The sequence below is a fragment of the Furipterus horrens genome, unplaced genomic scaffold (assembly GCF_987537825.1).
Source record: "Furipterus horrens unplaced genomic scaffold, mFurHor1.1.pri manual_scaffold_1, whole genome shotgun sequence".
In the NCBI taxonomy this organism is placed as follows: Eukaryota; Metazoa; Chordata; class Mammalia; order Chiroptera; family Furipteridae; genus Furipterus; species Furipterus horrens.
This window is the reverse complement of record NW_028327171.1, coordinates 132,500,039-132,788,396: the sequence shown is the minus strand read 5'-3', so window position 1 is coordinate 132,788,396 and position 288,358 is coordinate 132,500,039. Positions and strand designations below refer to the sequence as shown.

Sequence of the window (288,358 nt, the reverse complement as noted above, 5' to 3'; positions counted from 1 at the left end):
AGACAGTCAAAAAGTGCTGGGAAACAACAGAGAGAGGAAGAGGGAAGCCCAACTGCACGTGCCTGGAGGAGCTTGGAAGAAAAGAATCTTTCTGTGAAGTTGAATGCTAGTACAGAACTTGCACTGTGTTTGGAATACCAACTGAATGGGGTTGTAGGGAGAAGAGATTTTAAAATAACATTTTTGTATTTATGCAGCCACCATGTGATACTTAAAATTAATAGGGAAAAGCGAGGGAAAAGCAAATATGCTCTATATTCCATATATTTCAATTAAATATTCCCACTGTAACTTGTTTGCCCTATATTTCATACACAGGAATTTAGGACAATATAACTCCTTCCTTTGAAAACAAGGAGTTTTCCCTTCTGGCCACCACACTGTAATACAATTGTAACGCTGGCTGGCGTGTGGGATGCGCCTTAGAAGCCTGCAGCCTTCCCTTCCTCGCAGCTCTGGGAGCCCCCTCCATGCACTCTGCGCGCTTGGAGAGTCTGCTTTGACTTTGTCTGTTTATAGCACTGGGCCAGGAAGAAACAAAGCAATTGTGAAGCTTGTTAAGAGGCAGTTCATATGATATTAAGGGTGACCTTGCCACTTCCAGTTCTATTTATTCTACTTCCTTCCAAACAGGAGCAAATCCTTCCTTTCAGGCGAAGAGCACCACTCTGTGGATGCAATCTGTGGGAACGAGAAAAGTTCAAGCCCTCAGAGATTATTCATTACCCAAGTCTGGAAACATAGTATTTTCCATTTGCTCAGATGTTAGGTCTGTAAATCACAACTACTTGGCAGAGGGAACAGACCTTTGTTTGGTGGAAAGCAGTTTTTGTTGTTGTTTACTTATAAAAATAATCCACTTATACAAACATGGATTTATACATACATATATAGACTCCATACTATGTGGATTCTCCATATGTATATGTCTTCTTTTTTTAAATACGAGAATTTCTTTTGTGAATTTGGCCTTAACACAACTTACAAATACTAATCACTGAAGTATCTAACCCTATGCCATCTTTAAGACCTGCTGATTAAAATAGATATGATTGGAATGGTAAAAGAACTGGCAGCTGATCAGAAGTGCTTACTTTCTTTGCAAAAGTTTTCATCAGTCCCTCCTCTTGGTTAAAATACCCATCTACTCCTCTTGCACTAAGTGGGGAGTGGGGGTGGGGAGTAAGGACCGGTGAAGAGGGTGCGTGGTTCCTGTTTGGTTCACCACCCTGGTCTCCCCTCTCAGAGCCTACATCTCAGTCCTAGTCTTCACTGTTCTCATCACCACAGCTCAGATGGAACGAGAGGTACCAAAAAGCACCTTTAGTGTTTGTCAAGTTCACCCCATGTTGATGGAGAACATCAGAATTTGGCTCCAAGTGCATTTCTGCATTCATTCACGTGCTCACTCATTCATTCACCTGCTCACTCATTCATTCATTCAACAACTATACTCATGCAACATGTTCTCTAACTGGTGGATATAAGCCTGAACAAGATTGGCCCTTGTCCTCAAGTTGTTCATAATCTACTACAGAACATAAAATACATATTCAGATCATTCTCATACAGGACAGAGGGTGAGAAGGGCTATAGAAGATCACCAAATTGCTATGAGGGTACAGAGAGGGAATAAAACCTGTCCAGGTGATGGAGGAGAATAGCATTGTAACATTTTGTAAGGAGGCTTACGAAACTGTGTCTGGAAGGTGTGAGACCTCAGAGATTAAGAAAAGGCATTCACACAGCAGGAAAGGCATGAACAATGGCAGGCAGGCAGGAAAGTATATAGGGTCAGTTCAGGGCACAAAAAGCAAGGGGTCCTATTTGGCAGAAGTACGGAATATCTGAAAAGAAGCAAATGAAGGGAAGGTGATTGATTCTGGGTAGAAGGGGCTGACTTACCTAAAACATTCAGGAAAATTGTTTCCAGACCACAAATTCTAGGTTTCTAGGTATGTGGGCCACCACTGTTCCCTTTCTAGCATAATCTTTTATAAATATTACCCTATTTACTTCTTTACTGATTCTTCCCAATAACAAAGCACTGAGGAATACTTTTGTCTGTGAGCATTTGGATATATCCACACTATTTCTTTAAAACATATTAGAAGAGCTGTTGGACACAGCTTGTCCTGCCGCTGTGGTGAGCCTAGGAGCGCCCCGCAGGCAGAGGGAGCAGGCCTGTTCCTCCTATACTCCTCAACACCTGGTCATCATTCAAAATATTTATCGATTTGACAGGCCCAAGACAGTTACTGTATGGTAGTTCTGATTTTCATTTCTTTGATTATTGAGGCTAAGCATTTTTGTCAAATATTAGTGGCCATATTCCCAACATATAAAATTTTTTTAATTGCATTTTATTAGTAAGAAGTGAACTAAGGAAAATGCATCTGATTCATTTTCATTTTGCTTCCTGAAATGAGATTGTTAAACTATTGATCTTGAAACTACATTGCCTGGAAAATAAGGGAGGCCGGCCTGATTTTCCCATTGATTGCATCTACTCTCATCTTTGGTCTTGATTTGACTGGGAACAGCTGGCCTTTGAAAATTGGCCGTGCAGTAATGCATTGCACCAGAACCCCAGTTCTACACTTTATCTTAAGACTCTTTGAACCCTGACCTCCTTTTCTTCCGGCTCTTTCAAGCCTCATTAAAATTTATTTTCTCTAAAGGCATTTGTCATATTTTGCTTCAAATCTGTACTTATTTTTTCCTTCCAGTAGGTTGTAAGCTTCCTTTAGAGCAAGTTACTTTGTCATCTTCATGTTATCTCCCCCAGTGCCACCTCCAGCATTTTTGAATGGAAATAAATGTGACAGTTTAAAAAGTATTTATTTCATTTCCTACACACACACACACACACAAAATCTCAAAACTACAAAATGAAATTAAATAGCACAATAAATTAAATGATGCCTTAATAAATAACACCCAAAGAGTATATTTTCTCCTCTCTAGAAACTCTGCTATCATTCAGTCATTAAATTATTTTGTATTTTAGATGAAAATAAATACATATTTTAAGGTACTTATCTTTTGATTCACAAATAAACTCTGATTTTTGTACATATATAAGGAATGTTTATTTAAAACCCTAGATTGAAGTAGTTTCTAAACATAATTCATGTTTTATTTCTTCACTGAAAAGATGCACCTCTGCTGAGCACAGGGTTTCTGAAACAGAACTTTAATAGCATACTTAGCAAAGGAATAGTTGCCAGCTGACTATCTATTGATTGAATGTTCCATCATTTCCATGGTTCAATCACGCCTACCATGGTGAATCAGCTGGAGCATCCTCAATGAACCAATAAATAAGCAATTTTCTCCACCAAAGGGAGTGATTTTTTTGTGTGGCAGAGGCATACATAACTTATCACAAACACTGTGAAGCTTCAGTACAGCACTGATGTACTTTGGATTATCTAGCCTTCTGTTCTCAATAATGGTTTATTCTTCTAATTGGCACTTGCCACACATGAGGGTTTTTTTATTTTCTTAAATTTAATGTTGGGGGGCATGTGATCCATCTATGCTTGAGGTCAGGGACCATTTCTTAGACACTTTATCATTTTCTATGGCATATATTGGGTGGTCAATAAGAATTTGTCAAATGAGAATCATATGTTAACACAGAATAGGGCCAGAGTTTGCTACATACCTGTGGTTGTCAGCCCTGGATGCCCATTAGAATCACATGGGAATCTTTTTCAAAAACATCCAGGCCCCATCACAGAGCTGTGGATTTATGTGGGTCTAAGGTAGGGTCTGAGCATGCTACGCAGATCCTATGTGTTAAAGACTTTGCAGATAATTCTAATGGACAGCTAGGGCTGAGAATCACTGCTATAAGCCATTGTGATATGAAAAGGCAGGCAGATAGATCAGCAATTGGTAAAAAAGTTACTATCATTTTGCTTTCTCTCAGAGCAGTAGTTCCCAAAGCATGGTCCCCAGAGCAGCAGCAGCAGCAGCATAACCCAGCCACCTGCCCTCTGGGTGACTGAGGCCTGCTGTAGTTTGGGAACCACCACAACAGAGAAACAGGTTGAACTAAAAGTGATAACGCTGGGAATGTCTTAGAGAAATTGATTTCAGGTATATTTAACTCAAAACATATTTCAGATTATGCTTCATGAAACAACACTTCTGGCCCATAGTATTACCCTTTTGGCACCTAAAAGAAAGTAAATTGCAGCACATACAGTACAAAGATACTCTGGTAAGACCAGGCAGTGGCAATGACTGCAGTCAGCGTTCCCCACACAGAAAGAAATACTTGGCCTGGAGGAGAGCAGCAACCCCATTTTATCCCCCCCTGCCCCACTGCTCTATGCTTTTGTGGTGGCCCTGAATGCTTGGGCAAGAGATTTGTTACTCAAGTTCAGTTTCCACTCATTGTAAAATAAAAGGCAGTAGGAACTTCAAACCACGGACCCAACTTTCTAAACAGGTTTGCAGAGCTTCTTAAGAATCCAGGTTCAGAAGTTGCTGTTCCTTTGTTCCCTGACATGGGATTGTGAATTCATAAGAACACCCTCCAACCGGTCTTCCAAAATGTGCTTCCTCCTTGAGTGCTCCACAGTGGATCTAACTCAGCCTTGGAGGGTGAGGGGCCAGAGGTGTAGTGACAGTTGGTGGTGGCAAGGGGAAGTGACAAAGGGAAACTTGGGGGTTGGTGGCAACAGCAGAAGTAGTGACTGGCAGCACATGATGTGGTGAGGGGTGAAGCCATGACTATCACACCCCACCGTGACAGGCACCTTGTCTGCCACACCTTTATCCGGGATCCATGGAGGGACAGGCAGATTCTTATTGCTGGTTTAAAAGTGATTAAGGCCTAATATAAAGTAAATGGTTGGTAATATTCACCTCTAACATTTCTCCAAGTGCACCCCCGTGCTACTTGCACTGAAATCACCAGGGGCACTTGCTTAAGCTGAAGCTTTCTGGACCCCAACCCAAACCTTCTGAAGGAGGATTTCTGAGGGTGGGAAGTCCAGAAATCTGCACATTAAACAAGTCTGTTATGTGACTCTGGTACAGGTGTTCCTTTAGGTCTGACTTTTACAAAGCTGCCTGGACATAATTTTGTTGATTTGAAATTTGAAGTTACTTAATGCTCATATGGACTCTCTGCAAAGAACTGCAGGAGATGCAGAAATAAGTCTTAAAGATATATCCCCTTCCCAAGAGAAATTAATCACAATACTAGTGGTAACAGTGGTAACAGTGGCAGTGGCAGTGGCAGTGGCACTGATAAACAAACATGCACTAAGCTGCAACAAGGGAAAATTAGGTAGGAAAAGTGGCAAGGAAGGCCTGTGAGCATTTCAATGAGAAAGATGAAAACTCAGGGTTCAGGGAACGCATTGGGAAGGAGGTGGCATTTCAGAATTTTTTTAATAACTTTTTTTCCTCAAACAGAATTACATGTATAACAGTAGTCTTTTTTACTTGTAGACATTTGAGGTCATTCTTGGAGGAATGAATGGGGAGGATTTAAACAGGAATGAGAAAGAGCAGAATTCTAGGTAGAAGGAACAACATAAGTAGTGCTGTGTATTGAGTAGTATTTCTGCCTTCTCTGAAATTTGCCCTTAGTAAGAATCCGCCAGGGCCCTGGAGTTAGGCAGTAGTTTCCCTTTCAGACTTGTTGATGCTAATTTACATTTATTGTGTCCAGTGATTTTTTTTTTTTGTAACTTTCTTTTGGTTCCATGTTTCTAAAATCAGTATATCAAATAATTAGACAAATAATGATAAAACATAATGTTGCTTTAAGGGAAAGAGTAAAGATGTCTGCAGTTCACTTTGAAATGCATCCAAAAAATGACAGAATGATAGAAGGATGGATAGATGAATAGGTAGATGATTAAAAAGCTTAATAAAATGTAATGGCAGAATCTAGGTAATGGGTATACAGGTATTCACTATAAAAATTCTTCAAATTTTGCTGTGTTTTTGAAATTGTTCATAATAAAATGGGTGGGGTAACATTTTATTTCCATAGGTCATGTGACCTTGAGCAAGTTTCCATTTGTCTGGGCTTCACTTTGCTGTCAAGGGAGTTAAACTAGTTAATCTCCAAGTTCCCTTCTGGTTCCCAAATTCTCTCATTCCTTCTTCTCTTCTGATAGAGAACACAGGGGTTACTGCCTTAGAGAGGCAGTCATCAAAACTTTCAGGACTTAGCTCAGCTAATAAAGGTAGTTAATCTTCCTCAGAGCATGGCAGGGATGACCTAATTCAAACACAGGCAGGGTTACCCTGCTGTCTGTGGTTCTAGAGCAGGTGCTGTGTGAGCCAGACCTTGAAATTTGTTTTGAAACCAACCACCTGTTACTGTGATTGTGTGGCTGTTTTCCTGGCTTATGGGATTTTACTTCAGCTGTTGTTCTCAGGCGAGAGTTTATTTCCTCTAGGAATCTACCCAGTTTACTTGCCCTAAACTTAGCATTTGTGTGTATGGATCTTCCGGAGTCTGATTCAACTATGCAACACTGAATTGTCTGCCAAAAGTCCTCAAGTCACCCACAGACTTCAGAAACAGATTTTTAAGGGGGAAAACTAAGAATCCACTTTCAAGTCTTTTGTTGCATATAATGATCTCTTTGAATCTTGCTTCAGGAAGAAGTAGCACAGGATCAGATATATGAGTATAGTTGCTCCTGCCTTTCTTTTTCAGCTAACAGAGAGCATTGTGCTGAGTCAGCACTTCCCTGGCATTCATTGCTTTGCTGAAAATTCTTGTGCCTCTAAAATTTTACTGTAGGCTATCCTTGTCAGACAAAGACTCAATTTTTCTCTGATAGTTTGAAGGGCATTATACGATTTTGGAACTAAAATGGATTTCATGATTAACTAGTCCAACTCTTCATTTTAGAACTGAGGCATGTGAAACTCAGTGATGTTATTACAAAGAGACTTGCTCAAGATCATAAACTTTGTTAAGGATGGAGCTAGAAATCTACTTATATTGCAGAGTGTACCTGTATAAAGGGAAAATTACCAAAAAGAAAAAAAAAAAGCTTTAAAAGCTTTGCTTATAAGCATTAGTTTATTTTCTTTTAAAAAAAAAATGGCATGGTATTCTAGTTTCCTATTGCTGCCTAACAAACCACCACACAACTGTGTGGTTTCATAGAACAGTTTATATATTATCTGTTATGGTTCTGTGAGAGAGAATAATACTTAGCTCATCCAGGCAGTTCTCACTTGTGGAGTGTTTCATATAGTTGGAATAGATTGTGGCTGGGGCAGGACATCTAAGAATTTTTTAAAAATCTTCATTCACATATCTGGTACCTGAACTGGATGGCTGAAAAAGCTAGGGGCTGGTCAGACATACCTTTCTCTCCATGTGGATAGGGTGGACTTCTCACACATGGCAGCTGGCTTCCCCTAGAACAGTGTTTCAAAAGGGCACTGTGAGATATCTTATGACCAAACTTCTGCTAGATTTTATTGGCTACATAGGACCAGCCAAAATACATGTGAAGGGGCCATAAAATGGCATGAATGCTAGGAGTCAGGGCTCACTGTGGGCCATTTTTGGAGACTATCAATGACACATGATATCACCACTACTCTTTAGAGATGAAATGTTTTAATATCTTAATACACAAAGAATGAGAAGTCATTCTAACACCTATAACTCATGCTAGATTAATGATGGAGGAACATAGAGGTTAGAGTTAGAAAACCCTGGATTCAACTCCAGGAACTAACATTTACTAGTTGAGACCTCAAACAAGTAATTTAATTACTTTGAGTCTAAGTTTCAAAGTGTATATAATTAGAATAACATTTAGTTCAAAGTGTTATCTCTAAAAATTGAATAATGGGGTTAAGCTCTTCACACACAATAGTTACTCAATACATTGAGTTCTTCTTACCCTCAACCATCTCTGGAATCCAGAAATCTAGTGAGGTATTCATTGAGCACATGTTTGAGTGTCTGGTGGGTCAGGTTGTGTGCCAGGAGATGGTGATTCAAAGGTTAATAAGACATGCTCCCTTCCTTCAAGGAGCCCATTACTCTGGGAAGAAGGAGGGAGGAGAAGGGTAGGAGAAGAAAGTATAAACATGCATGTACTCTTGTGAGTGAGGTACTATAATGAATGTAGACTACATAGTAGTTTGGGAGCACAAAAGAGGAAACAGTCCACTCTATAGAGGAGTCCTCAGGGAAGGCTTCATAGAGAAGAGAATAATGAGCAGTATCATGAGAAACAAGAGTTTACCATATGCAGGAGTTGGGGAAGGGAAAATCAGTAGAGCAGAAGTAGCATGTGCAAAAGCACAGAAGCACAAAATATCACCAAGAAGTGAAAGCCATTTGGTAGCACTAAAGCAAGGAACAGTGGGAAATGAATTCAGGTAGAAGCTTAGATCAGGGGGCTACCTTGGAAGCCATCATGGTAGCCTAAGCAAGAGATGATAAAGGCCTGCGGCAGAGCTGTAGTGGAGATGAAGAGGAGAGGGATTTGAGAAAGATCTAGGGAGTGAAATGAAAGGGCTGGCTGGCCGTCCAGAGGGAGGAAAGAAGAAATCCATAGACTTGTGGCTAAGATGATGCAGTGAATGGTATACTCATTAGCCTTCAGAGTGTATAGCTCATAGAGTGCAGGGAGAAGGGTGGGTATTAATGAATCTGGTTGTGAACACATCAAGCTTGAGGTCTGCAGGACATTCAAAGAGAATTGTTCCACATTTCGTTGAATTTATGAGTCTGGAGTCTGTGGGAGTTGGTTGGGCAGGAGAGTGAGATTTGGGAGTTACTTGACAATTTGAAGAAGCCTTTTTAAAAGTTAATCTTTTCCAGGCTAGCCAGGTAAATAAATGATGTGTGATGTTACAATGATTGTTTTAACAGCCATAGCTTTTGGCTTGAAAGACTTTTTCTTTTTCTAAAATTGTCTTTTTAATTAAAAGATGTAAACAAAGGAAAGTGAGTATAGCAGTTGGTAAAGGATTACAGGAGTACGAGATCTGTCCAGAAGATATCCAGCCATGTAATATGAAAAATAGAGACATTTAATTAAGAAGAGACAAGATATAAGAAACATTGTACGTAGGACAATGACACCTCAGTCCCCTTCAAAGTAGGCACCTTGGGACCTCAAACAGTTCTTCCAATGGCCATCAGCTGCCTCACTGTATATTCCTGAATCTCATTGATAGTCTAATATCTCTTTCCTCTCAAAGGTAATTTTAGTTTTGGGAAAAGCCAGAAGTCACAGGGTGCCAATCTGGGCTGTAGTGGGGCTAAGTCACCAAAAAGCTCTGCACGAGATGTGATGCATGAGTAGGCACATTGTTGTGATGAAGCTGCCCATCACCAGTTGCCCATAGCTGTGGCCTTCTGCATCACATGAATAGTTTCTGCAGAGGAATGTTCAAGCTTAATGCAAAATGTGATGCAGATTCATTGTTCTACTCACTCAGTCATTCTGAATGCGACAGCCACACAGTACACATGCTCACTCACTGGTGTCTATTTCCCCCACTGACGTACAGTAGAGTCGTCATTGTTTATGCATTTGCATTCCAGTCCACTCTTTTTGGCTGCCAGAATACAGTGATGTCGTGCAAGCCTTCCTCATTATATTAAAAATGGCTGGACTTTTTCCAGAAAGACCTCATATGATACATAAGCTAAATATCTGACAATTCCCACAACAGAAAAAAAATTTTTTTTAATTCCTGTATTGCAAACTAAAATACCCACCACACCTTAATTGACAGTCCATTAATTAATTCTATGATAATCACAACTACATAATATACAGGCATAACTTGGAGACATTGTAGATTTGGTTCCAGACCCCCACAAGAAAGGAAGTCATAATCTTTTTGCTGGTGGAGGGTCTTGTCTTCAATTTGTAAAAAAACACATCTGTGAAGTGCAATAAAGTGAAGCACAATAAAACGAGGTATGCTATGCCCAAAACAACCCATGGAAATGGAATTTGATTCTTCCTAGCTTATAAAGGTAGCACATAGAGTTAGGGTCTAATAAAAGTGACAGAATTATTGAGACTGGTTTAACTATTTTTGCCAAAGATCAGTATCATTTGTACTTTTCTCAGGACCCTGTAAGAGCAGTCATTAGGAATGAGGGGCTATAAGTTCTAATTTCCATTCTCCTACTATCTAACATAATTGGTCTCAAACTTTGGGGAGCTTCAGAATCTTCTAGAAAGCTTTTTTAAAATCAATATTTCAGAGCCTCAGTCCCAGTTATTCTCAGGGCCCAGGTAGCTGCAATTTTATCAAGTATCCCAGATGATTCTGATAAAACAGTATGACCACTGGCAAACCAAATCATTTCTTAGGGTATATACTAGCTTTTCCCAAACTAAAATATGCATGCAAATCACCGAGGATCCCCTTAAGTGAAGACTCTTGACTCAGTAGTCATAGGGAAGAGCCTGAGAGTCTACATTTCTACCAAGCTAGATGTTGCTGATCCTGCTGCTGGGATCCAGACCACACTTTGAGTAGCAACAGCACAGAAGAAAAAGTTAGGAAAGTGTGGATAAAAGTTAAAGGGAATAGTGGTAGATGGGAAACTGAGGAAAAAATCATGATGTTGGGGAATTCCAGACACTGAAAAGTATTATTCAGGAGGCTCTATGGTATTCCTTTAAGCACACAGATAAAAAGATTAAAAGATTATCACCAAAATAAAGAATCATAATAAGAATTCTCTTGACAGTTTATTTAAAAGCAACTGGAATAGATTTCCAGAGTGAGTTTGTCTGCTCACAGGTTAGTGCTACTGCTTCATCCTTGGCTCCCACCATCCTTACCTTCCCCTGCTTGCAAAAGTAGTGACTCTTCCCACAACCTCTTGAATTTTCTATGGCTCCCAATGGTCACTGCCCACAACGAGAGCTCAGAGCTGCCTGCCACTGCCTCTCTCACACATCCTCTCCAGCGCTGCTAACCACTGTTTCCAGACCTTCTCTCTCCATCCCCCTGGTAAGAGCGCAGGAATTGGCGGAGTGAGAGGGGAAGCAGAGGGCTAAGACAGCAGGGATAAAACAGTATTGCAGAGGCCTGTTGCCACCACAGGACTGCCTGGAGTACATACAGGAAAACAGAGCCAGAATCTGCTTCCCCTCCTCTCCTCTCCTCCTGCTGTGGTGGGAACTGAGTAATTTTATGTTATGAGCCATATGGCTTTTTGTTTTACGGAATCTTCCTAGACTGCATCTAGAAGTGCACCACATTAAAAAAAAAAAATCTCAAATAAAATCAGGTGCCTCTTTTCATAAACTTCTATACCACACGATAGATCCCTTATTTGTTATCATAAGCACGTGTTTCCCCCCAAATTTCCTGTTTTTTAGATGATTTGTGAATTGAAAATTTTGTCCATGGAAGGAAAGCCACATTATTGAAGCTGTAAACAATAGAATGACTATGGTTTTAATCCTTTGAATAAGGCTTTGTTTCCCATTGACTAAAAACTTCCTAAAGGAAGGAAAGCTAAGAACATTCAGGAAGGATTTGTATTTTATTTTACAACGGCTTTGTGAAGGGGAAAAATCACTTGGAAACCTTAGACTCCCTTTCCTGGTTGATGGGCCTCAGAACACACAGCCATGCTGGACTCTGGCTGCAGAGGGTAGCTCCCTGCCCCCACCCCCCACCAAAGACTTCCTGACCCCAGTGCCAGCTTTGTTTGGTTATTTTCACACTGACACCAGTAGACGTTTATCCTGTGCCAGAGTTTGATATATTCTTGAGACGTGCTAGGAACAGGTGCACCCACTGTTTATCTCAATTTACAATATTTACACAGATCAAAAATGTTCCCTAATATAGTCTACGAGTCTTATTTACTCCATCATGTGTGAATTATCTGTTAATTAAAAATGTGTAATAATAGCCATTGCAAAATTAGTCATCACCCATTAAATTACTTTAAATCCCCTCCCCTAGGTCTGTTATTTTCATTGACTTTATACAGCAACATCATTTTCTTTAAAAATAAAGTAGAATCAATTAGCTGAATCATCCTTACAATTTTGGTGAAAGGGTCTGTGGATTAGAGAATCTGGCCTTAAATCCCAAAATGCTGATGTGACCATTCTTGCTTTGGACAGATTCTGTGCTAGAGGCATAAATTCACACTGAGACCAGGGCACAGGCTGTCAGGCCTTATTGCAGTTGTAAAAAGGGCCTCTTGGACACCTGCCCCTTCTGAAATTCAGAGTGATATCATCCTCATTTATTCATTCCCACTGAATGAAGAATACCACCCCCACTTCTTATGGCCATCAGCCCTTAGGGCTTTGCCTCAGGTATGTGTCTGGGGACATAATTTAAGTATTCATCATCCTGAGAATTATGTTTCAGGTAGCAACCCTGCTCCTAAGTGGCTTCCCATAGAGAAGGTGCAGCTGCAGCTGGGCTTTGGGCTTTGGGCTTTGTCAGGTGTAATTAGAGAAGGCAACACCTCTTCATCTACGGTTCTGTCTGTACAGCATTACTTGTGCCAGTGGGGACAGCCAGCCTCCTACTCCGTTACTGACACACTGGGGAAAAGAGACAGGGTCTTGGCTGAAAGGCAAGATCCATTTCTGGTGTTTTCCAAAGCTCTGCCTACTTCAGTCTTGTCTTCAGTCAGGAAAGTCCTGCAAGTTACTTTCAGTAGAATAATATTTAAAAGGCTGTTTCTATATTAGTTTTTTACTCTTTTGTCCAAGCATGGACTCTTTTGAGAATCTGTTGATAATTATGAATCATCTCCCCTCCCAAAATGTACATACATGTAGCCACAAAATGTTGCATACCATTTGGAAGGGGGCATGGACTCCATGGAGACTCAAATACTTTTAAACTTATAAGTCAATTTCATACCACATAGTTCCAAAGCATTTAAGCAATGAAAGTAAAAGGGAAGATTCTAAAAGATAGTACTTTTCTAAAATAGATTGTGACAGTTGTCTTTTTTTCTGAGCGAACATTGTGTAGTAGAGCATGAAACACCAGCTTCACCCTTTGCCGCTTACATTCTAAGGCCACATGGTAATTCATGGTATTATAGATGTCCAATATATCCTGTCTATGTAAATAATAGCACCCCGATGGTTGCCTGGTGTATCTGAAGCCAAGGGTTTTGCCTGGAGGACTTACTTATTCCTCGTAACAGCCACACAAGGTAAACATCACTAACCTGTTCGATAGCTCAGGACAGTGAGTCTCAGAGTAGAAAGCAACTTTCCCAAAGTCACAGGGCAATTAAGCAGCAGAGATGGGGCTCTGATCCCAGGACTGTCTGTTTCCCTTTTGCTCTGAATACAGCAGGAGAATACAGATCTATCAAGTTTCACAGTTAGCTTATTTCCCTTGGAGTTCTTGAGGCAGTTATCAGACAGATTAGCAAGCAGAAAGATAGTAAGGCTATTTGAAATAAAATCAGACCCCGTTACAGTGACATCTCTAGAACATGCCTAGGAAGGACATGAAGGCAGTAGTCCATTTGGAAAGTGACACTGGGAGCTTGTCTGAAGACTCCCATTGCATAACAAGCACAGAGCCTTCCACTTCCCTCTGCTTTGTGTCTACCTGGCACGGCTTGGGCTGCCCCTGGCCCTGTTTTAGAAGAAGCAACCAATCCTTCCTTCAGTCTGATGGATGCTAAGGGCTTTTGTGCTGTGCTCCCACCTGGCACTTACTGCCCACAGGGTGTGTAAAGAGCTCCGCCTCACACTGGCACCTCCCTGGTCCTCCCTGCCAGCTCTGCTCCTCTGCCCCGCCTCCTGGACATTGCCTGCCTGTCACTCTGCTGCCCTCTGTGGTGGCCGCACAGGGATAAGCCTGGGAAACCAGGCAAATGCTCTATTCTTCCCTGAACTGTGAGTATAAAAAGTCAAATATTTCGACTTCTAATATTAGGCTTTTCTAAATTTAAGTGGTAGCATGGGAAACAGCTCAAAATGTAGTATAAATAATTGGGGTAATCAAAGTCTTGAACTTTCTTAACTAAAGTGAAAGGATCAAGTAACATAAGTGAAAGAAACTATACTCGCCTAATTCACTTTCAGATTATCCTGATGAACTTGAGGCATTATCTATGGGAGGCAATACATAGCAGCGGTTAAGCATATGGCTCTGGAATCTGATGCTTAGGTTCTTTCTTTTCTCTTTTTTTAAATAATTTTTTTTTTATATTACAGTTGTCCCACTTTTTCCCTCATTGCTCCCCCCGACCCTGCCCACCGCTTCACCCACAGTCCATCCCCACTCCATGAGGCTTACGTTCTGATGATGATTCCACCACTTGCTGTTGGACGTTGTAAAAGTTACTTCACCTCCCTGTGCCTTGGTGTTCCCATCTGTAGAATTGGTGTAATAATAGTATGTAGCTCAAAAAAATGTTCTAAAGATTAATTATATTAGTAAATATATTACACTTAAAACAGTGCCTGGCATATCATAAGCATTCAAAAAGTGTTCATCGGTGATTATCAGTTAGCCATTTTCATAATCACTGAAGGGTGAACTACTTTACCCACAGAGCCAAAAGGAGATTGTAAACACCAAAAAAGTGAGTTACATTTCCTTGCAGAGGTCTGAGGGTGGTGAGGTAAGTAGGTGAACTTGTGGAAGGCCTCCAAAACAAGATGAGTGGAGCCCCAGTGGTCCAGCAAGGTACTGCTGCATTACATACTACCTCAAAATGTAGAGGCATAAACAGCAGCAATTTATTATTTCTCTTGTTTCTATGGGTTGATCAGGCAGTTCTAGTTCATAGAATGTTGGCTAGGATCCTGAGTTGGCTACAACATCCAAAAAAGGCCTCATTCACAACCTAGCTGGGAGCTTAGCTGGGGGTTTTGGCCAATGGCTTTGGTTTTCCTCCATGAGGCCTCTTCATAATGCATCTTGGGCCTCCTCACAGCATGGTGCCGGTTCCAAGACAGAACTTTTCATGACATGAAGGCAGAAGATGCTGATTTCTTAAGGCCCAGCCTTGGAGGTTACACAGCATCAGTTCTGCTGCATCCTATTGGTCAAAATACATTGGCTCCAGGACCTCTGTGGATGCTCAAGTCCCGTAAAAAAAATGGTGTAATATTTGTATATAATCTATGCACATCCTCCTGTGTACTTTAAATCATCTCTAGATTACTTATAATACCCAAAACAATGTAAATGCTATGCAAATAGTTGTTATACTGTATTGCTTAGGGGATAATGACAAGAAAAAAAGCCTGTACGTGTTCAGTACAGATGCAACCACAGTCAGCCTAACTACATATTATATGTCAGCAACAACGTAACCTTTTTTTTCCAAATATTTTTGATCCACAGTTGGTTGAATCCACAGATTTAGAACCTGAGGATCTGGAGGGCCAACTATAGTTTACTGGCGAGTCTAGATTCAAAGGGAGTGGAAAAAAACAAAACAAAACAAAAAAACTCTTCTTGATGACAGAGTAGCACAGTCATATTGCAAAAGAAATTTAGGATGGGAGATGTTGTTGCTGCCATCGTTAAAAACATAATCTACCACAGCTCAGGAAATAGTGAGGAACTAGATTTTCTTAACAAAATTTGGATTGAGTGACTCAATTAGGAAGAACAGTCTGAGTTTGGATCACCTACTAAAATGGAGAAGTAAATGGAATTACATGTTCTAATATAGCATAACTTGTTTATCCGTGATTTAAATAGGGTTTTTCTTCAGAATATGGAAAATAGTTCCTTTGGGCCTCAAGTCACTCAGAAACATTAATGAGAATAAATAAGGATATTAGGTTAGAAAAAATATTATCAGTGAAGAGCATTTCTAAAAGTAAAAACTTTTACTTAAAGGAAAGGTAGATTAGCTGAGGCTGGGTGGCTCAATTGGTTGGAGCATCATCCCATGCACCAAAATATTGTGGCTCAATTCCCAGTCTGGGCACAGATACGTTTCTGCCTCTCTCTCTCTCTCTCTCTCTCTCTCTCTCTCTCTCTCTCTCTCACTCTCTCTCTCTCTCTCTCTCTCCTCTCTCCACAGCCCTCTCTCTACCCCCCTCCCTCCCTTCTTCCTTTCCTCCCTTCCTCTCCCTAAATCTTCAGGTAAGGATTAAAATTTTTAAAATTGAAAGGTAGATGATAAAACCACATACTCCCTAAATAGTAACAATGGGGAGCTTATAGTGAAAAACTAACACGAATAAGTTAAAGTGAACAAAGGAGAAAATAACAAAGTAGCAGCTGAATAATGAACAAGAAGTCAGACAATAGGCCCACAAGAGTAGTTCTGTAATCACTACTGAGATTTTGATTTTTCCTCATCTCCTGGATCATGTATAATTCTTCTAAAAGTGTGATATACTTTATATTTGCTTTGTATTTTACATTTCAGTTTACTGGGGGAAGGGGCTTTACAGGCATGTTTGGAATTTCTGGATACAGCTACAGTCACACATGGAATTACAAAATAAGACTGGAGATAATCTTGCCAAATAAATTATTATTTACTCTGAACTCTCCAGTTCTCCACAATTGTAGAAAGTCTGGTCTTTGAGATAAGTTAGAGATGGATAATGTTTTAAAACAGCAATAGCAGAAAAATTTTGTTATTTTTTCCAACGTTGGGGAGAAGAGAAAGCAATAAGAAATCACACCAAGATTTGGAGCCTAGATCATGTTTCCTTGAGTGATTAAGAAGGTAAATAGAAGGGAAAGTAAATTGTGTACAGCAGGGAAAGATTACAAAAACAAGCTTGTGACGGGAAGAATATTTTAAGGCAAAGTAGCAGCCAGCCAGCATTTTCATAACATACTGCTATCCCTGGCTCACTTTATTTTGAAAAGGGGCCCCATTTACTCTCCTTTTATGAGACTCTAACTTTTTATTATTCATTTTACTGTTTGTCATTTATTGCGTTGTTTCTACCCAGTGTGTTTACAACTCACATAAAATACTGAAGACAATCAAATATAAAGAAACAAGGCTTGGAAATGCAACTCGACCTGTGAAAATATCATTAGTACTGAGTGGCAGCTACACACTGTAAAGCATTTAGAATTGCCCCAGACAGAAGGTAAATGAAAAACAAAGGAAATGAGTATCTAGATGCTTCAATGAAAAACTCCCTTTTTTTTTTTTGAGCTAGAGAGAGAGACATTGCTTTTGTTGTTCTACTCATTATGCATTCATTGGTTGTTTCTTGTATGTGTCCTGACTGGGGATTGAACCCTCAACCTTGCTCTAACCAACTGAGCTAGCTGGCCAGATCAAAACTCTTTTCTCTCTCTCTCTCTCTCTTCATTAGAAGGTGGTTTTAAATGGGCTGGCAGAGAAAAAGAATAAGTTGTCTAAGTGAGAAACTAGGCAATCCATCATGAACAGAATGCAAAGAGGAGAAAAGGTAAAATTCTCATGGGAACAGGATATAAAATTGATGACAATGGGTCTTCATAGACCATGAAGAGCAACATAACAATGTGTGCTATGTATTATTTGCATAAACTCCAAAGAACTTGGCAGCAGCTACATTTTCCACATCTTAATCAAAAACCAGGAAGTTAAGAAAAAAAGGGTTTCAAGCAGCCAAACTAGGGGTTGGAGTAGTCAGCTTTACTCAAGGGAGTCCCCAGGTCCTTACTTTACAAATAATTCCAATAAACTTGGCTACTATCTCTTTTTCCAAACCCAACCATTTAAAATGAGATTCAGATTCACCATTTACATGTTATCTACTATAATAATAGTTCACTTTTTTGAGCATTAACTATGCACCAAGCACTATTCTAAATTCTATCTGGATGGACTCATTTGTCACCATAGCAACCTAAAAGATAAGAACTAGAATCATCCCCACTTTACAGATGAGGAGATGGAAACATAGGTTTTACAAAGTACCCAAAATCATACAGCTAGTAAGTGGTAGAGCTGGGATATGAACTCAGATCAGGCCAGCACTTCTCAAACCTGAGTATGCTCCAGAATCATCTAAAGGGCTTTTAAAACACACAGTGCTTCCTTGGGCAAAGGAAACAAAAGAAAAATAAACTATTGGGACTACATTCAACTAAAAAGGTTTACACAGCAAAGGAAATTATCAATAAAACAAAAAGATAACCTACTGGATGGGAAAAATATTACCCAAAATTTATAAAGAATTCAAACACCAAAAAAAAAAAAAAAAAAAAAAAAAAAGAATCCAATTAAAAACAGGCAAAAGACCTGAAAAGACACTTCTCCAAAAAGGATATACCGATGGCCAGTAGATATGTGAAAAGATGCTCATCAGAGAGATGCAAATTAAAACCACAATGAGATATCACCTCATGCCTGTCAGAATGGCCTCATCAATAAATCAGCAGCAAGGAGGGTAAAAGAGGGATAAATGGAAATGAAAATGGTAATGGTAATGGTAATGGAAAAAAGGAAGAGAGGAAGGAAGAAAGGAAGGGAGGGAGGAAGGGAAGAGGGGAAGAGAGAGAGAGAGAAAGGGAGAAAGAAAGAAAAAAAACACAAGAGCGCTGAGCTCCATCTCAGAGTTTTTGACTGCATATCTGGGATGGAACCAGAGACTACATTTCTAACAAGTCCCCAGGTATATTACTTTGCTAGGGTGCCATACCACATACGAGGTGGCTTAAACAACAGAAATTTATTTTCTCACTGTTGTGGAAGCTTAAATTCTGAGGTCAAGGTGTAGGCAAGGTTGGTTTCTTTTGAGGCCTCTGTCCTTGGCTTGCAAATGTCTGTCTTCTCCCTGTGTCTTCACACAGTCATCCTTTTGTGTTTATGTCCTAATCTCCCCTTCTTATGAGGAGTAGGGTCCATGCTACAGACCTCATTTTAATTTAATTATCTCTTTAAAGACCCCATCTCCAAATACAGCCACATTCTCAGGTACTGGGGGTTAGGCTTCAACATATGAATTGGGCGGAGGACAGAGATACAATTCAGCCCACACTCCAAGTGATACTGATGTTGACACTGTTTATCCAGGGACCACAATTTCAGAACTCTAAACTAGCAATAATATGTATGTTTACTCATTTCAATCATTATCTGATTTAATTCTCACATGAGAAAAATACCATTTTCTCAAGAAAATTGGGAATTAGAGATGAGAAACAACTTTCCTCAATTCACACAGCTGGTGTAGTAGACACTAGTGGCCGAACTATTACCACTATGATCTGTTTCTACTCACACACTTAGAATGCCAAATGTATGAGTTTTCCACACCAAGCAATTCTACAATTCGCTGCAGACACCAAACTTATGTTCTGCAATTGAAAATAATTCTGACACTAACTACCTGGAGTTAGCACAGACCCTACAAGTCAAGGGCTCAGTCCCAGAAGACTGCCCCCACTTCAGATGCCAGATGAAAGTAGTGGGTTCCCAGGTTGCCCACACTTCTGTCTGACTTGGCTACAAATCAAGGGTTCTTATGACCCTCTCCTCAGTTTTGATAATTTGCTATAACAGCTCATAGAACTCAGGAAAGCATTTTACTTACTCTAACTATTTTATCATAAAGGATATTATTAAGGATACGATTGACAGCAAGGTCCAGAAGGATCCTGAGCATAGGAGCTTCTGTCCCTCTGGAGTTTGGGGTACACCACCCTTTGGTACATGGATGTGTTCACCAACCCAGAACTTGTCCAGACTCTTTCATTTAGGGTTTTTATGGAGGTTCCATTATGCAGGCATGATTGATTAAATCATTGGCCATTGGTGATTAACTCAATCCTCTGCCCCTCTTCCCTCTGCAGTGAGAATATATTATGTGGGGTTTTAAAAATCATGATTAAAAACAAAACAAAACAGAACAAATGAACTAAATTGAACAAGGAACAAAGTAACAGTTATCAGGGGAGGAGGGAGAGAAGGGGGATAAGTAAGGGAAGAGTTTAGTCAAAGAACGTGTATAAATGACTCATGGACATGGACAATAGGGTGGGATATGACTGTGGGAGAAGGGGTGGGCTGGGTGGGAGGGGGAGCCATGGGGGAAAAATGGGACAACTGTAATTGAAAAACAATAATTAATTAATTAATTAATTAAAAACAAACAAGCAAACAAACAAAAAAACCCTACAGTCATTTAGGCCTACACTTCAGAGGCCTAGAAGACTTTACTCTATTACATAGAATGCTGGCCTTGTTCCTCTCACCTCACAGTCTTTGCACTGGCTGTTCCCCTGCCTTGAAATATTCTTCCCCCAGACATGGACATGGTCACATCTCTCACTGCCTTCAAATCTTCAAATGTCACTTTCTCTGGGAGGCCTGCCCTGACCACCATTTTAAATATTGCAATCCTCCTGCCCCTCTAGCACCACCCATTCCCCTTACCTTGCTCTACTTTTTCTATCTTATTATCACTTTCTAATATGCTACACAATTTACTTATTATGTCTATTATCTATTATCTGCCTTCCTCCTCTAAAAAGCAGGATCCATAAGAGCCAGGATCTTTATCTACTTTGTTCCCTATTGTATCCCCAATACCTACACTAATCCCTGGCACATAGTTGACACTCAATAAATATTTGTTGAAAGAATGAATGAGCATTGGTGTTCATCATGGTAACTATAGGCCATCTGCTAAAAACCTTGTATAGACTGACATTATAAAATAAAACATGAAAAGTGACTTCCATGCTAAGAGGGCAAATCCAGTTTTGCTTCTGCCCCTAGTCCTACAAAAATGACGAGGATGGAGGAATAGAAGAGAACACAACACCTACAATATGTGGGAAGCTGGAGAGTAGACAGACCAGACCAGCTTTGCAGATATGAAAAATTCAATCTTAAGGTAGCAGTCAGGAAAGCTGAGAATCAACCTAATTTATACCATAGAAATGTCAAAAGACTCATAATAAGCAGCACCAAGTACCTCTGGAAACAGATAGGAAGAGGAAATTATAATAAATATTTGGAGAGAGCTACATGACAAATCTGATCTCTACATCCCCCCCTATTCCACTCATGGCAGGAGTCGTCTCCTACCCTGATATGATGTATTTTCTAGAGAGTGTGAAAGGGTGGGTCCTTGGACTTTAGGGACTGAATACTATACCAGAACTAGGGGGATTCAGTGACCAGATACATGTTGAATGCTGCATATTCCCAGAATACTGGCAGACCTTCATTCTTCAGGTAGGAGATTAGAAGAGTTTTTCCTGAGCAATCTGACCAGCCATGGGGAATGAACTACAGATACTGACACCTGGGGTTGACCACAAAATGGCCCAACCAGATCATCGTACAGTAAAACTCAAAATTGACAAATTTCATTCAAGTGCTCAGAGCTTCTAATTAGCTTTCTAGTCCCCACTTTTAACAAGCAATTAGGGAATCACCAAAACATCAGAGTATACAGAAAATAAAAATAAATAAATGAGGATTCATTGGACAGCTGAGGTGGGTCTCTAACAGCGAAAATAGAGATCAAAAACAAACAAACAAAAAAGCAACTTGTAAGAAATGGGCTATGCAGAGAGAATACTTAAAAACTTACCCTCCCCAAATCACCTTACTAATATTATCAGAAAGGTAAGATACTGCATTCATGTAAAAAGATCAAAATGCTACTCTTTTAAAGTACCATTCAGAGAACAGAAATGTACTTTGGGACATTATAAACATGGTAGCAGAAAGGGAAAATGTCCCAATGGAAAGATTGGAAGATAAAGTTGAAGAAATCTCAACTTATTTGGATACCTACAAGGTGGTCGGGTAATATGACCAGAGCTATTCCCTTATGGTTCCTTGGCCTGTGGGATAAGGCTGTCATATTGCAGAAAGCTTAAAAGGAAACCTCTAAATTCTTCCCCAGTCCCCAGCTAGGATAGTAACTCATATAAACAATGTCACATCCCCAGGGGGAATGGCAGGGATTAGTGCAACCCTTCCAGACCTGATAGTTGATAGTGCCCATCATATTTCTATTTTCACCAGTCTGGCTCCCGCAAAACCAGACAGATTCAGGAGACTGACAGTAGACTACTGCAAATTCAATGAAGTTGTAGCCTCAGTAGCAACTGTGTTATGTTTTTTAGAGCAGATGCATAAGACCTCAGGTATACAGCATGTGGCCATTGATCTGGCAAGTTCTTCTTTTTCATCACTATCAGGAAAGAGGGCCAGAGCAGAAGTATATATTTAGTCTTCCCCAGAAGCTATGCCCTAAATAAGAATAACTTAACAAGTCAATTAAAGTAATTAAGGAGTGCATGTAGAAACCTTGTGGACAGTAGAAAGATAAGATCCCTACCCCTAGCAAAAAGACAATATATAAGATTTGTATTCAGATTTCTGACCCTTAGTTCATACATAGGATTATATGTAATTGAGGGAATACAAGATTTTAAAAAATCCCAAGATGAAGCAGCTTCACAGACCCTATCTATATTGCAATCTCATAAGTATGATAGAATGTTTTATTGATCAGAAACATTCAGTGCTGCTCCCCAAGGAATGAGTAAATTATTCTACCCTGTTGAACTCAGAAATGACCACATGACTTGTTTGGCCAATGAACTAGGAACAAGAATGTGAAACTGTCACCTCCAGGCAGCCACCTTAAGAACTAGGTTATCTTTTCACTGCCTCCACGATGATGGAAATATGTGTTAAGATGTGGCCTCTATCAACCTATGCCCTTGAGTGATTTTATGTGCACAACCCCTTTGCTAACTTGCTGTGGACGTAATATGAGAAAGAAACAGATTTTGTTTTAAGTTGCTGAGATCCGGGGGTTTGTTAACAAAGCATATCCAAGCAATCCTGACCACATAAAAGGAGGCACTCCCTCTACCCAGAACTCAAAAATCTGCTTGGCTTTTGTTGTGGACATTTGTAATTGCTTTTCCAGGGTCTATTTCCCTATGCCATAGCTTCTGATATGAGTTTCCATATGATTCCAGTAAAGTTAACTCTACCCCAAGCTCCATGGGACATGCTAAGCCAATGCAAACATTCCTTTTGCCCCACTACGGTGACTGGGTCTATAGTGGGCATGTGCCCTTAGCTGGTCCAATCAAAGTGAATCTTAGGACTCTTGCTGGGTAATATTAGAACAATTTTCACATATTATCATTAGTTACATGCTATCTTATTAACTGGACTATGTATTATTGAGAACAGAAATCATAATTTATGTTTTTATTGCCAGAAGCTAGCATAATGGTTGGCATAGTATAGATACTTATAAATAATCATTGATTGATTAAATAGGAATAAAATTTTACTCCTTTTCTTCAAACTTCACTCCTCAAATTTCAGGGTGACCTACCTGTCTGGAAACTATATTCAGCCATTTGTACCTTTGTCCTTACCTCCATCTTGACTTAAGAATAAATATTGCCTAATATGTGTCTTTCAAAATATTACAGATAAAAATTTCCTTCTCATTTGCCTGTGATATGTATGGATTTGTATGGCTTTTCAGGGTACACCTCTTCTGGGCTCCCTTCTGCTGAGCAGCATCAGCACCAAAACCCCTACACCAAGGGAAGCAACTATCTAACTGTTTGTGAATGCACCAGACCAGCCATGTGCTACCAGAGGAGTCTCACTTCCATGACCAATTCATCTTCCCTTACCAAATGCATCTTTACAATGACCATAAATAACATCAAACACCAAATAACTTCAGGATTATTTTAACCTTTCCGATTTTCCTCAGATTCCTGAACTTCTTTTTCCCCTGCCCTCTAATCCTCAACCCCACCATTCAAGACTTAGCCTGTGCCTCTAGAGAAAACAGAAACCATCAATAGGAGAGTTCTCTCATTTTCCTGAAACCAAACATCTACAATTATCCTAGCGTCCTCTTCTCCAGTTGTGACAGAATGGTCGTAACTCCAATGCTTTGAATATTCTCTCATTTTAAAAATCTACTCTATCTCTCAATCCTTCTTCATCTTGAATATTCATCTTCTTTTTTCATGAATCCTTCCCATTAGTTTAAATGTACTCAGGTCTCTCTCTCTCTTATTCCCCATTACTACCACTTGTATTTTTCCTTCCCCTAACATGTAATCTCATTTTCTCCCCAAAATAGGAAAGGCAGTGAGGTATAGGGGTTAAGAATATGGATTCTGGTATTACACTACCTAAATTGAAACACACCATTTAATGACTCTGAGACCATGATCAATTACTTCATCTCTCTATGCCTCAATTTCCCCACATGTAAAAAGATTATAATGTTACCTCTCTGATAACACTGGTGTAAGAATTAAATGAGTTAGTATATGTACAACACTGACAACAGTGCTTGGCATATAGTAAGCACTATATGAAGGTTTGCTTTAATCACTTTTACTTTGGTTACTTGTAGCAGCACAGGAGTTCAACTCCAGGCAGGTTTACTTTGGATTCGACAAGACCAAAAAATGACAATGGAGTGTTGGAGAGGGAATTCATACCAGTTTAATCTCACTCCTGAAGGCAAGGACAGAAACAGGAGGATCTGCCTTTCAATTTTCTTGGCAGCGAGTGAGAATAGGGGTCAAAGGATCATCTGCCTTCAGTCTCGTCCTGCAGTGGCAGGCAAGGACTTAGGGAGCCAATATCACCTGCCCCGCTTAAACAGCGGGGGCCCGTATATATACACGAAGCTAACAAAGGTGGCACCCAGCCAGTCTGAGCTGTGTAATGCTTATGCAGAAAGAATTCTCTTAGATAATAGTGACCTAGGCAAATGAAAATGCATGTGTGGAGGCGAGGATCCTGGCTATGGTCACCCTGACAAGACATTACTTCACTCTCATTCATTTCTCAGCCCATTCTGACATATCACTTTACAATAAACAGTGTTTATTAAGAACACCAATGGCCTAGGTTGCTAAATCCAACAAGTATTTTTCAGTCATCATCTTACTTGAGATCTAGGTAGCTGTTGACAATGTTAACGCTCTCTTCCTGGAACATTCTTTTCTAATCCATGGTTTCAATTACCACCTACGTGCTGGTGTCTTACCCATCTTTATCTGTAGCCCAGACCCTTCTTTTGCTCTCCAGGCCCCATAAGGCCAGTGTCTGGCCTGGATATCTCTTCTTGAATGTCTCAAAATCATCACATAGGCTCTACATCCAAAACGCAAATATGATCTTTTTCTCCCAACCCCTTTTGCCTTTAATATTCTTTCAGCCTCTCTTCACCTGACTGACCCCTACTACTGCTTTAGATTTTATCTTAAGTGTGACTTCCTCAGGGAAGACTGAGGTGAATACCCTCAAAGAAACTTTCCTAGTACCTAGTACCTCTACTTCACACCTGCAGTCAGACAGTTAGGCTACTCAAGGTCAGGCACCATGCCTGTCTTCTTACTGTTGTATCCCAGGGCATGAATGAGGTTGCATCCAGAGCGCTTTCATTTGTCCTGGGGTCTATCTATACTCCTTAACAAGTGTTAACTGTGCTGCTTTGTGTCAGGCTAAGACACTAAGATAGTTAAAACTTAACGGAGTGCAAAAATGTCTAGCAGGGAGACAGTAGTTAACCAATCCCCCAAGTTACTGTACTTTCAATTACAATAAAAAGCCTTATGAATGACTTTTTTCTTAAGCCTAATTTAGGGAGATTCATCCCTTGGACAGCCAACACTATGCAATACAACCGATCTAGACAATCAGTGCAATTGTGTGAGTGGGCGGGTGGTGCCCTTGTGTTTACAACTCGCTTACCACGTGTGACCCGTACGCTACTGTTATCTTAGCAAGCCAACTATCTATAACCAGCAGTCCTGCGTCCCAATACACAAAAAAGCAGTATGACTCCAGGCAAGCTACACTGTCTCTGGGGAGCGTAAAGGCGAGAAAGTCCAAGGGAGGAAAAGCAGAGGTATAAATTTAGTGAACAATCTGCGGTTGAACTGAAGAGAGAACCCAGCCGAAACTGCAGCTGGGATTGGGCTGAAAAATTCAGTCGCGCGCCAACTAGCACCCTGGGACTCCGCCCCTCAGAACCAATCCCGGGAGACTACAGCCAATTCCTGGGATTTCCCCGCAACTCCAGCTAAACACTCGTAGGAGCAGGGCAAAAGAGGAGACGGAGGCGCGAGGCCGCGCCCCTTACACCGCTCTGAGATCTCGAGAGAGTTGCACTTCTCGCGATATTTCCGGAGCCTACCCTCCGCGCAAAGCCAAGAGAGCTTGTGCCGTGACTAGAGTGCAGGGAGGGTGGAGACTGTGCGGGAGGGAGAGCCCCTTTGGCCTACCCTACAGAAGTCTGCGAGGGAGGGTGGTGACTGCTGCCCTGTCCCGTTGTCCCGATGCCCAGCGCTAGCGCCAGCCGCAAGACTCAGGAGAAGCCGCGGGAGGTCATGGACGCGGCGGAAGTGGGTTTCCATCTTCCTCGGGCCTGGGAGGACAGACCCCAGGGCTGGATCGCGCTGAGGGAGGGAGTAGGGTGAGCGGGCCCTGCCCTTGGGGTCCTATCGACATCTTGCCTGCAGGCCGCGGGCCTGGGGCCCGGACCCCCAGAACCCTCACCGGGACTCCAGGGCTCTTGCCCCAGCAGCGTGGCCAGACCCACTCCGGATCGCATTTCTTACAGGCCTAGCTTACAGGAAGTATGCCGTGGGGTGGGTTGGATATGAAGCACCCCTACCCCGGAAGTAGGAGCGACGGGGGTCACACTGAAGCCTCCCAGGTTAGGCACGTCCTTCGCGTAATCCACCGCCACCACCTCGGAAAATCTTAATGCCCACTAGTAATCGATATATACTCAGTCCTCGTGTTCCCGATACTTTTTGCAAGTAATGACATTACTTCGTAAGACGGCCTGACATTATGTTTAATGACCGTTTTCCATGACAGCTTTAAAGAACACTTATTTTATTTTTACTTCTCCATCTTAAGTGACTCTGAGGTGGGAAGTTTGCAGAGAATGCATTTGAGGTGAAGTGACCCAAGATCATGTGGGTATTCATTACACCCAGAGGTCCTTCAGTGCTTTTCAGAAATGAAAGTTTGATACCGCCCTACAGTGTGTTGTATTAAAACTGAGCCTTTAATCACTATCTGGCTCCTAACTTTTCTCTTGTGGAATTACGAATTTGTGGTAAACTACACAAGGAATAGGTCATTTTAACTTGCTTTAATGTTGCTTGGATATTTTGGTTTAAAAAAAAACCAGTATCCCTCAGATTTAAAGGAGAGGATTCCAACAGATAGCTATAGATTATGTGAAACTAAATTTTTTCACATATAAAGTTATCTAGTAAATTCTGAGGAAATTACTTTGTGTATTCTTGGTCTGATTAATTATGTAAACTAATGCAGTCTTGCAGGCAGTTCAGGTCTCTGTATAAGGAAGACATTGTGTCAGTTGTGTCATAGCTAGAAATATCTTAAAAGATCATTTTTGAGGTAAAATGAGATTAAAATAGAAGGCCACTTATCTACTTAATAAGTATAGTATTTTAATAATAGTCTGGACCCTAGATCTCTTGTTTCCTGTTCCTGACTTCAAATCTGTAAAAAGAAATTTGATACTGTCACTTGCAATCTGGTATGCTGAAGCTGATTTTTGAAACAGAAAATTAATGGATTCTTTTTTTTAATGTTTTCCGAAAGGAAAGTTGTAGTTAGCTTATATCCAACATCTCCAATTTCTAAAAATGTGGACATCTGGTGCTCAGAAAGCTTACCCCAAAATCTTAGTTTTCTTTGAACATCTCTTACTGTAATAGGAAGTTAATAAAACTGGTACTTCTTCCTACTCCTTCACGGAGCAAATTCATATCCCTGCTTGAAGTAGTTCATTCTTATTCTGAAGAAGGTATTTAAGATGTGTTGTACATGTGTAAATTTTACCTGAGAGTGCTATTATGTATGATATATCCATACAAGAGTAGTAATCTTAAAAACAAAGTAACCAGAAACTAACTGGGTGCTTATCCTTTTTTCGGTAGAGTACATATGTAAATGGTAAAACAGATTTTCACACTTTAAAACTATGACCCTTTGAATTAATAAAATGGTCCTGAAAGGTAAAAGAAATTTATTTTTACATTCTGTTATTTGTATTTATGTGTTTACTATGCTATTAGTTTTTAAATAAGTTATAATTCAAAAACATTTTTTGTAGGATTATGCTAAAGGAAGATATGGAGTATCTTCAATGATACAATCACAAGAAAAATCAGGTTAGTAGCTATGTGATAATAAATAAAGCTTTGTTTTTCCTTCTAATTCCAGGAAATCTCTTCATGAAGTTTTAATTAAGGTTGGCCTAACTCTGAAAAACTTAAATCACAGTAATAACCCAAGCAGATGTCATAACCCTATAGAAATATCATCAGGTTAGGGTCCCTGATTTAGAAAGGGAAGAAAATAATGTTAAATGAATATATATTTTTTAAGATTTTATTTATTTATTTTTAGAGAGAGGGGAAGGGAGGGAGAAAGAGAGGGAGAGAAACATCTATGTGTGGTTGCCTCTCTCATGCCCCAGCTGGGGACCCGACCCACAACCCAGGCATATGCCCTGACTGGGAACTGAACCAGCGACTCTTTGGTTCGCAGGCCAACACTTAATCCACTGAGCCGCACCAGCCAGGACTAACTGAATATATTTTAAATGTTAAACTATTAAAAAGATATTCCTAGGTAAGTAGGTAAAATATTTAAGTTTTAACTCCTCCCTAAGAGATAAGAGAATGGTTAATAATGACTGCCTTCATCATATGCAACCTTTTTGCATGCTTCATGAAGCTACCGTCTTTACTTTTCCCTCTTTATTAGATTTCTTTGAAATTGACTTGTCACATGTTAAGTGTTTCTCTCAGACCTGTAGGTTTTCTATTTGTAAACGTTTGCCTGCCTTTTGCTTTTTTTTAAATTTAAATTTTATTTTATTTATTTATTTTTTTGTATTTTCAACAAGTTATCTTACTCAACTATTTAACAATCATTTTTCTTTTGGTAGAAAGCCCAAATTAGGTCTTTCAGTCTTTGTTACAACTGCAGACCTTTAAGTTCTGGCTCATTGGAAGTACTTAAGTACTTCTAACTTAGAGACTTGCCTGTGAATTTTATGCTTTGGAAATCACATACCTCCACATCAATTTTATTGTTATTTTGGATTTAGTTTATTGCATGATCACAAAATCACTTTCCTTCCCAACTTTATGGGAAAGTGTGCAATAAAAGACCAAAATTATTTGCTAAAAATAAACCATTCTGAAAGATACAGATGGTGAAGTAAAATAATTGAGTATAAAATGAGATAGAAGCAGTATAGCTTGGAGATGACATTCACCTGCCAGGACAAACAGGAGGGGTCATTTGAGATTTTGTTTTTAGTTTAACTAGCTTCCTGAACTGGACTTCTTGGGCTCTAACACAAAGAAGCCCACTGGAGTTCCAGTGTTACATAAACTCCAATCACCCTTTGCCATAATTACTGTTCCCATTTGACTGGCAAATCCAGACAACTGTCTTCCACTTAAAAACTCTTCGCACCAGAAAAAAAGAAAACTATGTATGTACAGTAATCCCGTTACAGTAATATAACAGACAGTAAAATTCTGCCTTTGGTTTCACCTGTGCTAAAATTCTAATACTTTTGTTCAGGCAAAGTTTCCTTCCCCATTTGTTGCCATTTCTCCAGATTTCTTTATTCTAATGCCAGTGACTTTAAAGTGTGGAGGAGGTGGTAGTTTTTCAAACTGAAACCGTACTGCCACTAATCATTGCTTAAGCCAGTCATACTGGTGGGAGAGTGATATGTGCCTCAAGTATGTGTAGATATGTTAAAGGTTGAGAACTCCAGTGCTGATTAGTTGGAATACCACATGAAAGAAGGGTCATTGCTCTTTCTTTTTCAAAGTACTATTAAAATTACCCTAATCATGATGTTTATTGATAAGTCTACTCAGATTGTGTTGTTATGATTGATTTGATTCTGAGTTTTTATTGCCTAGTTAGTAAGTTATTGGCTTTTTCAGTCTTGGCAGTTCCAAATCTGTTGTTTAAGTTTTTATGCTGTTTTGTCTATCTTTTTTGTTTCACACTTTCTTTTGCCTGAGTTAACACAGTGTACTTAGAAGTTGGTTTATCTCATGAGGTCCGTAGGTAATGTTTTGTAGAAATTCTTTTGTGATGCCCAATGGCTTAATATTCCTTATTCGTTCTCTGCCTTTGGCAGTAAGCACCATTGCATTCTCCTGTAAATCAAATTCTGTAAGCTACATCTGTGCTTCAAGAAACAAATTATAAGTACATGTAGACAAAGTAGATAAATGTGTTTAATTTCAAATACCCTCCGAAGGTATTTTTAGTAACTAGGTTTTACTGCACAAGATATTGACAAATTTGGTTAATTAGGCAACATAACCCTTGAGAAAGAGGTCTTTTATTACTCTTGATGTTATGTCATGTCTATTAATATACTGTTTTTAACTAATACTTAAAGTTTTTCTTTATTTTTCAAATTATTGAATATTTTTAAAATAAAATGATTTCTGGATCATGACTGCTTCATATCACTATCTTCACATAATAGTTGTTTTGTCACAGTTTTCCTGTTTGGGGACTCTAGATGGATGTAGTACTTTGTTATTAGTACGGGGGGATATAACTGTTGGACCTCACAGCCAGAATTTATTGGCTTATGTAACTGTAGGAAACAAAATGAGATGGCATAAGGTGTGATTAGATCTAGAGGCTCAGGTAGTATTTTCAGTGCTTTCAGTGTGCACTTCTTGGCTCTGCTTTCCTTGGGTTATTGGCTTAATTCTGTCATCTACAAACTCAGGTCGTGGGACAGCTAGTGGCTACAGCCCTCGGCCTATACCATCTCAGCCCAGCAACCCCAGGGGAGAGTTTCATTCCCAGTATCTGTATATTAAGTTCCAGAGAAGGGCTCAGTTTGAGCAACATGCCTTTCCCTGGATAAGTCACTGTGTCCTAGGGAATGAGCTACCATTACTATCCAGGCCTGGCAGAGAGTCCTCCCCTATGGCTAACTGACTTACTTTAGCAGGCAAGCTAAAATACCTGTCCACTTAAGAACAGGCCTTATAAGTAAGTCACTGAAGTGTTCAGCAGATTTGTATTTTGAAACAATCCCTTAGGCTCCAATGTAGACTGAATTAGAGAATCAGGGATTGCCAGGTAGAAGGTTATTGCTCTAACTTAGGCAAGAGATAATAGTACTTCGGTTCGAAATGGTGGTAGTGAAGATAAAAGAGAACTGAATAGATTTTAGAGATATATTTAGAAAGTAAAATTCACAAAATGAGGCAAATTGCATATGAAGGGTGTTTTAAAAAGGTGTCAGGTTGAAAATTAAGATAATACGAAGTACTTATGCTGGCTTTCAAAGCAAAATAATTATGATTTCTTTGTAAATTCTGAATTACAAAAACTTCTATTTATTTACTGTAGATCGAGTTTTGGTTCGGGTTAGTGATTTGACAGTACAAAAAGCTGATGAAGTGGTTTGGGTGCGAGCAAGAATTCATACAAGCAGAGCTAAAGGTAAGATCGATTTAATGCCTGAAGAAAGCTCTTTTTGTAAGGACTCTGAATTTTTTGTTTTGCATATATTTCACAGACCAAGGTAAGTCTTTAAAACAAAGACACTTGTTTTATTTCTTAAGTCACTGTAAAATATTAATCCATGGTTAATTAATTTTAGGTTCTTAAAAGACATCCTTAAATATAATTTGACCTTAACAATTCAGATGAAATCTGAGTTTAATTTTTCAAGGTAAAGAATGTTTTTGAGAAGCTTTTTACTTGTTAATATTCTTATATTTGTAATATTTAGGGAAATAGATGGAGGAGAGATAAGGCTAAGATTGGGTTGTCCATTACAGTAGTTACTGATTACATATAGTTATTAAGTTATTAAAACAACTTCAATAGCTCAGTCACTAGATACATTTTGAGTGCTTAATAGCCACAATGACTGTTGGTTCCCATATTGCACAGACAACACAAAGACAATGTTTTTATCATTGTAGAAAGTTCTGTTGGGACAGTACTAAGAATTTGAGCATTAACAGAAAAGAAAGAAGGGTAGTTTAGACAAACTGAGTTCCTTTTGGAAAATTGCCTTAGCCTAGTGTTCAGAACTGTCTAAAAATATTGATGACATTAGTTTATGACTTTACGCTTTTCACACACGTTTTCATGTTTGATCATTCCTGCAAATTTGTGAAGTAGGCAAAACAGACATTGCTATTCCACTTTATAAATGAGGAGAGTGAGGTTCAGAATGATAAAACTACTTGCCCAAGTTCTCATAGTATTTGATGGAATATAGACAAAATCCAGTAGCTTTCTAAGACACCATCTGTCTCCCTAAGAGGTAATTACTTCTACAGTATTTAATATGTTCTGTGTTACAGCATTTCTTGCATTGTGTTTTAAAATACTTATAGAATTAATATGGGTTCATTTTAAAAATCCCAACATTTTATACATGTGTCTCACTCTCTCAGGATCACTATTATAAGAGTTTGTCTACTCTTCAATATTCTCCCCCCAAATGGATGACTACTAACAGACTTTGACAAGAATACTGGTGGAGTTGTAACTTCTTAAAAAATGTTGGCTTGCGTTCCTGAAAGGTTGGGCCATTTGTTCTACCAACAGATAAATCACATTGTATTGTAATCCCTAATTTTGTCTTTCTCCCATTAGTGTGGGACCACTTTTCTGTCCCAAATAGGCACTTCATTTCCTAGACATGGTTATTTAGCAAATTAAAAGGTAGAATGCATGCTACATATGTAAGGCTGAAACAAGAATTCTTCTCTTCACACCCGTCCCCAAAATGGAACAATATGAGTATCAGTAAGGATAACTGCATGAATTGAAACATTATCAGTTATGGTATGTTTAAATCCATAAGTATATAATAATGCTAAGACAAACAGAAAATCTAGTTGGTCATCAATGGAACATCTCATTATTTTGGAAACTGGTGAATAAGGAGAAAGTATTATTTCTGTATGAATTGTATGTCAGTAGTTAACCAAATGGTAGATGTGAGAAAGTGTCTCTTTTTTATATATATATTTTTTATTTTTTAAGGAAATATTTCTTTAGAGAAGCATTTTTCAACTAATAAAGTTAAAGAAAAGAATGTTAGACTATCACCAATTTTGCCCCTAGTAAAATTATCTAGGCACATTGATGATCAGTGATTTCTAATAACAGAATAAACAGATAACCAGAAATATTTTATGTCCATTCATGAAAGGATACTATACCGTCCAATGAAGTAGTCTTGCCTAAAAAATTATACCTGAATCTCATTAAGCCTTTAGATCTAACGACCAACTTACAAGGAAAGCATAGGACAAAGGAACATACAGTACACATATTCCCTCACTTATCATGGGTATTACACTCTAGACACCCCCTGCCCCGCGATAGGTGAAAATCCACGAAGTAGGAACCTTACACTTATTTTAGTATTTATATATATATAACTCTGACTCCAAAAAAAAAAAACCTCCGCTGCCTTGCGGCATACCTCTTCAGGGGAAAGGCTAAGGGAGTAAACCCCGACAGAAAATCCGGAGCCGGAGTCCCTAAGGCGGTTTGACGTTGTAGTCAACACCGGCAACTCCTGCGGCGCACCTGAAGCCAAGCTGTATTGACTCCGTCTTTCCCTTGGACCCTTCAGCTGCGAAGAGAGGGGGGGTCTGCTGCATGGGCAACAGCAGACCCTCCATATCACCCTGCCCAGGCTCTGTAGCTTCAGCTTCACTGGAGAGGACACTCCAGCATCATCGCAAGATGTGATTCAACACGGGAGGAGACAGATACCGTGTCACTCCCGAGTCGGACTGCACAGCCATTCTCGGCGGTGCAGATAGACTCTTAAGAAGCTACACCATCGTCTCTCGAGACGGACGGCTGCCGACGACGACAGTAATGGATTTCTTAATGTTTAACCATTTGTAGATCCTTGAAATAAATTGAATTTGACAAAGGTATGGGTGGCATTCTTACAGTATTAGGTTAAGTTTCAAAAAAAGTTTGGAATTTTGCATTAATCTGATCTTCATAATTTTTAATTAGAAAATCTTATTTTGTTTTTAAGTTTATATGTGTGTATGATATGTTACCCAAGTAATATTTTCACATGAATTTTTCAAAGAATACAGAAATGATACTCACTTTTGTCTTTTTTTCTGCCTATCCTGTTTCAACCTTTTCTGTTCTTAATAAGTTCCACATCTTTCCAAAAATTTTGCTTGTTAATATATGTATGTGCATGCACACACACAGATATACAGGTTTTTGTTTGTTTTGTGAGTTTTAATCCGTCTTATTGTTATGTACATGACACATTTTACATGTTATTCTGCAACTTGTGAGTTTTAATTCGTCTTATTGTTATATACATGACACATTTTACATGTTATTCTGCAACTTTTTAAAATTTCAGTGAAGAATCTTGGAGATTCTTTCATGATACTAGTTACAGATCTATATAAGGCAGTATTTCTCCAAGATAGATATCTAGAAGTGAAATTGCTGGTTGAAGGGTATGCATATGCATATTAAAAAATTTTAATACCAAAATAACCTTTCAATAAAGCTATATTCAGCTACCCTACAAGTATATGACAGTACTATTTGTTTCACATCTTGCTAATAGTGATTGTCAATGTTTTTTATTTCTGCAAAAGTAGATTATCTAAAAAATATAAATGATATCTTATGCTTTGAATTTCCAAAACCCTGATTGCTGCTATTCCTTTCTTCCCATATCTTACATTACGAAAATGTCAATAAATATGACTTATTTGGTATCATTCATGTGCTTTAACTCCAAAAGTAATAACACATTAAAATCAACTTTGGAAAAACAAACTTTGCTAGCAATTTCAAGTAGAGCAAAGCTGTAAGAAACTATAAATAAGGAAATGGAAGTGTCAAAATCATAGTGTGAAAAGTATGACGACTAGAATCCTGTTATGCAAACAAAAAGAAGTTGTGTTTACATAACATATATCTATATATCTTGCCTTAAAAGGCAGTGTTTTTTACATTCTTAAATATTAAGTAAGTTTACATGTCACATACTTAAAATAAGTTTTACATAGGAGGAAGGAGAAACTTTTTAACTCTTAATGCTAATGTTTAAAATTAGTTCCTTTCCATTGTGAAAGCTTTTGAGCTTAAGTCTGTATATTGAAAGTAATTGAAATATCAGTCATTCCTTTCAAATTTTATACATACTACATGAAAGTCATTGACATAAAATAATTCTCTTTCAACAGTCTTTTTCCTGAAAACTTACACTTTGAAAATAGCTAAATTATTTTGGTAAACAGATATTTAGGATTTTTAATATCAAAGGTCAGAACCTCAACTTACATGCTTGCCAAGAATATTTTAGGGGAAATAACAAATGGAAAGTATTTGAAACAGGTCTTTGCTTCTTTATTCCCTAATTAACATAAATGATGTAGGAAAATGTTAATGTTGGGAATTCGGGAGTTAAGATACATTATTTAAATAATGAATTCAGGAGCTTGGCAAGCTAAAAGACAGTATAGGAAGAGATCAAAACATAAGGTTGCCTCACATTTTTTATAACCTAGTTCTTCCACAAAGGCCCACTTCATTCAGGGCATCACCAAAATGGAGTTGAGGATAAACTTCTTTGTCCTGACTACCTACCGTGTTTATTCTTAAGCTCAGAAATAAAGATTGCACCCCTGGTGCTATAAAAGGTTTCCAACTTTACATTTTTCTAAAACAGTACTTTTGTGAAATTTAAGAAATAAGGGACTTCTAAAAACTTAATCAAAATTTAACACAAATTTTTAACTGTTAATAACTTAAATTTAAACTATCTAAAGTTACTATGTTCATTCAGCTATTTTGAACATTAACTCTGTATCTTTCTATAAACTATCTCCTAGTTGGAAGGTTCCAAGAAGAAGCATAGCAATATTTAGCAGTTGGTTTATATGTCCTATAAAGTTTTTATACTAACAAGTGCATTTAAGACTTTTTGCTAAACTGAGAAGCTACATACTTGCTTCTTGGAATAAAATAAATATTTCAATAATACAGAAAGATACAAAATAAAAAATAGAAGTCTTACAATTGTAGCTCCTCTATCCCATCACAATCTCTTCACCCACCCCAAATAACCCTTGTTGTTTCTTGTGGGTCCTTCCAGGAAAAAAATGTATTTACAAGCATGGGTATATCCTTTGTTTTTTTAAATTTATATAAAAGTTGTTATACACACTTTGGTTATTGTTATCATTCACCAGTGTCTGTAAAATAGTAGCTTGCAAATCATTGACTAAGCAGATTATGCAAGTGCAGTGTTATTACCAACCAGAGCCAAAGAAAGAACAATTTTGTTTACTAAGACCTGGCAAGAACTTGGTCTCAAAACTACTTGAATTTATCAGAAAACCAGTACTGATATTTTTTTGTGTTTTTTTTTTGAGTGGACCATCAAGATTCTAGTATTGGAAGTGCTTTGAACACAAAGTTTGGAGACCATGGAATTAGAGTCACATGTAGGTCTTTTCCTCTAGTAAACACTACATTAAATAAAGTGAGTGATAATAGAAGTTTAGTTCTCTTATATAAGTAACACTGTTATGAACACCTTTGTCACTGAGACTTTTTCCGTACTTAATTTCCTTAATATACATTCTAAAAAATGTATTTCTTGAGTCCAAGAGAATATCTTTAAGACGTTTAATGCCTGTTGCCAAACTGTTCTCTGAAAGCATTGGGTAAGTTTACCTTGCCATCAGCAATAGGAATGTTTTTCACTTAATTCTCCCAAGCACTGAATAGTATTACATATTTTTTAATCTTTGCTAACTTGAGAGGTAAATAATATGTCATCATTGTTTGCTTCAACTTGAATTACTTTCTTTTCCAATAACATTTTTTTCATTACTAGGGTTTTATTCTTTTTCTTTCAAATTATCTGTTCTAATCTATTGACCTTTTGTCTGTTGGGATCTCAGTGTTTTTTACATATATGTCTTTAAGGTCTTTGTGTATTAAAGATATTAATTCATATAGGTTATATGTCATTCAGTACATATTTTTCCCTGGGTGTTTTCTTTTAATTTTTTGTATATAGACATTCTGTAATTTTTAAATGAGAAAGTTCTCCCATTCTCTATTGTATACTCTAATATTCAGTTCCCCTTTTTGTTTTACTGTTTTTTATTTGTTGGGTTTTTTTTTTCCTTAAACTTCTGAATTCCATCTAGAAATAGAATTTCTTCTCAATTCTTTCTTATGCTCCATTGATCTGGTTGTTTTTTCCTTTGCCCGTTTGCTCCTCCCCATCTATTACATTTTTTATATAAAGAAGAGGTTTAATTTTTAGAATTATATACAATGAACAGATTAAACATTAAAAGAGAACAGTAAACATTCTTCTCCCTAACCATTGATTTTATGATTTCTTTTCAGTAGCAGGCATGTCAAATCTTAGGGAATGCATTTGCTTCTATGTTTAATTTCCTAGGGCTTCCCAGGTTCTACTTACTGCTTGTGTTGAATGTTTTTTGTTTTTTGTTTTTTTACTTTAGACGATTTTTTATTTTTCAGTTACAGTTGACATACAAAATTATATTAGTTTTGGGTGTACAATCCAGTGATTAAACATGTAACTTAGTAAGTGACCACCCCAACAAATCGAGTACCCATCTGACACCATACACAGTTATTACAGTATTATTGACTACATTCCCTGTGCTATACTTGACATCCCCATTTCTATTCTGTAACTATCAATTTGTACTTCTTAATCCCTTCACCCTTATCACCTGTCCCTCCAACCCCCCTCCTGTCTGGCAGCCATCAAAATGTTCCCTCTGTCTTTGAGTATCTGAGTCTGTTTCTGTTCTGCTTGTTCAATTATTTTGTTTTTAGATTCCACATATAAGTGAAATCATATGGCATATGTCTTCCTCTGTCTGAATTATTTCATTCTTTTTTATGGATAAGTCATATCCTATCGTGTATATGCACCACTTCTTTATCCATTTATCTGTTGTTAGACACTTGGGTTGCTTCCATATCTTGGCTACTGTAAATAATGCTGCAATTAACATATGGATGTATGTCTTTTTGATTTAGTGTTTTGGGTTTCTTTGGATAAATACGCAGAAGTGGAATTGCTGGGTCCTTTGTCTCTTATTACATAGCTTTTGTTTTAAAGTCTATTTTGTCTGGTATAGATATTGCTACCCCAGCTTGTGTTTATTTGTTTTTTAACATTTTTATGAAATATCTTTTTCCATCCCTTTACTTTCAGTCAGTGTGTGTCTTTCAATATGAAGTGAGCCTCTTGTAGACAGCATATATAATAAGCCTTACCTTTCTTCTATACCTACCTCTCTGATTGTATCATTGTCTTAAAAAATATTTTTTTGATTAGAAAAGTAGTACATGCTTATTGTAGAAAGTTCAGAAAATACAGACAAAGGTGAAGAACAGGATAATTGACTGGTATTTCACCATCTGTTAGTAGCCACATTTCTTCCCCCTTCACAATCAATTTTAATATGCTTTTTATACAAACAAAATTGGGATTACACTCTTATGTATGGTTTTATCACATTTTCATGTAGTAGTCTATCATGAGTGTCTAACAAATATTTATTTAGTGTTCCAAGCACTTGGCATAGTTTTTGCACATAGTAATCCATGTGTGAAATAAGAATGATAATCCTCAAAATAGAGAACCAATGGTAGTGCTTCTATTAATAGTAGTAGTTAACATTAATATTTATAGTTAGTGAATTTTTATTAACATTTATGTTCATAGTTAACATTAATTGGGTGTCACAAGTCTAAATATATTACTTATATAATTTTCAAGATAATTTAAGAAAAGTCAGGAAAACCCCACGAGTTATAGCTGTTATTTTTTCCATTTTGCAGATGAAGAACTGAGGTATAGTGTGGTTTAACAATTTTCCCACAGCCTCCTTCATAAGAAATAGTAGGTTGAATATGATCCTGGGTTTTTAGATTTCAGAGCTTTTACTTTTTACCAGACCCTGACACTAAATGTTGCCCCTCTAGTGCTGACTTGGAGACTTCTTCCTGTGATCACCATTTGTATGCCCTATAGTGCTCTCCATTTTCTCTCAAGGTCTTTTGTGTAGTATTAGAGTTCACTGGGGGACGGCTTTGTAATGCAGCTAAGTCTATGCTGCCTCTCTGTCCTGTTAGAGCAACTAAAGTACTTAATAAGTCATGCATGTTGGTTTTCAATTCATGTTAACATTTTGTTCTATATAGGCTTATATCTAGCTATGGCTTCAGTGGTTCTTGGGATAATGTCATTTTGATCATATGCAGATTTCTGTCTAACTTTATCAGTCTTTATCCATTCAGTGTCTTAAAATCCCTTTGAATTTTTTTAGTACATGGAACTTTCTTTTTAAAAATTTTACTTTGTGACTGGATCATATTTGAAAGGGAAGAAAATGAATATCTACTTAGTGGTAAAAATATGTTAATCGTATATGACTCGGAAGTCCATAGAAGATGTTTGTGTTGGCACTTTGTTTTACAACCTGTCCTTTTTTTTTAAAAAACTCATGATCACTGTCTGATTTTCATTTTGAAATACTGTATGTTGAAAATATTAATAACTATAAGTCTGCTTGCATTTTTTGCTGTTAGTTTTGTAATCATAATGCTCAGTTTAAAAACCAAAATCAGCTTTTAATGCTTTACAAGACAAGCTGATGAAAAAAAGAGGTCTTGAAAAGATTTATCTTGTTTTATGGGGAAGTAGTTCCCCAAAACTTGACCAGAGACTTAAAAAGGATGTGCTTTGGAAGAAAGGGATGTCACAGGGATACGTAGTGACTGGACTCTGTTATGAATAATAGTTTTCAAAAGGTTAAGAATAAGGAATGATGGTTCCTTATGAAAGGAGGGGAAAGTCAAGGGGCCCAGAATATGTAAAAATAAAACTGGTTATAGGGCATAAAGAGAATGATCTTTTATAAACTTAAGTTATTTGGAGTAAAAATATTTGGAACTATTGTAAAGGATGAAGGATTAGGAAGCTGGTAAAAGGAAAAGTGAAGGAAATAGAACATGAAAGAAACAAGCCTGTCATTCTAAATGCTCTTTAAAATGTACTTTGGTAGAAAGTAAAATGGACCACCCTCGGAGAATGCTTGTGTTCTTGTTACTAAGCTCTTCATTAGTACTTCCATGGTTGCATCATTGAAGCTCCCATGGTGGTTAACATAGCGCCTTTGCCTGTAGAATATACTCGCTATTAAATGAATGTTGGAAGTGATCTGAAGTTACTTGAAATTTGTTTAATAAATCAATGCAATGACAAAATAATTTTTTTATTTATAATATTTTTAAATTAGTGATTTGCCTGTGTTCTCAAAACAAACGTTAAAAGCGTTTTTGTTGCTCATAATAGGAACTTGGGTTTCTTTAAAGCTTGTCAATTGGATATGAGTATTTTGACTGTGAAAGCTGCATATACGTGTGTTACATGCCTGATGAATGTAGTAAATTTTGCCCCATTTTAAAGTAGAGGAGCATTTTTCTTTTTTGTAAAACCTGAAGTAATGTGTCCTTAATACCTTTGTGTTCTGTCTTATTCAGGAAAACAGTGTTTCTTAGTCCTACGTCAGCAGCAGTTTAATGTCCAGGCTCTTGTGGCAGTGGGAGACCATGCAAGCAAGCAGATGGTTAAATTTGCTGCCAAGTAAGTAAGCAATTATATCCTGTTGTCAGAATAAACAATGGTGGGAACCAAGACTCCCAGGGGTTTGGATCATTTTCATACATTAACATCAATGCTCCGTTTGTTTAAAAATGTAGTTATTTAAATTGTCAGTTCACTGTTACTGAATACATTAAATTTAACAAAAGAGAAAATATGGAGCACAGGCTTGAAATTCATTCAGAACTGCTGAAGCAGCACTCTCTACAGACAAGTCACATTTACTTTCGAGTAGAGCAGCAAAAAGCCTGGCAGTCTCAGTGTAGCAGAGCAACTTTATAGTGTTGTTTGTTGAGCCTAATTTCCTCCCTCCCACAGTTTTATTTGCATATTAAGCAACAAGTTTTCTAACTGAATAAAAGTGTATGAAATAAAAGAATGTAATTTCACAAATGATTCTCTCCTGAAGGAAGTAAAACATATCTTTTACCTTTGACACCCAAAGGGTTAAAAAAAAAAAGTAAAAATTTCTCTTTCTCTTCCCCCAAGTCTTGCTGTCTGGCTCAGAGTACCTGTAGAAGCGCATTGTTTTGTTCAGTTTACAAGAAGCAGGATATAGAGATAGTATAGTGGTTATACATATTGTGGCTCTAAGGTAATAATAGTTGGTGATATGGCTCATGTTTTTTGTATATATGTTTTTCTCAATTCAATTAACATTTTATTTCCATGATAATGATCAAAGAAGACTTGGAAAATTGATGATCTTTACATTTTAAGTAATAAGAATCCTTCATAGGCATGTTTTTCAAAGAAAGAAATTTAATCTAGTGTAAATGTTATATTTTTTCTATTGATTTTTATGTCTTTTCTTTAGATGTATGCTTTAAAAGATGAGGTAATATAGATAAAATTATCAGTTTACAACTAGAAAGAAACTAAAAATTATCTAATGTGACACCCTAATTTATGTTTGGGCCCCCCTGAACTCCCCCACAGCACAGTATTTTACATACCATGGGTGCTTAGCTGCTGGTTTTGGTTTAGATTTATTTATCAAATTCAGTTTTATCATCTCATATTACAGGGTTTTAATATAGCGAGTAAATGCCCAGCAACTGGTTTTGATTTAGAGCTGTATTCATCAAATTTAGTTTTATTGTATCATAGCAGTACCTGCACTCTGGTTTAAAAACTCCAATGCCGTTAATTGCATCAATTCACTGGTTAATTCAATAGTATTAGTACTACTATTGTAATAACCCCATCTCTCCCTGTCTCCCAGTCCAGTTGCCCAGACTGTCATTTTCATCTCTTCTATTTGTATCTTGTAATTAGGTTTGCGGTTTTCACCTCATAGTCTGTAAGTGTTTGTGCTTCTGGGTTGCGCAATATCATCTAGCTTTTTAAGGTCAATATATATATCCTATGAAGTGGAGCATAAATAAGCTTCATCCCTTTATATAAAGTTTATATAAAGAGCCTTCTAATAAAAAGAGCCCCTGGAAACTACAGACATATATGCTAAATTATATATTAAATATATTAAATACTGAAAAATACTGGGAGGTCAACTTCAAATCAACAAAAAATAACCTAATGTCTTTTGTCTTTTATATTTTAATTGGTTCTGAAAACTAATATATGAAGATGGCAGTTCTGTTTACACTACACTGCATTGTAAGCTCATTGTTATGTTCTTGAAGAAAAGATTCTAATCTAAAAATCTTTTGAAAATCCCACTTACCCTTAATATTTACTAAGAGGCATTCTACTAACATTTGATGTCTTTAGAAGTAGACATGAAAAGAGTCCACAAATAGTTATTTCTTATTATTTTGGATTTTCTCAGAAACTTGACTAATAGCAATTGACCCTATCAGATATGAACCAAAGCACTAACTGGAATAGTTACTTGCAAATGGTCTCTCAAACAGAACTTAATTCACTAATGCCATTATAATATATAAATTAAAGAAGTCTTTCATCTAAATGGGATAGCGTAAGAGGGATATTTCTTTTAGGCAAGAAAAGAATTCAGGTAACTCAACTTGGATTTCATAATCCTGAAGTGGAACTCAATCAAGATCTAGATGTAATTCAGGCAGAACTATTAAGTTGTGACTTGGATTTTTTTTTTTTTAACAAAGAACATGTAGCTATTTTTAGTCTCTTAAAAATGGACTTTATATAATTAGTGATGTGTGGGAAAAGATGGTTAATAATAGAGCTGTTGCAGATTATAAAGCTTTTGACTGGTTTGTGATTGGAGCCAATTTTAACTTCTGGCACTACTCATATGTTATCTGGCCGGAGTAATTAAGAGTAAATGTGTTAATAGCTTTTGCTACCTTGTAAAAACGGAAAATTCTCTTGACTAAGACACTCTGGTGAAAAATGGTGAATTTTTCATTTTTGTGGTTGGTTGATAATTTTCTTAGGAAAATAATTTTGTGCTTCTGGGAGGTCAGTCAGCTTGTCTTTTTAATGTGATTTTAGACTATACTTTTAAGATAGTTCACAAATTGGCACATGGCCTTTATGACAAAAGCTAGTAGTATGGTCTTATATTCAAAGTACTAATTTTCAAAGAAGAAATTCAAGAACAGAAAAATGTGCCCTAGCCAGGTGGCTTAGTTGGTTGAAGCATTGTCCTGTACACTAGAAGATGGTGGGCTTAATTCCCAGTGAGGACACACACCTACATTGCTGGTTCGAGCCTGGGTTGGAGCATGTGGGGAGATAGCCCATCAATCTCTCTCTCTCTCTCTCTCTCTCTCTCTCTCTCTCTCTCTCTCTCTCACTCTCTCTCTCTCTCTCTCTCTCTCTCTCTCCCTCCCCTCCCCACTCTCCTCTCCTCTCCCTCCCCACTCTTCTCTCCCTCTTCCCCATCCTTCCCTCCCTCTCTAAAATAAAAATCAATGGTAGAAAAACATCCTTGGGTGAGGATTTTTTAAAAACACAAAAATTTTTACTTAGAAAATGACCTATTCTGCCCTGGCTGATGTGGCTCAGTGCATTGAGTGCCAACCTGCAAACTGAAGGGTCGCCAGTTCGATTTCCAGTGAGGACACATGCCTGGGGTGCAGGCCAGGTCCCAGTTGCGGGTGCGCAAGAAGCATCCACATGTTGATGTTTCTCTTCCTCTCTTTCTCCCTCCCTTCCCCTGTCTCTAAAAATAAATATAAACTCTTTAAAAAAAAAAAGTGAAAATGACTTGTTCTATTCATGAATAATAATAAATCAAGTAAAGTCATAATTAAATTCTAAAGAATTTTCAGAACTTATTTAGGAAAAATCCTGTCCCTAAAAAATCGTCTTTACTGGCTAGGCTTAACCTTAAAAATATAATTTATTTAAAATGTGTGTGCCTTGGCTCCATTGTGAAAACAAAGATTAAGGTAGTTAACATACATTTATCTTTGGGGTCATGTGCTCTGTCATTGCAGTTTGTGAGCTGGCACTTCTATAAAATAAGAACTTAAGATGTAAGTTCATTGTTAAATCATAAAAAAACAATAAAAAGAAATTTCTATCATCAGAGAAATGCAAATTAAAGCCACAGTGAGATCCCACCTCACACCTGTTTGAATGGCTATCATTAGTAAATCAACAAACAACAAATGCTAGCAAGGATGTGGAGAAATGAGAACCCTTTGCACTGTTGGTAGGAATGCAGGCTGGTGTACCCACTTTGGAAAGCAGTATGGAATTTCCTCAAAAAATTAAAAATGGATCTACCTTTTGACCCAGTGATCCCACTTCTGGATATATACAAAGAAACCCAAAACACTAATTTGAAAGAACATAAGTACCCCTATGTTCATTGCAGCATTATTTACAGTCACCAAGATACGGAAGCAGCCCAAGTGTCCATCAATTAGATGAGTGGATAAAACAACTATGAGACATTTACATAATAGAATAGTGCTCAGTCATAAAAAAAAAAGAAAATTTTACTCTTTGTGACAGAATGGATGGACCTGGAGAACATTATGCCAAGTGAAATAAGCCAGTCAGAGAAAGACAAATACTGTATGATTTCACTTACATGTGGAATCTAAGGAACAAACTGAACTAACAAGCAAAACAGAGACAGACTCATAGATAGAGAGCAGGATGACAGCTGTTGGGGGTGGGGAGGTTAGGGGGTGGAAGGATTGAGCAAAAAGGAAAAAGGACTCATGGAGATAGGCAACGGTGTGGGGATTGCGGGGGGAGGGACATGTAAGGAGGTTAAATAGTAATGGGAAAAAATACAATAAGATTTTTAAAAAGAAATTATTTGATATTAACAGATGAAAAGCAAGAGTATTTATAATTTGCTATGGTCTAACTATATTAACTTATTATTGTTATACCATACTACAAAAATCCTTAACTGTGGCTCATATGAACTTTCTGTGTTTTGAAGCATGAAAGATAATCCAACTTTCAGCTATGTCATTACAATGATAGTAATACTATAATTTACTGATGTTTTAAAAAGCATTTGAGAGTAGTCTTCTAAGTGAGTTTTCTAAGGTATCTGGCATTCTTTTTTTCTCTTTTTAGTGTTGCTCTTTATAATTTCTGCCACATGTTGGGTTTAAACAAAGTAGTCCAGTAATTTATTAAACTAGTATTTATTGATCTGTATAAGCTCTTCCTACTCTGTCTTAATGTCCATATTTGCCAGAAGTTTCTTTTTAAGTCCTATTTTTATCTAAAATCTTTAATGGCTTTCTATTTCCCACCATGTCCAATATTAACTTTGCTTGCTGGTTTCCTCATTACAGTGTTACTTGCCACTACTTCCCAAGATACACTTTTCAGATTGGGCAGACTCTGCATATGTGCAATAGCTTCTTCTTACTTTACTGCTGATTCTAAAAGCTTTGGCTTTATTTAGTAAATTTTTGTTTTCTGTTACTTAGTTTAAGCCCATATTCTTCATGGTCCTCACTGATCAGTTTCTCTTTCCATTTCTTTGGGATATGTTCTTAGGAGGCTGAAAGTATTTATATTTTTTAAATTTTAGTGTACATTTTTATTATTGTCTTAAAGTTATGTGTGTTATTCTATATCATTTTAAAGCCTTAGAGAATAAGTGTTTGAATTTAGTGCTTCCATTTAGCATTTACTGTCATATTTACAATTGTGTTCATGCCAAATGATGTCCATGTTCTGTATAAATGAAGATTTCACTGTGTTTGAATAGTGACATATGCTGAATGCATTGGGTTACTAGGTGTACTGGATAGTTGAGGCATCCTGCCCTGACCAGTGTGGCTCAGTTGGTTGGGCATCATCGTGCAGTCAGGGCATATTGCTGGGTTGTGGGTTTAATCCCCAGTTACAGCGCATTTAAGAGGCAACCAGTAGATGTTTCTCTCTCACACCAATGTTTCTCTCCCTCTCTTTCCCCTTCCTCTCCCCTCTTTATAAAAAAAAAAAAAAATCTTAGAAAGAGGCATTCTAAAGTTTTAATAGCTTATGCCATTCAAACAAATTTATTGAATCCTATCTTTGTCTGTTAAGGGCCACAGAATCACTAATAAGTATAATCATTTCCAGGCAAGGAGACTGTTGCAGTAGTTAGCAGATTAGATACCCATTTTATCAAAATTTCAGTTAACAGTGCTACATTATTAACCTTCACATGAACAAGAGATAGTTTTATAGAAGTATTGACTGATAACTTTATTTAAATTGTCATTCTTGGATTGCTCTTTTCCAGAATTTTGGTTCATTATGACGCCTAATTATTCTGAACCAACCTCAAAGTTAATGCTTTATGTAATTGTGAACAGGCATTCTTCACATTTACATTTCTGTAAAAATACAGAAACAGCTTAAATATAGAATTGGATCAATTACAGCTTTATACAGTAAATCAGATGTCTGCAATTTAGTTTTTGCATACTTTAAATTAATGCTGTTTATTTTAAGTGCTCACTGAGGGTTCCTGGCATTTTTTATTCCACCAAAGAGAGCCCATGAAGTAGTTGGAGAACCACTGGTCTATGCCATGTTAAATAGATTCTTACCAAGCTTATTTTTAATTTAAAATTCTGGAAGTTTTTGGTGAAGAAAAATGAGTTCACATAATAAGTCATTGTGGAACTACTGGGATGATTTAAATCTTAAATTTTTAGAAAGCACCAATAGACAGCTGGGTATAATAGAGAGCCAGAGAGCCCAAAGGTTTGGCTCCCCACAAAATGAGCCATGTGACTTTATAAATTGTTTACTGTATACTAGTCTTACTTCATTTTTAGAGCTAAGACCTTTCTTTAAAAATCTTTATTTCTATTTGCCTGGAAAATATAAACGTCTCAGATTGAGTATGGTATTAATTCACTGTAACTGAAAGAAGTTAAATGACATATTAAAACAAGCTTGTGCTTGTTTTAGAATTGGAATATAGATTTTTTTTTTCAAAGTGGTTTAATATTTTAAAAAATAATTTATGTTTTGGGGGTTCTGTTTTGATTTAACTGAAAAATGCATTGTCTCTCATGTTTGGGCATTTTGAATTCTTTCCTCAGTGAATCGTACAATTTAACTTATATCATTGAAGCACTTTTTGTTGGTGCATTACTCAAAAACCTAGTATGTGGCAACTTTATAGCCTGTCCTCTTTTCTAACTAATCTTTTTATTTTTTTAATGTTGCAATTCTTTTATTTATTTTTTATTTTTTATTTTTTCCCAGCTTTTCTTTATTGATTATATTGTTACAATAGTTCCAATTTTCTCCCCTTTACTCCCCTCCACCCAGCATCTCCCTCCCCCAGCAATCCCCCCCCCCAAGTCCATATCCATGGTTCGTACAAAATAACTATCCCTCCCTCTCAGATATTAAGACCCTTTGTAATCTTGTAAAGGACAATGGGCGAAGGTCTCAAGCTCCTCTAGCTGCTTCAAGCTGGACATGGTCATCGTCCTACCTACCCTTAGGTCCAGAAAACCCTAATAGTGGGGGTGTGGAGGGGAGGGTGGCCTTCCCACATGGGGAAGGATGGTGCAGACTCCAGGTCAGTTGGCTGTCCCCGGACAACGGTGTGCTTGGTTTAACAGGCTGGCATCCTTGTTGTGTTCTGGGGGCAACAGATTTGGCGAAAAGGGTTAAAAGACATCATTCAATCCATAACTACTAGATGACAAAAGGCAGGGATTAATTTTTCAATGTTCCACATTAGGAAAAAAAAGGGGTGGGGGCTTCTATGGAGGAAGGTGTGCTAGGCATATCTCGCCTGTCCAAAACCCTTTTGCCCACCATACTTAATTTGGGCTGAGGGAAATAGTTTATGCTTCCCCCCTCTCAGACCTCTGGGCCCTTTCTGTCCAAGCCATTAGGATAGAAAAGAGAAACCAGTTTTAAAGTGAAGCCCACAGACCGCCCCATTCTTCACCAACCCAGCCATTTAGTTCAGCCAAACTGTTGAGTCTCAGGAGCCAGCGCTGCAGAGAGGATTAAGTGAGGCTTATGCATACAGACAATCACTCGGGTAATGCAGTCATAGGCTTATCTCCTTTGAAAACAGAAAACACATGTTAATTTAAGTAACATAACCAACAAACAAGTCTGAATCTGTAAGACTGTCTTATTGGGAAGACATCCAGTTGCAAGGCACTTGACATTCTACTTGTCTGCAACTTGAATCTCTTTGGTGATATCACAGACATGGTTTAATTTTCAAGTGAAACCATATTTTAAATGAGAAGAAACTTTTAAGACAGTTAGCTGACCTACTTTACAGTCTACTACTGATCATTGTGATTTTCCTTGGATAATGATTTTTCTCCCTAAGATTACCCTCCTTGTCTTTAAGGGACTACATTAAGTCCATTTTTAATTTATCCTGTTCATTTGCATAAACATAACAAGAGCAGCAAATGATCACTTATGAACTTTAGTTCTGCTTTGCTGGAACTTACCCAAGGAACATTTAGGGTGACCCTCAGTCTGCTCTTCAGGGCACAGAAGCTGGGCCACATACCTGGCATTCATCCTTGCCTGTACACACCTGTCCTTTCCAAGTCTTTCTGGTTTTCCATTGTGCCTTAAGGTCCCTTCTAGCCATCTTTCAGGAAAACAACCTTCGTTCCTTCCCTGGAAAGATTGCTGTGGACCGCACAACCAACCATGGTAGCAGGCCTTTTATCTCGCGGGCTTTTATTACCTTTGAAAGTCAGTCCCAGTTCCTCAGGGCTTTTTGGTAACAACCTGAGCCCAAGTATGTCTCCTTTAGGCTTGACATTCCAGTCAAAAACTTGGTCAAAAAAAAAAAAGAACCTCTATTAACAACTGGTCTTATTAGTTCTATGCAAAGAAACTTAAGTCATTACTTACTTGTTTAGAATGCCAAACTCTGGAGAGATCAAATAGGGAGAAAAATATACAACGTGAAGGAAAATCTTTGACCTAATATTCACTGAACTGGTATTTCCATTCTTCATATTTTCATTTTTCCCCCACTAAAAAAATTTTTTGTTTGTTTTTCCATTACAGTTGTCTCACTTTTTTCTTCCTCTTGCTTCCCTGTACCATGCCCCTCCTTTCCCCCACATTCAGTCCCTACTCAGTTGCCCATGTCCGTGGGTCATTTATACATGTTCTTTGACTTGACACTTCCCCTTCTTACCCCCTTCTTTCCCTCCCACCTCCCCCCTTGTTACTGTTAGTCTACTTCTTGTTTACATAGCTCTGGTTCAATTTTGCTCATTTGTGTTGTTCATTAGTTTCCTGTAATAGGTGACAGCATGAGGTATTTTTCTTTCGTTGCCTGGCTTATTTCACTAAGCATTATTCTCTCTAGTTCCATCAATGTTGTTGCAAATGGTAGAAGTTCCTTCTTTCTTTCTGCTACATAGAACTCCATCGTGTAAATGTACCACAGTTTTTTGATCCACTCATCTACAGATGGGCATTTAGGTTGTTTCTAGGACTTGGCTATTGTAAATAGTGCTGCTATGAACATTGGAGTGCATAGGTTCTTTTGAATTGGTGTTTCAGGATTTTTCGGATATAATCCTAGCAATAGAATTGCTGGTTCAAAAGGCAGTTCCATTTTTAGTTTTTTGAGGAAATTCCAAACTGTTTTCCATAGTGGCTGCACCAGTCTGCATTCCCACCAGCAATGTACCAGGGTTCCCGTTTCTCCACATCCTCTCCAGCACAAGTTGTTTGTTGATTTGTTGATTATGGCCATTCTGACTGGTGTGAGGTGGTATCTCATTGTGGTTTTTATTTGCATCTCTCTGATGGCTAGTGATGTTGAGCATACTTTCATATGTCTGTGGGCCCTCTGTATGTCTTCTTTGGAGAAGTGTTTGTTCAGGTCCATTGCCTATTTTTTAATTGGGTTGTCTGTCTTCTTGGTGTTGAGTCGTATGAGTTCTTTATATATTTTGGAGATCAATCCCTTGTCTGAGATGTCATTGGCGAATATATTTTCCCATATGGTTGGTTTTCTTTTCATCTTGCTGATGTTTTCTTTAGCTGAGCAGAAACTTTTTAGTTTGATGTAGTCCCATTTGTTTATTCTTTCCTTTATTTCCCTTGCCTTAGGAGATATATCAGTGAAAAAGTTGCTACGTGGGATATCTGAAATTTTCTTGCCTATTTTTTCCTCTAGGACTTTTATGGTATCACGGATTACATTTAAGTCTTTGATCCATTTTGAGTTTATTCTGGTGTATGGTGTAAGTTGGTGGTCTAGTTTCATTTTTTTGCATGTCCCTGTCCAGTTCTCCCAACACCATTTGTTGAAGAGGCTCTTTTCACTCCATTTGATGTTCTTTCCCCCTTTGTCAAATATTAGTTGACCATATGAACCTGGGTTTATTTCTGGGCTCTCTATTCTGTTCCATTGATCTATATGTCTGTTTTTATGCCAGTACCAGACTGTTTTGATTACCATGACCTTGTAGTATAGTTTGATATCAGGTATTGTGATTCCTCCTACTGTGTTCTTCCTCAAAATTGCTGTGGCTATTCGGGCTCTTTTTTGATTCCATATAAATTTTTGAAGTATTTGTTCTAGGTCTGTGAAATATGTTGCTGGTATTTTAATAGGGATTGCATTGAATCTATATATTGCTTTGGGTAGTATGGACATTTTAATGATGTTGATTCTTCCCATCCATGAGCATGGTATATGCTTCCATTTATTTGTATCTTCTTTAATTTCTTTCTTCAGTGTTATGTAGTTTTCTGAGTACAGGTCTTTTACCTCCTTGGTTAAGTTTATTCCTAGGTATTTTATTTTTCTTGTTGCTATGGTAAATTGAATTTTTCTTTCAGTTTCTATCTCTGAGTTTTTATTGTTGGTGTATAAAAATGCCTTTGATTTCTTAATATTGACTTTGTATCCTGCTATTTTGCCGAATTCACTTATTAGGTCGAGTAGTTTTTTTGTGGAGTCTATAGGGTTTTCTATGTACACTATCAAGTCATCTGCAAATAATGACAGTTTTACTTCCTCTTTTCCAATTTGGATGCCTTTTATTTCTCTTTCTTGTCTGATTGCGGTGGCTAGAACTTCCAAGACTATGTTGAATAGGAGTGGAGAGAGCGGACATCCTTGTCTTGTTCCTGATCTCAGGGGGAATGCTCTCAGTTTTTGCCCATTGAGTATGATGTTGGCTTCAGGTTTCTCTTATATGGCCTTTATTATGTTGAGGTATGCTCCCTCTATTCCCATTTTGCTGAGAGTTTTTATCATAAATGGGTGTTGTACTTTATCAAATGCTTTTTCTGCATCTATTGATATGATCATGTGGTTTTTGTCTTTCATTTTGTTTATGTGGTGTATTACGTTTATTGATTTGCGAATATTAAACCATCCTTGCATCCCTGGGATGAATCCCACTTGATCGTGGTGCATGATCTTTCTAATGTGTTGCTGGATCCGGTTTGCCAATATTTTGTTGAGGATTTTAGCATCTATGTTAATCAGCGATATTGGCCTGTAGTTTTCTTTCTTTGTTGTGTCTTGATCTGGTTTTGGAATTAGGGTTATACTGGCTTCATAGAATGAGTTTGGCAGTCTACCCTCTTCTTGTATCTTTTCGAATAGTCTGAGGAGGATAGGAGTTAGTTCTTTCCTAAATGTTTTGTAGAATTCACTTGTGAAGCCATCCGGTCCAGGGCTTTTGTGTGCTGGGAGTTTTTTGATTACTGCTTCAATTTCACTAGCTGTTATTGGTCTATTCAGACTTTCTGCTTCTTCTTGATTCAGTTTGGGAAGACTGTAGGTTTCCAGGAATTTGTCCATTTCCTCTAGGTTGTCAAATTTCTTGCCATAGAGTTGTTCATAATAATTTCCTATAATCCTTTGTATTTCTGTGGTATCAGTTGTGATTTCTCCTCTTTTGTTTCTGATTTTATTTATTTGGGTCCTCTCTCTTTTTTTCTTGATGAGCCTGGTTAAAGGCTTGTCAATTTTGTTTATCTTTTCAAAGAACCAGCTCCTACTTTTGTTGATCTTTTGAATTGTTAGTTTAGACTCTATGTCATTTAATTCTGCCCTGATCTTGATGATTTCCTTTCTTCTACTTGATCTGGGATTTGCTTGTTGTTCTTCCTCTAGTTCTTGTAGCTGTAGGGTTAAATTTTTTATTAGATATTCTTCTAGCTTTTTTAGGTAGGCCTGTATTGCTATGAACTTTCCTCTTAGGACTGCTTTCGCTGTATCCCATAGGTTTTGGGTTGTTGTGTGTTCATTATCATTAGTTTCCAGAAACTTTTTGATTTCTTCCTTGATGTCATTGTTAACCCATTCATTATTTAATAGCATGTTATTCATTCTCCATGAGTTTGAATGTTTTTGAGTTTTTTCCTTGAGGTTGATTTCCAATTTTAAGCCATTGTGATCTGAGAAGATGCTTGATATAATTTCAATTTTCTTGAATTTGTTAAGGCTTCTTTTGTGTCCTACCATGTGGTCTATCTTTGGAAATGTTCCATGTGCATTTGAGAAGTATGTATATTTTGCTTCTTTAGGATGAAAACTTCTATATATATCGACTAAGTCCATTTGATCTAAAGTGTTGATCAGTGCCTCAATATCTTTGGCGTTTCTTTGCTTCAAAGATCTGTCCATTGTTGACAATGGGGTGTTAAAGTCCCCTACTATGAGTGTGTTGCTGTCTCTATCTTTCTTGGAGGCTTTCAAAATTTTCCTTATATATTTGGGTGTTCCTAAGTTGGGTGCATATATATTTATAAGGGTTATATCTTCTTGATGGATTTTTCCTTTTAAGTATTATGAAATGTCCTTCTTTGTCTCTTTTTATGGACTTTGCTGTGAAATCTGTTTTGTCTGATATAAGTATTGCTACCCGGGCTTTTTTTTCATGTCCATTTGCTTGAAATATTTTTTTCCATCCCTTTACTTTCAGTCTGTGTAGATCTTTTGTTCTAAGGTGGGTCTCTTGTAGACAGCATATATGTGGGTCATTCTTTCTAATCCATTCAGCTACCCTATGTCTTTTAATTGGAGCGTTTAATCCATTTACATTTAAGGTTATTACCGATAAGTATTTATTCATTGTCATTTTTCCCCTTTGTACTCGTGTTCTTCTCTGTCTCTCTCTGTTTCTTTATCTTCTTAGAGCAGACCCTTTAGCATCTCTTGCATTGCTGGTTTGGTGGAGATGTATTCTTTCAGCCTTCTTTTGTCTTGGAAGCTCCTTATTTCACCCTCCATTTTGAATGAGAGCCTTGCTGGGTATAGTATTCTAGGTTGTAGGCCTTTGTTTTTCATTGCTTGGAATATTTTTTGCCATTCCCTTCTGGCTTGTAGTGTTTCTGCTGAGAAATCTGATGATAGCCTTATTGGAGCTCCCTTGTATATTATTACTTGTTTCTCTCTTGCTGCTTTTAGGATCCTCTCTTTGTCTTTGAATGTTGGCATTTTAATTATGGTATGTCTCGAGGTGGGCCTGTTGGGGTTCATCTTCATTGGGACCCTCTGTGCTTCCTGGACTTGCGTGACTCTTTCTCTCGTCATGTGAGGGAAGTTTTCTGTCATTAGTTTTTCAAAGAGGTTTTCTATCCCTTGCTCTTCTTCTTCTCCTTCTGGAATTCCTATGATACAGATATTATTACGTTTCATGTTGTCCTGCAGCTGTCTTAGAGCCTCTTCAGTCTTGTTCAGTCTTTTTTCATTTTGTTGCATTGTCTGGGAGTTTTTGTGTACGTTGTCCTCCAGCTCGCTGATCCGATCTTCTGCTTCCTCTAGCCTGCTTTTAATTCCTTCTACTGTGTTCTTCAATTCAGAGATCATATTCTTCATTTCCTCCTGGCTCTTATTGATAGCTTCTATGTCCTTTTTCATGCTCGTGTAATTCTCTGTGAGTTCCTTGTAGTTTTTCTGGAGTTCCTTGTAGTTTCCCTGGAGTTCTTTGTAATTTCTGCTGAGCTCATTCAGCTTCTCCATAATCCATGTTTTGAATTCCATATCTGATAGTTCGCTCCCCTCTATTTCATTTAGCACTCTTTCTGGGGATTCTACCTTTCCTTTTGATGGGAGGTTGTTTCTCTGTCTCCCCATTTTTGTGACTCCTATTGTTTGTTGGTGCTTCTTAGAATGATCTGCACTTCCTGGATCTGCCTCTGGTGGCGTCAGATCATGTACCAGTCTGGCCCTAGGCAGCCTGTTGGAGACTTCCAGGGATCTACTGCTGTTGTCTGTCTCCTTTAATTGTTAATCTATTCAATCTGTTATTAGCCATCAGGCTTAAGGACCGTGGGTGTGGCAGCTTAATTCCTGTAGGCAGGGCTTTTGCTTCCCCTCAGGCTGACGCCACTTGGAGGGGAATGGTCTACCCGCAGTACTGGGGATGAGTCAGCACTGGGACCCAGTCGGCTGTTCCTCCAGTTCTCCCCTCAAAGCCACCGTGCCAAGCTCTCCCCAAGTGTCTCCAGTCCTCTCTGCCTTCCCTCTGCTTCAACCCAGGGTAAGTGGTGGCCAAAATATTTTCGTATGTGATCCACTTAACAGTTCTTTTTCTCCAGCTGTTTCTCTCCGGCTAGCAAGAAATCCTGTGGCTTTTCGCTTTTCACAGCTGATACTATTTTACTTTCCACTCTGTTGCTGTAGGCTGGGAAGCCCAGCTGGGGGTTTAGACCCTGCCCTTCTCAGGGGGAATCCCCAGCTGCTGAGCTGTTTCTCAGTCCCTTCAGCAGCCACCCGTGTGAGCCCAGCCAGCCCTTCCGCGTCTCCGCACTCCCTGCCGGTCAAGTTGTGATGTAGCGGCCTTTTCTGTCTCTCCGTGGTTATAAGACTTCTTTCCAGCTAGTGTTAGGTTGGTTATTCCAGATGATTTCTCCAAAATTAAGTTGTAAATCCAGACTGGTCCTGGGAGGAGGTTAGTGTAGCTTCCACTTACTCCTCCGCCATCTTCTTTCTAATTAATCTTATATTACACCTTTTCTAATATTTAAACATTATTAAATTGAATGTGGTGGTTATGTAGATCTGTGGAGCACATTTCTCATTGAGTATAGTAAGATTCAACAAATTATTTCTGACAACTAGAAGGATAGCAAATTTGTTGCCAGTTTTGCTGAAAGCCTTTAATACTCAACTGTCTATAAGTGTTAAAATTTTAACAGTTTTTTTTGATAAGAATATGTAAATATGTAGTAAGAAATGTTTAAAGTAGTATCTTCTTATAGATTTGGGAGTGGGGACAAAGGAGTCAATAGGAATAGAGTGAGAATAGTTTTGAAAAATATGAGCTGATAACTACTACCTAAACTTAAAATTATGATCATCACCTAGCTTTCACCAGCTCGCAAGTTTATCCCTACTATTAACAAATAACCATCAGTATGTCTCAATGTATAGGAATTTTTACATATTTTAGGCCTTTATTGTAACAATCTAGTATACTAAAGCACCTTGAGGGGCTTAAATCTGTGGTACCTAAAACAATCTGAAATAAAAGATTAAAACCATTATTTATACAAAGTTTATGCTGCTAACCACTTCATAATTATCTTGGGTATATTGAATATAGTACATGAATAATGGTGGAGTGTACTCTTCTTCAGTGACCTCTATAACAGGTGCGGTATATATATATATATTTTTCAATCCTCATCTGAGGTTATATTTATTGATTTTAGAGAGATGGAGGGAGAGAGAAAGAGAGAGAAACATAAATCTGTAGCCTCCTGCACATGCCCAGACCAGTGATCAAACCTGCAGCTTAAGTATGTGCCCTAACTGGGAATCAAACCCACAACCTTTTTAGTGTATGAGACATTGCTCCAGCCAACTGAGCCACCCAGCCAGTGCAGGTTCCATATATTTTTTCAATGAAAGGCCATGGGAAAAAGTCCTCCCATACACATTCAGGCTTTTATTGTTTGTAAAATAGTATTTTTAATATCTAAGAAATTTAATTACAATTAAAATTCAGTATAATGAATAATTAAAAACACTGATTTATAAAGATAACATGTACCCCTATTTTCACTTCAACATCATTCACAATAGCCAAGACATGGAAGCAACCTTTGTCTAACAGTATATGATTGGATAAAGAAAATGTGGTATGGGGACTTCCGGCCAAGGTGGAGGCCTAGACTGACACACTCCATCTCCCTCCACAACTAAGAAGGAATACAACTAATGCAAAACCAGAAATAACCAGAAGTTCCAGAAAATAAAGCTACATGGAAGTCCAACGTATGAAGTTATAAACAAGTGGTGCTCGTCCAGACGGGTAGGAGGGGCAAAGCCGGAGTGGAGAGATCAAACTGTGCTGGCGGGGTAGCAGCTACAGTGACAGCAGCAGGACTGCGGTAAGCACAGACACCCGTATTTAAGGGGAGGCGAGAAGCACCTGGGGAGCACCCCTGGCTGCAGACCAAACCTGTCAGCTTGTGATTCCAACGCCGGGGAAGGCAGACCCCCATTGCCTTGGACTGTGAGACCTAGAGGGCATGGGGACAGAGGAGGAGGCTCCCAGTCTCCCAGCAGAGAGTTAAGGGCAGGAATCCATCTTGGACCCCCGCCCCCACACAAAGCGCCATAGTGTGGTGAGAAGGGCCACTTGCTAGTGAGAGTGTATGGGGCTCCGCCCCCTATAGCATAGGAAGCATGACTGCCCCGCCCAAGGAAAAGTAAGCAAACCTGTCAGGATGGCATGGATAATGATAGAGATCCGAATCACACAGCTGACCAGAAAGCAAATACCTGAATTAACAAACAGGTAGATAATCTTTCTGAGGCTCAGTTCAGAGCTATAGTTATAAGACAGCTTACAGAACTAACAGCAGGACTTAATCAAGACAGGGAAGGAATGAAGGCTAGTCCTGCTGAAATGAACGAAAACACATACGAAACAAGTGATGAGGGAAGAAAAACTAGGGATCAAATCAACAAATCGGAACATAGGGAAGGAACAAACGGTCAACCAGTGCAGAAAAAGGAAACAAAAAATGAGGAAAATGAGGAGAAGCTCAGAAACCTCTGGGACAACTATAAGAGAGCGAACATCTGAATTATAGGGTTGCCAGAAGGTGAAAAAGAAGAACTAGAAATTGAAAAATTATGTGAAAAAATAATGAAGCAGAACTTCCCTAACTTGGGGAAGGAAATAGACTTACAGGTCCAGGAAGCACAGAGCATTCCAAATAGACTGGACCCAAGGAGAACCACACCAAGACATATAATCAAAATGTCAAAAATTAAAGGTAAAGAGAGAATCTTAAAAGCAGCAAGAGAGAAGAAGAGAATCATGTACAAAGGGGTCCCAATTAGACTATCAGCTGGTTTCTCAAAGGAGACTTTACAGACAAGAAGGGACTGGCAAGAAATATTCAAAGTAATGAAAAGCAGAAACCTACAACCACGATTACTCTCTCCAGCAAAGCTGTCATTCAGAATAAAAGGGCAGAGAAAGTGCTTCCAGGACAAAGTAAAACTGAAGGAGTTCATTACATCCAAACCACTGTTATGTGAGATGTTAAAGGGACTTGTTTAGAAGAAGGAGGATCAAAACCATGAACATTAAAGTGAAAACTGTATCACAACAACCAACAACAGAAGTTAGGGAATTGGAACAAAGGCTAACTAAGTAGGCAACGAGAGTGGAAAAAGAATTATAGGTATGGGGAACATATTGGGGGGAGGTTAGAGGGGAGGGGGAAGGGGAAAGGGTAGGGAGATGATGCAGGAAATAAGCATAGTAGGAGGGAATGGAGTAGACAGGAAGATGTTGAGAAGAACTATATGCACAACCAATGGGCATGGACTAAAGGTGGGCAGACAACTGGAGGGAGGGGAGGTCACTGGGTGGAGGGCAGCAGAGGGAAAAGAAATTGGGACAACTGTAACAGCATAATCAATAAAATATATTTTTTAAAAAATTTTTTGTAAAGAAAAAAATATGTGGTGTGTATATGCAGTGGAATACTCCTCAGTCATTAAAAATTAATGAAATATTGCCATTTGCACCAACATGAATGGATCTTGAGAGTGTTATGCTAGTAAGTGAAATGGAAAAGGAAAAGAATCATATGATTTCATTCATATGTGGGATATAAAACAAAAAGCAAGAAATCAACAAACAAAAGAAAAAAACTCGTTGGTACAGACAACAGAATGGTGGTTACCAGCAAGAAGGGGGTTGGAGGGAGGACAAAGTAGGTAAAGGGAGTCAAATACATGGTGATGGAAGGAGACTAGACTTTGGGTCGTGGGCACACTAGAATATTTAGATGTCATATTATTAAGATGTACTTCTGAAACTTATATAATATTAACCAATGTCACCCCAGTAAATTTAATTCAAAAATACATGGTATAAAAACAGTGGTGGGAAAGGTAGTTAGAAACTAGAGACTTTTGTGTGTGTACAGTTATTTTTTCTTGAATGATTTCCATATGAAAATATTTGATAGCTATTATTATAAACATGAAACCTAAAACTCAATAGGCAATTTAATAATTGTATCTATTTTTGACTACTATTTTTTTTCTTACCATCATCAGCACTGCCACACAGTTCATGTTACACATTCTTATAACTCTAGATATGAGAAAATACAAAGTCACTCAACAAAGCAGCTGTATGGTATATGCAACTGATGTGGAAAATAAGACCACAGACTCAGGTTTTAAAATAAGAATATTTTTTATTAACATTCTGGACACAGGAAAGGAGTGAAAGAATTTGGCTGGATAACTAATGCTGTTCCTTAACACATCAGGCTCTTTTTAATACACTTGTACAAACTAAAATTCTCTCCTAAAATTGCTGTATTGTCAGCAAGGAAGGAGATCTTGGGACAGTCAGGTATAGGTGGGTGATCTTTTGGGTTAACTTTTTGTAGAGTGGTGCTAATAGTCAGTTCTGCTGTAACATAACAGGTTTATTTCTAAAATCACTTATATGCAAACTTATGCAATAAAAATATCAAGGTTTATGTGGAAAACAGGTTAACGGCACAATCAACAACTTTTGTCAGTGAAAAAGGTTTATAAAAACCCTAATTTAAAAAAACATAGGTAGAATAGTTTCATACAAGTTGAAGGGGTCAAATCTATAAATACAACAATAAATATCTCTATCTTTAAAAAGACATGCTGTGTCCTTGTGGAAGTGCGTGTCAGGAGAGTTGCAGCTTGTAAATTATTGATGTGGTGGAAGGAAAGTCGTCTGAAATCCAAAGGAAAGTTGGACCACCATGTGGATGGGTGTTTCTTATAACACAGGTAGATGTTTGAGATGTTTGTTTCATGTATTCCTACATGGCTTCGTTCTCCAGATTATAGTTATCTATATTGACCTAGTTTCTCACTGATGAAATCTGGCATCGTCGTCGGCAGCCGTCCGTCTCGAGAGACGATGGCGTAGCTTCCTGAGAGTCTATCTGCACCGCCGAGAATGGCATAGGTGAACACAAAATTATCGCTATGCTCAGATTGATTCCTAATACCAGTTGTGTTGGAATTGACTCACATTTTCAAAACAAATGTAATAACAAAATTGACTATACTCTTAACAGAGATAATGATGTTTGTCCAGTGAGTGGGTAAAAACATTAAGAGTCTTTCCTGGTTGCTGACTGTGTGTGTGGAAGGAAAGAAAACATGAAAATCGACTTCAAAGTTTTTAGTTTGAGAAACTGTGGAAATGACAGCATCAAACTGTAATAAATTCCCAGGTGGGTTGGGACTAAACACAAGACATTCTCTGGAGCTTGCCTTCCCTTAGAACACTTGGCCAGATGAAGAATGGATACTAATCAGGGGAGGGGTCTTAGCAATAAAGAAAGGAAGAGTGGTTTGGATGGGCAGCCTAAGCTTATATATGTTGAATAATGTATGCTGAGTAAATGAAGAGAAGATCCAGCCTTTTGAGTTTGTGAAAAGCCCAAACACTAAAATAGGTTGTTTTACTGAAAACCGTTTTGTTTCTCTGGCTGGTAGTATTCTCCTTTCATTCTAAATGTTTTCAGGTACCTATATGGAACACTTTGGCCTTACATTCACCATTTATTTTAACAACTCACTCCTGTGGCCTCAGCGTGCATTTTGCCACTCAGCACTTCATTTTAAATTCCAGTGGTCATTCTCTATAACCATAATTTCCACCTTTCTTCCTCTCTCCTGCCTCCTCATCTTCTGTTTGACTTCATGCAACCCCAGTTCCATTCCTAAACTATTCTCACTGCATCCCTATTCCTTATTCCCTGTCTTTTTGTTTCTCTTGCCCTGCTAATGCCTTACACACTCCCCTGCACCGAGGTTAAAGAGTATGTTGTGTATTTGTGACACAACAATTGATTTCATTATTCCTCAGGTTGGCCCAATAGAATATATTGTACTTTTATCTTGAAAATAGAGGTTTATAGGCTGCCTATTTTTATTGTTTCTGTAAACTTTTCAGGATCTATTCCTTTTTATCCCTTAGTTTCTAAGTAGAATTAGAACTGGAAAAGAAAAATTTGGAAAACACTGTGAGTTCCATCACGTAATATATTATCACTTCTATTATGATTAAAAACAGCACATAAACAACAACATAAATTTTGGTGGATTCTATTATTTATTTAAATAAAGCAAAAATCCTTGTAGATGTTTTCTGCTTATTTCAGAAATTTGAGGACCCGTGAAGCATGAAACAATTCAAATGAATATTTAGTAACATTTACTTTGAGAAGCTAGGAGCTTAGTTAGTGAGCCAACTAACCATTCTGCTAGAATCTTTGGTTTGGAAAATAGCATAGGTAGAATATGTTCATGAGAAAAAGGCCATTTCTATTATTTAATTTCATTCTGGCTTAGATCAGTTTTCATATATGAAATGTTTATCTTTAGTACTAGGGCAGTGCCTAAGGACTGTTCATTCTCAAGGTGTTTTATTTTGAATAGTGCTACCAAAAGAGTGGACCTTTAAAACATGTGAACTTCCTATATAACAAAAAGAGAGAAATAATGGTATTTATATGTTAATTCCATAAGGCCCCACATTTAACTCTGTTCCCTCTGGCCATATACCAGGTGGAATAAAGCAAGGGCTCACTATTAAAAATATCAAATCAAATAATTCCAGCTGGGGTTTTCTAATCATTTAAAAGGCAAAGTGTAAGGTCACTTTTAATATCTTAAGTAGATCACTATCTTAACATTTACTTTAGATATTAAATGTGAGATTCTTATCTTTGCCTTAGTGACTACATTAAACTGCTAGCAGTTTCAAGCTTTTGAGGATTTTCCTGAAGAGCAACATTTAGAGCCTAAATTCAGGGTCAGTTGTTTTTCCCAAAATTACTTTTTTAGGAATATCCAATTCATCAGTGTATTAATCTGAAAAATTGATTTACCAATTGGATTAAGTGCCACAGGACTCTTCAACACATTATTTTAATCAATTTCTTGGAAAGATCAATTTTCTAATGGTTGAATACATATAAAAATGAAGCAACCAAATCAAATAATTAGGAAGGTTGGCAAATTGCATTCCCTAGAGATCTTTAAGAACAGGTCCTTAATTTTGTGTCTGAAATGGTTTGAGATCTTCAAGTGAAGTGTCTGGAGACAGGAAGAGGGAATTACGCATCCAGGCCTGTGTTTCTGGATTTCCATCTTATGTTGACATTAATTTTCTAATATTTAGTAGCTGGTGTTTGAGTTGAGGCAAAAAGTCATCTTTTTTTCTTCTTTTTATAATTATTTTTTATTTAGTGACATTTTAAAGTAATGAACAGAGAGTAGTCTGTATTAGTTATGGTTGAGTCTATAAAGGCAAATTTTTTTAAGGCAGCTCTGGCAGCCTTTCTGTATTGCCTGCTATTAAGGTCTACAGTGAATGTAAATGTGAGTTTTTGAAATTTAAAGCTAAAGTTATAGCGACTACTATATAGGGCTACCTTTAATTTGAATAGGGGTTGTTAAAGTTAAAAATTATATTTTGCTGTTTGGGCTTATGTAACATGCCTCCCTCCTAGCATAGAAATGTTTGGATTCTGAAAAAAAGACTTTTTCAGCCTATTATTTGTATACGTAGGGTGTTTTTTTTCTTCTTATTAGTCATTGTGGTTAAGTGATTTATTTGTAGCTGATGAGTCACAAGTATCTTTCCCATCTCTAATGAGTCACCTAGTTCATACAAATTTGTTTACTTTCCTTTTTAGATCTTTTACATAAAAATAAGTATTTTACTTAGCTAGTAGATTGAAATTTCAGTTTGCTACTTTAACTTTTAAAATTGTAAAATATGAAAATACTCAGAAGTCTCATTGATTTAGAAAACTTTTATTTAGCACCTGCCTTGGTACAGGCACTCTGCTGGGTTGGGGTACAAAATGATACATATATCACTTAAGGAACTTAATTTGGGGAGAGGGTAGAAATAGTTAAACAACTGCGTGCAGAGACGTGTTATAGGGGCTGTGGTAGAAGTATATGTATATCATCGATAGTTGAGGCCCAGAGGGAGGTGGGCATGTGGGTACACCTTGAGCATAATGTGGATAAGTTGGTGAACATAGGCTACTAGGTCATTATACTGTTGTGGATTGCAGCTCTGAACAACTGTACTAGATGGTTTATACCTGTTTGTTGGAATGAGGTAGTTATCTATTGTAGGAGAAACAAAACTTCTGTATATTTGGTCCTGTCTAGTTCAACATTTGTACTGAAAACTTTGATAAAGATATATTGTATATTTAAAAGTAGGTCTAAAATCTGAGGTCAAAATTCTAGACAGTTTATGTGATTAATTTTTCTAAGCTAACTATAACTTTTAAGTAATAACTTCACATTATTTTATACAAAGATTCTGATGAATTTCTGTTGAGGATGGCAACCACAACAGACATCAAGATGCATCAGCGTTACTGGAGAATGTAGCACAATTCTTGGGCATTTTAAAAACTTCATGAAGGACAAGTGAGATAATGATGCATTCTGGAGCACGTAAAATTGGGTCCTCGTTTTTGAGCCTAACAGAACTCTAGTATGATAATCTATATATGATTTTACTAAGCTGTGTGTGATCTTAGGCCTATTACTTGACCTTTCAATTTCAGTTTTCTCAGCAAAAAATGATGGTAATACCTACCTTGTAGGCCCTTGTGAAGTTTAAGTGAGATGGTATGTGTGTAAAGTACTTCATACAGGAACTGAAATGTGAAAGGAAATTGATGTGGGAATAGTGATAGTTTAGGTATTTATGTCTGTTAAGACCAATTTCATTTCAGCTATAAATAGAAAAAACTATACTTTGTCAACATTAAAGAGTACAGAGAAAATGAAAAAACTACTATAGAAGGGTGACAGAAAATTTATGAAGCATTCCATATATTTTTGCAAATGAGAAAAAATATGGAGGCATATAGACCAAATAGTAAACAGTGATTATAGGAAGAGCGTTTAGATATATGATGGGGGACTTAAACTTTTTAGTTCACATGTTTATTTGGAATTTTTAGTAATTGGAATTTTAGTATTGGAATTTTTAGTAATCAAAAATATTCAGAGACAGTTACATAGTCCTATAGTTGATATATTATTTATATCTGTGTTAACCTTATATACAAGGTTAATATCTTCTATCTGTATTAATCCTATATAGTTGATATAGAACTTCTCTTTTTGATACATATTTCTTCCTTGCATTTCTAGTGATATTCTCTTTTGATAACTTTAAATGTCTTCTCTATTCTCCCACCCAGACTTCTACCATGGTCTTCAGTGTTTCTAAAGGATAGTAAATAATATATATAAATGACATTGACCCCCTAAAAAACTAGTATGTGTGACAAAATTAAGAGCTAATTCCAGATAAGTCATTTTCAGATTGTTTTAGGCGGTGCTGAATTTTTTTTTTTTAATGTTTTACAGTTCTTCCAATTAGTTCCCCCTTTACCCACTCCACTCATCATCCCACTCCCCACTTCCATAGTCAATGCCCACCACGTTGTCCGTGTTCATGGGCCCTTCATATATGTTCCTTGACTAATCTCTTTACCTCTCAAACCATCCCCCTCTCCTTCCTCCCTGCTTACCACTGTCTATTCCCTGATTCTATGCTTCTGGTTCTGTTTTGCTGACTAGTTTATTTTGTTCATTAGAGATCATATAGCATTTGTCTTTTGCTGAGTGACTGGCTTATTTCACTTAGCATGATAGTCTCTAGTTCCAGCAGTGCTCCTTTTGAAATGTGTTTATAACCTCCTTTCCCTGAGCAGCCACTTTGAAGAGGACAGTATTCCCTTGAATGGATAAATTCTGCCGGGTTTTTTGTTGTTGTTGTTTTTTAAGTATATTTTATTAATTATGTTGTTACAGTTGTCCCAATTTTTTCCCTTTGCCACCCTCCACCCACTTACACCCCTTACCTCCAACAATCCTCCCTTGTACTTCATGCCCATGGGTCATGCATATAAGTTTTTTGGCTCCACCCTTTCCTATACTGTTCTTAACATCCACCTGTCTACAGTATTTTGTTCCTACCAATTATGCTTCTTGATCCCTGCACCATTTTCCCCATTTCTCCCTCTTCACCCTCCCAGCTGATAACCCTCCAAATGATCCCCATACCAACGAGTCTGTTCCTATTCTGGTTGTTTGCTTAGTTTGTTTTTGTTTTTTGGTTTTTTTTTTTTAGATTCAGTTGTTGATAGTTGTGAGTTTGTTGTCATTTTAATGTTCATAGTTTTTATCTTCTTCTTCTTAAATAAGTCCCTTTAATATTTCCTATAATAAGGGCTTGATGGTGATGAACTCCTTTAGCTTTTTCTTGTCTGGGAAGCACTTATTCTGCCTTTCCATTCTAAGTGTTAGCTTTGCTGGCTAGAGTAATCTTGGCTATAGGTCCTTGTTTTTCAAAACTTAGAATACTTCTTGCCAGCCCCTTCTTGCCTGCAAAGTTTCTTTTACAAAATCAGCTGATAGTCTTACAGGAGCTCCTTTGTAGGTAACTCTCTTCTTTTGCTGCTTTTAAGATTCTCTTCTTATCTTGAACCTTTGGCATTTTAATTATGATGTATCTTGATGTGGTCCTTTTTGGGTCTAGCTTGTTTGGGACTCTTTGTGCTTCCTGGACTTTTTGGTCCATTTACTTTGCCAAATTAAGGACTTTTTTTTTTTTTTTTTTTTTTTCACTTATTTTTTCAAATAAGTTTTCAATTTCTTGTTCTTCTTCCTCTTTTCCTTCTGGCACCCCAATGATTTAGACATTGGTACTTTTAAAGTTGTCTCAGAGGTTCCTAATCCTCTCATTTTTTTCAATTCTTTCTTCTTTCTCTTCCAGGTGAATGTTTATTTCTTCCTTTTGATCCAAATTGTTGATTTGAATCCCAGCTTCCTTCCCATCACTGTTGGGTCCCTGTCTATTTTTCTTTATTTCACTTTGTATAATATTCACTTCTTCCTTTATTTTGTATCTATACTCAATTATTTCTCTAATCATCCTGATCACCAGTGTTTTGAACTCTGCATCTAATATGTTGGCTATCTCCATTTCATTTAGTTCTTTTTCTGGGGTTTTATTCTGTTCTTTTCATCTGGGGTTTTATTCTGTTCTTTTCATCTGGGCCATATTTCTTTGCCTCCTCAATTTGGCAGCCTCTCTGTGTTTGTTATTGGGTAGAGCTACTTTGACTCTGTGTCTTGGTAGTATGGCCCAATATAGTACCTGTCATGTAGGGTCCAGTGGCACAGCCTCTCCTATCACCCAAGCTGGGTACTAGAGGTGTGCCCTTCGTGTAGGCTGAGTACACCTTCCTCTTACAGTTGAGCCTTGGTTGCTTTTGGCAGATCAAGGGGAGAGATTTACCCAGGCCAATTAGCTGCAAAGACTGACTGTGACCACTGTCCACCAACCTCTTCTTTCTGTGGAGAATCAGCTGTGCAGGGGCAGGGTAGGGGTGGTCTGACGTTGTCTAGCTGTCCACTGGGTGCGCTGGCCCTGGGGTTTTCTGGGTGGTACAGGCCAAGGTCAGAGCCCACCTGTGTTTTGCCTGGGGTAGCCTGAGCTATAAAGCAATCTGAGATGGCTGCTAGTTGTGCTGTGCTTGGAGATTCCCAGGAGAAGCCAAGCTGTGAATCTTAGCTAGCTGCTGGTAGTGCCAGGCCTGGGGCTCACTGAAGCCAGGTGTTGCTTGTTTGATAGGATTTAGGAAGTTGTGAGGCAGGAGCCAATACCAGCCATTCATATGGAGAAGTACACAGGTTGGGTGGGCCCATAAGTTGGGTGAGGCGGAGTCTCTGGGGATCCTCTAGGTGGATCAAACTGAATTAGCCTGGTTGATGGAGTCTCAGATAAGGCACCAGCTTGCTGGCTGTGTGGAGGGAGGATTTAGAAAAGAGACAATGTCCTCTGCTCACCTTGATGCTAGACACTTCAGTTTCTCCCTGTACACCAGTGGTACCTTTCAAGCTGTTACCCTGGTGCTGGAGCTCAGAGGGGGTGAGTCTGAGTAGGTGAGTCCAGGTATGGGTTCTTTAAGAGGAACTGCTTGAGATTCCAGAAGTTTCTTCCACTGACTCAATCCCCACTGGTTTTTGTAGCTAGAAGTTGTAGGGACTTATCTTTCTGGCATTGGAACCCTGGGGTGGGGGGCCTGGTGTGGGGCTGGGACTCGTCACTTGTGAGATATCCCTCCCGAGTTCTTATCCGAGTTCTTATCCACCACATGTGGGTGTGGGACAGCTCATTCCACATCTGCACCCCTCCTACCCATCTCAGTGGATGTGTTTATTTAATTCTGTAGTTGTCAGACTTCCATTCAACTTGATTTCTGACAGTTTTGGCTGATGGTTGTTCTACATTTTAGTTGTAATTTTGATGTGCTTGTGCAAAGAAGCGAGTCATTTCTGCCTACGCCACCGTCTTGACTAGATCCTCACTGCTGTGTTGATAAGAAATTAACCCTAATATTTTATAGTAAAATGTTATATATCTGGTTTTTAAGAATATCTTTACAGTGCATAATTCACACTGTTGGTTTGCATTGTATATATGAAGAACTATAAACAAACTTTTACTATTTCAAAGACCTTTATTATGATCAGACAATAGCTTTGAACTTAAAGATTTTTTAAAATTTCATAACTTTCTTGAGCTTAACATTGTATTACTCAGCTGTTGCAAAAAACCTGTGTAACAAACCACCTTAAAACTCAGTAGCAACACAGTACTAACCCAAAGTGATCTATAGATTCGATGTAATCCTTGTCAAAATCCAAATAGCATTTTTTTTTCAGAAATAGAAAAATCCTTCCTAAAATTCATATGTAATCTTAAGGAACTCAGGCTAACCAAAACAATCTTGAAAAAGAAGAACAAAGTTGGAGGACTCATAATTCCTTATTTCAAAACTTATTGTAGTCCTGGCTAGGTGGCTCATTTGGTTTGAGTGTCATTCTGTACACCAAAAGGTTGTATGGGAGGCAACTGATCAATATTTCAATATTTCTGTCTCATGCTGATGCTTCTCTCTCTCTCTCTCCCCCTCCTTTCTCCCTCCCTCTCTCTGCCTTCCTCTCTCTCTAAAATCAATAAGCATATCCTCAGATGAGGATTTTTTTAAAACCTGCAAAGCTACAGTAATCAGAACAATGTGCTAGCATAAGGAGAGATATATAGACCAATGGAATAGAAAAGAGAACCCAGAAAAAAACCCTAACATATGCAAGGTCTGTCCAGAAAAAGTCCTATCATTGTTAATATAATGAGAATGGTTTGCACACAACATCAATAAAACCTGGCAGCCAGAGAGAGTGGACTGGAACGCACATGAATGAACAATGACAGCTTAATTGTACAAGTCAGTAGGAGCTGTAGACATTGTTGAGTGAGCATGTATACTGTGTGGCCATTGCATTCAAAGTGACTGAGTGAGTAGTGCAATGAATCTGCATCAGATTTTGCGTGAAGCTTGAATATCCCTCCTCGGAAGCTACTCGGATGATTCAGAAGGCCACAGCTATGGTCAACTGGTGATTGGCAGCTTCATCACAACAATGCACCTGCTCATGCATCATGTCTCATGCAGAGTTTTTTGGCTAAACATCACCTAGGTGACTCAGCCCCCCTACAGGGCAGATTTGGCACCCTGTGACTTCTGGCTTTTCCCAAAACTAAAATAACCTTCGAAAGGAAAGAGATTTGAGACTATCAAGGAGATTCAGGAAAATAAAACAGGCCAGTTGATGGTGGTCAGGAGAATTGTGTGGTCCTAAGGTACCTACTTTGAAGGGGACTGAGACATCATTGTCCCACGTACAATGTTTCTTATATGTGTATCTTCGTCAATAAATGTCCTTTTCTTAGTACATGGCTTGATACTTTCTGGACAGACCTCATAGTCTTGATTTTTGACAAGGGTTCCAACACCATTTGGTGGGTAAAATACAGTCTTTTCAACAAATGGTGCAGGGAAAACTGGATATTCACATGCCAAGGACTTTACTTTATACCATATATAAAATAAATTCAAAATAAATCAATGACCTAAATGTAAGAGTGAAAACTATAAGATTCTTCGGGAGAAAATATAGGCCAAAATCTTTATAATGTTGGATGTAGCAGTGACTTCATGGATGTAACGCCAAAAGCACTGGTAACAAAAGAAAAATTAGATTAATTGGACTTCAGAATGAAAACTTATACATGATAGGGCACCATCAAGAGAGTGAAAAGACAATCCAAAGAGTGGGAGAAAATATTTGCAAATCATGTATCCAATAAAGGAATAATATCCAGAATACATGTAGAACTACTAACAACATAAACCCAATTTCTAAATGGGCAAAGGAGTTCAATAGACATTTCTCCGAAGAAGATAAACCAAGAGCCATTAAACATAGGAAAAGATGCTCACTATCATTAGTCGTTAAAGAAATGCAAATCAAAACCACAATTAGATACCACTTTATACCCATTAGGATGACCATTGTCAAAAAAATAGAAAATAAGGTTGGTGAGGATATGGAGAAATCGGAACCCTTATGCATTGCTGGTGGGATTGTAAAAATGGTACAGCTGCATTGGAAAACAATATGACAGTTCCTCTAAGTTATACATAGAATTTTTACAAAAGAATTAAAAGCAGAGACTCAGATCATTGTATTCTATTATTGGTCATGGCAGCATTATGCAGTGTAACCAAAAGGTGGAAACAACCCATCAATAAATGAATGGATAAACAAAATGTGATATGTACATCTAAGGGAATATTATTCAGATTTAAAAAGGAATGAAATTCTGATATATGCTATAACATGGATGAACCTTAAAATCCTTATGCTAAGTGAAAATAAGTCAGACACAAAAAGACAAATATGATTCCACTTACCTGAGGTACCTAGAATAAAAAAATTTATAGACAGAACAGAGGTTACCAAGAGCTGGCATTGGAAGTATGATACTTGGGGGAAATGGGAAGTTAATTGTTTAATGACTACAGAGCTTCTATTTGGGATACTGAAAAAGTTCTGGAAATGGATAGTGGTGATTGTTGTACAACATTGTGACTGCTACTGAAGTTTAACGATGGCTAAAATGGTAAATTTTATGTGTTGCATATTTTATAATTTAAAAAACTTGTAAAGGAAATAAAATCCTCAGCAGCACACACAATAAACTTTGATTTCTTTGTTACACATCTGTGGATCTGCTAGAGTTTGGCTCAACTAGGCTTGTTTTGAAGCTGTGATATGGGTCCTAGTCTGTTCCTTGAGTGTCTCAGATTCCTTGGACCAGCAGGTACCTGGCCATCATCTTGTCAAGAGAAAAGCAGGAGTGCTGAAGGACAAGTTCAACTACACAAGTGCATTTCAAACCTTTGCTGGCATCTCATTGATAAAGCAAGTAATATGGCCAAACCCAAGTTTTAGGGGCAGAAAAGTACTTTCCGTCTCCTTGAAGCCATGGCAAAGGTGTGGATGAATACCACTAACATAGGGAAATGAAGGCTTGGGACAAATAATTTAGTATACCACAGAGATATGCAAAAAACTTTAAATTTTTATCAGAAACATTAAATAATAAGACATTACTCATTATTGTAGACTGGAGCTTACCTCCTTCAAGTACTGAAACTAGTTTGACAATTTTAACAGAATCTTTGAAGTCTATTTTACACATTCTTCCTTAACTTTTTCCTAATGACAGAGGGCCATCGTTGTGATCACAATGGTGGTTCTTTGTCACTTTCCTATTTTTGTTTCTTTTGTTTTAATATATATTGTTTTAATATATATAATGGTTCTTTTTTTTTTTCTTTTTTGCTGCTGCTTATGTACTATAAACATGAAAAAACTTTTAATCGAGATTGAGAGAACTATAGATAATGAAAATGTTCCTGGGGTTATTAGTGAGACCCTAAGTAGTATACTGTATGGCACTTATTTTGGAAAGATGAAATTTTATTCCTTCAGATAACTGAGTACTGTTTGTTTTTCTCCGAAGTTGCATGTTTTATAATTTTTGACTTATTCATACACTATATGACTTGTTTAAAAAAAAAGAAAACTTGATAGCCAGCTCAATATTTTCATAAAATACTTTATGTAAACAATGGTGTTTTTTATAATTTTATTTTCTAAAGAAGCTTAAGTTAAAAGTTAACTATTAAATTGACAGTTGACAGTTTCTAATGGGTGCCATGAAGTCTTTTATACCTATTAGTAGTAGCAAAGCTCTACTAATTCATCTTATTTGTAGAGTGATTAATTATATGTAGGGTCAAAAACGTAGTTGGAAAATGAAAGAGGTATAAGAATGCAATGATAGAATGTTCTGGAAGGTGGTGGTAATAATAAAAATAGCTGACTTAACTCTTGAAAAAATGTGTTTTATTTACTTCATCTATTTTTCATACAATAAGATAGTTCCCAGGAGTTCCTCTTCTTTTCACCATGGATTTTTTTTCCTGCCAAGGCTTTTAGTTCCCTCTTAGACATATAACTCTTTCAAAATATATAGTGGCGTATTAGTTTTAAAAAGTAAAACAGAAACCTTAATAAGGTCTCTTTATGGTAACAGTCAAGCTATTGAATATACACTATAAAGTATTAAGCCATCTTAACACACAATGTCAATTAAAATCATTAGACTTTTTCTACAAGGTGGAATTTTATCTAATACTAGCACTAGTTTATTCTATTATTCCTATCCCTCTTGTAGTAACTCTAGTAATACACACTGTAACTTTTTATTTGCTCTAACTAGCAAGTTCTAGTCTGATCCTTTTCCACAAATTTGACTCTTTTGTTTTAATGTTTTTTTCTTCTAAATTCATTCATCTCTAAAAATAAATAGGGATAGACAGATATAGATATGGATGTAAATATAGAGATATTACAGCTAAATTACCCAAGGTTTAAAAAATTACGGAATGATTTTACTAATAACTACATAGGCTATTCTATTAACAGCACATAGCTACTAGATATAGTACAGGGAAATACTGAGATTGGAAGGGCAAAAAATATTAATTATAAGCCTCCTCTGTATCTAGTTAATCCTACATTCTTTCTAATTGATTCCATAGACCAATTTGTGATAACAGAAGTATAACTTTGGTCTTAGTTTAAAAAATAGGTCAGATTTTCAGAAGTTCTTTTGTGAATTGTTTATTATTGGAAACAATGTTTAAAATGGTGGTGGTTTTCTAATCTAGCTGATCAAGTATTTTAGCACATAATACTACTGAATTAAATCAAGTACTAAAGGTAAACTTAGTTCCAAGTTCAGCTCCTGCATAAAAGGAATCATCTGGTACTTTTGAGGGAGAAAGGAGAGAAAATTTTGTTTTCTTTAATTGAAACTTTAGCTAGCCTTAGGCAGGATATCTTTACCAGTTTCTTTCTGGAAAGAGTTGCTTAGTGCTCCGTTCTTGAGAGTAGATGTGTTTGACTTGAGTTGACTTGAAGAAGACTGGAAAGCCAACCTTTAACGAGTCCAAGAGATTGAGGTAAGAGAACCAGGGTGGCCAGGGAAATAGTGGTAGCAAGGTGGAACTCTAGTTGGGGCAGGTCAGGTTACTTGATGGAGCAATACACTGATCAGTAAGGAAGAGATACCCTTTTTAAGGTGGCTGGTAACAGACAAAATTTTAGGCAGTGTAGAAAAATGAAGTGAAAAAAATTGTTTTTCTTCACCATTTACATATATTATCCTCATTTTGATCGTTTTCCAACTCTGAGCAAGTGTTCATTGAAATGGATTGTGATGTTCTCTTTTGTAAAATAAGCATTGCTGGATTTCTGGAAGCTTGTCAAACAGCACCATAACTACTAAGGAAGGACTCAATACCTCATCAGAATGAATACAATTTTACTATTGTAAGGACTCTGCCTCGCAGGCACCTACCCAGACCCGTTCCGAAAAAGATGAGTGCATTCCATCTGTGGGGGTGGCGTCGTTTGTTTTGTTTATATTCTGGTCATTCATTTTGTTGATTCTGGATACAGAATTGAAACATGAGAGATTAATCCAAGAGTTAACTAAGGTTTATGACTTAGCAGATACAGGGAGTCCAAGACAGAGTTTCCTAATACACGTTTGCCATTTCTGTTACTCTAGCTGCCCAGGAAATCCACTCTCCCAGTTGTCACACTTGCGTTTTTCTTCCTTCCTTTTTTCACCTCACTCTGTACCTCTCGTTGCCACCTGAGAGTTTTAATTGATAGTTCTACGTGAGTTGAGCCACCATGATGCTGCCATCATTCTCCTAGACCTGAAAGTGAAATCTTAGTCATTCCCACAAATACATTGTGACACATTCTATCGTCGTCGTCGGCAGCCGTCCGTCTCGAGAGACGATGGTGTAGCTTCTCAAGTGTCTATCTGCACCGCCGAGAATGGCTGTGCAGTCCGACTCGGGAGTGACACGGCATCTGTCTCCTCCCGTGTTGAATCGACATCTTGCGATGACGCTGGAGTGTCCTCTCCAGTGGAGCTGAAGCTACAGAGCCTGGGCAGGGTGATATGGAGGGTCTGCTGTTGCCCATGCAGCAGACCCCCCCTCTCTTCGCAGCTGAAGGGTCCAAGGGAAAGACGGAGTCGATACAGCTTGGGTTCAGGTGCGCCGCAGGAGTTGCCGGTGTTGACTACAACGTCAAACCGCCTTAGGGACTCCGGCTCCGGATTTTCTGTCGGGGTTTACTCCCTTAGCCTTTCCCCAGAAGAGGTATGCCGCAAGGCAGCATACTATCAGTATGAGAATATACCCAAAAGTAAAACTGGTACATTATGTTTGGGAACGGCCTTTTTGGATTACACCCTTTCTCTTTTGGTTACGTGTGAGAGTTCAAAAATAATCCATTGGTGAGTTTATAAGCTACTTTATAATAATTTTATATTTCAGAACTTGAGTGTCTTTTGTGCAAAATTCAAGTTTGCTGTAGAAGTACACTGCCCAGAAGATGCATTTATTTTACCCTTAGTATATATTAAGCTTCATGTAGACATTCCTAAATGAGATTACACCATCAATTAGGCTGTCTGCCATAAATCCAGTCAATGACAGTGTATACCGAGAAACAATGGGCAATGAGTATTTCATTGCTGCACCCCAATGGCCTTTTATTACCTTGAAATCTTTTCAGTTGACCTTCTTTTATTATTTAGTTCCATTACATACCGGTAATTGCATTTATTGAAGCCAGTGTTTCTTGTTATAGGAAGTGCTGATCAGAGTAAATTTCATCTATGGGGCGGGAAATGTTCTTTAATAAATAATTGAAAGACTTTTTCCTACTTTTCATGATTCAGTGCTGGTTCTGTTGCCTTTTATGTCCAGAGTATTTTATAAATGGTAACTAATTTATGGCACCTAGAAAATCATCTCTTTAAGGAACTTCACGGGATGTACTTCATAATAGCTTGTTAAATAGACTGGGTTTATCTCAAGTGGTTTACTCTATTAAAGAGTTTAATAAATTCATCTTTACTGTTGAAATACCAAATGAGTTCTGACACCTCTGATGAGATGATTAAAGTTGGAAATTTTTTCTTTTGACAGCATCAACAAAGAGAGCATCGTAGATGTAGAAGGTGTTGTGAGAAAAGTCAATCAGAAAATTGGAAGCTGTACACAACAAGATGTAGAGTTGCATGTTCAAAAGGTAACTTTTTTCCAAAATATAAAATTGTATACAGAAATAGATTTGAATAGTTCTTATAACTATTCATGTTAAATCTGTTTCTTAATAATTAAAGTTGATATAAAATGTTGAAATTTACAAGTTGATTACTGAATCAATTGGCTTTTGTTAATACCATCCCGTACTTAGTGGCTTAAAACAACAAACATTGATTTGCTCACTTTCCTGTGCATTGGGCAGTTAGGGTTGGCCGTTTGAATTGGCTCATCTCCATGTGTCATTGACTGGGCTCACGTATATTTTTAGAACATCTTTTCCTGCAGTTTCTCTTCATTGAGTAAGCTAGCTCAGGCTTGTTGGCATGGTACCAGAATGGTTCCCAGCAAGAAGAGAGGGAAGCCTTAGTGTGAAAACACTTTCCAAGCTTGGGCTTGTGTCACATTTGTTAAGAATTTCATCGGTCAAAGCAAGTCGTATGGCCAAACTCAGATTTAAGAGGTGCAGAAATAGATTCCACCTTTTGATGATAGACAAGGCAATATCATTGGAAAATGACATGTATGCAAGAGCAAGAGGAATCATGGCAGCCATTTTTGCAAACAATCTACCATAGTTGAATAGGAAAACATTTAAAACACATTGAAAAAGCTTTATTCATTATTATGAACTTATTTTGCTGGGACTTTCTTATGATGATGTACTTCTAAATGTTGATTAATTATACTAATTCTTTTTTTTTTAAGTATATTTTATTGATTATGTTGTTACAGTAGTCCCAATTATTTTTACCCATTGCTGCCCTCCACCCAGAACCCCCGTTCCCTCCAGCAATCCCACCCCCTTTAGTTCATGTTCATGAGTCATACGCATAAGTTCTTTGGCTTCACCCTTTCCTATATCCTTAACTTCCCCCTGTCTATTTTGTACCAACCAGTTATGCTTCTTAATCCCTGCACCGTTTCCCCTTTCGCCCCCTTCCTCTTCCCAGCTGATAACCCTCCATATGATCCCCGTACCTATGATTCTGTTCCTATTCTGGTTTGCTTAGTTGGATTTTGTTTTTATTTTTTGGATTCCATTGTTGATAGTTGTGAGTTTGTTGTCATTTTAATGTTCATAGTTTTGATCTTCTTTTTCTTAAATAAGTCCCTTTAACATTTCATATAATAATGGCTTGGTGATGATGAACTCCTTTAGCTTTACCTTGTCTGGGAAGCACTTTATCTACCCTTTCATTAGAAATGCTAGCTTTGCTGAATAGAATAATCTTGGTAACAGGTCCTTGCTTTTCATCACTTTGAATACTTCTAGCCAGTCCCTTCTTGCCTGCAAATTTTCTTTTGAGAAATCAGCTGATAGTCTTATAGGCACCCCTTTGTAGATAATTTTCTGCTTTTCTCTTGCTTCTTCTAAGATTCTCTCTTTATCTTGAACCTTTGGCATTTCAATTACGATGTATCTTGGGGTAGTCCTTTTTGGGTCTAGCTTGTTTGAGATTCTCCGTGCTTCCTGGATTTGTATATATTTTCTTCGCCAAATTTGGGGAGTTTTCCTTCATTATTTTTTCATGTAAGCTTTCAATTACTTACTCTTAACTCTTCTCCTTCTGGCACCCCTATGATTCAGATGTTGGCACGTTTACAGTTGTCCCAGAGGTTCCTAAGCCTGTACTCATTTTTTTCAGTTCTTGTTTCCTTATCCTATACAGGTTCACTTTTTTTCTTCCTTTTGTTCCAAACCATTGATTTAAACCTCGGTTTCCTTTCCTTCACCATTGGTTTTGTGTGGATTTTCCTTCGTTTCATTTAGCATAGCCTTCACTTCTTCCCTTACGCGTTTGCCGTACTTAAGCATACCTGTCAAGCCTGTGAGAATCTTTATCACCAGTGTTTTGGATTCTATGTGTTAGGTTGACTTTCTCCTCATCACTTAGTTCTCCCACTGGATCCTTGATTTGTTCCCTCTTTTGGGCCATACTTCAGTGTCTCCTCAATTTGACAGGCTCCCGTGTTTGTTTGCCTCTGTGTCTTAGATAGAGCTGTCACAGCTATTACATTGTAAGGGGCAGAGCTTTAGGTATTCATCAGTACAGGATGACCATGTGGTGCTGTATGTGGGGGAGGGGTCTGAGAGGGAACGATGCTGCTTGCTCAGTACTCGCCCTTTTCCCAGACACTACGCTCTTTCGTATGGGACTGGTGCCTTTCTAGGTATTACCCTGGCTGTTGTTCCCAGAGTTGGTAGGTCTATGGACATTTTAGGGCCATGGGAGCCCTTTAAAGAAGCGGACTCTACTGAGAGACTGGCAGTTTCTTCTTCTGCCCCAACCCCCAGTGGTCTGCACAGTCAGAAGCAATGAGGCTTTATTTTCCCCGGCACTGGAACTATGAGCTGTGTGGTCTGGTCTGGTGTTGGGAGCGCTCCCCAGGTGTCCCTCCCTACTTTTTAAAATGTGTAACTGCGCTTTCTGCTGACCTGCGGCTGCTGCTGCTACTGCCACTGCCACCACCACACCACGTCCTCTCTGCCTTAGCTCCACCCGTCCTACCTGTCTGGACGAGTATTTCTTTTTTATATCTTTGTTGGACTTCCATGCAGCTTGCTTTTCTGGAACTTCTGGTTGTCTCTAGTTTTGAAGTAGTTTTAGTCCTTCTTAGTTGTGGAGGGAGATGCAGCATTTCTATGTAGGCCTCCATTTGGCCAGAAGTCTAATTATACTAATTCGTTTTTTTTGTTTTTTGTTTTTTGTATATTTTATTATGTTGTTACGATAGTTCCAATTTTTTCCCCCTTTGCTCCCCTCCTCCCAGTACTCCCCTTCCCCCAGCAATCCCACTCCCCTTGGGTCATGCATACAAGTTCTTTGGCTTCACCCTTTCCTATATTCTTCTTTTTTAAAATAATTAATTAATTTTTTATAGCACTAAAAAATAACAATTCCCCCCTCTCAGACTTAAGACCCTTTATAATCTTATAAAGAACAATGGTCAAAGGTCTCATGCTCCTCTAGCTGCTTCAAGCTGGACATGGTCATCATCCTACCTACCCCTGAGTCCAAAAATTCCTAATAAAGAGTGGGGGTGTGGAGGGGAGGGTGGCCTTCCCACATGGGAAAGGATTTCGCAGACTCCAGGTCAGTTGGCTGTCCCTGGACCACAGCATGCTTGGTTTAACAGGCTGGCATCCTTATTGTATTCTGGGGGCAACAGATTTAGCAACAAGGTTAAAAGGCATCATTCAATCCATAACCACTAGATGACAAAAGGCAGGGATTAATTTTTCAATGTCTCATATTGGGGTGGTGAGGGCGGGTGTTAAAGGCACATCACACCTGTCCAAAACCCTTTTGCCCACTGTACTTAGCTTAGGCTGAGGGAAATATTTTAGGTTTCCCCCCTCTCAGACTTCTGGGCCCTTTCTGTCCAAGCCTTTAGGATAGAAAAGAGAAACCAGTTTCAAAGTGAAGCCCACAGACCACCCCATGCTTCACCAACCCAGCCACTTAGTTCAGTCAAACTGTTGAGTCTCAGGAGACAGCAATGCAGACAGGATTAAGTGAGGCCTTGCATATGGACAATCATTTAGGTAATGAGATCATAGGCTTATGCCCTATGAAAACAGAACATACATATTAATTTACGCAACATAACCCACAAACTAGTCTCTATATCTACAAGACTCTCTTATTGGAAAGACATCCAGTTGCAAGGCATTTGATATTCTTCTTGCCTATAAGTTAAGCATCTTTGATGATGTCACAGACCTAGTTTACTCTCAAATGGAAACAAACTTTAAATGAAAATAAACTTTAAAGACAGGTAGCTGCACTACTTTATAGTCTACCGCTGAGCGTTGTAGTTTTCCTTGAACTGCGAATTTTCTCCTTAAGATTACCCTCCTTGGCATTAAAGGGACTGCATTAAATCCAGTTTTAATTTGTCCTGTTCGTTTGTATAAACACAAGAGCAGCAAATGATCGCATGTGATCTTTATGCCTGCTTTGCTGGAACTTACAGAAGGAACCTTTGGGGTGACTTTCAGTCTGCCCTTGAGGGCACAGGAGCTGAGCCACATCCCTGCCATTCAGCTTTGCCTGTAAACACCTGTCTTTTCCAAGTCCTTCAGGTTTTCCATTATGCCTTAAGGTCCCTTCTAGCCATCTTTCAGGAAAGCAACCTTCATTCTTTCCCTGAAGGGGGATTGCCATGGACCATACAACCAAGCAAGGTACCAGGCCTTTTTCCCGTGGGCTTTTATTACCTTCGAAAGTCAATCCCAGTTTCTTAGGGCTTTTTGATAATAACCAGAGCCCAAGCATGTCTCTTAGGCATGACATTCCAGTCAAAGTCATGGTCAGCAAAACCTCTATGAACAACTGGTCTTATTAGTTTTCTGCAAAGAACCTTATGTCATTGCTTACTTCTTCAGAATGACAAATTCTGGAGGGATCAGGTAGGGAGAAAAATACACAATGTGAAGGAAAATCCTTGTCCTTCTAATACTCACTAAAATTGCATTTCCATACTTTACATTTTGTTTTGTTCACTATCCTACATGTGAGGGTTTTTTGGGGGGAATAAGGTGTTGCTGGCACATTTATTAATTTATTTTGCTTTCTTTTTTTCCCACTAAAAATTTGTTTGTTTGTTTTTCTATTACAGTTGTTCCACGTTTTTCCCTGTTGCTTCCCTGCACCCTGCCCATCTCTTCTCCCACAGTTAGTCCCCACCCAGTTGTCCATGTCCATGGGTCATTTATACATGTTCTTTGACTAGACCCTTCCCTTTCTTACCTCTTTCTCTCCCCCTACTCCACCCTTGTCACTGTTAGTTTACTCCTTGTTTACATACCTCTGGTTCAATTTTGCTCCTTTGTTTGTGTTGTTCATTAGTTTCCTGTAATGGGTGATAGCATAAAGTATTTTTTTGTTGTTGTTGCCTGGCTTATTTCACTAAGCATGATTCTCTCTAGTTCCATCCATGTTGTTGCAAATGGTAGAAGTTTCTTCTTTCTTTCTGCTACATAGTATTCCACTGTGTAAATGTACCACAGTTTTTTGATCCACTCATCTACAGATGGGCACTTAGGTTGTTTCCAGCACTTGGCTATTGTAAACAGTGCTGCTATGAACATAGGGGTGATTAGGTTCTTTTGAATTGGTGTTTCAAGATTCTTTGGATATAATCCTAGCAATAGAATTGCTGGTTCAAAAGGCAGTTCCATTTTTAGTTTTTTGAGGTAAGTCCATACTGTTTTCCATAGTGGCTGCACCAGTCTGCATTCCCACCAGCAGTGCACCAGGATTCCCTTTTCTCTGCATCCTAGCCAGCACATGTTTGTTGATTTGTTGATGATGGCCATTCTCACTGGTATGAGGTGGTATCTCATTGTGGTTTTTATTTGCATCTCTCTGATGGCTAGTGATGTGGAGCATTCTTTCATGACTATGGACCCTCTGTATGTCCTTTTTGGAGAAGTGTTTGTTCAGGTCCTTTGCCCATTTTTTTAATTGGGTTGTCTTCTTGGTGTTAAGTCATATAAGTTCTATATTTATTTTGAAGATCAATCCCTTGTCTGAGGCATCACTGGCAAATATATTTTCCCATATGGTTGGTTCCCTTTTCATCTTGGTGATGTATTTTATTTTATTTTATTTTTTATTTTTTTTGCTGAGCAGAAACTCTTTAGTTTGGTGCAGTCCCATTTGTTTACTCTTTCCTTCCCTTGCCTTAGGAGATATATCGGTGAAAATGTTGCTACGCTGGATATCTGGAATTTTCCTGCCTATGTTTTCCTTTAAGATTATTATGATGCCATGGCTTACATTTAAGTCTTTGATTCATCTTGAGCTTATTCTGGTGTATGGTGTAGTTCCTTTTTTTTTTTTTTTTTTAATGTATGTCCCTGTCCATTTCTCCCTACACCATTTGTTGAAGAGGCTCTTTTTCACTCCATTTTATGTTCCTTCCCCTTTTGTCAAATATAGACTGGGTTTATTGCTGGAACTCTATTCTATTCCATTGATCTATATGTCTGTTCTTATGCCAGTACCAGGCTGTTTTCATTACCATGGCCTTGTAGTATAGTTTGGTATCAGGATTGTGATTCCTCCTGCTGTGTTCTTCTTCCTCAAGATTGCTGTGGCTATTCGGGGTCTTTTTTGGTTTCATATAAATTTTTGAAGTATTTGTTCTAGTTCTGTGAAATATGTCATTGGTATTTTAATAAGGATTGCATTGAATCTATAAATTACTTTGGGTAGTAATGATGTTGATTCTTCCCATCCATGAACATGGTATATGCTTCCATTTACTTGTATCTTCCTTAATTTCTTTCTTCAGTGTTATGTAGTTTTCTCAGTACAGGTCTGTAACCTCCTTGGTTAAGTTTGTTCCTAGGTACTTTATTTTTCTTGTTGCTATGGTAAATCGGATTTTTTTTCTGTCATTTCTATCTCTGATATTTTATCATTGGTGCACAGAAATGCCTTCGATTTCTGAATATTGACTTTGTACCCTGCTATTTTGCCAAGTTCACTTCTTAAGTCAAGTAGTTTTTCCGTGGAGTCTATAGGGTTTTCTATGTACACTATCAAGTCATCTGCAAATAATGACAGTTTTACTTCCTCTTTTCCAATTTAGATGCCTTTTATTTCTTTTTCCTATCTGATTGCTTTAGCTAGAACTTCCAACACTACGTTGAATAGGAGTGGAGAGAGTGGACATCCTTGTCTTGTCCCTGACCTCAGGGGGAATGCTTTCAGTTTTTGCCCATTGACTATGATGTTGGCTTCAGGTTTCTCTTATATGGCCTTTATTATGTTGATGTATGCTCCTTCTATTCCCATTTTGCTGAGAATTTTCATCACAAATGGGTGTTGTACTTTATCAAATGCTTTTTCTGCATCTATTGATATGATCATGTGGTTTTTGTCTTTCATTTTGTTTATGTGGTGTATTATGTTTATTGATTTGTGAATATTAAACTATCCTTCCATCCCTGGGATGAATCCCTCTTGATCATGGTGTATGATCTTTCTAATGTGTTGCTGGATCCGGTTTGCCAGTATTTTGTTGAGGATTTTAGCATCTATGTTCATCAGCGATATTGACAGGTAGTTTTCTTTCTTTGTTGTGTCTTGACCTGGTTTTGGAATTAGGGTAATACTGTCTTCATAGAAATAGTTTTGGAGTCTTCCCTCTTCTTGGAATTTTTGGAATAGTCTGAGAAGGATAGGCATTAGTTCTTCCCTATATGTTTTGTAAAATTCACCTGTGAAGCCATCCAGTCAAGGACTTTTGTGTGTCAGAAGTTTTTAGATTACTCCTTAAATTTCACTAGCTGTTATTGGTCTGTTCAGGGTTTCTGTTTCTTGATTCAGTTTTGGAAGATTATATGTTCCAGAAATTTGTCCATTTCATCTAGGTTGTCAAATTTCTTGTCATCCAGTTGTACGTAATAATCTCTTACAATCTTTTCTATTTCTGTGGTATCAGTTGTGATTTCTTCTCTTTTATTTCTGATTTTATTTATTTGGGTCCTCTCTCTTTTTTCTTTGATGAGCCATGCTAAAGGCTTGTTGATTTTGTTTATCTTTTCAAAGAACCAGCTCCTACTTTTGTTGATCTTTTTAATTGTTTGTTTGGTCTCTATGTCATTTAATTCTGCTCTGATCTTGATGATTTCCTTCCTTCTACTCGCTCTGGGCTTTGCTTGTTGATCCCTCTAGTTCTTGTAGCTTGGGGTTACATTTTTATTAATGATTCTTCTATCCTTTTTAGGTAGGCCTGTATTGCTATGAACTTTCCTCTCAGGACTTCTTTTGTTGTATCCCATTGTTTTTGGGTTACTGTGTGTTCATTATTATTTGTTTCCAGAAACTTTTTGATTTTTTTCCTTGGTGTCGTTATTACCCCATTCATTATTTAATAGCATGATATTCATTCTCCATGAGTTTGAATGTTTTTGAGTTTTTTCCTTGAGGTTGATTTCCAGATTTAAGCCATTGTGATCTGAGAAGTTGCTTGATATAATTTTAATTTTCTTGAATTTGTTGAGGCTTGTTTTGTGTCCTACCATGTGGTCTATCTTTAAAAATGTTCCATGTGCACTTGAAAAGAATATCTATTTTGCTTCTTTGGGATGAAAAGTTCTATATATATATATATCAGTTGAGTCTGTTTGATCTAGAGTGTTGTTCAATACCTCAATACCTTTGGTTTTTCTTTGATTCGAAGATCTGTCCATTGTTGACAATGGGGTATTAAAGGCCCCTACTATGAGTGTGTTGTTGCCTATATCTTTCCTGAAGTGTTTCAAAATTTTCCTTACATATTTGGGTGCTCCTATGTTGGGTACATATATGTTTACAAGGGTTATATCTTCTTGATGGACTTTTTCCCTTAAGTATTATGAAATGTTCTTCTTTGTCTCTTTTTATGGCCTTTGCTATGAAATCTGTTTTTTCTGATATAAGTATTGCTACCCTTGCTTTTTTTTCCATGTCCATGTGCTTGAAATATTTTTTTCCATCCCTGCACTTATAGTCTGTGTAGATCTTTTGTTCTAAGGTGGGTCTCTTGTAGACAGCATGTATGTGGGTCATGCTTTCTAATTCATTCAGCTACCCTATGTCTTTTGATTGGTGCATTTAGTCCATTTACATTTAAGGTTATTATCGATAGGTACTTATTCATTGTCATTTCCCCCCTTTGTACTTATGTTCCTCTCTGTCTCTCACTGTTTCTTCATCTTAAAGCAGACATTTTAGCATCTCTTGCTATGCTGGTTTGGTGGAGATGTATTCCTTTATCCTTCTTTCATCTTGGAAACTCCTCATTTCACCTTCCATTTTGAAAGAGAGCCTTGCTGTGTAGAGTATTCTTGGTTGTAGGCCTTCGTTTTTCATTGCTTGGAATATTTTTGCCATTCCCTTCTGGCTTGTAGTGTTTCTGCTGAGAAATCTGATGATAGCCTTATTGGAGCTCCCTTGTATGTTATTGGCTGTTTCTCTCTTGCTGCTTTTAGGATTCTCTCTTTGGCTTTGAATGTTGCCATTTTAATTGTGATGTGTCTTGAAGTGAGCCTGTTGGGGTTCATCTTTATTTGGACCCTCTGTGCTTTCTGGACTTGCGTGACTCTTTCTCTCATCAAGTTAGGGAAGTTTTCTGTCATTAGTTTTTCAAACAGGTTTTCTATCTCTTGCTCCTCTTCTTGTCCTTCTGGAATTCCTATGATACAGATATTATTACGTTTCATGTTGTCCTGCAGCTGTCTTAGAACCTCTTCATTCTTTTTCAGTCTTTTTTCATTTTGTCGCACTGTCCGGGAATTTTTTTCCATGTTGTCCTCCAGCTTGCTGATCCGAGCTTCTGCTTCCTCTAGCCTGCTTTTAATTCTTTCTACTGTGTTCTTCAATTCAGAAATTGTATTCTTCATTTCCTCCTGGCTCTTATTGATAGCTTCTATGTCCTTTTTCATGCTGTTGTAATTCTCAGTAAGTTCCGTGTAGTTTTCCTGGAGTTCTTGTAGTTTTCTTTGAGCTCACTGATCTCCTTGAGCTTCCCTATAATCCACCTTTTGAATTCCATGTCTGATAGTTTGCTTCCCTCTATTTCATTTAGCACTCTTTCTGAGGATTCTACCTTTCCTTTTGATGGGAGGTTGTTTCTCTGTCTCCCCATTTTTGTGACTCTTCTTGTTTGTTGCTGCTGCTTAGATTGATCTGTACTTCCCAGATCTGCCCCTGGTGGCGTCAGATCGTGTAGCAGTCTGGGCCTAGGCAGCCTGTTGGAGACTACCAGAGATCTATTACCTTTGTCTGTCTCCTTTAGTTGTTGATCTGTTCAGTCTGTGATCAGCCCTCAGGCTTAAGGACTGAGGGTGGGGCAAATTAATTCCTGTAGGTGGGGCTTTTGCTTCTCCTCAGGCTGATGCTACTTGAAGGGGAATGGTGCCTGCAATATGGTAAATGAGTTCAGCATTCAGACCTGTTCAGCTGTTCCCTTAGTTCTCCTCTCAAACCCAACCGTCCCAAATTCTCCCCAAGCGTCTCTAGTCCTCTCTGCCCTCTCTCTGCTTGAGCCCAGGGTAAGTGGGTGCCAAAATATTTTTGTACGTGATCCGCTTAAGAGCTCTTTTTCTCCAGCTGTTTCTGTCAGGCTAGCAAGAAACCCTGCAGCTTTTCACTTTTCACAACTTGGATACTATTTTACCTTCTGCTCTGTTGCTCGAGGCTGGGTAGCCCAACTGGGAGTTTAGACCCCGCCCTTCTCAGGGGGAACTCCTGGCTGCTGAGCTGTTTCTCAGTCCCTTCAGGTGCCACCTGTGGGAGCCCAGCCAGCCCTTTCATGTCTCCACACTTCAACCGGTCACATTGTGATGAAGCAACCTTTTCTGTCTCTCTGTGGTTATAAGTCTTCTCTCCAGCTAGTGTTCAGTTGGTTATTCCAGATGATTTCTCCACAATTAAGCTGTAAGTCTGGACTGGTCCTGGGAGGAGGTTAGTATAGCTTCCACTTACTCCTCTGCCATCTTGGATCTCCACTCTATACTAATTCTTGATCATTATCTTATAACCATTTTATTTCTGATATTTTACAGTATAGAAAAATCAAGAGACAACACCATATTGGTTTTACATTCCATCAATAACTTCTGTTAAGCAGTCTGTCTGACTGCTCTATTTTACATATGCTCACATACGCACACCCTATGAACATGTATAAGATAGAACAGTCAGACAGACTGGCAGATACAGAAAGATAGACTCATATGTGCACACTTATTTGGGAGTAAGGTATTTAACTGGAATTGATTTTCATGGAACTCTTCAAGACTTAGATATCTTGTGTTTTTTGACCTAACTTGCCAAGTTACTTTGTTCTCTTTGTGCAAGTCTGACTTTAAACCACCAGGAAGTCTGTAACCTAGTAAAGAAAAATATAAGGGTATGCTGACCAAGAAAAACAACCCCCTATCTTCCAAGCAACATACTTTTTCAGTACTTTAATAAATAAAATTTTAGTGATTAGAGCAAATAAACGTACTTCTAAAATATTCTAATTATCTAGCATTTCATATGAGCTTAATAAATGTAAAGCCCAAAAAGCTTACAAATTTTCCCTAAATAAAAATAAAGTATCTCACGATAAATATTTTATAGAAATAGAACCTTACAATAAGCAATGACTTATCATTTACTTGTTTATTTATTTACTTATTTATTCAGCCATCAGTTACTGAAAATATATTTTGTGCCAAGCACTGTATGAGGTGTTCTGGGGATTAGAGTGCTGAAATCCTAGTTAAGGAGACAATGAATTTCTACTAGTTATAAAAATAAAAGAGGTAGCTCTCCAGTTCTCTAATTTTGCATTGCAGATCAAGGTTCTGTTAATTCATCAAAAGGAAATGCTACAACTTGGGTATAGGAAGTGTTGACAAATAATTCTATTTTACTATGAGGAGAGCTGGAATATCCTCCTGACACTTTTTCTTAGACGTGTCTCAGCTGAATGCTAAATGTGATCTACCAACTGGAAGAATATAATTTCCTGAATTAACTAAATAAGGTCTCTTTTCCTTTTGTGCTTTAACAGGTTTTCCAGAAGTAGATAATTAATAGGGTAACATTTTTTAAGAGTAGCAAATTCATTATGACTTAACAGCTTTTTAGTGCTAAAATGTGCAATTAATGTGAGTGAATATTGAGGGATTTTAACACCTCAAAGGAATACCCTCTTATAGTCCTCCCAACTAGGAGAGCAACAGGAAAGGAGATAGGTTCCATGAAAGAAAGTAATGAAGGGATATTTGGGAAAAATGTAGAAAAGGAAGAAGTACAACAGAATTGGGCTGACTTTAGTTTTAGTGGTAGAAATGGCTAAATGCTAAATGCTAATAACTCATTGTTAATGGCCCCTTCAAATGAGCAAACTGTTTTTATATCATTATTCCATTTGATTTTTACTGCTGACCTCATTTTACAGAGTAGAATATTGAACTTCTGAGGTTAAGTGATTGGCCTAACAACAGCTTTCATGTGACAAAACAAGGCCTTAAACCCAGACCCCTCGACTTCAGTCATTACTTGTTTACCACATTGGTATGCACCTTAGAGTTTACAAAGCATTTGTAAATGTGTTATCTCATTTTACTATTTCAACAACCCAGGGAGGTAGGCAAGAAATATTATTATCCTCATTTTATAGGTGAAAAAAACATGTACCATACTATTTGATTTTAGCATGTAGTATCAGTTAAAGATGTATGCAAATATGCTTCATGTTCAAGTAGATTTTTTAAGCAAAAGATAACGGGTTTTGTGTGCTTTGCGATATTTTTGGTAATCTCTCACTTTCAGATTTATGTGATCAGTTTGGCTGAACCCCGTTTGCCCCTGCAGCTGGATGATGCCATTCGGCCTGAGGTAGAAGGAGAAGAGGTAAAAATTATGCTTTTGAAACACTGTGCTTCCTCTGTATTTTTAGTTTGCAAAACACTGAAAACTTGATGTTCTGCTTTTATATGAAGGATACCAGTTGATATGAGCTCCATTTTTATTTAAATTTATTCTTACATCAACAATTCTCAAAACTTTATGATCTACAAATGCCTTTACACTCTTAAAAATAATTGACCTTACAGGCTTTTGTTTTTGTAGGTTTATCTGTCAATATTTGCATTATTAATTTATTAAAAGTAACAATAAATAAATATATCTACAGATCTTTGTAAAGCCTGGCTTAATAGGCACCAGTTAGATTCTCATTTGCTTCTGTGTTCATTTTGTTGTGATAGCTCACGTTATGAAGCCTTTGAAAGACTGCTCAGTATAGTCAGGAGAGAATGAGAATGAGAATGAAAATATATTATGAAAAACCGATTGACTTCATGGACTCCCTGAAAGTGTCCAGAACATACAATGAGAAAACTACTATTCCTTTAGTCTTTAACTAGCAGGTAAAATGCAAGAATCAATGAAGGTGCAGGGAATTAATGCTTCTAATGTCCCAATAATGAGGCAAGGCTTTTTGGGGTAGAGATGGAAAGAAAGCATTAATCCCTGTTCATTCTCATTTCTCTTCTTTCCACCTCTGTCTTTTAACAGTAATTTCTCTCTAGCCCTGATTGTTTTTTGGATCCAGATTAAGGTATAATATTAACATACATAAACACATCTGTCTCTTAAAAGTAGACACAGCTGCCCTGGCTGGTGTGACTTAGTTGGTTGGAGGGTCATCCTGAGGACCAATGAAAAGGCAACCGATCAATGTTTTTCTCTCACATCGATCTCTCTTTCAATCTCTCTCTCTCTCTCTCTCTCTCTCTCTCTCTCTGTCTCTGTCTCTCTCTCTCTCTCTGTCTCTCTCTCTCTCTCTCTCTCTCTCTCTCTCTCTCTCTCTCCCCTCCCTCCCTCCCTCCCTCCCTCTCTCTCTTTCTCTCTCAAAGTAATGAAAAAATGTCCTCGGCTAAGGATTAAGAAAAAAAATTTAAAAAGGTAAGCATGGCTTCTAAAAGTGTCTTTTGTGTTGTGAAAAAAATTAGTACAATCTGTTTTGTTTTGTTTTTTAGGAAGGAAGAGCAACTGTTAACCAGGATACAAGATTAGACAACAGAGTCATTGATCTTAGGGTATGCCTCATTTATTTATTAAGTGACATGATTATGCAAAAATCAAGGAGGGCAGGGATAACATACCTATCTCAGGCTCCTAGAACTAATTGCCATTTGCTTATATGTAAATATGATAATACAAATAACAGTTTATCTTTCCAACTGACCCTTCCCCTTAAAAGAATCTCAGGCAACAAAGACACTCAGATCATAGTTCACAGGATACTGAGGTGCATCGTTTTAAAATGACAAAGGAACAAGAAGCCAGTAAGTGAGAGATACCTCTTTTAGACAAGTTAGTAAGCAAGTGGAAATATAATAACCATTACTGTCACTACAAAACTGAAAGACATTTATGCACATTTTAGAGCAACCTGGTGAAGATTAGGAATTAATGCCTCAATCCTCTGAATTTGATCTGAGCACAGAATTAATAATAAAGAAGTAGTTGGCCCTTTGGTTTATATAGTAATATCATAGGCTTCTGTTTCCCTTTCTGGCTTGGTTGCAAGTAAAAGATTTCAGTGGTTTCATCATTGTAGTAAAACCAATGTCATCTTTCTTTCTTAATGTTTTGACCACATCTTCCTCCTTTCCGTAACATATTCTACCTAAAGCTTAAATTCTTTGTCACTTTTTAAGTTCTAACATTTCTGCAGTCGTACAGGTCTGCCCTTATCATACACCCATGTTTCCCTTCATTACTTGTTTTTTGCCTACTCTTACCATTTCCATATTAATTTGTAATATATAGAAAAGGCTAGAAATAATCAAAAGTCCTCTTGATACTGACTAGAAACCTCAGGGTTTTCATAATTTTGGCCACAGCAGTTAAACTTCATACTGTATTTGCCTGTGCTATTTGTTCACACGAGTTATTGGTCATGCCTCTAGAATTTGGCCCAAAGAATATTTTTCTTCAGCCCACATCTTTTTATTTTTTGTTATTTAAATTTGTTGCCACCATTGGAAAAATGTGGTTTTTCACATTAGATCTAAATGGCTTTCCTTAAAAAGTTGGAGATGAATCTGGCAATACTAGGCCCTCATGGCAACATCAAGCTAGCACTCTACTCAGCTCTGCACCACTCAGGAGGTATCAATGATTTATTTCCTTTATGTGTCAAATTGATTTAATTAGATTTTATTATTATCTTATAGACATCAACTAGTCAGGCAGTCTTTCGTCTCCAGTCTGGCATCTGCCATCTTTTCCGAGAAACTTTAATTAACAAGGGTTTTGTGGAGATTCAAACTCCTAAAATTATCTCAGGTATGCTTTAAGATATTTCTCTTAATTTTTAAGAAGAATTTGCTTTTGCCAAAGTTGCTTACTATTAGTTTGTTTTTGTTTTTTGTTTTAATTGAGAATCCCAAGTATCCCTTAAGGTTTATTGATGTAAGACTATTTATTTCAAAGACTATGCTATATAGCAGGAGTCACATCTCATTAACATCAATAATATTACTTCCCCTTATTTCAGGAATCATTATGTGATAGTGACTATCAAATAAGACAGTAACACACCAAGCAAGATTGTTGTTACAAGTTGCACCAGAAACTACTTTCATTATGAAGGTTTCTTTTTAAATCAGTATTGCAATTTTGTTTTGTATAAACTGCATTATAAAATTAATACTAAATACTGGAGTTGGGAAAAATCTCATGAATTCTCATTCTTATATGAGAACCTTATCTTCATTATTTTACCCTTTTCAGAGTTGCTTAAATAACATTAAAAAAATGTATTACTAATGTAAATAAAAAATTGAACATTGAATTCTTGATAATTAGAAAAATTATTAAAGTAGCTTTAATAGATTTAAAATTGGTACAGAATGGGATCATATATATCCAAATAAGTAAAATGAAGGTATAGCCAAAGAAGCAAATTTCTTCTAATGGAAACTGTTTAGAAGCAGATATAAAACATATATAAACTACAGTTTCTCTGCAATTGTTGATTTCTAGTTTTTGCTTTTTTCTAAGTGAAGTACTTGAATTAAAAGTATAAACTTTATATTAGAAGTTAGCATCGATAAGCTTACAATTGATTATAATAACATAAATGTTTATATTTCAGCTGCCAGCGAAGGAGGAGCCAATGTATTTACTGTGTCATATTTTAAAAATAATGCATATCTGGCTCAGTCCCCACAGCTATACAAGCAAATGTGTATTTGTGCTGATTTTGAGAAGGTTTTCTGTATTGGACCAGGTAAGATTCTGGTAGTTACGGTTTTCTCCAAATTCATTAATTGTATCATAGTTCGTGTTTTAAAAAAAGATTTTACATAGACATTTTTAAAGATTATATCCTTTTATATAGACTACATAAACACTAGACTTTGAGGTAAAAATGACAATGTTGTCTGGGTAGACATTTCTAAAAAATAAATTGCATGTTTATTAGTTCTTTAAACAGTTGAGCACCAGTCATGTGAACAGTCATATCATTATACACAATATTCCTACAGAAGAAAGCTGAAGAAAACTTGTATCTTGGGAACATTTCATTTTTAAAAAACATGCCTTGAAAATATTCAGCCTTTGAAATATATCTTAAGTATATTATTTATTACATAAGTGTAATTAGATTAGAATTAGCCCCCTTGGACTGTCCTTTCAACTCTCCATCAATGCTAAAGAACAAGTAGGTCCAATCTTCCTAATATATTTTGTTGTCCTTAATAGCCCCTTACTGCTGTTGTAAGTTTACAAATGTACCGCTGCATACTTTGCTTTCAATTTTATTCCAAAGCTATTCTTTTTTACTTTACTATTTGTACTTTCCTTAGTATTGATAATATGCTAGAGCCCATTAGGAATTACTAACAGATGTCTGGATTTAGTAGATTATATTAACATGGTTTTTAAGATATATTTGCTTAGAAGTCAAGTATGGACACACAGTCGTGAAGCGAATCTTTTATGAAGCTAATTAGAAGCAAAAGACCAGCTTTACAGCATTCTTTAAAACTTACCAAGTTTTTTTGTTTGTTTGTTTGTTTTTTTAGATTGTATTTATTTATTTTTAGAAAGAAGGGAAGGGAAAGAGAAAGGGAGAAAAACGTTGCCTCTTGCGTGCCTCCAACTGGAGACCTGGCCCGCAACCCAGGCATGTGCCCTGACTGGGAATCAAACTGGCAACCCTTTGTTTCTCAGGCCAGCGCTCAGTCAACTGAGCCACACCAGCCAGGGCCAAAGTTATTCTATATATGTAAGTTTTTTAATAACTTAAGATAAACATCTCCTAATAGGAACACTGGCAAGATCATTAAATGTCTTAATTTTCTGAATTTACTACACAATTATTTGTTGGACAATTGCTGCTAGGTACCTTGTACATAAAAGAAGATCCAGCCAGCACTTCTCAAATGTTAATGTGCTCACAGATTACGTGGGGATCTTGTTGAAGTGCAGAAAGTGTGAGTGAGGCTTAAGATTCTACATTCTTACAGTCTCCCAGACAACTGCTGATGCTGCTGATTTGCAGACCATGCCTTGAGTGAAAAGGGAATAAATATTGTCCTTGTTCCCAAGACACAATAAGACATGCATACATCTACTATCCACAGGGAATAATCAACTGATTTTCACAGCGAATAATCTGATTATGCTATACAGTCAGCAGATTGATATTAATTATGCGGTATAGGTAGTATGAAAAAGAGGAAGAAGATGGAGTTTGCTAGAGTCACCATGAAAGAAAATTCAAACTGAAATGGGCTTAAGGACAGGGTAGGAGATCAAGACAACAGAGAAAGCATTTTAGTCAGAAGAAGCAAGATGATTAAAGTGCATGGAAGAAAATGAAAAGAGTATTAAGAAGAAATGGGAAATACAAGGTAGCATTAAATTATGAGAGCATGAAGGTTTTAGACTTTTTTTGTCATTTTGTTCTATTATAGTAGTTATTTGGGAACCATTGTAAGTAAGTGAGCAAGGATGTGTTTTAGGAATATCATTGTGAAAGATGGAACAGGGCTAGATTAAGGAAGACTGGAAAGGATGGAAGTGCAGTGAGCATAGTAAGAGCTAGACTGAGGTAATGGCTAAAATATGCATAATGTTACTTCATTTGTACAGATTTCATTTAGCTTGAGTCAAGTTTTAATAAAATTGAGAACTCACTGTACTAAACATTTTTAATTATTGAGAAGGCATGTCAGGATCTTAACATTCCTTTCGGGTTCTTGTGGGTCTCATTGATTAATTTACATTTGTTACAGCTTTTACTACATGACTGTAGGAGTTTGTAATGAACTTGCCATCCAAGAGAATGGTGAAACAGATGTCTTATCAAAGGTCTTTCCAACCTCTTAATGATAATGAAAATAGTACCATTTAAGAACTAGTACACAGAATTTTGTATTTAAATCCCAATTTCTTCAAAATTTAAAGGACTGTTTACTGTGTATTTCTTTTATTAATGTTACAGTGTTCAGAGCTGAAGACTCTAATACTCATAGACATCTGACTGAATTTGTTGGTCTGGACATTGAAATGGCTTTTAATTACCATTATCATGAAGTTGTGGAAGAAATTGCTGACACCTTAGTACAAATATTCAAAGGACTTCAAGAAAGGTAAATACATATTTTATATCCCTAAATGGACTTAATTTCAAATCAGTTTGGGTTCTTCAAAATAAAGCAATTCTTGAATTGAAGCATGTAAAATAAGTTTTTATTGGACGTGTGTGTGTATGTATATGTGTATGTATATATATATATATATATATATATATATATATATATATATATATAAGCTTGCTAGTCAGATTTACTGAAAAAAAATCCACACTCAAAATACTATTCTGGATCCAAGTCAAGTGCAGTTTCAGCTAGTTAACCAAACCTGAGGTTAACTAGCTGAACAACCTAACTATATTTGTATTTCCCTTTATACTGGCATCCTGAATATCTCAAGAAATAAAGCTTTTGTTACTTTTATAGCAGTGTATTATTTGGGAGATATAGGGTGGGATAGTGGTTAAGAGCTTGGACTAGGCTAGATCCAGGTAGCCTAAGGTCAGATCCCAACTCTGCTACCTAACTGTATGGGCCTTGTGCAAATTATTTAACTCAGTGCCTAAGTTTCCTCTGCTAGTATAAGTGAGGGCAATATTATTACTTAACCTCAGAGGTAAAAAGTTCTAGTTTCTAATCTTTACTGAATCTGTCTATGTAAATTCAGCCTGTGTCAAGAATGGTTACTTCTTCGATCAATTTATTTTTACATTGAGTGCCCAATAAAGATTGGAAACTAATACAGTAAAGAGACTTTCAGCTTATTTGGGCCTGGTGAATTGACAGTATTTACAGAAAATTATTAGATATGTTCTTGATGTTTGGAAAATTGAATTATGTAAAATGTTTACTTTAGGTACACCCTCTAAACTAGCAAATAGTTTCTCCCTTAAAGCTCATGGAAAGTTGTTTACTTGTGATGATGTCTTACAGAGAAAATAAAAAAAGAAATGCAAAGCAAGTTATGTAGAATCAAGACTTTTTTTTTTTTCTTTCTCCATATGATGACTGTACTTCAATATTAAGTAGGCTATAATATACTTACCTAGTGCTTTGATAACTAACAAAGGACTCTATTTGAACTTTTTTATTTGAAGACCACTGATTTAGCTATTATTGATGCATTTGGATATGCCTCATTGATATCTAAAAAGAGTTAAAAAATATTACAAATCTTACTCTCTTGCAAGTCTAATAGTAATTTCAAGAACACAGAAATTAATCATTGATCTTTTTAAAATGCTATAGAATATAAGCAGTATTTTCTAGGCATTCTCTGCATTACATTGTACTCTTGATGACCAGTTATTTGTAGACAGCCTTAAAAAAAATCTTTGTTCTCTGAAACATTTCAGTACAGGGTATTTTAAGCAACTTTTATTCAGATATAATCTGTGGAACAACTAATATTTTCTTATAAAACAAAATATTCTTAGAAATTACAACAAAGTAAAAGCTTTCTCATTTTCTTTTCACATTTACAATCAAAGTTTCTGAAACCCATTTATTTAGATATTGATACTTTCTCTATTGGAATATGAAATTTCCACTTTGGTTTTTGTGAGAACAGACTGCCCATGTATCAGGCCCTGGACTTTTTTGGTAGACTTGAGGGAGCAACTTGAAAATAAAAGCCTTCTTTCTATATACTATAAGTCACTTAGGAATTTTAAATTTGTGTGTCATTTGTAAATTGAGTTGCCTGGCTTGTGTCATGTCCCTTTCATGTTTTTTATTAAATTTTTCTCTAGTAGAAGAATAATATACAAATGGATTTGAAGACACTGATAGTCTTATTTTTGTATTACCATTGATAAACATGGGAGTTAATATCAAAAGCCAAGTAATTTAAAGATCAGTTATTGGGGTCTTCTCAACTCTTCTTATATCAGGATTTGAATAAATCAGTGGCTAAGCTTCATTGCTCCCATGAAAGTCTTTTAAGACTAATTGGGAAATGATAGTGGTTTTGTTTTTGTTTATTTTTTAAGATTTTTATTTATTTATCTTCAGAGAGAGGGGAAGGGAGGCAGAAAGAGAGGGAAAGAAACACCAATGTGCGGAAGGGAAACACCTATCTATTGCCTCCCACAAACCGCCGGCTGGGGACCTGGCCTACAACCCAGGCATGTGTCCTGACCGAATAGAACTGGTGAGCTTTTGGTTCACAGGCCAGCGCTTAATTCACTGAGCTACACCAGCCAGGGCTGAAGTGATAGCATTTTAATTTCTACTCTTTTTATAGAACTTAAACATACTTTTTTCAGTTTCATTAAAAATGGAAAACTTCAAAACACAAAGTAGGGAGGCTAGCCTAATGAACCCCATGTATTCATCATCCAGTTTCAACCATTGCCAACCCATTTGGCCAGTTTTGTTTTATCCCTTTCTCCTACTCCCTTTTATTTTGAAGCAAATTCCAGCTATCATTTCACTCATAAATGCTTGAGCAAAAATATACTTTGTAGTCTTAATAAAATATTATCCTCCACAGCAGCAATTCAGTGCCTTATGCCTACTGTTTAAAGGGTAGACACTATTCTATAGTGATGATTAAAATGGGAAATAAATTACACTCTCCTAAAAAATATTACACTATAATGGGTATGGGGGAAGATAAGACAAATATTAATTTGGTCTTCCTTAATGATAACATGTTGTTAATGGATTAAAAAGTCAGATTTTTTAATACCTCATAAAATAGATATTTTATTTTTCTAACAATGTTAGCTGATAAGAATTATAAAGTAAGTTTTAATCTTCTAATGCCACCATAGTGACAAACAACATAAGTCTGAGAAATGATATTAAATATTTTAAGTGATTAAATTTCATTCTTTAACTTAAATAATTTCTTGGTAACACTTTCTCGATATATACACTGATTCAAAGATGATTTTATGTGACAAAGAAGGTACTCAATACCTACCAGATATTTTTTTCTTATCTGTTGCTACTACAACAGAAGAGCCTAAAAGTCCCTGAGGCAATTTCTGCTCTGAGGCTGATTTTTTCACACAAAGAGCTTTGCTCTAAAAGCATTTCCTTTTGAGTTAGCTCTGAATCCCAAAATCATTATCAGGGGAATGCATAAAACTAATAGTATGTACAGTAGGCTCTTGAGTCCCTGCCAACTGGCCACTTAGGAACAGGCTCTCTGAACAGCTAGGAGGGTCTGTGGGGCTAAGTGGTTCAACTGGACAGGTACTTAGCTAACCATGGAGCTTCTGCCCCTGAACTTCTCAGATTATCTTTTCCTCCTCATCGCACATATAGTAACTCCTGTGAAATGTTTAAAATATTTCTTTGTTAAAAGGATAAAAAAGTGTGTATCAAGTGTGTGGAAGAGTAAAAGCTATATATTTATTTCACAAATATTAGTACAAAATAAATTTTTTAAATGCATTGCCACAGTGACCTCTTGTGGGGAAAGAAAACATCTGTCTCACATTTTTAACTCTAAATCATTATTCAAATAGGTTTCAAACTGAAATTCAGACCGTGAATAAACAATTTCCATGTGAGCCATTCAAATTTTTGGAGCCAACCTTAAGACTTGAGTATTGTGAAGCATTGGCTATGCTTAGGGAAGCTGGAATTGCAATGGGAGATGAAGAAGATCTGAGGTATGTCTTTGTGATTTTTAAAACTTTAGTGACTAGGTTTAAGATATGCAAGAATGAATATATTAATAAATGATAATTTTTTTTACCCAGCTGATAAACTTCAGTTTTATCAACTTTTGGGTATACAGTATAATGCTGTTTTGTTTAATGTGTGATGTGAAATAATGATTTGATGTGGTTTGCCTACACTTTGATAAACACTATTTTTGTACCCCCCAAGTTTGTAATGCTTAAAAGACTATAGAGACTTTTGCCTATGATTTTTGTCATCTAATATGTTACCTCTTTCTTGTCAGTGGTTGTTAGAGAAGGTAAACAGCAGTCTAAATCCATCCCCACACAGGATTAGGGCACAAAACTGTCAAGATCTCCAAATGTTTATAAGAATCACTGTTCTTTGACATACAGTATTGTATTATCTAAATTCAGATCATACAACTTATAATTTTGAAACAAGTTAGTATCATATAATAAAGATATGAAATTGCTATCTACTTATGTTTTATTCAGGGGTTCTTAAAATATTTAAGGCTTCACAACACAGAATGGACATAAAAGGGAAAAGGATGATTGTTGTCATTTTTTAAGGTGTTTTAGAAAACATTTCACTCAAAACCCTTTGTTTTGTTTTGTTTTTTGTTTAACAAATATATCTATCTATCTATCTATCTATCTATCTATCTATCTATATATATATGGTTTTAAGCATCCCCTACATTGCTAGATGATATCTTAAGGCAAAGTGTACATTCTGTAATTACTTTAAGTTAGACAATATTTTTGTAGTATTTTGGAAATAGTCTGTTTTTCAAAATATTTTTATTTAATTATTTTTAGAGAGAGGGAAAGGGAAGGAGGAAGAGGAAGAAACACCGATATGTGAGAGATTCATTTATCAGTTGCCTCTCGCATGCCCCCAACTGGGGACCTGGCCTACAACACAGGCATGTGCCCTGACTGGGAATAAAACCAGTGACCTTTCAGTTTGCAGGCTGGTGCTCAATCTACTGAGCCACACCAGCCAGGATGGAAATTGTTCTTAAATAGAGTAGATGTTAAAGTAGCAACCTTTTGGCTATAGACACTTAACTTTTTTTATAAACACTATTATATTTTAAAGACTTGGAAATACTAATTTTTGTTTTATAAACCTTTGATAAAGAGTAACAAAAAGGAGAGATCATTTTGAAGTGGAATCATATAATGGCAAGAATAACCTATGCTGGTATAGTGAATTTTTACTATATGTTAGTGAAGGAAATTATTTCATCCATGTTATTTCTGAATCAATAAATTGCTAAGTTCTACTTATGGTTTTATTTAAATATTACTGAGCAGCACCTACTAAATGCTAAGTCATTGTACCAGGTGCACTTGTAAGTAGTTTCCAGTAGCACTTGCCTTTTTAAAAAGGGATCAGGATAGACAACTATGTGTTTTGGCTGAATTTTTTATACTTTAAGAGCTTCATATTGAAGAGGTGCCTTATTAACTCTAACCAAACACCTGATTTTATGTTGTTGTTGTTGTTGGGTTTGTTTGTTTGTTTGTTTTTCCAGTACGCCAAATGAAAAGCTGTTGGGTCGTTTGGTAAAGGAAAAGGTAGGACTCTTGTACATGCTGGATTTATTTTTTCTAAATCAGAAATGTATCCTGTACTAAAGAACAGTTGCGTAAGGGACTAATTTTCCTAGGATAATATGATTCCAGAATAAATAAAAGCCAAGAGGGGCAATATGTTTTTTTTTTAATCTTGGAAAAATGAAAAATATTCCAACAGGCTTTGCTCTAACAGTTTAATTAGTATTCAGTTTTTGTACTGAGTTGTGTACTGAGTTATCTCTAAAAGTGGTATCTATGTCAGATTGTCAGATTAGTTAGAAGGGACCTCAAGATGAGGTAGAATGAATTTCCTTTCTGCCTTTTGTGTGAAAGCTACTTTCCTATCTCATTTTCTAGAACTCCAGAGAAGACAAAAGCTAAACTTAGTGTGGTGTTAAAAGAAACTAAGAGAATTGTGTGTGAATTAAGCGCACCTACTGGTTGCACTCTGTAAACTCTTCAACTGACTGGGGGGCTGTTTCTGAAACTGTGCAGTTTTGAGTTTATAACTTCAAAATGATATTTCAGCAGAGCCAATTTTAGTTTGTTGGCTTTGTTGACATTCGCTTTACGTTCCAGTTTTAGCAATATTGTTTAATGTCAAAGCAGTTGAAATTTTATAGGTTTCTTTTTAATTGTATCTAGGTCATATAGTAAGCTAACAAAATTGTCATAGTTCCATGTTGTTATTTATTTCCATTGTTGTTTTCATTTGAAAAAAACTACCAAATTTCTTTTAGATATCTAAACTAAAATTTTAATTATTGGGAAGATTAGTTTTTTTGAAGGTGACTATTATAAAGGTGTCAGTAACAAAAATTTTAAATTTGTACAACCCAAAGATATTTGGGATAATTTAACATAAACATCTACAAAATGCAAAATGCATCTGAAGGACTAAATGAGCTAGAGAAGCAAAGGAAAAATTGAAAATCAAAGAAGCTTATTGCAGCCTAATTTTCAGTGGGGGAGGAATTGGAGAGAGATTACATCCCCCCAGAAAAGAGAAATGAACATTTACACTATGATTAATAGTCAGCAGCTCCTAAAAATCAAGTATTGGAAGAATTTATAACATTATGGCAATATATTGTAATACAGGCTACCGATACTACTTGAAAGAAACAGTACTTATTGTATATACAGTGTAATTACAGTCGTTTTGAAGCACAAAACTTATACATAAAAAAAAGGACAGTTAATTACCAAAATGTTAGCCTTCTTTTTACTTTTATTAAACTTTTAATAAATCTTTTAATCATATTTATTCTTTTTATAGTATGATACAGATTTTTATATTCTTGATAAATACCCATTGGCTGTAAGACCTTTCTATACCATGCCTGATCCAAGAAATTCTGTAAGTAATTTGATTTCAAATAAATTGTTTTGGGGAAGAAAGAAAACTATTGTCACTATGTCAAATTGCACAATGGGAATAATGGTTTTCATTAGTAATCTGCAATTTCAATGGTCATGTTGCTATATGTATTACTACTAGTTTCTGTCAGCTGTGGTCCAAGTGGAATCTGAATATTCTAGCAAATTAGTTCCAAAAACCTACATTAAAAATAATTTTCGTGTGCCATTTTCTGAAGATTTATAAGAAAGAAACAACATATAAATTTGTAGTATTACTACTAGATTTGCAGACATTAGCAAAATCCAGTTTGGTCCTGAGAATAGGTTTGTGCAGCTTCTACTTACCCCTCTGCCATCTGGGATACCTCCTCCTTCATTAGCAAAATCTATTATTGACTTTGAACTAAGAATTCACGTTCTGTTCTGGGAGTTAATCTAAATAATGTCTTGTGGCCTTTTACTGTTTTCCATTGCACTGGTTCCCAAACTTTCGTGTGCATCAGAATTCCTTGGAGGGCTTTTTAAAACACAGATTCCTGGTCCCCATCACCAAACTTTCTGATTAGTTGGTTTGGAAAGGGCTTGATAATGTTCACTTCTGACAAGTTCCTGGTAAGGCTGAAGCTACTGATCGAGGTATCACACTTTGAGAATGACTGGTTTATTGAAAAACAGGGAAAGTAAGTTAAAACCTGATAGGGAATAGGTCGGGCTATGGTAAATTTGCTTCCTTTAAAATAAAAAATAAAGAAATTTTAATTGATAATTTGAAATTCCAAAAATGATCCACTTAAAAATATTTCTGTTGATAAAGTGAAATAAGAATCAGCACTGCTTATAAGCAGGTATGGTGCTCTGGCTTGATATTGGAAGGTGTGGGAGAAGGGGATAGAGGCAAGGAAGAAGTTATTTTTCAACCCTCACTAATTTAGTCCTGTTTTAGAAAAACCAGTTATGTTCATTGGAGCCAAGTCCATCATTAATTGTATGAAAAAATGAACTTGTTCTTCATACAATAGAGATGATTTTTTTCCCACATGTGTAATGGAAATAGAATGATAGCCACTTGAAAAGTGATGTTTTGTTTTGTTTTTCCTGCAGAAACAGTCCAACTCTTATGACATGTTCATGAGAGGAGAAGAAATACTGTCAGGAGCTCAGAGAATACATGATCCTCAGCTGCTAACAGAGAGAGCCTTACATCATGGAATTGGTAAATTTGAATATATTTAGGAGGTTAATGTATATTCTGAAAATAACATTTTAAATCCTGTAAAGACTCCTCAGAAAGTCATTTGTTTTACTCTTCATAATAATAATTACTTTTGTACCTTTTTAAAGCTAAATAAGATGATAAATTATATTTGTTTTTGTTTTGTTTGTTTTGTAGATTTGGAGAAAATCAAGGCATATATTGATTCCTTCCGCTTTGGAGCCCCTCCTCATGCTGGTGGAGGCATTGGTAATATTCCTCTAATATTATGACAATAATATTCCCAAGCCAGATTTCATTTGGCAAAGTATTCGTTCGATTTTAACTAAATTTCTTCAGCATTAGACTACAAAAAGTAAATTTTGTATATTGTTATTGCTTACAAATAAGTCCTTAAGTGCTAAGGGTAATACAAATTTGAATTACAAGAATTTTTAAAGTGAGTTATGACTAAATGAAAATTTGTTTTCCAGAGAACAAAATGAACAGCTATATACTATAAAAAAGTTCTAGCCAGTCTTTTTGTCTTAATAGTTTAAAAGCAAACTGTCTTATAAATTGAATGTCCTGTTTTCTTTCCACATTCATGAGCTCATTCAGATTAGCCCAAATTTAAAGCTGTCCCTCAAGTTTGCTGCAAAATTTTTTGTTGAAATGTAACATTTCATTGACTTTTAGGACCACTTCTAAAGTATATGCAATCTACTGCTCTGCGATTTAAAATGAGTAAATGTTTAACTCAACTTTCGGATGTCCATGTTAAAGACTCTTAAAAAGAATTCTGAATTTACAGTTTTGTTGAATTTTTGTTTGTTGTTTGGAGGGGTTTTTTTGGTATATAGGTAATATATTTACAAAAATTTCAAATTTAAAGGGTATAGAGGAGTGTGCATTCACCCCCCCATGCAAAGATAGTCTTTGCTTATGAAAATATTTGCACACTTTCAAAATACAGTTTTTATACAAATTGTAGCATGCTATATAAACCATTCAGTACCTTGCATTTTTCACTTAACTATCTCGTAACTCTTTAATCAATACCTCAAGAGCTTTTTCATTCTTTATCACTGCATAGATTCCATTGAAAGGATACACCATAACCTTGTTTAACCAGTTTCCTACTGATGGACATGTAGGTTGTTACCAGCCTTTTGTTATTACCAACAAAGCTACATTGAATATACAGGGTGTCCCCCAAAAATGTTTACACACTTTAAATAATTATAAAGTCAGTGTTTATTAAATACATTTCATTTTCAAAATGTAATACAATCTACAGGCATTATTTAATTGTTTTGTCAACGCCTGTTTTCAAACCGATGTCTGTTCTGGTCCAGGCACTGCTGACAACATTAAGTTTTAATGAGACATTTATGACTATTTTCTCTTAAGAGTATTCAGTAATGTGCATTTTGTGTAATATTACAAACTTTTGTGACTGATTGATAATCTAAATTTGTATCTCATAAAAGGGGACATTTAAATGATTAGTGTTAGGTTACTGTAATACAAGGCTCAAATATATGTCTCTGGATATTTTTTTGTAAGGAGTAGGGATAAAAATGTTAATTCTCTTATTTATATTTCTGTTTTAGAGTTAAATATAGTCCTTTAAAATTAATTTATTGTTATATAAAAAGTCTGACCTTGCCTTCTTTGTGTAAAATATTAGTCTTTTACAACTTTAGTGAAATAGATTAATCAAATTGCACATAACAAGTTTCATTTGCTAGTTTTGCTGTTTCTTAGCTCATACTCGGTCTTAATTCTTATCAGTAATATAGTATTTAAGTCACATGTTAAAGTCAGTTTCTTCTACACTCAAAGCATTTAGTACAATAATGTACTCTAGAGTCTTATACTAGGAATCACCATGTTACATGTCTATTGAATTATGGTGAATTTCTGGTATTAATAAACTTCCTTGAACAAGTTTATGACTCATCTTTTACTGATGACCTGGACTACATAATTAGAATCTAGTCTCATTTGAAAACGTAAGGCTTATATCAATAAATTGGGAGTGGTGGGGGGTTTTAAATCATAAATTTTGGACATTTACATAGATTTTTATAGTTCACATTTCTCAACCATACCACTGAAGGATGTCTCATTTTGTCTTTCTCACATACAGCATCATCTCTATTTCTGAATCAGACCTAAAACATTCAATTTTAAATAAACTCAAAATAATAGAAGTAATTTTCCTTCATAACAAGGAAAAGTATTTTGTTGATCAGTGATATTTTAAGTTGGCAGTTTTCAATAACACACTGAGAGGTTTTCAGAAAAGGAATTAATATTTATTTTGTTTTCCCTAGGGTTGGAACGAGTTACTATGCTGTTTTTGGGATTGCACAATATTCGTCAGACCTCAATGTTCCCCCGTGATCCTAAACGACTCACTCCTTAAAGAAAACCATGCTTTATATTTTTTCCAGTAACATGCTGTTGACAAGGCAGTACTTTAGGTACCTTAAAATATGCAGTAAGATAAATGTCTTATCTAAAGTGCCACAATTACTTTTGGTTTAATTCAGTATAAGTTACTTCTAAAGAAAAGATTTTTATAACTTTGGACATCCTTCAATAAGATATGATTGAACATTTTAATGAAAAATTCATATGATTACATTAAATATTCATATTGCATCACTAAAATAAATGTTAACAATTTTGAACAGTTAAGATTGTAAATTCTTTTCTATATTACAGTGGCTGCAATGTTAATGTCTTAAATTTTCAATATTTGAGCTTTTTTAAATTCTGACATTGAAATAAGAACAATTTTATGAAAGTATCGGAGATTTTAATGAATGTGTAATTGGCATATTATGGAAAATTAGGCAGAAAATATCAATTCTTAAAGGTTGTGCCCAGATATCATGTAAAGCAGGTGAATACTGGTTAGAAAATATTCAATATAATATTGTACTAAATTGTTAAATTCTAAACCTGAATTTCAATAAAAATTTCAAGCTAATTATAGTTGTCTTTTTTTATAACTTCATGGCAGTCTGATTTTATAACTGGCTGTTGGCATTTATAATTTGGGAAAAGAAAATATAAAATTGGTTTATGTAAATAACCCAAAACAAGTGAAAACTGATATATTCACAACATGTATCCACGTCAAGATATAAGTTCAGATGGGCATAAGGATAGAGCTCTTAAAGCTGAAAGCTTGGGTTGCTTAATAGTTTATTTCACATAAATTTAAAATTATTGCAGAATTTTCTGTTTTTAACTGGTACTGATATTTAGTGAATATACTAAAATGCACTCCCTTTGTCCCTACCAAAAGGAAATTTCTATGCAAGAATTACTATTAGAAACTTTCCCTCTAGAAATACGTTGATGCTGATGCTAATTTTACAGTGAATCATATAGAATGGGCAGGAACAAAACAATAGGTAGGACTTTACCCCTGGACCATAAATACCAATTCATTCTTCTTTTTTTTATTTTTAAGTATATTTTATTGATTATGTTGTTACAGTAGTCCCAATTTTTTTTTCCCTTTGCTCCCCTCTGCCCAGTAACCCCCTTCCCTCCAGCAATCCCACCCCACTTAGTTCATGTCCATGAGTCATGCACATAAGGTCTTTGGCTTCACCCTTTCCCTATATTATTCTTAACTTCCCCCTATTTTGTATCAACCAATTATGCTTCTTAATCTCTGACCATTTTCCCCATTTCTTCCTTTTCCCCCTCCCAGCTGATAACCCTCCAAATGATCCCCTGCCTATAATTCTGTTCCTATTCTGATTTGCTTAGTTGGATTTTGTTTTTAGATTCAGTTCTTGATAGTTGTGTGTTTGTTGTCATTTTAATGTTCATAGTTTTGATCTTTTTCTTAAATAAGTCCCTTTAACATTTCATATAATAATGGCTTGATGATGATGAACTCCTTTAGCTTTACCTTGTCTGGGAAGCACTTTATCTGCCCTTCCATTCTAAATGATGGCTTTGCAGGATAGAGTACTCTTGGTTGTAGGTCCTTGCTTTTCATCACTTTGAATACTTCTTGCCAGTCCCTTCTTGCCTGCAAAGTTTCTTTTGTGAAATCAGCTGATAGTCCTATAGGCATCCCTTTGTGGGTAACTCTGCTTTTCTCTTGCTGCTTCTAAGATTCTCTTTATCTTGAATCTTTGGCATTTTAATTATGATGTGTCTTGGTGTGGTCCTTTTTGGGTCTAGCTTGTTTGGGGCTCTGTGCTTCCTGGAATTGTATTTCTGTTTCCTTCGCCAGATTAGGAAAGTTTTCCTTCATTATTTTTTCACATAAGCTTTCAATTTCTTGCTCTTCCTCTTCTCCTTCTGGCACCCCTATCACTCGAATGTTGGCACGTTTACAGTTGTCCCAGAGGTTCCTAAGCCTTTCCTTGTTTTTTTCAATTCTTGTGTCCTCATTCTGTACTGGTTAACTGTTTTTTTCTTCCTTATGTTTCAAATCATTGATTTGAACTCCGGGTTCCTTCTCTTCGCCATTGGTTTTGTGTGGATTTTCCTTCATTTCATTTAACAGAGCCTTCACTTCTTCCCTTATGCATTTGCTGTACTTAAGCATTATCTGTCAAGCCTGTGAGCATCTTTATCACCAGTGTTTTGAACTCTATGTTAGGTTGGCTATCCTCTCATTGCTTAATTCTCCCACTGGAATCTTGATCTGTTCTCCCTTTGGGGCCATACTTCTCTGTCTCCTCATCTTGACAGGCCCCTGAAATAGTATAATAAAATGGCCCTAGACGTATTCTCAAGTTCATAGAATTATAGCTTCTTTCAAAGTAATTGGTTTGTAAAGTCTTAGAATAATATGATCTTTTTTATTTAATTATTTTCGTTATGAAGTATTTGAAACATGCCAACCAGATCTGAGTATGACAAAAAGGATACCCCTGTACTTGATACCCATCTTTATAAAATCTTAACATTGTTATATTTGCTTCTAATATTTTCCTTTTTTAGGAGAAAAGAAATTGTGGATACACTTAAGTCTTCCTGTGTGTACCCACCCTGATTCTGTTCCTTCCTACCCTAGTGGTAACTACCATATCAATTCAGTATTTTTAAATTTTGCTATGTTTTTATATTTTAACTAAACTTTTATATTTCTATAAACACTGTCTAGTATTGTTTTGCAGATTTGATAGATATATTCTGGTATTATGATTGGAATTATCTTGAATTTTTAGAATAATTTGGAAAACTTGGAGTTTTCCTCTTTAAACCTCTAATGAATGAACATTATTGGTATTTTTTCTTTAATTATAAAATATGTTGGTATTTCTTAGTATCTTTCAAAATTGTTTTTTAATTTTTAGTTCATGCTGGAATACTTTTTTTTCCTCATTGGGAATGGAATTTTTTTTCTATTACATTTTTAAATTGTTAGTAAGGCATAAGAACACTCACTTACCAGTTTTGATAATATATGTTGCTTTCTTTTTATGCAGCAACATTCCTGAACTCTTACTAGTTCTAATAGTTTGTAATTGAGTATCTTGTATTTTCAAAGTAGACAGGTAGTTGTGAGAGTAAGGATAGCATAGTAGTAAAAAGTAAGGATTCTGTGCCTATACTACCTGTATTCAAATCCTGATTTTGCTGTTTACTAGCTGTATAACCTTGAATAACTTGCTTATCCTCAACTTTCCTTCTTTGCATAATTCTCTCTCAATAGGACTATTGTGAGGATTAAAAAGTGGGAAACACTTAGAACAGTGCCTGTCACATGGAATAGTGTCTGGCAAATTAGGAGAGTTTATCTCTTCTTGTCTAATTCTTATATTTACTTACTGCATTAGTTAAGCCCTCTAGTAGAATATTGAATAAAATCAGTAATGAGGGCAAGCTTTTCTTGTTTTTGATACTTCTAAAGTATCAAGATTAAGTGTGATATTTTTCTGTAAGTTTTTAATAGATGCCCTTGATCAGGTTAAGGAAGATTCCATTTGTTAAGAGTTTCTGATATATATGACTGTTGAATTTGTCAGTACTTTTTCTGTACTTGCTATAATTATTTTCTGTTAGTTTTGAATTGGTAGGTTACAGTAGTAGAAATTCCTGATATTTTTCTGGAATAAGTACTACATGATCACTATGTATTACTTTTCGTATGTACTACTGAATTCAGCTTGCTAATATATACAACAAAATTCACTCATCTTCAGTATATAGTTTGATGAATTTCAGTAATTTTATACAGTCAGGTAACCATTATAATTAAACTGCAGTACATTTTCATTGCCCCAGAAAGTTCCATAGTACATCTTTATAGTCAGTCCCCATCTCTGGCAACAAAAATCTACTTTTGTCACTATTATTTTGCCTTTTCTATAGTTTCATATAAATGCAACAGTATAACATATAGTCTGTTGTGTTATACTTTTCTTTAAACATGATGTTTTCGAGATTCATCCATGTTGTTGCATGTGTTAATAATGTATTTCTTTTTATTGATGAGAAAGTAGTATTCCATAGAATATACATGCTATAATTTGCTTAGCCATTCCCCAGTTGATGGATATATAAGTGGGATCAGTTTTTAACCTATGATGAATAATGTTGCTATGAATATGAACATTTCTTTTCAAGTCTTTGTGTAGACATGTTTTCATTTGTATTAGGTAGATATTTATAAGTGAAATTTCTAGGTTATATGAGAAGAGTATGTTGAACTTTATGAGATACTGTCATATTGGTTTCCAAAGTAGTTGTACCATTTTGCATTTCCAACAGCAGTGAATGAGACTCGAAGCTTTTCACATCATTACCAACATATAGAAATGTCAGTCTTTTAAATTTTAGCTATTCTGTGGTGGTTTTGTTGAATCTCACTGTGACTTTAATTTGCACTTCCCTATTGATTAATGATGTTGAGCATCTTTTCATGTGCTTATTGGCCATCTGTATATCTTTGGTGAGATGTCTTCATATTTTTTGCTCATTTCTTTTATTGGGTTGTCCTCTACTTGAGTTATAAGAGCTCTTTACATACTGGAATATGAGCCCTTTGTCAGAGGTATATGTTGGCTCCCAGTCTATGGCTTGTCTTTTCTTTCTTCTTTAACTGCCTTATAAAGAGCAAAAGTTTTTAGTTTTATAATTGTGCTTTTTGTAATCTTAAGAAATTTCTGCCTAACCCAATGTCACAAGTATCTTCTGCTATGTTTTCTATATTTTTAATAATTTCTACCCTTTTAGGTCTGTGATCCATTTCAAATTAATTTGTGTATATGGTATTTATAAGTGTCAAGATTCTCTTCCCACCCTCATCTCCATCCCCTACCCCCATATAGATATTTTGTTGATCCAGCACCATTTGTTGAAAACACTATCCTTTCCCTGTTGAATTACGTCGGTACCTTTGTGGAAAAGAATTAAACATATGAGTACGGGTATATTTCTACATTCTATTCTGTTCCATTCATCTATACATCTGTTCTTGCACCAGTACCACACTGTCTTGATTTTTGCAGTTGTAAGTAAATCTTGAAATTGGGGAAGGTAAGTGCTCCAAACTTGTTCCTACTTTTCAGGATTATTTGAGCTATTCCAAGTCCTGTGCCTTTTCATTTAATTTTTCATATCACTTTGCCCAAAAATCCTGCCAACATTTTGATTGGGATTGTGTTGACTCAATCTATTTGGGGAGAATTACCATCTTTACTATATTGAGTCTTACAATCCATGAATATGAAATACTATCCCATTTTTGTATAGGTCTTTTTTTTTTATTTCCCTTGGTAATGTGTTGTAATTTTCAGTGTTTCATGTACTATTCATCACATCTCTTGGTAAATCTAACCATGTGTTTTTGGAAAGAACGAGTATTGTCTTTTTGAGTGTAGTAATATTGTATTGATAGAGTTGTTCAGAATTTGTGTCTTTGATTTCTGTTTGTTTTTTGTCTACTTCTGTCATTTGCTGAAATCAGACAGATGGTTTTGGAATTGTCTGTTTCTCCCATTAATTGTTTAGGTTTTTGATTCGTTTATTTTGAAGCTTTGTTATTAGGCATATACACTGATATGATTGTTATGTCTTCCTGATGGCTTGGACTTTTGATCTGATGAAACACCCTTTGTAACTCTAGTAATGCTCTCTTGAAATGTTTTACCTGTTCCTAATATAGCCCTTCCCATCTTCCTATGCTCATGTTTCCATGTTGTATTTTTTTCCTCTTACTTACCTTTAACCTATCTGTATCTTTATACTTAGTGGATTTCTTATAGACAGAGTATACTTGAATCTTACCTATTCTGAGAAACATCTATGTGAGACACATTGATCAGCTGCCTCCCATACACACCCCAAGCAGGTATCGAACCCACAATCTTTTGATGCATGGGACAACATTACAATCAACCAAGCCACTCTGCCCAGGGTAGAGTTTATCCCAAAAGATTTAATGTAGTTATTTATATGGTTAGATTTGTATGTATCATTTTATTGTTTCCTATTGCCTCTGTTTTTTGTTCCTCATTTTTGCTTTGCTGTCTTTTCTTTGATGACTAAATATTTTTTAGAATTTTACTTTTCCTATTGGCATTTTAACTAAACTTCTTTTTATTTTTGTTTAGTGATGGTTCTAGAGATTATAATAATATGCAGTCTCAAATTTTACAGTCCACCTATAGGTGCTAATTTTATATATATTTAAATAAACATATATTTATATATATATATAATAGTCTGTCCAGAAAAAGTCCAGCCATTGTTAATGTGATGAGAACAGTTTGCACGACATCGATGTAACCTGGCAGCCAAGGAGAGTAGACTAGAATGTGCATGCAGGAACAATGACAGCTTCACTATACCAGTCAGTGGGGGCAGTAGATGCCATTGAGTGGGCATCTGTACTGTGTGGCCATTGCATTCAAAATGACTGAGCAAGTAGAGCAATGAGTCTGCATCAAATTTTGCATTAAGCTTGAACATACCTCCACAGAAACTATCGGATAATACAAAAAGCCACAGCTATGGGCGACTGGTTATTGCCAGCTGAATTACGACATGCATCATGTCTCATCCAAAGTTTTTTGGTGAAACATCAAATCACCCAGGTGACTCAGATCCCCCTCCCACTACACCCCAGAGTTGGTGCGCAGTGACTTCTGGCTTTTGCCAAAACTGAAATCACCTTTGAAAGGGAAGAGATTTCACTGTCAGGTGGGATTCAGGAAAACACAACAGGCAGCTGATGGCAATCGGGAGAACTGTGTGTGGTCCCAAGATACCTACTTTGAAGGGGACTGAGGCATCATTGTCTATGTACAATGTTTCTTGTATCTTCTTCTATACATGTCTTTTTTTATATTACATGTCTGGATACCATTTGGACATAAATGGTTATATATGTGTTTATAACCATAATTTTTTTTTACATATTTTTCTCTTTCAGTTTGGATATCTATGGCATACCAGCCTGTTTTTTATATAGTTTGAGAAAGAGAAAATTTAATGCAGCGGTTCTCAACCTGTGGGTCGCGACCCCTTTGGGGGTCGAACTACCCTTTCACAGGGGTCGCCTAAGACCATCAGAAAACACATATATAATTACATATTGTTTTTGTGATTACTCACTATGCTTTAATTACGTTCAATTTGTAACAGTGAAAATACATCCTGCATATCAGATATTTACATTACAATTCGTAACAGTAGCAAAATTACAGTTATGAAGTCGCAACGAAAATAATTTTATGGTTGGGGGTCACCACAACATGAGGAACTATATTAAACGGTCGTGGCATTAGGAAGGTTGAGAACCACTGATTTAATGGGATAATGTTCATAGTATTCTCTTATGATTTAAAAAATCTCATCTTTTTGTGCCTGTTCTCTAATTTTAAAATCATTAATGTTTTATTAGACATTTATTTATCTGTTTAAATGACTCAAGCTAACATCTTTAGCTTTTGATCCTATTGATCCTTTCTGTTCTTTGTTTTTTAGTTTATAAATTTCTGCTCTTCCTGGTTTCTTTAAAGTTTTTTCCCTAGTTTGCTAAGTTTGCTTTTTTTTTTTCAGTAGTTAATGAAATATATACTGACTTTTATCAAGTTTGTGCTTACCATTGTTCCTATATTTCAGCTGGGTTCACTTTTCTTGATATTAAAATACTTTTTTTTTTTTTTTTTTGCTTTTTAAAATATCTTTAAATATTTCTTTAAGTTAGGGTCTGTTGTTTATAAACTCTAAAGTGTCTTGTATTTGCCATTGAATGATAGTTTGGCTCAGGACAAAATTCTAGGTTGGCAATTATTTCCCCTTTGCACTCTGAAATACACCATTAAATTCTCTTGTTGCCTGTTAGCAGTTTGCTGTCAGTATAGTTGTTCTTCATTTGTAGATAATCTAGCCTCTTTCGATGGCAGTTTTTAAGTTGCCTCTTTATCTTTGATATTCTACCAATTCTTTGTGATCTGTTTATTAGTTATTCATCTTGCTTTTTTAGTGTGCTTTTTTTTCTAGGACCCACATTTGTTTTAAATTATGGAAATTAGTAAGTATTTCTTCAAGTATTGCTTCTTTACCACTTTCTCCATTTTTTTTTTAACTAACTTTGGGCTTCTAACTATTTTATGTCTCATATTTTAATGGCTATATTTTTTATTTCTAAAATTTCTTATCTCACTTATTTCTGCTTTTATTCTTATATTCTTTGGTGGCAGTTACACCATCATTTATGCCTTTCAATAAATTCTATCATACTGTCCTACAAAATATTTTTGCCTATGTCTTAATTTATTTTTGTCCATTTTGACATGTGTTAACATAGAAGGGGTTATCATATGTTAATTCATTGGACCATCTTGAAGAAGATGATCATAATATGAAAGAAAATATTTAAACTGAGTAGATGCTATCTCCTAGCACAGTTTTCAAACTAAGTTGTTACCCAGTTGACATTTGCAATGGCTAAGGATAGCAGGCTCCATCAGAAGTTCTCTCTTTGACTATTGCATGGAGCAACCAACCTCTGCTAGGGTAGAGTCAAATATGTACTGAGGCTTCTGCCATGGATCATCTCTTGTATTGCATAACTTCCTTCATTTCCACTTTTTTATTTCCAATTTTCCCTTATTTATAGTAAGAGCATTTCTGAAGCAAAACTTTTAACTGAAGTTGAAACATGTTTTAAGAATTTTAAAAAATTTTTTCTTTTAAGTGAATGCTTGCAAAGTTGTACCAGTACACCCTTTCTTCAAATCATTGTACATTGCTCAGTTAAAATGAGCGGTCAGGCTCTTAATTATTGTCCAGAAAGTTGGACTGGTGGCTGCTGCTGTTTCTCGTGTAATATTTAAATAAGTACCATTATTTTAAGATTTTATTTATTTTTAGAAAGAGGGGAGGGGAGGGAGGAAAAGAGGGAGATAAACATCTATGTGAGAGAGAAACATAAATTGGTTGCCTCTTATACATCCCCGACCAGGAATCAAATCAAACCGGTGGCCTTCTTTGTGGGACAACGCCCAACCAACTGAGCCACATTGGTCAGGGCAATAGTAACATTATTTTTAACACTTTACTTTTTTCCTATCTGCTTTTAAAATAAACAGACTGCATGCATTGATGGATTATTTGAGCTTTAAAATAATTATTTTTCTACTTCAGTCAAATCTTCATAGAAGTTTCCCATTAATTAGTATTTAACATTCAACCAGATGTATCTCTGTATGAATGTTTTTAAAGCTATTCTAACACAGAGTTGATCATGCCACAATCATATTAAGGAATTGCTGAATAGAGACAAGTTTCAGGAATTAAATGAGTAACTAAGAACATGCTTTGTGCCCCTAACAGACTCCTGCATCTGGGTTGGCAGTGGATCCAATTTGGCATAGCTAACATTTCCAAGGAAAACCATTGACATACAAACATAGCTCTATTGCTGCTGACTGCTTATTAATCATAGCCTTAACATATTCAATTTAATATTTCCTTCAGAACCAGACCTAATTGAATTTTCCACTTGTGAGAAGCATCAAAATGTTAATTACAAAATTCTTTTGTATTCTTATTGCTAGCACCAGAATATTTAATAAGGCAAGCAGACATGGGGGGGTGTTAAATATATATACAAATTAGATTTTGAAAATGTCTATTTGACTATTATTTGAAATGCTGAAGGTCTTTTTTTTTTTAATGTTCATGTCTTTTATTAACCCGTACCGTATACAATTACTTGTCTTCGGATTTATTGAAGCAATAGGAGAGACAGCATTTCCTACAATAACATCTGTCAAAGTGGCTGGCCATAAAAACTAAAGGAACACATTCATCTGAAGGGGACTCCCGATGAAGGCGATTGATTTTGCCATTCTCATCCACTTTGTAGTATTTCAGGACAGCCTTAACGTTCTTTCTCTTATGCTTATTCTTCCTGGTGATGGAGCAAAACTTCCTCCTTTTCTTAGCACCACCATGAAGTCTCAACAGAAGATGAAGGGTGGACTCCTTTTGAATGGTGTAGTCAGATAAAGTATGTCTACCAGTTGCTTGCCAACAAAGATCAGTCTTTGCTGATCAGGAGGAATTCCTTCCTTATCCTTGATCTAGGCCTTTACATTTTCTATTGTATCCGAGGGTTCAACTTAAAAAGTGATGTCTTGCCTGTCAAGGGTTTTCATAAAAATCTGCATCTTGGTGGTGGTTCCACAGCAGATGGTGGGTCAGTAAAGCTGAAATACTGAAAGTTTTGTTGTTTGTTTGTTTTAAGGTGATAGGAAAGTAAAACATTTCTTGAATGTTTTTTAAAGGAACCTATCAGAGAGCATCCTGAAAGATCAGTTCACTGGAATTCCTTACCTTTGCCCTAAAGTTTCTACTGCAGTACTTGCAAAATGCACTGTTGGTTAAAGAGAGATTTCCTCCATAACATTTTTACAGCTTTCCCACTTCTTACTAGACATTCAAAAAGTGTAATAATAATATCCTACTTTATTTTACTTTCCAAGTCTAGAATACATGGAACTAATAACTATTAAACAGAATACTGCTCTGACTTATCTACATGGAATGCTATCAGGTTTGAGTGGTGCCTAGAATAGGCGAGGGCTCTTAAACAGGTCCAGGCTATGGTTCAAGCAGCAGAACCCACAATTTTAATGGTGTCAGTGGTAGGAAAAAGCACCATGTGGAGTTTATAGGAGATCCCAATAGGAGAATCATAACATAGACCCCTGGAGCAAGGTTACGCCATCTGCATCAGAGAACTACACCATTCAATAAATAGCCCCTGGCCTGCTACAAGGTTCTGGTGGAGATAGAGCACCTGACCATAAGACATCAAGGGAACATGTGGCCAGACCTTTACATTATGTGCTGAGTCCTATCAGATCCAACACATAAAAGGGTCAAAAGCAACCCACCAAAAGATAGTGGTTGGTATATCTAGGACTGGACATAAGCAGAAAACTGCCTAAGGCTGGATAATCAAGACTCCCAGTTTTGTCATTACCACTGTTGCTTCAGTGTTTCTCAGTTGAAGCTTACAGCCATGTGTGGTGGTAGAGGGGACAAAGGAGATTTCCTTAATACCAACTGGCAGAGGAGGAAAAGGGCCATGTTAGGCTCATGGTTGGGCTGACTTGGTAAGTGGCTGCTGCTGCTGCTGCTGCACTACCACCAGTCAAGGGTGTCCTTGAAAGACTGGAAGTCCTCCCAAGGGACAGTGCCTCTGGCTATCCTTTTTGTGTGGGAAGAGAAGTGGCCCAAAGACTACATACATTTGTGGACATCAGTGATGGCGACCTGATTAGTCAGAGGCCAGGAAACAGTAAGACTGGAAATTTGTGAATAAAGAAGCTTACAGAAAACGTATATAAATGTATCTTTGGGAGTAGGCGCAAAATGTAAAGATCTTAGTATCACATGTTAATGTCCACCAGAAAATATCCACCACAGAAGAGGCACGGGTAGACAAAATGATTTAGCCAGTTGATGTCAGCCAGCTTCTGTCAGCCACTGCAAAGCTAGCACAGCAGGCTTGTAAAAGAGTAACCAGGTGCCAGAGATAGAGGTTATGGGCCCAGCATGAGTTTCCACTCACCAAGGCTGATCTAATTACACTGAGCCCCAGTGTGGCACCACCCTTTTTTTAAGATTTTTATTTATTTTTGGAGCGAGGGGAAGGGAGGGAGAAAGAGGGAGAGAAACATCAATGTGTGGTTGATTCATGCGCACCCCCAACTGGGGACCTGGCCTGCAACCCAGGCATGTGCCCTGACTGGGAATCAAACTGGCAACCCTTTGATTTGCAGGCTGGCACTCAATCCACTGAGCCACACCAGCCAAGGTTGCTTGCTCTCTTAAGGAGACTGACCATTCCCTTATTTAGCAAGTTGATTACATTGGACCCTTCCACCCTGGAAAGGGCAATTCATCTTGACTCAATACATATTTCAAGTATGGGTTTTTCTTTCCTCCCTACCAAGTGTCAGTATCCATGGGTTTACAAAATTTGACCCACCAACATGGGATCCCACATTATGACTCTAAGAGTCCCAATTTAGAGCAAAGTAATAGGCACAATATTATGGGATATACTGATTAAGGAGTCCAGCTCCTGGTTAAAAACGTATGATTTTTCAGGCCTGGCCACAGGTGATTACAAAGGCTTTACCTGGAAGGCCTCACAGAGGAAAGCTGCCCTCCCCACACCAGAGTTAGTACACAGCCAATGCAATGCAGTCTCTGAAGAGAGATGAAGTTAAGGACTCAGATTCTTTTGGCTGTCTTCACATATTTACATTCATTCCTAGGTCTCTATCTGAATGAAGCCTTGGGCAGAAGTCTTCAGGTATCTCTGGTGAGACTTGCTTATAGAAGAGAGGAGAGGGAAACCTTGAAGATGCTTCTTCCCACTTCAACTCAGTACCCAGTACTTTCCCACTCTAGCCATTCCCCCTCACCTCAGGGTCCATAAAACTGCCAGAACATTTTATTCAAGGTTTCCTCAATAGTCACATCCACCACTTGTCATTCCATGAGGATAAATGGAACAGAGGAGTCTTTCCCTGGTTTTAGCCTCTTGCTCATCCATTGCAGTAAATGATTAAAGGCTTAACTCTCATTTTTGGCTTGTTGCTTTAATGAGCTGCTTGGCCAGTTGACAGCTCAGCTCTTTCCAAACCCAGCCAAGCTTCTGACACATCCTATTACATAGGTCACCCAGAAGCTTCAAGCCCTATATAGAGGGAACATGTCAAGGATCAACCAAAATGCCAGTGTACAGGTATTATGCAAAGAGGGGACATAGACTCCAGGACATGGTATATACCTTAAGTCAACAACCCCTATAAGATGCTCTGCTTGCCATCTATTCCAGTGATCCACCTGGGAAATTTGTGCTCCCTTCCCTACAGCTTGAGACTCTGAATCTAGAGATCCTGATTCTCAGAGAGTCACACTTCCACCAGAAACAGTAGAACACCATAAACTTGAAACTACAGCTATTGCTCTTGCATTTTATGATCTTCATGCCAGAAACCAGGAGACAAGAAAGAGTCACGATATTGACATTTAATTGACTTGATCAGCAGGAGGAGGGAGGGCTGCTGTTATACAGTGGGTATAATCTGACACCAGATAATCCAGTAGGGCTTCCTCTCATACAACCACTAACCAATTTTAGCCACGGCCTAAGAATGGTATGATGACTAAAGGCTCAGACCCCTCAGGAATGAAGGTCTGTGTCATCCCACCACGTAAGCCACCAACACGCAAAGGTGCTGGCTGAGAGGAGAATATAGAATGGGTGGAAGGGGAGGGAGTCATAATGAGTATCTGTTGTAGACTCAAGATCAGCTCCAGTAGCAAGGGCTGTAATTCATCCTACTAACCTTCCTCTTAGAAGTTTCCCCAAGAAAAGAGCCAATCAGGATCCAGGAAGTGCTATTCCCAGCTGCCGTGGAGTTACTATACAAAGCAAGTGAATCCAAGAGGTGCAAGAGTAAGCTGTGGTGCATGCTGTCATGTGCCATTCAGATACCCTATTCAGGACTTCATTCCCCACCAGCTGCTGGGAGTGTTGGTTGTTGAGGTCTCATACTCATATCCCTATTTGGGAATTGCTTTTGACCAAAATAAGCTGCTTCACCTAAAGTTGCACTTCTTCCTCAAGGGCAGCCTGTATCCAATAACTGGTTGGTGCAGGAGTCAAAGGCCCAGTCCCCATGTGTTTATTAGGGATAACTCTGTGGGATCATCTGACCTCCAGAGCTCCCTGCAGGATTGGCTGAAGTCTTCAATGCAACCACATTGCAGCTCAACTTCTCCCTCTACCCTGTCATGCAAAAGAAACCATCAACAAAATAAAAAGGGAACCCACTGAATGAGAGAACATAATGACCAATAACACATCTGATAAGGGGTTAATTTCCAAAATATAAAGGACTTATACAACTCAACACCAGGAAGACAAACAACCCAATTAAAAATTGGCAAAGGGGAGTCCCAGCCAAGATGGAGGCCTAGATAGACATATTGTGTCTCCCTCCACAACTAAGAAAGAATACAACTATCTCAAAACTAGAGATGACCAGAAGTTCCAGAAAAATGAGCTGCATGAAGTCCAACAAAGATATAAAGAAGAAATACTCGTCCAGACAGGTAGGATGGATGGAGCAGGGCAGAGAGGATGCAGTGTGGTGGCGGCAGCTACGGCAGGCCAGCACAAAGCACAATCACACGTTTTAAAAGTAGGGAGGGACACCTGGGGAGTGCTCCCAACACCAGACCAGACCACACAGCTCACAGTTCCAGTGCCAGGGAAAATAAAGCCTCATTGCTTTCTGACTGTGCAAACCAGTGGGGGTTGGGGTGGAGGAAGAAACTGCTGGTCTCTCACCAGAGTCCACTTGTTGAAAGGACCCCCGCAGTCCTAGAACATCCACAGACGCACCCACTCTGGGAACCACAGCCAGGGCAACAGCTAGAGAGTCATTGGTCCCATATGGAAGTGGGAGAAGTGCCTGGAAAAAGGGGCAAGTGCTGAGCAAGCGGCATTTTTCTCTCTCAGATCCCTCCTCCATATACAGCGCCACAATGTGGTGAAACGGATCACACTGTAGTGACGAATACCTAAGGCTCTGCCCCTTACAACATAGGAGGTGCAACAGCTCTACCTAAAACACAGAGGCAAGCAAACATGGGAGCCTGTCAAGACAAGAAGACAGAGAAATATGGCCCAAAAGGGGGAACGGATCAAGGTTCCAGTGGGAGAACTAAGCAACGGGGAGAGAGCCAACCTAACAGATGAGAGGATAGCCTACCTAACAGACATAGAGTTCAAAACACTGGTGATAAAGATGCTCGCAGACTTGACAGATATACTTAAGTATGGTAAATGCAGAAAGGCAGAAGTGAAGGCTATGCTAAGTGAAACAAAGGAAAATCCACACAAAACCATTGGTGAAGGGAAGGAAACCAGGGTTCAAATCAATTATTTGAAACATAAGGAAGAAAAAAAACAGTCAAACCAATACAGAATGAGGAAACAGAATTGAAAAAAAAAAAAAGAAAGAAAAGGCTAAGGAACCTCTGGGACAACTTTAAACATACCAACATCTGAATCATAGGGGTGCCAGAAGGAGAAGAGGAAGAGCAAGAAATTGAAAATTTATGTGAAAAAATAATGAAGGAATTTTCCTAATTTGGTGAAGGAAATAGACATACAACTTCTGGAAGCACAGAAAGTCCCAAATAAGCTAGACCCAAAGAGGACCACACAAAGACACATCATAATTAAAATGCCAAAGGTTAAAGATAAACAGAATCTTAGAAGCAGCAAGAGAAAAGCAGAGAGTTACCTACAAAGGGTTCCTATAAGACAAACAGCTGATTTCACAAAAGAAACTTTGCAAGCAAGAAGGGACTGGCAAGAAGTATTCAAAGTGATGAAAAGCAAGGACCTACAACCAAGAGTACTCTATCCTGCAAAGCCATCATTTAGAATGGACGGGTGGATAAAGTGCTTCCTAGACAAGGTAAAGCTAAAGGAGTTCATCATCACCAAGCTATTATTATGTGAAATGTTAAAGAGACTTATTTAAGAAAAAGAAGATCAAAACTATGAACATTAAAATGACAACAAACTCACAACTATCAACAACTGAATCTAAAAAATAAAAACAAAATCCAACTAAGCAAACCAGAATAGGAACAGAATCATAGGTATGGGGATCATTTGGAGGATTATCAACTGGGAAGGGGAAGGAGAAGAAATGGGAAAATGGTGCAGGGATTAAGCATAATTGGTAGTTACTAAATAGGGGGAAGTTAAGAATAATATAGGAAAGGGTAAAGGCAAAGAACTTTCATGCACGACCCACGGACATGAACTAAGGGTGGTGGAATTGCTGGAGGGAGGAGGGTATTGGGCAGAGGGGAGCAAAAGGAAAAGAAATTGGGACTACTGTAACAACATAATAAAATATACTTAAAAATGCAAAAAGGGCTTAAATATACCCTTCTCAAAGGAGGCCATATAGATGGTCAATAGACATATAAAAAAAAATGCTCAGCATAACTAATCATCAGAGAAATGCAAATTAAAACCACAATGAGATATCGCTTTACACCTATCAGAATGGTATCATCAATAAATCAAGTGTTTTGCAGACTAGGGCAACCACTGTGAAAAATAGCATGGAGTTATCTCAAAAAAATAAAAAATGGAACTACCTTTTGACCCAGTGGCCCTACTTCTGGGAATATATCCAAAGAAACCCAAAGCACTAATTCAGAAGAATATATCCACCCCTATGTTCATAACAGTGTTATGTACAATAGCCAAGATCTGGAAACAGCCCAAGTGCCCATTAGTTGATGACTGGATAAGAAAGCTGTGGTACATTTACTCTCCTAGTTAAAAAAAAAAAAAAAAAAAAAAGTAAATCTTATCTTTTGTGACAGCCTGGACAGACCTGGAGAGTATGGAGAGTATTATGCTAAGTGAAATACGTCTGTCAGAGAAAGACAAATACCATATGATCTCACTTCTATGTGGAATCTAATGAACAAAATAAACTGACAATCGAAATAGAAACAGAGGCATGGATACATGGAACAGACAGCTGTCATAGGGGATGGGAGTTGGGGGACAGGATGAAAGGTGAAGGGATTAACCAAAAAACATGTACATAACACAGACACAGACAACAGTGTGGTGACAGCCAGAGGGAAAGGGTGTTAAGGGGTAGGTGCGGGTGGTATAAAGGAGGGGTAAATGGAGAAGTAAAAAGACTTTTCTTGGGGGAAAGGGCACAGGATGCAGTGTGCAGGTGATATTTTATTTTGTTGTCCACTTGAAATCTGTATGGTTTTGTGAACCGGTCACCCAAATAAATTCAATTTAAAAATGATGCTAAAATATACGAGTTAAAATATTAATGAGTACCATTTTCAAAATATTTCTTAAAAAATTAAAAACAGTCAACAGTGTTAAATATTTCGCTGATTTTCCCCGGTCAGCGCTACCAGAACAACTATGCAAACTCCTCCCTCCCCCATCCCCGGGAATGTTTATACTTCAGTGTTGGTTCTTTTAGAGTTTTACCGGCTAGTTTACTGTTTATTTCCTCCATTTAGACGGCTCAAGCGGGAGATCTAAATCTTACTCATTTTACTCTTCCTAGAGCCTTAGCCTTCTGTTCAATTAATATAAGTGTAATGATTTGAAGAACATTTGAAAAAACACCCAAAGATCCGACCTTGCTCCAGAAGCCAAATTTCTGGAGGACCTGACCACACTGCGCAGGCGCAAAAGCAGAAGCAGGGTTTTCTCCGGGGCTTTGCATTTGGCGCGAAATCCCCGCTCCCTGGGTGGGACGAACGAGAAGCGACGCTCATTGGACAGGCTTGGCGCGACGTTCCCGACCTCCTCCCCACGATTGGCTCCGGCCGCCCAGGGACGAAGAGGCGGTCCCGAGAAGGCTTCAGCGGCGCGCGCAAAACGGCGGTGTGCCGGGAGGAGAGACTCGTGATAGTGGAGTGTATATCTTGTGTGTGGCTCCTCAGTACCGGTTAACAATGGACCTAGCGGCGGCAGCGGAGCCGGGCGCCGGCAGTCAGCATCTAGAAGTCCGCGACGAGGTGGCAGAGAAGTGCCAGAAACTCTTCCTGGACTTCTTGGAGGAGTAAGTCGCGGGCTGAACTTACTCGCGGAACTTCCCGGGCCGCCCCTCCCCGCTTCCGGAGCCCGGGGAGCCCAGTGCCGGGGACGCGTGGGGCCGGCGCGTGTTCGGGAACCGAGGGTTCGCGCGCCTTGGAGAGCGGCCCACGCCCCACTTGGGGCTTAAACAGGCCGTCGCGAGGCGCCTGGGATGGGCCGAGCTGGTTTCCAGGGGTGAAATACACAGCGAGTCCTTTCTTAAACTCTTAGTGTGCCCAGTGTCCCCAAACTACGAGTTCTTCCCCCGTCATTTATCTTCACAACCTGATTACCTGTGCAGGAACTGAGGCGCGGGGAGGATAAGTAACTTGCTCTTCTAGACCACGCGTGGGCAGGTTCGAGCAGAAGACTGAACCGGCATTGGAATCCTGGCAGAGGCCTGATGGGCCCAGACAGCCAGGATCCTGGTGTTGGGGGGCACCGAGGGCCCTGACAACCCTTGGAGCCTGTAGTTTGACAGACGCTCGGGTGAGCCCTGCCCTGCTTAAAAGTAGCTGAACACGCGCCCTCCATCACTTCCTTCCCTTCCAACCTCCCCTCACCCCACTTTTTTTTTTTTTTTTTTGCAGTTGACTTCTGGGCTCCTGGCCTCTCTTAACCCACCCTTCCCCCAGCTCTCCACCACTGCCACCAGTTACTGTTCTTGTAGACGGTGCAGATACGCACTTTTAGAGTATGGACTCTGCTGCCTCCAGGGTGAAGTGTGAACAGTTTGGAATGTCCCCTGAAATTCTTTTTAATTGTGGTAAAATATACATCGCATAAAATTTAGCACTTTAACCTTTTGTAAGCGTAGAGTTGAGTGACATTCTCCTTGTTTTTTATGCAGCTATCATCACCATCTCCAGAACTTTTCCTCTTCCCAAAGTCAAAATCTGCGCCCGTTAAACAATGACTCCCCTTTCCCCCCAATCTCGGTACCTGGCAACCTTCATTCTACTTTCTGCCTATATACGTGAAGTCATACAGTATTTGTCCTTTTGTGACCAGCTTATTTCACTTAGTGTAATGTCTTCAAGATTTATCCGTGTTGTAGCATGTGCCAGAATTTGCTTTTTAAAGCTGAATAATATTCTCTTGCATGTATATACCACATTTTGTGTGTTCATTCATCTCTCCATGGACACTTGGGTTGTTTTCACATTTGTGAATAATTCTGCTGTCTTATGAAATTCTGATGTATTTAAAAAACCATAATTTTATTTGTATCTCCCTACCTTTGGCAATGACTCATACCTCCTTTGTGAAACTATAAACCTTTCAGACAGCATCAGTTCTTTCTTCCTTTATGTTCCCAAGTCACCATTTTCTGTTAATATCTGGTAATAGAACTTATATCTTTACCTGTCCACCACTTCATCTTCAGTGTAAATCCCTCCTTAACCCCACCTAGCAACCACACCATTATTACAAAGGTCCTCATTTATGTTTTATTTCAACAAATAATACAATCATCTCCACAACTTTGCAGTTAGCATACATACTATACACATGGATGCTGAGGATAATAATGATATACTTTGTTGGGGGAAAAAATGTTACTTCCTTTCAAAATACAGTCAAACCTCGGTTCTCAACCACCTGGATCTCGAGCAATGCAGTTCTTGATCAAGTAGTTCACGGAAAAAATGTTTCAGTTGTATAACAAAACTTCGGGTCTCGATTTTCTGCTTGACAACCTTTTCATGCTGATACCTGTATGATCAGTTATGCATCTCTCAGGTGACAGAGGAGATTTGGTTTTCAAACAAGTCACACTTCTTGAACAGTTTTCGAGAGTTAATTAAGTTTGAGAACTAAGGTTCCACTATACAAACTTTGATTTGCCATTGCATATGGAAAACGTCCAGATTCTTCACAGCTCCCTTTTCTATTTTTTTCGCAACCAGCCATACCTTTTCTGACCGCCATATACTTGGAGACATCTGTAGCCAGTCTATCTAACCACTTGCTTTTATTTCAAATGATAAGTCTCTCAAGACTGAATTCCAGTGCCACCTTTTATATGCATGAAGCCTTTTTAGATGTTTAGGTAGAATTAGTTAATATTCTTCCCTATCACATATTTTTGTACTTTCTGTCTTTGTTTTCCCTTTTTAAAAAATTTTATTGTGGAAAAAACACTCACATGAGATCTACCCTTTTAACAAATTTTTAACTGTACAGTAGCTTATTGTTGAATATAGGTATAATACAGTACTTATTTTGCTTGACTGAAACTTTATACCTGTTGATTAGCATTTTCCCCTTCCTTCAGCCTCTGGCAACCACCATTCCACTTTTTGATTATGAATTTGACTATTTTAGATACCTCAAGTAGAATCATGTAACATTTGTCTTTCTGTGGTTGCTTTGTTTCACTTAGTGTAAATGTCCTCAAGGTTCATCCATACTGACACATATTGCAGAATTTCCTTTTTTAAGACTGGGTAGTATTCCATTATATGTGTATAATCAGTTATGTTGGACCTTTAGGTTATCTTGTACAGCAGTCCCTCTATATCACAGTTCACTTATCGTGGCCTCACTGTATCGCGCGATTTTTAAAAATATTATATTTAATTATTTATCGTGGACTTTTTGCTACATCGTGGGATTTTGCGGTGCTGTATATGTATGTTGTTAAAGTTACGTAGGTTTAAGAGTGTAGAATATGTTTAAGAACATAAGTAGTGTTTATAAAAGTGTGGGAAAGGTTAATAAGGGACTGGGAACGGTCCCTTATAAGTGTGTGGGAAGGGTTTATAAAGCCTTAAAATATATATAAATACTAAAATAAATGTAAGGTTCCTACTTTGCGAATTTTCACCTATCGCAGGGCATCTAGAACGTAATACCCGTCATAAGTGAGGGATCACTCTACCTCTCTTTAGTAGGAGTGTCTATGAGAGTGTCAACCATAGGACAGAACACTGTCATTTCATCTGCAGTTACCTCTTCTGTAGTACTTTGCAGATAGATATTGCTCAGTAAATATTTAATAGAGTTAGAACATGCTGTATTTGAAGGAAGAATTGATTTTGCTTCCAAACTAATCCATCTGTTAAAAGAACAAAAAGCAAATGTATTTGTATAATACTCCTTTCTGAAAAAAAAAACACCAGCTTTAGTGTGTTGTGTGTGTGTGTGTGTGTGTGTTTATTTTCATTCTGGTTCTTAAACCAACAACTAATCTGTCATTTTTCCCTATAGAAATTGAGTCTTGCCCTGCCAGGTGTGCTCAGTGGATTGAGTGCCAGCCTGTGAATCGAGGGGTTGCTGGTTCAATTCCCAGTTAGGGCAGATGCCTGGGTTGCGGACCAGGTACCCAGTTGGCGTGCAAGAGGCAACCCCACATCGATGTTTCTCTCCCTCTCTCATTCCCTTCCCCTCTCTCTAAAAATAAATAAACAAAATCTTTAAAAAAAAGAAAGAAATTGTGTCTTAGATTTCGACCTGAATTTCTTGATTTAACATTTCCCAATTTTAGCGATACATAACAATAATAAAATAATAGATTTTGTTGATTAGAAAATATTAAATCAAGAAACTCAGGTAAAATCTTAAGACCCATTGTTTCTATGTTCTGGGCTCTGCATAAAATGTTTCACTGGCATTCTCATTTAATCTTTACATTAATTTTATGAGATAAAGTGATTTCCTAATCTGTTTAGTTTTGTTGTAACTTTTTTAAAAGGAGAGGGGCAGGTTTAGAGAAGATCAGTAATTTGCTCCAAGTTATACAACTACTAAAATGGGCCTGTCTGACCCTCTAGCTGATGGTCTTTAACCAATACACCTAGTATCAGGCATTTGAATTTTTGTTTTTACTGCCTACTTATTCAATTTAATCTGACTTGCATGTATCTGCAGGTTCCAAAACAGTGATGGAGAAACTAAGTACTTGCAGTTAGCAGAAGAGTTAATTCGTCCTGAGAGAAACACATTGGTTGTGAGTTTTCTGGACCTGGAGCAATTTAACCAGCAACTTTCCACCACAGTTCAAGAGGAGTTCTACAGGTATGGTATATTAATTTTCTTTACTTTAAATAGGTGTGGAGCCTGGGAAGCCAGCTCTTTTTGGACTGGAAGTGTTCATTTGTGAGGCAGAAGGGCAGCTGTCACAGAGGATCTTTTATACAACCAGTGGTCATTTTAGTATTGCTCTGAACTAATTTAGGCCTTTCTGGAGCTGAATATTTTTCACATGCAAATGTTGAAAACCTTTGTTTTCTGTATAGTTTTCCTAAGCTTTAAGAGGACTGTTTACTTTGTGGCAGGCATTCAGTGCTATTGCTGTCATTCATTTGATTTCCCATTGCCACTCACCTCATGGGTATTCCAAAAGAGTATTTGTGTGGATCTTGTTCTTGATCAGGGATGCCTTTTCAACGGGGGTGTTGTTCTCTTAAAGCTTAATTATTTTTCTGAGTATAAAAGTAATGTGTATATTGTAGAAAATAGAGAAAAGTAGGGAGAGTAAAATCATCTGTACATTTGTAATCCCACCACCCACAGATAACCATCATTAGCAGGTCTGTGGCAACAAAGTTCCAAGAGCCTTCTGGATCTGCAAGTGGAGAGATTCCTGAGGATCTCCTGACACATTTTGATGTATTTCTGTGTATCTGTAATTATTGGCATCATATTATAGATAGAGCATCTTGCCCTTTTCTCTTTACAATATAACATTTTTCTATGTCATATAAAATCCCTTGAAAATATTTTATTAGCTGATTGGTATTTTTTGGCAGAAATTAGTCATTATATTTCATAATTTAGGCTTTCATTTTATTTTTAATTGCTGTATAAAGCAAGAGGCATTTTCTCACACAAACCTTTGTATTTGAATTAAATAAATATTACAATCTGTATAAATAAAATTAGGTTAAAATAAATATTGTGGACAGTTGTGAAAGAAACGGGAGACCCAGGAGTAAGGAGACACAGTCCTATTCCTTTACCTGGTGGACTGGGAGATGGAGGACTTGTCTCCATGTTTCTAGTCATACCTGACCATCAAGAATGGTTGGAGAGAGAAGCAGCAGGATTTACTGTGAAAGTATGCGGCAGTAAAAGTTGTACTGACGAGTAAGAGGGAGGCTAGACAATCAGAGCTGGTGGTAGAAAAACCCATACCTCATGTGTAGGCCATGCAGAAATTCTATTTCATGAAAGTAGCTAATTTTTCAGAGGATTTCACATCCCATTGCTGAGACCAAACTGCAGCAGCTACTGGGGACTTTTATCAAGAGGACATGTGCCACTTCAGTCTAATCAGTCAAATGGGACATTTCTGCCAGTTTCTAATGTACACACATTCCTCCCCTGACCTCATCCATTTCTTATCAGTCAAGCCTAGAAAAATAGACTTGGCTTTGACACCAAATGAAAAGCTGCCTTGCTAGATTGTAATACCCGTGCCCCATCCCAGATTGTTCAGGTAGAGTCTTGGACAGAGAAGTGGCCTGCACTGTGGTTGCTAAATGATTAAAGTTAATGGATATTCCAACACAACATTTGTCTTTGGTGTTCTGCTGTCTTAGATCTATTTGTGGTGGGGTAGGAAAGGATTGAAAGAGGCTCCTAAACCTGGACTAGGTAATGTAAGTGTCCTGCTTAGTTAAATTATAAGGTTTGGTTGTAACCAGATGAAATTAATTAGTCTCAGTTGTTGGTAAGCATGAAGGGGAAAGAGGCCTTGGTAATAAAAAGCCTCTTGCAGATATCAGTTGATTTTTCTTTTGTTTGTTTGCTTTTCAGAGTTTATCCTTACCTATGTCGGGCCTTAAAAACCTTCGTCAAAGACCGTAAAGAGATTCCTCTTGCCAAGGATTTTTATGTTGCATTCCAAGACCTACCTACCAGACACAAGTAAGAAACCCTTCTTTGTAAGAAAAGGAATTTCCCAAATAGTATAGACATCACTTAATTGTCAGAAGATTCAGGAGGTTGTAGTCTTAGGTTCAAAAAGTTATACCGAGTTTATAAAAAGTTTTATTTTGAAGAAATATATTTTTCTAACAAGATAGGATAGGAAGTAAAGTGAAGCAATTTCTGAGTATTGTCATATTTTAGGATACCTTTTAAGGGACATTTGGGGGAAAATTAATCAAGTGAGAAAATTTGAAAACTAAGAACAGTCACAGAAATTTATGAATTGGTGGAAATCTTTTTCAGAGTTTTAAGTGGCATAAATTTTAAACAGTTTTCTCCTTTAACAGTTATTTAAAGAATTAATTTCCTGGAAGAAATTAAAGTGGTATTTTGAAAACTTAAACTACTGAAATTACTTATAAACTTTTACCAAGTTATTTAATATAAAATGAGTTTGTTAAGGAAAGGAAGAGTTTAATTTTTCCCATGATTACCTTACTATGAAAATAATACATGCTTATACAGAAATTGTAGATAAGCAAATATATATATATATAGTTGCATATAAAACAAAACAGGGATTGTCCTGTTTTATAATTATTTTATTTCTTTGGTGTCCTTTACTTACCAATGGGACATCTGTCTTTAAACAGAATTCGAGAACTCACCTCATCCAGAATTGGTTTGCTCACTCGCATCAGTGGGCAGGTGGTACGGACTCATCCAGTTCACCCAGAGCTTGTGAGCGGAACTTTCCTGTGCTTGGACTGTCAGACAGTCATCAAGGATGTAGAGCAGCAGTTCAAATACACACAGCCAAACATCTGCCGAAATCCAGTTTGTGCCAACAGAAGGAGATTCCTGCTAGATACAAATAAATCAAGATTTGTTGATTTTCAAAAGGTATTTATTAATTTCTGTTTAAGTCAGATTTAGCCTATACTAATAATTTACTTCTAGGCACCTGTAATTATTATTGAAAGCTTATTTAGATAATGTTAAACTCAGTTTACACTCAAAGATTATCAAATGTGACTACAGATTTAAGCCAAAAACTCCTGATGCCAGTTTTGCTTATTAGTATATAAATGTGTTTTAACCTTTAATAACTTGGATTGGAAGCTCCTTCAGACTATGAAAAAATGTATTTGTTAAAGAATAAATAGTAACTATTATTATTAACTAGAGTTAAGAAAACTTTGGAGAACTAGAGACTTGTTGGTGTAAGGCTTCGAGTAGGTAGTTAGGAACAAGAAGGCATGAAGAAGAGGACAGGTGCAAATGGCCATGTTCGTCAATAACAATGAGTATTACCATGACTGGAGTAGAGGGGCTGAATTGCAGATAATCTGAGAAGTGATTTGGTATGAGGAATGGAGGTACTCAGAGCCTTAACTCTCGGATTGAGAGGTTTGGACCTATCTTGATAAAAAAGGGAAGTATATTTCTAGGGGATACACGTTTTTCTCTTTTAAAGGAAGATTAATGGGAGAGTGGTTTCTAGTATTTAACAAGAGACTAATAATTAGGCAGTCATAGGTACCTGGGCAATGGTTGGATGGTAGCAGTAAGAATGAAGAGCAGGGGTGGGGTGGTGTCTCAAATCTCTGCAGGACTTAGTAACTCTGGATCATGCAAAGGGGAAAGAAAAGTTGCAGCAGTTCAAGCATTAAAGCATGGAAGAATGAGTACTAGACTAAAATAATAAATATTTATTCAGTTTTTTAGTCCTTAGATTTCTTATATTAATCTGATAATTTATAGGAAGTACATACTCTACCAACATGAGTAGGAAAAAATGCTTTTTATTTGAAAAAGAACATGGTATAACAACCCCATACAAACTGAATAGATTGAGTCTTGGCTTGAAGGGGAAAAAATTAAAAACATCTCCAATATAGGACATTCTGAGTAGTTGGGTAAATTTGAAGATGGACTAGATAATAGACAAAGTAAATATTATTTAATATCTTGGTGTGATAATGGTACTAGTTACATAGGAGATTGTCTTTATTCTTAGGAGATGAGTGCTTAAATATTTAGGGGGTGAAGTATCTTGATATTTACTTTTTTTTTTTTTCAAATAATATGGTTAAAATATGTGTGTCTAAGGGATGTTAATAGTTGCATTGAGATGGAGGGTATAAATTATGTGAAATTGTTCGTAAAATCTTCCTGGAAATTTAGAGGAAGATGGAACATAGAACAGATATTTAACTACATAATCAAACTGAAGAAATAGATATCTTTTACAAAATTGAAAGTTTTAGGGTAGAGAATTATTACGATAAATGTTGGCACATGTCAGAAGTCTTCAAACGGAAAGATAGTTTAGAATGTCAATATTCGTGGTATTTAAATTGTATGGCATTTGAACAAGATCTCTTATTCTTGGCTCTTTGTCTTTGTTATAGGTTCGAATTCAAGAGACTCAAGCTGAGCTTCCTCGAGGAAGTATCCCACGCAGTTTAGAAGTGATCTTGAGGGCTGAAGCTGTGGAGTCAGCTCAGGCTGGTGACAAGTGTGACTTCACAGGGACACTGATTGTTGTGCCTGATGTCTCTAAGATTAGCACACCAGGTTGGTAATCTGGGGCTCAAATTTAACAAATTCTGTTAACTGAACTACAGAGTATCTACAATAGCCTCTTGTATCTTCCTTGCCTTGTTTTTGGCTACCAATCAGGGTAATTAAGGGAGTATGATAAGAATAAAGATAAATTGACTTTGCTACAAAAGGTACTGTACTGGTCTGAAAAAATTCAGCCTAAATGAAATCTTTGGATATATAGGTTTATTTATTTGAGCAATTTTGACTCTCAGCACCTTTGTTATTTGAGCTGTGAAACAACTTATTCAATCTTTCAGGAGCACGTGCAGAAACTAATTCTCGTGTCAGTGGTGTTGATGGATATGAGACAGAAGGCATTCGAGGACTCCGGGCCCTTGGTGTTAGGGACCTTTCATACAGGCTGGTCTTTCTTGCCTGTTGTGTTGCACCAACCAACCCAAGGGTGAGTCTTCTTAGTAAAATGGAAAAGCTTGAGAAAGACCTCCCCTGAGGCTGCCACAGAGTTAGGTTTCTGAAACATCTGAGTTACCTAATCAATGCTAAAGGTAAGGGGTTGTTAAGATTTGATTTTTTTAGTTTTGAAATCAAACCTTTTCATGTCTTTCTAACAAGGAAAAGTCTTCCTGTTTTCATATGTAAGAGTTCATTGCTTTGAGAGCATTGGTACAAATGATCAGTGTGTGTGTGATGAGGGCAAGGGTAATTATCATGGCTCCTCTCTCATTCCTGGAGAAAGTACACATAGATTTAGTAATCTGAGAAGTAAACTGCTTCTGAGAGGGATGGACCCCTGGTGTCACAGTTGTTTAGATCCTAATTCCGTGTCCTGAATGAGAACCCTAAATGAAATGTTTGGGTGTATAGATTTCATTTATTTGAGCATTTTGTACTTTCTCCAGGAGCATGAGAGAGGAACCATGGTAATTAAAAAATAAAAATCCCTACCATGGCTAATTTGTACCAGTGCTCTTAAAGCAATGAGCTCTTACATATAAAACCAAAAAGACTTTCCTTGTTTTGGAAAAAGAATTGAACATAATACAGGGTGGGGTGAAAGTACATTTACAGTTGTGAGTATGCACAGAGTTTACTCTTGTATTATTATTTGTTACTGTATTATTTTCCATACAAAAAACTAAACCTCTACTTTTGCCCCTCCCTCTATTCTGTCACTTCATTTTCATCTTCATGTCGTTGACTAGCATTTTATCATGGTTCATCACTTGACCGTTCAGATTTATTTAAATAGTAATACAAAACAGTGGTGGTATCTTTTTTGTTGTTTTTAATTCACAGAACAAAAAATAAACTCTTCAGGATCTTGATTTACTTAGGCCTTATTAGTTTGGGGATTTTTTTTTTTTTTTTTTTTTTTTTAAATCCTCACCCAAGGATATGCTTATTGATTTGGGAGAGAAACATCAATCAATATTAGAGAGAAGTATCCATTGGTTGCCTTCTATATGGGCCCAACCAGAAATCAGCCTAGGTGTGTGCCCTGACCAGGGATCAAACCCACAGCCTTTTGGTGTATGAGATGACGCTCCAACCAAATGAGGCACGTGGCCAGGGCTGGGGCATTTTTTTTTTTTAACCTTTATAGTCAATAAATTCTGAAGTTGACTTCCCAGACTATATTTTGTTTGTAATTGAGTTTCTTCTCTTTCACATTATTTTGACTGTATTTTTCCTTTTTTCTCTGTCTTTCAGTTTGGAGGGAAGGAGCTCCGAGATGAGGAACAGACAGCTGAGAGCATTAAGAACCAAATGACTGTTAAGGAATGGGAGAAAGTGTTTGAAATGAGTCAAGATAAAAATCTATACCACAATCTTTGTACCAGCCTGTTTCCTACTATACATGGTAAGAGTACTATCCATATGTGGCATAAATTTTAAATCCAAGATAATGATTATAAAACAGCGGCATATGATTTCTTAAAACAGGTCAAGAAAGGTTTTTAGTGGTTTTAGAAGAGGTCTTTTTAAAGTCATTTATAAAAGGACAAATACATGATTCTACTTAAAATGAGGTACGCTGAATAGACGAATTCATGGAGACAGGAAGAAGGAGATTACCTGGGGGAGAAGAATAGGGAGTTACTGTTTAATGGATATAGAGTTTGTGTTTGGGATAAGAAAAGCTCTTGAAATTGATAGAATTTGATGGTTATAAAGCATAGTGAATGTACTTAATTCAAATGAAATGTACACTTAAAAGTGGTTGAGCCCTGGCTGCTGTGGCTCAATGGATTGAGCATTGGCCTGCGAACCAAGTGTCACTGGTTCGATTCCCAGTCAGGGCACATGACTAGGCTGCACGTCAGGTCCCCAGTTGGGGGCATGTGAGAGGCAACCACACATTGATGTTTCTCTCCCTCTCTTTCTCCTTTCCCCTCTCTCTAAAAATAAATAAATAAATTATTTTTTTTAAAAAAAGTGGTTGAAATGGTAAATTTTATGTTATGTATATTTTACCAGTTTTTCTTACAAAGAGAAAAAGATCATTTAGTCTTCTTTTTCTCATTTTAGGACAGAACTGCACTTCAGTATATTCCAATATACTAGTTTAATATCTTTTTTTTTAATTATCGGAGCTAGAGATTTCATAATGTTTATTGGTTTCGTGTACCTGTCCATACCTTTAGTGGTTTCTTCTTCCACGTTTTCCTGGCTCTTGGTTGCTACCTGCTCGCTGATATTAAAATCCTCTTGTGTGTTGAAGGACATAACTAAATTTTCAGGCCTCGTGATTTAACCAGTTTTTTTTTTTTAATCCTTCCATACTCAATTGGACTTAGGGCAAGAACTCAAGATAATGGGTTTTTCTCTTAGGTATATATTTTTTAATCATTTACAATTAACTTTCTTTTCTATCTAAATACTTGGCAAATGAAATTAAACTGAAATTCTTTATGTTAATAATTTATGGATTTTAGAATGTCCTCTCTTAACAAATTGGGTGGAAATTTTTATGCTGCTTTACTGTTCCTATAATTTATTTCTGCATAACAAATTAACCCAATCATAGTGGCTTAAAACAACAAACATTATCTCGTACAGTCCATGGATCAGGAATAAGAGAGGCTTAGCTGGGTGACTCTGGCTCAGTCTTTCATGAGGTTGCAGCCGAGACATCAGCCGGGGCTGCAGTCATCTGAAGGGTTTGCTAGGACTAGAGGATCTACTTATGAGGGGGTTCACCTCCATGGCTTACCTGTTGGTGTTGGTTATTGGAAGCCTCAGTCCCTTGCCACATGAATCACTTCCACAGGGCTCTTTGAGTATCCTCATATCACAGCAGCTAGCTTCCTCATCAGAGTGTGTGATCCAAGAGAGCAAAGTAAAGAAGCAGCAAAATGCTTTTCAGGATTTAGTTTCATAATTTACATTTTTTCACTGTACATACGCTGTTTGTTATAAGCAAGTCACTAAGTCCAGCCACATTTCAGGAGGAAAGAATTAAGTTCCATCTTGAAATGAGTTATCAAAGAATTTGTGGGCTATTTTTAAACTGATAAATCTCCAACTCATTTCTTTCAGAGGTCATGAGTCAGAGAAGTTTTGTTTGTAGAATAGGTTTTCAAAATCCTGCTTTTACGAAGTGGATTTCGTAAATGTGCCTAGCACTTTGTTGATGGAATTCACAGAAAGTCATAATAATCAACACAGAGAAATACTTCCTTTAATAGCACATCCCTAAAGATCCTGTATTATTTTTAATTGTGCATTTTCTTCTTGTATTGGATTTATAAATAGTTCTTAGAAGCAGCTGTTAGTTCAGTTAGCATGTATTTATATTTAGCACTGTTCACTGTTGGTAATAACAAAAGAAGTAAGTCATAGAGTATATCTCAAACTATTAGAAATGCAAGACATGCCATTAGAAAGAATTAGCAAATATGATAAGCTGTGGTGGACATTTATTCATGGGGAGAGACATTTGAGAACTACCACACAGAGAAAAGCTTTGTGTACGGTAGTAAGACTTGTGAACAAGGAAGGGTGAGCATTGGCATCTGTGACACCTGCGGTATAGGTGAAGACATTGGGACAGTGATTAGGTGACTAAGGTCACAGCACAAGAACCAAGATTAGAAGCCAAGTATTTTTACTTCAGCCTTATGCTTTGCTTCAGCTTTATCTGCTCTTTTGGTTGGTAAACATGCCTTTGTAATATCCTGTGATATTGTTAACCTCACGGTGAAAAATACCTTGGGTTTTCATTTTAGGCAATGATGAAGTAAAACGGGGTGTGCTGCTCATGCTCTTTGGTGGTGTTCCAAAGACAACAGGGGAAGGAACCTCTCTTCGAGGGGACATAAATGTTTGCATTGTTGGTGACCCAAGTACAGCTAAAAGCCAGTTTCTCAAGTAAGTGTTTGCCTGAGGGAGTACAGTACAAAAATCAATGTGCATAATTCCAGGCTCCGTGCTACCAAGAATGCAGTCAGTGTGCCATTACTATAGCAGCAGTGTAAGTATGACTGTGTTGAACGTATAACTCACTTAGATTAAATACACCTTAATCTGTTTAATAGAATGTAACAACATTTTACAATTTTTTGGAATAGGGAAAAATTGCCTATAATCCCATTCACACATGGAACTCTTTTAATCTTCGTATAATGTATAATCTTTGAATACATAAATATGTATTTCCTGGGTTGTAAATAACAGCATATATACTTTTGATTTTAATATACCCTAAATATTTTTCAATTTCTTTAATTTCACAACTGTTTTTTGGTGGTATACTATAAGTTTCAAAATCATTTTCCTAGCCTGTCATAGTTTATTTTAATGATTATAGATATCAGTACAGTGAACACTATGATGTGTATAAGTTCTTATTTTTTTTTGTTTTCTTTTTTAGTTTGTTTTTTATTTTTTAAGTTTATTTTATTGATCATGCTATTACATTTGCCTCAGTTTTTCCCCCTTTGCCCTGCTCTACCTTGTACATCTCTTCCCTCCAGCAATACCCCACCTTAGTTTATGTCATGGGTTGTGCATATAAGTTCTTTGGCTTTTCCATTTCCTATACTTATCTTAACATCACCCTGTCTATTTTGTTCCTACCAATTATGCTTCCTGATCCCTGTACCATTTCCCTTTTCTCCCCCGTCCCCCTCCCAGCTGATAAGCCTCCAAATGATCTCTGTACTTATGATTCTGTTCCTATTCTGGTTGTTGTCTTAGTTCATTTGTTTTTGTTTGTTTTTTTTAGATTCAGTTGTTGATAGTTGTGAATTTATAGCCTTTTTAATGTTTGTGGATTTTATTTTTTTCTTAAATAAGTCTCTCTAACATTTCCTGTAAAAATGTCTTGGTGGTGATGAACTCTTTTAGCTTTACCTTGTCTGGGAAGCACTTTATCTACCCTTCCATTCTAAATACACCTTTGCTGGATAGAGTAATCTTGGTTGTAGGTCCTTGCTTTCCATCACTTTGAATACTTCTTGCCAGTCCCTTCTTGCCTGCAATTTTTTTTTTTTTTTGAGAAACCCACTGATAGTCTTACGGGAACTCCTTTGTAGGTAACTGCTTTTCTCTTGCTGCTTTCAAGATTCTTTATCTTTAACCTTTGGCCTTTTAACACGTTGCGTACCTGGGAATTTAAATGCCGTTTAGAAATGACGAGAATTCTAACCACCTGTACGCAATGTGTTAATTATGATGTGTCTTGGTGTGTTTTTCTTTGGGTCCAATTGTTTGGGGCTCTGTGCTTCCTGGATTTGTATGTCTATTTCCTTTGCCAAATTAGGGAAGTTTTTTTTTTTTTTTTTTTTTGAAATAAGTGTTCTATTTCTTGCTCTTCCTCTTCTTCTGTCATTCCTATGATTTGGATGTTGGCACATTTGGAGATGTCCCAGAGGTTCCTAAGCCTATTCTCGTTTTTTTAAATTCTTGTTTCTTTTTGTTCTGGTTGAGTATTTATTTCTTCCTTATGTTCTAAATTGTTGGTTTGAATCCTGGCCTCCTTCCCTTCTCTGTTGTTCTGTGTGGATTTTTCTTCATTTCACCTAGTGTAACTTTCATTTCTTATTTTTATTTTTTGCCATACTCAAGTTCCCTGAGCATCTTGATAAAACCAGTATTTTGAACTCTGCATCTGATAAGCTGGCTATCTCCGTTTCACTTAGTTCTTTTTCTGGAGTTTTGTTCTGTTCTTTGATTTGAGCCACATTTCTTTGTCTCCTCAATTTAGCAGCCTCCCTGTGTTTGTTTCTGTGTATTAGGTAGAACTGCTTTGACTCCTGGTCTTAGTAGCGTGGCATTTTGTAGAAAAGGCACCTATAAATTGTGGAGGCAGAGCCTTAGGTAGTTACCAGGGTGGGGTAACCCACTTCATTGCTTTGTGGCTGGGCTGTGTGAAGAGGGCTCGGAGAGGGAACAATGCCACCGCCTGGCTTCTGGCAGTTTGCCTGGCACTTGCCCATTTCCAGTCTGTTCACCCCTTTTCAGTGTGTGACTGGTGCCCTTCCAGCTGCTGCCCCAGTGGTGAATCCTGGAATGGGTGTGTTTGCATACGTTCTAAGACCATGCTGGCCGTTAAACAGCAAATATCTGGCAGCTTCCTCTGCTGCCCCAACCCCTACTGGTTTTTATTGTCAGAGGTAACCAGGGTCTATCTTACAGGTTCTGGAACCCTGGGCTATGTAGTCTGGCCTGGGGCTGAGATCACTTGTTCCCAAGGTATCCTTCTCATCTGTTCTTCTGCCACTGCTGCCTCTGCCTTACCACACCATACTGGCTCTCTGCCCCTGCTACTCGTCTGGATGAATGTGTCTTTTTCTTTTTTTTCTTTTTAATGTGTTTTATTGATTATAGTGTTACATTTGTCCCAATTTCCCTTCCCTCTGCTCCCCTCCACCCGGTGGTCCCCCTCCCTCCAGTTGTCCCCCCTTTTTAGTCCATGTCCATTGGTTGTGCATATAGTTCTTCTCAACCTCTCTGTCTATTCCATTCCCTCTTACTATGCTTCTTAATTCCTATACCATTTCCCTCCCTCTCCCCCTTCCTCGTCCCTGCTGACCTCCCCCCAATATTCTCCCCATACTTATAGTTCTTTTTCCACTCTCGTTGCCTATTTAGTTTGCCTTTGTTTCAATTCCCTAGCTTCTGTTTTTTCTTGTGATACAGTTTTCATTTTAGTGTTCATAGTTTTGATCCTCCTTTTTCTAAACCAGTCCCTTTAACATCTCATATAATAGTGGTTTGGATCTAATGAACTCTTTCAGTTTTATTCTGTCCTGGAAACACTTTTTCTGCCCTTCTATTCTGAATGACAAATTTGCTGGATAGGGTATTCGTGGTTGCAGGTTTTGGATTTTCATTACTTTGAATATTTCTTGCCAGTCCCTTTTTGCCTGCAGTGTCTTCCTTGAGAAGTCAGCTGATAGTCTAATTGGGACCCCTTTGTACATGATTCTTTTCTTCTCTCTTGCTGCTTTTAAGATTCTCTCTTTATCTTTTAACTTTTGACATTTTGGTTATAATGTGTCTTGGAGTGGTTCTCCCTGGCTCCAGTTGTTTTGGAACTCTCTGTGCTTCCTGGACCTGTAAGTCTATTTCCTTCCCCAAGTTTGGGAAGTTCTGCTTTATTATATTTTCACTTCATTTTCCAATTTCCAGCTAGTTCTTCTTCTTCGCCCTCTGGCAATCCTATAATCCGTATATTCGATCTCTTATAGCTGTCCCAGAGGTTTCTGATCCTCTCATCCTTGCTTCCCATTTCCTCTCTCTGCACTGGTTGACTGTTTGTTCCTTCTCTATGTTCTGGTTTGTTGATTTGAACTCTGGATTTTATTTCCTCATCATCTGTCTCATATGAGGTTTTGTTCCTTTCAGTATGAGTGTTTTTCAATTCTTTCTCATCTTTTTCCAGATCTTTTGTTAATTCTGTAAGCCACCTGATAACAATGGCCCAGAACTGAGCCTCTGACAGGTTTCTTATTTGTTCATCTGTCAGGTTCTCCATCTGTTGCCTGGTGAGCTGCGCCACCGGGATTTCTATAGTTGTCTGCCTCATTTTGACAGATGCGTTTTGCTTTCTTGGGCCGGCTATAGGGGGCAGTGCCTGTGTACTCGTCACAACCCAGCGACTGGCGGCGATCCGCAACCTTTCTCGCCGCGCTGTGGCGCTTTGTCGTCACTGCCCAGCGACCAGTGGCAATCCGCAATCTATTTCGCAGCCCTGTGGCGCTTTGTGTGGGGGCGGGGGTCCAAGATGGATTCCTGCAGTTATTCCGCTAGGAGACCAGTATCCGTCCTCCCGCCCACTGGGCCTCACCGTTCGAGGCGATGTGGTGGCTGCTTTCCCTAGCGTTGGGGTCGCGAGCCGCCGGGGTTTGACTGCAGCCAGGATTGCTCTCCCTGCTGCTGTCCCTGGTGCTACCGCAAACAGCATCGCCCACTTTCGCTCTTCTTACCTGCCCAAAGAGCGCCGCTGGTTTATATCTTTGTACGTTGGGCTTCTGTGTAGTTTTATTTTCTGGAATTTCTAGTTATCTTTTGTTTTGAAGTAGTTGTATTCCTCTCTAGTTGTAGAGGGAGACAGAGCGTGTCCGTCTAAGCCTCCATCTTGGCCAGAAGTCCTGAATGTGTCTTTAAATGCTTGGTTGTTGGACTTCCATATAACTCAATTTTCGGGCAGTTTTTTTTATTTTATTGATTACGTTGTTATAGTAGTACCAATTTTTTTTCCCTTTGCTCCCCTCCACCCAGTACCCCCCTTCCCTCCAGCAGTTCCACCATCCTTAGTTTATATCTGTGGGTCGTGCATGTAAGTTCTTTGGCTTCACCCTTTCCTATATTATTCTTAACTTCCCCCTGTCTATTTTATACCAACTAATTATGCTTCTTAATCCCTGCACCATATCCTCATTTCTCCCCCTTCCCACTCCCAGCTGATAACCCTCCAAATGATGCCCATACCTATGATTCTGTTCCTATTCTGGTTTGCTTAGTTGCATTTTGTTTTCATTTTTTAGATTCAGTTGTTGATAGTTGTGAGTTTGTTGTCATTTTAATGTTCATAGTTTTGATCTTTCTCTTAAATAAGTCTTTTTAACATTTCATATATTAATGGCTTCGTGATGATGAACTCCTTAGCTTTACCTTGTCTGGGAAGCACTTTATCAGCCCTTCCATTCTAAATGATGGCTTTGCTGGATAGAGTAATCTTGGTTGTAGGTCCTTGCTTTTCATCACATTGAATACTTCTTGCCAGTCCCTTCTTGCCTGCAGAGTTTCTTTTGAGAAATCAGCTAATAGCCTCATGGGAACTTTTTTGTAGGTAACTGCTTTTCTCTTGCTGCTTTTAAGATTCTCTCTTTATCTTTAACCTTTGGAATTTTAACTATCATGTGTCTTGGTGTGGTCCTCTTTGGTTCTAGCTTGTTCAGGACTCCCTGTGCTTCCTGGAGTTGTGTGTCTATTTCCATCACCAAATTTGGAAAGTTTTCCTTCATTATTTTTTCACATAAGCTTTACTCTTCCTTTTCTCCTTCTGGCACCCCTATGATTCAAATGTTGGCATGTTGAACGTTGTCCCAGAGATTCCTAATCCTCTCCTTATATTTTTCAATTCTTGTTTCTTCATTCTGTACTGGTTGACTTTTTTTCTTCCTTATGTTCCAAATACTGATTTGAACCCTGGTTTCCTTCCCTTCACCAATGGTTTTGTGTGGATTTTCCTTCGTTTCATTTAGCATAGCCTTCACTTCTTCCTTTTTGCATTTGCCATACTTAAACATATCTGTCAAGCCTGTGAGCATCTTTATCACCAGTGTTTTGAACTCTATGTCTGTTAGGTTGGCTATCTCCTTGTCTGTTAGGTTGGCTATCTCCTCGTTGCTTAGTTCTCCCTCTGGAACCTTGATTTGTTCCCTCTTTTGGGCCATACTTCTCTGTCTCTTCATCTTGACAGGCTCCTGTGTTTGTTTGATTCTGTATCTTAGGTAGAGCTTTTGCTCCTGTTACATTGTAAGGGGCGGAATCTTAGGTATTTGTCAGTACGGGTGACCCGTTTTCACCATGTTGTGGCGCTGTGTGGGGGGGAGGGGTGTGAGAAGGAACAATGCCACTTGCTCAACACTTGCCCATTTTATAGGCACTTTCCTGCTTCATGTATGGGACTGGCACCTCTCTAGCTGTTTCCATGGTTGTCGTTCCCAGAGTGGGTGGGTCTGCAGATGTTCTAGGACCGTGGGGGCCCCTTAAACAAACGGGCTCTGCTGAGAGACCACCCCAACTGCCACTGGTTTGCACAGTCAGAAGCAACGAGGCTTTATTTTCCCCAGCACTGGAACCATAGCTGTGCGGTCTGGTCAGGTGCTCGGAGCACTCCCCAGATGTCTCTCCCTATTTTTTAAAACATGTGACTGCGCTTTCCACCAGCCTGTCATTGCTGCCACTGCCATACCACGTCCTCTCTGCCCCGGCTCCGCCCCTCCTACATGTCTGGACGACTATTTCTTCTTTATATCTTTGTTGGACTTCCATGCAGCTCGATTTTCTGGAACTTCTGGCTGTCTCTAGTTTTGATGTAGTTGTATTCCTTCTTAGTTGTGGGGAGAGATGCAGTGTGTCTGTCTAGGCCTCCATCTTGGCTGGAATCCCTACTTTTTGTTTTCTTTGGGTAAATTCCAACTATAGAATTGCTGAGATTAAGAATAAAAACATCTTTAAGGTTCTTAAATAAGACACACTTTCCAAAAGGAGTGATATAAGCATGAGACATTTTTGCTAATCATATTAACTATAAGTACGTGCTTACTTTTAACTTTAAGAAACTTAGAGGTCAAAATGATAGTAACCTATTTTTGAGAACCTCCTGTATTCTTGGTGCTGTATATATGTGTATACTATGTCTTTTTTTATTTTTTACTTTTTATTGTATTCTATTATAGTTGTGCCATTTTCCGTTTGCCCCGCTCTGCCCAGCACCCCTCGTGCCTGTGCCCACCCTCACAATGAGCCCCCACACTGTTGTCCATTTCCATGGATCATTCATACATGTTCTTTGACTACTCCCTTCTCCTTCTTTCCACCGTTATTCCCCTCCCCCCTGCCCTCTGGTCATTGTCAGTCTGTTCCTTGTTTCCATGCCTCTGGTTCTATTTTGCTCTTTAGTTTCTTTTTGTTCATTAGGTTCCTCTTAAAGACGAGATCATGTGATATTTCTCATTCACCAACTAACTTATTTCACATAGCGTAATAATTTCCAATTCCATCCATGTTGTCGCAAATGGCAGAAGTTCCTTCTTTCTTTCTGCTGCATAGTATTCCATTGAGTAAATGTACCACAGTTTTTTGATCCACTCATCAGCACTTAGGCTGTTTCCAGCACTTGGCTATAGTAAACAGTGCTGCTATGAACAGAGGAGTGCATAGGTTATTTTGAATTGGGGTTTCAAGATTCTTATGGAATATTCTGAGCAGTGGAATCACTGGGTCAAAAGGCAGTTTCATTTTTAGTTTTTTGAGGAAATTCCATGTTTTCCACAGTGGCTGCACCTGTCTGCATTCCCACCAACAATGCACCAGGGTTCCCTTTTCTCCAAATCCTTCCTAGCACTTGTTGTTTGTTTATTTATTAATGGTGGCCATTCTGACAGGTATGAGGTGATATCTCATTGTGGTTAATTTGTATCTTTGATGACTAGTGATGTTGAGCATCTTTTTATATGTCTTTGGGTCGCCTGTTTGTTCTCTTTGGAGAAGTGTGTATTCTGGTCCTTTCCCCATTTTTAATTGGATTGTTTGTCTTCCTGGTGTTGAGTCAGATGAGTTCTTTATATATTTTGGAGATCGAATCCTTGTCCAATGTATCATTAACAAATATGTTCTGCCATATGGTCGTCTGGGTTTTCCTTTTCATTTGATGGTGGTTTCTTTCACCATGCAGAAGTTTTTTAATTTGATGTGGTCCCATTTGTTTATTTTTTCCCTTCATTTACCTTGCCCTAGGAGATATATTGACAAAATATTGCTACGTGGATTTGAAATTTCACTGCCTATGTTTTCCTCTAGGACTTTTATGGTATCACAGCTTATATTTAAGACTTTTATCTATTTTGAGTTTATTCTGGTGTATGGTATAAGTTGGTGGTCTAGCTTCCTTTTTTTTTCTTGCATGTACCAATCCAGTTCTTTTAACACCATTTATTGAAGAGGCTATTTTTACTCCATTATATGCTCACACCCCCTTTGTCAAATATTAATTGACCATAGAGACATGGGTTTTTTTCTGGGCTCTCTATTCTGTTCCATTGATCTATGTGTCTGTTCTTATGCCAGTACCAGACTGTTTTTGATTACAGTGGCCTTGTAAAATAGTTTGATATCAGGTATTGTGATCCCTCCTACTTTGTTCTTCTTTCGTAGGATTGCTGAGGCTCCTCAAGGTCTTTTTTGGTTCCATATAAATTTTTGAGGTCTTTGTTCTAGATCTGTGAAATATGCCATTGGTATTTTAATATGAATTGCATTAAATCTAGAGATTGCTTTGAATAGTTTGGACATTTTAATGTTAATTATTGCAATTCATGAACACAGTATATGTTTCGATTATTTGTTCTTCCTTTTCTTCAGTGTTCTGCAGTTTTCCAAGTACAGGTCTTTTACCTCCTTGATTAAGTTTATTCTTACGAACTTTGTTTTTCTTGTAGCTATAGTAAATAGGATTTTTTTTCCTAGGTTATCTTCCTGATATTTAATTGTTGGTGTACAAAATTCCTTTGATTTCTGAATGTTGATTTTGTATCTTGCTAATTTGCCAAATTCACTTATTAGATCTAGTAGGTTTTTGGTGGTGACTATAGGGTTTTCTATGTACACTGTCGTGTCATCTGCAAATAATGACAGTTTTACTTCCTCCTTTCCAGTTTGGATGCCTTTTATTTCTTTTTCTTGTCTGATCACTTGGCTAGAACTTCCAGGACTGTGTTGAATAAGTTATGAAAGCGGATATGCTTATCTTGTTCCTGATCTTAGAGGGAAAGCTTTTAGTTCTTGCCTGTTGAGTATGATATTGGCTGTAGGTTTCTCATATATGGACTTTATTATTTTGAGGTGCTCCCTTTATTCCCACTTTGCTGAGTGTTTTTATTATAAATAGGTGCTGGATTTTACCAAATGCTTTTCCAGCATCTATTGATATGATCATGCTATTTTTGTCTTCCATTTTGTTTATGTGGTGTATTACATTTATTGATTTGTGAATATTGTACCATCATTGCATCCTTGAGATGAATCCCACTTGATCGTGGTGTATGATCTTTTTAATGTGTTGCATAATCGGGATTGGCAGTATTTTGCTGAGGATTTTAGCATACATGTTCATCAGCAATATGGAAAGCCTATAGTTTTCTTTCTTTGTTGTGTCTTGACCTGGTTTTGGAATTAGGATGATACTGGCCTCGTAAAAAGAGTTTTGGAGTCCTCCTTCTTGAATTTTTTGAAATAGCTTGAGAAGACTAAAAGTTAGTTCTTCCTAGAATGTTTGGTAAAATTCATTTGTGAAGCTATTCAGTCTAGGACATCTGTGTGTCTGGAGTTTTTTGATTACTGCTTCAATTTCACTAGTTGTTCTGGGTCTATTCAGGCTTTCTGCTTCTTGATTCAGTTTTGACAAATTTTATGATTCTAGAAATTTGTCCAATTTTTTGGCATATAGTTCATGGTAATTTCTTACAATTCTTTGTGTTTCTGTAGTATCAGTTCTAACTTTTCTTTCATTTCTGATTTTATTTACGTATTTGAGTTCTCTTTTTTCTTTATGAGTCTGGTTAAAGGCTTTTCAATTTTAGCTGGTCAAAGAACCAGCTCCTTTGAATTGTTCTTTTAGTCTCTATATCATTTAATTCTACCCTGATCTTGATTATTTCCTTCCGTGTACTTGCTCTGGGCTTTATTTGTTGTTGGTTCTCTAGTTCTTGTAAATGTAGGGTTAGGCTGTTTATTTGATATTTTTCTAGTTCTTTAGGTTGACCTGTATTGCTGTGAACTTCCCTCTCAGAACTGCCTTCAATGTGTTCCATAGGTTTTGGGCTATTGTGTGTTCATTTTCACTTGCTTCCAGAAGCTTTGTTATTTCTTCCTTGATCTCATTGTTACCCCATTCATTATTTAATAACGTTATTAATTCTTCATGAGTTTGAATGTTTTTGAGTTTTTTCCTTGAGATTGGTTTCCAGTTTCAAGCCATTATGATCTGAGAAGATGCTTGATATAATTTCAATTTTCTTGAATTTGTTGAGGCTTGTTTTGTGTCCTACCATGTGGTCTACTTTTTAAAGTGTTACATGTGCATTTGAAAAGAATGTGTATTTTACTTCTTTGGGATGAAAGGTTCTGTATATATCAATTAAGTCCATTTGATCTAGAGTGTCATTCAGTGCCAAAATATTCTTACTGTTTCTTTTTTTGGAAGATCTATCCATTGTTGACAATGAGGTGTTAAAATCCCCTACTGTGAGTATGTTGCTGTCCATATCCTTCTTAAAGTCCTCCAAGATTTTCCTTGTATATTTGGGTGCTCCTGTGTTAGGTGCATATATGCTTCCAAGGGTTATATCCTCTTTTTGGATTACTTCTTTTTTTTTTTAATAATGTATTTGTTTGTTTGTTTGTTTGTTTATTTATCTTATTTGTAGAGAGAGGGGAAAGGAGAGAGGGAGAGAAACATCACCGTGCGGTTGCCTCTCACTCGTGCCCCCAACTGGGGACCTGATGTGCAACCTAGTCATGTGCCCTGACTGGGAATCAAACCAGCAACACTTGGCTCGCAGGCCGACGCTCAATCCACTGAGCCACAGCAGCCAGGGCCTTGGGTTACTTTCTTAAGTATTATGTAGTGACCTTTTTTTCTTGTTATGGCCTTTGTTTTGAAGTCTCTTTTATCTGACTGATACAAGTATTGCTGGCCCAGCTTTTTTCCATGTCTGTTTGCTTGGAATATTTTTTTCCATCTCTTCATTTCCAACCTTTGTATATCTTTTGCTCTGAGGTGGGTCTCTTGTAGACAGCTTATATGCAGGTTGTGTTTTCTTATCCATTCAGCTACCCCCTTTGTACCTGTGTTCCTCTTTTTCTTCATCTTCTTAAAGCAGTCCCTTTAGCATCTTTTGCAATGCTAATTTAGTGAGGATATATTCTTGTAGCCTTTTTCATCTGGGTGTGAATGTTGTGTCTTATCCCAGCAGCACCCAGGCAGGCATGTAATATTATCTTTTTTTCAGGGAGGCAAACAAAACTTCCCTGAGACGAAGTAGCTTGCTCATTTTCTCATAGCTGACAGGTGACACTAAGCCATGAGTAGTAGAACTCAGATGTATGGATATTTGACTGTAAAGCATGTGGTCATGCTACAGGGTGGGGCTAAAGTAGGTTTATAGTTGTTTGTATGGGAAATAATACAATAAATAATAAATAATAAATAATACAAGATTCAACTGTTTCATGTACTCACAACTGTAAACCTACTGTTACCACACCCAGTATATCAAGACTCCTTTCTTTTATTTGTTTGGAAAACTTGTAACATTGTACTGTTCTAGACCATAGAACATTTTTAGTTGATTTGAAGTTTTATAATTAAATATTTCTCTTAAATAAATCAGGGACTGAGTTCTAGATTTGAGGATAATAGTCCTATGTTAAAAGGAATTGTTCTCATTTTCTCTGCCCTCTCCTCCTCCTCCTCCTCCTCCTCTACCACCACCACCACCACAAAAAGATGTACTACAGTTTGCCTCTGATAACAGTATTATATTGTACATGACTGTCTTAGAAGTAGCCTTGTTAGCCAAGTGGGTTTTTTACCATCATTATTGCAACATAATTTCCATATCATGGAATTTTCCCCTTTTAAGTGTATAATTCTATGGTTTTAGTATATTCACAGTAACACAACAATAATTAAAGTAAGTTTAGAACATTTTCATCCCCCCAAAAGAAATGTTGTACCCACTAGCCATCACTCTTCGTTCTTGATTACTGTAGCTTTGTAATAAGTTTTAAAATCAGAAAATGTGAGTTGTCCAAATTTTTACAGATTGTTTTTGGCTATTCTGATTCCCTTGAGTTTCCACATGACTTTTAGGATCAGCTTGTCATTTTCTACAAAGAAGCCAGTTGTAATATTAATAGGGATTACATTGAATCTGTACATCAATTTGAGGTATATTGGCTTTTTAAAATATTAAGTTCTGATCCATGAACATGGAATACCTTTCCATTTTTGAGGCCTTCTTTTATGTCTTTGAACACTGTTTTATAGTTTTCAGGGTAAAAGCTTGCACTTCTTTTGTTAAACCTATTTCTAAGTGTTTATAATTTTTTTGATGCCTTTGTAAATTGAACTGTTTACTTATTTTTATTTTTGGACTGTTAGTTGCACATGTACAATGTACAGTTTTATTTAGAAATAAAATTGTTGATCTTTGGTCTCACAACCTTGCAAGAACTCATTTTTTAGTTCTAACGTTTTAGTGGATTCCATAGGATTTTCTACCTATAAGATCATGTTATCTTCAAATAGTGATAGTAGTTGTTCTTTCAAATCTGGGTGCCTTTTTCTTTTTCTTGTTTAATTGCCCTGGCTAGACCTTTGAGTATAATGTTGAATAGAAGTGGTAGGGTAGACATCTGTGTCTTTTTCCTGATCTTAGGAGTAAAGCAGTTAGCCTTTTAACCTTTAAGAATGATCTTAGCTATGGGTTTTTATAGATGCTCTTTATGATGTTGAGGGAAAGTCTGTCCTATTACTGGTTTGTTGAGTTTTTATCATGAAGGGGTATTGGATTTTGTCACATGTTTTTTCTGCATCCATTGAAATGGTTGTTATCCTTTATCAGTATGACATACTACTGATGTTTAGCTGTTAAACCAACCTTGCATTTTTAGATTATATCTTAAGTCTAATTTTGTCTTGCTTTATTTTTTAAGGGCAAGACCTTCTAATAGATCATTATTACTAAACTGTTATTATTAAAACTTAAAGCCGATGTTTTTGTCACGTATGAATTTCATGTTAGATTTGACAGGAATGGGTTTAAATCCATTTAAAAGGCCAAAGGAGAAAGTCTTTATATTCAGTCTATGACATGTATCTATGGATTGCTTATGTTTAATGCCTTTCTCAGATTTTTTTTTTTTTTTTTAATTTATAGTTTTAAATGGCATAAATGCTGTCAGGTGATATTCCTGGAAAGGATGCTTTGTAGTCACATATTAATGAATATGATAACCTTGAACAGGCATGTGGAGGAGTTCAGCCCCAGAGCTGTCTACACCAGTGGAAAAGCGTCTAGTGCTGCTGGCTTAACAGCAGCTGTTGTGAGAGATGAAGAATCTCATGAGTTTGTCATTGAAGCTGGAGCTTTGATGTTGGCTGACAATGTAAGAATATTTGACACTTTTGGATATAAAGAAATAAGACTATTCCCTGTCCTATCAGTAAAGGCCTATAACTTTGTATTTTTTAAATGTCCTATAAAAAGGGAATTTTTTTGTAAATAATCTGTATTTGACATTAATTAATCTGTAAATTTCACGTTTCTCTTCTGCAACTGAAAATCAGTGCTGAAGTAACCCAGAATATTTTGACCCTGAGATTTATAAGAAGTTTTTATGTTCAGTAAAAGTGCAATAAATGTATGTCAGTAGTCTTACTCTTAGTTTAAAATGAGTCCAAAGCAAATGGTTCCTTTTAGCTCTGGGATTTATTGTACTATCTTAGTCTAATAAAGGGAGTTAGGGTTGCTTACGTACCTATCTTAGTGTCTTTTAGAGAGTATGAAAAGGTTTCTGGTGCAAACTTTGAGTTGACTTGCCATTTGATACCTAAAAGGCAATTTCTCATGCTATATTTGTTTGGTTACAGGGTGTATGTTGTATTGATGAATTTGATAAGATGGATGTACGAGATCAAGTTGCTATTCATGAAGCTATGGAACAGCAGACCATCTCCATCACTAAAGCAGGAGTGAAGGTATATGTGCCCACTTGTGTTCCACTGCATCATGCCTTGTAGATTAATGTAGCTCTAGACATTCACCTGGATAAAATGCAGTATTTGAACATGAAATGCTGTTCATTAAAATGGAAAACACAGCCCTGAGGGTTACTAATCCAAATTATAAGTGCTCTTTAGGATGCTGTGAAAATGTGTTGCTATGACAGAAACTAGAGGGTACTGGTGAAATTTTTAGCATTTAATTTCTCACAATTTCCACAAAGCTTCTATATTTTTTGATAAAGCATGTTTGCAATAACAACAAAAAATAATCTACAGACTATTTAACTGAAAATAATATTTAAGTACAGTCATGTGCCACATATCAATGTTTTGGTTAAGGATGGACCAATGATGGTGGCCCCATGAGATTATAAGAGAGCAGAAAATTTCCTGTTCTCTAGTGACATTCCAGTCGTTGTAGTATATTAGCACAACACATCACTCACATGTTTGTGGTGATGCTGGTGTAAACAAATCTGTGCTGCCAGTTATAAAGTATAGCACATACAATTATGTATAGTACATAATACTTGATAATTATAATAAACAATTGTTATTGAGTTTTGTATTTTTTACACTGCACTTTTTATTGTTAATTTAGAGTGTTCTCTTTCTATTTATAAGAATGTTTGCTGTAAAACAGTGTGCCGTGTTCCACAGGCAGCAGCCTCATACCTGTGTGTTTACCACATCTCTTGATTCCCTCATTTTCTCTTGTGCTTGATTGAAGCTCATGTTGTTTTGTACAGCTGTAGCCTAGGACAATAGGCTATACCGTATAGCCTAGGTGTGTAACAGACTTTATCATCTAGGTTTGTGTAAGTGCACTCTGTGATCTTCGCACAACCATAAAATTGCCAAACAGTTTGTTTCTCAGAGCCTGTCCCTATCAGTAAGTGGCATATGGCTGTAGAGGATTGTGGCCAACATTAGAGAGATTAAACTTTTTAAATAAAGTAATGCATTCAAATAGTTACGGAAAATGTAAGACGTACACTGAAATATAAAAAAGAGAAATCTTCCTCTGCAATTCCCAGCACTAATAAATACTCAGAAATACCTGCTGAGTCTATGTCATTTTTAGGAATATTTTATTTATAAGTGTAATACATAAGTTTTGTTCCTTGTTTATTTAATGTTATAATTTTATTTTGGCAATCTATACCAGAACATATTAGACCCACTTTGGATCTATTTATTGCATTGTTTTCAATTGTATGTACCCCAATTAGACTCCTACAGAGTGACATTTGGATCATTTCCAGCCTTTCGATTACAAGCAATACTGTAAACATCCTTGAACACGCATCTTCCTGTTCCTAGCTGTAGGGTAACATCCTAACAAGAAATTGCTGGCTTAAAGGGTGCGCACAACATCTCACCATCCTCATATGGGAGTGTTTGTGTGCTTTATGTTATTAGACTTTAATTTTAATGATTCAGTAGGTGAAAAATGATATCTTATTATTTTGGTTAGTATTTAGTTACTAATGAGAGAGATTAAGCATTTTGTCACATATTCATTGGCCATTCCAGATGTCTTTTTAAACCTATCACAATTCTTTTTTTCTTGGTCAGGCTACTCTGAATGCCAGGACATCCATTTTGGCAGCAGCAAATCCAGTCGGTGGGCACTATGACAGAGCAAAGTCATTGAAACAGAATATAAATTTGTCAGCTCCCATCATGTCTCGATTTGATCTCTTCTTTATACTTGTGGATGAATGTAATGAGGTAACTAACCAACATGAGCTGTCATTCTTAGCTTCCTTTGTTATTTCCAGTTTGAATGATTGAGTGAGACGGACTTGAATATGTACTCCTGGATATCTGGTGCATGTATCTGCACTGACCTTTCATTTCTCTCAGTGTGGCACAGGATTGGGCAAGGATTTATTAAGCAATTCAGAATAAAATCACTTGATTGCTGGTTCCACTTAATCGTTTTGAAGAATATCAAGTTTTTGTTTTTGCTACTGTTTTTTAATTTTCAGGAAAAAAAGGAAACATTACAGTTAATTCCCAACCATACGCTAAGATTTTTATAAGAGTTTTTGTTTTGTTGGGTTTTGTTTGTTTTTTTGTTTTGTTTTTTTTTTGTTTTGTTTTTTTAGTAAGCTTGAAAAATATTGGTATAATGGAGAATTTTTTTTTCCCCCTCCAAATCAGGAGTCATTCGTCTTCCTATATCTTTTCATAAAGTTTAGTGTATATCACTTTTTTTTTTTTTTCCTAATTATGGAATAGTTTGAAGATTGAGTGTAAAGTTGTGGGTTTACTTGGATTGTAACATGTTAGTTATTAGAATTTTTATACTTAAATATTTAACTATTGCACAGCTCACATGTGCACAGACTATTGTACAAAATGACATTCTGTAGAAGCTAATATTGTAGGCTATACTGTTAACTGCTGAGCATGGAGGTCCTGTATTGCACAACACATACCTCCTGCTTACAGGAAAACTTCATTATCTAAATAGAAGCTGCCTTCCATTATGTGAATATTGGCAGGATTTTAGTGTTTTATGTTTTGGTTTGTTTTTTCCTTTACAAATCCATATAAATATTTAACCCACCCAACCCCCATAGTTGGGAGTTATCTTATTTCATATATTTCTGTTTGTACATAATCCATTAAATTAGTTTTTTAACTGTTTATCTGGAAATAATTTCAAACTTACAGAAAAGTTGCAAGAAACAGAATAGTGCATATGACACACCCATACACCCTTCCTTTATTCTATTCACATATTAACATTTTGCTCCATTTACTGTATCATTTGTTCTCTTTACATCTACATGATTTTTTCTGTATCATTTGAGAGTAAATTGCTTAATTTTTGTATGGTCTTTTCCCTCAATGTTAATAATTCTGTGATAATTATCTTCGTATATTAACAAGTGGCAATAGGATATAGTGGCTAAGAGCACAGACTCTGAAGCTGGACTACTCAAATCCTGGCTCCATTACTTAGTGTAATATTGGACCAGTTATTTAGCCTCTCTGAGCCTCAGTTTACTCACCTGTAAATAATAACTACATCCTTAATAAAAGGTTTTTGTGAGGGTTGCATGAGTTAATGCTTCTAGACATACTTCAGGCAATAGTGCTTGTCATAAACAGGGCCGTAGAAGTCACAATTCTACTGTTATTAAAGTCAGTTAATTCCTTCAGGAATATTCTTGGGGTGGATCAAAGGTAAATATTTAAACTTGGTTTCAAAAGAAACTGGTACCAAACTTTTCTCAGGAACTTTTTACCTATGAACACATCTTTCAGTGTTATGTTAGAGCTTGTTTTTAGCTATAAATAATTTCTTAATGCCTAGGATAGTCTGGAGTGGATAGTGCTATGACTGATCAAAGTGATTTTTTTTGCTTTGAATTAGGTTACAGATTATGCTATTGCCAGGCGTATAGTAGACTTGCATTCAAGAATTGAGGATTCGATTGATCGTGTCTATTCCCTTGATGATATCAGGAGGTATCTTCTCTTTGCAAGGCAGTTTAAACCAAAGGTAACCTGCCCTTTGTACTGGAATATAGGATATATTTAAGGGGCATTTAGACAAATGGGTGATATGGAAAAAAATGAACCCCTACTTGTTTGGGTTATCTTACGGTATTTTTGTTTAATTTGAGGTTTTTGTTTTGTTTTGTTTTGTTTTAGAACAGTTTGCTTTTTCAGAGTTGAGAAAAGGGCATTTTAAAAATATCTGAACAATTTCACTTCTTTTCCTTATTAGGTGCTAAAAATTTTTTTTAAATGTATAAGTGAAGAGTTTTGGATAACTGAATAAAGTAGGGCGTTCTTTTATTTCAACCATTTCTAAGAACTATAAAACTGTATGTGTTTAAATTTGTAGCCTACTGAGTGCTCTCAATTCTTTCTCTGAGGAAGACTTTGGATTCCTGTAGGTAACTGAATGAACATGATTGCTGTTTTACAGTAATTGATGTTGTTCATTGGATTAAATCTGCACTGGATCCAGGGTACTCGGACTTTTATTTTTAAAGTAAACCTCCATTTAAAAAACAAATAAAATAAAATCTTTATAATGCATCTGTTTTACTTGGCATTTTCCTAAAATAGAATATGAAAAGAAAAAATTTTGCTTGATTCTGGTTGATTCTAAGTTTTTTATACACTATTGTCTGGCTTGACATTTGGGAGTTATTCTCGGATTTTAATTCCCCATCACTTTCACTTAATTATCCACAATACTATTGGTATTAACTCTCACTGTCCCAAAAGAAGCTTAGTGAGTCATTTAAAACTAAGGGTTAAGGGTCACTTTTGTGTGAAGAGGCATTTGTTCTCTGATTGAACACTGGAACCTCTGTGACCTTGGCATGCTTTGCTAACATGCTGAGTTTCTTGCTCTGAAAAACAGGATTTTTTGTTGTACCTCACTTGTTGTTATTATTCAACAAATAATAAGGTTTACTGAAATAACTGGTATGTCATATATATGTGTATTGACCTTTTTTTCTTAAAAACAGCATAAATAAATTTACTGAGCCTCAAGAATAGCCTGAGCATTAATTTGTTTAATGAGCTCTGGCATCTTGGGTGAAAAGACATTACACCCTATCCCATTGGTTCAGCTCGTTACATATCTTTTAGAAATGGTCCTATTCTTAAGTACCAACTCTTTTGCCTTCCTGTTCATAAAATTAGTAAGGGGAATTCACAGGCCTCCTTAGTACTAGTTTCTTTTCAAAGGCATTTCAGGGTCAATGTCTATTCACTGGCTTCAAAGTTTTGGTTTTCTTAGTTCCCCAAAGTGTCTGTGCCTGGAAGGCTCTTAAAGCTATGTTTAACACAGCTCCCATCAAGTAGAAATACTCTTGACTTCAGTGATGTTCTCAAACAGATTTCCAGAGAGTCAGAGGACTTCATTGTAGAACAGTATAAACGTCTCCGCCAGAGGGATGGTTCTGGAGTAGCCAAGTCTTCATGGAGGATTACAGTGCGACAGCTAGAGAGTATGATCCGCCTCTCTGAAGCAATGGCTCGAATGCACTGCTGTGATGAGGTATCAAAGTTACTTTAACATAATGGGTGGGAAGAGAAATTGATTTGTTGACTTATAAACGTTTTTATCTTTGGTTTGGGACATACCAGCATTTGCTGCAGATTTATTTTTATGTAACTGTTGAATGCTCAGGATACATGACCTTGGGACTTCTCCCTTGAAGAAGGTTGCTCTCAAGCATTTATTGAGTGTGGTTAGATTAATAGTAATGAGATAATCATGTCAGATTATAGAATGCATATAGAGGTGAGCTATTGTTAATGCTGTTCATTTTTTAAAAAGTTGTTTAAGCCCTACAATGCACTAGACCTTTGGGCTGAGGATACAGATATAATAACATGGCCAGTCACCTCAAAGGGAACTCTCGTCCTTCAATATGGGTAATGTACAGTTATGAAAATATTCTTTGAGCCCTAGGTTCTACAGGTTCATGTCAGTGCGGATTTAGGTAGTAAATGGGGAGTAGTAGTAAAGCCACCCTGCTTCTACCTAGTTTTATATATTAGACAGTGTAAGATTTTGGGAATTTTTTTTTTCCATTGTGATGTTTCCTGAAATGAGTTTCATTGAACTGATATGTGTCTTGAGAAATCTTTATTAGATTTCTCTCTCTCTCTCTCCCTCTCTCTCCCCCCTTTATTCTTATTTATTTTTTGTCTTTAAATAGGTAGCAAATTCACATGATAGAAAAATAGACACACATAAAGGCCTTCTGTACTCTAAGACTATAAAAGTACTCTCAGGATTTCCTCAAACACTTAACTGGTGTTATTGTTTGAATTTCAGTCACTCAAACATTTGGTATTTACTCTGCTGTAAGATATAAGGTATGAATGACTTGATTTATATTTTTTTCAGCTAGTTTCCTAGTTGTTCCATCACTACTTGTTGAATAATCCATCTTTTCCACACTGGTTTGGTATTACCTTTATGATACATTAAATTATTGCATTTGTTAAGATCTCTTTCTGCACTTTCTGTTCTGCTCCATTGGTCTATCAGCATCTTCTTGCGTTAGCACCACAATATTTTAACCAGTGGGACTTTATATATTTTTAATTTTATTTTATTGATTATGCTGTTACATAGTTGTCCCAATTTTCCTCCTTTGCCCCCCTCCTCCCAGTCCCCTACTCCCTCAGGCAATCGCCACACCACTGTCCATGTCTGTGGGCCATGCGTAGGTTCTTTGGCTGCTCCGTTTCCTGTACTGTACTTCACATCCCCCTGGCCATTCTGTAACTACCAATTCATACCTCTTAATCCCCCCACAGAGCTTTATATTTTAAATGCACAGCTAGTACCATTGCATTTTTCTTTTTTGGCTGTTATGAACTTAATCATCTGGCTTAGTTTTTAAAAGTAATTATTTTTATTGAGAGCACATTAAATTTATGTATTAATATGGAGAATAGATATCTTTATAATGGTTTTTCCTCTCCAAGAAAACAGCAGTTAGAATCTAAGTTATGCATCTCAGCCACTTTAAACAGAAACATTTATTTTTTGCTCATGCTATGCATTTTTTTTCAACTTTTTAAAAAATATTTTATTGATTGTGCTGTGAGAGTTGTCCCAATTTTTCCTCCTTTGTCCCCCCACCCACCCAGCACCAGCCACTCCCCTCTGGCAATCCTCTCACCTTTGCTCATGTCCATGGATTATGCGTATAAATTCTTAGGCTACTCCATTTCCTATATTGTACTTTACATCCCCCTGGCTATTCTATGACTACCAATTTATACTTCTTAATCCTCTCACCTCTTTACCCCTTATCCCAAGTTCCCTTAGCATCTGGTAACCATTAAAATGCTCTCCATATCCATGATTGTGTCTCTGTTCTTCTTGTTTGCTTTGTTTTTTAGATTCAATTGGTGATAGGTATGTGTTTATTGCCATTTTATTGTTCATAGTTTTGATCTTCTTTTTCTTAAATAAGTCCCTTTAACATTTCATGTAATAATGGCTTGGTGATAATGAACTCTTAGCTTTACCTTGTCTGGGAAGCACTTTATCTGCCCTTCCATTCTAAATGATAGCTTTGCTGGATAGAGTAACCTTGGTTGTAGGTCCTTGCTTTTCATCACTTTGAATACTTCTTGCCAGTCCCTTCTAGCCTGCAAAGTTTCTTTAGAGAAATCAACTGACAGTCTTATGGGAACTCCTTTGTAGGTAATTATCTGCTTTTCTCTTGCTGCTTTTAAGATTCTCTATCTTTAACCTTTGATATTTTAATTATAATGTGACTTGGAGTGATCCTCTTTGCATCCATCTTGTTTGGGACTGTGCTTCCTGCATTTGGATGTCTAGCTTCCTTCACCAAATTAGGGAAGTTTTCTTTCATTATTTTAAACAGGTTTCCAATTTCTAGCTCTTTCTCTTCTCCTTCTGGCACCCTTGTGATATGAATGTTGGAACATTTGAAGTTGTCCCAGAGGCTTCTTACACTAACCTTGTTTTTTTTGGATTCTTTTTCTTCCTGTGGCTCTGCTTGGTAGTTTTTTGTTTCCTTATGTTCCATATCATTAAATTCTTGGCTTTCATCTACTCTACTGTTGATTCCCTGTAAATTGATCATTTCTATTAGTATATCCTTCATTTCTGCCTGGGTCTTTTTTATGCTCTTGAGATACTCACTGACTTCCTTGCATCCTTATAACCAGTGGTTTGAACTCTGCATCTGATAGATTGCTTATCCCATTTTGTTTACAATAGTCCCTTGCTATATCGCGGTTCACTTATCGCGGCCTCACTGTATCGCATGGTTTTTTTAAATATTATATTTAATTATTTATTGCCGATTTTTCACTGTATCAAGGGATTTTGTGGTACTGTATATGTATGTTGTTAAAGTTACATAGGTTTAAGAATGTAGAATAAATGTAAGGTTCCTACTTCACGGAGGGTTCTGGAATGTAATACCCGTGATAAGTGAGGGAATACTGTACTTCTTTTTTGGTAGTTTTGATCTGTTCTTTCATTTGAGGCATGTTTCTTTGTCTTCTTATTTTGGCAGCCTCCCTGTGTTTGTTTTTGTATATTAGGTAGAGCCACTGTGACTCTCTGTCTTCGTAATGTCCCTAATGTAGTAGGTACCCTGTAGGGTCCAATGGCACAGCCTCCCTATCACCCAAGCTGGGTAATTGAGGTGCACCATTGTGTGAGCTGTTACTCCCTCCTCTTGTAGTTGTGCCTTGTTTGCTATTGGCAGGTCAATGGGAGGGACTTACCCAGGCCAGTCAACTGCAAGGACCAGCTGTGCACACTGACCACCAACCTCTGCCCTCCTTGGAGGATCAGCTGTGCTGGACCAGGGTGGTGGTGCTCCAGTGTGGTCTGTAACTGTTCACTGGGTGTGCAGGCTCTGGGCTTTCCTGGGTGGTGCAGGTCAGGGTCAGCCACCCCCTGTGTTCTCTACCCAGGGCCACCCAATGTGAGCTACAAAACAGTCTGCTGATGGCTGCTCCTTGTGCTGGGCTTGGAGGTTCCCAGGAAGAGACAAACTGATCCAAAACTGGTTGCTGCTAGTGGCAGGCCTGGGGTTACTTAGCTAGATGTACAGGGCTGGGGGTAGGCATAGGCTGGGTGGGGCAGGGACTTAGGTAAACACCAGGGCAAGGCAATGAATGTCGACCAGCTCAGATATGGCTCCCGCCTGTTGGTTCTGTGGCTTCGAGGGGAGGGCTCAAAACGGGCACAATGGCTTCTGCCCACCTTTCTGTCTGGGAGGAAGCCGTCTCCCAGCTCTTGCTCTGATGCCAGACACTTCACTTCCTCCCTGTATGCCACTGGTGCCTTTCAAGCTGCTATCCTGGTGGTGCTGGAGCTCAGAGGGAGTGAGTCTGAGTAAGTTCGGTACAGACCCTTTAAGAGGAACTGCCAGGGAGTTCAGTCGTTTTTTTCACTGACTCCAATCCCGCTGGTTTTTACAGTCAGAAGTTAACAAGTTTCTCTTCCTGGTACTGGTACCCAGGACTGGGGTGCCTAGTGTGAGGCTAGGACCCCTTGCTCCCTAGAATCCTTCCCGAATTATTATCCACCACAAGTGGGTGTGGGGCCCACCAGTTCTCATCCCCACATCTCCTCCCCTTCTGGGTTGTTGTTTCTCTTGTTCTATAGTTGTCGGATTTCCATTCAATTCAATTTCTGATGGTTCTGGATGATCTTTGGTCTGTGGTTTAGTTGTAATTTTGATATGGTTGTTACCTATGCCTCCATCTTGACTGGAAATCTCTTTTTCCTGCTCATGCTATGTGTTTCTATTAACAAGGGGCTCTCTTCGGGTCACTCAGATTCATGCTGATAATAAAGGCTCGCTCTTGACAAATGAAGGTAGACTTTTTTTTTCTTTTTTTTTTTTTTAATGATAACTATTTGTATATATTGGTCTAGTTTTTTACTTTACTGACAGACATCTTTTTATTTTAGTAGTTGTTGGGTTGAATCTCTTGTTTTCCAGGTATTGATTTTTTTTTTTTTTTTTTACTGTGTGGTTGCCTCTCACTTGCGCCCCCAACTGGGGACCTGACGTGCAACCTAGTCATGTGCCCTGGCTGGGAATCGAACCAGCGACACTTGGCTCGCAGGCCGACGCTCAATCCACTGAGCCACAGCATCCAGGGCTCCCACTGGGTCTTTTAATGCAGATGGCTTCTATCTCTGTTATTGAGGATTTTTTCAAGCAATAACCATAAATAAAATTGGTCTCTAGATATTTTTGTTTTTGAGTCTGTATTGATACCATGGTTATTTCATGAAAAAATTGGGAAGTTTTTCCCTTTTTTTAATTCTAGAACACTTTTATATTACATTAAAATTTTCTGCTGTTTTATAATAATTATCACGTAAAACCCTCTTGAGTCTGGTATAATATTGGTGTATGGTTCTTCATTTCTGCCATGGAAATGAATCTTGTTTAGATTTTCTATCTCTTCTAGGGTTGGTTTTGATAAGCTATATTTTCCTAGGAAATTTTTCACTTCTAAGAGTTGTTTAGTAGTTTATTAATATCCAGTTAGAATGCTTGCTTGTTTAAATTTTTTTTGTTTGCTTTTTTATTACATTGTAATTAGAAAATGATGTCTGTGTTTCTAATTTAGTTTTGCTTTTTGGAATTTAGAGTTACATTCTTTGTAGCCTAATGTCAGAGTTCATAAATGTTCTGTGGGCATTTTAAAGGAAGGTGTAGTCTCTGTTCACAATGTATATAATATATATAATTGTGCGTGTGTGTGTGTGTCCATGAAGGGTGAGGTTACCTTATTATGTTATATAGATGTTTTTTGTAGGTTTTTGTGGTCTACTGCATCATCTCTAGATTGAAAAGTAGGGGTCTCATTAACAGTTTTCTACCAATAATATAACTACTGTCTCTACACTTATTCTTTTATCTCCTATAATTTCTGCATTATTATTATTGTGATTTGTACCCTCTAACTTTAATAGTGTGACTTTCCTTGTTTCCTTTATGCTTTTTGACCTGAACTCCTCCTTGCGTTGTCTGGTATATCCTGCTTTTTTTTTAGAGAGAGTGGGAGGGAGAGGGAAAGAAAAAGAGAGAAACATCGATGTGCGAGACATACATCAATTGGTTCCGTCTCACACACCCCAAACCAGGGACCTGGCCTACAGCCCAGGCATGTGCCCTGACAGGGACTTGAACCAACAACCTTGTGGTCTGTAGGCTGGTGTTCAGTCCACTGAACCACACCAGCTGGAGCTACCTTGCCTTTTTATTTTCAGCATTTCTGAATAAGTTTAAGTGTGTCATATATATATAGAGAGAGTTGTGTTTTGTTTTATGACCCAAAGAGAAAATCTTTTTTTTTTTTTTTTTGCTTTTTTTCCCCCTCCATTTGCCTGGCTTTTTAATTTTTTTACTTATATTCAGTATTATTTTATAGTAGTTTGAGGTGTACAACATAATGGTTAGACAATCATATACTTTACAAACTGTTCCCCCGCCCCCCAATATTTCCCACCTGGCACCAAACAATTAATACAGTCTTATCAACAATATTCCCTATGCTGTACTTTACTTCCCTGTGACTGTTTTGTAGCAACCAATATGTACTTATTAATCCTTTCACCTTTTTCACCCAGTCCCTGTGGCAACCATCAGTCTGTTCTCTGTATCTACGAGTCTGTTCTTTCTTGCTTTTACTACATGACTTAAGCCCATTTAGATGTATTGGTGTGAGAGAGAGGTTTATTCTGTTTTTTCCTTTTATAGTTGAAAAGATTTTTCTTTGTGTGCCCTCTTTTGTTTTTGCTTGTATATGCAGTTCTGATATTCATAAAGTTTGCATTTTATTTTAGTGGTGACTTTTATTATTATAGCTTTATATTATACCCTTAGTTATCTGTTGGTTCCCTACTATGAACAGTGATAAAACTCGTATATTTCACATTCCCTACTTTCCTACCTCTCAACCACCTGATTATAGTAAATAATATCTTTGTGTTTATCTTTGTGCAGTCAAATATGCTTATCTGTCACTTGATTTATCATTTTGACTCTGGTATGAAGAAAGGCAATCAGCAAATTTCTCTCTCAGGTCTCCCTGTTATCTGTTCTTTTCCCATTTTTATGAGTTATGTTATTTCTTTATCTTCAGGGCACATATCATTTACATTGTGTTCTGTCACGCTTAATTCCCACCTTAGTTCTAGTCTTGGCTCTGTAGCTTAAATATATGCAGGGTTCCGTGGAGATTATTTTGTCATGATTTCCTAATCCATCTCTTGGCAGATTGAAATTTGGCTAAGAAGAGTTCAATGAAAAACAAATATGTTTATGAGAATAATATCCTCTTAGTGTTATGTTCAACAGATTTATTTGTAATCTTTACCTGAATGACAGCTTGACTTGATCAGTAACCTGTGGCTCATACTTTATTGTTTTTGTTTGAATTTTTCTACTGTCTCCTGACATTAACTGTTGCATGGGAAAATCTGAGGCCAACCCTTGATTATTAATTTTGCTTCCATAAGTAACTTCCATTTTTTTCCTAAATATTCTTTTTTTGTTTTTATAGATCAGTAAGTTTGCTAGGATATGTCTTGATGTTGACTGTTATTAAATGGCTTAGTATTTCCTTGTTAATTTTTTTAACTGCTCTGCTAGGTTTATCTTGTTATGGAGCTCAGCTAGTTAGGGAGGAAGATTTAGCAGGACAGGTAGTTATTTATAAAAGGCCTCAAAGAAACCACCCTCAAAACATGGATATGTCATTTTTCTTTTAAGTAAGCTTTTTTATTGAAGCAAAACATACATACAGAAAAGTTCAAAAATTACAAGTGTACAACTCATTTAACTTTCAGTGAGCATACCTGTGTAACCTATACCCAGATCAGAAAGTAGAACGTGAATGACTAACAACTCCAAAAACTTCTCTTTGTACTGCCTCCTTATAGTTACTAGTACCCTCCTCTGAGTATACCCATTATGTTTGTTTGTTTGTTTTTAATGACTACATAGTACTCTAACCATTCTTCTACCAATGGTTATTTAGGTTGTTCTCAACTGTTTTTATTTTTTTCAATTGTGGTTAAAAAACATAAAATTTGCCATCAACCATTTTATAGTTCTGCTTACAGTTCAGCAGTGTTAAACATATTCACATTGTTGTGCAACAGATTTCTAAAACTTTTCCATCTTGCGAAACTGAAACCCTGTACCCATTAAATACCATCTACCCTGATAACCAGCATTTGACTTTCTAGTTTGGCTACTTTAGATGCCACTAAATAGTATTGTGATTAGAATAATACATAATACTTGTCTTTTTGTAATAGTTAATTCTACGTAGCATAATGTCTTCAGGGTTCATAAATGTTATAGCATGTGACAGGATTTCCTTTTTTAAGGCTGAATAATATTCCATTGTATGTATATACCACATTTTGTTTATCCATTCATCTGTCAGTGGAAATTTGGGTTGCTACCACTTCTTGGCTATTTTGAATATTGCTACAATGACCATGGGTATTCTTTATGTTTTAGATATTAACTCCCTATCAGATATGTAATTTGCAAATATCCCATTTTGTAGGTTGCCTTTTTTACTCTTGTTTCCTTTAATACTCAGTTTTTGATTTGGATGTAGTCTCATTTGTCAATTTTATTTTTTGTTCCCTGTGCTTTTGATGTCATGTCTAAGAAACTATTACCAAATCCAAAGTTATGGAACTTTTCCCCTGTTTTCTTATATACTGTTTTACAGTTTTAGGTCTTTAATTTATTTTTAGTTACTTTTTATATATAATGTAAGGCAAGGATGCAATTTTCTCAGCACCATTTGTTGAAGAGACTATCCCTTCCCAATGGGTGGTCTTGGCACCCTTGTCAAAGATTATTTGACCACATATGTAAGGATTTAAGGATAACCATTATTCTGATTTCCTGCTTCTATACTTTATATAAGTGCAGTCATAGAATATGTTCCCCCTGTGTATGGTTTCTTGCACACTGCATTAACACTGTAAGATAATTATTTCTGTTTTGTGTAGCCATAGTTCTGTTTTCATTACTGTGTGACAGTCTGTCAATGAATATATCACAATGATTCGCCCATTCTTCTGTTAATGGACACTTGAATAGTTTCCAATTTGGATTCTTACGGGATATTCATATCTTTTGCTCCATATGATGTATATTATGTGTACATTTCTGTTGGGTATACATACTTAAAGAGTGGAATTGTTGGGTCATAGGTAGTAATTATACATATGTCCCATTTAGTGTAGAGGTTACCAAAACGGTTTTCCATAGTGGTCATATCAGTTTACATTCCCACCAGCAGTGAATGAAAATTCTGCGTTTTTCCCAACACTCGATATTGTTAGTTGTTTTAGCCATGCTGGTGATTTTATGGTACTAACTCATATTTTATGTGTGTGTCAGAGAGGGAGAGTATGAGAAAACAAAACATCACTGAGTTTGTATGGAGAAAGTCCATTCAATATATCAAGAAGACTGACTTTCTGATTTACCTCATCTTGATTGGTTTAGGTCCAGCCTAAACATGTGAAGGAAGCTTTCAGGTTACTGAACAAGTCAATCATCCGTGTAGAAACACCTGATGTCAATCTAGATCAAGACGAAGAAGCCCAAATGGAGGTAGATGAGGTCCCAGATGGCATCAATGGTGAGATGCTTGTTTATGACTGTTCTGGAATTAGAGACCAGAATGTTCTCTGAGATATCATGGTAAAAGTGCACTTGTTGATGGTTTTGAATGGATATTGAATTGTAATTGCGGTTTATAAGTTAAAATTCAATTAAGTAATTGACATATACAGTAGTCCCTCACTATATCGCAGTTCATTTATCACGGCCTCACTGTATTGCAGGATTTTTAAAAATATTATATTTAATTATTTATCTCGGATTTTTCACTGTATCGCAGGATTTTATGGTAATGTATACATATGTTGTTAAAAGTTACATAGGTTTAAGAGTGTAGAATAAATGTAAGATTCCTACTTCGTGGGTGGGTCTGGAACATAATACCCGCGTAAGTGAGGGAATATTGTATACGCTTAAAAGACAAAATACACCAAAATGGTGATAGTGAACTTATCCCCCAGCCTTATTTGTACTGTTATTTTGTTTCTGAATTAAAAACATTTTCTTGAGTACATTAAAACAGAAAATTATCAGAATTTAAAATTTTGCTTATAATATTGAAAATGCACTTTTTAGATCATGAAATCTTTATATCTCTTATCCTTCCCATTTCTTCTAAATTAGATTGTCTTCACTAATAGCACTTACAAATTTGCTTTTAATTTTTATTTGTAAAATTACTAAATACTGAGTATACATTATGCTTGTTTGGAAATTAGTATTAAAATAAAGTAGTATATTTATAAGCATTTGATAGGGAGGTTTTAAGGAACAAAGAAGATTCAGATGGTTGATGTTTCACTTAGGTCATGCTGACAGCCCTGCTCTTGTGAATGGAATTAACAGCCACAGTGAAGACACAAACCAAGATTCTGTTCCGAAAGCCTCCTTAAGGCTGAGCTTCTCTGAATACTGCCGAATCTCTAACCTTATTGTGCTTCACCTCAGAAAGATGGAAGAAGGTGAGGTTGTACCTGGTGTTGCTCACATGATAAGTCATTAACATAAGCTCTAGTCACATAAACCACTTCTGACTGCTAAAGATTGTGTTTTGTTAGGAGAGATGATGAATTGTTCAACAAGCTCACTTTGACAACAAAATCTGCAGGGTATCTAGCATATCCGCCATCCTGGACATTCTCCCACAAGTTCATTGTCAGACAAAGGTTTATGAATTGCTCTTATTAATGTTGTTGGCCAATTGTAATACTTCTAAAGCAGAATTTTGGATTTGATAATATATAAAGAAGCACTTTATAATGTTTTTACAGATGTAAAATCACTATTCCTTTCAATAGCTTTATTTAAAATGTATGAACTCCTAGGTTATTATATTTTATAGGCAAGTAATTGAACTCAGAAGACTTTATCAGTACAAGCACATTCCAGACTAGAAATGAAGTAAAACCCTCATTTCTCCATAAGGTAAATTGTGGTATCTGGACACTAGGACATGTCCTACCCTCAGCTGCTTTCCCACGCTGTCCCAAGTTACACCAATCTGTAGCTAGCCCTACGGTAGAAGGAAAAATAATGAAATCAGGGAATCAAGCTTAAACTTTAATTTGGTGTTTAACCATCAGGTAATTCTTATTTAAAAGTTCCAATTTGCTGGCTTTCAGACAGAATCTGAGATGGAGTAAAAGAACACCAGAGATTGCCTTCACTTACAGAAGTTTCGAGCCCTGTAATTTCTGCTCTGTTTCTCCTGATAACTGGACCAGTGGGAGGGAGGAGAGAAGAGAGTAAAGAAGCCATTAGGACAGACAGGTTTTAGCCGCACTTCCTTTTTCACAGAAAAAGATTTGGGAGCCCACATGTTCTTGTGTTCACATTATACTTCATTATTCTATTTCTCTCTCGCACAACTAAGTTTTAAACATGGAAGACCATTGATGGGACAAAGATATGATTAGCACTGAGACACTGCATTTCAGAGATGAATTCTGCTAGTTCTTCCTTTTTTTCAAAAAAGAAAAAAAGACACTGTTCACCCAGTCAAATAAGTTATTAATCCTCAATCTTCAGGTAGACAGCACAGGGAGCACAACTTTAAAACCAAGGTCACTTACCACGAACATTTGGACAGACCACTCAAGTTTTTCAGTTCAGCAGGTCCTCAAATAATGTCATTTAGTTACAGCACTGATGAGATGCCATGGAACTTAACTCATGTTTATATTAATTCACCTTGGTAAAATTGGTTTTATTACACATCATTTTGATTAAAATTACAGAACCTATCAACAGTGTTAAGTGAGTACTTACTATACAGCCTTAATAAAACTTGATGGCCAACTCAGAAGTATTTTTATAAAATACTTTATGTAAAGAATGGTGTGCCCTGGCTGATGGGCTCAGTTGGTTGGAGCATTATCAGGGCACATGTGGGAAGCAACTGGTGGATGTTTCTCTCTTACATTGATGTTTCTGTCTCTCTCTCCCCCTTCCTCTCTCTCTAAAATCAATTTTAAAGAAGAAGCAGACAGTTCATTCGGTATAAATATACCTTACTGGAATAAATTGTTAATTTTTCATTTTGAGTGAATTCCTGTGGTTTTTATTTCTCAGTTGACCTCAATTCCATAAAGTCTTCCTTTTTCCAAAAAGAAAAAGTTATATTTACGAAGTTTTGCTTGCTGTTGCTTCATTCCTAATTTATGCCTTCAGTTGCTTTTGGCAAACATTCTTACAGATGATGAAGCATAAAAAGGTGAAGGAAACACCTTATATTCTGAGATCTTAGTAGCTTCAACCCTTTGAGTGCCAACGTCACTGTGAGCGGCGCTGACAAATTTTCCCAAAAGTGCCAGCGTCGCTCCCAGTGACTTTTTTAGATGGCTATAAATGTAAATAACGACGGAATAATTCGTATTTTATGTTTTGTTCTCTTTTTTTGTACTTCAGGTTATATATTGATACAGTTTTTTTCTCATGTTAATCCAGATTTCGAATTACACGTGGCACTCAAAGGGTTAAGAAACTTGTTTCTTACAATCTATTTAGTTCAATTTTTCTCTTCAGTATCAAGTCAGGTGTACTTTGTTACAAGTAATATGACAGGTTATTTCAGGCTTATGATGGACATTGCATATCTTATTTCTGCAGATGTACTTTTTGACTGGTTGATGGTTATCTAATCTGTACATACCTTGTTGTATATGCACACCCCACAGATTGACGACACAATTTGCTAGAGAGATAATTTAATCCTTTTAAAATGTATTTTTTGTTGCAGAAGAGGATGAGTCGGCATTAAAGAGGAGTGAGCTTGTTAACTGGTACTTGAAGGAAATTGAATCAGAAATAGATTCTGAAGAAGAACTCATAAATAAAAAGAGAATCATAGAGAAAGTCATTTATCGACTCACCCACTATGTACGTACAGAACTTTGCTTGCTCAGGTATTAATGAGGGAGGGAGCTCATGCCTCATTTATGTGTAAGTTCATTAAATGTTCATTTATTTTGAATCATTGGGGTCTAGATAGAATTATGAATTGTATAAGAGTTAACAGCAATTGACTTATTTTCTCTATTAAAACAAGCAGAATAGAAGTTAAGTCTGGGAACGTGGATTTAGGGTCTTATAATTTGAGTATTTTTAATCTTTGTTTTCCACTCCATTTACTGTAAACCTCCAAGTATCGACCACTATTACCTATTTTTTTATATTTCATCTTTCTCAGGTCCTTACTTTCATTATCTGGCTTACATTCTAATAGTAACTCCTTTACTTTTTTCCTTTTATTTTCCCCCAGCCAAATTGTATTCATCTTTATTAAAGATATTTTTCATAAACAATCATGGTGTTTCAGGCAGGACAATTGTTAATAGTATACAACAACTTTCATTTTTTTAAAAATATCTTTTGCACTTTTTTTTTTCTTTAATTTTATTTTTTGGTTTTTCAATTACAGTTGTTCCATTTTTTCCCCATTGCTCCCCCCAACCCAGCTCACCCCTTCTCCCACAATCATATTCCTCCCCATTGTCCATGTCCATGAGTCATTTATACACGTTCCTTGACTAAATCCTTCCCTTACTTATCCCCCTTCTCTTCCTCCCCCCTCCCCCCTACTGACTGTTATTCTGCTCCTAGTACTATTTAGTTTGTTTGTTTATGTTGTTCTTTAGTTTCCTATATTAGGTGATATCATATGGTGTTTTTCTTCTTTGCCTGGCTTATTTCACTAAGCTTAATTTTCTCTAGTTCCATCCATGCTGTCGCAAATGGCAGGAGTTCCTTTTTTCTTCCTGCTGCATAGTATTCCATTGTGTAAATGTACCACAGTTTTTTGATCCACTCATCTACATACAGCAACTTTCAAACTCCCTTCGATGGACTACAAAATCAGAAAGCTACTAGAAAAACCAATGAAATCTTCATCTGATGCTCTGAGCACAGAAAGTTTAGAGAGAGAGTTGACATTTCACAGTCAGCATGTTCTTTAACAACTTTTCACAAGCCAATCCTGACTTTCAGAAAATGAAATGAAAATAGCAGAATTATCAATCTATAGATCCACAATCTAAAAAAGGAACTGCTGCTCTTTTGAGGGACAGCATCTCAATGGTGACACTGGAAAGTCCAGATTGCCCAACATACTGGGAATCAATTTTGAGGGGTCAGAGACCTAAGAGGTCTCTGGGCTTAAGGGAGTCAGGTCTATGCTTAAAGGAGAGGGAGAAATGGACATAAAAACATTTTAGTTTTCGTACACCCCAAGATGGCTGACGTATGTCAACATCAAGGGATCCCTCCTCCCAGGAACCAAGAGGAAGTCTCTCAAAACTAGAAGGGAAAGCTGTCAGTCCAGCTTTGGAGACATTCTGTTAGTGCTGTATGTCCTTTGTCCCAAAAAAACAACAATGAAATGTTCTGTGTGCTAACAACATAGCTTAAAATAAAAAGAAAGAAAGAAAAAGAAAGTTCTGCATATTTATAAAACTTGATACAAAATATTTCAAACTCTACAGTCACCAGAACTACACCATTATCAAAAACACACACCCTTCACTCAGCATCTCCAGCTTCCTGTCCCTGGTCTGTTTTGGCATCTCCACTTTCTGCAGGGTTATTCACATCCCTGCCAGCATCAGCTTTCCCTTTTCCTTTCAGTACCTTTTCTCCCTTCTTTGCAGGGGCCATTTTAGGCTTGGGCTCTGGATTTGGAGGAGCAGGTTTAGCCAGTAAACTGGCTAATCTTCGCTGGTTTGTTCTGTACTTTGGCTTATCTCCTTTAGCGTCCATCCCCTTTCAGCCTTTCTCCCGGGCATGATGGTGACAGTGGTGGTACATGGGGCTGGATGCAGGGATGCAGTAGCACATGGGCTTTCATCAGTCCAGGGAGCATTCTCACCTCTTCTTTTTTTTTCTTTCAACTTCATTCTCTCTTTGTTACACTTGTTTGGCAAAACCCCGGTCTGAGTTAAATCTAATTCTTTTTCTGTACCTATATCCAAGAAGTTAAAAGTATCTGGGGAAAAGCATACAACCATGTGCCCGTTCTCATTTAAATTCATAACCTCCCATCTCATGTGGACAATTCCTTCTTATCAACTTCACAGTAGCACTACCCAATGCTGTTACTTTTCCCTGGTCAGTTCATTTTCCCACATTTTTAAAGGACCATTAATACACATTTTCCCTCTACTCAAATCAGTTGGTCCCATTCTAAGTATTCAACCTGTCAGCATTTGTCACAGTTGATCACTTCTAGAAACACTTTGTTCCCTTGGCTTCTGAGTCACCATATTCTCCAGGGTCTTCTGTCTCATTGGTTATTTCCCCTTAGTCTCTTTTTTCTCTTGTTACTTGTTAAATGGAGTGCTGTGCTCAGTCCTCAGACCTCTTTTCTACTTCATTCACTACCTTAGTGTTCTCATGTGCTTCTGTGAAATTGAAACCCAGCTGCTGATGACTCCCAGATTTAAATTTCCAGCTCTTGCCTCTCTGCTATACTCCAGCTGGATGTAGCCTGCTGTCTATTGCAAAATAATAGGCATCTCACATTTAATGTGTTCAAAACAGGGTCCCCCTGCCCCTGCCGTTGTTACCATTTACTCAGTTGCTTTAGGCCAGATACCTTAAATTCACTTTTGATTCCACTTTTTCCTCACAACTTCTTTTAGCAGCAAATCCTATGAGTCCTGCCTTCAGTATGTCTATTTTCTTTTCTCTTCTCTCCCCCGCCCCCTAATATCTGTCCCCCTTTGTACTGGCATTTTGCCCAATAGCCAGACATCTTTTAACAAGTCAAATCATTTTAGTGCCCCACCTTCCAGTTCTTCCCTTACATTTAAAATAAAATCTGGTCACCAGTAGCATGGTCTGCAGAACCCTACACAGACAAGCCCCTGTCTGTGTCTCACCTCATTTCATTGCCCTCTTTCCTTTGACCATTCTACTTAGTGACACTGTCGCTCTTCCTTAGACACACCAAGTATGAAGGCCTGTGCACTTGCCCTTTGTCTCTGCCCAGATACCCTCCTTCATTCTGAAAGAGGTTTTTATTACTTGGCCTCTTGAAATGGCAGCCTCCTGCCCATCATCCCCTTATCCTGCTTTGTGTTTCTTCAAGTGCTTGTTGCCTGGCAGTATATTCTTCATTGAGGTGTTTAGTTTGTCCCATTAGAACGCATGCACCATGAGGGCAGGGACTTTGTCTTGTTGACCACTGTATCCTCAGGTTCTACAGGGTTTCCAGGCACATAGAGGGTCAAATGTTTGTTGAATGATTGAATTTTTCTGTTCAAATGGCAGGTATTCTACTGTCTTGCAATTCACTTCAGTGCTCACTATATGAGTATAAGTGTCACATATGAGGATTGTCTTATCTGAAAAACTGTTCACCTGCAAGCAGATGCAAATGAGCGTATGATTTTGACAGGGTGGGGGATAACTACTCAGATCAGATTTAATAAATATTATATGTGAAATAAACCTGAACGAGGGTGGCACTTCCTCAGAATTGTCTTTCTAATAGTGGGCAGTGTGTTTGCACCAGGCCAGCCCTCCTTCCCTCCCTAGAGCTTCCTGGGATCAGTGTAAGAAAACAACCTGTGCAAGAAATCCATATCGGGACATATTGTGAAATTAACTGATCTAACCTGGTAGTTTGACTCATTGCCTGAGCTAATTCACTACAAAAGACTAGAGAACTTGTCCTGTGCTGATTAAATGTTCTTTCTGTGAGGGTGTGTTAGTACAAAGAGTGCTTAAAAGTGTCCCGTCCCTCTTAATGGCATTAGTGCTCATTCTGTGGGACTTTGCCACCTTCTTATTTGTGGATATTTTAGATTTATGTATAGGTACATCATAGGCTTGAAATCTGTCTTTAGTATTTTTAAGCCATATGGCATCTTTTTTTTTAGCTCATAGGTCAGAGTGAAAATTTTTCATGATACCTTCAGATTCTACTTCTAACTGAATTATGAATGATAGTATATGAAAGAATTCAGTGACTAGTACTTAAAATTAGCAAAATATTAAGTGAAACTAAACACTTAGAGTGGTAAACATAATGATAAACATCAGAGGATTTTACCCAATTGCATAATCTTAAAATTCATACATGATAGATATCTTGACTTACTTGAATTATATTTACAAGTACTTGATGTAATACACCAGGAAACCTCAGTAAAATCACGGTGTTTCTTGAGCTTACTTACATATCTTTATTTTTTCAAAGAAGGTTTATGGTATGAAAAGATCTAAATCCTGATGGGAACTGGGGATTAGCAGAACTTTAATAATGATTTTAAGTTAAGTCCTTTGTCTAGGAGTTTCTGGAGGGGAAATGAAAGAAAATGCTAGTAGCAAACACTCAGAAGGATCAAGTGCTATGTACCTGGGCATTCTTATAATAATGCTGGAGACCTGAGGACAAATGTTTGTGTTTCACAGGATCATGTTCTAATTGAGCTCACCCAAGCTGGACTGAGAGGTTCCACAGAAGGAAGTGAGAGCTATGAAGAAGATCCCTACTTGGTAGTTAACCCTAATTACTTGCTTGAAGATTGAGATATTGAAAGCAACAAACCAGAGAAACTGTGGGCCTCTACCTTCTGGCCTGGAGCCTGGGTACTGCATGGAGCTCTACTAGTGAGAGAAATGTTTCTGGGAATGATGCTTCGGGAAGATTTATTTTTATGTAGCGAGAACCAAGTTGATGGTCCTGTTTGTCACATTCCCATCATACACTTCTCTGTCATCGTGGGCTTTAGCACTTTGTTTAGTGCGCTTCTTATCTAAATGAAGTTGCAACCCAATAATGTGTGGTTTCTATAACTAAGACCTTTGCTATCATATGTAGGAAAAAGATCTATTCCTTTTATGGTATGTAGTATTTTATGGGGGAAGTAACTTTTCCATTCCTTTTATGGTATGTAGTACTTTATTGGGGAAATAATGTTTTTCAATTGTTAACTGCTGCTTTTTTTCATCAAAATAAAACAGCCTGTTTTGCATTTGTCTATTGGATTTATTTGTACTCTATTGTTTCCATATACTTGTGACTATGAGTCTTTCACTTTTTGTATTTTATATTTATTTCAGGTGTACAGCATAGTGGTTAAACAGTTATATAATTTACAAAGTGACTCCCCTGCTAACTCAAGTACCCACCTGGCACCACATATAAAATTATTACAGTATTATTGACTATATTCCTGTGCTATATAATAAATTCTTCCCTGTGATGAGTCTTTCACTTTTTGCTTAATCTGCAGCAAGGGGTTGTAAGGATGGCATTATGGTAAATCTTACGGATAGATTCTTGTGAGGAGGAGTCCTTATCAGAATTAATATGAAGGCTAGGGGAGCCTTAGAGATAACTTTCTAAGGTTAATTCTAGTTTTTTTATATAGTTTATTTTCTTAAAGTTTATTTTACATTTTTGTTACTTTTTAATAGTTTAATTTCTCTGTCTTAAGAGTTATTTTCTAACTGCTTTTTTTTTTAAATGTGTTTTATTGATTATAATATTACATTTGTGCCAATTTCCCTTCCCTCTGCTCCCCTCCACCCGGTGGCCCCCCTCCCTCCAGTTGTCCCCCCCTTTTAGATCATGTCCATTAGTTGTGCATACAGTTCTTCTCAACCTCTCTCTGTCTATTCCATTCCCTCCTACCATGATCCTTAATGCCTATATCATCTCCCTCCCTCTCCCCATTCCCCCTCCCTGTTGACCTCCCCCCAATATGTTCCCTGTAATTATAGTTCTTTTTCCAGTCTCGTTGCCTGTTTAGTTTGCCTTTGTTTCAATTCCCTAGCTTCTGTTGTTTCTTGTGATGCAGTTTTCATTTTAGATTTCATTGTCTTGATCCTCCTTTTTCTAAACCAGTCCCTTTAACATCTCATATAACAGTGGTTTGGATCTAATGAACTCTTTCAGTTTTATTTTGTCCTGGAAACACTTTCTCTGTCCTTCTATTCTGAATGACAATTTCGCTGGATAGAGTATTCGTGGTTGTAGGTTTTGGATTTTCATTACTTTGAATATTTCTTGCCAGTCCCTTCTTGCCTGCAGGGTCTCCCTTGAGAAGTCAGCTGATAGTCTAATTGGGACCCCTTTGTACATAATTCTTTTCTTCTCTCTTGCTGCTTTTAAGATTCTCTATCTTTAATTTTTGACATTTTGATTATAATGTGTCTTGGAGTGGTTCTCCCTGGGTCCAGTTTTTTTGGAACTCTCTGTGCTTCCTGGATCTGTAAGTCTATTTCCTTCCCCAAGTCTGGGAAGTTCTCCTTTATTATATTTTCACTCAATTTTTCAAGTTCTAGTTCATCTTCCTCGCTCTCTGGCAAACGAATGATTCTTATGTTGGGCCTTTTATAGCTGTCCCAGAGGTTTCTGATCCTCTCATCGTTGCTTCCCATTTCCTCTCGCTGCATTGGTTGACTGCTTGTTCCTTCTCCATATTCCAGTTTGTTGAAATGAACTCTGGATTTTATTTCCTCACCATCTGTCTCGTATGTGGTTTTGTTCCTTTCGTTATGAGTGTTTTTCGCTTCTTTCTCATCTTTTTCCAAATCTTTTGTGAATTCTGTAAGCCACCTAATAACAATGGCCCAGAACTGATCATCTGACAGGTTTCTTATCTGTTCATCTGTCAGGTTCTCCATCTGTTGCCTGGTGAGCTGTGCCACCGGGATTTCTATAGTTGTCTGCCTCATTTTGACAGATGCGTTTTGTTTTCTTGGGCCGGCTGTAGGGGGCAGTGCCTGTGTACGCGTCACAATCCAGCGACCGGTGCCTGTCCGCGACCTATTTCACAGCCCTGTGGCGCTTTCTTTGGGGGCGGGGGTCCAAGATGGATTCACATAGTTATTCCGCTAGGAGACCGGGATCCGTCCTCCCGCCCCCCTGGGCCTCACTGTTCAAGGCGATGTGGTGGCTGCTTTCCCCAGCGTTGGGGTCGCGAGCTACCGGGGGTTCGACTGCAGCCGGGGTTGTTCTCCCCGCCGCTGTCCCAGGTGCGACCGCAAACAGCTCCGCCCCCTTTCTCTCGTCCTACCTGCCCAAAGAGCGCCGCTGGTTTATAACTTCATATGTTGGGCTTCCGTGTAGTTTTATTTTCTGGAATTTCTAGTTATCCTTTGTTTTGAAGTAGTTGTATTCCTCTCTAGTTGTAGAGGGAGACCTAGCGCGTCCGTCTAAGCCTCCATCTTGGCCGGAAGTCCCCTAACTGCTTTTTTAAGAGAGATATGTCATTGTCTATATTATAAGCCATTTCTAAATATTATGGCTTTTTTTTCAGGTAAAAGTTGTTACTGTTTATAATACTAACTTCCTGAAGCTTAGTTATGATGAGCATATTGATGATGTAGCACTTTCTATTATTGTAGCTTTTCACAACAGATGTCATTCTTGGCCTGCAGGGCCAATTAGGAAATGTTTGTATGTGAATTCACTAATAGTAACTTCACCCCCTCACTGGCTTAAACACGATAGGGTGAGGGGCACTGGAAATAGAGAAGTTGCAGTTAGCAGATGCAAGGTTATAATCTTCAAAGTATATTCCTAATTATCGCAGGTATAAGAGGCTGTTGGGATAAGCAAATCTTAGGGAGCAGGATCTCAAGAATTCCTACTGAGGCAGTTAGGGGATGCTAGTATAAAAAATGGACAAATATCAGGCAGGACATTCAATAACATATTAGGAAGAACACTCTAGGGAAAAGCTAGGAGACAGCAAGACCCCCTCCCTGTACTAACTCCCAACCTGATAAACAAAATTCTGAAAGAAGAGAAACAGCTTGATAGGAATTAGAGCTTTAACTTGATCAAATATTTGCCCGAAGGAAAAAAAACTTTGTTAAGAACTAATCTTTTTTTAAAGTTGGTTTTAGAGACAGAGAAACATAAATTTGTTCCACTTATTCATACATTCATTGGTTGCTCTTTGTATATGTTCTGACTGGGGATCTAACCCACAACCTTGGAATATTGGGATGACACTAACCAACCGAGCTGCCTTCAAAGGAAAAACTTGAAAGTAAAGAAACATGAGTTTCTTTTTGGTGAATCTGTCCTCTTCTCAATTCTGCCAGTAGTAGAGGTGCAGGCTCCAGAGCAAGGTAAGGTAATTACTACAAAAGCAGTCAGTTTTTGTACAGTACATCTGAATAGAATTCTTATATTTCTGCATACCCCCTTCCTCCACATGTTACTTGCCAGGAAGGTGAAGTGGATAATGGATGATGGAACATATATAAGATCTTTATGAAGAAAAGTAAGCTGGTAGATATAACATGTTCCTGAATGGGACTACTTGAATGTTGAAATTGTCAACTAATCTATAAATTTAATGTATTTTTAACCAAATCTCAACAGCTATCCATCAATAAGGAAGTGATTAAGTTGTGATATAGCTATGCTGTGGGATATACAAATAAAAATGGGGTAAACATATATGTTTGTAATGGAAATATTTCTGGGGCACTTGGAAAAGAAAATGTGCAAATATAGCCATAGGAGCACCTAAATATAAAGCAAATACTAACAGACCTAAATGAAGAGTGACACCGATACAATAATAGTAGGGGACTTTAATAGCCCCCCTCCTTTCACCAGTGGATGAATAGTCTGTCATCCAGACAGAATATCAATAAGAAAGCATTGACTAAATGATGTTAGATCAGATGGACTTAATAGACATATAGAGGACATTCCATCTAAAAGCAACAGAATATATATTATTCCTCAACACATGGAATTCCATTTTCCAGAATATATCGTATGTTAGGCCACAAGTCAATAAATTTAAGATCGAAGTCATATTAAACACATTTTCTGATCATATGAAACTAGAAATTTACAAGAAGAAAACTGGAAAATTCAATATGTGGAGATAAAACAGGCTACTGAATGTGTCAAAGAAAAAATCAAAAGAAATTTAAAAATATCTCAAGACAAATGAAAAGGGAAATACAGCATACCAAAATTTAAGGGATGCTGCAAAGGCAGTTCTAAGAGGGAAATTCATAAGCATAAATTTCTACATCAAAAAATAAGAGCTCAAATAACGTAATGACATCACAAGAACTAGAAAAAGAACAAATGAAGCCCTAAAACTAAGAAAGGAAGTAACAAAGATCAGTGAAAATAAATAGAAATTTAAAAGACAATATACAATATCAATGAAACTAAGCTGGTTGTCTTTTTTTCTAGGAAGCAAAATTGACAAACCTGTAGCTAGACTCACTAAGAAAAAAACTCAAAATCAGGAAGGAAAGAGGGGACATTACAACCAATAACAAATACAAAGGATCATAAAAGACCACTATGAACAATTATATACAACAAACTTGACAGTCTAGAAGAAATGGATAAAGTTTTAGAAACATACCATTTGCCAAGACTTAAATATGAAGAAATGGAAATTCCAAACAGACCAATTACTAGAAGGAGATTGAATCAATAATCAAAAACCTCAAACACAGGTCCAGGACTAGATGGCTTAAATGGCGAATTTTACCAAACACTTAAAGAGTTGACACCAATCTTTCTCAACTTTAAAAATAGGAGATGAGGGAGCATTCCCAAATTTAGTTTACCAGGCCATTATTACCCGGACACCAAAACTAGAGAAGGTTGCCACCAGAAAATAAAATTATAGGCTAATATCCTTAGTGCAAAAATCCTTAACAAATTACTAGTGAATTGAATTCAACAATACATTAAAAGGGTCATACACCATGATCAAGTGGGATTTATTCCAGTGTTGCAAGTGTGGTTTGATGTTCACAAATCAACCAATGTGATACTCCACATTAACAAAATGAAGGATAGCTTATGAGCCAGAGATTCCACTTCTGGTTATATATTCAAGGAAACCCCAAACACTAATTTGAAAGAATATATGCATCCCTGTTCACTGCAGTGCTATTTACAATAGCCAAGATATGGAAGCAACCCAAGTGCCAATGAATAGACAACTGGGTAAAAAGGCTGATGTACATATATACAATGGGATATTACTCAGCCATAAAAACAAAGAATGAAATTTTTACCCTTTACAACAGCATGGAAGGACCTAGAAGGTATTATGTTAAGTGAAATAAGTCAGACAGAAAGTCAAATGCCATATTATTTCACTTATATGTGGAAACTAAAGCAAAATAAATGAACAAACAAAATAGAAACAGACTTATAGATACAGAGATCAGACTGATGGTTGCCATAGGAGAGGAAGAGGGGGGACTGGGTGAAAAGGGTGAAGGGATAAGAATTACAAATTTGGAGTCACAAAATAGTCATGGGGATGTAAAGTACACTATAGGGATATAGTCAGTGATATTGTAATAACTACGTATGGTGCCAGGTGGGTACTCGAAATGTCAGGGGACCACTTAGTAAACTTTATGGTTGTCTAACCACTCTGCTGTACACCTAAAACTAATAAAAAATAATATTGGATGTAAACTAACAAAAAAAAAGGATAAAAAGCATATGATCATAATGCATATAAAGCTTTTGACGAAATTCAATATCCATTTATGATTTTTTTTAAAAAAGTCAAGAAAGTACATATAGAAGGAAAGCACCCCAACGTAATAAAGGCCATACAGTCATGCATCATTTATTGACAGGGCTATGTTTTGAGAAATGCATTGTTAGACAATTTTGTTGTGCAAACATCAGAGAGTGACACACAAACCTAGATGGTCTAGTCTATTGCTCCTAGGCTACAACCCTGTAAGGCATGTTACTGTACAGAATACTGTAGGCAATTGTAATACCATGGTAAGTATTTTGTTTCTAAACATAGAAAAGATACTGTAGTCTTCCAGCCAAGATGAAGGCATAGACAAACACACTGGATCTCCCTCCACAACTAAGAAGGAATACAGCCACCTCAAAACTAGACACAACAAGAAGTTCCCGAAAATTGAGCTGCATGGAAGTCCAACAAAGATATAAAGAAGAAATACTTATCCAAACGGATAGGAGGGGTGGAGCCGGGGCAGAGAGGATGCGATGTGTTGGCAGCAGCAGTGGCAGAAGCCTGGCAGAAAGCTCAGTAACATGTTTTAAAAAGTAGGGAGGGACACCTTGGGAGTGCTCCCAGCACAAGACCAGACCACGCAGCTATAGTTCCAGTGCCAGGGAAAATAAAGCCTCATTACTTCTGACTATGCAAACCAGTGGTGATTGGGGTGGAGGAAGAAACTGCCAGTCTCTCAGCAGAGTCTGCTTCTTTAAAAGGTCCCCATGGTCCTAGAACATCTGCAGACCCACCCACTCTGGAACAACAGCCAGGGCAACAGCTAGAGAGGCGCCAGTCCCATACGGAAGTGGAAGAAATGCCTGGAAAAGGGGTGAGTGCTGAGCAAGTGGCATTGTTTCCTCTCAGACCCCTCCCCCACATATAGCACAACGATGTGGTGAAACAGGTTGCCAGTACTGACAAATACCAAAGGATCCGCCCCTTACAATGTAACAGGTGCAACAGCTTACCTAAGACACAGAGGCAAATAAACACAGGAGCCTGTCAAGATGAGGAGACAGAGAGGTATGGGCCAAAAGAGGAAACGGATCAAAGTTCCAGTGGGAGAACTAAGTGATGAGGAGATAGCCAACCTAACAGATGTAGAGTTCAAAACACTGGTGATAAAGATGCCCCCAGGCTTGACAGATATGCTTAAGTATAGAAAATGCATACGGGAAGAAGTGAAGGCTATGCTAAGTGAAACAAAGGAAAATCCACACAAAACCAGTGGTGAAGGGAAGGAAACTGGGGTTCAAATCAATGATTTGGAACATAAGGAAGAAAAAAGTCAACCAGTACAGGATGAGGAAAGACGAATTGAAAAAAATGAGATGCTTAGGAACCTCTGGGACAACTTTCAACATACCAACATCCAAATATTAGGGGTGCCAGAAGGAGAAAATGAAGAACAAGAAATTGAAAGCTTAAATGAAAAAATAATGAAGGAAAACTTCCCAAATTTGGTAAAGGAAATAGACATACAAGTCCAGGAAGCACAGAGAGTCCCAAACAAGCTAGACCTAAGGAAGACCATACCAAGACACATCATAATTAAAATGCCAAAGGTTTAAGATAAAGAGAGAATCTTAGAATCAGCAAGAGAAAAGCAGAGAGTTGCCAACAAAGGGGTTCCTATAAGACTGTCAACTGATTTCTCAAAAGAAACTTTGCAGGCAAGAAGGGACTGGCAAGAAGTATTCAATATGATGAAAAGCAAGGAGCTACTACCAAGACTACTCTTCCAGCAAAGCTATCATTTAGAATGGAAGGGCAGATGAAGTGCTTCCCAAATAAGGTAAAGCTAAAAGAGTTCATTATCACCAAGCCATTATTGTATGAAATGTTAAAGGGACTTGTTTAAGAAAAAGAAGATCAAAACTATGAACACTAAAATGACAACAAACTCACAACTATCAACAATTGAATCTAAAATATAAAAACAAAATCCAACTAAGCAAACCAGAATAGGAGCAGAATCATAGATATGGGGATGATTTGGACGTTTATCAGCTGGGAGGAAGGAAGGGGGAGAAATGGGGAAATGTTGCAGGGATTAAGAAGCATAATTGATTGGTACAAAATAGACAGGGGGAAGTTATGAATAATACAGGAAAGGCTGAAGCCAAAGAACTTATATGCATGACCCATGGACATGAACTAAGGGGCAGGGGGGTGGAATAGCTGGAAGGAAGGGGGGTACTGGATGGAGGGGAGCAAAGGGAAAAAACTCGGGACTACTGTAACAAAATAATCAATAAAAAATACTTAAAAAAAATAAATGGTACAGTAAAAATACACTATTAAAGACAAAAAAAAGTACACCTGTACAGGGCATTTACCATAAATGGAGGCTGTAGGATTGGAAGTTGCTCCTAGTGAGTCAGTGAGTGAATGGTGAGTGAATGTGAAGGCCTCAGACATTACTGCACATGACTGTAGACTTTATAAACATTGTACCTTTAGACTACACTAAATTTATTTTTAAATGTTTTTTCAATAATAAATTAACTTATTATAACTTTTACTTTTTTTAACTTAGTTTTTAAAAACTTTTTAACTTTTGTAATAGCTTAAAACAAACATTGTACAGCTATATGAAAATGTTTTTCTTTTTTATATTCTAATCCTATAAGCTTTTTCTATTTAAATGTTTTTATTTTTTTAAATTTTTTGTTAAAAACTAAGATACAAATACACATAGCCTAAACCTACACAGGGTCCAGATCATCAATATCACTGTCTTCATCTTCACATCTTATCCCACTGACCGGTCTTCAGGGTCAATAACAGGCATGGAGCTGTCATCTCCTATGAAAACAATTCTTTCTTCTGGAACACCTTCTGAAGGACCTGCCTAAGCCTTCTTGAGGAGGTGTCATTCTTTTCACAAATATGTCCATGCTGATTTGCTTGGTTTGTTTCTTTTTTTTCCATCATAGATTTGCTCATAAGCAGATAATGTAGCATCAATATTTCTCTCTATTAATGAAAACTTTCAATGTTGGGATCCATGTTTTTAAAAATTTTAAGGAGCTTGTTGAGATCTGAAAAAACTGCTAAACACTTCACTATGAATTTTCTTTTTCTTCTACGGTTTCCTTTTCTCTTGCTTCTTCAGCTATCCATTCCTGTTCCAGTTCCAACAACTCCTCCTTAGTCACTTCCTCAGGAAGCACCTCTAGGAGCTCCTCAATGTCATTCTCATCCACACCCAGGTGAGACTTGTTTGCCATCTCAGCCACAGCCTTGCTTTTTGCAATCTCCTCATCTTGGCACATGCTTTGAAGTCATGGGCAAATCTCTTGAACGTCTTCTTCCAGATGCCATTCATACATTCATTGATGATATCACCCAAGCCCAAGCGAGGTTCTTGACACAGCCATCAATGTAATCATTCCAGAATTGCATTAATGTTTTCTCGATGTCTTCTCCCATTGCAGCAATAGCCTAGGCAAAGGTAGCCCCAGGTGGCAGTCTTTAAAAGCTTCTAACACCTTGACTCATTGAATGCATCAAAGATATGGTGTTTGGAGGGAGAAACACCACTTTGATGTAGGGATGCAGATCACCAATAAAAAGATGTCTAGGAGGATTATCAACAATAAGCAAAATATTGAAAGGTATGTTACTCTCCAAACACTACTTCTTCATTTTTCTGGTGTAGCAATTCAGGAAGGCATCTTGGGAGAGGATTTGGATCATCCATGATTTCTTATTGCTCCTGTAGTACACTGGCTGTGTGTGCTTATTACTTTGCCTAAAGGCCCTGGGGTTCTCACTGCACCAGATCGCAAAGGGTCTCACTTTCCAGCCTGCAACATGGCCCTCCAGCAAGACTATTATCCTGTCCTTAAAAGCCTTGAAACCTGGTTCTGAGGTGGCCTCCAAATGGATGAAAGTCCTTTAAAGTATTTGTTTTCAGAATAGAGAGGTTTCACCCATACTGAATATTTGCTCTGGCAAGTAATTTTCCTCCACAGTCAGCTTATTTTGTATTTCTAAAAATTCTTCAGCTACCTTCACATAAGTACTTGTAAACTTCCTACTCACTTCACATTATGTAATGAATAATGACTTGAATCATTTGCCAATACCTAGCAGTAAATTCAACATCACGGTCTGGTTCAGCCTTTCTTTCAACATTGCAAACAAACTTTTTCCTTTGGCCATGATCATCATGGTGCTGAGAGGGATACACTCCTGTGTCTTGTCTTTAATTCAGGTCATTAGAAATCTCTCCATGTGTGTTGGAGAAAATATATGTTAATATTTTCTAAAATATTTATTAGCCTTATTTTCTTAAATGAAGAAGATCCTTTAACAGGTTGTTTCATTTTGTTTTTGTTCTTTAAGATTGTAGCTATGGTGGAATGGTAACTGCTTGACTGGTGAGCAGTAACTAACCATCACTGATTTTCCACCTTTGTTGTCCTTAATCACTTTTCATTTTGTTTCCATGTCAATCACTCAATATGGCATCACTCGCTATGGATTTGGTATGCTTAGGGGCCATGATGAACAAAACAACACAACATTAAATTAAGCACAAAGGAAAACAATGCAGTCAAGACCCAATAAACATGAGACATTTGAGGCTGCTGCCAACCACATGGCATCCTGGTTTTGTTTTTTAATATTTTATTTATTTTTAGAGAGAGGAGAAGGGAGGGAGAAAGGGAGAGAAACATCAACATGTGGTTGCCTCTCATGTGCCCCCAACTGCGGGCCTGGCCTGAAGCTCAGGCATGTGCCCTGACTGGGAATCAAACTGGTAACCCTTTGGTTCACAGGCCAGTGCTCAATCCACTGAGCCACACCAGCCAGGGCGCATCCTGGTTTTTTTTATAAGTAGAAAGAGTACACTAAAATAACGATAAAAAGAAGGCCAACAGATATATGGAAAGTTGCTCGACATCACCTGTTATAATGGAAATGCAAATCAAAACCACAGTGAAACACTACCTCATACCTATTAGAATGGCTACTACCAATAAAGGAAGAAATCACAAGTGCTGGAGAAGATAAGGATGAAAGGGATCCCTCACACGCTGCTGGTAGGAATGTGAATTGGTGCAGCCAGTATGACAAACAGCAAGGAGTTTCCTCAAAAAGTTAAGAATAGAACTACCATATGATGCAATAATCCCTCTTCTGGATATCAACCTGAAAATTTTGAAAACACCTATTCATAAAAATATATGTACTCCTGTGTGTGGCTTTTCTTTAGATTTTATTTATTTATTTTGTAGAGAGAGGGGAAGGGAGGGAAAAAGATAGGGAGAGAAACATCAATGTGGGAGAGGAGAAACTTCAATCAGTTACCTCTTGACTAGGGACTAAACCTGAAACCCAGCCATGTGCCCCAACCAGGAATTGAACCATGACCTTTTGCTTTGTGGGACAATGCCCAGTCATCTGAGCCACACTTGTGGGGGCTGTACTCCTGTGTGTACTGCAGTATTATTCATAACAGCCAAGACATGGAAACAAGTGTTTTTCAATGGACAATTGAATACAGATATGGTACATATATTCAATGGGACATTACTCAGTCATAAAAAAGATAAAATATTGCCATTTGTGACCATATGGATGGCTCTTGAGAGTATTATGCTAGGTGAAATAAGTCAGATGGAAAAGGACAAGAACCACTTGATTTCACTCATATGTGGAATATAACACAGAAAGCAACAAGCTCATTGATACAGTCAACAAAATGCTGGTTCCCAGATTTAAGCTGTCAGGGCCATCATGAAAATTCCAATAAATGAATTAAACTATTTCTATCAAAAACAAAAACAGAAAAAGAGAAGATTATGTGCATACACATCAATAAAACTCCAGGAAAAAGAATGAAAGGAGAGGTTCTGTCCTGTCATAAAGCGGAAAGTACTACACAGGTATAGAAATTTAAATTGTGTGGTATTGTCCAGGAATATATAGTTAAACAGTAGAAAGTCCTGAAACATTTATGTCTATATAGATGTTTTGTTTCTGATAAAGTGGCATTCAAATAGTAGAAGAAGAATAGCCTATTCAATAACATGTTAGAAATTGATAAGCCATGCCACACAACATGCATAAAGTTAAAATTCAAGATGGGCTAAAGATCCAAAGATTAGAAACAGGTTTGACATGGGATTTTAAACTATGGTATCAGGAACATACCTTAAAAGATGCCATGAGCCATATTAAAAGACTGAGGGAAATTTTTTTCTATCATGTTTTAATACATGATATCCAAATTCTGTTAAAAGTTTTCATTTAAGTAATAAGTTAAAGTAATAAAAAATGCAAAACATATAAACATAAATCTCAGAAAAAACAAACAAACAAACACAAGTAGCTAATTAACATGGAGAGCTACCCTCTAAGCAGAAAAATGAGAAATCAATAAGGAGACATTTTTATTCTTCCAAGTGTCAAAAATGAGAAGTTTTATAATAGGTGTTAGCAAAGTAGAGAGAATTAAGCACAATTCTAATTGTATGTAGAATTTAAATTTGTAGAAGCCTGTTTTTAGAAGACTTTGGATTTCAATCAAAATTCTAAATCAGTATGCCATTGGGTCAGCAACTTAATTTCTACGAATCTATGTTAAAGAAATAGTCACACATGTGGACAAAGATATGTAATGTATAGATATGGATATTTATTTGCAACTAATTAAAATTTAAATAGAACTGGTGTTCAATATGCAAGAGGTTAAATTATGGTACCTCCTTACTGTGGAATGAATGTTACGCATTGTTAAAAAGAGGTGGGTCTATCTATTCTGGCTCCTACAGCTATTAAGTGAAAAAAAGAAAGCTAAGGAGCAGTACATAAATCACAACCCCATGTATGTTAAGTTGTATTATACAGTTAAAATGTTATACACCTACATATGTTTGCATTGTACATATGCAATAATAGCTATCATTTAGTTGCATTGTTCTAAACATGCTAAAGAATGACTTTATTGAATTCTCACTACCTATCTCCTTCTGTTCTACAGACAAAGAAACAGGCACAGAGAAATTAAGTAACTTTCTCCAGTTGAGATTTAATCGCAGGCAATCCAACTCTTTTTTTTTTTAAGTATATTTTATTGATTATATTGTTACAATAGTTCCAACCAACTCTTGAATTACTACTAAGATGCACCAAGAAAACCTAAAGGAAGCGACGTTGAAAGTGTTTACACTAGGGTAGGGAGGGGAGTGAGGGAAGGGGACTTTACAGATATTTCGTGTTCCTATATTGTTTGACTCTTACAAAATGTCTTCATCATTTACCTACATGTTTTTAAAGGGTGGGGGGGAATGTTGGGCAAGGGACTCGTTTTTGTTCTGTTATGTAAACAAATTTTTAAGTAATTTGTAAGACAAAACTGTGGAAAACTTTTTTCCTTCAGATATTTTCCAGGTTCCTCTCCTTAAATTGTGTGAGATGTTTGAGGTTTTGCTATCTCTTCTGGTCTTGAAATTTTTTGATAGTACATTGATGAACCATGTACTGATCTCATTATCATTGATAAGCCAGTTAAATATTAAGGGTTAACTTAGTATTTTACAACCTCAACTGCAGTTATAAAGTAAGGATTCCACATTCCTCCTAACAGGTCCTTGAAAATGGAGCTGACTTGGAATTTAATCTTTATTGTTTTTCTAAGTTTTTCATGCTGGGGGTTAAACTGGGAACTTGATAGAAATTTCATTTTAGCTGCTGGCCCTCTAACGAATGACTTGCTGCACAACCTGAGCCATCCACTGGGAAACCAAGGTCCTAACTTTGTGGCAGGGGACGAAGACATTTACGTGTGTCGCCAGCCATTGCCCATTTTCTTGCCAGAGTACTTGAGTAGTATTTATGCCAGCAAGATCACCCATTATAAAGTATTTCTGTCATGGGAACGACTTCTCCCAGCAGGGAGCTCCAAGAGCCCAGACGTGAAAACAGTGCAGTGCTACCGGCGACTCCTTGAGACCGTCAAAGCTGCGCAGCTTCAGCCCCTGGTCGTCCTGCACCACCAGAGCCTCCCCGCTGGCGTCTCCCAGAGAAGTGAAATCTTTGCTGACCTCTTTGCTGACTATGCCACATTCGCCTTCCAGTCCTTTGGGGACTTAGTTGAAATCTGGTTCACTTTTAGTGACTTGGAGGAGGTGATAACAGAACTCCCCCACCAGAAATCAAGATCTTCACGTCTCCAGACCCTCACTGACGCCCACAGAAAAGCTTATGAGATTTACCACGGAAAATATGCTTCTCCGAGTGAGTACACATGACGGGTGGCTGACCCACACAGCCTTTATCCCCACCTGCCCCTATCCTCCTTAAAGCAGGTCTCAGCCTTTCTTCCCACTCGTGGTCAATAATCCCGTCATAGCTTTTCAGTAGAGAAATTAATATTGTAGTGCAGATTTCCCAGTGGAGATGGGGGTGGGGGGTGGGAGGTTTATACTGCAGTGCCCAGCACTTCCTTTGAAAGATACCGTCTAAGTCTGTGCTGTTGCCCAGTATCTTTCTGTCATCCTTCCTCCTCCAGTCCTGCCTTCCCGACTTCCAAGGCGCAAGATTGCCCACGCTACCTCAGCCGCCCCTTTCCTTATACAAATCAACTTACACATTCTAGTTGAAGCTTGCATTCCAGCAGAGGAGACAAATACAAAGGTAAAATAATGACAGACCGATAGGTGGTGAAAAGAGCGTAACTGCAATTGTTCATGTCCTGGCTTCACAGCTAACTTGAAGTTCGGATTCAGCAGATCCCGGCAGGACCAGGACATTTGTGATTTTAATAATTCTCTAGGTGAATCTGAGGTACCCTGATTTTGAGAACCAATTCTGGATTGTATATGTTTTCTTGTTTTTATTATATCATCGTCATCGGCAGGCGTCCGTCTCGAGAGACGATGGCGTAGCTTCTTGAGAGTCTATCTGCACCACCGAGAATGGCTGTGCAGTCCGACTCGGGAGTGACAATCCCTGCCGCACTTATTATATACATGTAGTATATAATATATGCATACCTGTATATCTTACTTTAGGAGTATATTCTCATTGTATTAAAAACTCTTTGAAAACATGATTTTCAATGGGCTTATAGGTTCCCATAATATAAATGAATCATAAAGTTTAAAATACTGCTCTCATTTTAATATATGTTTAATTTTTATTATTACAAATTATAAGCATACATATATATAATATCGTCGTCGTCGGCAGCCGTCCGTCTCGAGAGACGATGGTGTAGCTTCTTAAGAGTCTATCTGCACCGCCGAGAATGGCTGTGCAGTCCGACTCGGGAGTGACACGGTATCTGTCTCCTCCCGTGTTGAATCGACATCTTGCGATGACGCTGGAGTGTCCTCTCCAGTGAAGCTGAAGCTACAGAGCCTGGGCAGGGTGATATGGAGGGTCTGCTGTTGCCCATGCAGCAGACCCCCACTCTCTTCGCAGCTGAAGGGTCCAAGGGAAAGACGGAGTCAATACAGCTTGGCTTCAGGTGCGCCGCAGGAGTTGCCGGTGTTGACTACAACGTCAAACCGCCTTAGGGACTCCGGCTCCGGATTTTCTGTCGGGGTTTACTCCCTTAGCCTTTTCCCTGAAGAGGTATGCCGCAAGGCAGCGGAGGTTTTTTGGAGTCAGAGTTTTCCTTCTCTGATATATAATATATATATATATATATAATATATATATGCTTGCCTAACTTCTGACAACTTCTTTCTGATAGATTCTTAGAATTGAAATTACTGGATCAAGAAGTGTGCATTGTTTAAGACTTTAAAGCATGTTGCTAAATTATTTTCCAGAAGAGTTGTAATAGTTTATATCAACAGTCATAAAATTGTTCTTCTAGCCCCACTAAACCTGTTTTAGCACTGGTGATTTGACAGCTAAAAACTATTATATCCTTACATTTTTCATTTGCATGCATTTGATCATAGAGGGGTTAAACATATTTTTCCCATGTAAATACAAAAGGAGTGTGAGTACAGAGCGGCTGTTTCAAGGAGGGTGTGAGAGAGGCAGTCCTCAGGCTGCTGTTTGAGCAGTGAAGGAGGGGCCGTGTCTTGAGACCTGGAGAAGAGTTTTCCGGGTGGTGGGGAGAGTGTGAAGCCCCTCCAGGTGGCAACAGTGAAGAGCCAGCTGTCAGTTTAGTGAACTGGGAATGGAGGGTCGCAGATGAAGAGATGCTGGATTTGAGACTGGTTTCTTCGGAAAGTGTATTTTGGGGTGTGCGAGCAGAGAAATATTTGTTGGCTGTAATTCTGTTGAAGAAGCTTTGAGTAAAATAAACCCTGGAAGAAGGCAAGACTGAACTTGGATCATCTCAAATAAAGGAATATCTATCTTATTTTTGAGGTGAGATTCCATAGAATTACTTTATAATATGTACATGTTATTTAAATGTTTGCATATTTTATTTTTAATTTCCATCAGGTTACTGAAGACTATTTCTTTTTTCTCCTTTTTTAAGACTTTCTTTTTTAAACTATATTTTTCTTCTTGTGCTCATTTTTCTGAGCCTTTATTTTCTGTTTCATCACTTTCACTAGATTATCTGCCCCTTATAAATACAATGCAGGAAACAAAAGAAATTCTCTTTTCAGTCTTCATTATTTCAAAAGGTGATCTTTTCTCCCTCTCACTCTCTCTTTCTCTCTCCCTCCCTCTCCCCTCCTTCCCCCCTTTCTTTCTTCCTCCCTTAATCTCCCTTCCCTTTTTAGTCTAATCATAACCCTGCTGTTCTTTTTAAAATAATTATTTAATACACACAAAAAGTTATATAACATCTTGGTTAAAAGCAGAATACTGTAACAAATACACATGGAGTGACCACTCAATCCAACAATTAAAATATAATACCATTTCACATCAATGAGGATGACTGTAATAAAAATAGACAGGCAATAATAAGCATTGGAGATAATGTGGAGAAATTGAAAGCCTCGATGTGGCCAATTTGGAAAACAGTCTGGCATTTCCTCGAGTTAAACTTTAGAGTTACCATATGACTCAACAAGTCCTCTCCTGGGTATATATGCAAGAGTAATAAAAACAAAGGTCCAGACAAAACCTTGTTACAAACGTTTTAGCATCATTATTTATAAAACCAAAAGTGGAAACAATCCTAATGTCCATCAACTTGCAGATAAACAAAATGAGGTATATACATACCATGGAATGTTATTCAGCCTTAAAAGGAAAGAAGTATTGATACCTACTACAACATGATGAGCCTTGAAGATATTATGTCAAATGAAAGTAACCGGTCACAATTATATGAATTCCTTTATATTAAACGTCAAGAATAGGCAGATCTATAGAGACACTAAAGTAGATTATCAGTATCTAGGGCTAAAAGAAAATGGGAAGTGACTGCTACGGGGTACGGAATTTCTCTTTGGGTGACTAAAATGTTTTGGAATAGTAGAGATGGTTGCACAGGTTTTGAATATATTAAAAACAATTGAATTGCACACTTTAAAGGGATAATTTTTTTTCAATTAAAGTTGACATTAAATATTGTATTAGTTACAGGAGGGGTGAATTTTATGCTATATATATTAATTTTTTAAATGTAAAAACTATAAATGGGAGGTTTGAGGGTTTATAAAACAAAACAAAGCAAACCATACCACAACTTAAATCTACTTGCATATTACTCCCTATCCCCTCCTTTATTTTCCTCCTCCCCACCAGGGTTACCGCTATGCTAAATATTCTGTTTGCCTTTTATTGTTTAATGGCTCCCCCCATCCTGCCTGCAATTTGGTGTCCACAATGAATTAAAGATACAAAGTCAAATATTTTAAATAAAAATTTTTTAGTTATAGAACAAGTAGGATTTTAGCAAGTAAAGCACATTCTCAGTGTTTTAAAAAATATATGTTAAAGAGCTCTGACTGGTGCGACTCAGTGGGTTGAGCATCACCCCGCAAAAAGAAAGAGCAACAATTTCATTCCCAGTCACCGCAATTGATCGGTGTTTCTCTCTCACATTGATGTTTCTCTCCCTCTCTTTCTCTCTCCCTTCCTCTCTCTAAAAATAAATAAATAAAATCTTTAAAAAATATATTAAAGAAGTAAATTTCCATTTACTACTGACTAGGAAATACAATATGAAATGTAGTTCTGGTTTTTTCCTAAGAACTTTTTAAAATCAGAGTATGATTTACAGATAGTAAAATACATAGATCTTGATTTTACAGTTTGATTAGTTTTGGCAAACACATCTATGTAATCCATACCCTTATCAAGATAAGACATTAACCAACACCTTGGAAAATTCCTTTCCTGATTAATTGTATCATTTCCTAATCAATCCTTACGCCAGGAGCAACCACAGGCCTGATTTCTATCAACACTGATATGAATAGAATCACACAGTTTTTGTGTCTATCTTCTGTCTTCTTTCATTCGGCATAAAGTTTGTGAGGTTTATTCATTTTGCTGCTGCATTAGTTATTTTCTCTTTTTTTTTCTAAGTAGTATTCTATTATGGATGTATCATAGTTAAGGAGTATTTGAGCTATTTTCAGTTTTTATCTGTTATGGGTAAAGTTGCTAGGAGTGTTCATTCTTGTGTAAGTTTTTATGTGGAACTATCTTTTCATTTCTCTTAGATAAATACCTAGGGGTAGAATTGCTGGGTCATAGATGCACTTGACTTTTTAAGAAACTGCCAGTTTTCCAAAGCAGTTGTTCCATTTCACATTCACACCAGCAGTGCATGAGCGATTCAGTGGCCCCACAACATCCTCACCAACACTGGCATTCTCGTGTTTTCTACTTCAGCCATTTTGATGATATCTTGTTATGATTCCCTTACTTTTTAAAAATATAATTTTTGTCCCAAGTGCTTATATGCTTAAACAACATAGTGTTGAATTATGCTTAGTTTAGTTTTGAGGCACCATAAAAGAGTATTATATTTTTTGTACTCCCCTAGGTCTTCCTTTTTTAAAAAACAAAATTATGTTTCCAAGACTTATCCATGTATGTGAATATAGCTATAACGCATTCTTTTTCAATGATGTATAATATTCCATTGTATGGCCAAGCCACATTGTATTAATTTATTTGTCTACTTATGGACATTTAAATAGTTTTTAAGTTATGCTACTAGGAACATAGCTGCTATGAATATTCTTGCAGATATTTCTTTCTGTACATGTGTTAGAGTTTCTCTTGTGTGGGAAATACAAGTGTTTTTAGCTTTGAGAGAGAATGTAAATTGTTTTCTATTGTGGTTGTACCAATGTGCATTTCTGTGAACAATGTGTAAGAGCTCTTTTTTTATTAGCATATATGTTCTCTTCTCTGTAAAATTCCTATTATATCTTTTATTCATTTATGTATTGAGTTGTCTTTTTCTTATTGACTTGTCAGAATTCTTTTCACTCTTTCTGTGGAGACTTTGATGGACAGAAGTTCTTACTGTTAACAAAAACTTATCAATCTGTTCCTTTGGTCCATTTTTTTAAAATATATTTTGATGGTACTTATTTCTTCAATCTTCAGAATTCCTAGTTTCCAAATGTTTTCATCTTTTTCCCCTTCTTGGTAAATCTCAAAGTTCTTAGGTAACTGTGCATCTTTTCCATGCCCATTCTTTGGGGAGTCATTTTCTGTCACTTCTATGACATTTCTTAATGATTGAGGGGCAATCATTAAAAAATCAGAGGTCATCTGCAAATTTGGAAGTCATTATTAGTTTGTAGAATTTTTTCCTTTTTAATCAACACTTTAACAAATTAAAAGACTTTATCTTTTAGAACAGTTTTAGGTTTACAGAAAAATTGAACAGATAGTACAGAGTTCCCATATGCCCCTCCCTTTGAGCCCAGTTTCTTCTAATACTAACATCTTACGTTAGCACAGTATTTTGTTACAATTAATGGACGAATTTTGACACATTATTCTTAACTAAAGTCTATCTTTTATTTAGATTTCCTTAGTTTTTTTTAATGTCCTTTTTTTACTCCAGGATCTCATTGCATTACAATTAGTTGTCATGTTGCTTTAGGTTCCTCTGGGCTGTGACAATTTCTCAGATTTTTCTTGGTTGTTTTTTTTTTTTAATCCTCACCAGAGGACGTGCTTATTGAGAGGGGAACAGAGGGAGAGACAGAAACATCAATCTGTTGCCTCTTGTACGTGCCCCAACTGGGGACCAAACCTGCAACTCAGGCGTGAACCTGTGACCTTCTGCTTCATGGGACGGCTCTCTAACCAACTGAGCCACACCAGCTGGGGCTGACTTTTCTTGTTTATGATAACCTGATTGACAGTTTCAAGGAGTCCTGGCCAGGTATTTTGTAGGATACCTGTTTTTAAAAATAGATTTCTTGAGCCATAATTCATATACCACAGAATTCACCTATTTAACATTTTTAACATATTTTAGTGTAGTTTTTAGTATATTCAGATATATGCAACCATTACCAAGGTCAATTTTAGAACATTTTAATCACCTCAAAAAGAAATCTAGTAACCTTCAGCTGTCACATTCCTACTCCTACATTTCCCTCCTCCATTCCAAACCTAAGCAACCACTAATTAACTGTCTCTGTAGATTTCCCTGTTCTGGACACTTCACATGAATGGAATAATTTATTTAATATGTTGCCTTTTGTAATTGCATCTATTAAGATTTATCTGATGTTTTCCTCAAGGATAGACTGGAATTACAGTAGTCAAAATAATATGGTACTGGCATAACTGAACATATAAACTAGAGACCCCAGAAATAAACCCTCACCTGTATGGTCAAATGATTTCCTACAAGAATGCCATGGCTATTTAATCAGGGAAAAGATAGTCTTTTCAACAAATGGTGCTGGAAAAACTGAATATCCACATGCAAAAAGATGAAGTTAGACCCTTGTCTTAAACCATATACAAAATTAACTCAAAATGGATCAAAGATCTACACATGGGAAATAAAACTCTTAGAAGAAAACATTGGGAAAAAAACATATAACATTAGATTTGGTGCTGATTTTTTTAGCTATGACACTAAAAGTGCAGGCAACAGAAAATAAAATAGCTAAATTACACTTCATCAAAATTTGAAAGTTTTGTGCACCCAAGGACACTATCAACAGAGGGAAAAAGCAACTCACAGACTGGGAGAAAATATTTGCAAATCATATATTTGCTAAGAAATTAATATCCAAGATATACTTTTAAAAATTCTAACTCAGCAACAACAAAACAAACAACTGTATTTAAAAAGTGGGCAAAGGACTTGACTTGATATTTTTCCCAAAATAGTTATGACAATGGCCAATAAGTACATGAAAAGATGCTCTACATCAACAATTATTAGAAAATGCAAATCAAAATCACAACAAGATACCACTTCATACCCATTAGGTGGCTACTGTTAAAAAAGGAAAAATAAAATCACAAATATTGTTGAGGGTATAGAGAAATTGTAATCTTTGTGCATCGTTGGCAGGAATGTAAAATGATGTAGCTGTTATGGGAAAGAGTATAACAGTTCCTCAAGAAATTAAATATAGAATTACCATATGATCTAGCACTTGTGAGTATATATTCAAAAAGTTGAAAGCAGGGACTTGAACAAATATTTGTATACCCATTTTCATAGTAGCATTATTCACAGTAACCAGAAGGTGGGAAGAACCCAAATAAATGCCCATGAATGAATGAAGAGTACACAGAATGTGGAATAAAAAAACTATGGAATATTATTCAACCTTAAAAAGAAATTAAATTCTGGCACAGGCTACAACATAGACGAACCTTTAAGACATTATACTAATTGAAATAAGCCAGCCACAAAACATAAATATTACATGATTCCACCTATATGAGGGACTTAGACTAATCAAATCCACAGAGACAGAAGGTAGAACAGTGGTTACTAGAAGCTGGGAGGAGGGAAAATGGGGAATTGCTGTTCAATGGACACAGAGTGTTAGTTTGGGATGGTGGGAAGGTTTTAGAAATAGATGGTGGTGATAGTTGCACAACGTCAATGTACTTAATGCCACTGAATTGTACACTTAAATTTTGTGATGGTAAATTTTATGCTAATATTTTACGACAATTACTGAAAAGTTCTTTTCTCATCTTTTTTATATGTCTTATAAACCTCGTACTGATGTGTTCAGTGTGCTAACACTGAGGAAGATACAAGAGAGGCTCTGGCAGAGCTGGAGGGAGTGGGGAGAGCAAATGTCCCTCTTGTGGGAAGAGCAGACCTGCACACAGCATTCCTCACTTGCACAACTCAGGGACGCAACTCAGGGCAACGCTGGGTACCCCACCCCACCCCACGCCTGGCAGCAGTGGCTTGAAGCATTGATATTGGCAGCTCAAAACTGACCAGATTCATTTTATTGAAGCATTTGGGCCAGAAGGGAAAGGAGCAAATTTTTTTATTTGGGGGCTGTTTGTGTGGACGACTGAAATGGTGTTTAGAGGAGTAACTTCCCCTTGTGGTAGGAACAGAGTTAAGCTGATCCTCTAGTGAGGTCTAGCAATGCCACCAAGGGACAGGAGTTCACACGGTGCTATGCAGTGATTTTCTACCCAGACTTAAAACAGTTAATTCTCAACCCACAACAAACACTGATTTTGAGTTTTATAGACAAGAATACCTATCTTTAACAACATCCAGCAAAAAACTACAAGATAAGCTATCTTAAACCAGAGTAATTATCTCCCTTTTAGTCCCATAGAAAACATGAGCTGCAAGCTTAGATGAGAATCTAGTTTTGGTTAATTGGCACTTTACATTATTTTAAGAAGTATAGTTTATGTTTAAACTGGGAACCAGTTTGGAACCATATTGGGGAAGTTTGATCATTTTATATAATATGAGAATTTCTGGAACTTTAGGTTCATTTGTTCAGTGTGAATTCTAAAAACAGCTTGCACAGCCAAATGGAAATGATTTGTGGGTTAATTGTGCTTAGGGATTAACTGTACCCTTGTTTCATTTTATTGGTCTGGAGATAGTACTAAATTGTACATTTTAAAATGTTAAGCACAAGCTGAGAACGTATGCTCTGTGAGCGCTGATGTGATGAGAGACTGAGGCAAGGAAATCGGAGGAAGGTAATGTGCAGCCATCAGCACTATCATTAAATAACTGGAAACAGCGTTATCTTATCAGAGTGAGGACCCGATGTGTCTGGGTGATATTCCCTGCTCAGAAGTATTTCAAAGTTCCATTATGCTTATCAAAATAAGCACTTTGTAGTTGGCAGGTGGTTGGTAGTGGTGGTTTCATTGGCTGGAAGACCTTTCTCCTGTACAGAATTCAGATGAAATTCTGTCTTATAGATTAAGTGTTAAACAGTGGTTCTATTTTATTTTTATTTAGTGTTTTCTAATTATAGGTCTGAGCACCTACTATGCACCCAGTCTTAAGCTTGGTATTTGGAGAGAATACAGAAACGTTTAAGTTTTGTTCCTCAAGCAGCATACATTCCAGTGAAAGATAAAGATGTATGTGCGTCAAAGGTTTAGCAACACAAACAACCGAGAACGCGAGAAGCTGAGTTTCTCTGGCTGTGGTCTGAGGACCCCTGCACGGCAAGCACCCAGGAAGCTTGTTAAACTGCACCAGTTTCTGGGCTCACCCAGTTTGCAGGCAGCTGGCTCTGACACACACAAATGTGAGCACCACTGTTAAGTCATCAAATGTCAAAGCAAGTGGGTACCAGCTGCACTGTTTATATGCCCTGCTTTCCCCACAGTGCACTATAGGGGCTGAACAATATTTGCACAGTGAGTAAAGACAAGTAACAGCAGCTCCCTGAGCGTACCCTGCCTTCGAAAAGAAGCTGAGGAAGCAGGGAAGGGTAATTGCTTTTACTCCTCCGAAAGACTGTTGGTTACAAGTATCCTGCATTTCAGAGCCCTGGCTTAGATGAAACATTCTCCAAAGGGACATTTTGTAAGCCAGCTTATTTTCTAAACTCTTTCAGCTACAGTTAGGTCATGCGAGTGACTTCTTCAGAAATTCTTTTTAAATCACTGAACATGGAATAGAAAGTTCAATAGGAAATGAGTCTGCAAGCGGCTTCCGTGGTCACAGGTTTCTGCCTCGCTCACCTGCACCTCCCTCCTCTGCTTGCTTTCAGGAGGAAAGTTCTCGGTGGTCCTACGAGCTGAAGCGGTCTGGGAGCTCTCTCTAGAACCGTCCACATCTTTGCTTGCCAAGGTGAGGACGGTCCCTAAACTAGCATCTGTAACATCTGAGGAAAGTTGCGATTTTCATTTTAAAAACCAAGAGATGTGTTTGTCGGTTGGCCTGTCATTTCTATAAATGTCTCTTCTGAATGGTATACATTCTCTAAATTTATAACTGCTTTAAAACAAAATCTCAGCTGCTGCCTACACAAAGAAATCAAATGCCTCTGCTTGTTCTGTTTTTTTATTAAAAGAGTCCAAATTAGCTTATTAAAACGTAGAGGTCAATGTATAGCAAAACAGGTACTAGGGCAAAGGGTGTGTTTGCTTTCATATATAACGTGTTCTGTAGAGTACTCATCCTGGTGTCTGACTCCTCTAAATAGAACTTTTAAACTATGGTTTTAATAAGAAAAGTGAAAACACCCAAGTATTAAATCCCCTTGGCCCTGCGATGCTGGCTGCTGGGCAGTACGGAGAGCTGTCAGGGGACAAGCTGATTTCCATAGTTCTGGGCACTGACAGGTGCTGTACTGACCGTGCCACCTTGTAACAGACACTGCCACCTGTGATGTGATGGAGGCCCCACATGTCAGCGTCTGGTCTTCAGATTAACAGCTCAGAAACTTAAGATCCAGACATGATAAGCTACTAATAAACTGCTCCAAGGCTGATTGTATGGCCAGAATGCCATTTAAATTAATTTACGAGGGGCAATAACGGCTATCAGTTATGAACTCTGGAGACCAAAGTGCTGACCAGAAAAGTGCTTGTGGAGCAAGAGCCTTTGAACTGGTCCCTCTGCCCTAATCCATGCCACGTAGCATGGCTGAATTATCCTTTAGAAGCATAGCTACGCCCAGTTCCCTGCAGGGAGGTCTCACTCCCATGACTTGGTGCAGAGTCCTCAGGCTCTTTGCTCTCTCTCTGACCTCACCTCTTATTTTCCAGCATGTGCTCTCCTTTCTTCCTGCTCTCCTGCATTCCCTTCTTACCTCCCAGCCTTCCTCAAACGTCTCTCCCAACGAAATTCTACCCATTATTAACGTCATGTGAATGTTCTCTTCATCAGGAGGCCTCACTCAGTAATGCTCCCTTGTTCAACCTGCTGTGGTCTCTCCCCCCATGAAACCCTTAGCCATTTGTTTAGACCAACAGTTTCCAATTTTTGGTGTTTATCACACAGAGGCCAAGGCTTAATGTGGAAGGACAGTCCCAGGCCTTCATAGGCATCCCCAGTTCTCAGGGGAAATCTAATCCCCACAAGGTCGGAGGACCTCTGCAGTGGACTTTCCTTATAGTACTTACGAATCTCTACCTTTTCTTCATGTAATCAGTGCATTTACTAACACTCTCTGTTAAGTTGTCAGCATTTGTGGATCTTACTCATTTTTAAACCTGAATCCCCAACCACTGTACCCAGCACAGTGACTTTCAAGAGCAGAAACTCAGTGACTGTGTTATATGGACTTCACAGAAACAGGGGCTGAGAGGGCAGGTAGTGGAAGGTTAGAGTGTTCCTTGCCAAAGTGGAGTGAGCGTGTGGAACATTTAGTAAACACTGATGGTAACTTGACTAGGAAAGCTGTAGGGAGGGCTCCAGCAGTGAGACAGTTACCCAAGGTCCACAGTACACATGATTGTCACCAGGTGCCATTATCCACAATCTTTGTTCTGAAGGAACAGATGATCTCTGAGTGGTAGAAGACCGGCGATGATCTAGTCACGACTAGAAATGGCTTGCTGAGAAGGGTAGGGAGGGAAATGCAGTGCTGTGGTTACATGTTTATATTCTGTGAATCTGAAGTTCTTAGAGTATATGCAGGCCATAGGCAGGACGGAGGAGTATGTCCTTCTATGGAGCATGGGTGGGGATGTTGAAGACCAGAGCTGTGGGGACATGCCCTGGCTGGTGGAAACTCTCCATCCTGCAGAGGTTCCAGGATTGCAGATGAGGAGAAATGAGTTAACCTGGACACTGATTTCTGTCTGGGAGGAAGAGAGGTGGCAGTTCTCTCTAGAGGAGAAAAGCCCTGAACTTCCTTTCCTCATGCCTTTTATTGAGAAGGGTATGTATAGACAAGGGTATACAGTCAGGATACATAAATCACCAATTAACTCCAAATGCTTCAGTTACTATTAACTTCTACTGATTACAGAGAACAATGAAAGGAACACAGTGATCGCTTTAAGTCAAGGTCCGCTGGACACTCGGGTGTCAGAGAATCACCAGGTGCAAATGTTCATACATTTTTCCAGCCTTTGATTTTGGCCATTTTGTTTATGTTAAGGATGAGTATAGAGAGCGGAGCAAGCTTCAAAGCGTAATATTTCCTATGGGAACCCTCAATGCAACTATCGGGTCATACCTGCCTCCAGCTTTCCCGGTTTTCCAATTGAGACTTACAGGCCTTTTGCAAGGCCTACCTCACAGCGAGGCGACAGTTCCTGATACCACACAAAGCAGTGCCTTGCACAGGGCCATGAGAGCTGCGTTCTCAGATACTAGTATGGGCCAGGCTTGGGCCAACTGGATGGACTTTAAGCTGTGGCCTGAAAGTAGCCAGCAGCTATAGCCTATAATGAAAACAAAACTCAGTACCCCAGTAGGCTCTGCAGAGATCACTGAGGGGCCCATGGGTGGAAGAGGGCTTCACCACCTCTGTCGCGAAAAAGCGGAAGGGTCACTTTGAGGAGGGGCTGCCCAGGGCAGCTGTGGCCTCTGATTCCCTCCTTAGTTCTTACCTGCTTAGTGGGAACCCACCATGTCTGGCACCCAGTACTTCATTCATTCATTCATCCATTTACTCATATGCAATTATTGAGCACTTACTGTGTGCCAAGCACTTTGCTGATTACATAGATGATACATCCCCACCAACATGCAGCACCCCACTCCAAACACACACACACTCACTCCATCCCCAGCTTCTCTGCCCGCTTTTCCCTCGGAAAATCCTACTTTGGAGTATTCAGTTCAGTAATCAAGGAGAAACAGAAAAGAACAGTTCTGAGTAGTTCTTCATCTTGAAATTGCTATGCTCTGATGACCCTGTTCCCTTATTTCTAGGATGCAGTTGATTTCCTTTCTCTTGATTTGTCTTATGAATGCCAAAGTGAGGCAAGTTTGCTGCAGAAGCTGAGTGCATTGCAGGTAAGTTGAACCATTTCCCATATTGATGAGGAGTGACAAAAGTTCCTGAGAGCATATTAGGCATTTAACCTTCAGCTGATGTGTAAACTGAAATGCCCCAAACAGTCCGCAGACCTGCAGAGTGGTATCTGAGGAGACCGGCACTGAAAGCATCACTAGAGAACAGCAAGAGGTTGGGCATACTCCAGGGAAGAAGAATGAAGGTTGGCTTATTCGCGTACATCTTTACATGAATCCCCTGCTCTCTTGAGTAGAAATCTACTGAGAATAAAAATTCTAGATTCAAAAGGTCATTTAATGGATTTTGGTCATGGTTGCATAACAATGAACTATATACTTAAAAGTGGTTAAGATGGTAAATCGTATGGTGTGTATATTTCACCACATTTAAAAAAAAAAAAGACATTACAGACCCAGGACCACTAAATCAGATATCAGTTATTGGGACTTTTTTATAACCCACCCCTTCTTCCTGTACCTAGTGTTGTTTTTCTCAAGTCTAATGATTCTGACTCTTTTGAGAAAACATGTTAGGTGTCTCCTACCCAACTATCAGCCATCTCTCCTATGCTTGGTCACTGCTGTGCAACTTCCTTGCTTAATTCCCTGGAGTCCTGACTATTCCCCATCTCCTGAGAGGGTATAACTGATTATATAACCAATCATTTCTCCCCGGGGCCTCCTGAGTTGTAGCAGTATTCCTATACTTACCCTTGAAGAGCTGCCCTCTTGAAGGCCTCCCTCCAGATGCTGCCAGAATCCACCTAGATCTTATTCTGGCCTCTGTAGGTTCCAGCACAAAGCCACTTGCCTCTGCTTTTAGCTCTGTGCCTCCTGGCTTTGATCCCACCACCTCCACCACCAGGAAGGGTGGATTGTGAGAGGAACTATTCATTTAAAGGCCAAGCTTATTAATGTCAAACCCTCAGTGCTGCAGCTAGGTGGAACCTCCATTTTTCCTGAGGCAGGAGGCTCAAAATGGACAAATTAGCATTGATCCCATCCCCATATCCATGTCTTTCCAGCTGGCCCATGTAGATGCTGTTGCTTTTGTTACCTACAGATAATAAGATGATCTCATTAAAGATAGCAGATGCCTTCACAAGACATTCAAGTAATAGCTGCTGGGGTTTTGGTGCCTGCTCTACTCCAGGCACTGCGTCGGGCATGTTATCCTCATGTGATCTCTATCCCTCACAGCACAGCCAAACATCAGACACTAGGTAGTAAGAGTCTGAGCTGAGATTGGAACCAGAGCTTTCTCATGACACCTCCCTGCCTCTCTAAAACAAAAATAAGTCCAAGGTGTTGAGAACATTCTAATTAGGGTGGAATTTTTGAAAATCACATATGATTTTAGTTGTTTTTGTAAACACCTTCTCACCTGAACCCAGAGCCTGCATGTGCAGGCTTGCTGCCAGATTTCTGGGCCTTAAACAACACGGTGGTGTCTCAAGGCCTGCAGATAGATGCACGTGATGACTAAATCTGCCTTTGATCTTCTTCAAGGAATTCCACCAGAGCTTGTTGCTTAGCTAATAGATTGAGGCATGCTGATGTTTAAAAACACATGGGTTATGCAGATGTAGCCCTGAGAAAAGCACCCACCAGTCCTGGCTCCTTTTCTGCTTGAGGATGTGGGTTACAGTTCCCCTTTCTACAGCAAAACATTCTCAAGAAGACCTGCTCTCACTAGTGTCTAGATAAAGCAGTGAACCCTCAGTTCACAGCCCAATAGCCAAACAGTAAATCCTTCCCAGGACAAACTTAGCAGTCACTTATTACCCACTGCACCATTTCTTTATTCCTTTTGTTTCCTTAGGTAGGAATTAAATTCCACATGTTGCTCTTGACAGTTAAGAAGCAGCCCTAAAGATTCAGGATGACCACTCTGGGCACACAGTGGTGAGAATTGAGCTGGAGAGGAGACAGTCCCTTTCCATGCCTGGTAACATCTCCCACACAGTTACCACACCCAGGACAGGAAGAACAGCCGAGATTTCCCCATGGAGAGGGGTTGCCCTGTGTCCACAGGAATCTGAATCACGCTGCCCACGCTTTCTCCTGAACTACCTACCGTCCTTCCACATCTCAGGTTCCCACACTCTCCTCTTGAAGCGGCCTCTTTCCATGGGCTACAGGCGAAGAGGGTGCCGACAGGACAGGGAGGAGCAGGCACCCTCACCCATCCCCATCTCCCCCCTTCTCCCAGGAGCACCTGCCTGCCTTTCTCTGTGTCCCAGGGACCCTCAACCACTGCTCCCACCAGCGTGCTGATGTCTAGGGCCAGAGGTCATCCTCAGGCCAAGCACAATGATGGAGAGCCATGGCACATCCACAGATTCTGCAGGAGCTACACAAATGTCCCACAGCTACGTGTTAGAAACGGCTCTGCTCACCCCAGGAATTCCCTCCTCAGCAGATGGCTCCTCCAGCTCTTTGTTCCTGTGACAGATGGCAAAGGCCACCCTACTGTGTTCTGATCTTTCAAGAAGGAGGAACCTGCCCAGTTCCCTTAGTAGTGTAGCTCTCCTGCCTTGACCCAGGGAAAGGACAAGGCTGGGTGAGTCGCCGCTCCACTAACTGTGGTCCTGGCCAAATTACCAGGCTTCTTGGAGCTTAAGGCATTTTATCTGTAATGAAGGGATGTGATTACGGGTGGCTCTGAGAAAATGAAGAACGTGCCTGGCTCCTTTTCAAGTAGCTGCAGTTGGTACTTTTCAATGGCCTTTATCTGCTCAGAGGAGGAAAATGTTAGCAAGGGAAAAATGATCAACCCAACCTCCCCAAAAAAGGTAATTTAAAGAGAAGTCAAACAACATGTCAAACTAGAGATTTTTTTTTTTTTTGTATATACCAAAATGGCTCGAAATGGGAGAAAAAAATTATACCTGTTTCAATTTTAATGAAAACTTCTCCTTTTATTTTTTTATTATGGAAAATGTCAAACACAGCCAAAGGTAGAAAGAAAAGTACAATGAGACCACCCCCAGCTTCAAAACCTATCAATTTGTGGTTGATCTGGTTTCTTCTATACCCCACTATGCCCCTCCAAAACCAGATTGTTTAGAAGCAAACCCCAGGCATCCATAAATATCATGATGGTGGCAGCTGATTAAGCTTTTTGTAACACAGATCCCTGACAAGGACTTCCTTGTTTTTAATCCTAATACAGTGCCCAGTTCTAGGAAGTACCCCGTCAGCCTGAGATGAAAACACAGACAAACTTATCTCTTTGCTGGGGGTCATGGGGAGGGTGGTCTATGTTATTGAAAAATGTGGCTCTCTCTCCCTCAAAGTCTAGAGTCCGCTCCCTTTATTAACTGAGATAGCTAGGGGTAATATCCAAAACCACATTGAGTGTTCATAGCTTCTCACCTTGAAATATTTGTCCCTATTATCAAGACTTATTCTAGGGAGTTTCAGTCCACTAGCTGGCCTTTATCTTTTTCAGACTGTTGAGCCACAAGTGAAAGTTTTCATCTTCAGTCTGAAACTCCAGAACTGCCCCTCCACCAAGAAGAGCCCAGCTGAGCTGCTCTTCAGCATTTTTGAAGGTAAATGAACCATCACAGGCTTTGAGTGACATTTGGCACACTGGTTGAGGGATAGCAGTCTTTAAAGTCTGGGGTTCCAAGAGGAGGAGGGACCCAAGAAAAGGTGGTCTGAGAGCCCATCCCAGATGGGTTTACTGTCCCTTGTCTTCCTATTGTGGGGTCCTTTAGCTCCTACTGACCCAAGAAAGATGACAGGTTCTGTTCAAGGATGCTGAGGATACCTTGGTCTTAGAGCAATAAGATGTAGGTGTAAGCATGGGAACTGCTTTGTGTCTCTCTGTCCCCTTCCATTACCCTCCCTCCAAGGTTTCTCATCACTGCAGCCTTAGCAGGGCTGCCTCCGCCCCCCACCCCGCCCCCGGCCCCATGCATGGCCAGCCTCCTCTGCTTGCCCTTGTTCATTTCCCCATTACCTCGGCTTGCACTTGGCCCTGGTGGGTACTTAACTGATGGAGCACCTCCTCAATATCTCAGATTCTTGAGAGTGAGTCTGATTGCTTGGCATGGTTCAGGAGATTGCTCCAGGTCCAATTAGATCAAGGGAAAGTTGGGGTCTATTAAGACATCAGGGGCTGAGGGCCACTAGACTCTCTGCAGGAAGGGGCCAAGGGGCACATTTCTGGTGCCCTGATATTCAGTTCAGTCACTCTGTAAGGTCAGTGTATGGGACATGTCACTTATAAGCAGTGCTGAGCTGGCTTCACAGACATCATGAACTTGTTCATAGATATCACTTAATAATCCTCACCCTAACTCACCTTTTATGGCATGACAACTTCTGTTCTTAAATTCTATCCCTTTCTAAATGGTTAAAGTGGTCGATTTAATGTTTAATGTATAGTTTACTACAATTTTTAAAAAATTCACCCTTTCTGATATTTGACTACTTCTAAATCAATTGTTCTCTGTGTGTGGTCCCCAGACCACCAGCATCAGCATCACCAAGGAACTTGTTAGACATTCCCGTTCTCAAGCCCACCTCAGATCTGAAACTGATCTGAAACTTTGAAGTGAGCCCAGCCGTCCGTGTTTAATAAGTTCTACAGGTGATGCCGGTGCACACAGTTTGAGAACCGCTGTTCTAAGTTATAAGTAGGTAGAAACCACTTCTGAGTTTCTTAAATGCTTAGCCCATGGAATTTTCCACAGAGGCTTAGAACCATTGTTGGAGATTATATGGGTTGTATAAGTGAGGAAAACTATTGATTGTAGTCACACACATTGTTAGGCTTCAGGTAGAGTTAATTAAACTTCTTCTCTTACAGCCATCAATAAAGAGCAAGTGCTCACCATTGGGTTTGATATTAATATATTCTTGAATTGTTCACCAAATTCCAAGAAAAGGTAAGATTAGATTTCTTTTCAAGCTACCAATAACTGATTTTTGCAGAGTATCCTGTTGTTCTTTCCCATGTGTAATCTCACAAGACTGTTGTCACCTGCTTCTCAGGCCAATGAGTTCATTGTGATATTCTAGAGAACAGAGTTGAAGGCTCAGAGGGGGAAGCAGGGAGAATCCATCTCTCCTGAGTCTTACTCTGGGCACAACATCGTTCTGGCTCTGTCGCCTGTCATTTGACCACCTTGCATTTCACACAACTAGCAGAACTGGGATTTGAACCCCTGCCTTCTAGTTTAGGATCCTGTGAGTCTGTGACAGAGCAGGCTGGGGTAAAGATAGATCTGACCACCCCAGTGTGGCTGCATGATCTGAATGAGGTGAGTCCTCTGCATCTGTTTCCTCATGCACAATGTGCAACACCTTCCTCTGAGGAGACAGTGTAGATAGGAAAGCTGGCTGCTGCTGTGGGCAGAATCCTAGCTCAGTGGTGTTCTCAGGACAGAGAGTTTTATTTATGGTGGGGTTGCAAATAACTTCTTAACACATGACTCAAGTACCAACATTTGTAAATGACATACTTAAAAACCTAGAGCAGATTTAAGGTTATCCCCATAAATATAGGACACTTATACATTCATATCCCAACGTGCTTCTTGAGTGAGTGAGAAAAGGACGGTGTGAGAACCAGCACTGGGAGTCCCCAGCACCTTCAGCACTGCATGGGGGTGGCCTACACATGGCAGCTCCAGGCACCCCACATTAAGGAGGGACAAGGACCTTCAGCTCTCCTTGTCGTTCATCTCAGCATTGCTCTGTCCAAGGCCATAAACTTCAGTTGCCACCACCTCTTTGTACCTTTCCTCTCCCAGCTTGTGGCTGCCCTGTGCTGTGTGTCCTTCTGTTATTTAATCCTGTCAACTCATCTCAAATCAGCAGTTTAGAACCACAGGCCCTGAGCAGCTGCTACGTGTCAAGCTTTGTGCTGGGAGTATGAACAGTGCCTTGAGCAAATAGGTCAGAACTGCTACCTGACCACATTTGGGGTCAGCTGCTTTAAGTCTTTTCAGAATGTAAACCTCAAGAGGTCATAATAGAAGGGGTACATTAAGAGCTTAGTGCTTATGAAACCATGAGATGATGCATGTCACCAGTTCCAAGGCTCTCTAACCCCTTGATCTCCGGGTCCTTTGCCTGAAGGGAAGGTAACATTGGCTAATGTTCAACTGACCCAGGGTGGGGGGTGGGGACTGGGTTCGTGAAGGAGAGCCTGCTGGGTGGAGGGGGCTCCAGGGGGACTAATTTTGTTTTCTCACTTGAGAATTTTAGCATTAGAGGTGAGACACAGAGGCCCATAAGTGACTAACACAAGAGTGTGGCCTCAAACTCAGCACTGCTCCCTGGATGAGGGAGAAAGGAGTCTTATCTGGGATGCCCTGAGGTGGTTTGGAGTTGGGGCAGGGTCGGCTGAAGGAGGGATGACTGGAGGGCCTGGGCGGAGACTCAGGCTTTGCGTGCTCAATCTTTTCCCAAGCTAGGCAAACCCAGGACTCCCGGCTCCAGGGTTTATGGGGCAACTTCTGTGTTATCCGGGGGCAGTTTATTTATTTCTTCAAGACCTCTTTTCATCCAAGCCAGGACAGGCAGGGTCGGAGCACCGAGGCTGTGCCCTGAGTGGGTGTCACCTGTGTCCCTGTTGTGCTCCAGAGTCATGCGTATGTTTTGGATAATTTATGACTGTAGGTCATCATTTTCCCTCATCACCTTCCTAGCAAATGCCAATGAATTGGTCCTTCATAAAACAGGAGGTGCTTAGGTTGGGAAGTCCTTCATAGGAGGGAGGTCCCTCTGCCATGCCCTGTCATTTCCACCAGTTTCTCATTCTGGGCCAACCAAGTTTAAGTGTCATCCCCTCTCCACCCCACTTCCTCCAGGTGTGTTCTCTTCTCCAGACCAGACACGCCCACCTGGACCCACCCTCCCTCAAGGCTGCCCTCTGCTGGCGGCACAGTTTGTGTCATTAGTCTATATGTAGTGTGGTGCTTTCCAGCCTGTGGAACATGACTCATACATAGATTGGGAAATCAATTTAGAGGTTTGATTTGAAACATTAAAAAACAAACATTTTCCAAAAAAATGGAAGGAAGGAAAGAGGGGAACAATCAGACTTCATTGCATATAACGAGAGTATTTTTATATATTTTATTTCAGATATATTTATTTCTCAAATCAAATAACACAGAATATATATGGACATAAATGTCTATATAGCTACACACACACATAGTGTATATGTTTAAAAGTACAGACTCTGTGCTCTACCATTCACAAGCTATGTGATCAAGGAGAAGTTTTTATTAAAAAAAATACAAAATACGAGTTAATTTACATAAATAAAGTCTGGAGATGGACAATGGATATAATCCATCAGGAATCCAAGCCCGTATCTTGTGGCTTTGTCATTCTTAATAAGGCTTCTGCCTCGTGGCCCAGCACAGACATTTGTGCTGGGAAGCATTTGCTAACCAGTCCAAGGCAGAAAGGGATCTTCCCTGCAGGAGGTTTTTCCTGAAGTCTTCCTCTGGAACATCTCCACGGGAACCTTTAACGTGGAAGGAAGCTGGGCTGACATTATGTTCACATCCAGGCAGCATGCAGAAGGCAGGTTGCAGTGGTGTTGATCTTTAACTGGCGCACATCAGCAAAGTTGTACCAGTAGTTCAATTACGGAAACATTTCTGCACCAGTTCGCAAATAGCTGCTGCTTCCTGATGCCAAGTTACTCATTTCTTTAAGTCTTAGTTTCCTCTGTAGGATGGAGATAAGTAATTTTAGTACCTATCTCATAAATTTATTGTGAAAATTAAATGAGATAAAATACATACATTTGTATCATGTGGCCAGCAGAGAGTCAAGGCTCAATAAATTAAAGTCAACATTATTCTTAGCTATGTTTCATAAGCAATAAATTATAAGAAGAAAAAATATGGCATCAAAACTGAAGATGGTATTCAGAGGTGAGCTAATACAGAGAACAGCAACATTGGTCCAGTATTTGTATTCACGCAGGAGTAATAATAACTCAACTAAGATGGGGTAATAATCATAATTTTTCCATCTGCCAGTCACCTCCTGCCCATGTTTCTGTAGATATGGCTTTCCACTCAGTGTTTCTGGAATCTTTACTGATTAAAGACATTGTTATTGTTCATCAGCAGGGGGGCATTTGTAACTCAGAGTCATTAATTAATATGTCCTTTTGTCACTTCAATCCTGTAGCAGGTCTTGTTCTCTGACTGACAGCCTGAGCCTGCAGGCTGCAGAGCAGTGGGACTTCAAGGCTGCAGCAGGCTCCTCGCCGCCCAGCTCTGCCTACCAGAGAGTCTGGGAAACATTTGCTAACCAGTCCCAGGCAGAACGAGATGCTTTCCTGCAGGATGTTTTTCCTGAAGGCTTCCTCTGGGGCGTCTCCACGGGAGCCTTCAACGTGGAAGGAGGCTGGGCTGAGGATGGAAGAGGGGCAAGCATCTGGGACCAACCGGAGATGCAAAAGGTCGCCAAGGGCCAAGCAACACCAAGCGTGGCCAGTGACAGTTACCACAAGGTGGACTCTGATGTCTCCCTGCTTCGTGGCCTCCGGGCTCAGGTCTACAAGTTCTCCATTTCCTGGTCCCGTATCTTCCCCTCTGGGCATGGACACAACCCCAACCTCCGGGGTATTACCTACTACAACAAGCTGATCAATAGCCTGCTGGACTCGCACATCGAGCCCATGGTCACACTGTTCCACTGGGACCTGCCCCAGGCCCTGCAGGATCGAGGTGGGTGGCAGAATGAGAGTGTGGTGGACGCCTTCATGGACTATGCAGCTTTCTGCTTCTCCACCTTTGGGGACCGTGTGAAGCTGTGGGTGACCTTCCACGAGCCATGGGTGATGAGCTACGCAGGCTACGGCACTGGCCAGCATGCACCAGGCATCTCTGACCCAGGGGTGGCCTCTTTTAAGGTACTTCTTATTTTTGCAGCTCCTACTCATTGGAAGAGATAGGACATTTGGCTGGAAAAAAGTCATTTTATCTTCCCATCAGCAAGTGTTTACTTTTTGTTTTTTAAAGGAAATCAGAGGGAGAGGAGGAACCATAAATTGTTAATCACTGTCCTGGCACTTTAAAAATAGCATTACATCCTCAGAACAGCACTGATGGATGAGGAAATTGGGGCTCAGGAAAAGAAACAGTTTGGTTATGATGACATCACTAGTGGGTGAGTTCGTAGCCAGAATTTGAACCCAAGTCTACTTGACTCTGGAGCAAGTTTTCTTTGTCATCCAGGACTCCTAGCTGCAAGTGACAGAAACCCAATCCAAATTTAATTAAGCAGAGAAGGAATTTATGAGTTCGGGAAACTGAAAATTCTTGGTTTTATGTGATCAGAGTGGAGCTTGGTCAGACCACAAACGATGTTGCCAGGACCCAGTTTTTCTTCTCCTCTTGCTTCCCTTGTTGGCTTTGTTCTTGTACTTGGCGACCAGCTGGCAGCAGCCCTGCTCTTATATATTAAGACCAGGAGGAGAGAAAGCTTGCCTCTGTCTGTCATTCCCAGCAAAAGTCTCTCTGTGTCTCCTGGTCTCATGTTCCTCCTGAACCAATCACTGGTCTAGGCTAGGGGACTGTGGGGCACCGACTGGTCACCGGTCCCAGCTCTACCCCTCAACACACTGGCTGAGAGGCAGGGACTGGGGAGGGGAAGAGGTTGGCTTTCCAGAGAGCTGTCAGGGTATTGTTTCAACAAGAAGGAGATGTATGTAATGGAGATAAAATATAACATGGCTTTCTTATGGCTTCCTTCCATCATTCTTCTTTTTTTTCAAAATCTCCCAGAAAACCCACCAGCTTTCCCTGGCAGCATTCTTCAGGATGAACATGTTAGCCTGGCTTTCCCCTGCCACACTCTGCATTTGGTTCTGAAATGACAATTTACTGTGCCCCATGCTAGATGTTAAGGATACACCCCCACCCCACCCCGAGATGTTAAAACCTTTGGGGGAAGATGATACTAACATGCATAAGGAAATTGGAGAACAATTGAAAATGGCCACAATTAGAGTGAGCTAGAATACTAGGAATAAATGACTCAATAAAATGCCAAAAATCATAGTACTTAAGTCAAGGTTTCCATCGTGTTCCTGTTCAGCAAGGGAGTGCCACAGGAAGAGACACAACACTTCTGAAAAAGGAAGGTTTGAACCTTTCTGTTTGTCTCCTTGTTGTGAAGCTCATTCAAACCTTTTCTTCTTAGGCTTCTTTTTTCTTTTTTTAATTAAAAATTTTCAATTACAATTGACATTCAGTATTATATTAGTTTCAGGTGTACAGCATAGAGGTTAGGCATTTCTATAACCTACAAGTGATCTCCCCAGTGTCTAGCACCCCCTTGACACTGTGCATAGTTATTACAATATTATTCACTATATTTACCTATGCTGTATTTTGCAGCTCCAGGACTGCTTTGTAACTGCCAATTTGCACTGCTTTTCTTAATGTATTTTAAATTTTTTATTTATTGATTTTTAGAGAGAGAGAAGAGGGACAGAGAGATCAGAGATTGAACCCACAACCTTTGTATATTGGAATGATGCTGTAACCAACTGAGTTACCTGGCCTGGCCAGTTTGTACCTTTTTATTGAAGTAATTAACTTTTTAAAAAATATATTTATTGATTATGCTATTACAGATGTCCCAATTTTTCTCCCTTTTACCCCCATTACCTCCAGCAATCCCTACCTTAGTTCATGTCCATGGCTCATGTATATAAGTTCTTTGACTTCTCCATTTTCTATATTATTCTTAACTTCCTCCTATCCATTTTGTACCTACCAGTTATGCTTCTTAGTCCCTGCACCATTTCCCCTTTTCTCCCCTTTCCCCCTCCTAGCTGATAACCCTCCAAATAATCTCCATATCTATGATTCTATTCTGTTCTGCTTGTTTGCTAAGTTTGTTTTCTAGATTCAGTTGTGGATAGTTGTGAATTTATTGCAATTTTAATGTCCATAGTTTTGATCTTCTTTTTCTTAGATGAGTCCCTTTAGCATTTCATATAATAATGGCTTGGTGATGATGAACTCCTTTCCTTTTACCTTGTCTGGGAAGCACTTTATCTGCCTTTCCATTCTAAATGATAGTTTTTCTGGATAGAGTAATCTTGGTTGTAGGTCCTTGCTTTTCATCACATTGAATACTTCTTGCCAGTCCCTTCTTGCCTGCTAAGTTTATTTTGAGAAATCCATTGATAGTCTTATGGGAACTCCTTTACAGGTTATAGTCTGATTTTCTCTTGCTACTTTTAAGATTATCTTTTTATCTTTAACCTTTGGCATTTTAATTATGATGTGTCTTGATGTGGTCCTCTTTAGATCCATCTTGTTTGGGGCTCCCTGTGCTTCCTGGATTTGTATGTCTATTTCTTTCAACAAATTAGGGAAGTTCTCTTTTATTATTTTTTCAAATAAGTTTTCAATTTCTTACTCTTCCTCTTCTCCTTTTGGTACCCCTTCAATTTAGATGTTGGTATGTTTGAAGATGTCCCAGATGCTCCTTAGCCTATCCTTGTTTTTAATTTCTTTTTTCTTCTTGCTGTTATAACTGAATGCTTTTTTTTCTTCCTATGTTCCAAATCACTGATTTGATTCTTGGCTTCATCTCCTCTACTATTGGTTGCTTGTAAGATTTTTCTCTATTTCACTTAATGTAATCTTCATTTCTGCCTGGGTCTTTTTTTTTTTTTTTAAGTATATTTTATTGATTATGTTGTTACAGTTTTCTCACTTTTTTTTTCGCTTTGCTCCCCTCTTCCCAGTACCCGCCTTCCCTCCAGCAATCCCACCCCCCTTAGTTCAGTCCATGGGTCGTGCATATAAGTTCTTTGGCTTCACCCTTTCCTATACTATTCTTAACTCCCTCCTGTCTATTTTGTACCAACCAATTTTGCTTCTTAATCTCTGCACCATTTCCCCACTTCTCCCCCTTCCTCCTCCCAGCTGATAACCCTCCAAATGATCCCCATACCTATGATTCTGTTCCTATTCTGGTTTGCTTAGTTGCATTTTGTTTTTGTTTTTTAGATTCAGTTCTTGATAGTTGTTTGTCGTCATTTTAATGTTGATAATTTTGATCTTCTTTTTCTTAGATGAGTCCCTTTAGCATTTCACATCATAATGGCTTTAGCTTTACTTTGTCTGGGAAGCACTTTATCAGCCCTCCCATTCTAAGTGATACCTTTGCTGGCTAGAGTAATCTTGGTTATAGGTCCTTGCTTTTCATCATATTGAATACTTCTTGCCAGTCCCTTCTTGCTTGCAAAGTTTCTTTTGAGAAATCAGCTGATAGTCTTATAGGCACCCCTTTGTAGGGAACTCTCTGCTTTTCTCTTGCTGCTTTTAAGATTCTCTCTTTATCTTGAATCTTTGGCATTTTAATTATGATGTGTCTTGGTGTGGTCCTCTTTGGGTCCATCTTGTTTGGGGCTCCCTGTACTTCCTGGACTTATATGTCTATTTCTTTTGCCAAATTTTGGAAGTTTACCTTCATTATTTTTCCACATAAGCTTTCAATTTCTTGCTCTTCCTCTTCTCCTTCTGGCACCCCTGTGATTTGGATGTTGGCATGTTTAGAGTTGCCCCAGAGGCTCCTAAGCCTCCCCTCATTTTTTTCAATTTTTGTTTCCTCTTTCTGTACTGGTTGACTGTTTTTTTCTTCTTTATGTTCCAAAGCATTGATTTGAACCCCGGTTTCCCTCCCTTCACCATTGGTTTTATATGGGTTTTTCTTCGTTTCATTCAGCATAGCCTTCACTTCTTCCCTTATGCATTTGCTGTACTCAAGCATATCTGTCAAGCCTGTGAGCATTTTATCACCAGTGTTTTAAACTCTACATATGTTAGGTTGGCTATCTCCTCATTGCTTAGTTCTCCCACTGGAACCTTGATCCCTTCCCTCTTTTGGGCCATACTTCTCTGTCTCCTCATCTTGGCAGGCTTCTGTGTTTCTTTGCCTCTGTGTCGTAGGCAGAACTGTCACACCTGTTACATTTTAAGGGACAGAGCCTTAGGTATTTGTCAGTACAGGGTGACCTGTTTCACCATGTTGTGGTGCTGTATGTGGGGGAGTGGTACGAAAGGGAACAATGCCACCTGCTCAGCACTCTCCCCTTTTCCAGGCACTTCTCCTGCTTCCCACATGGGACTGGCGCCTCTCCAGCTGTTGCCCTGGCCTTTGTTCCCAGAGTGGGCAAGTCTGTGAACATTCTAGGAATGTGGGGGCTCTTTAAACAAGCAGACTCTTCTGAGAGACTGGCAGTTTCTTCCTCCGCCCCACCCCCCATTGGTTTGCACAGTCAGAAGCAATGAGGCTTTATTTTCCCCAGCGCTGGAACCGTGAGCTGTGCGGTCTGGTCTGATGCTGGGAGTGCTCCCCAGGTGTCCCTCCCCACTTTTTTAAACATGTGACTGCGCTTTCTGCCAGCCTGCCACTGCCGCTGCTGCTGCCACCACCACACTGCTTCCTCTCTTCCCTGGCTGTGCCCCTCCTATCTGTCTGGATGAGTATTTCTTCTTTATATCTTTGTTGGACTTCAATGCAGCTCAGTTTTCTGGAACTTCTGGGTGTACCTAGTTTTGAGATAGTTGTATTCCTTCTTAGTTGTGGAGGGAGATGCAGCATGTTTGTCTATGCCTCCATCTTAGCCAGAAGTCTCTGCCTGGGTCTCTTTTATGCTGTTGAAATACCCAATGAGTTCATTGAGCACCCTGATAACCAGTGTTTTGAACTCTGCATCTGATAGCTTGCTTATCTCCATTTTGTTTAGTTCTTTTCTGTAGTTTTGTTCTTTTTTTTTTTTAATTTGAGCCATATTTCTTTGTTCCCTCATTGTGGCAGCTTCCATGTGTTTGTTTCTGTGTATTAGGTAGAGCTGCTTTGACTCCCTGTCTTAGTAACATGGCCTGTTGTAGAAAAATGCACCTGTAAGTTGTTGGGGCAGAACCTTAAGTAATCACCAAGGCAGGGCCACTTGTATCATTGCTCTGTGGCTCTGTGTACAGGAGGGCTCGCAGAGGGGAGAGTGCTGCAACCTGGCCTCTGGAATTTTGCCCAGGAGGAAACTGTCTCCTAGCATTTGTCCTGTTGCCAGTCATTTCAATTTCTCCCTGTATGCCACTGGTTCCCTTCCATCTGTTCCCCTGGTGCTGAATCCCAATGGAGATGAGTGTGCATAAGTCCTAAGTCCATTGCAGGACCTTTAAGAGGAGGCTCCTAAGAATCCCTCCATTTCTCCTGCTGTCCCACCCCCCACTGGTTTTTACAGCCCAAAGTTATGGGGACTATTCTTCCTGGTGCTGGAACCCTGGGCTTGGTTGTCTGGCTGGGACTGGGATTGCTCACTCCTATGATATCCCTCCATGTTTTTATCCAAGACGTGGATATGGGACCACCCGTTCCACATTTCCACATCTCTCCACCTCTCTGCCTCTCCGTGTCACCACCCTTCCTACCCATCTGGATGAATGTGGCTTCTTTAAATCCTTGGTTATTTGACTTCCATACAGCTTGATTTTCTGACAATTCTGAGTTGTAGTCTAGTTTTAATTTTTGCTGTAATTGTGCAAGGAAGAGAGGCATGTTTACCTATGCCACCATCTTGACCAGAACCCTCGAGTCAATTTGTACTTCCTAATCTCTTCAACATTTTCAACAGACCCCCAGCACCCCTCCCACCTGCCAACCCTCAGTTTCTCCTTTGTATCTATGGGTTTGTTTCTGTTTTGATTTTTTAGATTCCACGTATAAGTAAAATCATATGGTATTTGCCTTTGTCTGACTTATATCATTCAGTGTAATGCCCTCTAGGTCCATCTATGTTGTGGCAAATGGTAAGATTTAATTTTTATGGCCAAGTAATATTTTATTGTCTATATGTGCCACATCTTGTTATCCAATTATCTGCTGATGGACACTTGGGTCTTGTTTTCTTATCTATTCAGTCACCCTATATCTTTTGATGGGAGCATTTAATTCACTTATGTTTAAAGTAATTATTGATAGATATGTAGCTATTGCCATTTTATTACTCATATATTTTATCTTTTTTCTTCTTCTTAAATGTAACTTTTTTTGTAATAATGGTTTGGTGGTGATGAACTCCATTAGCCTTTTCTTGTCTGTGAAGCTATTATCTGTCCTTTGATTCTAAGTGATAGTTTTGCTGAGGCTTCTTATCCCTACAACATTGTTCCTGAGATTTTTCTACATAAACCTCCAGGAGAAAGTCCACCTCACTTTTCTACTTCAATTATTCTTTTAAAAAGATTTTATGTATTTATTTTTAGAGAGAGGGAAAGAGAGAGAGAAATAGAGGGAGAGAAACATCAATGTGTAGTTGCCTCTCATGTGCCCCCAAACTAGGGACCTTGCTCAAAGCCCAGGCATGTGCCTGACTGGAAATCAAACTGATGATCCTTTGGTTCACAGGACGGCACTCAATTCACTGAGCCACACCAGCCACGGCATCATTTTACTTATTAGTTAAAACATTATAATACCATTAAATACAAATTTCAAATAAAACGTTTCTCTTATATATCTTCCAGTCTTGGCTTCCTTGAAGTCATAGTGTGATCACAGTGTACACTAAATCTAGTACCTGTTTCTAAAAATAGACTTTTTTTTTTTTTGCCCTGGCTAGGTAGCTCAGTTGGTTAAAGCATTGCCCCAGTATGCCAAGGTTGTGGGTTTGATCCCTGATCAGGGCACAAACATGTGTCAACCAATTAATGCATAAATACATGGAACAACAAATTGATGTTTCTCTCTCTCTCTCTGTCTGTCTTCCTCTCTTTCTTCCTTCCTTGCTCTCTCTAAAATCAATAAATAAAAATATAAGAATATAAAAAACTTTATTTTTTAGAGTGTTTTCAGGTTCATAGCTAAATTGAATGGAAAGTACAAAGATTTCTCATATACCTGTTACCCCTAAACGCGCATAGCCTCTCCCATTATCAGCATGGCATATATCGATGAATCTACATTGACAGATCATAATCACCCTAGCAACCATTTTTTACTTGACATGTTGTTAATAATTTTCCACATTATAACACATTCACGATGACTTTCTGATGGTTGTCTAATATTTCCTGAGCACCCTGCCTAATATTGACTAGTTTAGAAGGGGAGCACTCCTGCCTGTTGGAAAGAATCATGGTTTACTGTTGGAGTTTAGGACACAGTTAAGCACTAACATTTGGGACAAGAGAAGCACTCACTTTCTAGGCATCTTTTGACATGAAATTCTTCAAAAGTAAGTGTCATCATCTTGAGATGATAAAAAAGGAAAGGGAACTGAGCAGTAGTGAGTTCTCTTCTGTAGTCCCACATTTCTGCTTGGTGCTTTTGTGTGTACTCTCTCATTTAATCCTCCTCTATGGATCCATAAGTACCTGCTTCTTGCAGACTAGGAAGCTGAAGTTGAAACAGAAGACTGTTTGAGTTGAATGAGCAAGTTAGTGACAGAGTCAAGATTTAAATCTAGGTTTTTTATACTGCAGACACCCTGCTTTTGCTCATTTTCTCAGGATGCTCCACCAAAGGAAGCTGTTGATTCTTCTAAGACGATCAGTTAAGTCCACAGAGAGATTTCTGGATGTGATGTTCCTTCTTAGATCTTATTAAGTAGAAAGGAGAACAGGTAACCTAGAAGAATTGTTCCATTCTTTGCATACTAAAATGATATCCATCCCCCATTAGTTGTTGACTAGTCAATAAATACTAATTGAGAACGGAGGCAGAAGAACATTGTGGGTGACAGCACAGGCCTGGAGTCAGATCGCCTGCGTTTTACCCTTGCTGCATCTTGTTTTCCTCATCTGTATAGCAGGAATAATAAACGTACTTGCCACATGAGGTTGTTGTGAGGATTACATGAGAAAATTCATTAACAATTGTTATTGTTAATATAATTGTTGAAGCTGTTGCTATTAACCTCTTGGTGGTAGTATTGACTTGTTGACACTGTCACCCACGTTGTTGATTTTGGGGGCACTGGTGTTGATGTTGTTGAAGTCAGCACTGTCTATATTGTTGACTTGTTGACAGTGTTAGCATCAGTCTTAATTTCTTGTTGATGTTTTTGACAGTGGTATTAACTTATTGGTAAGTTAATGACAGTGTTGGCATTAGTGTTGATGGTGACATTTTCAGTGTTGCTGTTATTAATCTACTGATATTGTTGACATGGTGTTAATTTGTTGATATTATTGTTGCTGACTTGCTATTGGCTTCTTCTTCACAAGGTGGCTCACTTGGTACTCAAGGCTCATGCCAGAGCTTGGCACCTCTACAACAGCCACCATCGGCCACAGCAGCAGGGGCGTGTGGGCATTGTGCTGAACTCAGACTGGGCAGAACCCCTATCCCCAGGGAGGCCTGAGGACATAAGTGCCTCTGAACGCTTCCTGCACTTCATGCTGGGCTGGTTTGCACACCCTATCTTTGTGGATGGAGACTATCCAGCTGCCCTGAGAGCCCAGATTCAACAGGTAAACAAACAATGCCCCAGTCCTGTGGCCCAGCTCCCTGAATTCACTGAAGCAGAGAAGCAGCTCCTGAAAGGCTCCGCTGATTTTCTGGGTCTGTCCCATTACACTTCCCGCCTCATCAGCAAAGCCCAGCAAGACACCTGCATCCCCAGCTATGACACCATTGGAGGCTTCTCACAGCACGTGGATCCTGCTTGGCCCCAGACTTCATCCCCTTGGATTCGCGTGGTACCCTGGGGTATAAGGAGGCTGTTGTGGTTTATATCCTTGGAATACACAAGAGGAAAAGTTCCAATCTACCTGGCTGGAAATGGCATGCCTATAGGGGAAAGTGAAAATCTCCTTGATGATTCCTTGAGAGTAGACTACTTCAATCAATATATCAATGAAGTGCTCAAGGGTAAGAACAGTAGATGTGTTGGTGATTGAAAGGTGGGTAGTACTTCTTAAAGTCTCCACAGTTTTGTTTTATGAGACAAAGACACTCTCCCAACTGAATGAAGCTAAAAAGTAGTATTGGTAGTAAGAGCATGAGTCCTTCACATCAAACTCCTAATGTTCCCCCTCAATGGCCTCAGGTCTTTCTTTGCTCCTAGAACACCTCCCTTCTAAATTCTGCCCATCTGAGTCCTATCCACTCATTAAGCCTCATCATCTTTTAGTGCATTTATTTAACAAATATTTATAAGCTGCCTATTATGCACCAGTCATTGTGTAACACAGTAGGGGTATAATAGTGAACAAAAATTGTCTATTCCCAGAGGGTACTCACAGTCTACAGAGGGGCAAGGACATCAAATTGCAAAATAGGGTGATAATGGCATTATAGGATGATACGAGGACACTTAAGATGGTATTTCAACCCATTAAATCTTCCTTCATTGCTCTAGCCACATTGATCTTCATCTCCTTTAACTGGCTATAAAAAATACATCCCATATTATTTACTTTGATTCAATTAATTCATATCTACAGTCTTACTCTTAGATAACATACTGTTTCAAATGTCTTTTTATTCCAAGCAAAAAGGAATGGCAAACAGGTTTCATCTTATATGTCAGTCCTAATCATTTGGGAGTGGTTAATTTTCTGCCTAGAGGGCTACGAAAATTTCAAGGCCTTGTTTAGATTCAAAGAGAAAGAGAGTTGATAAGTGATACTTGCCATGAGCACTGTAGTGAGGAATGGAAACACAACCCACTGAGGGGAGATCAGACACCCTTTTTTATTCTTGTATTCTTCTCACCATCAAGCTTACAATTCTATAATCTTCATAATCTTGGAATTCACGTAAGGCATGACCTCAAGTGATCCTTGACACAGCTCTGTGTAATCAATAGGGACAGATACTTCCCTGCTGCTCTGAGATATTAAATGATGTGTCTGAACATCCTGTGAGTGGAACCATAGACCTTTCTCTTTCTGGCTCAGCATTTCACTCTACCCTCTAACCTACAAGGCTTTTATTCATCTTTATGTCCCAGAGCCTGACACAGTCTGGAGACAAGGTAGGTGCTTACCCAATACTTGTTGAATGAACAACTTTTTCTATCTCTTATACAATCAATGTTTGTTGAGAGGCTCTGTGATCTGATAGAAACAAAGCTTAATACTTTGCTGACTACCAGTTGAAGCCCACAGCCATTGCCTTACTTTAACTCCAGTTCTTGGTTGACTTGCCAGACTATCTTTACTTTCACACAATTCTGGAGTCCAGAAGTCTGAAATCAAGATGTCAGTAAAAGGTTCTTCTCCAAAGGTTCCAGGGCACAATCCTTCCTTGCTTCTTCCAGCTTCTATTGGCTTCCAGGCATTCCTTGGCTTGTGGCTGCATCACTCCAATCTCTGCCTCCATCTTCACATGGCCTTCTCCTCTATGTCTCTGTAAGGATGCTAGTCATTGGTTTTAGGGCCTGCCTGGTTAATCCAGGATGATCTCATTTTGAGATCCTTAACTTAATTACATCTGCAAAGACCCCTTTTCCAAGTAAGGTTACACTCACTGGTACCAAGGGTTAGGACTTAGACATATCTTTTTTGGCACTACCATTTAACCCACTGCACCAGGGAATATATTTCTTTAGACTTTATTTCTCTCTCTCCCTCTCTCTTTTTTTTTTTTTTTTTAACATGTAGTGTATGTGTGATCATTTTTTTGTCAATATTGCTAGACATAAACCAGGAAAAACAAAATCATATTTTTAAGATGAAATGATTTATGTATCCCACATAAAATCAAGGAGTCCTGATATTAACAGGTAGGACACATTCTCTCCATTATTCATTTTAAGACAAGGATGTTCCTTTGGATTCAGAGTTAAGGCCATAAGTATGGCAGGATGTTTTGTGGGGCTCTTATAGATATTCCTTATTCATTCTGAGGAAGAAAAAGGGTTAATGTTTTTGGAGTAACCCAAGTCACCTCCAAAACTTTCATGTCCAAAGGAAAACCTTTCCAAAGCAAACTAACAGAGACTGTAAAATAATACTACTTTTGTTTTTCCCCACAGCTGTCAAGGAAGACTCAGTGGATGTTCGATCTTACATTGCTCGTTCCCTTATTGATGGCTTCGAAGGGCCCTCTGGTTATGGCCAGAGGTTTGGGCTGCACCACGTCAACTTCAGTGATAGTGGCAAGCCAAGGACTCCCAGGAGATCTGCCTATTTTTTCACCAGCATCATTGAAAAGAATGGTTTCCTCACCAAAAAAGTAAAAAGACTGCCACCACCCAATACAGCAAACTTCCCCCCTAAAATCAGAGCCTTCACTTTTCCATCTGAGGTGCCCTCCAAGGCTAAAGTGGTTTGGGAGAAGTTCTCCAACCAACCCAAGTTTGAAAGAGATTTGTTCTACCATGGCACATTTCGGGATGACTTTTTGTGGGGCGTGTCCTCATCAGCCTATCAGATTGAAGGAGCTTGGGATGCTGACGGCAAAGGCCCCAGCATCTGGGATAACTTTACCCACACACCAGGTAGCAATGTGAAAGGCAATGCCACTGGAGACATAGCCTGTGACAGCTATAACCAATTGAATGCCGATCTGAATATGCTTCGAGCTTTGAAGGTGAAGGCCTATCGCTTCTCTATCTCCTGGTCTCGTATTTTCCCAACTGGGAGAAACACTTCTATCAACAGTCATGGTGTTGATTATTACAACAGGCTCATCGATGGCTTGGTGGGAAGCAACATCTCTCCCATGGTGACACTGTTCCACTGGGACCTGCCCCAGGCCCTCCAAGATATTGGAGGCTGGGAGAATCCTACCTTGATTGAGTTGTTTAACAGCTATGCAGACTTTTGTTTCCAGACATTTGGTGACAGAGTCAAGTTCTGGATGACCTTTAATGAGCCTACATACCAGGCATGGTTGGGTTATGGCTCAGGGGACTTTCCCCCAAATGTGAAGGATCCAGGCTGGGCACCTTACAGGATTGGCCACGCAGTCATCAAAGCTCATGCCAGAGTCTATCACACTTATGATGAGAAATACAGGCCAGAGCAGAAGGGGGTCATCTCTTTGAGTCTCAGTGCACACTGGGCAGAGCCCAAGTCACCACAGGTCCCAAGGGATGTGGAGGCAGCTGACCGGATGCTGCAGTTCTCGCTGGGCTGGTTCGCCCACCCCATTTTCCACAACGGAGACTACCCCGATGCCATGAAGTGGAAAGTGGGGAACAGGAGTGAACTCCAACACCTAGCCACTTCCCGCCTGCCAAGTTTCACTGAGAAAGAGAAGAGGTACATCAGGGGCACAGCTGATGTGTTCTGCCTCAACACCTACTCCTCCAGAATCGTGGAGCATACAACACCCAGGTTAAACCCACCCTCCTACAAAGATGACCAGGAGATAATTGAGAAGGAGGACCCTTCATGGCCTTCCACAGCCATGAACAGAGCTGCTCCCTGGGGGATGCGAAGACTGCTCAACTGGATCAAAGAAGAATATGGTGACATCCCCATTTACGTCACCGAAAATGGGGTGGGACTGACAAATCCAAAGGTGGAAGATACCAGTAGGATATTTTACCACAAAACCTACATCAATGAAGCTTTGAAAGGTATGTGAGTGTTCATGACCTTCTTACAAAATCTCCCAACACCCATATGCCATGTGCCTGAAATGATTTGGCAGAGTGGATTACAAACCATCAACAAGTCTCTCTCTTATGTGCTAAACTCCATAATTCTTCCCCTCTCTGGAGTTACAGATCCCTTTGGGAATCTGAGAAAAGCTATGGTCATCTCCCCAAATGGACACACACACAGTCCCCATAAGAATATTTTCATGGGTCCATTCATGTATCGTTGAGCAACTACTGAGTGACAAGTTTTATTCTAAATGATGGGGAAACAGCAGTGAACAAAACAGATAACTTTCTGCTGATGGGTTCCATGCAACCCAGTGCAAGGAACTGTTCTCCAATTCACATTTGTGTTTAACTTCTAAAGTGGGCTGAGGCTCTTGAATCTGAAACACATCCTTTTACCCCAACAAAAGAATTTAATTTTACAAAGATTAGTCATTAATACTTGTTTGGGGGCATCAGGACTGGTAAAACAAAGACACAGGTGATCTGTCTATCAGGGCTACATTACTAGTGTGTACAAGATGATTTAGAACTACTGTCTTGAGTTGAGGAGCCAGTACTTGCCTGGGCTTCTTGGGGTCAAGTTCTTCTCTTTCCTTTGGAATGTTCCCAGCCTACAGACTTGATGGTGTAGACCTTCGAGGGTATGCCGCATGGTCTCTGATGGACAACTTTGAGTGGCTGAATGGTTACACAGTCAAGTTTGGACTGTACCATGTTGATTTCAGTCATGTGAACAGGCCTCGCACAGCCAGAGTCTCTGCCAGGTACTACACAGAGGTCATCACCAACAATGGCATGCCGCTGCCCCAAGAAGATGAGTTTCTCTATGGTCAGTTTCCCAAGGGCTTCATCTGGAGTGCGGCTTCTGCTGCATATCAGGTGAGGAGTTCAGGGCAGTTCAACAACACCTGTTGCATGCCTACTATGTGCCAGGTTCTGGGCTCAGTGCTGAGGAGGGCAGGCATGAGCAGGGGATTTTCTTAGACTGTGGGAGGGAAATGTGGGGTGCTGTCTGGGGAGTCTTGCAGGTCCTCCTCTCAGGGATGGGTGTTAGCAGGCAGAAACACTTAGCAAAGACATGCAAATATGAAGATTCTCTCCTTTTTTTTCTTACCTCATCTCCTCCAAGCCAGCAATTTACTCAACATGGCTATCACATGGGCTTGTCTGGTGTCTTAATAACATCATACCATTGCCTCATACATACCAAATTAAGCTTACTAATACAGAAAATATGAGAGTTTTGCATTTTTTCCCCAGAAAAATAAGAGAGAAAAGGCAAAGAGGGACATGCTCTGGCACTGAGTGTGCCATGGGGTGAGAACCACAGCTCTGCAGGGTTACAGCTAGACACAGGAAGGGGTAGGGATTTTTTCTGGGGCACAGGTTGCAGGCCTTGCTGGATTCTTAAGCCCTTATCCATGCAAGGGTGGGGAGAGTCTTGAAAACATTTAAGTCAACCCACATCTTGAATGATTAAATTGGTGTCAGTGAGCACCCATTCTGTTCAATATGGCAGTCAGCAGGCCTAATTCTTACCATTTGTGATGTTGAATATTCTAATTAGCAAAGTGGGGGGTATAAATTGAGAATGGATTCCTGATTATATGCCAACTGACTGTATTCTTTTTAAAATCTTTTATTTGGAAATCCTTTTTTTTGGTTTTCTTTACCTTTATTTTTGACTTTATTATTATTACTATTTTAAATTATGCTTTATTGATTATGCTGTTACAGTTGTCTCAATTCCTTTTCCCTTTGTTCCCCTCCACCCAGTGACGCCCCTCCCTCCAGTTTTCCGCCCCCCCTTAGTCCATGCCCATTGGTTGTGCATATAGTTCCTCTGAACATTTTCCTATCTACTTCACTCCCTCCTACTATGCTTCCTAATTCCTGCACCATCTCCCTCCCTTTTCCCCCTCCCCCTTCCCTGCTAACCTCCTCCCAAAATGTTCCCCATTCCTATAGTTCTCTTCCCAGTCTTGTTGTCTACTTAGTTTGCCTTCGTTTCGGTTCCCTAGCTTCTGTCATTGATTGTTGTGATACAGCTTTCATTTTAATGGTCATAGTTTTGATCCTTTCTCCTAAATACGTCCCTTTAACATTTCATATAACAGTAGTTTGGATCTGATGAACTCCTTCAGTTTTACTTTGTCCTGGAAGCACTTTCTCTGCCCTTCTATTCTAAATGACAGCTTCACTGGATAGAGTATTTGTGGTTGTAGGTTTTTGCCTTGCATTACTTTGAATATTTCTTGCCAGTCCCTTCTTGTCTGCAGAGTTTCTTTTGAGAAATCAGCTGACAGTCTTATTGAGACGCCTTTGTATATAATTCTCTTCTTCTCTCTTGCTGCTTTTAAGATTAACCTTTAGCTTTAATTTTTGACATTTTGATTATAATGTGTCTTGGTGTGGTTCTCCCTGGGTCCAGTTGTTTTGAAACTCTCTGTGCTTCCTGGACCTGTAAGTCTATTTCCTTCCCCAAGTTAGGGAAGTTCTGCTTCATTATTTTTTCACATAGTTTTTCCACTTCTAGTTTTTCTTCTTCACCTTCTGGCAACACTATGATTCGAATGTTGGCCCGTTTATAGCTGTCCAATAAGTTTCTGAGCTTCTCCTCATTTTCCTCACTTCTAGTTCCTCTTTCTGCACTGGTTGACTGTTTGTTCCTTCCCAGTGTTCTGATTTGTTGATTTGATCCCTGGTTTTCTTGCCCTCACCACTAGTTTCATATGTGTGTTTGTTCATTTCAGCAGGACTAGCCTTCATTCCTTCCCCGTCATGTTTAAGATCTGCTGTTGGGTCTGTAAGTGCTTTTATAAACAAAGCTCTGAACTGTGCCTCAGAAAGATTTTCTATCTGCTGCTTTGTTAGATTAGAAATTTGCTGTCTGGTTAGCTGCGTCACTGGGATCTCTATCATGTTCTGTGCCATCCTGACAGTTTGGTGTTTACCTTTGCTTCCTGCGCAGGGCTGTCACACCTCTTACGCTATAGGGGGCGAGGAGCCCTGTGCACTCGTAACAACTGGGCGTTTTCTGCGAGGGTAGGGGTCCAAGATGAATCCCTGCCATTCAATTTCCGCTGAGAGACCGGGAGCCTCCTCCTCCGTCCCCACCCCCACTGGGCCTCACAGTCCAAGGCAATGGGGGTCTGCCTTCCCTGGCTTTGGAATCGCAAGCTGACAGGTCTGGTCTGCAGCCAGGGGTGCTCCCTGGGTGCTTCTCGCCTCCCCCTAAATATGGGTGTCTGTGCTTACCACTGTCCTGCTGCCATCACTGCTGCTGCTGTGGATGGCAGAGCTTGACCTCTCCTCCCCGGCTTTGCCCCTCCTACCTGTCCGGATGAGCACTACTTCTTTATAACTTCATATATTGGACTTCCTTTTATTTTCTGGAACTTCTGGTTATTGCTGGTTTTGCGGTAGTTGTATTTCTTCTTAGTTATGGAGGGAAACGGGGCGTGTCAGTCTAGGCCTCCATCTTGGCTAGAAGTCTTCTGTGTTTGTTTGCTTCCATCTCCCATGGGGGGGCTGTCTCGGGTGGAGCCTTAGGGATTTGTCAGTAACAGGCGACCTGTTTCACCATGTTGTGGTGCTGTGTGCGGGGGAGGGGTCCGAGAGGGAACAATGCCACTTGCCCAGCACATGCCCCTTTTCCAGGCACTTCTCCCAGTTCTGCACCAGACTGGCGCCCCTCTAGCTGCTTCCCTGGCTGTTGTTTCCAGAGCGAGTGGGTCTGCGGACGTTTTAGGACCGTGGGGCCCTTTAAACAAGCAGACTCTGCTGAGCCCGGCAGTTTCTGCCTCCATCTCAACCCCCACTGGTTTGCACAGTCAAAAGCAATGAGATCTGATTTTCTCTGGAGCTGGGACAGTGAGCTACTCTGGTGAGGAGCTGGGAATGCCCCCCAGGTGTCCCTCCTGATTTTTTAAAATGTGTAGCTGCACTTTCTGCCGGCAGCTGTTGCCACTGCTGCCACCACCATGCCGTGTCCTCTCTGCCTGGGCTCTGCCCCTCCTACCTGTCTGGATGAGTATTTCTTCTTTATATCCTTGTTTGCTGGACTTCCATGAAGTTTGATTTTCTGGAACTTCTGGTTGTTTCTAATTTTGAGGTAGTTGTATTCCTTCTTAGTTGTGGAGGGAGATGTAGCATGTCTGTCTATGCCTCCATCTTGGCCGGAAGTCCTGGAAATCTTTTTAAATATAAAATTACAAAAATACTAGAGGACTCTCATATACCCTTTCCCCATATTCCTATTTACATTTCAGCACTTGCCTTATTCTCTCTCCTTGTATGTATATAATGTGTGTGTGTGTGTGTGTGTGTGTGTGTATGAAACTGACTTTACCACCTGAACAAGAAAAGTGTCTACCAGGTTTCTCTACCATAAAATTAATATGTATTTTGTAGTTACAAGTAATTTACGGTAAGCTACTTGGAAACTATATAAATATCCTGTTCCTTATCAAATTTCACCCACTAGTTTTAGCAACTGTTGATAATTTTTGCTTGAATTGGTTATTACTATTATAGTTGACAAATGGTGATTATCTAATTTCATTATTTCTTTACATTTATGTGGCCTTCAACAGAAAAGTTGAGCTTTGTCTTTTCTCCTACTTATTTATATTTTATCTATATGTAAATATATATTGCTATATAGTGTCAGTATGGTCTCATAAAGCTCTATTTTATTTAATGGGTGATACTTTTACTATCATTATGTGTTTAGATGCTCAAATGGACTCATATTTTGCCAGGCAGAGTGCTTGATCCTATGTCCTTCTAACATGGTCCATCATTCTCTGAGCACCTCTCTAATTCTTTCCCGTACAAGGTGTTCCTAGTTCATCTGGTACCTTTTCTGCCTGGCCCTGTAATCAGCCATTTCTCTAATGAGCACTGGTTCCTTTTATTGGATAAGGGCATTTAGAAACCAAGATGTAGGTGCTAAGTGTACTCACTTCTGCTGGGTATCATGACTTCTAGGCCCTCAGTGGACAAAGCTAGGAAGTATTTGTGTGCACACACATGTATACATATACTTGCACTTGCATTTGCTTCTACATTCGCCTCCATCTCTATTGGTTCACACTGATACCTCCAATTCCAGTCCAACAACAGAGGGTTACTGCTAGCTTTCCTATTTTCCATATTTGTAGTTCTTGCTCTAGTAATGAGAAACCAAGCTCCTAACATCCTCAACATAGTCCCTTACTGCTAAACTCCCTGCATTCACTAATATCCCAACCACCGAGGCCCTTTCCTTCACCCAGGTTGCCCACACAGGGTATGTGCTTGCCTCTCTCACAGGGGCTGTGCCGGACAAGCCTTGGTAAAAATGCCACACTCCTTTAGCTGCACCCAGTTGCATAATATCATAGCATATATGCTGAAGTGTTTTAAAGTAAATTACAGAAATTGTACCTGTCAAACTATGTAAGCTGGTAGCTAGTTGTTTGCCCAGTGGCTATGGTCAGTTTCCTCTAAGGCAGATGGGAAGACCAGAAGGAAGCCCAGAAAGTAGCAGATGTCCTGATTAGAAATTCTGCCTCCACGCCTGGCATCACTGGGATGTGTTTGGCCTTGATAGGGTTGAGGCATGTGGAATCATTCTTTTAAAGTTTTAGGGAGCACTCCCCATACACCAGACAAACACTGTTATGTTAACTAGTGGGATGCAAAGATGAAATACTGAGACCTTACAGTCTGTGGGAAGCCTGCCAGCAAGCGCATAGCTGCATAATGCAGAGTGGCAGCGCCGTGATGTCCAGAAAGTAGGTACAGAAAGCTGTTGGAGTCAGAAATCAGAGGGACAATGGAGAGCAACGGGAGGTGAGGGGGTAATTGGGACAACTGCTAAAGAACAACAATAAAAAAGGCAAAAATAAATAAATAGAAAGAAATCAGAGGGAGGCCACTGAAGGCTCCCAAAGGAGATGATGCAGACTTACATCCTGACCCAGGCTTTGCTGCTGACAGAAAGGAACTCATGAGGGCTTGACTGCATGACTTAATAAGACCATGTCTTGTCATCTTGAGATTGAAGGTGCATGGAGAGCAGATGGCAAAGGACTCAGTATTTGGGACACATTTTCTCACACACCACTGAAGGTTGCTAACAATGACAACGGTGATGTGGCCTGTGACAGTTATCACAAGATTGCCGAGGACGTGGTCGCCCTGCAGAACCTGGGTGTGTCCCACTATCGCTTTTCCATCTCTTGGTCTCGTGTCCTCCCAGATGGAACCACCAAGTACATCAATGAAGCGGGCCTGAACTACTATGTGCAGCTCATTGATGCGCTGCTGGCCGCCAACATCAAGCCCCAGGTGAGGTGGGGCCCTGGCCAGGACTGTCCACGTGGGGGACCAGCTGTTCCAGGGAGTACATTTACTTGTAAACAAAAGCTGTTTCAAATTTAATTTTTGAATTGTTAACAAATTCATGAGGAAAAGAATTCCAAACGCATAAAGGAGTCTGCAATGTAGATTTTCCTTCCATCCCTGACCCCGAGCCATTCAGTTCCCTTTTCATGGGCAGCCGAGTTTGCTAGGCTCTCATGTCCTTCTTCTGTGCATAGAAGCCAGCAGGTGTGTATTTGTGTATGTATATTTCTTTCCCCCTCTTTTTCATAATGATAAGATACTTGCTTTTATTCCGCAATATTTCTTACAGATATTTTCAAGTCCATACCTAGTGTCCTCATTTTTTTTCTTGTTATGTGGAATTGTTTGTAGCTTTTCTAATTACCTCACTGCTCATGGGCATCTTCCCTGTGACCTTTCTGCTCGTTTGCCATCATAACCAGTACTCCGATGAGTAACCATAGACATACAATCATCCACATGGGCAGTTTATCTGTGGATAAAGTATGTATATTCTTAAGCCATGAGTTATTATGAATAATACAGAAGCTCATTTGTGAGCTTGCTTTGCTATCACCAAAACTGTAAAACTTTATTTGAGGGCCTAAGAACACGCTTCCTTTCCCCGGGCCATTTATGATGGAGCGCAGGAGTTCTATGAAGCTCGCGTCTCCTCTGTTGTCATGGTTGGAGATTAGGCACCGTGGCCAGAGCACAATCCCCACATTACAGCCCCCCTTCTTCCCACCCCTCCTGTATCTGGGGAGAAAGTGCTTTCAGGACTTCTCCTCACACTGATCACCCTGCAGGAACCAACCGGCCATGGGGCAAGAGTGCTAGGCATGACGGGGGAGAAGGAGGCCAGGCGGCTGTCTTGCAGGGCCCCAAGAGCTGGATGGACAATGCCATTCGTTACATACCACACTTCAGAACAATGTCAGAGAGCACACAACTCAGAGACAAACGATTTTGTACCTCTTGAGGGCACAGAGACATGACAGAAAGGGAAAGTGTCTGGCCCGGGAACTTCAGGGAGGTATGGGTCTCAAATGAACAGGAGATTTTGATGGGTGGCCATGCAAGGGAAGGGCATTTCAGGCAGAGGGAAGGACTCGACCCAGGTTGACGATGCTTAGAGGCCCAGTGCAGACGAAGGTCAGTGGAGACCACAGCTTAGCCAAGGTGGGCTGTGTCAGGGGCATTAAGGGGAAGGCTGAGAGAGAAAGGCCACCTCATCAACATGGCCAGAAGTGTTCCCTCCCAGCAAATGGTTCCCTCCACAGGAGGAAGCTCCAGACACAGTAGATGGTGGCCTTGGGAGTGTCCCTTTACAAGTAGAATGGCTCCATCCTCCAGGGACCCTCCAAGTCTCAGGCTCTCAGCATTCTGTCCAGGCAGGTTCTGATTTGAGGCTACCCATCACTAACACTGAAGAGCAGTCAGGGTACCTCTTACTTCAGACCTCGCAATGATTGCAGGATGTGGAAGAGGCCTTAGTGCCTGAGCCCAGAGTGGGAGGTGCAAAGCTGGGGTGCAAACCCAGACTTCCTGACGCAGATGCATACATTTCTCGCTCTTCCAACTGCTGCCCGCCTCTACCACCAGAGGACCTTTGAGCCTTTTTTGTCATATCATTTGTCCTCAGCTTTAGCAGCAAACATGCTTCCTGTGAAAAGCAGGCTGATGGAACTGCTGATCTTGCTTTCTCACAGGTGACCATTTACCACTGGGACCTGCCCCAGGCCCTCCAGGATGTTGGAGGCTGGGAGAATGAAACCATTGTACAGTGCTTTAAAGAGTACGCCAATGTGCTCTTCCAGAGGCTGGGGGACAAGGTGAAGTTTTGGATCACACTCAATGAGCCCTTTGTCATTGCTTACCAGGGCTATGGCTATGGGACAGCTGCTCCAGGTAAGGTCCCAGGCCCAACCTGTCAGCTTTTTGGAGTGTGGCATTCTTAGCACCTGTAAGACATGAAATCAAGTAGCATTGGAGGAGGAGGCCAGGAGAGCCCCATGGAAGTGCCTCTGAATCCCTGCCTCCAGCTCAGGGCTGGCTGCATAACAGGCAGTACATTTTCCCTCTTGACACCACTTTTGCTGAACGTGAATCTCACATGTCAATGATTCCAAATGGCTTCATTTCTTTGCTCTGAGACTCGAAGTGCCTTAGATGGGAAGCTCCCTGAGTCAGGAACATGGCCTAATTGATATAGGAAAGGACTGTTCATTCATCAGTCTATACAGGTCCACAGTCTGTTTTCTGCAACTCCAAAATACCAATGTCTTAGGTCAGCGGTTCTCAACCTATGGGTCGCGACCCTTTTGGGGCTCAAACAAGCCTTTCACAGGGTTGCCTAAGACCATTGGGAAACACATTATATAATTACATATTGTTTTTGTGATTAATCACTATGCTTTAATTATGTTCAATTTGTGACAATTAAAATACATCCTGCATATCAGATATTTACATTATGATTCATAACAGTAGCAAAATTATAGTTATGAAGTAGCAACGAAAATAATTTTATGATTGGGGGTCACCACAACATGAGGAACTGTATTAAAGGGTCATGGCATTAGGAAGGTTGAGGACCACTGTCTTAGCTAATTGATTTGGCTGACCTGGGCTCAACCTGATTTGACCCAGCATGAGGCTGCTAATGGGCTTTATCCCACTTAGGTTCTGCTGCAGACACGTAAGCATCTGTGATTACAGAGAGCTGTTCTGGGCCCTGCTAGGGTGATATGTAAATATGTTACATGCAATTTCTTACTTTTCTAAGACAAAAAAAATCCCCTTTTGTTCCCAAACACATTTGACCCTAAAAGCTTTTGAATGAGGGATTGTGGACCTGTCCTTGCCCCTTTGAAACCATCTGGTTTCCCTTTTCTCTAGTTCTGAGCTTATGAGTAAATTTGTGTTCATCTGTGTGATCCTCATTATCACATGTAAAAACTAGGAAGAGTCACAGGGAGATTTGGAAACACTACCAGATGTGTCTCCCATGGGTCCTTGGTTGGCACTATGGTTTATCATTCCTTCAACACATGAGAAGGGGCCTCATAACATTGGCTCTCAAGGAATCTGTCAGCTGCTTCCATCAGCCAGATTCTCCAACCTTTGCTCTCACAGTGGGTTTCCCAGAGTGCCAGGATGTCAGCTCCAGAGGCAACTCCTTCTGGCTACTTTGCCTGAGACGTAGGAGCCACTCTTTGGGAAGGGATACAGAAGCACCACATTTATCGAGTACCTTGTGTTTACAGACAGTGCTGCTGGGACCTCCACATATACTATTTTATTTCTTTTTCCCAAGAACTCCGATTGCTTGTTGTGCAGAGGAAAAAACTAAAAGGTTGAAATAGTCACCCAGAGTTGTGCATGGCCCACTAGTAAGAAATGGAGCCAGGATTTAAATCCTTTCTTCCTAACACTGAAATCTACATTCTTCCTCCCAAACACATAGTGGATATCTATAGGCAGAGAGTGACACTCGGCCACACTGAGTCTTCATTGACATCCATGCATATGTTCCCAGGAATCTCTTCTAGGCCCGGCACAGGCCCCTACATTGTTGGCCACAACCTAATAAAGGCTCATGCTGAGGCCTGGCATCTTTACAATGACGTGTACCGCGCCAGTCAAGGTGGCATAATTTCCATCACCATCAGCAGCGACTGGGCCGAGCCCAGAGACCCCTCCAAGCAGGAGGATGTGGAGGCAGCCAGGAGATATGTTCAGGTCTGTTTTCCCTCTGGGTGTTGTTTTTACTATTACATGTTTCCCCTCTCCCAATCTGTCTAATGGAAATAGAATTAGATAGCAAAACTAAAGTGTAGGATCTAGGCCCTGTTTTGCCATTATCTGATTTTGTGAACTTGATAATATCACCTAACCTTTTGGACCTTAGTTTTCTCATCTATGAAGTGCAGGTGACCTACCTACCTCCTAGGTTTGTTGTGAAGAAAGTTCTTTGGGGTTATCATTTAGGTCTTAAAAAATTATTTGCACATGTAGTCCTTGCTTGGTATAATATTGGCTTGAAACTAACAAATAGAAAGAAATTCTCTCCCTCTGACTACAGTAGTTAGTAGAGCTGGGCTGCAATGTCACACTTAGCCTCTAGGTGTCACCATCTAATTTTATTTCCTCAGCCTAAGCATTCCTTAAATTAGGGAACTTTAGACTCTGTGAAATTCATTAAGTGTTCCTAATTTTCCAATTCCATGAGTTTAACATAAGTTTATCATCTTTTGGTAATGTAATTTCTCTCCCAGGAAGTAGAGACACTAGTAAACAGGTGCTAACAACACAACCCACTCCTCTTTAAAAAAAAAAAAAAAAAAAGGAGAGATTTTATTTACTTATTGTTAGAGAGAGGGGAAAGGAGAGAGAAAGAGAGGGAAAGAAACATCGATGTGTGAGATTTACAGTGCTTGGTTGCCTCTTGCATGACCCCAGCTGGGGACCTGGCCTGCAACCCAGTCATGGGCCCTGACTGGGAATCAAACTAGTAACCTTTCGATTGGTAGGCTGGCACTTAATCCACTGAGTCACACCAGCCAGCGTGACCCACCCCTTTAATCTGGGCCCTGACAAGAGAAGAGAGAAAAGAATGGCCTGCTCGTGGCACAGTTTTCCCCTGGCTCCTGTTAATCCCTCTCCCATGTTTCTATATCAGGAAAGATAGCAAGAGTCTTTCTAAACTGGTCCCCACCTTTGGCTCTGTGGAGGAGCCTGCAGACTGCAGAGCTCAGAGGGGACACCAAGAGCCTTGGTTTGCCACACTCTTCACAAGACAACTTGACAAAGGCAGTCAGATTAATAAATGAAAATAAAAGCTTGATTTTCCTATTTGTTAGCCAGCTGGGAAAGAAGTCTTGGAACAAAATTAGTGCATCCCTCACTTCAGACTCACAGAATATATTGAATTAGAGCAACACTTAGTTTTCTGAAATCAAAACTCCAAACCTTGGGAAATGTTAGGTTGTAGTCTCATTTGGCTGAGACACTTGCTGGTGACCCACAAGACAGACAGCAGCCCAGGAGCAGGACACACACATCCTCTGGTGAGATGAGCGTCTGCGGAAGGGTCTGCAGTTACCTCAGGATGCACAAAGCCTCTTTGACGCAAGTGTGTTCCAGGCCTCGTCTCTGGCTGAGAATGCAAGGCCCATAGTTGGGGCCGCAGCTGGCAAGTGAGGGGAGGACGTGGGGAGACAGAGAAGCCTTTCAGGACCGCAGCGTCATAGCATTTGGGTGCCTTTAAGGTGAGGGTGGCCTAGACCTCATTCAAGGAAATACATACAAAGTTCCCACTTTAGGAATCCAATGCCCATGAAAAACCATTCTTTGCCTGGCTGCGGGAACAGCCTTGCAGCTCAGCCCTCCCCAGAGTGTTCTGAGTGAGCCTCAGGCATGATGATGGGGAAGGACCCACTCCACAGTGAGAGAGGGAACCGCAGCCTCAAGGCTTGTAGGGTCTCCCTGTTTTCCTGTGGACCCTCTGAAGGGCAGCACTGACCGAGTTCTGGGCCAGTGCTCAGTCCCTGCATCTCCCGCATGCTGCCCTCAATGAGGTCACAGCACAGCAAACCAGAGGAGGTGAAAAGACCTTTGGGCACTTAAGCTGCCACATACAAACAGCCATGGGGAAGAGAGTTTAACAATGGGATCTGGAACAAAAAAGCAGAACAGAAACAGACTCATAGATACAGAGAACATTTTGACAATTGTCATGAGTCAGGGGATGGATAGAAAAGGTAAGGAGATTAAGAAGTACAGATTGGTTGTTACAGAGCAGCCATGGGATATAAAGTACAGCACAGGGAATAGTCAATAGTATTGTAATAACCATGTATGGTGTCAGATGGGTACTAGATTTACCAGGGTGATCACTTCATAAGATATATAAATGTCTAATCACAGGGTTGTACACTTGAAACTAATGTAATATTGTACATCAACTGTAATTTAAAAATAAAAAAAATTAAATGGCAACTACTAAATACCCTGCCAAAAAGAATGGGATTTGGGAAGAATGTGAAGGGGGGGGGGTGGTCTGAGGCCAGTGATTGCTGAGCAGGGAAGTGTCCAGGGGTGCCCACCTGTTAATGCTGAGGATGACTGTCCCCCCACCCTACCTGCAGTTTATGGGAGGCTGGTTTGCACATCCTATTTTCAAGAATGGAGATTACAACGAAGTGATGAAGACTCGGATTCGTGACAGGAGCCTGGCCGAAGGCCTCAACAAGTCTCGGTAAGGTTCTGGTGTCCACATGCCCAGACAGGAGAGGTCAGGGGGTGCATGGTCTATGGGGTTGAACTGAGGCTCTTGGGTGGAGCACAGTGGCGAGTGGCTGCTGGGGTCAGACAGGTGTGTCAGAGGTAAGTTACCGTATCTCTGAGCTTCCTTGCTCACTGGGAAGATTAAACATGATGGTGTATGTGAAGCTTTTAGCCCAGGATCTGGTATTGCTATGTGCTTGACAAAAGACAGTTCTTATTGTCATTATTATTATTCAGAACAGTCAGGAAATCGATCTCTAGGGCACCCACTTATCAACCCACTACCTCACTCCAAGGACAAATACCCTAGCTCATCCCATCATATCCCATCACCTAGGAGTGAATGTGGATACAGTGGGTGATAGCTCGCAGGTGCCTTTTGTCATTTGGCCAGCAGGGGACGATGGGTGGCACAAAGCCATCCTATTTCCTGGCTCACCTCTCTTCCCATCAAGGAAGTAATAGCAACGTCAACAACAGCTAACTTGTATCCATCTTCTATTGGTGCTTCTATTCCTATTTAATGATGAGGCACAAATATTAGAGCAAGATCATCCAGCTATTAAATGATGGAGCTGAGACAGGAAACCAGGCTGTCTGATTCCAGGGCCGACAGGGGGTTTGAGTCACGCAGCTGGGATTAGAGGTGTGGTATGTGGATGAGGCTGGAATGACTTGGCCTTATGGAAACTCATCCACAAGCTCCAGGTAACTCCTGTACCATAGTTCAAAAGGCCTTTGAGTCTTTCCCTCAAACTACCGCATACAGCCCAGCTGTAAGGATTAAATAACCCAGTCCCCACTCTCACAGCACACATCCCGGCCTGGTGAGGCCCTTGGCCGAGCAGCTGTGCCTAAAGGTCAGATGGACCAGCTCTGGTCTCCCACAAGCAAGAGCACTCCAGTCCATCAACACAACTTTGCTGAGTGCCCAGCTCAGATTCGGGCCCACCCTAGTCCGGCAGAGTCCACGTAAAGAGAAGCTTCCAAGTCTGGCTCCTCAAGTTGCCGACGCACCAGCTGGGGGGCCAGTAACCCTCATCACTCCAGGGCGGGCTGTGTAGACCCAGGGGACTTCATAACAAGGCAGCACATCAGCTGCGCTGGGCCTTCACAATGAGTAGCATTTGGGAGAACAGAGGGCATTCCATCCGAGGGGAAGGGAGCAAGCAACAGCCTGTGTAACTGACAGCAGTGGAAGATTGGCCTGGTGACAGTGGAGTGGCCAAGGCCACCCAGTAAAGGGCCTGGAGACCAGGTAGAGGGATTCAGCTTTGATGCCTTGGGCCCTGAGGAGCCACTGCTGGCTCCTGAGCAAGGGGAGTGAGGGGTGTGATAGGACTGGGCTTGACTGTTCTCCCAGAGGTTTCAGAAACCTCGGGGAGGGAAGGTTTTTGATGCCTCAGGTTAATGGTAGCAGGAAGGTCAAGATGAAGGCGTCAGATGCCTAAGCAGGGCAATCTCTAAGCAACCCTAAACTAGCAGCACCAGGGTCTCCCTGTCAGAAGGCATAGGTAGTCAGATTTGGCTGAGAGGAACCTGTAAGTGCTGTACACAAGTGCATATTAACCCAATTTTATAGGGAAGTCTCAGAGTACATGAAAAATGCTCCAGCATGTCCTGGCTGGTGTGGCTCAGCAGATTAGAGTTCTGGCCTGTGAACCCAATGGTTGCTGGTTCGATTACCAGTCAGGGCACATGCCTGGGTTGCTGGCCAGGTTCCCTGTTGGGGGTGTGTGAGTGAGAGGCAGCTGATCAATGAATCTCTCATACATTGATGTTTCTCCACCTCTCTTTCTTCTTCCCTTCTCTCTAAAAATAAATAAACTCTTAAAAAAAGAAAAAGAAAAATGCTCTAGCAAATGTTTATTTTTAAAAAATACAGTAAAATCATGTGAGAAAAATTCAAATCTCAAAAGTTCAACAAACTTAATTTGCAAAAATATTTCCCCTACTAATAAGAATAAAATTTGGAGCCCTTGCTGCTGTGGCTCACTGGATTGAGCATCGGCCTGAGAACCAAGTGTTGCTGGTTCGATTCCCAGTCAGGGCATACGACTAGGTTGCACATCAGGTCCCCAGTTGGGGGCACGTGAGAGGCAACCACACACTGATGTTTCTCTCTCTCTCTTTCTCCTTTCCCCTCTCTCTAAAATAAGTAAACAAACAAACAAAATTGTTAAAAAAAATAAAAGAATAAACTTTGGGAAAAAGAGGCAAGCCTAAGCAAACCACAACAAAGCAGATTATGGAAACACAAATTTAAAAAGATTATTATAGCCTTAAGGCTTAGTCTTAAGATATGTACCTTAGATGTGTTCTTGATTTCAAAATCTATCACAGATAATATCAGACATTGCACATTAATTTTTGAAGGAAATAAAAATGTGTGTGTGTGTGTGTGTGTGTGTCCCAGAAAGGGAGGTTTATAAATAAAGAGTAGCTTGTAGTTTCATTTTGCCAACAGGAAGATAAAGGGTCTTGTGACACAGAGGGAAGTGAGGTTTGCGGCCTGGTAGGAGGGGCCTCTGGTGCTTTCAGCAGCAGCTGAAAGGGCCTCTCCTTGCTCCTTGCCAGCTGCACCCTAGTCACCGCTTACTCAACATGCCCAGGACACTCTCCGCCCACAGCATGACTGTTCCCGAAGCTCCACACCCTTAATGGCTCCTTCCACGCAGGCTCCCGGAGTTCACGGAGAGTGAGAAGAGGAGGATCAATGGCACCTATGACTTCTTTGGGTTCAATCACTATACCACTGTCCTGGCCTACAATCTCAACTATGACTCTTGGATCTCTTCCTTTGATGCAGATAGGTAAGACAGCCAGCAGGGCCACCTAGAACAATCTTCAGAAAAGACAGTAAGCTGCCCCTTTGCCCACCTCTTACTTTGAGGCCTGCACAGCCTCAGAAAACCGCCTCCTGATGCTGTTCATCTTGGGGTTTGTAAGATGAGGCCTGTCTCCTAAGACACTGAATCAGACCCCATCAGTGTGACAGTAGTAACACAGGCTGGGAATTCCAAGACACTTCCCATTGAGATAGACATGCTTGGAGTTTTAAAATCATGTTTTTTGAGATAAATCTTTTTCTTCCCTCTTCTTTTTTTGTCAGATTTGTTTTACTTATCAGATGTATTTCAGTTAAAATAACAATAAGGGTTGCCCTGGCTGGTGTGGCTCAGTGGATTGAGCACTGGCCTGCGAACTGAAAGGTCACCAGTTTGATTCCCAGTCAGGGTACATGCCCGGGTTCTGGCCCACGTCCACAGGTGGGGGCCTGAGAGAGGCATCCACACACTGATGTTTTTCTCCCTCTTTCTCTCTCTTCCCCTCTCTCTAAAAATAAATAAATAAAATCTTTATAAAAAATTACAGTAAGGGTTTTTTCCGTATCTAAATAACTGGGTTTTATTTGAAATATATGACTCTGCCGACACTTAAGCTTCTGTGCCTCTCCTAGCAGGTGCTCCTTTGGCACAAGCTGCAGCCCTCTCTCGTCCTTCACTGTAGAGAGTGGCAGGGTCTTGGGCACTTGAAGCAGACCCCAGCCTATTGCTCCCTGTCATCAAATAAATGGGTTGGTGCCTGTGCCACTGACCAGATGCAGGTGGCTCAGGGAAGTCCATCCTCTGAAGACATAAAACGCACGTCCCACTGGAGATTGTGGCCAGGGAAAACCAGAGCCCTTTCCCATCTAGCGTGAGGTGTGTTAACAGAGAGCCTGTGGAGGGTCAGGCCCACGAGTAAGACCATGCCACTGTGCATGGGGGAAGCTAGAAGAACAGAGAGCTGAAGTGGCCTGTCCAGGTACACCAGCATTGAGTAGTGCAACTAGAAGTTATGAAGAGAATGTGAGGCTATCTGACTATGCTGGCTTTACTTAGACTCTCAAGTCTAGGCAAAGCCTAAGGTTTTTCCTAGTTTAAATCCTGTTTTGTCTTTTGTGCAATGGGCCTCTAGGAATTCACAAAACAAGACCTAATTTTGTGTTTGAACTGGTAGGGGAGTTGCCTCCATTGCAGATCGCTCTTGGCCTGAATCTGGCTCCTTCTGGCTGAAGATGACACCTTTTGGCTTCAGAAGGATCCTGAACTGGTTAAAGGAGGAGTACAACAACCCCCCGATTTACGTAACAGAGAATGGAGTGTCCCAACGGGGAGAAGTTGGCCTTAATGACACTGCAAGGATCTACTACCTCCGCAGTTACATCAACGAGGCACTCAAAGGTATGACAGGCCTACCCTTCCTCCCTGTGACAGTTCACTGTGCAAACATCTGCTACCATCTGCATTAGGGTGGTATTGAATCCACAAACCCCCATAATAAGAAAGGTGAGGCGTCTGATTTTGCTGGGTTTAGCTATTCTCTGAGGTTTTTCCTTCCTAAATTTAATGGACAAATCCAGTTGCCCATTACAGCTCGACCTGAGTCCCTGGCTGGAACTATTGGCTTTCCTTGATCCTCACCGACATCCCATGTCCCTGAGCTGCAGCGCACTCCTGAAGACGATCTGGGCAGGCGCCAAGAGGAATGCACTGGGGGCAGCTGGTATCTGTAGGGTTTTTTGTTCCCCAAGCAAAAGTCTGAAATCCTCAGCTCAGCAGAACTTGGGATGAGGCTATGGCAAGGAAACAGTCATGCTGGTAAAAGAATAAGAAATTTAAAAAGAGAATGAGCAATGCAGCAGCAAAAATGAACTATTAGAAAATCCTATTCCAGCTAAAAAAGTTTCCAAGGGCCATTTATTTCCTGTAGAGAGGAGCACAGTCTGCCCATGTTTCTGACTCCCACTCAGGGCTGAGCCTTTCTAGAAAAATGCTGATGGCTCTGCAGCTTCATCCACAGAGGACCAGATAACAAATGCTGCATGCAAGGGATAAACAGCTTTCTCAAAGAACTAAAAAGAAAAGCTCCCCTTGACCTGCAGGTGGGACCTGGGGGAGAGCCCTGGGCAGGCCTGTCGGAAAGAGGTCTTACAGGGAAGCTCATGCCGGGGCCTCTGTTTGGACAGCTGTGCAGGATAAGGTGGACCTTCGCGGATACACCGTTTGGAGTGTGATAGACAACTTTGAGTGGGCCACAGGCTTCTCGGAGAGGTTTGGTCTACATCTTGTGAACTACACTGACCCTTCTCTGCCAAGGATTCCCAAAGCGTCAGCCAAGTTCTACGCCTCTATCACCCGGTGCAATGGCTTCCCTGACCCGGCGGCAGGCCCACACCCTTGTCTCCAGCCACAAGGTGAGATGTAGCTCTGGGACAGATTATAGCTGGAGTGTGAGGCGTGAGAGGAGCCTTTTTCTGTCATTTCTTCTAGTTTATTACCCTCCTCTTGGCCTCTCCATTCCCTCATTCATTCAACAAATATTATTTTCTTTGAATGTTCTTAGGATGAAACAAGTAACTTAGAGTTAAAGTTACATCTAGAAACAAGGCCCTAGTCTGGGAATAGGAGGTCTAGAGTCTTGTCCCATCCCAAGCACTGACCTGCTGTGTGACCTTGGGCAGGAAACTAGGCTAATGTGAAGATCAAATATAACAATTGAAAACACATTGCCTGGTATAATGTAAGATGCCCAATATTTGTTGAATTACTAAAAAATATAAATTATTATTCAAATATGAGACAAATATAAGTTATCCAATTTAGAGTAGACTTGAATTGCTGAGAGATGTTTAAGAAATAAAACTACTTAACTTCAGAGGCTAGGAACACGGTGAAAGAGATGTGCATCTCAGCAATGCGCTTACTCTGGGTACCTGTATAGAACTTCTGTATTCCAAGGACCTAGCTTGGGCTTAATATAGGTCAACACAACTCCCACAACCACATATGTACTAGTGTGTAAACTGCTCTTTGTTGCCCTCTCCTAGATACTGGACCCACCGTCAGCCCCAGCAGAGAAGAGGAAGTTCAGTTCCTGGGGCTAGCACTAGGTACGACAGAAGCCCAGACAGCTTTGTATGCCCTCTTTTCTCTTGTGCTTCTTGGAGTCTGTGCTGTGGCATTGCTGTCGTTCAAGTACTGTAAGCGCTCCAAGCAAGGGAACACGCAACCAGCCCAGGAATTAAGCCCCATTTCCTCATTCTGACCACAAGCTATCATCTGTCAGTTCTGCAACATAAGCCTAGTTTGTGTACCTTTGCCACCCACAAAACTCCTTAGCATTTTATATTCTGTCCATACCAGACTTCTTCATCAAGGCCTTCTGTAGTGTCAAAGACTAACCTTAAAAGGATTTCAGGTCCCTCATGAAAATGGAAGTATCTGCATCTTGCCCCGGTATCAGGAATTCATTTGGGCATTAGAACACCCTGCAACTGACTCTTGTGAAAATGTGCAGATACTTAACTCATCTAGTGGTCCTGTGAGCCACTTAATCTAACTGTGCAGTTTCAAGTTTAAGAGATTTTAAAGATAGAAACAGGAGTAAAAACTGTAGCAATCCTTTTTCTGTGAAATGAACTCCGTGGCAGACTACAATGTCATCTCCTACCCTGTCTTCAAACTCCCTCCCAGCCTCATACCATGTGTTTCTCAGAAAATAAAAATGGTACTGTTAACTGTGTGATCACTATCCTGAGTGATTCTCCTTGAGAAAGTAGATTCCACAGAAGTTATGAAGTCACACCAGCTCTTTGGAGTGTCTAAGCTTTCCCACAAGACCAAGGCTTTCTGCTTTTTATATATATATATATATATTTTCTGGGTTAGAGAAATCATAACAAAGCGATGAACTGCAAATCTTTTATTCCAACCACTGCCACGTTTTATGTCCTTCCTGCCTTTCCCTTGTGTGTAGGCAGAGTTTTAAGGACCTAAGTATGGTCTTCAAGGCCCATATGATTTCACCTTGGTTCACATAGCCCGTTCCCTTGTTCCTCTCTCAACCTGTGGCACTTTCTAAACTGCATCTAAATCCTTGGCTACCCCACACTCTAAGTCTTTGCAAATACTATTGCTTCTGCCTAGGATGCCCTTTCTTCTGAAAATGCCTTAAGTTTCAGCTCAGGTATGTACTTTCCCCTGTGGGGAAAGCTGCCCTGAATTCCCCAGGCAACACTCCTTGGACTTTGCTTGTAAATACCCGCTATGACTACATCACACTGCAATTGCAAATCTCCCTGCTATCAGCTTCTTGAGGTCAAAAGACCATGTCTCACTGTCTCTAGCAAGCACATTTTGGAGACAGGGCACTGAAAGCACATCTGCCCCTTTTGTGAGTTTATTCAAGTAGTGGTGGGAGTACAGAAAGATGTGGTCATATCAATTCCCCTAGAAATGTCCTGATGAGACAGTCTCAGCGAGGACCACTTAACAACTTATTTGGTCTATATATCCTTTCTAGGTATCTGTGAGATATATTTTTAAATAAAGCGTAGGTCCTGGCTGGGTAGCTTAGTTGGTTAGAGCATCGTCCCAATACGCCAAGGTTGATGGTTCGATCCCCAGTCAGGGCACATTCAAGCAGCAACCAATGGATGCATAAATAGGTGGAACAACTAATCGATGCTTTTCTCTCTCCCCCCTTCCTCTCTCTAAAATCAATAAATTTAAAAAATAGATTTAAGAAATTTTCAGTACTTCCTGTCAAGATGGCGGAGTAGGTAAATGCTGGGCTCGTCTCCTCCCATGGCCACATAAAAATTATAACTAAATTAGAGAACAATCAACCTAGAGAACCATCTGAAGACTAGCTGAACAGAAGTCCTACAACTAAGGCTATAAAGAAGCCGCATCATGGAGGCTGGTAGGAGGGGGAGATGTGAAATGGGCAGGTCCCACACCAATTATGTGGTGATTAAGAATAGGGAGGGTATCTTCACTGTGGAGATTCCCCCCTCTGAGTAGTGTGGTGTCCAAGCCACACATAGGTCTCCCCAGCCCAGGGCACCAGTACCAGGGACAGGAGTCCCTACATCTGGCTGTGACAACCAGTGAAGATTGCATCCTAGCAAGACGGAGGACTGCTGGAGACAGGTGCTCCTCTTGGAGAGGGGTGGGCATGCACAGACTTATTTGCACACACACTTACTTGATCTAGGCTCCAACACAGGAGAAGCAGCTCCTAAAGCACCAGGCACAGATGAGAGGAACTAAACTAACTTCAAAGAAAGGGCTAAAGGCACAGGGGGTCAGGACAGCTCCCTCTAGGACACAAGTGTTGGCAGGCTACATCGTTGCTTTGCTGAGTGTTCGTCTTACCCAGCCAGCAGGCTCAGAGAGGTACCAAATTGGTGCTCTCCAGGCTAACATGGCTCTCCCCACCCAATTCACGCACCTGACCAAGTCTCTTCTGGCAGCTTTTCCACAAAAGCAGCCTGCCTCAGTTCATGCTGTGGACTTTCCCAAAACCTCTCAAGGGTCCACAAACCCCAAACAAACAGTGGCTGGCCTCAGTTTGCCTCGTAGCTCTTGCTAAGTGGCCCTAAGCCCAGCACAAGCAACGACTGGTCTCAGCTTGCACTGTAACCCCTATCAGGTGGTCCCAAGCCCAGCACACGCAGCAGCCAATCTAGGCCTAGAATGTAACTTCAACTAAGCCTGGCACCTTGGCCGGCCTTGGAGTCCCTCTCAAGAGGCTCCAGAACCAACACACATTGTGGCTGGCTTCAGATAACACAAGAGTACCACCCAACAAGCTTCACAAATGACATACCCAAAGGGCAGACTTGGCTGGCGCCAGAGCTCTGCTAAAGTGACTCCTGCTCTGTGGTGTCAGCTATCACACAGCAGCTTGTCTGCTGCAGTCACAGTCAGTCAGCCTGAGGTCAACCCCATCCACTAATATGACAACAGCAACCAAGGCTAAACTACAACAGAAAGGCACACACAACCCACACAAGGGATACCCCTGGAGCAACTGACTCAAGGGATCAGGAAGGCTGCACCACTGGGTCCCACAGGACACCTACTACATAAGGCCACCCCACCAGAACAGGGAGACATAGCAGATCTACCTAATACATAGAAACAAATGCACGGAATCAGCCAAGAAGAGACGAACATGTTCCAAATGAAAAGCAGGACCAAACTCCAGAAAAGAAACTAAACAAAATAGAGGCAATCAATCTACCAGATGCAGAATTCAAAATATTGGTTATAAGGATGCTCAATGAACTTCAGGGGAGAAATAGAAGAACTCAGAACTTCAACAAAGGGACAGAAAACATTAAAAAGAACCAGTCAGGAATGAACAAATAATACAATAACTGAAATGAATACATTAGAGGAAATAAACAGCAGATGAGAAGCAGAGGATCAGATCAGCTATCTGGAAGACAAGGTAGTTGAAAACACTCAAGACAGCAAAAAGAAAAAAAGAATTTTTAAAAACGATAGGTTAAAAGACCTCTGGGACAACATCAAACACACCAACATCTGCATTACAGGCATACTATAGGAAGAATAGAGAGCAAGGAATTGAAAACATATTTGAAAAAATGACTAAAAACTTCCCTAATTTGGTAAAGGAAAAAGACATGAAAGTCCAGAGTACAAAACAAGATGAACCCAGAGACCCTGACTGGTGTGGCTCAGTTGGCTGGGCATCATTTCGCAAAATAAAAGGTCGCTGGTTTGATTCCAGGTCTAGGCACATGCCTGGACTGTCGGGTCAGTCCCAGGTCAGGACACGTACAAGAGGCAACTGACTAGTTTCTCTCTCAATCAATGTTTCTTTCTCTCTCCTTCCCTATCCCCCTCTCTATAAATAAAACGTTTTTTAAAAAAGATAACCCTAGAGGCCCACACCAAGACATATCATAATTTAAATGCCCCACGTTAAAGAGAGACTCTTAAAAGCAGCAAGAGAACAGTAGTTAATATATAAAAAGGCACTCCCCCATAAGATTGGCAGCTAATTGCTCAACAGAAAATTCCCAGGCCAGAGAAATTGGTCTGCAATACTAAAAGTGATGAAAATCAAAGGCCTACAGCCAAGATCACTCTACCCAGTAAGGCTATCACTTAGAATCAAAGGAGAGATAAACAGAAAGATAAACACAAGAAAAAGCTAAAGGAGCATAAATAAAATATAATTAAAAAATAAAAAACAATAGAAAAAAAAGACTTCATCACCACTGATGCAGTACTATAAGAAAAGTTAAAGGGATTTCTTTAAAAAGAAAAAATCAACAATATGAATAACATAGGAGAGAAAAAAATTCTCACTGATGACCACAGAGGACCAACTATAAAGCTACAAATATTAAAAGACAAAAGTAGGATGATAATGTGTAATTATAACAATTAATGAATACACATACACAAAGGAAAAAATAGTAACAAATATATAAACGGGGATGGGTGATTTTAGAATATATTGAAACTCGTGTAACTATCAACTTAAAATAGACTGTTATAAACAGCTTGGTATACATGAAGCACATGGTCACCACAAACCAAAAATCTACAAGTGAGAGAATAAAGGAAAAGGAATCCAAACGCAAAACTGCAGAAAGCTATCAATATGTAAGAGAAGAGAGTAAAAGAATAAGGAACAGAGAACTACAGAAACAATAATAAAATTAATCAATTTTATTATAAAATGGCAATAACTATATACCTATCAATAATTATTTTATATGGAAATGGACTAAATGCTCCAATGAAAGGCATAACGTGGCTCTTTTCTGTGGTGCCAAGCCCTAGACATCTCTCAGGAAAACTGGAACAAGAACTGTAAGACTAGGGGTAAGAAAGAGCCCCTACATAAGAAGTGAAAATATGAGCTGGGACACCCTGCTGGCAACACCGAGACAGTCCACGTGCGGGAGGTAACAAGAAGTATCGAGCCTTGAGGCTGGAAGTGGGCAACTTCTCCTGGGGTGCTCAGAGTGTAGTACATGCAAAACAAAGATTATTGATGTTGTCTACAATGTTCGCAACAGTGAACTGGCCCACACTAAGACCCCAGAAAAGAACTGCATCATGCTCACTGACAGCACACCGTACCAACAGGCTGCAAGAAGGGGGCCATGCTGACTCCTGAGAAGGAAGAGATTATAAACAAAAACAATCTTAGAAAATTTAAAAAACATAACATAAAGGAAAAAGAATGCCACAATCAGCTGTCTCCTGGAGGAGCAGTTCCATCAGGCAAGCTTCTTTCATGCATCACTTTAAGACCAGGTCCATGTGGCCATGCAGGTGGTTATGTGCTATAGCCTAAGGAGCTGAGCTTCTAGCTGAGGAATATTAAGTCCCAGAAAGGCAAATAAATCCTTCTCCCTCCTCTTAGCTCATGTAATAAAGGTGTTTATTGTTCTATATCAAAAAAGTATAAAAATAAAGACAATGTGGCTGAATGAAAAAACAAAACCCATATATACGCTGCCTGCAAGAGACCCATTTCAGATCAAAAGACACACACAGACTGAAAGGGATAGAAAAAGATATTCCATGCAAATGAAAGCAGAACAACAGGTGGGATAGAAATACTTATGTCAGATAAAATAGACCTTAAAAAAAAAGTTGTAACAAGAGACAAAGAAGGGCGTTTTATAATGTTAAAGGGATCACTCCAACAAAAGGATATAATAACTGTTGTAAACATTTATACATCCAATGTAGGAGCACCTAAATACATACAAACAAATACTGATGGACACAAAGGGAGAGATCAACAGTAATACAATTATAGTACGGGACTCTAACACCCATTGACATCAGTGGATAGATATTCCAGACAGAAAAAGAGCAAGGAAACAGAGACCTTAAATGACATATTAGACCACATGGATTTCATTAATATTTTTAGAACCCAAAAGCAACAGAATATACATTCTTTTCAAGTACACATGGATCATTTTCCAAGACAGACTACCTACTAGGCCAGAAAACAAGTCTCAATAAATTTGACTGAAATCACATCGAGCATCTTCTTTGATCACAACGGTATAAAGTTAGAAGTCAATTATTTTAAAAAACCTCGCAGGTAAAGCTAAATACTGTATCCATAATACCCAAAGTAATCTAGGTATTCAGTGCAATCCCTATCAAAATGTTGCAGAGTGGGGGTCTCCAAAAATCCCCAGAGCCTGCAGGTTGGGGGATGGGGAAAAGGGAACAGCTTTTATGATGCCTTTGCATGACTATGGCTTGTAGCTTAGTGTCTTAGTTATGCAAATGGTGTGGTTCTTCCAAGGCTCCAAGGAGATGGGAGAGAATTTGACTATGAAATAGTGAGGAAAGAGCATACAGAGCCTGTGCAAGGTTCTGTGAATGGTCAGAACCAGTTACCATGTCCACTGTGTCACAGGACGCAGTCAGGGATTTAAAAATAGGTGGCAGACATTCTAGCGAGATCTCCATGAGGCTTTGAGAGGAAGAGAGGAGATCCACACAGTTTGCACGAAAGGGACAACTCCATGCAGTTTGGAAAGGGAGAGAAGAACTCCATGCGGCCTGGAAAGGAAAAGGGAACTCCATGTGGCTTTGAAAGGGAGAGGATACCAAGCGGCTTTGAAAGGGCAAAGGGAGAACTGCGTGATCCACTGCAACACGGCACATGTTTTCCTGGACTGTTACACGGAGGCTGATGACATCGTACCCCAGATACTGAAGGAGACAGCTGACAGATAAGGGATGGGGAACTTCTGGGCATGTTTTTGGCTTCTAGCCTTTTGGGGAGCAAGGGAAAGGCTGGCTTTCGTGGGAGAACAGGGCTCTGAGCTGAAGTGCTCACTGCCCTCCCCAGGTTGGAATACTGTGAATAAAGACCTGTTTTCCTACACTAGTTGTTGGGTTTTATACCAAGGCACCACATGAAAGAACCCCCTTTCGCTCTGTAACAAAAATAGTAATGGCATTGTCCACAGAACTAGAATAACCTTAAAATTTATATGAAACCACACACACACACACACACACAAAAATCCAAATAGCCAAAACAATCTTGAAAAAGAAGAACAAAGTTAGAGGTATCACACCACCCAGTATTAAACTATACTATACTAGAGGGCTATAATAATCAAAAAAGCATAGCACTGGCATAAAAACAGACATAGAAATCATGGAACAGAATAGCTCGTAAACACACGCCTATATGGTTAATTAATCTATGACAAAGAAGGCAAGAATAAATAATCGGGGAAGTATAGTCTCTTTATAGTGTTGGGAACACTAGACAGATACATGCAAAAAAAAAAGAAGGAAGAAGGAGAAGGAAGAGGAAAGAAGAGGAAGAAGAAGAGAAAGAAAAGGAAGACGACGAAGAGGTAGAAGAAGAGGAAGAATAGGAAAAGAAGAAGAAGGAAACTAAACTACCTTATTACACTATACACAAGAATAAACCCTAAATGGATTAAAGACTTAAATGTAGAACGTGAAACCATAAAACTCCTAGAAGAAAACATGGCAGTAAAGTCTTTAACATTGCTCTTAGCAACACACACACACACACAAAAACGTATTTTTCGCACTATGAGACGCACCTGATCATAGATGCATCTAGGTTTAGAGGAAGAAAACAAGAAAAAAAGTATTCTGAACCAAATGGTGTACTAAAATATTTAATAAAATATAACAGAATAATATTTCAACCATGTAAAAGTGGACAGCAGTCAACAGGGGTATTAAGAACCATCGTCACTGTCATTAACAAATGAGAGACTTTAAGGTTCAAGTACTCTTGTAGTTTTCTGGGAACCGCAAGAGCTCACCATTGCTAGTGTCAGAATGTATGAAGCTCAGTTGCTCACAATCACTGATATCACTTTCTTCACTATCTTCATACTGACCAGACACCCTGAGATTCAGCAGTAAAGTGGGACATTTAAGTGTCCCCAGGGCTTTTGAATGGGCCCACCGCTTCCTCTTCTAACAGCTGTACCCACCACTGACAGGTCAGATAATACACATCATAGTCTGTGATGCAATATTCACACCATAAGATACACAGACATTTTCCCCCCACTTTTGGGGAAAAGAAGTGTGTCTTATGGAGCAAAAAATATGGTATATATTTTGGGGTATGTCTCCTCAGACCAGGGGAACAAGAGAAAAAAATAAATGAGACTACAGCAAACTAAAAAAGTTTTTGCAAAGCAAAAAGACAACACACTAAATGGAAGAAGATATTTGTCAATGATACATTTGATAAGGGGTAATATACAAAATAGTATATACAAAAAACTCAGACAAATCAATACCAATAAAACAAACATTCCAATTAAGATTGGGCAGAGGACCTGAATAGACATTTCTCTAAAGAGGACATACAGATGCCCAACAGACATATGAAAACATGCTTAACATCACTAATCATCCGAAAAATGCAAATCAAAACCACAAGATACCTGTTCACACCTATCAGAATAGCTATCATCAATAAATCAACCAACAAGTATTGGTGAGGAAATGGAGAAAAGGAAACATATGTAGTGTTGGTGGGATTGCAAACTGTTTTTTAGCTACTATATAAAACAATATGGATGTTCCTCAAAAAATTAAAAAACAGAACTACCATATGACCCAGCAATTCCACTCCTGGGTATCTGAAGAAACCCAAAAACACTAATTTGGAAGATATATACACCTGTATGCTCACTGCTGCATTATTTACAAAGCCAAGATATGGAAGCAACCTATGTGTCCATCGAAAGACAAATGAATAAAGAAGAGGCAGTACAGATATACAATGGGATATGACTCAGTCATATAAAAAAATGGAATCTTGCCATCTGCAACAACACAGATGGCCCTAGAGGGTATTACGCTAAGTGAAATAAGTCAGCGTAAGACAAATATCCATGAACTTATTTATATGTGGAACCTAAAAAAAATAAACAAAACAGAAATAAACTCAGATACAGAGAACAAATGATGGTCAGCAGATGAGAGGGACATTTAGGGGATCGGTGAATATGGTCAAGGGAATAAGAGGACAAATTGCTGGTTTTGCAAAGTACAATATAGGAGATACAGTCAATATTATTGTAATAACTATGCATGGTGCCAGCTGGGTACTGGAAATATCAGAGGGGACACTTTGTGAAGTATCTGATTGTCTAATCACTATGTTGGACAACTGAAACTAATACAAAATAATATTGAATGTAAACTGTAATTGAAAATTTATTTTTAAAATTAAAAAAATAGAGCACAAAAATGGCAGTTATAAAAATAGTCACAGGGATATAAAGTACTTCATAGGAAATATAGTAAATAATACTATAATAACTATGTATGGTGTCAAGTGGGTACTAGCCTTATCAGGGTGATCATTTCATAAGTTACATAAATGTCTAATAAGTATGTTGTACACATGAAACTAATATAATATTGTATGTCAACACTAATGGAAAAAAAAAGTGAAGACACTTGGGGGAAAAAAGTAGTTTTCAACTGCTTTTAAAAGAGTGATCATGCTTGAAATTTTATTTCTTACAAGCATTCCTTACCTGAACTGTTGTCTCTATAGGAAATTCCTATAAAAATGTTCCACTGCTGTGGGACCCACCTGGAAGTCAGGAACTGTGGTACACAAACATTTTCTCCATCAATAGATTGGAAAAGTTTGTTAGAAGGGAGAAAGGGTGGTTCTAAAACTGATATTAAAGATATTTCTTGGGTCGACTCAGTATTATAAGCTGTCAATTACACTAAAATAATCTAAATATTCAATAACCTTTTTTGGGGGGGCATGGACAAAATATAGTTTTATATTAAGTAAACTTATAAGAAGAGACAAAATAAATCAGGGGGAAGAATATCAAAACATTATAAAACTAGTTAAAAAAAAGTACTGAGTTGGCCAAAATGTCTGTTTAGTTTTTCTCATAAATTAAAAGACATGTTTTTCATTTTCACCAATAACTTTATTGATTTGGGTTTTTTAGTATATCAGCTATCTCCCACCATTGGTTTTTAGTGGCTAGAGGCCAGGATTGCTGCTAAACATCTTCCAATGCATAAAACAGCCCCACGGCAAAGAATTATTTGGACAAAGGTCAACAGTACCAAGAAACTTTGCAAACCACTTTTGATACGATTTATCAATCACAGCACCTTCTTCATACACTGCACAAATCTTTGTGTTTCAGTTGAATTTTACCTGTCACCTTTCTTGCAATAATAAAGCATAACACACTGAAAACATTATATACTTCCTTCCTATTCAATATTAAAATGGCTGCACAAAAATTCACTAATTTTGATTTTTTTTAAATGCACACTGATATGACAGCTGTCATAATACAATCTAACAAAATTGTTTTGAATGAAATTAAGGACAACTTAAGCACTACTAGAGCCATTGTACCGAAAAAACTAAACAAACTTTTTGGTCAACGTAATTGTTTGATAGTGGACAGAGAAGAGAGAGAAGAGAAAAAGCAATACAGGAAAAGAAAGCCTAGATATATAGGAATAGAGTACGTGATAAAAGTGACATGCCAAATCAGTGGTAGGTAAACAGGTTAGATCTTGAGGACGTCAGTCACAGTCAGGGGGACAGGAGCCAGAGCCCTTCCTGGGATACCAGATTTAAATGCATTAAAAAAAAAAAAAAAAACCCATGAGAATTCTAGAACAGAAGGGATTTTTTAAAATTATTTTTTGAAGTGAGAAAGGTATTTACAAGTAAGACTTAAGACCCAGAGGCCATAAAGAAAAACACTATTGAGCCCTGGATGGTGTGGCTCAGTGGATTGAGTGCTAGCCTGCAAATAGAAAGGTTGCTGGTTTGATTCTCAGTCAGGGCACATGCCTGAACCAGGCCCCCAGATGGGGGTATGCGAAAGGCAATCAATCAAGATATCTCTCACCCATTGATGTTTCTCTCCCTTTCCTTCTCCCTCCCTTCCCCTCTCTCTAAAAATAAATAAATAAAATCTTCAAAAAAAATAATGCGGAAAATTATAAACAGAAGGTACTTTCTAAAAAAAAAAAAAAGGGAAAAAGAAAAAAAGAGAAAAGAAAAACACTGATATATATGACCACATAAATATTGTGGCAAAAATTACCATCAATATATTCATCGTAAGATAAACAGAGAAAATATTTACATCCTAGGCTAGACAAAGGGCTGATTTTCTTAATATACATGGAATTCTTATAAATCAGTAAGAAGATGGAAAACACAAAATAAAAACTGGCAAAGAACAAGTAGGTTATTGTCAGAATATAAATCAAAATGACCAATCATATTTAAAAATGCTCAACTTCATTCATGATCAACACAATGCATAAAAAATGCAGACAATTTTTCATCTATCATGTTGATGAAGTTAAAAAGTTATAATACAATGCTGGCAAGGATGTGGTGGGGGTGTAAGTCATAAACCCTTAAGAGTAGGCAATCTGGCAGCCTTTTTTATAATCCAAACTGCAAACACTGTTTGACTCAGTAAAAAATTAACAAAGGAAAAGAAAGCCTAGATATATAGGAATAGAGTACGTGACAAAAGTGACATGCCAAATCAGTGGTAGGTAAACAGGTTAGATCTTGAGGACGTCAGCCACAGTCATGGGGACAGGAGCCAGAGCCCTTTCTGGGATACCAGATTTAAGTTATACAAACCTAGAGGTATATTTTCACACCTAAGAAGATACCTTCAAAAAGATATTCACTGTATCAATGTTTGTAGTAATAGGAAAACAAAAACAAGCCAAAAACACTATAATAATCCATTAATGGCACCAGACAATGGATATAAGTTGGGGTACATTTATCAAGTAAAATGCTATACAGCCATTAGTAAGATAAGATGGCTATGTACTGACAGGAAAGATCTTCAAGACTGTAAGTAAAATGCAAGATGCAGAGTAGTATATACAATATGATCCCATTTATTTAAAATATAAAGATTACATATTTGCTTATTACACATAAAAATTTTCTGAAAATTACAAAAGAAACTGTTAATAGATTAAGGTTACTTTTGGGAAATAAAACTGGGGGTAAAATGCAAATAAGGAGATTTCATTTTCAGTTTATAGCCTCCTCTAGTGTTCTGAGTGTCTTTTTTTCCACATATACTTTTTAAAATATAGAACTGAGGAGGGATCCTCTTACTCAAAGACTCTGAACCATTCTTTTACATATATTTTTTTTAGATCTATATATATTTTTTCAAGGCAAACTGCCTTGAGGTACTCTAAGTTTTTGCAGATATATTTCTAATAGCTATTAGTAGGGTGACACCCATTTGACAGGGTTTTTTGTTTTGTTTTTTAAACCACATATTGCTATATTTTTAAAGATCACATGCCTTTACTTAAATGGGATGCTTGCTGGAATTTTCTTTTTCAAGCTTACTTTTTAGATTATGGAAGTAATATGATCATTGCAGAAAATCGAGAAAACATATAAGGGTGCAAAAAAAAAAAGAGAACTAAAAACACATATAACCACTCTTACCCCTGTTAATGTTTGGTGTGTTTTCTTTGCATTATATTAATGCACAGTAGTGTCTATATTTTAAATGTGTTTACAAAGCTAAGATCACACTGTACCCACAGCTCCATATCCTGTTTTTCCTCCACCCCCAATAAATAACAGGTACTCAATAAACACATATTAAATTGAATTGTTGAATTAATTTTGTACCATTCTTCCTCATCAAAAGTTATTTCTGCACAATGCATTCAGTTGGTTTCTAGTTCTTAGGTAAAATAAATAACACAATGAATATACTTATACCTTAACTTTTTCTGCACTTACGATCATTCCTTAAGGAAAATTATGGGATCAAAGAGTATGAAATATTTGTTTCTGATAATGTTTTTCAAAAAAGTTATACTTGCTTTTACTTCAACCAACAGCATAGCCTGTCTCATTGTCTCCTTGCCAACAATTACTATTACCATTTTAAAATGTCATTGTTATTTCATAAGTGAGAAACAGAAAGTCTGATGAGAAAATTTTCCCTCCCATTATAAATGAGTCCTTCTGTATGTTCACTCAAGGGTAGTTATCTTCCCAACTAAAAGTAGATTAAAAGAGGAACTGTCAAGCTGACTCCCTTTTTCAAACATTATTAGTGTGAACTACACTACCAAAAACATGGTGAAAGGAGCATGTAAGTCAGAGTAATTTAAAGTTCTTAAGAATAATAAAATGAACAAAAGGCATATCTTTATTCCATTCTTCTTGTCCCATACTACAAGTACTTCAGATTTTTGAAGTGTGATTACTGACAGCAAAACTTCAGTATAAAGATGAGAAGACTAGTTGTATATTAGCTGTTGTTTTGCATGTGATGAAAACGAAAACCGTAACACCATGCAAAGTGCAGACACATCACCTCAAAAGAGCCTTGAGCAACAAAAAGATGCTAGGATAACAAAAGTGAAAGCAAAAATAAGATCATTCCAATTTTTTGGAAAAGATTTTTTATTCAGTGTTTAAGATTAAAAACTACAAGATTTTGCTTGCAGCTGATGAGTGGAAAGAGGGGGAAAAAAACCAAATTATCATCTGATTGGCTACTTAAAATGCTCTGACTCAGAGTCAAATTACTCAGTGACACACCAGTTACTTTGTGTGGGCTTAAGAGTTCTGGAGCAAAATAGCTCTAAACAAAACGTATCATCTGAGAACACAGGGCTAATGGGTACATGAAATACTGAATAAGAAAGCTGATAAAGGGAGGTTGTGGCAGAGCTTTTGATTCTTTTAGGCATCTAGCAGTTGGTTACCATATGCAAAGACCTAACAGCAAATTATTTTATCTTTTGACTTGTCTGAGTTAAACAACTTTAACCCACTAAACAGGAATAAAGAGACACTTTATAGATTGGTTAGAAAACATAAAAGTAGTCCCACCTCTCTCCAGTAGAATTTTAGTTGAATTAAATCGTAAGAGAAACAATGATTATTGCACATAATGTACTTGTCACACTACATTTGTTGAGTAGAATTTCCATTCCAAGTGTTGTTTTCATCTTCACCGTCATCTTGAGTCCTCAATCTATATATCTTCCCCTCCTTTTTAAAGTCTTCCCCCCGTTTCTCCAGCACTCTTTTTCTAACAGGTTCCCTGATATAACAAAAGAGGGAGAAAAGAGAAGATGATATAAAATTAAAACAGCAGTAATACAAAGCTGTTTTCTTTACAATTCCATTAGTATAGGCAACCACTTTTTAAGGAAAGTTCATGGAAGATAACTATATCTTATTACTGCAGTATTAGACTTTATGTATTTTTGGCAGGTTGACTTTATATATTTTTGGCAGTTTAACTTTATCCGTTCTCCAAAACAGACCAGCCAAATCATATACTCCATTTTCAAAGCTCCATTCATAGCCTCATTTACAGAAATGGTCAATTAGCAATTTTTAATCCTTTTATAATGTTCAATAATTTATTTACACAATTAAGAGCAAACAGAACTTCTTCATCTGAAAATGGGAAATGGATGAAATTTAAGATAATTCATTCTCCAACACTAGAGGGGAAGAGAGAGAGCAAAAGAAAAAAGGAAAACCAACAGTGGAAAACAAAGTTTTGCTTCTCAGATGTATATCCATACCATCCTTTGCCCCAACCCAAGTCCTTTTCCCTTATTGAAAAATGTTTTAAAAAGTCACACAGTGAGCTATCCAATATTATACTAATTCAGGATTAAATGCTTCCACCCACTGCTCAGTAAGAATCCTAAAATTCAGCTCTAACAAGGTTGAGTTAGAATGCTATTCTAAGACTAGAGAAGAATTTCCCTCTGTCCCCACTTGAATAATGTACTATGGCTACGACTGGTCTTCCTAACAGTTAAGAAAGAAATATGATAAAGCTAAGTCAGCCCAATTACAATATTTACACAAATCTTTATCTAGAAAGTCAACAGGACGCAAGGCAAGACTAGGATCTCGTTACTGATGGCAAACAGGCAAAAATTTTCATTACTTAGTAATACTAGGTATACATTATATTAAATTGTGCTATTATCAGAAAGGGATATAATCTCATCTTCTAGGAAAATACTTTCAAATATGCAAAATCTTAACAGATGTATGAGCTAAAACCCCTAGTGTTGTCTATTAATTAATTAGTATTATCATTCTAACCTTAACCACCTGTAATAAAAGGTAGATCTCCTGGTTAAGGAACTAATCCAAATAATTCTCTGAAGAATCACCATTTTCAAGTGAATATCTGGTTTTTCAGTTTGGTCCTTCTCTAAATGACCAAGAGAAGACAGCCAGCAGATCAAAGAACCACTAGGGTTAAAATTCTCTGGAGCACAATCCCTCTAAAGAAATTATGCAAGATGACTGAGAAATTAATGGGATGAAATATCTTGTTATACACTAACACGGCTAGTAAGAAAAAAACATTACTATTCAGACCTGGGGAAAAAACAGTTTTTACAGTTATGGGATGAAGAGACTTCAATAAATTAAAAAATAAAATCAGCAGAGGTGAAGTAGGTTTTAGATGGCTAAGAAAACTCAGGTAAGTGAGCTTCCCTGGAGAGATGATACAATAAATCTTCAGAACATGGGTTTTTTCCCATATACAGAAAGAAGGCAAAGTATCTAACAAAATTTTCATTTTGGGGCATTACTAATATTTTTAAAATGGGGAAAACACAGATACCTTTTTTCTGAATTGCTGGACGATGCAAGGTTTGAGGATTCTGAAGATGCTGCTCTCACTGAGGTCTGTGCAGGAGGAGGATTACTAAATAAGAAGTTGCTAATCAATCTCCAGATGGCAAGGAATGGGTAAAGTACTGTCCCCAACAATGTCCAAAAGTCTCCACTGGAAGAATGTACCATGGATGTAGTTGGTCTTCCTGCCTAAAAATTAAGAAGTAAACCTAAATAAAGACTATTATCAACCCAATCACATTACATTCAAGGTTCTAGGTAAATGTTTTATCTGAAAAAAGAAAGTCTTATTAATTTTAGTTTACTGCAAGAAGTAAAATTACTAATTTGAGGTTTTTCAAGTGTATATAAGCTTCTAGGAACTCCTGGAGCTCTGATTTTTAAAGGAGTAATTACAACACAGAAACCAGAATGGAGTTTTTGGTAAAATGAACCAATTATTTTTAAGAGAACTAAACCTTTCTACTAAAATTAGTAATTTGATAAGAAAAGTCTTCCTTGATTATTCAAAAAAGGGGAAATGTTCAGACCTCAGTGAATGCAATTAATCCTGATGATTGCAGGACTAACTATTTTAGGTGTGGGGCTCTAGTTCAGAGCAGGGAAAACTGTACTAACCCAGACATAGAAGATCCGGCTTTCATCCACCTCTGGCATATAAGGTGGCACCTTGGCAAAGTCATTTAAGCTCTCTGAGCCTCTCTTCATCATCAGAGATTAAAATATTGTTGTAAGCATCAAATGGGATTAATATGTTAAAAAGTTTTCTAAAAACGTGGTAAACAGGGGAGTACTACACAGATTAAAAAACCACTAAGTCTGTAGATTAAATGCTCTACATTTCTTATTTTCTTTTCCTATTGGTCATTTTTTGTCCATAAAAATAAGCAAGGAAAAAAGGAGAAAATTAAACTAATGTCTCATTAGCAATAACAATACATAAAGCACAGGATAATGGAACAATAAACTGATGTAATATTTTAGGATAAGTGGATTTTAATTATCCACTATATACCTTTCACCTTCCCTTCCTCTAATTATAAGAAACAATCTAGAGTAGAGCAAACAGGACTGTAAGAACAGAAAAATATACAGATGTATGTACATACTGGCAACAGTACCACTGAAGCGCTTGGGGCAAGTTCCAAATCCAATAGTTTCTTTTTATAATCTTCTTTGGTAAATTCTCTCCTGGGAAACATGGTTGCTAATGAAAAATTACCATAAGTGTTGCCAACAGTCTGTAATATAACAAACAGTAAGTTTAAAAACATTACAATAGTGCCTTTTTATAGTAAGATATTACATATTCATATGTATCTAAAATGACTTTTCAATTAAAATTGCCTTGAATTTTTAAAAGTTCATTTAAATGTATACTCAAAAAACATTTATAAAAACTTGGTGTAGCTGAAAGCTGTCAAATCCATATAGTATTTAAAAGCCTTTATACCCTGGCCAGGTAGCTCAGTTGAGAGCATCGTCCCAATACACCAAGGTTGTGGGATTGATCCCGATCAGAGCACATACAAGAATAAACCAATGAATCCATAAATAAATAGAACAAATCAATGTTTATCTCTCTCCTTTCTTCTCTTTCTCTAAAATCAATAATCTTTTTAAAAAATTAATAAAAGCTTTCATAACTCAATAATGACCATAAAATAGCAAGAGTATCTGTAGTTCCTAAAATTATACGAACAAACTGAGTAAAAATTAACAATTAGATACCTCTTTTAAGTATGGCAGCAATTTGCTATGAGGAAAGAAAAAGACTAACATTTTAGCGTTTTATAATTTTTTACTGTAGGTCATAGCATACATACCTCTCATTGTTCTCACTCTAACATAAGAACATACACAAATACAAAATTAAATCATTCTGCTGGAGAGAAGTTCTGATAGGACTCATGCAATCAAAGATCTTTTCTTTCCCCCTCACATGGTTCCTTCTTCCCTTACCTGTGGCAAAAGCAGTAAGACTCAGGCCAGGGGCACCCCCTCTTGAGAGGCCCAAAGTGGGGCTCCAAAGCAAAAGAAGAATGAAAGTGTCTATTGGGTTGATTCTATTATAAAGCTTATGGAAAAGTTCTCAAAATCAATTTTTATACTGTCCAGCCCAGTTCACCAGTGGAGGAAGGTAGACAGCAGGTATCATTCTTTTGGGACCTCAAAGTAAGGTAGCAGATTAAATGCAGAAATGAGATCTAGTGGAAAGATCTGGACTCTAATTTTAACACTGAAGTGATATATGAGACAAATACTGGTACGTATGAGTCTGGATCCTAAAGAACATATGATGCCTAGAATACATTTTGAATAAGAAATCAATCAGAAAATAAAAACTAATTGGAAGTTACTCATCTTATTTTCTAAGATACAAAATTTCACACCCATACAGATTTTGGAGTAAGGCCACAATTTTGGAAGTAAATTCCTGAAGAAGATACTTGCTGTCAAATAAAGATTATTGATCTTTAGGCTTAGACCGCTGACAGATGGTGGGAAAATGGCCATCTCAAAAACATTCTAAGCAACCTGCAGGAAATGTGAAAAGGACCAAGAAACACTGCATCTTTTTTACCAGGGACAACTCCCTCAGATTAGACCTTTGAAAAATCATTTGATTTTCATTCATTCAGCTGAGTCTACTAAGCAGTAAAGAGAGTTTTCCAAGCTTATTGTACAACATCAGCAAATTCCTATTTTTGCACGATAAGCAGATATGCTATTCCCACGTGGCACTAAGAGATGATGGAAGCGTCACCACACCCCAGCGTTGCCCTGTGCCTCCCTCCTGGGGATAAGTCATGATTTATTCATATTCTTCAAATTCTGTTTGAAAATCTACCCCTCCTACATTTTCATAACCTTTACTTCATCTATCTTTACTACAACTCAAGACAAATTTACCTGTGCAGCAAACTGCCTTGCCTCTTCTAGAGGAGCATCAGAAGGGAACTGATTCGTAAAGGAAGAACCGTCAGGAAGACGGAATTGAATTCTTGCGACAGTGCTATGAAAATAAGAAAATTTAAGTTAGCATCTTCACCTCAACATTCTCAAATATCAAAAGTTAGTGGAAATGTCCAATGAAAACATTTTTTTCACAATGTCACATCTTTTTGTATTTTTAAGAACAGCTTTACTGAGCTATAATTCATATAACATAAAATTCACCTTCTTAAAGCATAAGATTCAATAGTTTTTAATAAAGAGTTGTTCAATCATCACCAACATCTAATTCCAGAACATTTTTATTACCCCCAAAGAAACCCTAAACCCATTAGCATTCCTCTCTCACCTAACTCTGGCAACCATATAATCTACTTTCTGAATCTATAGGTTTGCCTACTTTGGGCATTTCATAAAATGGAATCATAGTGTGTAGCTTTTTGGTAACTGGCTTCTTTCATATACTATTATGTTTTCCAAGGTTCATCCACGTTGTAGCATGTGTACATCATTCCTTTTTATTGCTGAATAATATTCCACTGTATGGGATATACTATGTTTGTTTATCCATTCTTCATTTATTTGGGTTATTACCACATTTTGGTTATAATGAAGAATGGTACTATAAATATCCAAGTACAGGTTTTTGTGTGGACATGTATTTTCAGTTCTCTTGGGTATATACTTAAAATTAGAACTACTGCATTACATGGTAACTCTATGTTTAACATCTTGAGGAACTGCCAAATATTTTTTTCAAAGTGGATGCATCATTTTATAATCCCTTTAGCAACACAGTAAAGTTCCAAATTCTCCAAACCAATACTTGTTGCTCTCTCTTTAAATGTAGGTATCCTAGAGGGTATGAAATAGTATCTCATTGTGGTCTTGATTTGAATTCCCTAATGACTAGTGATGTTGAGCATTTTTTCATGTGCTTATTGCCCATTTGTCTATCTTCTCTGGAGAAATGTCTATTCAAATCCTATCATGAGTTATAAAACTTCCTTTTATATTCTAGATACAAGTGCCTTAGCTGTATCTGGTTTGCAAATATTTTCTCCAATTCTATGGGTTATCTTTTCACTTTTTTGATTTTGTTAAATTTATTTTTTAAATTATAGTTGACGTACATTATATTAGTTTCAGACATCCAACATAGTGATTAAATATTTATAAATCTTATGAAATTATCACTACAATAAGACTAGTAACCATCTGTCACCATCCACAATGATGATATTACTATGTTCCCTATGCTGTATAACGTACATGGTATTCCGTCTTTTTCGCACTATAAGACACATCTGACCATAAGACACACCTAAGTTTAGAGGAGGAAAACCAGAAAAAAAAATATTCTGAACCAAATAGTTTACTAAAATATTTAATAAAATATAACAGAATAATATTTCAACCATGTAAAGTGGACAGCAGTCAACAGCGGTATTAAGAACCATCATCCCTGTCATTAACAAATGAGGAGAGACTTTAAGGTTCAAGTAGTCTTCTAGTTTTCTGGAAACCCCCAAAACTCATCATTGCTAGTGTCAGAATGTATGAAGCTCAGTTGCTCACAATCACTGATATCACTTCCTTCGCCATCTTCATACTGACCAGACGCCCTGAGATTCAGCAGTGAAGTGGGACATTTAAGTATCTCCAAAGTTTTCATGTGGGCCCACCACTTCATCTTCTAATAGCTGTCGCCACCGTTGACAGGTCAGGAAATATACATCACGGTCTATGACACAACATTCACTCCATAAAATGCACAGACATTTTCCCCGCACTTTTGGGGGAAAAAAGTGTGTCTCATGGAGCGAAAAATACAATACATTATATCCCATGACTTGCTCTGGCTGGTGTGGCACAGTGGATTGAGTGCCAGCCTGTGAACCAAGAGGTTGCCGGTTCAATTCCCAGCCAGGGCACAGGCCTGGGTTGTGGGCTAGGTTCCCAGTTGGGGTCATGTGAGAGGCAAACGATTGATGTTTCTCCCCCTCTGTCACTCCCTTCCCCTTTCTCTAAAAATAAAGAAATAAAATATTTATATCCCATGATTTATTCTACAACTGGCAGTTTGAACTTCTTAATCACCTTTTTTGTTTTTTGCCCCCATTTTTGATGTCTTTTGAAGCACAAAATGTTTTAATTTTGATGAAGTCCAACTTATCTATTGTTTTCTTTTGTTGCTTGTGTTTTTGATGTCATGTTTAAGAATCCATAGCCTATTCCAAGATCACAATATTTTCTTATTTTGTTTCTAAGATTTTATACTTCTGACTTTTATATTTCAATAAATGATCCATTCTAATTTTTTTTTTTTTTTTGGTGTGAGCTAAGGGTCCAAATTCATTATTTTATATGTGGATATCCACTTGTCCAAACACTGTTTGTTGAAGAGACTCTTCTTTCCCCACTGAATGGTCTTAGTACCCTTTTCAAAAAATCAATTGATCATAAATGTGTAGGTTTATTTCTAGAGACTCAAGTCTATCACATGATCCATCTTTATGCCAATTCCACATTGTCTTGGTTATTGAAGCTTTATAGTAAGTTCTGAAGTCAGAAAAATCTGATCTTGCCCTGGTCAGGTGGCTCAGTTGGTTGCAGCATCATCCCATACACCAGAAGGTTGTGGATTCAATCCCCTGTTGGAGCATGTATGGGAGGTAACTGATTGATGTTTCTCTCTCACACAGATGTTTCTCTCTGTTTCTTTCTCTTTCTCTCTCCATCCCGCCTTCCTCTCTAAAATCAATAAAATATAACCTTGGATAAAAATTTTTTTAAAAAGGAAAGTCTAGTCTTCCAACTTTGTTCTTTTTCCAGATTGTTTTGACAATTCTGGGCCTCCTGCATGTTCATATGAATTTTAGGATCAGATTCCTGCAAAAATCTCAACAAAAAAAACCAGCTGGGATTTTGATAGGGATTGTGCTGAATCTATAAATCAGTCTGGGAAAAGTACTGCCATCTTAACAAAAGTGTAAGATGTGTACACTGAAAACTAGAATCACTGTTGAAAAAATTAAAACCTGAATACATGGAAAGGCATTCTGTGTTCCATAGATAAGAAGACTTAATATTGTTAAGTATATTCTTAAGTATTTTATTACTTTTAGGAATAGATTTTTAAGTGATTTTTATGATTATAAAAGTACTGTTTATTAATTTTCCAATATGGGAAATATAGAAAAGCACTGAGAAGAAAATAAATATTAACCCTAATCCAACTAACAGGATATACTGGAAATGTGAATGTTTGTCTTCACAGCATATTTTTGTTTTGGGAATTGCCTTATCTCTGGTACATGTCTCTCATTTTGGTATGATTACCAACAACATTTCCTTCACCTCCTTCACCACAGGGGTGGGCTTACCAACTACCCCAACCAGAAAGTCCACACAAGTGGACACAGTGATTGATCTGGAGGTGGCTACATTATCCAAGCAGAGTCATTCAGAATTCTTGGTGAATGATATGGGCTTTAGGAGAAAGGGCTCATCTTTGAGGCCCTGGGCTCTCCTAATATCACCTAATAAGTTCCTCTGAGAATGAAGCTAAAACAGAATAAACCAAGAGATTAAAAAGAGAGAGAGAGAGAGAGAAAACGTCCTTATAATATCCTTCACATTCCTGGATCTAGTTGTGACTAACCAAATCCATCAATGGAACTCCTAAATGTACAACTAATGAATGCTCTCTTTTGCTTTATCCTATTTGACTTGAGATTCTGACAACTAAAGAATCCTAATACAGCCCTGGCTGGTGTGGCTCCGTGGACTGAACGCTGGCCTGCAAATGGAAAGGTTGCCAGTTCAATTCCCAGTCAGGGCCCATGCCTGGGTTGCAGGCCAGGTCCCCAGTTGGGGGCATGCGAGAGGCAACTGACCATGTATTTCTCATTCGCTGATCAGTATCTCTCCCTTTCTTCCTCTCTTCCCTTCTCTCTAAAACTAAATAAAATCTTTTATAAAATTTTTTTTTTAAATTGTAATACAAAATGTAATCACTTTGATATATTTGCTTTCTGTCTTTGGAAAAGAGTTCTTGAGCCCTCTTTTAAAAGCCATTTACAGACACTCCTCAGCTTACAATGGGGACATGTCCTGATAAACCCAGTGTAAAGTGAAAATATCATACATTTGAAACACCTAAATTACCAAATGTCACAGCTTAGCCCAACCCACATTAAACTTGTTCAGAATACTTACATTAGCCTACAGTTGGGCAAAATCACCTAATACAATTAACACAGTGTAGAATATTGGTTGTTTACTCTCGTGATAGCACACCTGACTAGGAACTACAGCTCTCTGCTGCTGCCCAGCATCATGAGAGTAATTCCACAAACACTAGACCAAGAAAAGATCAAAATTCAAAATCTGAAGTACAGTTTCTACTGAATGCTTTTCACTTTCACACCACTCTAAAAGTTGAAAAATCCTAAGTCAAACCATTATTAAGTTAGGGAGTGTCTGTATTTAGTATTGTTGTATTGAAAATTCACATTCAATAACAAATACCATTGGCAGCTACCAAACTGGTCAATATGTCTTCTTATAGCAACGCACGCAGGAAATAAAGTACCTTCTTTCTCTTCCAGAAGAGTCCCTCTTAACTTCCATTTCTGCCTGTTTAGCCAGCAAGGCAGCAGCTTTAGCAGCTTCCACTTCTTCCTTTGTTTTTGCAAAACGAGCAGCTCTCTCTGCGCGATCCTTTGAAACAGTCGTTAGACACTAATTATCTTTCACTGCCAAATGCTCCACTCACACATTTCCAAACACAAGGAACAAATAAACACATGCATGAAATTCCTTAAAGCCTTATAATAAATCACTCTGGATCTGGTATATTTCAGTTTTTATCAACTGCCAAGGACCAGAGATGTTATTAAACAAGCAAGGATGTGCTTTTGGTCAGTACTATATTCCCAGAGATCGGAATAAGATCTGGTACATAGTAAATAAGTATTTGTTGGATAAAAAAATGAACAAACAATATTAAGGTAGGCATGGTTTTCATATGTATTACAACTGCTTAATTCTAAAAGCAGTTATTGCAAAACCACCCTAAGCTTCTACGTGATGGTCTAAATTCTCTGAATGTCCCCCCAAAATACTTTTGACTAGAGGAAACTGCTAGGTAACCAATTCTTAGCTTCTTTTCTAGGGCATCTTTGAAAACTACCTTCTGATTACTGATAAAATTCCTAACATATCATGGAAAAAATTACTTTGGAAAAAATCATCTCAATTTTAATCTTAACTGTACTTTAACTCAAAGTACAATTTCTGTAAAAGGAAGCTGAGAATTGGTACTTCTTGAGTAACTAAAATATATTATTTCTGTGTACACTGTCTAATAATAAACCAAAATCTAGGCGCATGGAAAAACAATTTCACAAATGTTCTACAGTCAGCATTAAAAATAAACTGAATAGCCCTGGCTGGTATGGCTCAGTGGATTGAGCACCGGCCTATAGACTAAAAGGTCACTAATTCGAATCCCTGTCAGGGCACATGCCTGGGTTGGGGGCCAGGTCCCCAGCTGGGGGCATGAGAAAGGCAACGCAACTCTGTTTCTCTCACACATGTTTCTCTCCTTTTTTTTTCTCCTTCTTTTTCCTCTAAAAAAATTAACAATATCTTGAAAAAAAAAACCCTTAATACTCACCAATGCAATCTGCTGTTTTATACGCTCTCGAGCTGCTCTATCTTCTGCCTTTTCTCTGTTTCTTTCCTCTAGCATTCTTTTTGTTAATTCCTCTTCTTGCTTTCTTTTGTAATCCAACATTTCCTTTCCAGTTTTTCTCCTCTCAATTTCCTTCTTAATCTCTCTCTGAGTTAAACAGAAAGTTTTATCAGCCAAAAACATAATTTAATAATGTGCCCTAGATATTATTCTGTATGCAGGGAAAGCTGGTTGTAGGTATAGCTAAAGGAATAAAACAACTACATAAAATAAGAAGTCAGGAGAATTTATTAACAGCATGGAAAAATGGTCAAATGTCTATCAATTTATACATCTCTGCCAGTGGTTCTAGTAAGAGTATGACGAGGTCAATGTAATTTGAAAACAGAGAGAATTACAAGTCTTTGGTTTCTAAGGTAAACGAATATGTTACCCTCTAAAGACAACAAGGTAGTCATTTATTTGGCTTGAAGAAATCATAACCTTCCTATATTAGAATCCCATAGAGATGATGCAGATTAGGTGTGCATGGTAGAAAAATAAATGGTGCACTAATATGCAGCAAGACCACAGGAAAAATTATGTCTACAATTTTTTTTTTTTACATGGAAAGAAAATAAAATTTTGATCTGCATCAAAGCAAAATAATTTTAGTTTGAAGTCCCTTTATTCTTAGTGTAAAAGACTCATTGCAGAGGAACAAATCATGAGTCAATTTACTCCCAGGAATTTACAAAAAGGACACTATGATTCTACTATAAGACAGATAATTCCCTTTATTGTGCTTCAACACTGAACTATAACCAGGGAGCCATCCTAGGTCTGCCAACTGAATAGCGAGTCCAATATTCCCTCACTTAATGGAAGAGTAAAACAATGCTCAGTACACAAACTTTACCTGTTCTTCTTCTTTCCTTTTCTCTTCTCTCCTTTCTTCAAGTTTTTTGGTCAGTCTGTATTTTAAGTTTTTAAAAAATACATTAACAGAGACACATCATATTAATATAAAATACATTCAGGAGATTTATTTAGCTAAAAACTGGGGAAACAAACAAACAAGAGAAGATCCTGAAGGCAAAGGAACAAATGGTCTGCTTTGCTCCTGGCTGCTAGAGAAACCCATGATGAGTCAGTGGGATGCCCACTGCGAAGCCTAGTTCCAGCTGAAGGTACCTTATCTCCTACTTACCATTAGTCCCTTTTTATCCCCTGATCTGACATTGATTTAAAAATATACATCTTCAAACAAACAAACAAAAAAACCCACTTACACAGAAGTAAACAGCAATATAGTATAAAATTGTTAACAATAAAACACTGAAGGCTAGCATTTATAAAAACTAATATCAAAACTGATTCCTGGTCACCCTAAATGTTCCTTGCGTAAGTTCCAGCAAAATAAACTAAAGATCATAAGTGATCATTTGCTGTTCTTGTTGTGTTTATGCAAATGAACAGGATAAATTAAAAATGGACTTAATGCAGTCCCTTTAATGACAAGGAGGGTAATCTTAGGGAGAAAAATCGTGATTCAAGGAAAATCACAATGCTCAGTGGTAGACTATAAAGTAGTGCAGCTAACCGTCTTTAAAGTTTCTTTTCATTTAAAATATGTTTTCATTTGAAAATTAAACTATGTCTGTGGTATCATCAAAGATGTTTAATTTACAGGCAAGAAGAATGTCAAATGCCTTGCAACTGGATGTCTTTCCAATTAGACAGTCTTACAGATTTAGAGACTTGTTTGTGGGGTTATGTTACATAAATTAACATGTTTTCTGTTTTCAAAGAGCATAAGGCTATGATCTGATTACCTGAGTGATTGTCTGTATGTATAGGCCTCACTTAATCCTGTCTGCATCGCTGCCTCCTGAGACTCAATGGTTTGGCTGAACTAAGTGGCTGGGTTGGTGAAGTATGGGGTCATCTGGGGGCTTCACTTTAAAACTGGTTTCTCTTTTCTATCCTAATGGCTTGGACAGAAAGAGCTCAAAGGTCTGTGAGGGGGGAACCCTAAAATATTTCCCTCAGCCCAAACCAAGTATAATGGGCAAAAGCGTTTTGGACAGCTGAGATGTGCCTGACACACATTCCTCCAAAGAAGCCCTTCTTTTCCCTAATGTGGGGCATTGAAAAATTAATACCTGTCTTTTGTCATCTAGTGGTTATAGACTGAATGATGTCTTTTAACCCTGTTGCCAAATCTGTTGCTCCCAGAATACAACAAGGATGCCAGCCTGTTAAACCAAGCACACCGTTGTCCAGGGACAGCCAACTGACCTGGAGTCTGCAAGATCCTTCCATGTGGGAAGGCCACCCTCCCCTCCACACCCCCACTCTTATTAGGGATTTCTGGACCCAAGGGTAGGTAGGACGACGACCATGTCCAGCTTGAAGCAGCTAGAGGAGCTCGAGACCTTCGCCCATTGTCCTTTATAAGATTATAAAGGGTCTTAAGTCTGAGAGGGAGGGATTATTATTTTTTATTGTTAAAATATTTATTTACTTATTTAAAAAAAGAAAAGAAGAAGAATATATGAAAGGGTGAGGCGGGAGAGCTTGTAGTACGACCCATGGGCATGGACTTGGTGCGGGGGATTGTTGGGGGAGGGGAGGTGCTGGGTGGAGGGGAGCAAAGGGGAAAACATTGGAACTATTGTAACAATATAATCAATAAAATATACTTAAAAAAAAATAACTGATTCCCAACTGTAAGAAATTCATCAATTAGAAACCAATGATTCTGAAAGCACACAGTAGTAATGGCTGCACAACTTTGTGAATACATTAAAACCCAATGAATTGTACACTTTGAATTTTATAGTATGCAAATTATATCTCAATTTCAGAAAATAATACAACTTTCTCTGAGAGGGGTTTGGGTTACACAGGTATATATACTTGTTGAACAACTTATGCCAAAAATCAAGGGAGTGTTCAAAGAATGAGAAGCCTGTCCAAAGCACAGAAGACCCAGCATGAACGGGATTCTACTACCCAAATCTGGGGCAATCTGTGTACCAAAAAGAATAAGAGAAATAAACTACAACACATTAGAGAGAAAAAAAAAAGGATTTGTGAAACATCTTAATGCTGAGGAGTTATAAATTACTATAACCACTTTGGAAAACTGGCCAGTATCTATGACCCAGGAAGTCCTACTCCTACAAATACACCCAGAAGACATGTTCACCATACATGTACAAGATTGTTCACAGGGCCCTATTTATAATAGCCCCAAACAGAAAACAATTCAAATGTCTATGAACAGTAGAATGGATAAATTGTAGTATAGTCAAATAGAATACTATACAGCAATGAAAGTGCACCAACTATTGCCACATGCAACAACACAAAAAAGCCTCACAAATACAGTGCTGAGCAAAGGAGAACAAACACAGGAGTACATGTGGTATGATTCTGTAACAGGGTGCAGAGCAGGAGTCCCTGAAAATAGGAGAAAACCTCCACAACCCTCTGTTAGAGGAAGGGGGAAGTGGATGATAAGGTGGTTAAGACACTTTGTATAACAATGGCAGTTAAAAGCCCACCTTTTTTGAAGGAAGAGGTCTACCAACCACAGGGCAAGGTGTAGCCCAGGGCAAAAGGTGTACATGACTCTGAGCATTCAAGAACTTAGGACAAAGCTTGGAGAGCTTACACGGTACCTGCCTAGAGAGGCAGGGGGCAGATGTCCACCGGGAAGTCACTGGGAACTCTTGTCCGGACTAAAGATGGCAGCCATAAGAAGGTAAAAGATGTGGAGGAACTGACAAAAATGGCGATATCACAGGAGGGGCCAGATATGACATCACACAGGAAGTTCTGGCTAAGTATTTAAAATAAGGGCGGGCTGAGAGAGAGGAAGAAGCCTGGTCTTAAAGGGTGTAAGGGGGAAGCTATGCAATTTGGAGTGGGAGCACACCATGAGGTCTGGAGTAAGAAGGAGAAGATGGTGCCAAAGTTGATGGAGCTGTGCGGGGACCTGTCTATCCAAGCATGGATTTGTGGAAGATGCTTGGAGCTGAACTGTGACTGGGAATGTTGAACTGCAGACTTCAGCTTCTCTGAAAGACATAGCGAGAAGCCACTCTCTTGAGAAGGCACTCTCTTGGGACGTGTGCTTCCTCAGACTCCATCATAATCCAGTAACACAGCACGTTTCCCTGAACCACCACATGGAGGGTGAGAACAACATACCCCAGATGCTGAAGGAGAGAGCTGCTGCGAGAGGATGGCGACTCTGAAACCCACAAGTGCACATTCCAGAGGAACTGGAGAACTGTTTGTACAGCTGGCTTAAGAAAAGGATATGGGGAACTTCTGGGCACATAGCTTTTGGCTATAGCCTTTTGGGGAGCAAGGGAAGTGCTAGGTCTTATGGGAGAACAGAGCTCTGAGCAGGAGTGCTCTCAAGCCCTTTAATAAAAACCTGTTTCCTTCAACACTAATTACTGAGTCATGTGTCAAGGCGCCACATGGCCGAGCTCCAATTTGCTCAGTTTCATTATGATGTTCATAAATTAAAAATCTCATGTATGGTGTTAGATTCAGGATGGTGGTTATTTTGGGGAAGGAAGCAGGAATTAAGAAGAAGGTAGTAGGCCCCAGTGCATGCAGTGCCTTGGTAATTTTCTATTTCTTGATCTGGATGCTGGTGTCTAATAAGACGTTCACTGAAAAAAAAGGGGGGTGGTAGAAATTAGGAAGAGGTGGATCAAAGAGAAAGTACTTTTCTAAAGAAGAATGAAAGCTAGCAAATAAATGTAAAAAGAAATAAAATCAGGAAAAAGTAACTTTTAACTACCAATGAAATAACTGATCCAAGCAAAAATCAATGGATGCCAAAACCACTGGGTGAAAGCTTTTGAGGAATAGCAAACTCACTCCATAGACAACTTATTAATTAGGAAACAGAGTATCTTTATAATTGAAAAATCCAACAGACACCATCTTAACCAATGGTTAAACTTACTAACATCACCAATAATGCATACATCTGATATTAGTTGCCTACTAATGTAACAGGAAGGACAAAACAGTACCTAGGTAATGTTCTCATCAGTTTAACTTGAACCTAGAAAGAGGGAAGAGGGACCAGATAAATAAACATTCTAGAAACAACTAGCCTAGACTAAAAAAAATGTCCAAGTCATAAAAAAATAAAAACAAAAACAAAAAACAAAACAAAGCTAATGTTTTGGATTAAAAGAGACTAAACAAAATTCAATAAATGATCCTTGAATAAATCCTGAATCTGGAAAAAGTTATAAAGGACATTATTTGGGTAAGTGGGGAAAAATGGATATGATCAAATATTAGATAATCTCACAATTTACCATTTCTTTAGTGTGATAATGGTATTATACTAAAATCTGAAAATGTCTTTACTCTTCCTACAGAATTATCTTCTGAGAAAAATGGGTGTAATTTTGTTCTAATTTGGTTGAAAAGCCCACTGAATCTTAATGACAAATCAACTGTTTCATTACTTTTGCATCTGGGAATCTTTTACTCAATTGGCTTTTTATTGGCCTGAGGGATGGGGCAGGGTTAGGGGTCAGTGGGTATAGATCCCAGGCTCCCCACCTAGTGTGGAGCCCCTGCTCAAAGCCAATAGAACCTCAGAACCTTGGCCCATGTTTTTATTTTTAGGGGATACACACTCAAGCATTTAGCATGAAATAAAATGTCTGCATCTTTCAAACCAATCAACAAAAAGGTGGTCATTATACTATTCTTTTAACTCTCTGAGGCTTGAAACCTTCCCAAATAAAAGGCTGAAATTGATGGTATTATATATATATTATCTTTCCCAGATAGCTCTGGGAAATACAATGATATAAACAAAATAATGCATTTTAATGAAAAGTTATTTCTTTTCATCTGAATCACTAAAAGACTTGTACTTCATATCTTTTAGCTTTAAAAAAAAAAAAAAAACTATATTATTTTATGTAGTATTGAAAATTTTCAATCTCACAATTACAAATTTCAGTCCTTTTTTTTAAAGTTTACTTACTCAAGAAAAGGCAATTCAAGATAAAAAGTATTTGTTCTCATGTATAAGATAGGATAAGTTTATGAGCTGACATCAGTTTGATTTAGTCAACTTTTCCCCTAACAAAATTACTTTTCCTTCAAGCTAGATAAGAAAAAAGCCTAAGACCTAACATGGAGTAATTAGCTTCCCAAAAACTTGACCTTTGTAAAAAGATTTTACAGCCTGAGAGGAAAGTTAGAATTCTACATTTTTTAATCCATCCTTCCCAATTTTAAGGCTGTATGAAATATATTTTAAAATGCCATCAGGGTTAGAGAAAAATGCAAGAGTTTTGCTTTACAGAGCTTGGTATTACATAATGGTATACATATTAGAGTATACCACGGGGACTGATGGGTCCAACCATGTGGGCTCAGAAAAAACACTGCAATTTAGTTCTGTAAGACAGGGAAACTAGCAGCATGTTACGGTTTCATGGTCCAATAACCCTGCAGAGCATGAATGAGTCAGAGACACAAAAGCATCAGAGTCTAAAACAGGGTACAATGGGATTAAGGTACCCACCCTTAAGGTATAGAAATGATGAGCTAAGAAGACATTTGGGATAGGAATATATAGGTTGGTGATTTTAGTTATTGTCATTGTCAATGAATCAGCTTCCAAAAAAGGAACACAATTCCTAATGAGATATAACTCAGATAAGTAATATGCAGGACCTCAGTCTATAATTATTAAATAGTATCAGTACCTAGGCTTTATTGGTTGAATCTGATAAAGTAATCTGAGCAACAATTTGAAGTACTTAATATGATTTTAATTAATGACCATATGACACGGATTTTTCAAAAGTTGTCTAAGCAGCAAACAGTTACTTCCCAACGAAAACTGTTTCATTAAGTTAGTCAACATTTCATTCAATTTCAATATTTGTATCATTTTTAAAAAGGTCCCAGTTCACATATATTTCATATAATGGTCCTGACAGCATATGCTTTTTAAAAAATTGCTTATCTCCAAGAGCACTTGAAAGGTTTTTCCAGTTTAAGGAATCTCAACTAATTATGCATCACTCTAACCTGGTATGTGAAATTTTAAAAGTAATATTGCTCCACCAAGAAAATTTAGCAACTGCAAAAAAACAAAACAAAACCCTAATTCCTCTTTCATAGGTATTGATATAAATATTTTGTTGTATGTCTTTTTTAGTAGTTTATCTTCACTAAAATTTTTCCCTTACCATTTATCCCCCTTAGACCCTCTTCTACCTCTACCTCCCTCTCCCCTCTCTACTTGTATGTATTAAAGTGCCTTTATTTGATTCATTATACAATACATAACACATATATACCAGTGCATACACATTTAACTTTTTAAAAGCTAAAATGACATACTATATTGGATTTGTAGAACCACGCAGACAGATACAGCAGACATTCCCTTACATGAGAATGGTAACTATTAAGAAACAACAGGAGGGAGAGGTTGAGGGGATGGGTGAGAAAGGTGAAAAGGATTAAGAAATACAAACTGCCAGTTATAAAATTAGTCACAGGGATGTCAAGTACAGAATAGGAAATATAGTCAATAATATTGTAATAACTATGTACGGTGTCTGATGGGTATGTCTTATCAGGATGATAATTTTGTAAGGTATATACCGGTAAATACCTAATCACTATGTTGCACACCTGAAACTAATACAATAACGTCAACTGTAACTGAAAAATAAATTTAAGAAACAAAAATAGAAACTCCCCATTCCCACTGCAATTAAATAGCATCTGACCTTATGCCAGGATAAATGGCTACCTGTCATATTTCTTGTTATTCTCACCAAGTCTCCAAATCCTTTTCTACTTTTTGAATTTCACTTCACCCCAAGGTAGTGCAAGAAAGGGTGCCCAGTGGTGGGTGTTAGCAAAACAGAAGGAAACAAAAGAGGAACTTTGGTTCCCTGCTGCTGCTCTTCCACTCACCATTGTAAGAGGATCTATCCTGCTTTTTACATTAAGATCTAGGTGTTGCTGAAATGAAGCTAATTTTTATAAATTGTGAGGAAGCCCAAATACCCAATGTCAGCAAACATTTTGAACCTTGTTTCTCCAGAGCATCTATGTGAACAAGAAAATGTAAATTATCTCTAAGAAATTTTTCTTAACATTCATATAACACTAAGTGGTTTTAAGTCAGGATTAAAAAAAATATTCTGCTTATCCATTTACCAATAACTCATATAACTTTTAAGAATTATAGTATGAAAGACTATGCTTTACTAATTACTAAATTATTAAAGTGTTAAACTAGAAACCACAAAAAAAATCAGAAATTTGTATCCGATTATTTGACCAACTAATGGACACCCATTTATGCAGAATCCAGATTCAGTATACAGTCATAAAATTAGCTGAAATTCTTACCCATCTGGAACTTATCACATGGCATTGAGAGATAAAAGCAAAAGTGACAGATGGAAACACACATATAACATAATACCAGTGAAAAAAGATTCTTAGAATGATCAGACCTAAAGGTGACTGATGACTTCAGAAACACAGAACTTTACTTCTAGAATTAATCTTTATGGATACACATTGGTAGGTCAGGTAATAAAAAAAAATTTCAACCCAGAATTCCGAAACTTCATTTGTACAATTTCAGCTTTTACTCAAATTAACAAAATAACTGAAAAACACTGTCTTTTTAACTAAATACTACTTGCAAAAATAAGAGCAAACCTTTCCACTCTAACAGTGAGGTCCTCTGCAGGTCTCTGATTTGAACATCCACTGGGCTCCTGAGATGGAGTGGCATGGTCTGATCTTTCTCCTCCTTAAATTATTAAATATAAAGAAATAAGAAAAATACTGCATTTAATGCCAATTTAAAAAAGCTATGAATCTTTTGGGTGACAACATTTGTTAATCTTATTTCTTAAACATTACATGATTTCCCTAAGAATGGAGCAGGAGATAAGAAATGAGCAATAGTATATAAATAAGAAATAAAAACACCTCCATTGAGGGTCCAAGCAGCATGGGTGGTGGGAGAAGGGGCAGCAGCCAAGCAATTCAGGTCTGCTCAGGCACTTAACATGTGCCCACCCATAGCCACCAAGCCCAAGAGTAAGGTCAGCTCTGTGGGGGAGTGGCAAAGGAAAAGCCCAAGGGGAAACTGGCCAGGTTATCAGCTAAACCTGCTCCTGCAACAGTAGAAACCAAGCCAAAAAAGGCAGTATGAAAGGATAAATCTGCAGACAAACAAAAGGGAAAAGGGCAGCAAAAGGAAAACAGCCCAGGGTGGCTAACCAGGAACCTAAAGAAGATCCACCAGAAGAAAATGGAGAAGCAAAAAACGAGGAGAGACCAGCCTCAGATGAAGCAGAAGAAAAAGCCAAGCCTGATTAATATCATACATCAAGTCTTATCAGTGGTCCCTGTCTCCCTTCTTCTACAATTCAGAAGAATACTTGTATCAACTATTTTATAAATGCAAGTTTTTAAGTAGCTCTAACATTTTTAAGGAAGGAATTCCACCTCATCCCAATTTTTTAAGTGTAAATGGATTTTTAAGAGGTGAAATCATTTGCTGGTTGCTTATTTTTTGGTTCAACCAGAAAATAATGGAATATGAATACTGGAGGCTTTGATTGTCTTGGGTGTCAGCTTAACTAACATTCCACATGGGAGTAGTTTTTATATCCTGTAATACAAAGCATACTAAATGGCAATTTGGAGTCATTTGTACATTTAACATGTCTTAAACATTTTAATTTACTTTATTCTCATGTTTTTGGTAGAATTGTTTCCTAAAGAAAACCACTCCTTGATGTTGGCTCTCCCTGTCAGAATTTTGTGCACTCTGTAACATCTTTGGTGTGGTAGTCCAGTTTTCCTAGAAACTTTAATATAGAATCTTTAAAAGATTGAAAATTCAATTACATAGTGTAAATGATATTAAATTGTGAATTAGTCAGGCTTTGATGTAATAGCATATCAACATTTGCATATATTGGTATCTGACGTTTTATTAAGGAAAATTAGTCTCCAAATTTTAAGCTGGAAAGTCACTGGAATAACTTCAGAAAAGAATCACAACTAGATAAGTTTACATTTTTGGTATGTATGTTAAGAATTGCGTAAAAATTGAAATGTCTGTGTACTTATCCTTAAAACAACCAATAAAATCTCACAAAGGAATGAAGGAAGAAAGGAAGCAAGCAAGCAAGCAGTTACCCAGCTGAGGGCCACAAAGGTAAAAGTTACAGGTAAAACATGAAGAAATATTAATATGGCAGAGGAGATATAATAGAGTCAGCAAGCCTGGACACAGGTAGGCTTTCACTCTAGAACAACGTTGTCCAGTATCTATGGTGTCCAGGACAGTAGCCACTAGCCACATGTGGCTAATGAGCACTTAAAACAAGGCTATGCAAGTGACGGTCTAAATTTGTAATTGTATTTAATTAAAATAGCCACATGTGGCTGTGGGACAGTATTCAACGGAGACACTCTAAAGGCCAAGTTTGATCCTGCATATTGCTTTAGATTTACATTGGCACAATGAATGCTTCTGTTTACCAGAGTGATTCCTTAGAGAAGCTTTTTGTATGTATCTACACTAGAGCTCTTTTTTTAAAGATCTATTTACTTTTAGAGAGAAGGGAAGGGAGGGAGAAAAAGAGAAACACAAACTTTGATGTGAGACAGAAACATCAATTGGTTGCCTCTTGCACACCCCCAACAAGGGGTCTGGCCCGTGACTCAGGCATGTGCCCTGACCAGAAATCAAATTGGTGACCTTTTGGTTTGCGGCACAACGTCCAACCCACTAAGCCACACTGGTCAGGGCTCTACCCTCGTATTCTTTTAAGAATTTCCTGAAGGATAGCATTTTGTCCTGGCCTGCTGAAGAGGATAGCTACAGTCTGGAACTTCATTTTAGAACCTCTGCCATTTCCTTCCTTACCACTCACCACCAACTGTTCCTTCCTTCATTTTTGATCTTTGGAAAAGCAAGGACTATGGAGCAACAAAGTCTGGGTTCAAGTCCTATCCTGTCACTTTAGTAAGTGCCTCATCATCTGTAAAATGGGGATGGTATCTCTAGAGTTATTATGAGAAACATGTGTTAATAGAAATAAAATGCTTAGACTTTTACTAAGACTGGAATGTAATGCTTTAGTTATTACAGCCATAGTGGAAATACTAGAATTACTAAGTAGAGCTAATGGTATACATCTCTTCCTACCTCTGCATTCACCTAGGTAGCTTGAAATCAGCCACTGTAGTAGGAGTATTTACACCTTGGAAACTAGCAAACACTACAAATAATGGCTTCTCCCGCCCTGCCCACAACAAGGCCTTTTTTTCCCCAAGGCGTTTTGTTAAATATTTATTAGCACACTGATGAATGCAACCCTTGGATAAGCTAATAAGCTATTTCATTTATAAAATTATGTGTATATTCTACATTTTCAAGTCATTTATAAAATGTCAAAGACAAAGAACTCTGGGGCATACCATTAGAAATCCTCCTCTACGTGACACCTATTCTTTTTTCTTTCAGCCATAAAACCACCTAACTAAATTATTATACAGCACTTTTATTCAGCTTGTCCACATTATCTCTAAGTTTTTTTAAATTATTTGCTGTTTTCAAGATATGAATATCTTTAGCACTGATTTTATTTACTAAAGCAAAGCTATTAATTTCATACTGAACACAGACTTACAATGGTTTGACTTACAATGTTTAGACTTTATGATGGTGCAAAAGCAATACATTCAATAGAAACCATACTTCAAATTTTGAATTCTGATAATTTCCTGAACTAATGATATGTGGTAAGACACTGTCTCCTAAGAATCTGGGCGTCTGGGCTGCCAGCCACAGCTCCCAGTGAGAAATGCAAGCACAACGGTAAACAACCAATACTCTACAGTGTACTGTGTTACCAGTGTTTTTTTGATATTGTGTTTTGAGCACATTTAAGATAGGCTAGGCTAGGCTATGTTGTTCGGTAGGTTACATGTATTAAACACATTTTTAACTTATATTTTCAGCTTACGAGTTTATTGGGACATAGTCCCACTCTAAGTCAAGAAGCATTTGTATTCAAAAGGAAATGACAAATTTCGGAAATGATATTAAGTTAAACGTTAAAGACTTTGCTGTACACCTAAATGGACTACATTCATAATAGAGTCCCCTAGTCCTATATGGATCCAGAACTTAAGTGATCTATGCATGTAAAACCTTAAAATGAGACTACTGAGAAGGAGCCTGATAGCTCTTCTTCAAATATTCAAAAACCTATTATGTGTAACTCCATAAGCAGCATTAAAGTTAATGGAAAATTATAGGGTATCAAATTTAGAATTTTTGTAAAAACTAGGGCTTCAACAATAGAATAGGTTTCCTAGGCAAGATAATGACCTTCTAGTCATTAAATGTACTCATATAGAGGCTTGATGATTATCAAGAATGACAGAGAGGGATCATCTTTTAGAATGCTAATGTTCTAACTTTTTCTCCTAACTTTGTTTATCTAGCCCTACATTGACTAGTATAAAGCTATATATACCCAACAACTCTGACCACAATCCCTAATATACAGTATAAAATTTGTTTTGTCTTTCCTATCAACCCCTCTTCAGTCATACCTCTTATTTCTATAAGCTCTATTTTATAGTTATCTCTTAATTCTAATTTTAAAAATACAAATATTATTCTCAAATGTGTCTTGTAGTTTATTGCTTATAAAAACAATTCCATTTACATTAGTTCATTTGGACCTTTCAAAATCCTCTGACCGGGAGGAAATTTATAAACCTGGTAAATGTCATAACGACAGTCCCTGAACCAAAGCACAGTAGCATAAATTACAAATCAGCTATTCTGAACTGTTGCCTATTTGGGTTTGAGGGCATAGTCACTGACTTTATCCTCTTCTGCCACTAAATGGACAAACATATGTATTTAAGAAAACCCTGAAATTTTAAGTTAAATGAATGTGGGGGGGGGGTAATACAATAATTTCTTTAAAGGATAGTAACTCGTGGCTTTTAAAATGAAGTGAAGGAGTACTTCTATTGTACCCAAAAGATACACTGAAAACTACCTGTTGCGGAATCTGCGGAATCAGGAGTGGGTGGTGTCTCACAAGGCTCTCCATTTCTGGACTGAGAATTTTCAGAAGTGTTGTTAGGTTCAAAAGAGGTGGATGGAGTAGAGGCTGAACTTTCTGACTCGCTGCCATTTGCCACCGATGTTTCACCTTTTAATGAGTGCATCTAGGAAGAAAATACATTGAAATTTAATTAACAGGTAAGAATCTAAATTTACTATGGCAGATGAGACAAAAATATAGATCAGTCAAAGTATATACTTTCTAAGTAGATAAATCTAAAATATATCATCCTAAACATAACATAATCCTCTTATGGAATTCTACTGTAAGCTGACAAAATGCATAAAAAGATTTTAAGATTTTAAAAGTACAATGCTGCTTTTTCTTCAAATTACAATTAAAGGGAAAAAGTTACAAGCTGCCTTAGTCATTTGCCCAAAGTGGATTCAAATGAGAAATTGAGTAAGGTCCTTAAAACATGTCAAGCAATATACCGTTAAGTACCTTAATGTGACAACAACTCTCTTGCAACAAAGAATGATGTGCATTATGTCGTTGGTTGAGGGAAGAAAAGAGAAGGGGAAATAAGAAGTCACGCAAGTATTAGGTACAGGCACCTCTAACTTCATAATGCTATTTTTAAAACCAGGCCAGGAAGAGAGTATTTACTACCTTCTAAATTTAAAGGCACAGCAGATTCCTGAATATACAGCGCAGTTCCAAAAATATTCTAACGTCAAGTTCCTGGCTAATCATTTTCACATGTTTATACAAAGAACAATTCTGTTTCTTCTCACCTGCCGGACTTTGTGAATTCTGGTAACAAGTTCATCTGCAGAAATACTTCCAGCTATTACCTCCAAGGGAATTCCACTTTCTCCAATGAAGAAACTTGATGGAACACACACTACAGGATCTGTACAGTTTAATTAAATCCAACAATCCATGGGAAACAAGGGGTAATTTTATGAAACACTACTAACAAAAAAGCAAATCATCTTTGTGAATTTCACAAAATAATCAGCTAACATGTTTACAAAATAATTTCAATTACAGCATGTGATAGGGGAACTGATTTATGATTTATCTATATTATATACCTGAGCAGAGAACATCTACTACATTCCCTATTATAACTTTTACATCCATACTGTCTCTTGTCAGTTACTTCTAACATGCCAACCAAACTACTTTCTACACGCTAATAAAAAACTCCCTATGATTCCATTTGATACAATGCACTGTCTCAAAGGACACTTAGTAATATAAAGTTTCCATAAACAAGAATGCATGAGTCTGTAAATAAAAATGGGTGATTTCTAAATGTCATTCATTAAACAAAAGTAAATCCTCAAAATATACACACATAAATATATATGATATATATATATATATATATATATACACATACATAAATATGACACACACACACAAACTGATTCTTTGTTGAAAGGATACAGATTTGTGAGAACTGTAGGCAGGCTTCACTGTAAAACAAAATCAAACAGAAAATCACTAGATGAATGCAAGTGTTAGCCAAATACTGAGTTGTTTTTATAAAAATTTACTGTACCAATTGGAAGCATTTTTCTGAAACTACTAGTTCCTTTCATAGCCATCAGCTGGCAGGAGAAAAATATAATTCTTCTTCAAAGACATTTTTTATCTTACAATTTTCAGATTAAAAGAACTTACTCTTGCAACCCACAAACTGCAGGCTGGATCTGGCGGCTAAAATTCAAATTAGTATCTGCCATGCTACTGCTTCCTGAGCAGCAAGTACACCTGAATACAGTATCTTGTAACAAGAAGATATTAATGCCTATGACTTACCTGTGGCAAGCGATAATATAATACCTGTAAATAACATAGGATTCAAAACAACCTAAATATCCACAATGAAAACTGATTATGCAATCATAAAAAGAAAAATGGTATCAAAAAAGTAAGTCAAAATGCTTTTTTTTTGTAAAAAAGAGAAGGAAAACAAATATCTGACATCAAACTATAATACAAAGCTATTGTGATTAAGACAGTCTGGTACTGGCATAAGAACAGACATATAGATCAACGGAACAGAATAGAGAGCCCAGAAATAAACCCACGTCTATATGGTCAACTAATATTGGACAAAGGAGGAAGGAACATAAAATGGAGTGAAAAGAGCCTCTTGAACAAACGATGCTGGGAGAACTGGACAGAAACATGCAAAAAAATGAAACTAGACCACCAACTTACACCACACACCACAATGAACTCAAGATGGATCAAAGACTTAAGTGTAAGCCGTGATACCATAAAAGTCCTAGAGAAAAACATAGGCAGGAAAATTTCAGATATCCCAGGTAACAATATTTTCACCAATACATCTCCTAAGGCAAGGGAAATAAAGGAAGAATAAACAAATGGGACTACATCAAACTAAAGAGTTTCTCTTCAGCAAAAAAATACATCAGCAAGATGAAAAGGGAACCAACCATATGGGAAAACATATTTGCCAATGACATCACAGACAGGGGACTGATTTCCAAAATATATAGAGCTGATACGACTCAACATCAAGAAAACAAACAACGCAATTAAAAAATGGGCAAAGGACCTGAACAAACACTTCTCCGAAGAGGACATACAGAAGGTCCATAGACACATGAAAAAATGCTCAACATCATTAGCCATCAGGGAGATGCAAATAAAAACCACAATGAGATACCATTTTACACCAGTCAGAATGGCCATCATCAACAAATCAACAAACAACAAGTGCTGGCGAGGATGTGGAGAAACAGGAACCCTACTGCACTGTTGGTGGGAATGCAGAATGGTGCAACCACTATGGAAAAAGTATGGTATTTCCTCAAAAAACTAAAAATGGAACTGCCTTTTGAACCATCGATTCCACTGCAAGGATTATACCTGAAGAATCCTGGAACCCCAGTTCAAAAGAACTTATGCACCCCTATGTTCATAGCAGCCCTGTTTACAATAGCCAAGTGCTGGAAACAGACTAAGTGTCCATCTGTAGATGAGTGGATTAAAAAACTGATATATTTACACAATGGAATACTATGCAGCAGAAAGAAGGAACTCCTGCCATTTGCGACAACATGGATGGAACTAGAGAGAATTATGCTCAGTGAAATAAGCCAGGCAATGAAAGACAAATACCGTATGATGTCACCTAATACAGGAAACTAAAGAACAACACAAACAAAAGAACTAAATAGAACAAAGAGCAGAATAGCAGTCAATGGGGGGAAGGGGGAGGGTGAGAAGGGGGATAAGTAAGGGAGGGGTTTAGTCAAGGAACGTGTATAAATGACTCATGGACATGGACAACGGGGAGGGATATGATTGTGGGAGAAGGGTGGGCTCGGGGGCGGGGAGCAATGGGGGAAAAATGGGACAACTGTAATTGAAAAACCAAAAATTAAAAAATAAATAAATAAATAACTGATATATTTACACAATGGAATACTATGCAGCAGAAAGAAGGAACTCCTGCCATTTGCGACAACACGGATGGAACTAGAGAGAATTATGCTCAGTGAAATAAGCCAGGCAATGAAAGACAAATACCATATGATGTCACCTAATACAGGAGACTAATTAACAACACAAACAAATGAACAAAATTGAACAAGGAACAGAATAACAGTTATCATAGGGGATGGGGGGGAGGGAAAGAAGGGGATAAGTAAGGGAAGGGTCTAGTAAAGAAACTAGTATAAATAACCCATGGGCCAGGACAACGGGGTGGGGAATGACTGAGGGAGAAGGGGTGAGCTGGGTGGGGGGGAGCAATGGGGGAAAAAATGGGACAACCGTAACAGAAAAACCATTTTAAAAAATGGGAAAAAAAATAAAGAAATATTGGAATTTGTAGATTAAAAAAAAAAAGAATAGGGATGGAAAAGAGACTTTATACTATAATGTGCGTAAGAGATATTAATCATTGTAGATGAGTAATTCCAAGAATTACTGCTTCCAAGAACTAGAAATTTGTTTTTTTTCTGAATATAAAACATGATTATCATAAAAACATAACAGAAAAATATTTTTTTAATTACCTATCCTACTTTCTCAGCAATAACCACTATAAAATTCTGAAGCATGTCCTACCAATTCATTTTCAATGGAGGCTACCCTCAGTAATAAATATACATTAAAATGTTCCTAGAACATTAGGTAATTTCATTATTGTATAATAAATACAATTCAGTTCTCATAATTTAAAAGACACTCTAATTCTATCAGCACGTTCTCTACAGTGACACAAGTATCAATCAACACTATATGTAGGCATCCCTACATCCACGAATAGAAATATGTTTTTAAAAATGTTAGATAAGTAAGTCTGTATATAGTCTCAAGAATGCTGGAATTCATATTTCTTCCACATTCCCAATAAAGCCCTACATTTCTCCTGCCATTACTGTCTCTAAAAGGTGCTTCTGGAAGGTAATTAACAATATAAATGATGGAATATAAATTAAAATGATAGATTATTTTTTAAAAAACTATGACAGCTTAATAAATATATAGTTTAGTAACTACTCTTGTGAAACAGACTGCACTATAATTTTCTACATGAAGCTTCTGTTGATACTGAAAATTTTAAATAAAGTTTCTAAACTTACAGGTAAATTTCTGAATATTTTAATCTTGACAGTTTTCAAACATTATTTATTCTGATATTATTAATATCAAAAGGACAGGAAAACTATTTTGCAATTACTAATGAATTAATGTTTCTAGGACTTGGTCATTGCTATCTGCTGCTATCATAATAAAGAGACACAGGAGGGCATTATGTGCCTTGTAATGGAAGACATACCACCACCTATGGAGTAGTCTTGAAGGAAGAAAAAAATCTGACCTGAATCCAACTGTCAGAGGAATAGAGGACAGAAGAACAAACTAAATGACACAACACAGCTGCAGTCTATAAAATCCATACTGGAGGAAATCATGGTATCTTCAAAAATATACAGCAAAGACAGAAAAAGATAGAGGCAAAGCCTACAGCCAAAAGAGACTTTGAAAGATCATTACATCACAATGTGTCAGACTTGATGGATCCTGAAACAATTAAATTAATAATAAAACAATGACTCTGATAAAATAACTGAAAATTTGAATGCTGGGTGGATATCTGATGTGAAGGAATTATTTTGTTTTTGAAGTATTCCAGTTATGTTAAAAAATTAAGTATCTTTCTTTCAGAGATATACTAAAATATTTATAGATAAAATGATATGATGATGACGACTGAGATTTGCCTCAAAATTATATGGGATGAGTGGACATGGGTGAGGAAATAGATGATAAAAGGCTTTCCATGAGTTGACAGGTATTGAAGTAGGTGACAAGGACATGGGGGTTTATCACATTCTTCAGTTACTTTTTATATGTTTGAAATTTTCTTAATAAAAAAAAATTGTAAGGTGGGGAGAAGAAATGAATTAACAAATAAAATAGCCTTGTGGATAGCAGGTACTATGAGGGACCTATAAACGTCCTTATGCCTATTAAATTAAACAACTCCATTCCTCTAAATGGGATCCAAAAAAGTTGTCAACCTTTCAGATATTCAATATATGATTTACAGTTACTTCCAAGTTCTTAGAAGCTAAGGATCCCAGTTATTTTGTATTCCTGCTTGGTAGACTGGGAGAACTTAAGTTTTCCAGCAAGATATATTAGAAAGATGAATTGGGAATACAGTAATCACAATTTAAGACTCCAATTTACCTTAGACAAAAACAAAAACCAAACAAAAAAAAACATATTTGTAGTCTAAAAACATCAAAATAAATCAGAATCGAATACAGTTGTTTTTTAAAAATGAAATATTAAAACATAAGCAAACCTTTTAGTATCAATTTTAATAGCAACAAAACTGTTTGAAGATGCTTCTGTCACTTTCTCATCTTCCCAACTTGCAGCCATCTGTGTAGACTGTTCATCATCACCTATAAAACATTTCAAGGATTATTATAACACAGGGCCGGTATCTGTTGATTCTTTCCCCTGGAAATCTGAAACTGCAAATAAAATATAATACCAAAAATACTATTTTCTACCAAATTTGAAAACTAAATTTTCCATAAAATGAAAAGTGTGACTATATGCAGTTAATACAAATAATAAAATTAAAATACTGCCATTTAGATTATACAAAGCATTTTCTAAAATAAAACACCTAAATAATATCCACAATAATTAGAAGTCATGTGTAGAAATGTACAGTAACTATTTTGGCTTTTCAAGATATGATTTTAGATATAAGTGTACAATACTCTTCTTTTATATAGCACCTTTCTGTTGAGTTCAATGTCCTCTACAACATTTATTCTCCAGAATTCCTCCAAGGTAGATAGAGGCAGATGTAATTCTAAAAGCAGACTTGGACTTGCTTTTTCTTATTAGTATGCTAATCATAAAGTTATGCTGACCCAAAACTAATCCATGATGATAGAATTAAGTATAGAGGCTACCTTGGTGGAGGTGCTAATGATGGTGAAAGAGCATGAAGGAACCTTCTGGGCTGCTGGAAAAGTTTATGTCATATTTGGATGACAGTTACTTAGGTGTAGTCATGTAAAAATCTGAGGTGTTCACTTAATCTACTTCACTTTATCTACTGTATGTCATACCTCAATGACAAAGTTTTTAAGTTATACCTGTTGCCCTGACTGGTATGGCTCAGTGCGTTGGGTGTCTATCTGCAAAACCCAGAAATCAAGATGAGATGCCCTGGTTCAATTCCCGGTCAGGGCACATGCCTAGGTTATGAGGCCAGGTCCCTGGTTGGGGGCATGCAAGAGGCAATCGATAGATGTTTCTCTCACACATCGATGTTTCTTTCCCTCTTTTTCTCCCTTCCTTCCCCTCTTCCTAAAAATAAATCTTTTTTTTTAAAGTTAAAAAATGAAGTTATATCTATCAAGAGAGTGTTTCCATTTTACACCTCTAATGTCTGTTATCTGGCATAACCACTTACTAGTGGACAGAGGGAAACTCACCTAAGTTATTGAAAAATATTTCTGAGGTTAGCAGAGCTAAGCAAATTTCTCAAAGTTGAACAACCTTTGCTAGTTTGTGGATAAAAAAAATTTTTCAGGCCACACTTTACATTTTACAAAAATGAGATCATTGTATACCTACTCTTTTGTAAGCTGCTTTACCCCCTGCCCCACCACCATCAATTTAACCTATACTTAACCTTCTCCATCTCAGTTATCTGTTCATAGAAATTCCATCCTTTCAGTTCTCAAACCAAAAACTAGTTACCCTTGACTTCAGTTGACTCTATCACCAAAATGCAGTTGACCCTTGAACAACACAGGGGTTAGCGGCACCAATCCCCCATGCAGTCAAAAATCTGCATATAACTTCTAACTCTACATATTTATTGAAAAAAATCCACGTATGAAGGGACCTGTGCTGTTCAAGAGTCAACTGTATATCTAGAATGTATCTTACCACCTTCACAACAACTACCCTTATTTATGCTACCACATCTACCTGGATGATTACAATAGCATCCTAACTGGTCTCCCTGCTCAGTCTATTTTATTTTTTATGATTTTATTTATTTTATTTTTAAAAAGAGGGAGAAAGAGAGAGAAACATTGATGTGAGGAACATCAATCAGTTGCCCCTCCTTCGCCCCCCAATCAGGGACTGGACCCCCAACTCAGGCATGTGCCATGACCAGGAATAGAACCAGCAACCTTTCCCTTTGTGTAACGATGCCCAACCAGTCAGGATGCTCACTCAGTCTATCAACACAGCAACTCTCCTTAAACTCTCAGATCACATCAACCCTCTGCTCAAAATCCTACAATGGCTCCCTATTTTCTCTCAAAGTAAAAGCCGAAGTCCTTACAAAGGTCCAGTTAGCTCTATTTCCTTTTACTTTCTTGATATTCCTTTCCTTTCTAGTCTTCAAATTATGAAAGACACTCATTTAAAGGTTATTGTACTAGTTGTTTCCTCTGCCTGGAATGTTCTTCCATAAGTACTTACTCAAATATTTTTTTCTCAATAAAGCCTTTCCTAATCACCACTCTAAAATTATGTACTCTACAGATATTCCCAGAGGTTCCCTATTTCCTGCTTTCTTTTCTATAATACTTATCACCTTTTAATCGTGTTTTTACTTGTTATGTTTAGTGTTTATTGTATCTACCATTGAATGCAGGCTCCAGAAGGGCAAGGGTTGTTTTCCTTTTTACTTACTGATATGTAATAACTCAAACGCATACAACAAAACCTGGCATATAAGTAGGTGGCTTATAACAGGCTCTCAATATCTATTTTGCGGAATGAATAGCTATATTTTTAATATAGTAAGTATGACTAATGCCGCACATTTGAGCATATTTTGTGGGAGATGAGACCCAGGAATACCAGAAACAGGGGCTTGAGAAATCTGGGGAAAAATAAACAGGGACTTGAATGCAACCACAGAGGAAGACCAAAAAGAATGCCTATCAGCAGACTCCCAGATGTTGAAGAAGCAGATGGGGGGGGGTTATCATTTGCAGAGACATGATTCTGAGCACCTCTTTAAACACTATGGACTGCAGAGAGATGTAAAATTCCAAGTCAATGATAAGACTATCAACCTCAAAATAGCTGTATGAGATCGTTGTTACGACAACCACTTCTTAGAGAAGACTGATGCATCAGGGATACTTTTTATTCATTCTACTTTCATAAATTCACTATTTTATTCCACACTTATTTTGTGCTAGGCTTTGGGCTATAAACTAAATATAAAAAAATGAGACACTGTCTACCCTCAGCGGAGATTAAAATCTATTAGTACAGAAAAAGGGTACTTATTTAACATGTTAAGTGCCCTGCCTGTTTTGTCTTCCTTTGCAGAAAGTATAGTGTCAGTCACCAGTAACTGACATGGCACTTAATGTGTTAATAAATAAGAGCTGTGGAAAAAAACAGAACTTTGAGAGAAAATAATGAGACCTCTTTAGACTGGTCAGAAGCCCTCCCTGTGGTGACATTTAAGGTAAGACCTAAAGGATGAAAGAGCTGAGCCATACATGCCAAGAGCCAAAAAGAGTTCACTGAGGAAAAGAAATTGAGGTACAGGGAAAGCCTGTGTGATTGGTGGTGTCAAGAACAACGGGGAACACAAAACAGGATGAGACTGAAGAGTAAGAGTCAAAGATGAACCAACTGGACATAAGGTGGTGCCATTTATTTAGATGTAAAACAATTAGGGAGAAAACCCAAGTTCAGGCAGTAATTATACTTTTAGGCCTTAGAATCATGTGAGGCATCCAGGTGGGTAAGAAAACAGCACCTCCTGGTAGTACGTATCTGCTACTTCTGAGGTTGGGTTAGGGTTAGGGTCCCAGATGTCACATCTCCCCCTAACAATGTCTGTCCATGTCTTGGCCTAGTGTTGGTAGCAACTGCATGGTAAAGAGGTGTAAGGTTGGAATTACTTAATTGAGTGAGAGCTATCTTAACACCACTGAGTGGAATTATACAACTGCCAACTTCAGTATCTTTAGTTTCTTAGTTTTAATCAAATTATGAACTATGCTATGGAGATAGGTGGGCAATTTTGGGAAAAAACATTGTCTCCTTGGTGGTATCAACAATACCCAAAGTAAAGGCACTTAAAAAGAATGGCACAAGCTCAGAAGCAAAGAATTGAAGACCCGAGAAGGGCCAGAAATTCCAACTTAGAAAACCTCCACTGGTCAAAACCCAAAGGCTTTTATGGTCTATTTAACTACAAAATGCAGTAAACAGTGTCTGTCAAGGAAATTTTAGCCCACTAGAACACTAGTCAGTGAACTGACACACCTTACCTTTAGGATCCTTGTCAGATTATTCTATCTTCCCAAGAACAGAATCAAATCTTTTGCAGTTTTCTTTCTTTCAATTTATATAGCTACAATACTTTGAAAATCCTTGTTAATTTGTTGGCTGAACTAGTAGTAATCTCTCTAGTCTCCTAATATCAATCCTACAATATTCTTTCATTCACCCATGAAAAGTTCACTAAACAGTTTGCCTAAAACATTTCCCATTTGGGTAGTTATGTGAACCAAAGTTACTCTTAAGACCACTCCTTCCAGCTATAAAGGTATCTTCTTAATTTTCTACTGAGTTAGAATACTATTGTTGATGTGTCAGATCTAAGAAAATCCTAAATTCTGGCTGTATGCTTCAGAGTTATGAACAAAGGTCTAGGCAACCTAGGCAGTTTCATGATGCTATTGTCTACAAATTCCTACAGTGACACTAACCTTACCTATTCTTGGACATAACTTCCCAGAACACTAGAAAAGCCAACAGTATTTTGAAGAGGTCAAGGGACAGACTCGAGTCTGTCAGGTCTTCCTGCAAACGTTCAACAGAATTACTGATATTCTAAAAGCATAGAAGACATGCTCATCAGTAAAAAGTTAATTGAAGAACATGCGTATACACACAAAGCCCCAAAGACCTATAACTTTATTTTACTATTGTTAATAATTAGCACTACTGTTTCTAAATGTTTGTGAATTAAATCTAGCATTAATTCTTTCAAATTAACTGGTTAGCCCAAGAGTACCTTCTAGGAGCATTTGGACACCATCAATTATATTTTTGGTTTAAAAATATGACCACCATAATCCTTTCCAGATTTCTACACCTATTTCAATAATCACATAAAGTCTACAACTGTTCAGTTTTTTCTTAAGAAACACTTTTTTTTAAGCAGCTAAAAAGAAAATGTATCAAGACACCATGTAAATCCTTTCTGTGATCCTGGTGCATGTCTTTTAACCACTGTGGACATAAATTTCTTCATCTATAAAATGTAGATAATAAAACGTGTTCTATCTACAAGAATCAATTGAGATTTTATGTGAAAGGCACAATTTAAAATGTCATGAAACTATTATTGTAGTCTTAATAAGCACTGTATAATTTAATTGTCTTTTCCTTTTTAATCCACTTTCCCTTAGTTTTACAGCAGTTATTCATTTATGAAATAAACTGTTAAAGAGCAGAATATGAACTACTCAAATTCTTCTAAAACAGCATTAGAAATTTAGCATAACAAAACAATTGTAAATTTAAAGTTTAATGTTAATTAAAACTCATATCTAAGGAACTCGTTCTCACTACAGTGCATAAAGTGACAGAGCTATGATGTAGTCCCCCAAGAGTTATGAATTAATAATGAATAAACCGTTTTTAAACACAAATAGTTGAAATAATACGCCTCAAATTAACAGTAATCACGGACACTGATTTGGTTCATGTAACAAGCCTCGGCAAATCCATAGAGGCATAGGTTTACTGTAAATCTAGAAGATTACAGTAATTAAATAGGAGAGTAATAAAATATGGAGCACAGTAACCCAGAGCAACCGGGAGTAAACGAGTTGATACATGTTCTGGAAATTGTAGATATTAGACAAGGAAAACAAAAAGAATCAGGGACTTAATGTCTACTTCTTCTAAACAAATGGTAAAATAAAAAAATGAACTTCCAACAAATTAGTTCACATTACACCCCTCCCGACTATCATTAAAAAAGAAATCAAACCTATACAAAGCTCAAGTTTGCGTTTCAGCAAGGTAAGAATGCCAATAACCGTGAACATCAGGTGGTCCGTCTTTGTTGCTTACCGATGACACAGCTTTCTTCCTGACAGCCCACAACTAATTACGAACCCAACTGCCTGTTTAACGGCCTGCGTATTCGCCACCCAAACACCAGAACTACACACGGGCGTTAAGGCATCCCGAAGTGGGTCGCTGGGGACACAGAGCTCTAAGAGGGCGCCCGGGAGAGCCGTGGGGGTCTTTCTGCGCCGACTCCTCTGAAGGAGCGGGTGAGAGGCTCGGCCGGGCGCAGTGGGGCTGGGCGGCAGGGGCCTGCTCACCGCGGCTCCTCGCCTCAGGCAGAGGAGGGGTCCGCGGGGCTTGCCGCGCTATGGGGGTGAGGCCGAAACGCAGTGAAGAAAAGGCGCTGACAAGACAGGGACTGTCAGCCCTGGAGGAAACGCTGGGGGACCATGGGGTTGGAGGTAGGCCGGAGACAGTGTCCGGCCATATCTCGGGCCCTCGCCCCCTTCACCTGCTACAAACACCACGAAGACCGCGCCGCTCCTCTTGGCCGACGCGATGGCGGCCGGAATGGCACCCTGGAACCACAGCATCGCTCCACACGGGCCTATGTTCTCGCTGGAACCGTTGTCCCCCCCAGTCCCGGAGCTGGCCTCGCCCTCCCCTTACTCAGACCCTGGGGCCCCGGCAGCACCAGCTGGTCCGCCCCCAACCTCCGGCTACGCACGAAGGGGCCAACCCGTTAGTGGCCTCCTGGGACAGAGCGCGCGCCGCGTCACATGACGCCACACGCCGCAGTCAGCTCAGAGCCCCATTGCCTTGTTTCGTTGGCAAGTTGGTGCGTGCGCGCGCCCGCTAGGCTTTAGGACAGGCAGTTCCGGAAGTAGGAGGAGGCAGTGAAAAGGATGACGAGGCCACTACGGCACGTCCGCAACGCCTGTCTGAGGCGTTATGGGAATTGTAGTCTTAGACTTGTTCCCCTTCCTATTGAGGAAAATATAACTGTGATTCCCGGGCATGGCTAAGGGGGGCAGCAGTGAGAGCCACCTCATATTCTATAAAGGGGAAGAGAGAAAGGGCGCTCACTGACCCGTAGGTGCTGTGCTCTTACCTAATGAGACCTTTAACGTGGAGGAAATCGTACCTGCTTCGAAGGGAACACTACTTAGTGGGGGACCATGTAATTATAATGATTATGTAGTGGCCATTGTGTGAGGGTTGGGAGTCTGGGTATGGAATTAAATGGGCTTTGTAGGGATTTAGTGAAAGGTTTTGATTTCTATTGAACTTTATCAGTCCAACCTTGAAAAAAGGGTAAAAAAAAACACGACAATCACTTTCTGTAACACCACACAGCCCGTGTATCTAAGGGGAGGTATCCCATAGACTGTAAGCTTAAGCAACTTCCTAGTCATTGATTAGAGATCATTACAAAACCTCACAACACTTAGCTATATTATTGCCATAGCTGCTTTCTAAGTTAACTCAAAAACAGAGAATAATGATTCGATTTATTTTCCAGCCTTATACAATCTACATCAGTTAAATTTCTCCTCCAGCAGTACAACCATTTGATAATCTTTGCAGGATTAAGGAGGTGCTACGCCTGAAAATACCCCTTTTCTGAAGATATTTAACCTAAAAATAGCTAACATATTGCGTTCCAATTTTTATTTACTTTTTTTCAGTCAGGACTTTAACACAGTGTTATTGTAAACTGAAACAATACTGATTAGAGACAGTTGCTGCTTATATAGGACACTGTTCCTCAAGAAGCATCAGAATTGATCTTCAACATCAACTTTTTAAGTGGATTTCTTAAAATGTGATCAAGCTATAAATTCTTTCAGTAGAGCATTTCAGTAATGATTTTAATTATTTCTATTGTTAGAATTAAATATTATAAGGATCACTCATAGCCTTTGATTCATTCATAAAATATTTATTGCTCTCATACTATGAGGTAGGCATTGTACCTGGCATTGATAAGGGGGTGAGGCAATCAGACAAAGGCCCTGTTTTTGTGACTTTAGACTGTTCTGAAGAGGAAGGCATACATTGAACAAATGATTGTGAGATGATGAATGCAACAAGAGGGGTGATCTTGGGTGCTTCAAAGGTATGATGATGTGACCAAACATGGATAGCAGGATTAGAAAAGACCTTCCTCAGAAAATGACATGTCAGGGGAAATCTAACTAGGAGAAAGAGAAAATTGTTCCAGGTGGAGGAAATTTCAATATAAAGGCTGTGAAGCAAGTGAGAACAGTATACTTGAAAAACTAAAAAATGTGCAGTGCAGCCAGAACATAGAAAGGGAGTGTAGTGTAAATGAGGCTCAAAAGTTCAGCAAGGATTAGAGCATACAAAGCCTTGGAAGTCATGTTAAGGGTTGCAGATATTTTTCTAAAAGTTGTAGAAAGCCATTGGATTTTAAAAAGAGGAATTACACATAAGACTTGTGTTTTTAGTATGTAGCTATGCTGCTATTTAAATGGATTGCACTGGAAATGGAATGGGTGAATATGAGAGACTGGTTAAGAGGCTGTTGTTCGTATATAAGGGAGATGGAGTTGTGAATACTTTTGATATTTTGGAAGCAGATCCAACAGGTTTTGTTGATTGATTTGGTATGAAATTTGAGGAAGGAGTAATCAAGAAGAGATCTCAAGCTTTTGTCTCGAGAAACTGTATAGAAGGTGGCACTGAGATAGAGAACATTAAAGGAAGAGCAGGTTGGTGGGAGGAGTGCATGAAGATGGGAGTTCAATATGAGACATGTATTGGGAGTGCTAGAGAGACATTAAAGTGAAAATGTTAGATAGGCAGGT

General features: G+C 38.3%; 4 protein-coding genes and 3 pseudogenes across 6 annotated transcripts; 4 read left to right on the top strand and 3 right to left on the bottom strand.

Annotated features, from left to right (window-relative positions):
* Positions 1-26,130: 26,130 nt before the first annotated feature.
* On the top strand, positions 26,131-103,189 carry DARS1 (aspartyl-tRNA synthetase 1). Of its 2 annotated transcripts, XM_090279514.1 has the most exons (17): positions 26,279-26,343; positions 26,562-26,657; positions 28,098-28,155; positions 31,400-31,492; positions 40,622-40,724; positions 74,172-74,274; positions 86,618-86,698; positions 87,829-87,888; positions 89,032-89,143; positions 89,955-90,089; positions 92,313-92,460; positions 95,883-96,029; positions 97,589-97,631; positions 98,911-98,991; positions 100,095-100,206; positions 100,384-100,455; positions 102,528-103,189. In XM_090279514.1, the coding sequence occupies exons 2-17, from the start codon at positions 26,580-26,582 to the stop codon at positions 102,617-102,619; spliced, it is 1,518 nt and encodes a 505-aa protein (XP_090135640.1). In that variant the 5' UTR covers positions 26,279-26,343; positions 26,562-26,579; the 3' UTR covers positions 102,620-103,189. The 2 variants fall into 2 exon arrangements, with proteins under 2 accessions (XP_090135646.1, XP_090135640.1); XM_090279520.1 differs by lacking the exon at positions 26,562-26,657 and having other exon boundaries at positions 26,131-26,343.
* Positions 103,190-112,398: 9,209 nt separating this feature from the next.
* LOC150021939 (ubiquitin-ribosomal protein eS31 fusion protein pseudogene) lies at positions 112,399-112,859 on the bottom strand (annotated as a pseudogene).
* A 7,273-nt stretch (positions 112,860-120,132) lies between these two features.
* MCM6 (minichromosome maintenance complex component 6) lies at positions 120,133-169,475 on the top strand. Of its 2 annotated transcripts, none has more exons than XM_090267147.1 (17): positions 120,133-120,356; positions 124,244-124,390; positions 126,134-126,244; positions 126,901-127,150; positions 128,662-128,827; positions 129,115-129,260; positions 130,529-130,679; positions 133,048-133,189; positions 146,083-146,224; positions 146,709-146,816; positions 148,422-148,577; positions 150,235-150,363; positions 151,723-151,884; positions 160,898-161,033; positions 161,821-161,976; positions 164,253-164,392; positions 168,926-169,475. In XM_090267147.1, the coding sequence occupies exons 1-17, from the start codon at positions 120,250-120,252 to the stop codon at positions 169,040-169,042; spliced, it is 2,466 nt and encodes an 821-aa protein (XP_090123273.1). In that variant the 5' UTR covers positions 120,133-120,249; the 3' UTR covers positions 169,043-169,475. The 2 variants fall into 2 exon arrangements, with proteins under 2 accessions (XP_090123273.1, XP_090123282.1); XM_090267156.1 differs by having other exon boundaries at positions 164,253-164,418; positions 168,926-169,013.
* LOC150021938 (non-histone chromosomal protein HMG-17 pseudogene) lies at positions 166,031-166,293 on the bottom strand (annotated as a pseudogene).
* A 13,152-nt stretch (positions 169,476-182,627) lies between the features above and the next one.
* LCT (lactase) lies at positions 182,628-237,140 on the top strand. The gene is made up of 17 exons (XM_090279507.1): positions 182,628-183,267; positions 193,125-193,204; positions 196,244-196,327; positions 199,782-199,884; positions 201,150-201,228; positions 204,503-205,229; positions 213,571-214,216; positions 216,327-217,877; positions 218,521-218,789; positions 223,956-224,246; positions 225,995-226,193; positions 227,824-228,026; positions 230,435-230,544; positions 233,252-233,386; positions 234,576-234,799; positions 235,585-235,812; positions 236,446-237,140. Exons 1-17 carry the CDS (start codon positions 182,628-182,630, stop codon positions 236,661-236,663), a joined length of 5,787 nt encoding a protein of 1,928 aa, XP_090135633.1. The 3' UTR covers positions 236,664-237,140.
* Positions 237,141-250,003: 12,863 nt separating this feature from the next.
* UBXN4 (UBX domain protein 4) lies at positions 250,004-286,364 on the bottom strand. Its single transcript, XM_090279500.1, has 13 exons — positions 286,039-286,364; positions 279,790-279,892; positions 275,379-275,407; positions 274,718-274,836; positions 273,912-274,083; positions 269,527-269,620; positions 261,686-261,740; positions 260,770-260,934; positions 259,684-259,811; positions 255,045-255,147; positions 253,241-253,372; positions 252,118-252,320; positions 250,004-250,557 (listed from the first exon to the last, which is right to left on the bottom strand). Exons 1-13 carry the CDS (start codon positions 286,118-286,120, stop codon positions 250,419-250,421), a joined length of 1,524 nt encoding a protein of 507 aa, XP_090135626.1. The 5' UTR covers positions 286,121-286,364; the 3' UTR covers positions 250,004-250,418.
* On the top strand, positions 269,883-270,195 carry LOC150021935 (non-histone chromosomal protein HMG-14 pseudogene; annotated as a pseudogene).
* Positions 286,365-288,358: the final 1,994 nt, after the last annotated feature.

What these genes read in the sequence shown, in the direction of transcription:
- LCT (XM_090279507.1), top strand. Translation starts at nt 182,628, where the DNA reads ATGGAGCTGACTTGGAATTTAATCTTTATTGTTTTTCTAAGTTTTTCA. An exon ending in CTATGGGACAGCTGCTCCAG is followed by an intron (nt 226,194 to 227,823) that starts GTAAGGTCCCAG and finishes ATATGTTCCCAG; the next exon opens with GAATCTCTTCTAGGCCCGGC. An exon ending in CCCTTGTCTCCAGCCACAAG is followed by an intron (nt 235,813 to 236,445) that starts GTGAGATGTAGC and finishes GCCCTCTCCTAG; the next exon opens with ATACTGGACCCACCGTCAGC.
- MCM6 (XM_090267147.1), top strand. Translation starts at nt 120,250, where the DNA reads ATGGACCTAGCGGCGGCAGCGGAGCCGGGCGCCGGCAGTCAGCATCTA. An exon ending in TTGTGGATGAATGTAATGAG is followed by an intron (nt 148,578 to 150,234) that starts GTAACTAACCAA and finishes GCTTTGAATTAG; the next exon opens with GTTACAGATTATGCTATTGC. An exon ending in TTTATCGACTCACCCACTAT is followed by an intron (nt 164,393 to 168,925) that starts GTACGTACAGAA and finishes TGTGTTTCACAG; the next exon opens with GATCATGTTCTAATTGAGCT.
- UBXN4 (XM_090279500.1), bottom strand. Translation starts at nt 286,120, where the DNA reads ATGCTGTGGTTCCAGGGTGCCATTCCGGCCGCCATCGCGTCGGCCAAG. An exon ending in ATTAAAATTGATACTAAAAG is followed by an intron (nt 275,408 to 279,789) that starts GTTTGCTTATGT and finishes TTTGTTTTACAG; the next exon opens with TGAAGCCTGCCTACAGTTCT. An exon ending in TCCAGCAATTCAGAAAAAAG is followed by an intron (nt 250,558 to 252,117) that starts GTATCTGTGTTT and finishes TTGTTATATCAG; the next exon opens with GGAACCTGTTAGAAAAAGAG.
- DARS1 (XM_090279514.1), top strand. Translation starts at nt 26,580, where the DNA reads ATGCCGTGGGGTGGGTTGGATATGAAGCACCCCTACCCCGGAAGTAGG. An exon ending in AGCCTTACATCATGGAATTG is followed by an intron (nt 100,207 to 100,383) that starts GTAAATTTGAAT and finishes TTTGTTTTGTAG; the next exon opens with ATTTGGAGAAAATCAAGGCA. An exon ending in TCATGCTGGTGGAGGCATTG is followed by an intron (nt 100,456 to 102,527) that starts GTAATATTCCTC and finishes TGTTTTCCCTAG; the next exon opens with GGTTGGAACGAGTTACTATG.